This window comes from Diabrotica undecimpunctata, chromosome 2 (assembly GCF_040954645.1).
Source record: "Diabrotica undecimpunctata isolate CICGRU chromosome 2, icDiaUnde3, whole genome shotgun sequence".
NCBI classification, from domain to species: Eukaryota; Metazoa; Arthropoda; class Insecta; order Coleoptera; family Chrysomelidae; genus Diabrotica; species Diabrotica undecimpunctata.
In genome coordinates this window covers 57,929,210-58,217,567 of record NC_092804.1, presented here as the reverse complement: position 1 = coordinate 58,217,567, position 288,358 = coordinate 57,929,210, and the positions used below count along the sequence as shown (strand labels likewise).

Here is a 288,358-nt window from a genome sequence, read left to right as displayed (position 1 = left end):
AATTTTTAAATAGAAATACAGTAAATTATTTATATAAAAGAAATATTTACAAAAAAAAACACCTTTAGGTAACATTTCTAAAGATATTACGTTCAGCATTCATTGTTTCCAAAATGACAACGTTGGCAACAGTGAAACACTGGTATTCCAAGTTACTTACAGAACGCTCGCGCACAATTTATTTAACGCCTTGGATTAGTCGCCACGAGCTTGTTAGAAGAAAACACGTGGTGTTTATAATTATTTTAAGTTGTAGTTACATTTACAGTGAAGAAATGCATACCTTTTTGGATCCAAAAGGTTTTTATGCTAAGTTGGCGGCAGTAAACAAAGCATAATACCTACTTATATATATATATATATATATATATATATATATATATATATATATATATATATATATATATATATATATATATATATATATATATATATATATATATATATATATATATGTTCAATTTTTTCGCTGTATTACTAGCTACCATTCTGCCACAATTTTACAATTATTTCTCATCCTTCAACCCTTCCTACTCACATTTTAACCCCACTCCATTAGAAATACAGACAGTTGTAGGATAGCAAACAAGAAAGACCCTCTCTTGATGGTTGACTGTCGCTAGGGACAGTCGTTGGCTCTTTTCGTCTGCAGAGTCTCGCTAGGCAGGCGTATAATCTCTTTAGTCTGTTGCCCATCGCTTGGTGCAGACTTACCGCGCTTTTTCTTCACTCTAATTATCTCTCTCGCTTATAGTTACGCGAAAAATACCGCAAATACTATTTTAAATTGTGTACATATGCAAATGTGCTATATCTCGTGATCTCAGTGTTAGTACCGGGAAACACGTGTTCAGAAACCGGTACCCGGACAGATCCCCCGTATGAAGAACAACTGCGACTGAAACCCTCTAAATACCGCGAGTGTGTGTGTGTGTGCAGCAGAAGAATTGGTAAGACTTTGTATAAACTTATTTTGCTATAATCTGTATAACCTTTTACCACATATCCTAATTTATTTGAACCAGCCCTCATTAACTGAAATTCTAGTCATAATTTCATATATGTACAATATATATATATATATATATATATATATATATATATATATATATATATATATATAATTAGCTACCATATATTATCTATTAAAACATTATTGATCTTACCGTAACTTAGAATTGTAGAGTTAGAATATTAAAAAACTTTGCTAGTAACATAGTGGTGTTTTTTGTTACTATGTGCAAAAAAAGTTTTTTTTTAAGGTTTGAAATGCATGGTAGCTTTGAACTTATCACGCAAAGGTTTACCCAAGGTTAATCGAAAAAACCCAATGTAACTACATTTAAAAGGAGGTAATTCTTTGAATTGTCGGCAATAACTAAATTTTTGATTTTTAGAAAGTTTAAAAGTGAGGTTCTGTTTTAGCCAGAACGCATGCGCTGACAAATTCAAGTAGTTCTTATGAATCTTTATGTCGTTAAGGTTCATTGGTAAAAACGAATGAAATTAAATCCCAGTATAGGGAAATATTATTTTGATTTTCTTTATTTAACTATATTCTATTGTTCATGTATTATTATATCTTATTGAGATGTATCTAAGAAAATCAAGGGAATGTTATCTTTTTTAGTTAATGAAAATTAATTATAAAGGTAGGTTAGTTGTTAATGGATATATCAGTCAAGTTAGTTATCTGTAATGTTGTATTCTCCTTGGTATCTGATTTAAGTAAGAAGTGGTATATATCGCTTAGATTCTTAATGTCACTCTTAACATTAATAGAGAAATCGTCAAGAAAAATATAAGACATTTCAATGAACTCTCTTTTAGATTTATTGTTCTTACGGTGAAGAATTGTAGTGTTCGTATTGTCCATGAGATGACCAGTGGAATGGACATGTTTGGCTAATGCACAACGGTCAGGGTGAAGTCGAGAATCACTTTTGTGTAGTGTAATACGTGATTTCAATAATTGAGATGTTTGACCGATGTAGGAATTGTTGCAAGAGAGACATGGAATGTTGTAGACAATATTACTAAGCCTATCTATGGGAGTCTTATCTTTTATCTTAGAATAAAGATTATTAATTGTTAGAGCTGATCTACAAGCCACATTAATAATCTTTAATATATATTTTCCTGAACGATTTCTCTATTAATGTTAAGAGTGACATTAAGAATCTTAGCGATATATACCACTTTTTACTTATATCAGATACCAAGAACAATACAACATCACAGATAACTAACTTGACTGATATATCCATTAACAACTAACCTACCTTTAAAATTAATTTTCATTAACTAAAAAAGATAACATTCCCTTGCTTTTCTTAGATACATCTCAATAAGATATAATAATACATGAACAATAGAATATAATTAAATAAAGAAAATCAAAATAATATTTCCCTATACTGGGATTTAATTTCATTCGTTTTTACCAATGAACCTTAACGACATAAATATTCATAAGAACTACTTGAATTTGTCAGCGCATGCCTTCTGGCTAAAACAGAACCTCACTTTTAAACTTTCTAAAAATCAAAAATTTAGTTATTGCCGACAATTCAAAGAATTACCTCCTTTTAAATGTAGTTACATTGGGTTTTTTCGATTAACCTTGGGTAAACCTTTGCGTGTTAAGTTCAAAGCTACCATACATTTCTAAGAGTTTACTATTTAACTTATCTGCAAAGATTACATTTCTTTTCTCTCTCTCTCTCTCTCTATATATATATATATATATATATATATATATATATATATATATATTGTACATTTAGATCATCTACACGAAGGCACAGATTTCTGATAACTATACTCGACGACGTGGAAGCTTCAACATCTCCAGAACCAGTGGACATTTCTCCCATCAGGGTACTGAAAGCAACGAGGATACTATTGACGATCAGGTGTTAGATATTCCTCATGTACTAGACGAAGTACTCGCTTAAGTAGAAACGCATGCTTATTAATCTTCCCACGAGGATAAGTAAGAAAATATATCGGTTCAACGTATATTGAAAAAGCGTTAGAAGATTGGAATTCAAGCTCAAGCTTGGAAACCACTAAAGATAGATTTATATTTTGACAGACTGTAAACGTAGATGCACTGGAAAAAGATCAACATAGAATTTTTTGTACTCTTATTTATAAATGAACGTAAAAGCATGACGGAACGTAAGTAAAACGGACTGGAACGGAAGAGTTGGCCAACTTTCATCTTTTACAGTGCGATACTTGCGTCTGGTCAATCAAAAGGAAGAATTTTGTGATGTCAACCAAAGTGAACTGTCCGGCCAGCCCTCCATTTTGTAAAGTTGTTCATCAACATATTCGACCGACTTTTGTTGATTATTTGTTACAATGGACAGTAAGTGAATAATATCTAAAATAATAATAAAGGATATCATAGCACTTATAATTTTAATATTTCAGATAAATATGAGTTGTTAAATAGCCTAATTCGGGGTTATCCACACAAATACGATAAATCTAGTAAACATTTTAAAGACCAAGAAATGAAACAAAATAGTTGGAAAAATTTTTTAAATGACTGGTATGTTTATCTTGTGTAATTCGGAGTAAACTGCCTAATTGCTGTTGTGCACTGCAAAACAGTGTTTTTTGCATTATACTTTTTCAGTGAAAGATTGTTAGAGAATTTTGAGAAATCTGAGAAATAAGTATGGAAAGGAGATGAAAGCGTTGCCTTCTGGTTCCGGAGTTTCTGTTACTTCACAATGTGAGTATTCCATGTAATTTTTAAATACATTATTAATCCCAGAAAGTAAGTACAGAATTATTTAAACATATATTTTTGACCATAAATCACGAAAATAATTTGTGGCCTTAAAAAGACAATTTCCGACAACAAATTCGAACATTTTAGTGATTACTGGCAAAAATACGTAGGTATACAAAATGGTATGAACATCAGGATGGAACAGAGAAAGTAAAAAATTACCCCAACTTTTTAGTACACATACAATACCCTTTTTGATTCATCTAGCTGCTCCGGTGCATAGTCAAATTCTACAACGATCGTAAGCCACTTAGACTCTACGATACAGGATTATAATATGCAAAGGTCTCCACATAAGGTATATGATTTTCAACAAGATTCAATAAGTATATGAAGAAAATATCGTTATCCAGATGGAAAAGACACAGGTAAATTCGGAAACGGTGCAGTTCGCAGACTCAAAGGTGAGGTTCAATTTTAATAAAAATGATTATACTCATTTATTTGTTAGAAAACAAAATTGATATACACTTGCTAAAATGTTTACAACACTATAAGAAGAAACAATAACTGAAAACAACACAACATAATATAAAAATAAAAATTATTCCTGATTTGAATTACGTAGGTATAATTGTTGACAGCTGTCAAAATTATAAACACAAAATCGGATTGTAGGTAAAATATATTTGACATTAATGCATTTAAATTCAGGTACTGCCATCTAGTAAAAAAATGTTAAATGTTATTTTATTTTATATAATATATATAATATTCATTTTCATGCTCACTGCATTTAATACATTGTGTTCATTATAGAAAAAATAAAAAGAAGAAAATTTAAATGGACCTAACGCATCTCTTAAGATCATTGATGACGGTAAGTCCATCAGTCAACATTTAAAAAATCTTACTGGACAGAAGCAAGAGCCAAAAACGTCAGAACGTACCTTGGGGGAATATATTGCCAGCATTTTAAAAGAAATGACTCCGGCGCAACACAAAAAATAAAAGGAAAGACTCATTGAAGTTCTAGAACATGATGATTAAATATGTGAAAGTTTGTCTATATATTATCTTTTAATAATAAATATTACAGATAGTGTTTATTTATTTAATTTTTATTTGATGGTTAATAAAAATAGTTAAATCAAACTAACAAAGATACCTATCACATTTATACCCATAACAAAATATTAATGAATCCTTATTGGAGTGTTACTCATCTCAATACCCTTTCTAATTGCCACGGAACTTCTCCTTGAGATGATAAAAAATATTCCGTCATGGTTTTTCGTGACTCAATATTTATCCGACTAGCATTGTTGGCTGATAAACGTCCAACTGGCTGTAGTAGTTCATCGATTTCTTATTGCCATATAGCATTTTCTTTATCTCCACAGTCTACAAACCCGGGAGGGCAAGAATGAGTTGTATCAGTTGTTCCTTTAGTTTCAAGCATGCAAAAATTATGTAGAACCACACATGCTTTTACGATATTGTCCAAATTTTTTACCTCAGCAATAATCGTCGTTTATTGTCTCTTGCCCAACTTTCTCAAAGTCAACATCATCGTAGGAAACACTATTCAGAAGCTGTGGAACTGCCTTCACTGCTGGTTTATGGTTTTGATCTATTCTGGATTTTTTTTTTTCAAAAATGTTAAATACCTCATACCTTGAATGTCCAAACGTTTTTTTTATGCTCTAAATTTTTTGTTTGAAGTTTTATCGAGAAAATCTTGTAAGTAAGTTTTGTATGAGGAGTAGGTAATTATTTGTGATTTGGAACTTTTTCGTCTACGAGTGGATATTTTTTTTAAGATTGGTATAGGGCAGGGAAGGCCAACCCGTCAATCGCGATCGACCAGTCGATCGCGGCTCCTAGGTCAGTCGATCGCGGGCAAGAAAAAAATGATCGGTATAATATACCTACCTATTCTCGTCCTAAATATTACGATAATTATTATTGGAGTGCTAGCAATCTTGCATCGATCATCGAGAGCGACTCATGAAGTGTCCACTCTGTATGAGTAGCACGCAGGACGCGGTAGAGAAGAGTTGCTAACAATGATATCCATAAAAGTCAGAACACCAGGCATTGATTTATTCACGGAATTCAAACATTTTGTCGGTAAGATTAATCGGTCTCTTTTTATCCTGGTTTCAATAACGTCAGATGGGGCTCCGGCAATGATTGGTGTTAATAACAGATTTATATCACTATGTCACAAAGATGAAGATTTCCCGGACTTCATTAATTACCACTGCCTTATTCATCAACAGGTCCTGACCAGTAAAAGACTTAACACAAAAGACGTGATGGATATTACGTTTAAAATTGTTAATTTAATAAGAGGCAAATCTCTGCAAAGATGGCCGTTTAAGCAACAACTGGATGACAAAGAACCAGATTTAATCGTACACCCCGACGTAAGGTGGCTAAGTCGCAATAAGTTTTTGCAAAGGTTTAGAGATTTGCTAAATGACATTATTAAGATTCTTGAAGAAAGGGATGATGATCATCAGCAATTACGTGACTTAGACTGGTAATGTGATTTGGCATTTCTAGCAGATTTCATTGATAAACCAAGCACATTGAATCTGGAACTAGAAGGCAAGAACAAAACATCAGAAATGATGAGTTCTATTGCATCATTCAAACTTCAAACAGTATCTTTAATATTTGATATTGAAAAGGAAAGGTTTCTAAGATTTATGAACATTAAAGATCACATGGAAAAACACCCTGCATATGTTTTTAATTCACAGAAGTATACAGTAGAAATTCAGTCGGTGGTATTAGACATTGAAATCCGTTTTAGAGATTTTAATAAAATTGAAAGGTTGGTCGAATTTATCAATTATACATTCTATGATACTATTTATGACAGCTTTGAAACATCGAAACAATTTGCAGAGATATTCCAAACTTTTTCTTGAAAATGAAATATTTGCTATGCGCTGCGATGTCTTTTTGAAATAGAGGTCAGGTTTACATCTAGATTTCTGGCCATTGGTGTGCAATGACAAATATCCAAATTTAAAAAAATGTGCTGAACACCTCCAATCATGTTTTGGTTCAAACTATTTATGTGAGTCAGTGTTTTTATATTTAAAACAAACAAAGAGTAAAGAGCGTTTCAGCGTGACTGATGCTCATACGATGGGTTCTTTAAGGTTGGCCATTTCCAACTACAGGCCAGACTTTATGAACCTAGCAAAAACTGTTCAAACGACAGTCTCACATTAATTTTTTTTCTTATTCAATATAGTTGGTAAAATAAATAAATAAAAATTACTACTTTTGTTTTATTTAGGTATTACACACTGGAGAGCAATAAAACTAATCCATTCAAAATTTTAGCGTTTAACGCCGAATCAGTATTACTCACATTAAAATTTGTTTCAGATCTCGAAAGCTGATAAAATAGTCTTTCAGAACCAGTGATTGATTTTCTAAGATATAGTGAGCAATTCTGAGATATTCAGCTCACTTTTAACGTTAAAATTATTTATTAAAAGTTTTATTCCTCGCCAGTATGGTTAAAATATTCCTAGTCGGTAGATCGCAAAGAATTAGAAAGACAGATAGTAGATCTCAAGTCCGATTAAGTTGGCCACTCCTGGTATAGGGGATATTACAAATATTAAAGAAGTCTCGCTGAGTATGACGTCGATGTTTAATTGGACACTTTGCCAATGAATTGAAGCAGGTATATTGTGGTTCCATCAGGTTCCCTTTCAGAAAACAAAAAAGATTTGTTGGTTTCCGAATCCTAAATTCGCTTCATTTTTGGATACCATGACGTTTAGGGATGTCATTTTCCACGTTTTTGTGGCTTCGTATTTTTCAGTAATAAAGTTTGCGTCAGAATGAAATTGACGGACAAAGGGATAGATTCTCTTTACACTAAATCCATTTACGGCAAGTTCTTCCAACTGTGACTTTAAAAGTGCCTTGCTTAACAATTCGGTCAAATAGTGTAAGAGTGCGTGTATTTAAATGAAATCAATTTCCTCGCTTTAGTACGCCTTAAAGTTGCTCATATATGTTTTATTAAGAGTTCATAAAGAAATTAAATTCCTGTTATTTTATTAAGAGGTTGAAGCTTATGTGTGGTATGAGCAGGTAGGCAAATTGTAGAAACAAAGTTTTCTCGAGCCAAATTATTCACTTTCGAATTGCGTTTGTGGTTATATTGGCCACAGCTTAAAGAACAGGAGACTCTTTTGTTGGTTTCACACAATTTATTAAATGTTTCATTCATTCGTGTAAATGAATTCGTGTTATTCATTCATGTAAACAAATTCTGTTGTATCCAACCGCTTGGATGAATCGTATATAGAGCTCTAGAAAGGAAGTTTCAGTGGGTCTTATTAGTAATAAAGAAGTATTATGACACCTTAAGAAAGCGTCCAGCTTTTTCCTGCAGTGTTATTTAAATTGATTAGTTAATCCATCCTTCACAGCCAATGTGTATGCTATTCTGAGAATATCTTTTCGTGTTAGACGATAATATTTATGCCACTTCCATTGCTAAAATATACTTAACCAACTGTACTTTGATCTCCTTTCCTAATACTGTTTTTCTTTCACGTCGAGTTGAATTTATTTCCTTTATATTTGAGCCTCTAGTCTTCTGAATTTTCAAGAATCTTTGTAAAGATGATCTTGATACTTGCAACTTTAATTAACATTTTTCAAACCCATTTCTTTATCGCTAACAACCTCCATGGATTTTTGCAGGTTTAGCCTTCCATTTTTCTTATATTTTTTCTCTAATAGTTGAGAATTAATAAAGAGCAACAGGTTTTAACAGCTCCTTACTTTAAAATTATACTTTTTGTAAACAATTTCCGGAGTCGAAATGAAAACGTCAAAAAATAAAATAGAATGTAATTTTTTACAAAAACTAAATTCTAGTTTGATCCCCTATAAGTACAATGTGAATCTTGCGGTCAGCCAATAATGTCCCAAAACTAAAAAGGATCGGTACGTGGAAAATTCGAAGCACGTACCAAGCAGGCAAGGCAGCAAATATTATTGAAGAAAGGACACGTCTGGACATAGATGTGTTAGGATGCAGTGAAGTTCGATGGATAAATTCTGGATTAAAAATTATAGATGAATACCATATGCATTATTAGGAAGATAACACAATACGAAACAGAAATGGCATAGCAACAATAATAAAAAGTGAAATAACTAAATCAATGATTTCCCTTTCTTTCTATTCGGATTGCCGAATATAGGCCTCTCCTAATTCTCGCCATTTATCTCTGTTGTTTATAAGACGTTTTCACATTGGTCCTGCAGTTCTTTTAATATCTTCGCTCCAGAGCACTTGCGGTCTTCCTCGTGGTTTTTTGGCTTAATGTGGCCGTCAATTCCCGATTTCTTTATTCCATCGGCTATCCTTAAGACGTTCGTTATGTCCAGCCCATTTCCACTTCGGTTTAGCTGTCTGTTCGACAGTATCTTTTACTTTTGTTTTATTTCAAATGTCTTTATTAGTTTTATGGCTTTTGAGTGAGATACCCAGCAATTGTCGTTCCATAGATCTCTGAGTTTTTCTGATCTTCTCCATGTTTATTTTAGTGAATGTTTAGGTTTAAGCTCCATATGTAAGTACAGGTAGGATACAGGAATTAAACACTTTGGTTCGCAGTCTGAGGTAGATTTTTATTTTTAAGTACCCATGAGAGTCTTCCGAATGCTGCCCATCCCATTTTTACACGTCTGCTTACTTCGGTAGTCTGATTTTCTTTGATTACTTTGACATTTTGACCCAGATATGTATATTCATCTACGTGTTCTATCTCTGTCCCTTGGATGTTTATCATGGTTTTGTCATCTTTGTTTAACATTAGTTTAGTTTTACTGAAATTCATTTTCAGTCCTTTTTTAGGGATTCTGTGTGTAGCTCCTTAATCTGCGTATCTAAGATGGTTCAAGTATCTTCCGTTAATAGGGACTCTGTTATTTTTCCAGTCTATTGACTTAAAGATATCTTCTAGGGCAGCTGTAAATAATTTTGGATATATTGTGTCTCCTTGTCTTACTCCTCGGTTGATTTTTACTGGTCTTGTTTCGATTCCATTACCCAACGTCACTATTATTTCAGCTTGTTCGTAAATATTATGTATTAATATTTTTTACCTGGAGTCGATCCGGTTGTTGACTAATGCTTCTTCTATTGCCCACAGTTCTACGGTATCAAAAGTTTTTTTAACTTTAAATAAAAGCTAGAGATAATGAGAGATTCTATTCGTTAGTCTTTTCTATTAGGATTTTTTCAAAGTATATATGTAGATGGTCACAGGTGCTGTACCCTTTTCTAAATCCCACTTGTTCTACTGGTTAATATTCGTCAAATTTAATTGCTAACCTGTTTGTAATAATCTTTGTAAAGGTGTTGTAAAGTTGTGAAAGAAGTGAAATTGGTCGATAATTTTTCAGGTCTGTGATGTCTCCCTCTTTGTGTATTAGTATTGTTTTAGCAGTATTCCATTGATCGGATATGTTGCCTTCAAATAGACATTTATTTAATAGTATTTTTAGATATGTGATGGCTTCTTCTCCGCCTTCCTTCAGCATTTCTGCTGGGATTCCATCGCTTTCTGGAGCTTTATTCCTTTTCATTTCTTTTACTGCTCTTTATATTTCGTGGCTTATTTGGGGCATCACTCCTGAGTTGACATTTGTTATCTGCCTTTTCAAGTTCTGCTTTGAGGAGTTAGGGGGATCGTTTCTGGAACGATAAAGATCTGCGTAGGATTTTTCTATTGTGTTTGCTATATCAGATTTACTTTTTTCTAGTTGTTCTTGTTCATTTTTAATGGTTATTATGATTCTCTTTCCTAGTCTCGGTTTGGTGTATTTGAGACTTCGGTTTTTCTCTATGACTTGTTCTATACGGTCTAATTGATGTTCTTTAATATCCTCTTTTATCTGTTTTCTTATTACTTAATTAATTTCTGTGTCTCTTTTATTTTGTCTCAGAAGATCTTTTCTTTGTTTCAGCATGTTTTGTGATTCTACACTTATTTTGGATTTTCGTTTTCTGTTAGCGGTTGCCACTTCTGAGCTTGCATTTAATAGTTCTTTTGTTTTGACTTCATTGATTTCATTTAAGCTAAGTTTATCTAGATTTAATACTTTCGTGGGTTTTAACTTGCTTTTATATTGTTTTGTATTAGATTTTAGTTTATCTGTGTCTATATTCCAAGTTTTCCTAAATTTATTTCTATTTTTATTATGTTTTATCTCTAATTTGGCTCTAACCATTCGGTGATCGCTACTAACTGACGCCGTATTTATTACTGTTACGTCCTGTATGATATCTGTTTTGTTACAGAGTATGTAATCCATTTCATTTCAAGTTTTTCCGTCTGGGGATAGCCACGTCCCCTTTCTTTGGGGTTTTTTCTTATAGAATGTGTTCATTACATAATATTTGTGGGCTTGTAGAAAGTTAACTAAGGTTTTTCCTCTCTCATTTCTAACTTCAGAGCCGAATTGTCTTACATAGTTTTCGGTTTTTTCAAGTCGTCCGATCTTAGCGTTGAAGTCTTCTATTATCATCATATAGGTTCCTGCTGTGATAATTCGTGCTAGTTTCTGCAATTTTCTCATAAAATTCGTCTATCTCTTCATCGGGATGTGCTGCGGTTGGAACGTATACTTGAATTATTTTTAGGGAGATGTTCTCGTTTACATTTAGCCTAATCATTGCAACTCTTTCAGATATTCCTACGAATTGCTCTACTTTATGTACATATTTCTTGGAAATTGGAAATCCTACGCCATCTAGGCTTTGTTCTTGTCGCCCGTTGTAATATAGGACGTTACCGGACTCTAGTGTTATGCACTCTTCCCCTCTTTTTTTACCTCTGCTAGACCAATTATGTCCCATTTTAAGTCCTTGATGGCTTCTACGAGTTCGTAGACTTTTTCATCTTTGCTTTTGGGACCTTATATTTCTAGTTGATATGTTCAATCGTGTGGTTTTTAGCAATTTCTTGCTTCCCTCAGATTCCATAAAGCTGTCGTTTTTTTTTTTCAAAAGAGTGGGATATACCATTACTGTATGGTCTATCCACCTGGGGACCCATTCCGTTTGTTTTAGATATCGCCATATTCCTGTTAGGAGGTTTTTTAGCCTTAAAACACCATGCTGACTAGACGGGTTGGTGAATGATTTTATACAATCCCTAAAATTAAGGGATTGCCACTTCCTCCATCCACACCGTACCGAAGGTATTCTTGTTCGCCATGGCTGCCGTTGTGAACTTCATCCGTGACCCTGGGCAAGGCACCCTAAGCAGGTACTAGTTTCCCGAGTCAGGAAACACCGGGAAGCTACGGAGGGCAGGGATTAAATCATTTTCCCTGATAGGACTATCTAAAGGAGTTCCTACTCGCTACCCTAAGTTATTGAGTTGCGTTATTGAAGATTAAATCCAATCCCTCTAAAGTAAACATTACTCCGGTCTACGCACCGACATCCAAATCTACTGAAGAAGAAATATAAATGTTTTAACAGATTCTAGAAGACTCTCTAAAACGCAATTTTAACGCAAAAATAAGTCAAGGTACAGTGAAGTACATACATAGTATGTACAGGTACATAGTAGACAAGGTACTTAGTATAAGAAACGAAAGTGGAGTAAGATGTCACAAATTCGACCTACTAAACTTCTAAGAACTAAATTCTAAGAAAACAAAAATATTGATCGTTAGTAAGAACACCAACACATAAAATATGCAAATACATGCAAATTACAAAATACAGTAAAACGTTTACTCGTTTGTGTTAGGCAGGTCCATTTGAAAAGATGCTATTAGAAATGTGGTTAATTCTGTTTCTTTCACTGCGGAAAGTGTAGAAGGATATGGCATAAATACGTTTTGAAGGTAGTTTCTAAATAGATCAGCTTTGTCTTTATCGTTACTAGCCCAGTTATTTGCTATATACTACATTTGAGATAAAAAAAAGGATGTGAAGCGATTTTGCTCTTTGTCCAACATTGACTTTTCAAGGATAAATAGATACGTAGATATTACGTTCATCTTTACCTAGAGTTTCAGTTTCGTTTTGGAAAATATGTGTTTCTTCATTCTTCATTATTTATGGTTAGGTATTATTATATATTTATTAAATCTTGTCGTGTGTCAACAACAATTTATTATATATTTTTTAATTTTTCGTAGTAGCTATCGAATTTAAAACTGTAACGCTGAACAAAAATGTAAGTTTTTCGGATTCGTACTGTTATTCCCAAAATCGATATTCTAACATTTATATTAAACATCAAAAAAAATTTGGTTACTACATAACCAAAAGTTAAATATACCAAAAGTTAAAAGATATGTTTTCAGATACATTAATTTCAAAACAGGTAGAAACTAGCTATAGTACACAATTCTAAACAACTAAAAATAAAAAACCGTTTAACAAATGCAGTTATTTATTAAATAAAAACAAACCATATCTACTTATACTAATAATACTTCATTTAGGCTGACATAACACAAAATTATTTAAACATCTAAGAATATATCCTCTAGAGCAACTCTTGAAAACACTCTGTTTCCCAAGCCCTGAAAGATGAGCCCAAAGCTTTTTTCATAGCCATCTCGAACATCAGTGAATAACTCGCTCCAGTTTTCATTTAAAACTGATAAGATTTGATCGCCTAGTTTTTTATCTCCATTGAAGAGATTTTCAAATTCGTATATCATTTTCTCTGGTCGTAACGTTACTGTATAATTGTAAAAATGCCAGTATTCTTTTCCTTTTTTCTCAACAGACTCTGCATAGATGGTGTGGTTGATATGGGTATTTACTAAAACATAAACGTCTTCTGATAAACTATACATTTAAAAATTATTTCAAAATCTAATACAATCAAAGCATCTTAATTTAATAATGAATAACGAATATTGTTAGACACAAAGATAGGGCAATATGGGAATTTCTTGCCTTTACAAAGAAGATGGGAAGAAAACAACACAACAACAAGAAAAAGAAAAAAAATTAAGTGGGCAAATTACAAAAGACTTGTGAGTATTGGAATCAACAACGTCCCAGTGATAAACAACCCACAAGAAATAGAAGAAAGAGTTCTAGAGTTCAAAAAAATCGTACAAGAAGCACTCAGAAATAGCACATGGAAAGATTTAGAGACATAAACCAGGAAAAAAAGACGTGATAAGGAAAAAGAACAGAGCCAAAAAGAGAGCTAGAAGGACAAGAAACCATGGTCTAGATTAAATTTCAAATAGAGCTTTGAAGTATCTACTAGCAAAAGTAATAGTATTTTTAACCAACATTACGAACGCAATCCTTAGGTACAGGCTTTTCCCAAATCGATGGAAGGAAGCCCACGTTATCATGATTTCGAAGCCAGGAAAGAATACCATGTTTCCGCAAAACTACAGGCCAATAAGCTTACTGCCAGCAGTCAGCAAAATCATACAAAGAGTAATACTAAGCAGACTATAAGCTGAAACATACAAAATAGGACTAAAATCAGAAGCTCAGTTCGGAATTAGAGCAGAACACTCCAGCGAATTACAAGTACTTAGACTGACAGAATATATAACAGCTGGATTTACCGACAATTAGTATACAAGAGCAGCGTTCCTGGATGTAAGCAAAGCCTTCGACAGAGTCTGGCATAAAGGTCTAATATACAAAATGAGAGGCTACAGATACAGTGAGGCCATGAGCTTCAAGCTTCAAAGTTTAAATAGGACAAGTACTATGCAAACACGAAGCTCTGGAGGATTAAGTGCCACAGGAAGCATCATGTCAACCCTACTGGACACAATATACACCGCAGATGTTCAAAGATCACCAGAAACATTACTTAACCTTTATGCAGACGACACAGCAATTGCAGCCAAACACAGAAACTTATAAGTAGCGGTCAACAATCTACAGACAGCATTGGATAACATTAAAGAATGGTGTATCCAATGAAAAATAGCAATAAATTCAGAGAAGACACAAGCAATCACATTTAAAAAAAAAAAGAAACCCCAGAGAAACAGCGGTTGGTGCAAAATAATCTCATCGAATGGAAAAGAGAAGCGAAATACCTAGGAGTCATTATGAACCAAGGCTTAACATTCACGCAACATGTGGATAGATACATAGAACATAGCTACAGCTACAGTATCTCGGACACGTCATGCGGGGCGAGAAGTATGGCATCCTGCGACTCATAATGCAAGGAAAGATAGATGGCAGAAGAAGCATCGGCAGAAAACGAATTTCATGGCTTAAGAACCTGAGAGAATGGTTTGGATGCAGCTCAAAACAACTATTTAGAGCTACTGCCTCAAAAATTAAAATAGCTATGATGATTGCCAACCTCAGTAGCGGAGATGGCACCTAAAGAAGAAGAAGAACATGTGGACATAACCATCCAGAAAACAACAACAGCCAGAGCAGCAATAAGAGTACTCGCAGGTAGAAAAAGCAAACTGCACGTAAAGATGAAAATGAGACAGCATCATACTTCCAATAATCACATATGTATTTCTCGCATGGGGACACATAAGCAATTCAAATAAAAAAAAAATGCAAGCAGCCCACAATAACATCCTCAGAGAAGCAGCAAATATAGCCAGATACATCGCTAAACGCTTTCTGTGTAGAGAACTGCAGCAAGTATGGGTAATAGATAAAATGGCAGAAAAAGCCAGGTTTGCAGAATTAGAGAATTACCCTAGCCCGATCCTGCGAGAGATAATAAAATATGATGCGTTCCATCGATGGAAACACAAAAGACCAAAAAAAAACAAATCCTGGCAAACACATAAAGTCTAGATAATTTGTAGCTCTACCAACAGAAGAAGCCCCAGCATGTAGCACTGGAAATTTTAATAATTGATGTTTATTTTCAGAACAACCCTAAAAAATAATAATACATAAATAAAGGCTTCGGCCGCCAAAAGAAATTAATAAATACTAACACAAAGGCGACGGCCATCCAAAAAAAATTAACAAAACCCCAAAACCTGGGCACGAAGGGCCCACATCCAGGGGCACCGAGGCCAAACTATGCGCAGCCCGGAGCGGAGACTCGAGGCCCGAGCAAGCAATTTCAGTTCAATGATACGTCACTAGAGAAAGTAGGAAAAGAGTGCCTCACGCTAGCCTGCATTGATCGGGTTAGGATATCGTGTGGGAGTTCTTATACCCAGGACCAGGAATCAGAAGGAGTTTACAGGACGTTATGGAAAAAGTAACAATTGTACCAGCAGATGGAGATAGAGAAGCGGAAAATTAGCCGAAGTAAACGAAAAAATTGCTATAAAAATAAATTAAAAGACAATAAGATTAAATAATAGTAACACAAGTAAACAAGTCTTCATGTAAAGGCAAGAAATGTTACCACTTAGCAGAGGTAATTGCGACTGCTAAGGATGAAGAATCACTTGCTAGAAAAGACACTTGAAGAAGATACTTTAAGTATGTTCTATATGGACAAAACATAAAATAGGAAGAAGAGATACATCTTACAGATACAAAAACAAGTCCGATAGAAGATAAGGACATAGGAATAACAAATACAGGAGATCCAATGAAAACGTAAAACAACAATATCATAGCACAACCAGTTTCCAGCACAAACAGTCAATGGATACAGCATAGAGACCGCAGGAATAAAATCAGAGCCGGAACAAATTTCGCGATACATGAACAGTAAACATTAACAATGCCCGAAGTGGACTTTTTTATGACCCCACAAATAGAAGTTAATCAATTCGAAAAACATATTAAATTGCATTAGGGACAACTACAAAGGTAAACACGTGAAACTATTGATAGACTTTGGAGCATTGATTAGCGTAGTTTTAGTGACCTTAAAATATTACATGAATTGAAAAAATTAAATTGTGACACGAATTTGCTATTATGACAAGCAATTTTTCAAACAATGTAGACGAAGTAATTGGAACAGACTTTTTATTAAACTATTTAGCTACAATAAATTAAGAGTTTAAATTAATTAATTATACATTATTTTGATATAGGAACAGAGATAGGAAAGTATGTCATTATGTCACAAAAAATTTGATGGAAGAAGGTAGAGGAAAACCGAGGAGAAGATGGAAGGGCTCTGTGGCAGAAAACTTGAGAGAGAAAGGTTTAGGTGAAGAAGACCCGATATTGGCAACAAAGAGTAACGAACAGCGACCCCTGAATAGGGAAAAGCTGAAGAAGAAAGAAAAGAAGAAGATACAATAAACGATCATTATTTGCAATCCTCCTACCAAATTGTAAGCGTTCTAGATTACAATTTCATCTCCTAGATCCAATTGTTGGACTTGGATGTGATGAGGGTGTAAATTCTTAAAATTCTGCCAACTTTTAATTGAGGAAAGTCTAACTTTTTGCTTACTAGCCTGGTACTTGTTTTTAGGATCTACTTTGATTGTATCAAGTAAACAAATTAATACAATAATTTACCAGAGATCTGTTATTCTTTATAATGCATTTAAATAAATAATCAAGCTTTTTATTAAATGGCGTCCTACGCATTTTCTTGATTGGTTGATTTAAGCAAACAAAAACAAAATATAAAATAACTCTAAGTTCTATGTAGAATTATGTATTACTTACTAAGGGTAATATTGCATTTGCCTTCACCATAAATTGGTAAAAGCATCACTTTCCCCTTTAGTGAATAATCACCTTCCAATCTTAAGTATGGGGTAATGGAAGTTGTATACAAAATCCGATTGGGTATATCAATACTAAAACATAAAAAATAATCAAAACGTTGTTATCTAAATTTTTTCATAGAAAACATATTTTAGACAATTAAATAAGTAAAATACTCCAGGCGTCAGAGACGAAAATATCACTGAAGCTCTAAAAATCATACAAGTAATCTGAATTTTGCTAAGAGCGTCAATTTTGGGATTATAAATAAGATGAAAAAAAAGTTTACTACTTTTATCCCCAGGCTTCCCCCTAAAACGCCCCACTGTAGATACGGAAAACGGCAAAAATCGATTTATTAAAAATATATACGCCGCACGGTATAGAATTCCAAAAGCGGCAAAAAGTTGTTTTATGAATTTTAGTAACATACAACTCCGTTCGCTGTATCTTTGCACATCATAGTTGTACGAATGAAATCAAAGCGTTTAATTCAAACGTAAGTCTTTTCTGAATTCATAAAATAATTAGGAAATGTTTAATATCCCGTTAAACGTATTTATAGTGATTTTTTTTGTTTATTTATTGTACTGGATGTTAAAAACTCATTATAGAATTGTTTTGAACGTAATTTTGAGTTTTCTACATATTCAACGTTATTATGATTATTGGAAGAAATGCTCTATTTGAAATATTGTAGTCGAGAAAGATGGACCCAAGATCAAACAGCTTAAATTCTCATATTTATTTATTTATTTATACACCAAAGCATCCAACAGCCGAAGCCAGTTACTGGATGAAAAAAAAAGTTTTCATTCAAAATACAATATTAAACATTTACATCGTATACATAATGGCATTCAATTTTTCAAGAAAGTGCCCTAAAAGATCTCTCTTGTGCATGCTTTTCGAACTAAGTTACTAACACAAAAAAAATTAATTAAACTTTTCAAAACAAAACAATAAAAACAATGGAAAAAGAAAAATTTCTTAAATACATTAATTTGTAGAAAACTTAAAGGGTGTTACAAATTAGTGTTTCCAGTGCAATCTGTTAGGCTAAAATAATACGACTTTCCTTATGTCGCATACCTAGAGACTTGGTATTTATTTTTTGTACTAGCTGGTTTTTATCAATTTTTTTTACTTGTGTATCGAACTTCTCTGTAGTTTCCAAAATAAAGTGTGGAAAGTTATGTGTAAAAGGTTTCATTGTTTTAGCCTAAAGAATGGATCAATTACTTTGTTACAACCTATTTCCACAAATATGACTAAATGACTCAATTATTAAAATAAATTGAAAAAAAAACAAAATATCACAATTATTTATATTTCCTTCACTTTCAGAATCCGAGCTATCTCCAGGATTTATTATGATGGGTTGAATATCAATAATAACTATATTTTGCTCTCGGACACACCACTTTTTAATAATTTCATGAGTATGTCTTACACATTTTCCCCAAATGTCTCCATTACATTGATTAAGCGCCTCTTTCCACATATTTATAACAGCACTATCAGAATAGCCGTCCCTACCAATATGCTTATTGTAATATGACTTGCAATTTGCCCAAATTAATTCAATAGCGTTGAATTCGCAATGATAAGGAGGTAGTCTCAACACTTCATGACCATGCTCTATTAGTAACTCATCAATAACATACACATTTTCTTTTTTATTCATTTTTGCAACTTGTAATAATTCAGGTTTTGTAAATTTTGGGTCAAATTGGATGTTATTTGTTGTCAGCCAGGTAACAATTTCATCTTTCTTTGAAGCAGTGGTAGGTTGCTTTTCTAAAAGAACACTATGATATGGAGCATTATCCATTACAATCAACGATGGTTCTTCTAAATTGGGAATTACTTGTGTCCTTATTAACTTACTAAAAATGCCGTTGTTTATTTCTCCATGGTAATAAATGTTTAGACTTAGAACAAAACAATAAACTTTCTTCAGAAACAAATCCTTTAGAAGAACCAGCGTAAACAATTATGAAACGTTTACCATCAAAACCTTCTGGTTTACGTACACTTTTGCTACTAGTGTCTTGCCAGGAATTGTTTTATTTCCTTTTGAATAAATCCATGTTTCATCCAAAAAACAAGTTATCTTGGATGCACACTTTTCAGGTTTTCAAAGTAATTACGAAAGAATTTTGCTCTTAAAGCAGCAATATTGGTTCGTTCGAATAATGATCTTCGATTGTCATCCTTTTTATATTTAAATCCTATTTATCTCAGTACAATGCTCAAGGATGTTTTTCTCATAGTCACAACTTCTTTTTCCTCTAATTCACATTTCAAACTTTGTAGACTAACATGCTTTTCTAAAAAAAAATAGAAACTAGTAATAATAGTGAAACTTTATTTTAGAAGTGTTAATGTGAAACATCTATTGGCTGGGGTATAAACCAGATCGTTTTTATTTTGTACAATATCAACTTATACTTACTTTGTAGGTACATATTGTACACAGTGTTTCGTATTGCCAAGACAATTACATTAGTATGCATTTGACTGTGAAAGCAAGAGCGGTGGATATTTTTGCAACGCATGCTACAATTGCTGCAATAGACCGCCAAGAGAAGTTTATAAAATTACATATACTGTGGCAGAAGTTCCTTTGCAATCTCTATTAAACCAAGCGACAGAAAGAATTGTAAAATTACAAAAAGATGTAATCATTGAGAGCATAGGGCATAGAAAATAGTAAAACGGTAGAAGATAAAGCTTTTTTAATTTATTCATGAGGATGAGGATGATGTAAGTTCTGGAGATTTAGCGTATAAACAACAGATTGCAAATATCAGCTACGCTTATAATGTTACGTCTATCAACTTCCTCAAATATTATATTGTGGAATAATAGAGCCTCAAAATCTGCAAGATTTTGTAGCTATATTAGTATTAAATATTGCGTTGAATCAAAAGATGTCATCTTGAATTAAAAGCAATATATTGAAAATCAAATTGATAAAATAAAAGCATTAGAAATTATATTAGATAATTCAAAAATTAAAATCCATTTTCATTGTTCATAACTTTAATAGATGGTAAAGTTCTAAATATAATCAGGCACTAACTTGATGCAATCTTACCCCATCTATCAAGTAACGCCTAAGTAATTTAGTGATCTTGCGAACAATAAAAAATGTAAAACAGAAATCTTTTTACCTAATCCAAAGTCACTGCAGTACGGAATTAGTCCTTTGAATTGTTGGATTCGTGTTTTTGGAATGTTGTCTGCAAATCTCGTACAAACTGAATACTAAAGAATGGCAGATGAGAGGATAAGATGCCAAAGATGAATATGCGAGACAAAAAATGCAAACGATTATTTGGAATAAATTAGGAATAATAGTAGATGAGCCAAAAGCAGGAGGAAGTGGTACGAGTAATGATGGTACCACTACGCGCATAGCATTTGTAGATCGATGACTTAAACTATTCTTTTGTTTTAACTTAAAAAGCATTTTAATTGCTTTGTCTTGCCACTTTCCGTTAAATAGCTTTCACGGCTAGAATTTAGGTATTTCATTACTCATGGTATTCCATGCCATCATCCGTCCATTAATTTTTTATTCACGTTTCTCAGATAATTATAATCAGCATATTACCATTACCAGTAAGAAAGTTTGGTTAGGAAGCTTCTGAAGTTCGAAATAAGCATTACAATTCATATAGAAATGAGGATTGTAGAAATCATGATCGTACAGGAAATTAACATGACATATTTTGTATACTAATGGATATATTAAATTCTACTGTATCTTCTTCTAGTCTTTATATCCGAATTCAAAAAATAAAACATTACAGCTTCTCACAGAACACCGAGATATACTTATTGTACCCAAAATAAATATAAGTTTAAATGGGAATCATTACAAAGAGAAGAAGAAGACATGACTGAAATTCAAGAAATGATCTCATCCTTGCAATTGGACGAAGTTGTGTTGTCAGATAAAAAAATATTAGTAAAAAAAAAATAAAAATTGAAATAATTTCCCAAATGTCCGAAAATAGGCATTCTGAACAAAATTTAGCTTGTTCGTATGATTTTTAGAGCTTAAATCTCTGATGACTGGACTATTGATATATTGTGTGACATTGAACAGGCAAAATCAAGCAAAATATCTTTTAAACGAAAATTTAGCAAAGAGTAAGAATTTTACTTTTTGTGCGATTTTTTAAATAGCTTAGAATTATTAATTTTACTGCTTTAGTAGTATTAATTTTACTGCATTATAAAATGTTGGTAACTATGCCTCTAATGTAAAGACACTAATTTAAGTTACTTGGGCAAGTCAATATAACTAATTTATTTTAAAGAAAATCAGGGCCAAATGCTTTCCAAAGCAGAAAGGCCAAAAAATTCTAAAGCCATAACCATGGTTCCGAATGCCAAAATGCAGGAATTTATAAAGCTGAAAGGCAAGGAACTACAAAGTCTGTTAGAGTAGCAGCGATGGAACACGTTAATCTCATGTCAGGCGAAAATATTAAGGCTCCAAAGCTAAGTGGCATCTCTGAAGCCAATATCAGTAAGCTGATAAGTCCAAGATTACATACAATCCAAAAAGGCTGTAGATAATGCCAATTTCGTCAAGGTCGCTGAAAGGGCAAAAGAGATGTCGTCAAAGACATTAGAGGCAATGACAGAACAAAAACAAACTTAAAAGGCCAAAGGTCCAAAAAGACCAAGATCACCGCTTCTGCTAAGGTTGCGCGGCTTCCAAAGCTTCTAAAAATCCATCTTGGTGACTTATTAAGAAATTACAGAAACTAGTACCCAGAGGCTGGGTTTTCTAGAACTTGTATGGATTGTAGAAATGTACGGATGACATAAGTGCGAGGTGGCTAAAAGAGCTGATTCTAACCCTAAGACCTTAGGAGAGTACATATCTCAGGGCCTTGGAGGGGGAATTTATACCCAAGCCGCACTTTGGCACTGTCTTTGTACAGGATAGAAATGGGAAACGTCTTGAGTTCAAAAGAATCTTTAATAGTTTAATAGACTAAGAATATGTAACCATGGACTCAGGACACATCTATGGACCGTCTGGGATAGCAAATCTTTAGACAAAGGGGTTTTATGGCCTTCTAGATAGATTCTAAATCTCTAGAAGAGCTTCAGAATCTTCAAATGTCACCTTTTTTCGGAGTGGGAAAGTTAACTTTCCGATTCAAGGCCAAGAAGACAAAAACACTGCAGAAAAAGCCAGTAGCAACTGTAGCTCCAGTAAAACAGGGGAAACTTTCCTGTATACGGAAGTTCAGGAAAAGTAACAACCTTTTTCACGTGGAACCAGCCCACTCGTAAGGTCTACTGTCCAAGAGTGTGTTGGATTCACAAAAGAAAAAGGAAAGTCCACAGAACCAAAACCGGACAACTCTTAGAATTAAAGTAAAAATAAGGCTCCTGCAGTACAATACTCAACACGCAAAAGCCGAATCAGTGACGCTTTTAGCAATGTGGAACAAGAAGGCATTGAGTATACCCTTTTGCAGGAGCTCTGGAGGATAAACGAGAAGATTGCCGCCTTATCAACTAAACAATGTAAGATGTTATACACACCTAAAGATAGTAGGTCAAGGTCGTGTATAATTCACAGGGTACTCTGGAACTATGATATTGTTACACGTACTTTAACTACAACCGCGGAAGTAGGAAAGAAAAAAAACTGGTAGTGTGTTCAGCCTACATAACGGGTGATGAGGCTTTTGGTCTACCAAGCATTGTAAGCGACATATTTGCATATTATCTAGAAAAAGGATTATAGCTCATTATAGGATATGATGCCAACGCACACATGTTGATTTTTTTTAATTCAAAACTAAGTATGAGAAAAGCGTTGCTCCAAATTATACTTACTGGCCCATAAGACTTTTGGATTCTGTTAAACCGTGTAATTTGACATTTTTAAACTTTTGTATTACGTGTACAGGTCCAGTTCCTTCTCCTATTGTTAATTCAGGTATATCCAGGGGATCTAGACTACCCAGACCAAGCTCTGGAGTGGCTAAAAATTTAAAAGTAAATTATGATCTTATACTTGAGGAATGATGACAGAATTGAGAAATTTTCTATGCAGGCCTGAAAACATCTGCTATATTGGGAAAATTATTGTCTGAGTCTTAAGATACATTTAAAATAGTTATACTTATCGGTTTTTTATTTTCATTTTTTACGTAAATTCTTTTTTTATTTTTTTTATTTATTTGCACCAATATAGGACGTTAAAATAACTGTAAAATGTAAATTTAAAAGTTATGTAAAATCGAACAGCAGTCGTGCAATGAATAGAGAGTATAAAGCATAGCGTAGCATAATTCGATTAGGCTATCTAGTTTTTCTCCTGCAACTAAGTACTCGGTTTATTTACCGATTTATTGACAGCGAAGTGTATGGTGTACAATCTTTCGTCTTCGATTGGAATACACATACTGCAGCACTTTCTTCGCCACAGTGAGAGCGCCTCATTCAGAAATGTTTTGAAGAGTGCAGGTGGTATGTAGCTGCCTTTCTTAAGATCCTTACTAATAGGAATTTCTATAGTTGATTTATTTCCAGTATTAATGTTTTAATGTTCATATAATTAAAGATAAAAAACTTATGTTTTAAAAAAAGTTTTGAATAATCTTAATAATAAACCCAGCAACAATCCTCAGATATAAAATTTTTTTACTCATATACGAGTAGACTAGAGACGACGGTACTATTTACAATAGAACGGTACAAATCTTAGCATACGCTGATGACATTTGCATAATACAGTATACTCCCTCTATAACGAACACGGTTATTATGAGTTTTCGCTTATAACGAGGCACATTAGATGTAACGTGAAATTTTTATTGAACTATAACCCTCTATAGCGAGGTAAATTTGCTTATAGCGAGAGAAAATACGATTGAAAAATGTGTTTTTTTTTTACGTTTTGGTCCGACCGTAGCTATAAATAAATACCCTTTTTAAGTGCTGTCCACAATAAACTTCTTACAATTTATGATTCTTAGTCGGAAATATACAATTTATGATTCACAAGTGTCATTGTAGGGGGTTGACCATTCACACCTAATAATATAGGTCCTAATAGACAAGATGTGGAAAGTGTTTTAAAGGTTGTCAGAAACTTTATCCAAAGAAAAAACGCAAATGAAGAAGCATAAAACTGTTTCACATCTTTAGAAAATATGATAGATAGAATACTGGACAATTTAAAGCAGTTAAAAATGACAGACTTCTTCCAATTGCAGACACAGTAGTTTATGTTATTCTTGAAAATACGTTTTATACAGATTTACAGAATACAGATGTTTTGTTTTAACGTATATCATTGACAATAAAAGTAAACAACTCTTTTTTGTTTTAATGTATTTCATTGACAATAAAAGTACCGCCATTCAAACAATATTTATTAGCATCTTATATTGCTCTGAATGGCTTCACTATAGAAAGTTAATGTTTTAGAAAACTACATATTCATATGTATGCACAGTATTATTGTTGTTGGATATAACGAGATCCGCTTATAACGAGGTAATTAGTCTGCCATTTCAGTTCTCGTTAAAGAGGGAGTCTACTGTAGAACGTAGCAAGCGAGATGTTGAGCAATATTTACTAGAATTGAAAACGGCAGCGAAATAGGTCGGTCTAGTAATCAACGAAGACAAAACCAAGTACATGTTGGTTACTAAGGATCCTATAGCAAATGAGGAACGGGAAATAGCATCATATCTTTTAACGTGTTGACACCTTCACATACCTTGGCTCGCTAGTGACTACAACCAATAAAACAAGCGAAGAAATTAAAAGAAGAATAAACCTTACAAATAGGGCATACTATGGACTACAAAAACAATTCCACTCAAAAAATATCCAAAGAAAATTAAAATTATTATATACAAAACACTGCTGAGGCCGGTGCTCACATACAAAGCGAAAACATAGACTCTAACGCAGAAGGATGAAAGACTTCTGGGAATATTAATACGAATGCCTGACAACATGATTGCTAAAAAACTAACGACAGGAACACCTATAAGAAGAAGATGCAAAAGCCGACCGCGAATTATGTGGTTAGATGGAGTTAAAACCGACTTAGTGATACTAGAGATCACAAGATGGCAAGACGTTGCCGGAAACCAAACAGAATGGCGACTAATCTTAGAGTAGGCCACGATCCACAGAGGATTATCTAGCCAAAGATGATGATGATGAAGATGATAGTCATATACGCGTTTTGTCAAAAAATATGAATTTCATGTAAGAGTTAACAGTATCCACAATTCATATTTTTGACAAACCGCGTATAGGACTAAAAAAAATTAATATTTGATAATTGTATTTTACGTTTTACAACATGCAGAACTTTTTATAAAGAATAACTTTTTTTATGAAACTAAAAATAAAATATCTTTGGCTTGATTGGACACACTGTATATAATAATTCTTATGATATATAAGAAAAAGTTATTCCGAGTAAATAATAAACGTAAAATGTTATGGCATGTCTTTCAACAAACAGGAAAACAAAAAAACAAAATAGTTATATCGATGGAAGGCAACCGTATATACGTATTTCTGACTATTTGATCGTCATCACTACGGTGCAGAAAAGTTTTAAAAAGAGCATTATAACTTGGAAAAATCACTACAGAAGCAATGCAAACTAATTTGTGGCATTAGAGTTAGAAGACCCTAATGGTTACCAGGGCAACAACTAACAATTAACACGGAAGAAGCTACAACTACCTGAGGAAATGAATGTTAAACGTGAAAATCTTTAAAACACAGAAAATGTAATTGCAAGTGAATTTTATATATCTATACTTGTAATGAAGATTGATAAAATAGTTCGATATCTGCAAAAAGTCAAAATACCAATTATTTCTGATTCTGAAGAACTTCTCGGATGACGAACAACGATCGCGTTTACTAATAGTCACGTTGATAATTACGATTTAAATAAAATATCCATTATAGTGACTTCTTCTTTTATAGTGTGTCTAATACAGTTTTTCCATGACATTTTCTATTGCAATAACTACCAGGCCTTTCAACCCATATATTTTAAAAGTCATGTTTACTCTGGCCTATGTAAATGGACTTATTGCTCTTTAAGAACAATTTTTTGAACAATTAACAACATATTTCTAAAGTTTTTAAATTTCTTGAATCTCTTAAATATTTTTTTGAGAGAGCCAGTTAGCAGTCTCTTGAGTCTGCAACAAGTATGGCCGCCGTACTAAGGAGACTATTGTATGTGAAATGGCTGTTATATTACTTGACTTTTATTTGTCTAGTATTATAAATGTTAATAATCAACAATAAAAAATATTAAAAATAAATTGTATTTACCTGTTTTTAACAGACGAACGGCCCTTTCTGTATTATTTTTAAAACACTCATCTAAATCTGGACTTTTTAAGCTGCATCTTCCAAATGAACTTGCTGTAATAGAGAAATAAATACTTAGATAATGATTACTTAAATAAAAATGAAAATATTAAAGTACATCATAAAAGAAGTTTACAAGTGTCTATACTAGAGTATTCTGCTATTTTTTAAACCGACGATATGACAGGAAGTTAAAAAGGTTAGTGAGAGGCTTCAATTGTCCATTAATACGCATAATTTAACAAAAGGTACTCATTTTGTTAAGTTTAGAATGAGTTCTTCAATTCTAGAATGCAAGTATTAGATTTATGTAATATTACGATTTCAAACTCTTCATCCTATGACATGGCTATAGATTGAAGTATCATTTTATTACAATAGATTTAAACTAAGATTTAACTTTTATTTGTCATAATATATTATCTTACCGTAAGGTTAAAGTCACTCCGTATAATGTTTAGATGTTTAAATGTTTAAATGTTTTATTACCTTTTTTTTAACGAAATCAATGAAGTGACTACTCAAGTAAAGTATCAACAGAACATTTGGAAAAAATAAGACGAAAATGTAGTCCAAAGTTGAAAATATTAACTTTGGACTAGAAAACGGAGCAGCAGAGAAGAAATGTTCATAAAAAATATGCGGTACATACTTTTTTATATATATATACCCGGTATTTTAGGCGGCTCGCCCTTTCGGTAGGGATCTATGGAGGAGTATCACTGAGCCGCAAGCCCTCATCTCTTGCCGTACTGCTCCACCATAGGCCGATCAGACACCAGCATATTCTAGTCTAAGCCGCAGATTCATTTAGAATTTTAAACTGCTGCGTTAGCCTTTTTGTTTTCTGTACACCGAGCTGGGGATCGAACCACTGAACCACTCGCAGTGAAGCGAGTGAGAACCGGCCGCCCAGCCCGCTTGGCTATCTGACCGACCAATTTTAAACAATTTTAAACATCTGGTAGAAAAAGCTATAGACAAAAATCGAACTAGAAACAAATAATAAATTAAGACCAGCACATTTATTTATTCCTAATGGCCTACCGCTCGATCATGAATGAAACTCTAGGCCAGATTCCCACCTGCCTGATGTTGGGTCGTGAAGATCATTTGCCCTACGATCTAGAGTTTGACTGGAGACCTTCCGAAGAATATGTTGCAAATGAAGAATATGTCGACTGCCTGAAGTTCAGAATAAACAACATTCATAAACTTGCCCGACACCACATCCAGTTCGCCAGTGATAGAATGAAAAATCAATATGATTGTCGATGCAAAAATGAAAGCTTTGAAGTAGGTGATCTTGTTTGGCTTTATAATCTACAACGTCGTCAAGGTTTGTCTCCTAAACTGCAAAGACAATAGGAAGCTCCGTATGAAATTAAAAAAAAAAAATAAATGACGTAATATATCGAATTAAAAAGTAGCCAAAAGGTAAAGCAAAAGTTGTTCACATAAATCGTCTGGCTCCTTATGCTGGCTTAAATAAAACAGAAAAGCACGAACCTTTAACATGAGATCAAAGATCACCGAAGACCAAGCTTTAAAGAATCTGTATCAAATTATGCAAAGAAAAAGACTGCTAGATTCGGCGTGACTACAGAAGTTTAGCAGGATCTTTTTAGTGTTCCGCATAACGTCTCTCTAGCCCACTGTGTTGCCAAAGACCTTGAGATGACTAAATGAATCTCGTCCGTATTCAATAAAAAGTTCAGTCGTTTGTAAGTCGCTTCAGATTGTAAGAAGCATGCTTGAAGTGCTATTCCGAGAAACCGGCGTCCGAATTACTGTATGTAACCCGAAGATATAGTGTCCTCAAAAGACAGTACGGGGTAACGAAATTGCATATCTCTGACGCTTGGTACGTGTCACAGTTCTAAGAAGGATGAATCCAGAACATAAGATCGATGGCATGGACTACTCCAGATGATCCTCAAGTAATACTTTTCTTATGTATATGCAGCGCTGTTATGAGTTGTTAGTTAATAAGATAACATCGTACTGTAAGCTTCAAATTAATAGTTATATATAAATTAGAATCGCTAGATTTATTTTAACACGCTACAATATCTAATATATTTGAAAATATACCCCTACTAAGAATTAATTTTATAATCAACAAATAAACTTATACATTTTATCAGTTTGGTTTCTGGAATAATAGAGCAGATAAATAGGGTTGCCAACGCAGCGATGTACTTAAAAAAATAATATTGAAATTTGGCGTTTTAGATTTTTCACAAGCATTTAATAAGGTATGGCATAATGATAAGCTCTCTAAAATAAACGTATCTTCCTCCTATTCTGTAACCACCCTGAGATCCTTCTCAACAACTAATACTGTCAGATCAAGTTCAATGAAAACGTATCAAACTTATCTCCAATTCTATTGAAAGTATCTTAAGGCAGTATACTGAAACAGACTTTATTACTATCATAATACGGCAGATATTCTTACAAGAGCAACCAATAAAGTTGTTACTTACGCCAACAATACTGTAAAAATGTCTTCCAGCTCAATTATGGTAACGATACTGTAATAATGTCTTCTACCTCAATTCGTGCTACAGCATGCCAATCTTGCAAATTCATTAAAATAAACTAAAATAGTGGTTAAGCCTGTAGACAGTTGAAGTTATTGGCAATAAATTTGCACATATATTTTACGGCTATATGCAATACTGGCACAATACAAAAACTGGTAATTTTTCAGAGCAGGTGTTTAAAGTATGAGTGCCAATAATTGAATGAATTGTAATGCAGACCTTTTAAATTCAACACTTATTTTGAGTAGTGCCACTATTGCACATTAACATCTTATCTTTCAAGAGTAATTAAGACAAAGACAAAACTGGCATTTTTTGTTATTCCTATCAATTAAAATTAAGGCACAATAATGAATACTATGAGTTACTTGAGAAAATGTGTTTAATAACAACTGTAAGAAGAACCTATAAAAACGATATACTGATAATAATAGAAAAATATATAATTAACAATGATTTAAATATCTGTAAAAATCAGTGTGAATTGGTGAGACCCTCTTGTCTTCAATAAAGCTAATACGGTATTTTTTGTGCCACTATTGCACATCGACATCTTGTCTTTTACGAGTAATTAAGGCAAAAACAAATCTGGCATTTTTTTCGTTATTCCTATCAATTGAAATTAAGGCACAATAATGAATACTATGAGTTACTTGAGAAAATGTGTTTATTAACAACTGTAAGAAGAACCTATAAAAACAATGTACTGATAATAATAAAAAAAAGATATAGGTAATTAACAATGATTTAAATGTATGTAAAAATCAGCGTGAATTGGTAAGACACTCTTGTCTTTAATAAAGCTAATAAGGTATTTTTTCTTATTTTCAGTTATTGGCAGGCTGCAGTGTAACCCTTTTCTAGTTTTATAATACCCATATTTTCTAAACATTTTGTTGTGTTTTTCTTGGTGGTATCAACTGATCTGGAAATCTCCGCTTGTGTAAATGAAGTTTTAAGATAGTAGTGAGTACCAGATCTTTTTTTACAAGAATTTCACTAATATCAATAAAATTAATAGTATCTTCATTGAAACCTGTCGCTGTTTTAGTATTTACCTTTTTCAGGTCAAAAAATCATTATTACCATAATTTGTGTACTTCGAATGCTTGTTTGCAACGAACAAATCGGATTAGCATAGCGTAATCAGTCGATAGATAAATAGGCTCTCCTTTTAAAGCTTTCATAATATTTCTTTCTATAAAAGACTGGCAGCTGTCACCCTCATGTGAGTATGGCCGACAACTAAATAGCGACGAGTTTTAGAAGAAATTTTGAAATGAGTTACATTCCATTGGTGCGGACAATCCTTTTTTTTCCTACTTTTAGGTTTATTAATTATCACGTCTTCTGATACTTAAGTCTCTACATTTTTATCAGAAATTCTCTCTGTGAATGTAGACGATACATTATCATCATCGTCAGCGTTCACATAATGAGGGTCCGTATCAGAACCATCAACATTAGAAGATTGGGAGCTAAACAAAAGTTCTAGAGAGGATGCGTACCAATTTAGAACTGCTACCTAAAGCAAGTAAAAAAAAAGGCAAATAATAAGAAGAAATCAGCTTGTCAGGGTACCTATTTAGTAAATTGGCCAATAGCTTAAAATAAAACAAATAAATATTGTATATTATAAAAAGAGCAATTTTGTACCCATTTGCTTTGCTTCATCGTTGCACTCTGTGCATTTAAGGGTAACATTATCCATATTGGACTGATCATGACCTTCCTCATTGTTAGCGACATTTTAATTATGAGAAAGTAGCTCTAGTTTCCGTTGACTACTTACCTGTAGGGTCTTTTTTTAACTTAAAACAACGAAGTCATTGTGCTTATTACATTAAAATACTATTGGTATTATTACTTACGTTACTCCCGCTCGAGATATGATTAATACACTTCTTTTCTGATAACGGTGCCAATCTGACATTTTTAAAACAATAACATTATTCCTTTTCTTTGTGACACAACTCCAAAATTTTCACTGATACAGTTTGAAAATATCTAAAATCAAAACTCAAAAGTGTCGGTATTGCACGAAAAATTATTACTGACACGGTTCGACTTCCATCGCACAACTAAAAAGTGCCAGTACTGCAGGAAATAATGTATCTTAACCGACAATATGTCATAGCGACACCAGTGAGGTGTAGCGGACATTTGTGCTACTATTATTGTGCCAGTGTTGCAGGTCAGAAATAAGTCTTTTTCAAGCCGTACGAAGAGAAAGTATAACATCTGTGAGGATAAACAATACCATCAAATGTCTTTAGCTTTGAATATTTTTATATACAATAAATTAAGGATTTAAAAAAGGTAATGTCTTTGGCATTTAAAAACGTGTGTTAAAGATAAACGACCTAAGTACGTTTAAAAACAACTACTACATTCATAAATTACACAGTATGGCGTATTAGTTTTATATGACAAAATAATTTATGCAAACAAGTTAATAATAATTTCTTTAATATGATTTCTTTTTTTCACATTTCGTAAATAATTTTTGCCATTATGATAAATTATAGTACATTGTAAATTTATTATCAATAATAAAACCGGTAAAGTTTAATCAAGTGAGATATTTTTCATCATTGAATTAATTACACCGATCAATTAATATAATTATGTATCTAATTAATTGCATCATTATTGATTCCGTATTTATGGCATTTTGTTTAACTATTACTCTGATTAAAAAATTGAATACTAAAATTACCTAGTAACAGAGTGCAACGATATAATTATCGAACATTGTTAATTATCGAATAATATAACACTCCTGCTTTCAACACACACACAAAGAGAATATATATATATATATATATATATATATATATATATATATATATATATATATATATATATATATATATATATATTGTTTTGTTTCTACTTCTTTCTTTATGTATTTAAAAAAAAATTATACTTATATTTATTTTAAATTAATAATTAAACACGTCTCATCCATAAATACTGCACTCCTTCTAGCAAAATTTGGAAAAAAATTAATCAGATGACCGTAAAGAAAACTTTTTCAAAAATTTCTGTCATACTTACTCAAAACAGCACAGTCACTTATAGTCAACAAATTGTTAACATCTTGGGTGAAACTTTTCATAAGAAAGCAACAAATAGACTTACTTCAAGTCATTGGCAGCTTCCCATGTCTACTAATCTAAACTCCAGCTTATCTAATAGCAGAAAATCCGATCAAATTTCTCTAAATATGCCGTTTACAAGAATTATCAGACACATTGTACTGTTGCAAAAATTCAGCTGCAGGTCCAAAAAACATTCCTTTTATCTTTATTAAAAATCTTTCAAGGCCTAGCCTAGCTAAACTGCTGGAAATTTACAATTTAATATGGACCAAAAAATCATTTCCAAATTTGTGGCAAAAATCCATAATAATTCCTGTTAAAAAACAAGCCAAACCTTCAACTGATCTAAATTCCTACAGGCCAATTTTTCTTACCTGTACAATGTGTAAACTTATGGAGAAAATAATCAATAAAAGACTCCTGTGGTTTCTAGAAAAATATAAAATAATAAATTTGGCACAATCAGGTTTTAGATCACATCGAAGTACAGCAAACAATCTAGCAATCCACCAAACATCAATCATTAACGCCTTTCAATGCAAACAAGACCTAATAGCTGTTTTGTTTGATATCGAAAAAGCATTCGATACTCTGTCTCTTATTATAGCTTAACTCGAGAAGTACAGTATATCTGGAAATATATCTTCATTTATTAATCAATTTCTAACAAATAGAACCTTTAACGTAAGAGAAAATGGCAAAATCTCTAGGACTTTCAAACAAACTGATGGCGTTCCCCAAGGGCCGGTATTGAGTCCTACACCCTTTATTATTGTTTTAAACAATATATGTAATAAAATTGAGCTTCCGGTCAAGTTTGCACTCTACGCAGATGATTTAATAATTTTCTGCCGAGGCAAAGACACTGTTGCCACTTGCAAACTACTTCAGAATGCTACTGACCAATTGCTCGAATGGACTTCAGTAAGTGGATTTAACTTTTCTGTTGAAAAGACGATTAAATAAGATTAAAAATCATTAAGTTTTATCGCAAGATAGCCAGTACTATAAATGCTAAAATTACCATAAATGGTACTTCTCTACCTGCAGTAAAGAGTATGCGGATTTTAGGACTCACATTCGACAGTAAACTTACTTGGAAATACCATTTAAAAAATCTCAAAACTAAGTGCATGACAAATCTTAACTTATTAAAAACTCTGTCTAATCATCATTGGGGTGCAGACGAAAACTTGCTTCAGATTTATAGATGTCTTATTCGTTGTAAAATAGACTACTGCAGTTTCATTTATGTGTCAGCTAGCCCATCAGATTTAAAACTTCTTAATTCTGTACATAACACTGTACTCCGAATATGCCTTGGAGCCTTAAGGTCGAGCCCCGCAGAGAGTTTGTACAGAGAACCTAATGAACTTCCCCTCTGGCTACGTCGCCGGCAACACCTTTTAAAATATTCGTCTCGAATCTCAGCTAATACCGAAAACCCAGCTTATAAATAATTAAGTAATGAACTTTTAAACTTTCCTTCTCCTACTAAACTTCAATCTATGCCACAGTATCTCTCGCCACATCTGAATAATATCGATCTTTCAGCTACAACTTCAATATTAATATCACCTAAACCTTCTTGGAATAAATTGATAGCAGATTTTAATATCTCGTTAACTAATTATGATAAACACCAGACAAATCCACAATTTCTAAGGCAAACCTTTAAAGAATTAATTGCTAACAACAGATTTGACCAAATTTTATACACAGATGCTTCTAAGAGCCCTACAGCTGTTGGATGTGCTGTAACTTCAAACACAGATTTAATCATATCTTGTAATCTTCTGCTCTTCTGCTGCATACATACTGCTGAATTATTCTCTATTCTCCAAGCTACAAACTTACTATCTCCAAAATATATAAAAGTAGCAATATGTACAGACTCTTTATCGTCTATCTATTCTCTCAAAACTATGTATACGGTACATCCTTTGGGTCAAGCTACTTAAAACTCTTTAGATAGTTTAATCTCAATGGGAGTATTCATAACCATGATCTGGATTCCTTCTCATGTAGGAATCCAAGGTAACGAACTAACCGACCTCTTTTCAAAAGAAGCCTCGTCTTCTAATATGGAGCCTGAAAACATACAACTACATACAGATTTACAGTCGTACTTTAAAAATAGCATCCAAATGTCTTGGCAAGATCACTGGAATAAAATCCCTTCCAAGCTTCGTGACATCCATCCCAGCGTTAAAAAGCTTGAGTTTCCTTCCATGACATGAAAAAACAAAATCTTAATTGGCCGACTTAGAATCGGCCCTACAAGACTAACTCATAAACATTTAATGACTTTTCAAGATCCACCTACATGTACACATTGTGGTAATATTCTATCTGTTAAACATATTCTCGTAGACTGTCCCCACTTTAACAACGAAAAAAAAAATAATCTTTTGAGTCGAAACCTACAAAATATTCACAGTTTGCCAGATCAATTCCAAAACCTTACTAATTTCCTCTATGAAACCAAGCTTTACCAGGAAATTTAGAAGAAGAAACGTAGTTTAGAATTTGATAATTAATAATTGTACCAATATTTAATGTATTTCTTTATTAATTGTAATATTACTGTATATTCTTGTAATGTAATGTAATGAAATTGTACCTGTGTCAGTGACCTAGGCTGTCGAGACACGTAAAGCTAAATAAAAAAAAAATTAATGAAACAAAAATCTGTTATGGGCTAGCTCGAATTGGTAAATAATCTCAGGGTTTTACGTCATTCAATCACAGAAAAGCAAAACCAATACTCAGAGGAAGCTCATGGACAAAAAAAAATTCAAAAATAAAATATAACCGTAAAGGTAATAAATTCAAAAAGACCTTTTTAGTAATGGTATCTATAAACAAAAGTGATCATCATCATAAACACGATCAAACATTCAGAATCTAAGTAGAATTTATAACTATATTAATTTATTCACAGCACCACAAGTACATCACATTGGTTGATTTCGTTTTTGTTTTTTCCACGTGCTTGTTACATTGTTCTTTTGGTGCTTCTGTGAACTGAGAAAATATTTTTCGAATTATTTAAATCCTTTTTAAATTATCACGTTGGCAATATAGTTGCCGAAAATATATCCCACTTTAAGCTAATTTTCGCTCTAGGTGGTCGCTCGCTGGTTTTAGTTGAAATTGACGGAATTTTTTTTACGTTTTTTTATTTTTTTGGTTGTTATCGATAATTCATTTATAACGACCTTGGTCAAAATTCAAAACTTTCTGACCATTAATTTGTAAGATGAAGTAGGGAAAACATTCAGTTTCGACTTGGCAGTTTACTTCTTAGTATTTTGCTTAACATTTAATAACTACCGGTAATGAAGTGAGTTAATTTAGCCAGTTTTAACCCCCAATCTAGATTTATCTTTTTCATGCTCCAAAAATTTTCTAGTTATATATACGCCAAAATAAATTCAGAACCATTCTGTACAGTATTTGAAAAACGTTAATCGCCTTGCAGCTGTCATGGAACTAAATAAACTTTTTCGCTAGTGTTATTTATGTTTTGCAAAAAAAGTATGTTTACTTATGTTAATAATACTAATAAAATAATAAATCTTAATTATAATAATAATACTGGAAATCTCCTGGACCAGATGGCGTTCACAACTTCTGGCTTAAGAAGTTCTGGAGTATTCATGAGTGCTTATCAATATTAATTAATCATGCTATTTCTAATCCGCAGAAAATTCTATCTTATCTAACTCTAAGAACAACTTATTTAATACCAAAGGATTAAAATAACACCCAAAAATCGCCCAATTACTTATACCCAATTACTATAGCCCGGCATATCAACTAACACTGTGCTCTAAACAACATCATAGAGTCTTAACAGAAAGGATGCGCTAAGGGTTCCATGTGCTGCAAAGAACAACTTGTCATCGACTTCGTCATTTCTAACCAAGCATACAGCGAAAAAAGGAGTCCACTGTGGTTTTGTCTAATGATGAACCCCCTATCCCAGCTACTGAACTCAACTGATACAGATTTTAGCATCAAAAACGACAATACTGTTGTGGCTAAACTTAATCATCTATTGTATATGGATGATTTAAAACTATTGGCTTCCACTCGAAGCCACCTAGATCACATGCTGAAAACAGTAAAAAATTTCTCTAATGATATTAGTATGCACTTCGGTCTTGATAAATGCCGTGTCGTAAATATAATCAAAGAAAAGGTTCAGCCAGGCGGATGCGATATGCGAAATGGCCAGAACATCAAGGCCATGGGTGGAAATGATATGTATAAATACCTCGGAGAAAAGCAAACGCGGAAGATTGACCATAAGCAAATGAAACCTGAGATAACTACTGAGTTTATACGAAGGGTAAAACAAATGCTTCGTTCACACCTTAACAGTACAAATTTTTTTAAGGTACTAAACACCTGCGCATGCTCCGAGCTTAGCTACTCATTTGGTATTGTTAAGTAAACAAAAACGGATATAGAAAATCTTCAGCGAAAAGTACGAACACACCTCACAAAGGCACTAGAGTGCAATAAGAACGAACAACACTACCGCGGTATTTAGAAAGTCGAGGACTTATTGCGAAATTAGAAAAACAGATTACTAATTTAAGAACTTATTTGCAGGTGCATGTTACTTATTTGAGACATCTACTCAACATCGCGCGATGTGTGCAGTAGATGACACAACACCGATCAAACTGAGTGAACCAGAAATGGGTATAAACCTTACTAAGGACGAAAAAATGCGCACCTGGATGGGTAATCCTCTGCACGGGCGACATCCCAATGAAGTAAGTCAATACTATGTCGACAGAATAGCGTCGAACTATTGGTTGACATTAGTGAAGATGTTCCCTGAAACAGAAGGTTCACTACTTGCCATTCAGGATCAGGTTATACTAACAAAAAATTACCTTAAATATATCATCAAAGACCCTTAAGTCCAAAACGACAAATGCCGATATGGATGTCAAACCCAAGAAACCATCCAACATCTTGCTGGGGACTGCCAGGTATTTGCTGCAACTGAATATAAGGAACGGCATGATTCAGTAGAAAAAATCCTTCATCAAGAAGTAGCTATCAAACTGGGACTTTTCCAAGCAAACCATCTCCCATAGTATCAATACGTCCCAGAGAGTATGCTTGAACAAGACAACTTCGAGCTATATTGGGACCGCACTGTGCTCACAGAATAAACAGTACCACACAATAGACCAGATCTCGTACTAGTTAATAAACTAACGAGACAAACAACACTAATCGATGTAGCGATACCTAACAACAATAATCTGCGTATTAAGTACAACAGAAAGATCGCCAAGTACAGAGATCTGGAAATACAAATAAGAAGACAATCGAGAATGGAAAGTACCATTAATGTTACCTATATATACCTATAATTTTTTCTACTACTGAAGTCATTCCGACGAACCTCCGAGAAAACATAAAAAGCTGGGTCTGAATGAACATTTGTATGAGACCATGCAGAAAGCTGTACTACTCTCGACGGCCAGATGTGTACGAAAATTTTTGGGAGATACTCCAGCATGCAAAATCACCTAGGGCTCGATAACAAGGAAAGAGCCCTACCAGAGCTTTTGATACCGTAGGTATCTGGGATGAGTGAATTTTCCCCTTAGTGGGAGTGTGAGCCATATGGCTAAATCTGGATAATAATATTCAAGCAAATAATTTTCCATGCAAAAAGAAGTTGCGGCGGTTGAAAAACGTATTGAATTTGGCTTTAAGTGTTCAAAATAACCTCAGCATAGAAAAAACTAAATAAATGGTAAGAAACATTTAAGGACATCCTGTTGTCGAGTAGCAACTATTATTAACCTTTTCATGAAACTACAACGCTAGTAAAGTGTGTAACCAACTTATAAGAGGCTCATGGTACGCGTCGATAGAACTAGTCTGCTGCGGGTAGCATGTGCCTACAGGACTGTGTCAACTGCCGCTCTGTGGGTGATCACCGGTTGTGTTCCTTTACACGTGCTGGCAGGTGAAAGGGTCAGGATTTATAGTTGTATGGTGCGGAACATTGGATAGCGAGAGATGACTGAGATAAGACTGACCGAAAGATTAGTTTCAATTGGTCGGTCGCAGCAACAGTGGAAGGCAAAACGTGATGTAGCGGAGTGGACGAAGTCACTAATCACGAACCTTCGAACCTAGGTGGACTGTGGGCATAGGCTGCTGGATTATTATCTGACCCAAATGCTCAAAGGCCATGGCTGCTTCCGCAGCTACCTTTTTAGGTTTAGCAGGGCTCAGTCCGATTAGTGCCTTTACTGTAGTCTCTCGAATACTGTGACACACACGATGAGAGAAGTTTGATGAAAGAGAGTGTAACAGCAGAATGCTTAATTACGTGAGAGAAATGGTATAGAAAATAATGAGGGATAAGTAGTGGTGGACACGGACTCACAAATTTATCAGGGAGCAGCTCTCTTCAAAAGAACGATAGGAGAGAACGCAACAGAATTTTAAAACGAGCGAGTAGCACCTCGGTGTGGTTCGGAAAGTCGCAGGCCAAAATAGGAGCGAATGAGAGACAGACGACGCGAAAGAGATTGCCCCCCAGCCTCGCTAAGGCAGATGAAAGTGCTTGGTGGTTCGTATGGGTATAGTTTTTCCAATGAATGTGTGGGAGCAAGAATGGGAATCGGGTGATAGCAGGGCATTAGAAGAGATATTTTGCCTTAACCAGCCCTTCCATTCTGATGTCTGGAGTGACAACGGAGAGATTTTTAGTTGAACGCCGACCGTCATGGAGTGGTGATAGGACGAAGTGTCAAAGGTCTAACCCTCTCGGGCATCTCGTCCTGGCACAACTTTGTTAGGATATTAGGAACCCAACACTACATGTGTGAGTCACAAGTGTCTGTATGCAGATTTCCCCTCTTTTCTTTAAAGATGTAAAAAAAGTGACGTGTGTAACAGGGTGTCGATCTGGGGACTCGATAAACTGAGACCCCGAAAATCCTAATGAAAATTTCAGACAGTGAGTCGAAAGCTCAACATAGTTTGAGCGTGATTCGAAAAAAAGGGAATTAACAGCTTTAAAAATCCAACAATTCTGTGGGTAAATATGTTATAAATATGTTATAGTAATATAAGGTTACTTGTGGTAGATGGTCAAAAGTATACATAAGTTAAGCAAAAAGAATAAAAAAAACTAATAACCAATGGAAAGGCTATGGATTTAATAAATTTAATACTTTGACTTATGCAAATACAGCAAATGTAAAAAAAAGTTCGTTCGAACCATAAATTAATTTTTTTTGCACACAAACATTGGGAAATCTCGGTTACTCAGTCTATTAAGAAGTTGGGTAGAAAACACAATACTAATAAAATCGTCCATTTATTAGTTGTATTACCAATTGTTCTGCACAAACTCTTTGGAGAAACTGATTTTATGGCAAGCATATTAAGAAACGATATTTTGTGGAAATTAAAAAAATCGTGTTGTGTTTTTGTATTTCATTTTACTAATTAATTTTTATTATCCAATTTTTCACTTATATTAATAGTTATACTAAACGTAATAAATGCCTAATCTATATTTATGTGATCAATTATATAAATAATTATACTCATTGATCAACATATCATTAAATGATGAAATTATATCACTTCGTTGAACTTTACTGATTTTATTACTGATAATAAACGTAGAATGTACTGTAAATTATAATAATGAGCAACATATAAGGCTTTTGCTACTAAATACTTATTATACATTTTCTGAATATGGAAATAATTTAAGCAAATATAATATAATAATTAACGTGAACAAATGTTTTCGGATAGTTGTGAACATTATTCTAATCTACGAAGATTTTGCAATATTTTTGCAATAGATATATATATATATATATATATATATATATATATATATATATATATATATATATATACATATATATATATATATAATACTTTGATATATATATATATATATATATATATATATATATATGTATATATATAATAAAGTTTTATACCAAAAATGTCAAGAGTTTCTATTTTATACAACGTGTCCCCTAGCGTTAGGTCCTCTTGCCATTATGCTAATTTCAGTACTAACTTCAATACTAAAAATATTAGTTAGTTGCGCGAGTCGATTTAGTATGAAAAATGTGTGTTTGTGTTAGCACCTATCTTCATTTTAATTAGCATGTAGGCACACGCTCAACCAATTTTGCATTGATAACCTAACACTGAAGTTTGTTTTATGATTAGAGTAAACAAAACACGCAGGTAAATAAAGATTGTGAAAAAGGAACTAAAATATGTGCAGTAGCTTTAATTGTAATAATGATGATAGCAACAAAGAAAAAAAAATCATAGTCTTGTTAAAAAAAGCTGATATGGAAAAAAATGGATCGAGAGAAGAGTTAGGCAAAGGAATATTAAATATGTTGAATAAAGAATTAAATGCGATCAATGTATATATGTATATATTTCGGGGTAAAACTAACAAAGACAGGAAGAACTGATGAAGCCATAAAAGACAGAATAACCAAAGGGAAAAGAGTTATAGGTGCATTGAATTCAGTACTATGGCAGAAAAATATAAGACCGGAAACGAAAAAAAGAATATATAATACCATTGAAACCAGTAATCGTCTATGGCTCAGAAGTATGGCAGTTATCACAAAAACTTAAAGGTAACCTATTGGCAGTTGAAATGGATTTTTGGAGGAAAGCAGCGGGAAACTCTAGATTAGAACATATAAGAAATGAGGACATAAGGAATCAAATGAATGTACAAAGATCAATTATAGAAGACATCGAAAAACAACAATTAACATGGTACGGACATGTTAGACGTATGGGGAAAGAAAGACAACCAAAAAAAATATTAGAATGGATGCCACCAGAGAAAAGAAAACGAGGACGACTACCAACAACATGGATTCTGAAAAAGACTGGCAGAATAGACAGGCTTGGCGAATGGGAAACCAAAGGCGGATTACACTATGAACGGGATATATATATATATATATATATATATATATATATATATATATATATATGAATAAAGAATTATTATTAGAAGACCCTTTGCCATATAAAAACCTTTTATGAATGAATAATAATTTGTTACGAAAAAAATGTTACGATTAGTTGAGAATATCCTCACTTTTAGTTAATATTTCATCATTTTTAGTACAAGAAATTAGAACATGCTCTAATTTTTAGTACTGAATCAGTGCGCGCATCTAATTTGTAGATACAATGTTTTTAGTACTAAATTCAGTACTGAATTTAGTAGAAGGGCAAACAGACCTATACCTATTCAAATTTTGTGAATAAAATCTAGATGTAATTATAAGTCGACAAAACATAAAGTTTAAGGTCCATTGTTATTTATTTCGACGATACACCGAGGTAAAATTTTTCGAATATTGTCGAACATTTTATTGTTTATATCTCGATAATTGAAGACCTGCCCGGAAAGACGTTGCAAATTACAAAATGAAATTTGTTAGATACCTAATAACAAAAAACTGTTTTAATAATAATATTCACCAAATTTTGTGAATTTAAAGTTCGCTTAGGTGTATTACTAGTAAGGTTATAAAGTTAAATATAAATAACACAGAACAAAACACTAATGGGCGCAGAAACCAAAAAGTAGTTTTGTGTAGTAGAAAAACGTTGCATGTGTAGTGTTAACGCACGTGCAACGTTTGTTCGCTGATATATTGTATATAAACGGTATTCCTTGCAACGTTTTTAACATAGAAAAATACAAACATTATTAATAGTCCAAGATCCCAGAGCGATCAGACATAACTTATTTTCACACAGATGAAACCATAGAGTCTGAGTAGCGTCTCGTGTGCTTTGAATACCTGCGTATTTATGAAACTTGCTGAGTGACACCTGGGCAGGTACCAGGTGAGAAAAGTAACTAAAAATAAGAGCTATTTAACTTAAATTTACATAACTGATTTTTATACATATTTTGTAGAATAATATTTTGAAAATACTGTAATAGGTGTCAGACACTTGTCATGGACCAGAAATTTTGTCAGACGCTTTAAAACTCCACTAAAATTAAATAAACTTTACTTACTTATACATGTCTGATTTTTAAATATGTTATTAATGGAACTATAATAAAGTTATATTTAATCAGTCAGACAAATTAAAATGACCAAACATCCCTCAAACACAAAAATTTAATTAGTTAACCAGAAGTATGAGCGCGAGAGTGCTGTGCGCATGAGCCTCAGAGTAAAAACTTCAAATACTTTAAGAATACTTACTGTTTTCGATCCGATTAAATATTTTTTCGTCTCTATTTAAAAATCAGACATGTAAAGTAAGTAAAGTTCATTTAATTTTAGTGGAGCTTTAAAGCGTCTGACAAAAGTTCTGGTCCATGACAAGTGTCTGACACTTATTACAGTATTTTCAAAATTATATTCTACAAAATATGTATAAAAATCAGTTATGTAAATTTAAGTTAAATAGCTCTTATTTTTAGTTACTTTTCTCACCTGGTACCTGCCCAGGTGTCACTCAACAAGTTTCATAAATACGCAGGTATTCAAAGCACACGAGACGCTACTCAGACTCTAAGGTTTCATCTGTGTGAAAATAAGTAATGTCTGATCGCTCTGGGATCTTACTCTATAAGATGTCCCAAAATTACAGTTAATTGAAAATACGAAAAACTTAAAAGTAAAAATAAATTATTCTCATTAAAACTTACATAGTAGAGAAACAAAATCAGATTAAGTTGCATGTGCATGTAATTTACAATAAAATCATATATACTGTTCTTCTAAACATTCAGTCATTTTCAGCAAGTCTGCTTTTTTATTAACAGAAATAGTCAACGGTTTGCTGTAACAGCACGTCCTCTTGGTCTCTTTAGTAAAGGTGATGTCTGCCATGGTTACAGGATATTATGTGTTTGTATGTCTTATCCGCTAACAATAACACTCAGGCACAGAATATAGAAAAGGGACAAGAAGTAACATCCCCTAAATATAACCTAGACAGCTTACAAGAAGATTCAACGAAATTTCTTTACAAATTACGACTGGCCACAAAATTACAAAATGTGGATCGAGAAAATATATCAGCGGAAAAGTTATACCAGCAACTTAAAAAATGCATTAATGAGGCTACAAGTGAAGCTTTGGGTTATAAAGACAAACATGAAACAAAAAATCAAGAATGGTGGTCGGAAAATATGCAAACGTTAGTAAACAAGAAGAAAACTGCTTATCAGGCATGGATGTTAACGAGAAAGGAAGATACATAAAGAATTAAATCGAGATGTAAAAAAAGAAGTAGTGAAAAGTAAAAATCAGATGTGAGATCGAATATGTGCAGAGGTGGATAGGTTATAGGGATGGAACAAGAGTTGGGCAAGCGTGGAAGGTGATAAAGTCTCTCCGGAGGGAAGGAAAGGAAAAATCTAACTTACAGTTAATAAATATGAAACAGTGGAAACATCATTATGAGGTCTTACTGATAGAGGATAGATGTAAATTTCAAGAGATCGAAATGGAAGAAATATCCAAACATACACAAATAATTGAGATAACAACCGGAGAGTTAAGCGATGGACCAAAAATATTACATGAGATGTACATGAGGTAATCGAAAAACATAAGGCAAGGAATCTATATATCCACCTACTGTTTGAAGATTTAGAGAAGGCATACGATACGGTACCTTTGAAAAAATTTTTTCAAACATTGACGAAAGTAGGTCTCAGTAGAGAGTATGTGGATGCTATCGCAAATATATACAAAAATGCGAGAAGTGCCGTTAAAGAAGGAAACTTTATATCTGAATTATTTCCAATAACAAAGGGACTTAAACAAGGATGTTGTCTATCTCCGACCTTACTTAAAATTTATATTCAATCATCGCTATAACAGTGGAGGAAACAAGTATCCGGAATGGGAATGGACATAGGCGGTGATAAATGTCTAACAACTTTATTTTTCGCAGATGATCAGGTAGTCGTAGCGAATGATGAGGAAAAAATGGACTACATGTTTAGAAAACTAGAGAAAGAATATGAAAAATGGGGCCTCAATATGAATATGTCAAAGACAGAGTATCTTAAAATAGTAGATGATAAAAAAGATCCAGAGTTAGAAATTAGAAACACAAAAAACATGCAATGAATATAAACATCTCGAATATATAATATCTAAAGAAGGCACTACCAAAAGAGACATCGAAAAAAGAAAGCAGCAGGAAAAAAAGCGGTAAACATTCCAAACTCTCTACTATGGTCTAAAAATATTAGACAAGAAACGAAATTGACAATCTATCGAACCTTGGTAGAGCCTATTATGACTTATGAGGCAGAAGTTTGGCAGATCACGAAAAAAGATAGAAAAATAATAGAAGTAGTAGAAATGGATTTTTTAAGGAGAGCGTGTGGTGTATCTAAAAAAGATAATATCGGGAATGAAGATATTAGAAAGAGGACAAATACTGTATATTCCAGTGTAGACAGAATTAAAACGAGACAACTAGTGTGGTATGGTCACGTGAAGCTAATGAATGAAGATTGATGGCCAAAGAAAGCTTTAAATTACATACCACAACAAAGAAGAAGAAGGAGAAGGCCTTCAGTTGCCTGGAAAGAAAATGTACGGGACATAATGAAAAGACGAATGGATGGACAGAAAACGATGGCGGTCGAAATGCGAGAAGCGGCAGAGGCTGTAGGAACCTCGCTTATATATATATATATATATATATATATATATATATATATATATATATATATATATATAAGATATATAGATATATATATATAAGATATATATAAGATATATATATATATATATATATATATATATATATATATATATATATATATATATATATATATATCTTATCCGCAGAACAGTCGGATCATTTGCTGTGACTTGTATTCAACATGTTTCTGTTATTTTAATGTTGTCATTCTTAATTTGACTCTCAACTGAGGTCAAGTCAACAAAATCTCCTGTTTCATTTTAACAACCTAAAAAGGTTTTCTTGATCTTGCTGATTTGATTAGCTTAAGTACATCTTAAGTAAAATATAGCTGACTAATTTTTTAATCTTTTCGATTAGCGCAAAATCCCTATCACAGGGTAAAAAGTCGGATACCAAAAATTTTTAATTTTCTTCAGTAAAGAACTTTGCACTATGTGAAACTAGAATATGATAAGTTAGGTATAAAAATGACTTGTTGCAAATCCACACATAAAATTATCACATTAGAATTCAACTTCTTTCAATCAGCTTTCAAAGATGAATATGCACTTTATGCTTTTCGGTGATGTAGCTCGGATTCAGTTTGAATCTTCTTTCGTTCTACCTCATTCTCTGAAGCACTCTGTTTTATAAAAATTTTATTACATACTTTGCAAGTATCGGAGCTAGGAATTTCAAAACGCAAATTAAAATATTTAGGGGGTACTGGGGGTTAACCCCTCCCAGGGCACTATTACGACACTGTTACTCACAAATTTTAAGGACTCAAAATGGAGGTAGCATAAAAAAAAACCCATTTTGGTTCGGTGCCCAACCAAAACCCCCCCACAGGAAAATTCTGGGTGTGCCACTGCATACAAAACCCTCAATTATTGTGACCGTTCCATTGTTTTTTACCAGATCATTTTTCAATAAAAATTGTTCTTTTTGGTTGGTTGTCACTTCCACGGAGTTTCACGAGTCATGTACTTCCTGCGCGCACTTCGCAATTTTGGGAATAACTTGTTTTCTGCCATTATAAATATTTTTTCTAATCAAATGTACATCTACCACAGTAAGACTTTTAGTGCCTGTTTGTTTAATTTCGCTGTGTATCAACTTCAACGGTTTTTCACACAAATCATCCATTGCCTTCCGCTTAACACTATTACTTAATTTTTGCCGGTTTAACACTGTTTTTGATAAACTTTCATGGGTTTGGTTATGACTACATTCGACTACACTGTTACAAATATTTAAAGTTTTAACAAATGCTTTGCAACTTTTTTCTACACACTGCCAACGTTTGATATTATTAACAAGCATTTTATGACAGTTATACTTGTAATTGTCAATAACTAATATTTACTTGCCCTTTACACTTAACATTTCACTTACTTCAGATTTCTCCATCATGAACTAGGTATAACGACATTCAAACTGGAACTAAAAAATAAGGTTAAGAATCGCATGACTCCTATTTTTTATCATAAAATTTCAGGTAGACTACTAATTACCTACCAATCTTTTCAAAGAAATATATCAATTGCAACTTCTGATACAGAAAAACCCAATCAAATATTTAACAAGGGAATATGAGCTCTAACTTCATAATACTTTAGTGATATTATCGTTATAATTTTAATATTTATTTAAGTAAGAAGTAGTGTTATATAGTAGCATTGTTTAAAAAAGACTCATTCTTTTTTAAACAATGATGGTAGTGTTGTATTAATAGGTAAATACAAAGTTTGATAAGACATTATTCAAATATCTTTTCTAAGAAATATATGGCCGGAGCGAATTTACCTATGCCCCTTTTCTGTGTTGTATTAAAATCTGACCGCGGAAGCGAACTAGTATACACCCGATTCACAAACAAAAACCAGCTTAATTCTTACCTAACGATAAATTTCATAGCCATTTAAAGATAAAGATTTAAAGATAAAATTTACCAAAGGAACGTCAAATAAAAATATAACCCCAAAAATAAAATGATAAACGCAGAGATAAAAAAAGGCAGGTAGGATGACTGTGACTACTATAGATGTCTTGCCGTGAAAATAGCTGTTAATAAAGAATTTCAAACACAATAAAGTGCATTTATTGTATGTAGATCTACGAAAAGCTTATAAAACCATTCCATAATATAACCTATGGGATGCGTTATAAAAGCATGAATTTAATGCAAAAAAAGTATAACTCTAAAAGTGCGACGAAAAAGCTGTACGCTAATAGTAACGCAAAGGTAAAGGTTGGAAATAGCCCCTCGAACGAATTCCAAATAAATAAAGTTTTAAATAAAATAAAATTTTAAATAATGTCTCCTCGACATTATTTAAAATTGATCTATAACAGGCTTTAAAACTATGGAAATGCATGTGCCAAAATATGGGAATGCTGATCAACAGCAATAACATATACAATTTGTCATTTGTAGATGATATGATCAGCTATATTGACGATATGAAATTAATAGAAGAATACAAAAAATGGGGTATAAAATTAAATATCATAAAAACCGAGTATATGTGTATGGGTGGGTAGCAACAGAACCTAATATTGGAAGATAAAGTTATTAAACATTGCAACACGTATAAATATCTTTGTATCATCATCACAAAAGAAGACAACGTAAAGGACACGATAGAATAGACAAACAACTTAGACAAACAAGTAAGAAAATCAATTTCTCTTCCAAAATGATATCCACTGGAATCATTCAATATCAAATAATAAGAAGCACAGCAATAATATTATTGGAAATATACGGAAATATTATTTCGTTAGCTTTTCCAGCCTAAATTTTCCTGCTGAAAGTATACTGAAGTCCATTTCAGTGCCTCAAGATTCCCCTTCTAACCATGAAAGTAAAAAATACGATAGTACTATCGTGACCCAATAACTCAGATAGTATGGCCGTGAACCCTGAACCCTTCACTGTAGTAAGAAAATTGGAGATAGGGTAAGTATAAATCAGGAAATAAGAGAAAGGGACCTAGAAGAAGACTTATGGATGAACCGAGAAGAGTGGCGAGTGGGTATCGGAAGAGATAAAAAACGTTTTAAGCTCATCTATATGTAATATAAAATTAATAGAAACATCGTTTTTATTACCTAAAAATCTAATTACGTAATTTTTACAATTAATATTGAATTATTTTAAAAACACACACCATATGTAATATTTTTTAATTTTTTTTTTGATTTTGTGTATATTTTTTTTAAACAGATTTTCCTAGAGAACCCAATCACAATTAATAAATCTTTTGGAAGCAATGGACGATCGCCATTCTGTAAAATTATTTTAAAAGGGATCATATAAAAATTAAATAGTTATAAAAACCTCAAACTATTCTGGTTCCTGGTAATAAAAATAAGCAAAACCGGAGAAAGAATACCAGAAATAAAAGAAATTATGTGAGCAGCGAATAAAGCTTATTTTGCAAATAAAAGGTTAACCCATTCCAGTCAGATGATCCCATTTGGAATCATGGCAATATTTTCTCCTTTAGCGGCATATTAAACTTCTTATGTTGATTGGGATAACGACATTGCGTTGGCTCACCTTGTCAGTTGTATCAGTAAGCGTTAGTCAGAAATGAATGTGACACAACGATCAACAATTCACTGTAAATTTCAAGTCGTTTCTAAATATGTATAGGCATTGAACAAGTTATTGCATGAAAAAAATATATTTGTTTCCTTACATTGTTTTATTTCATAATTTGCATTATAGTTAGCTCATATTTACAAAATATATTATGTAAATATTATAAATATTATTGAATCCAAATAAAATCATTGGGCTATTGTGTGGGTCTTCAAATGGCATCATTGGGAAGTCGTAAAAATTTTGTTTCTGTCAACAAAATACAAAAGTACAATATATTTGCTCATTTCGAATGGAGCGTTTGTTCATAATAACAGAACTAAACTTTCTTTCCGTGAATAGGAAAATATGACCCAGAAAGAGATAGTTGGTCTTCTTGACGACTCTGATTTCAAATTTAATGTTGATAACGAGAAAGATATTTTGGAAGAAGAAATTATTGAAGAAACTCAAATAGAAGAATTATTGGAAAACATTTTTGATGATATCTTGAGCAACGAAGCTACAGAGAATATGGCAGAAAATGTTAAAGAAATTATACATTTTTCAGTTAATGAAAATATTGATACGCCTTTTAAATATTTAAAAATGTTTTGTGACAATGAGATTATTTAAAATTTTGCTGAGCAGACAAACTTGTATTCTATATAAAAAGACACAAAAACTATTTATACAATTGCAGCAGAGATAGAGCAGTTCTTAGGCATACATGTATTGAGTGGAATTGTTTATGTTTATTGGGCATGTTATTGTAATATTGGGCAAATGAAACAAGATACAATGCGATAACTAACATCTTGTCACGTAATCGTTTTTATAAAGTGCGAAAATATTTTCACGTCAATGATAATTTGAAAGTCATTTCTAGCATGACAAATAATATAAAGTAAAACCTTTCGTTGAAAAATTTCAACAAAATATGAATAAGATAGAACCTATGTAATTCAATAGCATCGATGAGTTTATTAAACCATTCAAAAGACATAGCAGTTTAAAACAGTATATAAAAAATAAATCTCATAAATGATGCATGAAAGTTTTTGCATGAGCAGGCTTCACCGACCTAATATACGATTTTGAAATATATGTGGGGAAAGTAACAGTGTAAGATAAATCAGGTCTTGAAATTAGTGGGAAAATAGTACTGAAGTAGGTCAGAAATCTTCCAAACCACATGAATTTTAAAATTTTATTGAATAATTGGTTCACATCTTGTAGCCTACTTGTTATTATAAAACAAAGGGGCTTCCTTACTACGGGGACTATAAGAAGTAGGCGGCTGGCAGGTTGTCAGTTTTTAAAAGACAAAGTTCTAATGGCAAAAGGTCGTTGATTCTCTGATATAAAAATAGACAGCAAAAAAATATTGCTGCTCTCAAATGATATGACAATAAGTCCGTCACATTAGCAACGAACTATATAGGACAACATCCTACTTGACAAAGTGACGAGATGGTGCGACAAAAGAAACATTTATGTAGAAATCGAACGGTCAGCAATTGTTAAAGAATATTATTATAACATTCTAAGCCAAAAAGATTCTATTTGAGAATAATATTTCATCTTATTAATACTAGTGCAATGTATTGTCAACTCGTAGCTTAATATTGTTCTGAAGCTATTTTCTTGTGACATTTTAAATTAATTACTATTTAAATGGGAATAAGCCACAATTAAAGGTTAAAATATGTTTATTGACGTTTCAATTTCCACTTCGGAAATCGTTCTCAAAATACAAACATTAGTGATACACTAATATACTAATGTTTGTATTTTGAGAACGATTTCCGAAGTGGAAATTGAAACGTCAATAAACGTATTTTAACCTTTAATTGTGGCTTATTCCCATTTAAATAGTGATTAACTCGTAGCTGCTGTACCGAAGACACCCTAAGACACTGCAAACAAAACAAGTAACATCGCCCTTCTCCAATTCAAATCTCAAGTTAGACATGCGTTACTGAAAGCTGGAAAGTCCGATACAAGTTAGAAACGAGGACGGCCGTCTTAAGATAACACACCAAAGAAAAGACAAGTATTTCATCCTGCACCAGTGCAAGATGTTCGATTTGATAGCGTAGGACACTGGCCGCTACATGATCAAAACCGCACAAAGTGCAAATTATGTATAAGATCTTTTATATTTAAACAATAATAAAAATTATTTTTATATTTTCCATGTACAAAATTAAATTGTTCATAAAGTGAAATAATAAACGTATTTCCTATTATGTCAATTTTTTTACCAGACCATAGATCAAAGTGGAAAGTATAAATGGATAATTCAGATACTACCGACGCCAGATGATTGATAATGGGATCAATTTTTTTGAGTTTGCAGACTCTAGGATGCAAAATTTTTGAAAAACCTATCAATATTTTTTTGTATTATTTTCTATAACAACAATTTTTATTGAAAACATATAATTTGGGCTGGAAAAGTTTAAAAGCAAAATGTTAGCTGAGAAAACTAAGATAAACATTCATAACACTATAATTGGAACAATATTATTTGCCAATAGCAATGGCGAAAAAAATGAAGAATACTTACGAATAGTGAACCATAGAGCCATACTGGTGCAAATCAAAACAGATCAAAATGAATATAGAAATAGAACAAATGCAGAGATTAAAAAAGTAAGAGATGAGGCAGTGACATACGCGATGATAGAATGAAACCTAAGTAAAAGAATGAAAAGAGGAAGACCAACATCAAAGTGGCTCCAAGAAGTTGAAGAAGACTTACAAAACGGAGAAGTAAGAGAATGACAGGAAAAAACTAGACATAAGAAAACTGAAGAGATAGCGTTATGAAGATAAAATAAGTGAAACGGACTCATCCTCTAAAGAAATATGATCTCGAAAGCTTTTGTGACATAACCCCATCTCGGGGTGTTCAGTCATTATATACCATGCGGTCCATATGTATGGAATAAATTCATTTTTAGCGTTATTATGTACTATGTGAAGAAAACCTGAAACAGGTCGATTTTTATTCTTAAATTGACAATTTACAGTATGAAAATATTATCCCCCTCCAGCACCCCCTTTGAATTATAAGCACCCCTCGAAAATTTTAAATAACAAAGGGGGTCATGTGGCACCTCATTAGAAAGGGATTTTAGTCCTCTGTTCAGCAATGTAAAGTTTTTTGAGTTTGTGCAATCATAACTGAGAAAATTGATTTTTACAATTAAAGAAATGTTCAACTTGACCACCGTTATTCACTTCTTGACAATAACCGAGGCGATTTTGGAATTCTCGTGTACAACATTTTGCATGACCTCGGGGTTTATTTTGTTAATTTCTTCCGTTATCCTAACTTTTAAATCAGCATTATTGCCCGATCTATTAAAATATACTTTAGAAATAATCAGGTATTTTCTTATCTGTTCTGCTAAACATTAGGGAAAAAACTTTGAAGATAATAAAATATTAGTCAAAAATCCAAATAAACAATTGATATGAATCTAGTAGGCTGCTGTCATTTAGGTATTTAAAGTTACTAAAAGATGTCAGTATAATACTTGTGCGCGTATTAAATTGTATTGTGGCTCATTTATCCATATATTAAATATTTATCCATATATCATATATTAAAGCAGTTTCGTTATACTGGACATGTAAAAAATATTAAAAAACCAGGTGGAAATGTTAGATTTACTGATGAAAAAAAGTTAGATGTACTTGAGATTGACGAAAATTCGCATAAAGCAACTCGAGAACTTGCCGCCGTGATGTAAGTAAATCATCTATTTTGAGAATTTTGCATAAAGAAAAATACCACTCATACAAAGTTCAGTTGGTTCAGGAGTTAAATGAAGATGATCCTAAGAGAAGGCAAGAATTCTGTGAAATGATGATGAACAGAATGAAAGCAGATTTGCAGTTCATAAACAAAATAGTTTTTAATGATAAAGCGACGTGCCATTTAAATGGAACGGTTAACAAACAGACTGTAGATATTGTAGCAGAGAAAATCATCACTGGGTGTGTGAGACTCACGCGCAATATCCTAAAAAAGTTAACGTTTGGGCTGGTATCATTAACAATAAAATTATTGGTCCTTATTTGTTTGAGGACACAGTTGATGGTAAGGTTTATCTAGATTTTTTGATTCTTTTTAGTGCCTACATCATGAAAAGATTTTTTTCTGATGTTAATCATCCAAATGAGATAGATCGATCTATTTACTACCAACAAGACGGAGCTCCACCGTATTTTGCACATATAGTTAGAAATTATTTAAATGAGGTTTTTCCTATTAGGTGGATTGGATGGTATATACCATACCATACCATATATACATATATATATATATATATATATATATATATATATATATATATATATATATATATATATATATATATATATATATATATATATATATAAAGCTTGGCAGTAAAAAGCAAAAAATATTAATCTTAATTATTAAATTTTAATTACTTAACCGATGGCTGAATTTTAAATAATTTTTTGGTAACTGAACTACGCTACTTGTTTATACTTTTTCAATTTTTTTAGTTTAGTCAATGTCTTGTAGAACTTGGTTGAGAACTAAGTTAAACATGTTTTGGAATGACCTTAACAGTTGAATATATTGCCAAAATATAAGGTTCTGAAGTCATTTTTTTATTGCATAAAACTGATTTCCGAGTTCCAAGTCCAAATATCAAATAAAGTAATTATATATTATACAACAAATACTAATTCAAAATCATAATATAGAAAAAAAATGTTCAAATAATTTTAAGAATATCCAAACAGATTTGGTCGCCAGTTAAGATTTTTCGGATAAAAAGTTTTATTGGTTTTTTAAAAGGCAGCGATTTTTCCCATAACATTATAAATAAGAAATTAAACATGTAACCAAACAAATATAACATCAGTAATATTATTTTTTTAATTGTTGGCTCTAAATGTATCAAGTAATTTCTCTTCAATTTTTATTTATAAAGTCATTTTCAGAAAGATCTAAAATATATAATTAATGGTGCATTTTTGTTTGCGAAATCATTCGTAATTATGTGCAAATATAAAAGACAAACATACACATTGCTAGTTCAATTTCTTGGTTCTGGGTCCACGGTTCTTTCCATTTTTATTTAAATATTTAATTAAATCATATATTTACTTTAAATAACTGTTTTGTTTAAAAATGTATAATATATTTTATGTTAAAAACTATAATATATAATATCTATAAATACTTACGTAATTTGGCTGCATCTGTTACGACACCTAAAAATGTCACGAACAAAAGACTAGCTTTGACACAAAAACCCATAATTGTAATGACAAACTGCAAATAGTGTAACGTTTTACGATACCTAGTAAGTAGCAAGGTTAACTTTTCTTTGCCGGCCGGTTACTTACAGCGAAAAGATGCTGCCGCAATCCCGAAGTTTCCTTTTATAGTCGTATAAGTATAAACAATCAATGTCCGTCGGTGGAAAATAGCGTTAAAAATTACTTTATGCTGGGCAAGGTGAACAACATAACTATCATTTTAGACTCCTGTAGACAATTTAATGATAATAAATTTTAATATTTTTGAAAATTTCGTACATTTTAAAGATTTGAGTAACAATTCATTATTTTGTCAGACAATGTTTCAAGTGAGATCCTGATTATTTCTCTGTTCTACGAATATACGTAAATATACTTCTTTTATATATACATGGAGACCGTCATGTATGGATCATGAATGGAGTAATAATTACATTATTGACATCATCTAGAAATAGCTCTGTAGTATTTGTTTGAAATCATATCCTCAGGTACTAAGGTTAGGTCATCCTTTTTCCAGTGTGTATTTCTTCTGTCAGGTATTTCCATTAGATGATTAGTTATAAAAAGTCATATCTATTGCCATTTCGTATTACGTGACCTATATATTTGAGCTATTAACATTTTTTAACTAGTTGGAAGACTTCCACGTCTTTTTGTAGTCTTTTTTAACAGTTCTTCATTGGGTATGTTGTCTTTCCAGGGAATGTTGAGTAATCTTACTATGGATCCATATTTTAACACCATAGAAAAAAACTAAAAAAGTTTTAATTAGCTGAAATTTCATTTTTTTAGGGAAATTGCTGCAAAATAGTTTCGACATCCTCAAAAAGATCTAACTTTTGGCAATAAATATCAAGTATTGTAAACATATCAAAAATTTCTAAGGAACACAAGTTTGTTTTCAATTCAATTTATACATCAATTTTGATTGGATTTTAAAAGTTGACATATCCTTATAATGCCTGATTAATCAGCAATTATAGGCGTGGCCACAACGGGTGCCGTGGGACCCACTTACTTCCGATGGACACAAAATTGGGATCGGTCACTTTTTGAAACAACTAATCTTTAAACATTTTGAGTAATAATAAATAAATGAGATACTAAACTAAAAAGTAAAACTTGTATAATAAATAAGTAAAAAATTATAAATAAGGTAGATATTATCTTCTGATTACTAAAATTATCTAATACGAGCCATCTCGAATATTTATAATTTGAAATGTTTTAATTGTGGATTTATTTATCGTTTAGTGTTTTAGAATCAGACATCTCTATTAGATAGGCATATATAAGTGGAAACATGCTTCAAACATGAAAAGAAACCATAATACTATGCCAGATAACCCTAGCTTAGAATTACCAAAGGAAAGGTTAGAAAGATCTTCTAGAATAGAAAGAAGTCATTACTAACCAAAACTAGAACAGTTTTTGTTAGAACACCCACTTAGTATTCCAACTTCAATAGGTTGGAATATAGTCCAACAAAAGATGTCGCTTTGAGGAAATCTTCCTCAGGTAGCTGTAGCTTCTTCCGTGGTTATTGTTAGTTGTCGCTCTGGAAACCATCAGGGTCTTCTAACTTGAATGTCACAAATTGGTCGCATTGCTCCTGTAGTGATCCTTTCCCAAGTTGCCATGCTCCTTTTCTAACTTAGCTGCACCGTTAAGAAGACGACCAATAATCAGAAATACGTATATACGGTTGCCTTCCATCGATATACCTATTTTGTTTTTTGTTTTCCTGTTTTGGGAAAGACGCCATTACATTTTACTTTTGTTATCCACTTGAATTAACCTTTTCTATATATATATATATATATATATATATATATATATATATATATATATATAGAAATATATATATATATATATATATATACAGTTTTCTACAGCTGGTGCCGTTTCTCTCAACCTAATTTCCAGCGTTTTCTGTCGAAGCAATCTTCAGTTTTTAAATTTCTGGCGGTCATTGCATCTTCGATATGTTCTCTCCATGATCGTCTTGGAGAGACTACCTCGTTTTCTTCTAATAGGCAGAGTCCATTTTTTATCTTTTTTGCTATCTGTTTTAAAACATTCAGTGCTGGTGCCCATTCCAGTATGGTTTTTTGGCTCCGATAGTATCTATTGTGTCTAGGTCAATTTCCATTTCTCTCCTAATGTCTTAGTTTACTACGTTTTATTTAATAGTTTCGATTTTTGTTTTATAAATTCTTCTTTTATTTTCTTTTGTTATTTTATTATTCCACAATAGTCCATGTAGCTGTCTAGTGGCTGATCTTGCTTGGCCAATCCTAGAATGTATTTCTTCGTTATTCTCTGCTATTGGTGATATTTAAACTCCCAAGTATTTGAAGGCTTCAGTTGATTTTATACGTGCCATTTCAATTTATAGTCTGTCTGGTTTTTCTCCTGTAATTAAATACTCGGTTTTTTGTATATTAATTGTAATTATATGGCCCCACTTGGTGTACTCCTCTTCGAGAGTTTTCTATGCATAGTATATATATATATATATATATATATATATATATATAGTGTATAATGTATAATATAGTATTACATATATTATATATATATATATATTTATATATATATATTATATATATATATATATGTATATTGTATATATATATATATATATATATATATATATATATATATATATATATATATATATGTATATATATACATTGCAGCATTTTTTTCTCCACACTGAGAGCGCCTCATTCAGATATATTTTAAATGCAGCAGCCTTGCTTTAGACCCTTACTAATAGGAATTTCTCGTTAATTTGTTTTCAGTTTTAATGTTTACCGTCATATTTTTTGTAAAGCTGTTGTACTGCTCTTATATTTTTTATTTATTCCTTGTTTTTCTCTTGCTACTTAGAGCATTGAAAATGGTACACTGTCGTATGCCTTTGTCAGATCTATAAAGACCACATGAGTTGAAAGGTTGTGGGCTAATCTTTTCTCAATAGCCTGCTTTAGAAAAAATATGCTTTCTATGCAGGATCTGCCTGCACGAAAGCCATTTTGTTTTTCTACATCTGTCATCTCTTTTTCAATTTTATTTTTTATTATTTTTCCATAGAGTCCTAAAGAGTGAATTTATGACACTTAGCCCCCTATATTTGAACAATTTTTTCTATCTCCTTTTTTCTAGATGTTGTTAATATGTGCTTTTGTCCACTCTGGTGGTAAATCATGTCCTTTATAGAATAAGGTGAAGACATACGCCAATAATTCCCGCAATACTTGTGGGCTGTTTTTTTATAATTCGTTCGGTATATCTTGTGGTCCGCATGCATTTTGCTTTTTTAGATTTCGTACTGCATCTTCTACTTCCTGTACTGTTATTTCAGCATCTTCATCGTATTCTACTTCATATTATGTTGTTGAAATGGTTTCGTGAATTGCGGTCTTGTTTCAGTCAGAAGTTATAAGTAATGTTCGTTCAAGATCTTTCTTCTATTAAATCTATTCTACCCACTTCTTTTTTATTTATTCTCAGCTTTTTTATCATTTTATGCTTCTCTTGATCTTGTTGACCCTACATATTTGTTGAGCTCTTCTACTTTACTTTCCCAGGAAACATTTTTTGCTTTAGCTACTAGATTTTTCACTACTCTGTTTGATCTTGTATATGTTCGTCTATCATCTGGGTCATTTGTTTGCAGCCACTTCTGATATGCTTATCTCTTGTTGTGTACTCTATTAGCGATGTCATTTGTCTACCACAATGAAGTATCCTTTTTGTTTTATTGGATCGTGCCAAGTGCTTCATAAGCTGCTTCATTGACTTTGTTTATTATCTCTTGGTAGGTATTCTGGTCTGAAGCGTAGATCAAGTTTGTCAATTTTTGGCTAACCTGTAGCTTATATGAAAATCATGTTGAGTCGTTTTGCAGTGCATCAATATTGTATTTGGGTGGATTCATTTCCAGTGGTTTTGGTTGTGCTGGTTGGTTGTCATTTCTATGAAGCGGCTGCGGTCGATACTGTAGGTAACTTTTTGATCTTACCATATAGTGATCAGTTCTGCACTCCGGTCCTTTTAACACTCTTACGTCTTCGACTTGTATGTGTGTTTCTAGTTTTGTAATAACAGAATCTATAATCGACTTGGTGTTTCTCGTTGGTTGGACCCTGGTATACTTATGTATTTTTTTATGATGGTAGAATCCGTTTAGGATTTTCAGAGAGTGCTAAATGTTTTTGCATCTCCGTATTTACCTACGACTTAATCATTTGTTTATTGCCTGTCCACACATTAAAATCTCCCAACAGTACAATTTCTTTGCGGCTATATATATTTTTAATGAGTTCTGATATAGTTTCATAGATTATTTGTTTATCTGTTTTTGATGCACTTTCTGATGACGCATATATTCCAATGATCTCGAGATCGTACCCTTTCCACGTAATATATACTCTTATGTTTCTCTTATTGATTTATTCCCAGCTTTTTAAGTTTCCTTTTAAGCCTTTTTTATCAATATTGATACACCCTGCTTGTGCTCTCTTATCTGTCTCTACTCCACTGAAATATGAATAAAACTTCCTATATCTTCGCTTCCTTAGCGTTATTTCTTTGTTTCGGTAAGAACTGAGATATCTGATTTTATTTTTTTTTAATTCTACTATGACTTCATCTGGATTTTCATTATCGAATAAACCTACAGAACGATTTAAAATGCATCAAAATACAAGTTGCCATGAATTTAGAATAAAAACTTGGAAGAGTTATAACGTGAACTAGTCCGTAGATCTTTACATCCAAAAGAAAAAAGAGGCTAAAAGCAAGAGACAAGCAGCGACAAAAATATTTAGATTATATGAATAAACCAATTGATATAATTATAGTTCTAGTAAAAGGTAGAAAACCTCTACGCGGTCACGATGAAACGTGAAAAAATGACCGAAAAAGGATTATTTCTTACTTCTTCATACTTGATATTTACCTCAAAAAACTGGCCACCTAGTTGTTAAAGTGAATGACTCGTAGTATTAATTCAAAACGATTTCTACTCATGGGGTGCTCAATAACTCATAAGTTAATTTTGTACAAAGGACTTTTGAACCAATAATTTGTGAATTTTGGGTAGGACCCAAATCTAATCCACATGACAAGGCCTAAAAATTTTTCAATTTCTTCAGTTATTGTATCGCGCCACCATTTCAAACACGAACTTTTATATTTGTTTGGGTTTTCTTTTGCACTGAATATCTAATGGTTTCATCTACTATCTTAGCAATAATCTTATCTGTAAATAAAAGTTTGAAGAATTCATACGGTCACTTGTCAAGATAACCCTGAAGTATATGGAGTTTTATGCCGGGCGTTGGCTCGACAAATGAAAATCGTTTTATGTAGCTGCCATCCGGTATATACCAATTAATACTGTCGTTCTCACTTTAGTGGTAACTTTCGTTACCATCTTTATCATCGTTATCTTCTACATTAATTCTGTACTGTTCGTATAATTAAATTAAACTGTAATTTAAAACGTGAACTGGTTGTGGAGATCCGTCTGCATCTAATCGAACTTTATCGTGAGAAAGTTCGGCATTGACAATATCAAAATACTCTACAAATGTTAGAAACTTTACAAAACCTATATCTAGTAAAATGGGTTTTCATTAATATGAGCAGTATAAGGACTAGGTAAATCTTGAATACCACCGTCCTTACTGGTAAAGTATTGTACTTTTTACGTTTGCGTAACTTTCACTACCTTCTTCACTAGGTAAATAACCATAACAATTAACAGAAGTTAATTACTTTTGAAAAACGTACTAATGTAATTAAAAAAGGGCAGTTTTAAACGTTTTAGATCGTTTGTAATGTAAAAGCTTCACATTTGTTGACAAAACTCAAAACTAAAATGTTATGCCATAGGTTTTGAAGATTAGATTCTAGTTATGGAAACTCCATAGTGACCGGTCAATCAAAGGTATACATGGTATTGATCTCATAAAAATTTTTAAAAATGTCAAAAATCTCGCCACGTTTATTTATTTAACACCTTTATTAAAATTGAGTTCATTTGCGGTAAAATACAAAAAAGAAGTTACAAACGAAAGCTGCACTCTTTGCCTTTACACCGCATCTTGATTTTTGTCGATAGGCACTTGGATCAAAAGATATTGAATTTTTACCGTCGAGCTGATTTTATTAAGCGTTGATTTCGCACGTGTACCTGACATTCAAAATCGCCGATCGCTTCAATCGTTGTTTATGAGAGAACGGTTTAATCTACACAAAAAAATGCCAATAAACGTTTTTGTTTAAAATTTTCTTAGCTACATTATTTATTTGAAATATTTTTTTTGACGACCTACAGATTCTTGGAAAATTGATTTTTTTCCGTTTTCCCCCTCTACGTGGGGGGATTTTATTAGAAAGTCCGGGGGTAAAAGTGGTAAACTTTTTTGCATCTTTTTTAGCGTCCTAAAATTGACATTTTCGGCAAAACTAAGCTTGTTTGAGGTATGATTTTTAGAGGTTCAGTGGCATTTTCGTCTCTGACGACTATTATGTAGTAAAATCGATATGTTTCGGGAAAATTAGAGGACAATCGCCCCAGAACCAAAAAAAGTCGCAGAGTGAAACCATGTCAGGCTCGAATGAAGCGATACTCAAAGTTTGGAGAGACTATCCATCGCAGACTCTTTTTGCCAACGGGCACTCTAACTAAACGATAGTACGATTGATCCTAGACACAAATAACAATTCGATTTGTATACTTTAACTATGTAACTGTACAAGCTTTTAAATTTCTCGTTTTTTATTAACCACATTTCCAATCTCTTGAAATTATGTTACTAATTCTATGACGTATTCCCTACTGACATGTTTATCTCGATGTTTTTCATTAAATTACTGAGCAGTTGTATTCGTGCATTTATTGTTCATAAAGTAAAGAGAAATGATATCTACCCTTTTCGCAATGGAATAAATCAGAGTATTTTATATTCAAAAACGCAATAATTAAACAAACTATAAACCAACGCTTCGAAGTGATATTTACAATGAAATCCACTAACTACAGTTCTTTGTTCGCTTCGTACCTCTCTCTTGCGATCTTGACAACGAAACGCAAAATTAATGAACACGTATTATAAATGACAGGAATTTGTGGAAGATTTCTTAGTATTATTGAAAGGCGTAAAATAGGTTATCCATGCTTTGTTTAAAAAGTATAGAAAAAATTTAACGAAGTTGTCTATCTGCTTGATTGTTACTATTTGAAACACGACCAGTTATACAAAAGACAATTATTCTTAATTTCAGGGAATTAAAATGCAATTGTATTTTTATAAGTAAGTTTATAGCGTCAATTTCTTTTATTTCTTTTCTGTTGTATTTTGGCTTTTATTTTCACTTTCAATGTTTGTATCAATATTAGTTCTTATTATAACTTGTGTCATTTCATTTCAAATATAAATTTAGTGCTTAGTATGAGTGAAAATTGCTTTTTTGTTTTGACAGCAACTGTCTTGTTTATTATTCTCAATCAAACATTATGTTCTGACAACAATACTCTTTGGAAGATATTTTAAAAATATAACACTTTATTTATTTAAACACGAAACCACATCAACCGCGCATGGTTATTAGTGGATATGTTACGGACAATAATGTAAATTGGACAATGACGTTAAAGACCTGGCATTGTCATGTGTGTCCATTTTCCCTGGTTATTAACGACAATGCCCGGCCTTTAACGGCAATGAAATGTACTATTTTTTATTTAAAACAAATTTTGAAGGGTAATCATTTTTATTTTGACAAGATAGTGAATCATGGCATTTTGAATTACAAATTTTATTGTTTGTACAACATGGTAACATGCACAATTATTATTTTTACAACCAGCTTTACATTGGCAACGCTTGTAACCTTGGCTGCCTAATATGCTATTTCCGCTGCAGCTTGTCTTTGGCTTCGAAACCAAACCTTTTCTTGGGTTACTATTCTTCTTCTGACACTGCACACAAAGTCGTAAGTAAACCATTATTGTTTCCTTAGTTACATTACAATAAACTTTATTTATTTCGGAAACCATACGATTACGTCCGCCATGCCAAATTTCTAAGTGCACATTATGAATTATATTAAATAATTTATCAGTTGTAGCCTAATATAATAATTTAGACTGAGCGTTTTCATTTTTGGTTGTACCCTTTACCATGGATGATTTTATCGAGGCATTTGGTTCACTGAACACTCGTAGGTCCCCCGGAGTAGATCAGATACCACCTGAGGCGGTGAAGGGTCTAGGACGGGTGGAACCTGCGTGGCTTCTGGAACACATGAATGCACTGCTGGAAGCACAAACCTTTCCTGAGCCTTGGAGGACATCGAGGTTAATACTACTTCCCAAAGCTAGGGAAAAGTATCGCCCCATCTGTCTTCTTCCATGCATCAGTAAGCTGTATGAAAGGATGCTGCGAGTACGCATAGACGACATGATTGAGAGGTCAAGTGGTTTATCTCGGAGGCAATTTGGTTTTTGTAAAGGGAAAAGCACGATTGATGCAATCATAAGTGTACTCGAAGCATTTCGCAACAGAGGGGATGAACATCGCTCGGCGGCCCTGCTGTTGTTTGATGTTAAGAATGCATTCAATACATTGCAGTGGAACGAGGTAATGAAGGCAATGGAGGAGAGAGAATGTCCTGGTTACCTGATGAATGTGGTGGCGGAGTATCTGTCCGAGAGAAGGATTATGGAAGGATGGTGGAAAAGGGCACGATCGTGGATGTGACGGCCGGGGTACCCCAGGGATCTGTCTTGGGCCCGACGCTATGGAATCTGGCATATGACGGGGTTATGCACTGTGAATAAGGAGAGGGTACAACTCCCTTCGCATTCGCGGATGACCTCGCTGTACTGGTAGTGGCCCGGGAAGAGCCAGATCTCAAATACTGGGTTCGAAACGCAGGCGGCGTCGTAAAGAAATGGATGACGCAGCACAGACTGAAACTTGTGACAGAGAAAACCGAAGCCATCATTCTAAAGGGGACAAGGAACAGGCAAAATATTGAATTAAAATGTGCAGGAGCATGTCTAACACCCAAGAAACAAGTAAAGTATCTAGGAGTGACATTGCACCAGAATGGAAAATGGGGGGAGCACGTGCGGGAGGTGGTCCGGAAGGCTGCGAATAGTGCGGCTGCATTGGGAAGGGTGATGCCGAACATTGGAGGACCCAAATCCGAAAGGAGGAGGGTCTTACACGGTGTTGTACAGTCGATCGTCCTCTACGCAGCACCAGTCTGGAGCGAGGCGGTAGAGATAACGGCCTATAGGAGTTTCATGACACGAGTAGACAGAACAAGTCTGTTGCGATTGGCATGCGCCTACAGGACTGTGTCTGCGGCAGCCTTATGGACCATCACTGGATGTGTTCCGTTGCATGTTTTGGCGGTGGAAAGAAAAGAGCTTTATGAGAGAAGAGGTCCAAACCTTACTGTGGCCGAGAGAAGACAGGAAAGGGAAAGGTCAGTTGAAAGATGGCAAGAAGAATGGAACAACACGGAAGATGTGGCACAGTGGACGAAAATGCTGATCCCGAACATAAGAGATTGGGTGGACTGTGGCCACAGGTGACTGGATTATTTCCTGACGCAGGTGCTCACAGGACACGGGTGTTTTAGGGCCTACCTCTATAGGATCGGAAAGGCTGATACAGATGAATGCCTATACTGTGGATACTCGGACACTGTGACACATACGATGTTAGATTGCAGCAGATGGATAGTGGAAAGGAACAGAATGGAGAGAGAGACAGGTGTGAATTTTGTTACAGTGAGAGAACTGATTGATAGAATGATTGAAAATAAATTAGTTTGGACTAACATACACAGCTATATCCGTGCAGTGATCAAGAAAAAGGAAGAGGAAGAAAGACTGCTGGACCAACGCTAAAGGTAAGAGTGAATGATTCTGAAAGGTGAAGCTAGAAAAATGGGTCACACTGTATGAGTTAGAATGCGTGATTCAGACTGTGAGAAAGGAGGAAATGCCCATCTGGGAATGATGCCGAACTAGGAGCGATGAGTGTCTTCTACGCGCTACCTGGAACGAGACAGGGAGCCTCCTTGCTGATGAATAGAGTATGGATGTGTATGAATGGAGAATGAATGAATAAAGGTAGTGATTCGGAAGTGATGCCGGCCTTACAGCGGCCATTCCGCTTCCGAATCGCTGTATGACAGAGGAGGGTCTGGTTCAGCAGGTAAGCGTTCGGCGTAGACTAGGCGACGAGAGGGCATTTTAAAGTACCTCTCGAACTATCGCCGGGAATACGAAGAACGAATCCTGCACTAAAGTTAGCCAGGCGGCGTCCTGGACTGAGATGTCTTTTGAAAACCCCCTCTCTATAAAGACGAAAAAAAAAGGGATGAGAACAAAGCCGGTCTCCCGTCTCTCTCTTTCAGGAAAGCTGTTGTCGTTCAAATTAGTTGACACAGTTATAAAAAATGATGACGCACTCAACTATCCTACAGAGTTTTTGAATTCATTGGAATTGCCTGGATTCCCACCTAACAATTTACAATTAAAACTAGGATCAGTTTTCATTATGCTGCGTAACATTAATCAGCCTCGACTGTGAAAAATCTTATGAATAATATCATTGTGGCAACGATCATTACAGAAAAATACAAAGAAGAGGATCTCATGATCCCTCGCATACCGATGAATCCAACGAACGTATTATTTAGTTTTTAAAGTTTACAATTACCTGTGCGTTTGGCTTTTGCAATGACAATAAAGAAATTACATAGATTCTGCAAAAATATGCTTCGGTCAAAGTGGTAGAAGCTTTAAAAGCTTTAAAAGCTAATCGTAATATCGTGTGTATTTACTAGAAGTCCAAACTCCGTAATAAATAATTTCTGATTTAATTATTATTGTAAAAAAATATAATTTCTGCCAAACATATTCTACTAGTTAAACTTCTGCTAGTTAAACACTATATTTCTGCCTCCATATGCTTTTTAACAAAACGTTTCAAATATTAAAAACTGTATGTCTATCTTCATAATTATGTTCTGATTTTATCAACTGTTTCAAATATTTTATATTCTATCTTTCTTTTGGTTTTGGCGAATTTGGTTAGACCTCTGATACGATTAGATTAGATTAATTCGAGTAGTTTATGTTTAAAGCCTAAATCAATAAAGTTGTGGTTACCTAAACTAAGATATCTTGCACTATGTTACTGGCTTACTAAACCTAACGGACTGGGTTCGATCCCCGCCACATACTCCAGAATTTTTTAATTTCTAATTTAAATGAGCTGCTTTAAACCCTGCTTTCGAGAGCACATAAAGTAGTCGGTCTCGGAAACGTAAGTAGTCATTAACACTAAAACTTTAGCCAGAAGGTTACACGAATGGAAGATGTACAGTAAACCAATTGGCTACAGAACAAACGGTTATATCAATAAACGATTTCTGGAAAAAAGAGCAGATGTACATTGTTTTTACAGTTTTTTAGTGACGCAATTATTTAAAATAATGAGCAGGCTCCTTTTTATAAAATTATAGCATCTCATTTGAAACCTCTTTGCATTGAATTTAAAATCAGTACGTTCCCAGATCTTTATACGAGAATAGATTAGACTTAGATTAGACTACACAGAAGTGTAGTCTAATTGTAATAATTAGGTGGTCTTAAACTTTTAGGGAAAACATTTTTTTATGTAACAATATACGGAATGTAATATATTATTTGAAAAATCTTGTGTCATTCATTATGTTTGTAGATTTTAGTGTAATTCTGTTGAGGAGTTTTAAAATGACGAATATTCCATGTTCAATGGCGATGGTGTAAATGAAGTATGAACTATCTATCTATATAAAAGGCTAGAATGACAGGTCACACCGTTTGTCCAATAGGGTAACGACGCCACCCAGGAAAGAAATCTTAACTACCACCAACATTTAACATTTAAATCATATTTTGTTCTTGAAACGATACGGTTGATTTATTGCTAATTAATTTTTCAAATTGATAATTCAAATATTCTAAATCGGAAATTTTATTACTTTACAGTAATTAATTTTTTCAAAAATTGCTAAAAATATAGGTTACTGTCACAAATAGAGGTAGGTGCTCTAGATGCTTCAGGACAATAGTTTAGTTGGATATGAAATTTAGCGCCCCAAGAGATTTACATCGGAACTAATTCAAGCCGGAAATTACGCGAAAATTTCAAAATTTAATTTTGATGGAAAAATTTAAATAGAGCTTAAAATATTTAAATACAATTTGGTATATTTAAAAAAAAGCATTTGCAATTTTAAAATGTGCAAATTATTTTTAAATTCAAATATACACAATACCATTAAGGAAAAGATAAGACAAAATGTAATTTATTTATTTATTTAATACCTGTAAAACAACTTTGTATATAAATTTAGCATAGAATAGAAATATGCTTTATTACCACTGAAAATTGTACAATTTTATGGACAAAGTTTACAAAAAGTTAGAAAAATAATAACAGTTTAAAATTTACTGAAATTACAGAAATCGTGAATATCGCAAAATAAAAGATAATAAAATACACAATATATTGCAAAATTTAAATAAATTGCAAATTGCATAATAAAACCTTACAAACTAATAAGTTTAGGTTGCTGCATGTGATACTCAAATACAGGTATATTTATACAAATACTTTAGTTACTTCTACATAAAGCTATTCGTTAAGAAGGTCTTCTACTGAATAATATGGTCTTTCAGATGGATAGGTTTTTGTCCTTTTACAGAACTTAAAGAAAGAAGTTGCAGATTTAAGTTGCAAAAGGAGATTGTTGTATAATTTTTTTTCTAAATATAAGATAGAATTCTTTACTAACTCAGTGGACTGGATCAGTAAATTAAATACACATCAAAGGTTGAATTTCTGGTGGAGTAGTCATGATTCGGTCTTGCTGAAAAAACATGTAGGTGTTTACGAATTAAGCACATACTTTCTAAAATATATAAAGAGGAAAGAATCAAAATCCCGTGATTTTTGAAGTAACTTCGGTTAAGTATATGTTACTCTACTGAGGCCAAAAAGATACCGTATTGATCTTTTTTGTAAATTAAAAACATCATCAGATTGGGCATCTGTTCTATAACCCAAAAAAAGAAAAGCATATCGAAGATGAGACTCGAACAAAGGAAAAAAAGGTTATTTTGGAAGATGCTAAATTGATTTCCTTCGAAACAGATCTTATTGCATAGCAGGCTGAGGCTAGTTTCTTACTTAACAAATTGATATGAAGGGACCATTTAAGGTTGCTGTCTATAGAAATACCAAGAAATTTTACAGAATCAATGATACTTATCTGGCTGTTATTAAGAAGCAAAGATTGAAAAGTTCCTTTATACAATAATTCGACTGTCTTATCCACATTAAAAGAGACTAAATTAGAGTCGGACCAGGTTTTTATTTTAAGTAGATCAGAAGTTATAGTTGCATGAAGAGTTGCAATATTAGAGTTCCCCCAGGTGGTACTTGTATCATCAGCAAAAATAAAAAAATTTCCATCGATTTTTAAGTTTGTGATGTAATTTATAAAGATAAGGAAAAGTAGAGGACCCAATACCCAAGAGGTTTTCTTAGACCTCTTACCATAAAAACTAGAACATGATCTGCTATATATAAATCTTTGTCACCTCCTATGTCTTCAAAACCTTCTATACACCTACTATGCTCATTGTAATGAAGACTTGACATAATCGCTATTTCATCAAATATTATAGCTATATGCTTATCCATTCCTTCCATTTTTGATGTTGTTGATTTTAGTGACTCAAATATTAACTTATTAATTCCTGGGCCCCCAATAGTTTGAGCCAGAAGTCTGTTTAGTGTTAACTTACTGGGTAAGATAAAAAGATTGGAAAGAATACTATATGAACGAGCACTTTGTATAAATAAAAAGCCAAACATTTCTCATTAAGAGTAAATCGTCTTAGTTTTTTGCTCTACAGCTCTCTCTATACTAAATTTGAATTAGCATGGCTGCTATTTCTTGATATCTTACACTGCTGCAATATTTTCATGGTATTTTGAAGTGTGATATTCTTAAGGGAAACACCTAAAAGTAAATGTGATGTTAATTTCTTTATTCAATCCTTACAAGGCAAAATCTATTCATTATATTAACCTTCGTGTAGTGGCATTACTGCGTGAGAGACTTAGTAGACTGTTTTTTGATGTGAGTATGTAAGTACTAGAATGTTTCAGTACCTTGATATATCTTTGTTAGATTTTAGCAATGGGAGATTATGAACACAGGCAAGCTCGTATTTCTAGTTTTTAGCCCTAACTGGTAAATGACACAGAGGCAACTAAACTTATAAAAACTCTAGTATCACTATCCGAAGGTTAAGCAAACTGTTAGTTTTATAATTAATCATATTGGAGATTATTTACAAATCCGCTGATGACAATACAAAATATAAAATTTTAACTACAATTACTTACTTTTAAATCCTTACTCTCATCAGTTTGTACAATTAAAATCTCTTCGTTTGGTAACTGTGCATAATTGTGTTCTGCAACTAAAAAGTTTCATAAAATAGTAACCAATTAGAAAATTATTAATTGTTATCTTCCCAATACTTACTACAATGGGGTATATAATTGAAACATGTGTGTAGATTGAGCATCTCTACTTGTTGAAGGATTTTCAACTAAAACAAATTAATTTATTTAAAAATCCTTTATAAAAGGTATATAATTAAAACACCCTTTCGGGCTACATCACAAAACATTTTCGGAATTATTATTCCATCATCAGTGTTATCTAGATGTACATGTTTTGAGCCACTAAATACTTGTGTAAAAACCCGTTAAATGTTGTTGGTTTAAATTTCTGTTACATTATTTGATCTTATATTATCTTATATATGATATGTATAAACTTCTTGAAATTTTTAAAGCTGAATGCATGTCTCTATTATCACGCGAAATTAAAGTTTTTATGTGGATTTTTAGAAAAGTTTTTAATAATATTCAAAAAATCGACTTTTGAATATATTTTTGCAATAATTAAGCAACAAATTATCATAGATAACTTTACAAACTCCCATTTTAAAGGATTTGCTATGCTTTTTCAGTAAAATTGTGTCACTTTTCCATATAGTTGACCGGTCTTTACCTTAAGTATTTAAAATCAAATAGCGATTTTACATTGTTTATATATTGTTTATGAGTAAAAAATGATGTTTAATATTAATTAATAAATAAATTAATATTAATTTAATATTTTGTTTATTACTTATTGTTATCACCAAAATTATCATAAGCAATTGTTAGATACCTGTATCAAAGAGTGTCACGAGCAAGGCTAATTTTTGCTAATTTTTCTAGTCAATTAATTCTACCAGATTCTGAAATATTTTTTTTAATAAAAAAATATTCCAAAAGCAATGATATTAATTAAACTTAATTAACTATAATTTATTTTAATTATCACGTTTAGTATTATTTATAGTTTTAATTCGAAAAACATAGTATCAAGTACCTAGTTGATAAATTTCATTTGTCATTATTAAAAACACTATTAAAATTATTTGACGGTTTGAATTGAATTTGATATTTACTGTGGAGTTAAATAATAATTAAACTCTGCAGTAAATATCAAAATAATAATATGAAAATAATGAACAAAAATTATTGCTAATATTTCATTGCTTCGAATACGGCTCCCCTCTTCTTCTTAGCGTGGCGGATGTTGACAATTATCATTGCAATCTTTATCTTATCTGCAGCAACAGAATGCAGGAAAAACTGCACAGAGGTTGTGTTTTGTGTTGTGATCTCGCTTTTCAAATATTTTCCTTGTAGGATGGCTTGTAAGATGTACCTGGATTCATTTCGCGTAATGAGTCCGAAGTACTGTAGCTTTCTAGATTTGATGGTGGTCGGTTCCTCTTAGTATTTATTCATTAATCTGAGGACTTTCTCATTTGTGACTCGGTCAATTCACAGGATCTTAAGTATTCTACGATACAACCACATCACAAATTCTTCCAATTTTCTGTACATATCTTCGTTTAAGAGCCACGATTCAACATGATAAAAAGGTACTTTATACCAAGAGAAAGGTTGTAACTCTTTAGGGAGGCCTTTATCTAGTTGAGAGCATGTCAAAAAATCAGCAGAGTGGCTAAAAGATTATTTCCCTCCAAGGAAACCTAATAACAAAGTTCTCTTAATGCTGGAAAGCCACTCTTCTTATTTAAGTTAAGTTGAAATGCTTGAATTTGCGAATCTACATGAAATTATTTTGCTGTAGCTTTTAAGTCACATAAGTCACTACCTCCAGCATCTTGACAGGGCTGTATTTAGGTCTACGAAAAAATACTTCTATGCTGAGTGCAATGATTGTGTTGAGGATTATAATTCTATAACAAAAAAAGATGATTGGATTCGTTGCGTACGCTGTTTATATAGAGTTTGCATATGGTCTTAGCAATATTTACTGGAATTTACAACTGTATCATCTTTTTCTGCAAATTGAACCATCAACATTGTCGTAGACTCCTTTAACATCCAAAAACATCGATCCACGATAAATACTTTTTTAAAACCATTTTGTGTAGCTGTCTGTATTTGGTCTGATTAGGAATAGCTTTGCATTTACTGGTAATTGTAATTGTAATGGTAAGGCATCAACTAAGTATGATGAACATGACGAAAATATATGTTGGTCTAGAAGCAGAAGAAAGTGCTGCAAATGTAACAAACATTCCGAAAAGAAAAATCTATGTGTCAAGTGTGAAAAATAATTATCTTTTGTAAGTATCTTTGTTTTTAATAAATAATTTTAAAGATTATACATTACTTTTGTAACTATTATCTACAACCCTTTTAAACCTTACCAAATGTTAGAAAAAACAATTGGAAAAGAAGAAAAAATAAAATGGCATAAGATGCTAAAAAAATTGTATACCACACTAGGATATATACGTTTTTTAATTTCACTTCGGCGCAGGAATGTTAACTGCGAGATCAACAGTTATATGATATTACGAGTAATGTGTTTTTTAAAAAGAATATTTTATTTTATTTTGGTATGTGTAATATTAAATGGTGTTCTTTTTTATGGATACGAATAACAAAAAATAACTTGCTTTGTTAACAATGTACCATCTTACTGTATAATTAATTTGTTTATGTACTTAATATCACTTAATCTTGTTAACACATATATTGCAAAAGTTGTAATTATTTTAATTATACCTTTTAAAGTCATTTCTAGTAGTTTAATACATATAATTTTTTAATAAAAAAACTTTTTGTTAAATTTTTGTGATATTAAAATTATGTCAAGGTGGTTAATAAATACTATACAATAATACGTAAAATTTAGCAGCTTACAATAAGGTGTCTGTGACTTTCTTCTATTAAAGTGAATATTAATGTATTTAACTACATGAGTAAATAAAATATTTTATTTTTACTTAATTCTACCCAATTTGCATAAAACCTCAAGACCAATAAATGTTGAATAATTGAATATAGTCTTATAACAAAAACAATAAATTTGATAGATACCATATATGCAAAAATGCACGGAATAATCTTTGATTGTTTTTATTTAGATATACCACATCAACTATATTATCCTATTAGTGGTTATACAGTCGTAGACATATAATACAAATAGACTGATCGCTGCAATATGTTACCGTTCCCTAAGTGCTACAGAGAAAACTGACGCAAAATAGTCCCTGCAAGGTCACGTGTTCGATAAACCTGGCAGATTAAAAAGAGTTGAAGGGACTACTTTGCGTCAGTTTTCTCTGCCGCACTGCGGGGACGGCGCTGTATTGCAACCATCAGTCTATTTGTATAGCTAAAAAATATGCACTTCTTCTTCTTCTTCTTCCTTCTTGTATGTAGGCTTTAAAGCATGTTTCTTCTTAAATATTAGCCTCCTAAATTGTTTAAATTATCGTACCATCTTTTTCTTGGTCTGCCAATACTTCTTCGTCCATTTGGTGACTTATCTCGTGCTATTCGTACTATCCTATCCTCTGCCATTCTACTAATGTGTTCGTTCCACTCTTGTTTCCGTTTTGTTCAAACGAACTAACAATTGAAAATATTGTTCTAAAGATATGTTGTTCTTTCATATGGCATTTTAAAGTAGATACTATTTTAATAGGAATAAGCCACAATTAAAAGTTAAAATAAGTTTATTTAAGTTTTCAATCGTTCTCAAAATACAAACATTAATAAATTTTAAAAAATTTGTTTTTTATTACTTAGTGAAAAATTCTTCTAATAATTTAATTTTATCTGACTCATTCATATTGATAATTCAGATATATATATTATACATTTTAAAGTAGACAACTTTAAAATGATATTGCCAAATAATAGTTAAGAGATATACCTTTAATCACACAGAAATCAAAGAGATCGGGTGTTTTATTTGGATCTGTAGGCCAATAAGTTGGTTCTCCTGTAGATATGCATTGTAGGTTGTCCACCCCTTGTTGTGATAACCCTAGAGCCCCAGTGGTGATGTTTGCAATTAAAGTCTCCTCCTGCTATGAATTTGTGCCCAAGAAACAACGCAAAGAGCACTGGAACCAATCATGCTTGGAATATCACTGAGAGATAAGATTAGAAACACCGAGATAATACGTAGAACGAAGATTAGGGATATTGTGCAAGAAATTACAAAAATGAAATGGCGCTGGGCAGGTCACGTAGCCAGATATAATGACAACAGGTGTACACAGACAATTCCAGAATGGAGACCAAAGACGACAACAAGAAGCATGGGAAGACCTAAAAAAGATGGGTAGATGACATAAGAGCAGTGGCAGGCAAACAGTGGATTAGATTGGCGCAAGATAGAGAAAGATGGAAGCAATTGGGAGAGACCTACATTCAGGAGTGGATGGAAAATGGTTGACAAAGAGAGAGAGAAGAGATCGTCTTTAGAGCTGTCATTTCTTGCTCTTTTGTGGGATTGAACAGTTTCCCATCCTTGCTCTTGATTTTCATGGCTATCTTGTGGATTAAAGTTATATATTTGTCACGGCTGATAAAAAGAAGACGAAGCATGATTAGAAACAAAAGAGTTACCTGGTTGTTCGTGTTGATTGTCAGTCGACTCTGTCTCTTGAGGCAGTATAATGTTTATTGCGCAGTTGTAATTATTGTCTTTTCAATTTCTTCCAGGTGAAGGAGTCAGAGCTAGGCAGGATTTTCTGATGGCTGGATTTATGTCCTCAATGCATTAATAACTAGTTGGTTGTTGGTTATCTAGTTGGTGATCCATAGTTTTCCACTAATTACAACTAGGAAATATTAAGACACTCCGGCCTATTTTGTTAATATACCGGACTATTTTTATTATATTTTTTTTATATTATTTTTTATATTTATTTTTATATTGTTTATATTTATTTATATTTCAACCATTAAAACTTTATTTTTTAAGGGTGATAACTACCCCTTATTCCAAACTTTACAAAGAAGTTTACAAACAGTAAAATTTGGTTAAGTTTAATTAAATAATGATTTTTTGGTGCTCTAAAAAAACAAAATTTGGTGTTAGTTACATAATGATAATCGAAACATAAAATTAATACCACAGAATACACTGAGCGAAGATGCAGGTGTGTTTGTCCTTACACCTTGTCCTGATGCCTTTGTTTCGCGCACCAGTCATAGGTCGCTGGATTTTTCCCTTGGGGAACAAGTTTTGTCCTTAGGGAAATAGGTTCACTTTGTATACTTCTTTGAAGGACCACCCAGAAAACTGGGACAAATGAAAGTTTCAAAAGGAACATTTTAACAAGTCTAGTTAAACAACTACAACAACGTATTTTGGACGGCTATAACTTGCTTACGATAGCTGATTTATGAAATTTAGTTTGAATTTATGTGCATAAAACTAGATAACTTGTCGGTAATCCAATATTGACACGAACTGAATAAACTTAATTAATATACCGGCTAGGTTAAACCTTCTGAGGTGCGGCTAGCGCGGACAGGAGCCTAGCACTCATCCAATGCTGGATTCGAACTGATGTCCACTCACCCCCTTGAATCACTACGCTCGTAAATCGTTTCTTAAAATCAGAAATCACCCCCCTAACCCTCGACGTATATAAAGGATATGTTTACATTTAAAATACCTTCGACTTTCCTTTTATGGGTAAAATTATCTGAGAAGGGTATTTTTCAACTTTCGTTAATGTTGGGAATTTTCGAATGACTGAAACCGATAATTTGGAAATCATTAATCACTTCATTGTTATGATTCTTTGACTATCTTAGAAGCTTATGTCTAGAAAGGTATTTAAATGCAAGCTTTCGGCGCCGTACAGATTATTAGATGGTACAAAAGAATTTTATAAATCTAAAACTAATATACAGTGTGATATAATGATATGATACAAAATAAAATAAAAATATTAAATATTGTTGTTACGCAACATACACTTAACACGTACAAATTAATGCGTATTTGTATGTGCTCTATGATTCCATGAGTCGAGTACTAATGAATTAATGCGTGTATATAAGTTTCTAACGTACAGAGTACAAAAAAACACCGCTAACTTACATTATTATGCTTTAAATTGCATTTCTTTATTTTATTTTTACATTAGAATGTTCTGTAAAAAAGCATTTTGTATGTTTTTATAAGAGCTACAAGGTTGTTAATATTAAATCCTTTTAAAACCCTCAATTTTAAAAAGGGGTGACTTTGAAAGGGTTGGTATAGGTAGTTTTTGCATTTTCGCTGAAAAAAAAATAGGGACTGACTTTCTATTCATCATAAGTCACTCAATTTTCGTGCCAAAATGTAGCATTTGTAGAAAAAGAGCTAAAAAACATTTCGTTTTTTTAAGGTTACATTTTTGTTAATTACAATTTTTTTGATAAAACGAATAATTTTTAGTGGAGTTATTATCAGAAAACTGATTAAAAACATTGATTTTTTCGATATAAAACTAACACTTTCGATAGCGAATAAATCGAAAACTATTAAATTTATTAAAAAAATGTATAGAAAATTGTTTACCAAGATGATCCACCCCAGAGATGATTTTTTTTTTCGAGAAAAGCGTATAATAACTCTTTTTAAAGATGGCTAATTTTCTTTTATTTTATGTATTCATTCAAAATATATATTTCAAATGTTTTCCAGATTTATCCGTAAGGTGCGAAATCTTCAAAAATCCGAAAAACTGGTTTTTAGAAGTTTTTGAGGATTTTTCCTATTTTATAGAGACTTCAATATAGATGAAATTCGGGATTTTTTATAAGTTATATGTAATTTGAAGTAACTGACTCCTTTAGGGCATTCAAACATAGGGTAAAACATCTATAGACCTCTAAAAACTATGTTTTCTTTTTAAGATTTTAAGGGTTTTGTGAGATTTTGCGGAGTTAATAATATTTTTTGAGATCGATACAACCTGAATCAATACATCTCTAATTCATATTCAAATAATATACGAAAAAGAATATTTTCAGGCCTTAAAGAAGCAAATCGGTACCTTAATTAGCAGATCTTGTAACTCCAAAATAGTAAATTTTATAGGAGACAATCAAAACATTGTAAAATTTTATTTATAGTAGCAGTCGTATTTTTGGTTTGAAATATATCAAATATAATATATTTGTATCCTTTAACTCAAATAGCTAATTGTAATTTTTTTTATTTTATAGTTTTTTTACGGAGTTACGAGTTTTGCACACACACTATATCGGAGATACGTGATTTTCCAACATTTATTTGTTAAAATGGAAAAAAGAGTGATCCAGAAAATAAGTATTTTTTTAAATTTACTAATACAAAAATATATGTTTAACCCAACAAATTTTAATTAAAGTTATAATACTAAATAAAAAACATAAATTTTACAAACTACATTAAAGTTTAACACAAACAAGGTGTTTAATCATGAGGAAATGCAGCATAAAAGGGATGAAAATCTGGTTCCATAATGGATGTTAAGGATTGTAAATCAAGATACTTCCTATATTTAATCGATAGTCTTTTGGTGTAAAGACTTGAAAGATTGTGAAATGTCGTTGGATTAATTAATTTGTCTTTTCTTTGGGGTAGATTTTCCCATTCATCAGAAAAATTCAATTTAAATTGAATTGTTTGATTAGGTAAATACTTCAATGCACGTATATCGACAACTCAGGGAGATTCACTAAGTTTGCCTGGCCTAATGCTATTATAAAATAAATTATTATCAAAATTTTTTAAATATTTGTAATCCAAATACTTCACTGTATATGGAGAAGGAAATTTTCTGGCCTCTTTACAGATTGTTATATAATCTGCTGGTACACGAACTGTTTTATTTTTTAACTTCCGTTCAATGCAGGAGTGCATTAAGTCGGCCTCCATTTGTGTGTGACCGACTTCTAAGAACTTTTGTTCAATTATTTCATTGTTCGTAGATGCAATATGAAGAAGCGCATTGGCTAGTGTACAGCAACGGTTCTGGTACGAACGGCCGTCGCTGTACAAAACAATTATTTCATTTCCCTCAGGTAAGGGCAGGTTTGATAAAATAAAATCTGATATTATTGTTGAAAACTTATTGGAAGTCAAACCGCCCTCTGTCTGATTCCAGATAAAACAAAATCCTTCCTTGGTATTTATGTTATAAATTGTAAAGTTGTGGCTTTAGGGCAAAGTAATATTGATTGTAAATCCATTGTGAATGTTACACCAGTTGAGTCTGCTTTATCTACATCTTTTTGTATCCTTGCTTCATAAGAATATGCATTTCATACTCCTCTTGACTCAAATTTCCCGTTTTAAAAGACTCGCAAATATCGCAAGCATCTTTTTTGGGTTGATAAATAGAAAGATTTTGATCATTAAAAATCTGTGAAAACCTACATTGTGACAACGGCGTTACATTTTGTTCTTTGCACCAATTATCTTTATAAATCGTGTACACGCTTCTTTTTAATTGCCAGCCAGGCTCAAGATATAACTTCGATGTACTCTTGCGGCAATAATGCGATTCAACTTTGGGTAACCTAACCAAAAATGTTTCAAGTGATTCCACTTCTTTGGGTTTTCTAGGTTTTTTTCAATTAGATTCGACAGAGTTCTCATTATGATTGAGTGTAATTTTATGATCATCTGTTGGATCATCTCAATTTCTACCTTCTGTTGCTGTTTGCCAGTTTAGATCAGTCCATTCACCGATAGCTAGGGTATTCAGGAACATGTTCTTGCAAACACGAACTGCAGAACCATTCTGTTTAAGAAAATATTTGCAAGAGTTTTTTCTACTACTCTCTGTCACTGATTTTCGGTCTCGAGCCCTAACAGTGTTAGATTTCTGGGTCAAAAACCACAGAAATAGCTTTTTCTCTGGCCAATCCATTTTCCAAAACTCTTCAAAATTTTCTTTTCTATCATCTTCTGTGAGTCTTAGACACTGGATTACACTATTTTCTTTTCTGCTGCCCTTGCATCTTTGTTTCATTACTCTAGCAGCTTTTTTTATATTATATCCATACGGTCCATTTTGTTTTTCTTTTGCCGCAATATTCCTTTCCTAATTTTTTGGCTGTTATATTTTTCCTAATTTTCCAAGTTTGCTGATTCACTTGGTGTCCTTTCTTGCGTTTGGTTTTGCTTGATATTTTATTCGAATTCTGATCAAAGTTATTGTCAATTTTATGTTCACGGTCATTGGGCTATACTTTTCATTGTTATCTGATTGCTCATCGCTAATAATATTATCGCATTATTATTAATAATATCAATACAAGGTTCAGTTTGATTAGGTGTATTATATTCGTAATTCTCCAACTGCTCAACTGTTTTGTTGCCAATATTTAGAGTTGGGTCTTCCAATTTATGTAAGGTTTTATCCATTGCATATGAGCTGCTTATAAATTAGGCAAATTGTTTGTTTGAAGAGATTCGGTAACTGTTACATTTTTAAGATTCACCATTAAAATCATATCGTCTGAGGGCAAGGTGAATAAAAAACCATCATTGGGGTCAATTAACATTTCGCTTTCCTCTTCTTCCGGGGGTACATTAATTATTATTGGTGCTATTGCGCCAATGTTTATGCTCTTTGGGATATTAACAGTACACTCTACATCAGTAGAATCAACATTTTCATGATCCGAACGAGCTGTTATTTTTTCTGTAAGCTGTTCACTATTATTGTTTGGCTGAGTTTTAGGACTGCTTTGTTGTAGTATTATATTTAGCAGCCTTTGACCACTCGATGTTCTAAAAAAATACAAACCAAATTTAGTACAATTGAGTTTGGGGAACCTCAACTGTAACTCCGAAATAAACTGTAGACCTATGACTTTACGTAGGCTCCTTCGTATCTACAAATTTATTTATTCACAATATTTCACTTAATTGACATTATTTTACAAACTTTTGTGCAGTACGCATACCTAGCATTAATGCAAAACTCTCAACTCCAGTTACTTAACGAGCTGACATAACCTATTAAATTTTATTAAATCTCGGATCTCCATGCTTTTATTAAATCATTATTATAAACTCACTACTTTTGCATGGTACAGGTTAGGCTTAAAAATTAAATTGTTTAGTACTTACTTTTCCATATTTAAAGTTCAAAAAAACACTTAAATAACATCAAAATACAGCAACAGCAATAAAAGAACGATCAACCTAGATGCTTCTCATAGAATAACAACATGACAACTAGGAGTTAGAAGTTGTGCCAACATGAAAACGACAGACTGGAGTTAAGAGGTACGCTAATTCTTTAATATAACACAGAATAATTTTTTCTGGAGTTCGGAGATTTGTCAGTCTGTAGAGAATTGATTTCTTTTGACCTTGCTATTAAAAAGTGGTTTTCATCAAAATAGGGAGTTAAGAGGTTTGCTAATTAGGGTATCGAAATACAACTATCGTGTATGCCATTATAAGGATTTTTGCGAGTTCTGCGAGTTTATAAAAGATTAATTATATTGTTTGAGATTGATACAACCTGAATCAATGCGTATCCAATTCATATTCAAAAAACATATGAAAAAAAACAGGTTTTCAAGTATTTTGGGGATTTTACTGGATTTTTAAAATTTTTTTTCCGTTATGTGCCATTACATGGCATATTTCAAAGAATGTTCTTGAAAAAACATGAGATAATATATATTTTTAAACCGTAGAGAAATAATATTGCGCTTAGTCTTATTTTTTAATCACTTATAGCGTAAGAAAATAAAAAAAAATAAATGAATTCTGGAGGTGAGGGGATTTTGCATATCTTAACATACCTTTTTGCGCTAAATCTTTTCTTAACACTTTTCACTTATTTAATAAATTATTTAAAAAAAGTTTAAAATTTAAATGTAAATTTTAGATATACTTATGTTATAAGTAGTTATATTTACTGTAATTGAAACATAAATTATCTTTAGATGTATTTAATATTCTCTACATACATCGCGGCAATGTGATCAATTTCGGTTATATGGACGTTACTTCTAGACGTCAACAAGATTACGAATCAGGTTATGACGTAAGTATTTTATAGGTTCTACGTGAGATACATCGTGTAAATACCTTAATTTGAAAAATCTTGTGTTGAATACTTAAAGTTCGACTTCAACGAAAGTAAAAAGTGTGATAAACCAACGTTGTGAATCTTAAGAAACGACCTACATCTTCCATACAAAAAAATATCTCTGATAGTTGATCTCTTTGGTAAAAATGTATTGCTATATTTAAGCATTCTCAGCTACTTTGGTTAGGTTCTTTGGCTCTAATCTTCTTTTTCTGTTCTATTTTCTTTAATTGTTTCATCAAAATACGTAACAAGTTGTATTTTTCTCCATGCTAGATATGCATAGTCCACTTATCAGAAATTTGATTTCTAAAAACGAAACGAACAAGCTGAATTTTGCTGAGAATGTCGATTTTGTGAACAGATGCAAAAAAGTTTACCAATCATACCGCCGACTTAAACCTTAAAAAACCCCTGGTAATGAGGACAACGGAATAATTTGTAAGCCAAGAATTTGTACGATATAGAAAAAAATGTTTCAAATTAAACTCGACGGTAAAGATTCGATATCTTTTGGTCAGAGTGTGCTATCAACAAAAGCGTAAAATGCGCTTAAAGGTAAGTAGTGCATCTTTCGTGTGCAATTTGGATTTTGCCTCAAAAGTTAGTTTCTATAAATCTGTTAATAAGTAAACGTTGCGCAATTTTGGTCATTTTGTACGACTCTACGAAAATGTACGAAAATTTATCACTTCCATTGACCGGTCGCTGTAAAATTTACCTTGTTAGAGCCTAATCTTCAAAATCCATGACATGAAATTTCGATTTTGAGTTTTGTCAACAAATATAAGGCATTTAAAATATGCATAAAAACGCTAAATTTAAACTTTTACATTACAAACGATCCCACGTCACGAGAAATGTTTCCACGAAGACAGTATTGGGTGAAATTTCAGTCTGAAGTTGTGTAGTTTCGAAACACCTACTTGTGTAATCAAAAATATGCAGTTTTAAAAGTTTTATAATTCGCTCCGTGCGTGACTGACGCGACATCTACCGCATTAATCTGACAGTTTTGGACCTCCCAATTTGATATTAAACATATGTTAAATAGATACGAAATTGACAAGTATTAATAATTAGTTTTTTAATTATATTTTTTCAGTTTATGTACAAAATAAATTTAGTATTAAAAACTGGGTTTCTAAAAATTCATCAACTTTATCTTTTCAACCCCAAACAGAAAAGAAAGGGAAAAATCTAGTACTGGCAAATCAAGTTTTTGCATGTGGAAGAGCATGTAATTAAAAACAATAATAGCAAAAATTATGATATAAAAGCTAAAGTCATCAGGCAGGCTGCAGTTAGCTGAAGCCTTATAAAATATCATTTAAGGTAAATTATTTAAATTTTTCCTATTTCAATTGCATAAAAATGAAATTATGTGATATTTACTTTTTTATGTTAATAGCACGAATCCATCTTTTTCTTTTCTGTAATTTATATGTAATCTTTGGAAAACTATAAAAACTACACTCACTATTTTTGCTATTATTAGCACAATTAAATACGCAACATGTATTTGCACCCATATTTGATAAAATTTATGCGTAAAAAAATCCAAAAGGTCCAATTTTGTCATATTTGGCCGCTACGCACGCTGGCATCGTTTTAAGGTACTCTAAGGTCTCCTACCATGGTCACGCACGGAGCGAATAGAGTGTTTAATATGTAACATTACAATTACCTAATAAAATAACCCGGATTTTTAATAAAAACTGCTCTTTGATATATCCATTTACATATTTTCTAATATATTTTCCCGAAAGTTTATTTGAAAATTTCGTTAAATACGAATGTATTTTGACAAAATGTGGAAAGTTCGATCAGTTTTTGAATCAGTCTTAAAGAGACGTAGATAACTAAAAATAGAAACAAATGGTTGCATAGACGAACAAATCGTGCCCTTTAAAGGGAGATTGTCTATAAAGCAATACATCACAAATAAACCCAATCCATGGGGAGTAAAACTGTATTTATTAGGTGGTGAAAGTGGATTGATTTTCAATTTTCGAATCTATCAAGGTAGTATCACAATAGAATCTTCTAATTTGAAATGTGGATAGGGTGCAGTTATCATATTGCAATTATCAAAAGGACTTGAACCTAATAAGCATGCATTGTCCTGTGACAATTATTTTACGAGCTATTATCTTTTACAAATTCTCAACCAAATGTTTGTTGCTGGTGCTGCTAGGATCAATAGATTTTCTAAAACACCTCTAACTGATGTCATCATCATCATCACTGGCTCGACAACCCTTTTTGGGTCTTGGCCTGTTCCAGGATTCTTCTCCATTCTGATCTGTTTCGTGCTTTTTTTCTCCAGTTTTTTATTTTTAAGGTTGTTATATCATTTTCTATTTGTTCTAAGTATCTCAGTTTCGGTCTTCCTCTTGTTCTTTTTCCTACTGGCATCTGTTTGAATATTTTGTTTGGTATTTCGCCTTGTTCCATTCTTTCTACATGTCCTATCCAACGCAGCCGTCCTGTTTTAATGAATGTTATAATATCCGGATCCTGGTATATTTTGTATAGTTCAGAGTTGTATCGTCTTCGCCATATTCCGTTTTCTTTTGTGCCCTTATATATGTGTCGCAAGATTTTTCTTTCGAAGGTGGCTTACAACGTTTCCTCTCTTTTAGTGAGTGTCCAGGTTTCTGAGCCATATGTGAGTACCGGTCTTATTAGGGTTTTAAATATTTGGCATTTTGTCTTTCTTGCGACGTTATCTGATCTTAGGTGTCTAATTAAGCCATGGTAACATTTATTTGCAATAAATATTTGCCTCTTCACTTCCTCCGTAACGTTATTATCAGACGTGACTAGGGATCCCAAGTATATAAAGTTTTTTACCCCCTCTATGTTGTATTCTTCTATTGTTATATTTTGTGGCTGCCTTATTTCTGCTTTTTTATTTACCTGCATATATTTTGATTTGGTCTGATTGAGTTTAAGACCACTATTTTGTGCAGCTCGTTCTATATATATTATACCTCTAACTGATGTAATTTTTTAAAAACAAGAGAGGATCAACGAAACAAATTATCTCTTCAGATAGAATTGTAGTAACCAGATGGTTAGACAACAAGCCAATGATAATGGTATCGTTGGGGTTGGTTAGTAGGTATTGTAAAATGTTAAAACAAAAAAACAGAATGACGTACGTAGACCCGAAGTTATATAAAAGTATAACAAGTATAAAAGTGTAATAAAATCAAAATTTCATACTATAGGTTTCAAAGATTAGGGGTCTAATAATGAAGATTCCATAATGACTGGTCAATGAAAGTGATACATTTTATTGATCTTATGAGAACCGTAAAAAATGTCAAAGATATCTCAATGTTTATTTATTGAATAAATTTATAGAAACCAACTTTATTTGGGACCACATACAAAAATTACATACAAAAGCTGCACTCTTTACCTTTAAAAGACATTTTGATTTTTGTCTCTGATCGAAAGGTATCGAATTTTTACCGTCGACTTGATACAAATTTTATTTAAAATTGATTTCGCGCGTTTAAATGACATTCAACATCGCCGGTCTCTTCAAGCGTTGTTTCTGGGAGAAGGGTTCTCTACACAAAAAGTTGTAATAAACATTTTTGTACGAAATTATTTCAGCTACATTTTTTATTTGAAACATTTTTTTCTATGGCGCGGCGGGCAGATCTTTGGTAAATCGATTTTCTCCCATGCGAGGTGAGTTTTAGGGAGAAGCCGAGAGTGGCCAACTTCTTTGCATATTTTTTTGGGTCCGAAAATTGATATTCTCAGCAAAATTCATTTGTTCCTACGATTTTTAGAGGTCAAATCTCTGACGACTGGACCACTACGGAAAGCTCAAAACAGAAATGAAAGATCAAGTGAATAGAGCAAACAGAGCTGAATGAAACAATATGGAGAAATAAAAAAACTATCGGGAAAAGAAATAAAAGGCGGAATATACAAAACAGGTAGGTAGCGGGTAGGAACTCCTTTTGGATAGTCCTATCAGGGAAAGTGAATCAATCCTTGCCTTCCGCAGATTCCAGGTGTTTCCTGACCCGGGAAACTAGTACCTGCTAAGGGTCCCTTGTCCAGGGTTACGGATGAAGTCCACAACGGCATTCAGGGTGGAGAAGAAGGTCTTCACAACGGTCTGGAGGACGGAAGTGGCAGCCCCCGATTTTAGGGCTTGTTTAAAATCGAACGGTAGGTGAGACTCTCTAGCTGTAGTGGAAGCAACTCGCATAGGAGAAGGATACTCTGATGTAAAATCCCTGGCCCTCCAGGTTGGGGGTTGAGGCACCGGGCCAACTCCTCGGTACTCATAAAACACGTAAAATGTTAAGAAGCCTAACCAAAGCCTCGGAACAAAAGATTGGAAACACAGTAGACGAAAACAGCAAAGAAAACGGTTAATGAATTTTTGTACATGGAATGTACAAGGTATCTCCCGAAAAACACCAGAAATCATGTCAGAACTCAAAAATGCAGAGATAGATATCGCGGTACTTACAGAAACTAAAAAGAAAGGTATGGGTTCTGAAAAGTGGGGTTACTATGACCTGTTCTATAGTGGAGTAACTAAAGACCAAAGAGCACAACAAGGTGTTGCTATTGTTATTCGCAAAACTTTAAGAAGACATATTACCTCTTGGGAAGCAATAAATGGGAAGCGTAAATGAACATCACGATAAAAGGAAGCAGAATAGCCATACTAGGTGTATATGGAATTAATGAGGACGCATTGGTCAACAGTAAAGATACATTTTTCGAACAACTGAACGATGAAATTATAAAAGTAGGAACATCTAGGGAGATCATACTTCTAGGAGACTTCAACAGCAGAGTTGGATGGAAATTGAACAACAAAGTGGTAGGAACACACGGTGAAAATACCAGAAATGATAATGGAACCAGATTAATAACAACATGCACCCAAAATAACTTAAAAATATTAAATGGATTTTATCCACATCGCGATATACACAAATACACGTGGATACAACAGACCAGAAATCTGAAATCTATAATAGATTATAGCATTGTAAGACAGAGAACTAAAATTAAAATACAAGATGTTCGAGTAGCCAGAGGGCCATCATGTGGCACCGATCATCATTTGCTAAAAGTTAAAACGATACTTCCAAACAGGTACGAAAAAGAAAAAGAGCACATCGAGTCAAATCAGTTAATAAAACAAGTACGCTACAACCTAGACAGTTTAAACCATGAGAGTGTAAAGCTACTGTATAAAAAACGATTAGACCAGAAATTAGAAATGGGTAATTTCGAAAATACCGAAGAACACATCAAAAGGGCGATTCATTTAGCAGCAGAAGAAGCACTGGGGAAATGTGACGAAAATCATAAAGGAATAAAACCATACTGGTGGGATGAAGAAATAGAGAAGGAAATTAAAGATAAACGTCGGAAATACCAATTATTCTTAACAACAAAAACAGAAAACGATAAAACAATTTACAAAGAAGCACAAGCCAAAGTAAGAAAAAAGATCACTCAAAAAAAGAACGAATCATGGGAACAGAACTGCCAAAAGATCAACACCTACATAGGAGGTAGAAGAAGCACAGAGAGTTGGAGATTGATTAAAAGTATAAGAAATAATAAGAAAAAAGACGTTATATCACCAATAACAACAGAAAAATGGGAAGAATATTTCAAAAAATTACTAACAGAACAAAGACCAGAATTTGCTAACATGGAAGACAACACGATAGGTATACGTATAAATTCATCACCATTACAAATAAGTAAATCAGAGATGGAAGAAATAACCAAATCCCTGAAAAATGGAAAATCCCCTGGTCCTGTACTATATATATATATATATATATATATATATATATATATATATATATATATATATATATATATATATATATTAAACTTAGAGCTAAGATTAATATTATTATAAAAATTAATATTAAACTCACCAGTCTTCCGGGTTGAACCGCGTCGATATCCATTTTGCCGAGCTTTCGACATCCTCTCTGATGTCTTCTTCAGGGCTTCCGAGGTCTCAGTCTCCCGAGCCCCCAGACACTACTACACTCACTAGTCACTTCTAGTTCACTCACTAGTTCACTACTACACTAGTACACTACTGTAGTAGTGAACTAGTGAGTGAACTAGAAGTGACTAGTGAGTGTAGTAGTGTCTGGGGGCTCGGGAGACTGAGACCTCGGAAGCCCTGAAGAAGACATCAGAGAGGATGTCGAAAGCTCGGCAAAATGGATATCGACGCGGTTCAACCCGGAAGACTGGTGAGTTTAATATTAATTTTTATAATAATATTAATCTTAGCTCTAAGTTTAATTGTACTAACCGCGGAAATCTTTCCGAACATATATATATATATATATATATATATATATATATATATATATATATATATATATATATATATATATATATAAATATATATATATATATATATATATATATAAATATATATATATATATATATATATATATATATATATATATATATATATATATATATATATATATATAGCCCTATTTTTACAGACGATGAGGTTATTCTAGCAGGTGACGACGAAAGCGCTACATGGTAAAAAAACTTAATGAATAACATCTCAAATGGGGCCTGGAAATAAATTTTGATGAAATGGAATATTTAGTAGTAGAGGGAAACAGTAGAAACTAGATAATGGAAAACCGATCATTAGTAAAAGCTAGCTACAAATGCAAATATCTTTGATCATTCATTTCAGAAACGGGGACAGCGACGAGGACTTTAGATATAGGACATTACTCGGAAAAGTTGTAATTTGACAACTGCACTGGTATTGTGGAATAGAAACTCCAAAATGGGAGTTAAAAGACGACTTTATAAGAGTATTGTAGAGAGCATTGTGATATACGGATCGGATGTTTGCAAGATTACAAAAAAACATAAAAACAGATTAAAAGCACTCATAATGGATTTTTGGCGTTGAAGTTGCAGATTAACTAAGTTGGACTCTCATGAAGAAATAAGAGCTAGATCTGAGGTTGATATAGATATAATAGATAACATAGAAGCAAAAAGACGCAACTGTACAACCACTTAAGGGGAATGCCAGAAGATAGATGGCCTCTGAAAATATGGAAATTCTAGCCAGCTCATCGAAGTAGTAGAGGGAGACCGAATCATAATTGGAATAAAGTAGAGGAAGATGCCATGAGAACAAGACACCTCTAAAATGATAATTGGAGAAATATGAATAGATGGAGTCTAGGAAGCGAGAAACGCATAATGGTGTAAACTCACTCGTGTTTAAAAGTTCTACCTAATATATGAGAAGTTAAAGAATATAAAAATCACAAATACGTCTTTAAGTAATTAATAATGTTTTAATTAGTACGACATAATTTAATTTTTACATTAATAAAAACTTCTGAAAAATTCTTAAGTAAATAAGTAATTATCTAATTAAACCACGTGCAGTTATTTCTATAATAAATCAGAAAATAACCGAAAACTTAAGAAACTGTATAAAAATTGTTTCTATATAGATCTTTATTATTATCTCAATGCAACATGCAGTTTTTTTATCGAAATATTATTAAATTATAACTTTAAAGTAGATAATTGATAAATTGTGCAATTACAGACTATGATGTTGACGATTTAATAGTTCCTATTTGCTTAGATTATTGTCAAAATTGCAATATGAAATGTAATTTGTAAACAATTTTCTCAAGACCGTAATGGGAAAATAATGGATCTGTTTGTTTTGATTACATATTAGTTTCACTTGAAAAATTATTTCTAAGAACAATATTGATCAAGACATTTCTATTTATTTAATTTTAACATAATGTCTGTCATGTTAAATATGTACATACAGTGTGGAAAATTAGTACAGATTAGCCTCAATAAATTGGTAGTCTGTACGTTTTATGGAAAACATTCAAACACGTAAAATAATTTTTTCAATTTCCCACAATATGTAACCATATTAGTCATATAAATTATTTCTAGTTTTCGTAGTTACATAAAAAATAACTGGCTTATTGTAAGTATTTGGGAATATGGTCTATAACTGAAAAAAGGAATGGAGCGCTGTGATACATTTTTTTTATCTTAAATTATCTCAATTAAAAAAAATCACTTTCAATCTCGAAAAGCAATCGAGTGTACGATGATTTTTGTGGTTCGTCTTTATCGTTTCTTTAGTTACTCGGTAAGTAAAGCGTCGTTCGCTCATGAGGTGGCGACTGTCACGTTATTCTTCAGCTAAGGGCACGAAATGATGTATCAATGCGTTGTTCGTGGTTCCAGTAAAGCTTGCCGTTCGGATACCCGGCTAGCGTTAGTGTGCTTCGTTTCTAGCATCAACTTACCTTCAACCTGATTCGATTCGACGACACTGCTAGGCGGGGAGTTTGAGCTGGTTTGATCCTGCCTAATGTACGGTATGCATATGGAGTGCGAAAGTACGGTCTATCGATCTTTCTGGCTTAAAGAGTTTTCAAAAGAGGAGTCAGAAAAGTTACCACAGGAATACCTGGCTTGTATCGGTAAAGCGTTTATAGCGACGTCGTTTTTTGGTCCTTTGATATCGGCTCTTCCTATCATTGCGAAGTAGAATTCACCAAGCATTTGATTGTTCACACATAGACAGGGAACATGAGCTGGGTTTAATCCGTCGTGACAGGTTAGTTTTACCCTACTGATGACTCATTGCGAGAGTAATCCTGCTCAGTACGAAAGGAATCGCAGCTTCGGACATTTGGTTGACTCGAAGCTTACTCGAGCAGGTAATGGTGCGATGCTACCATCCATGGGATTATGCCTGAACGCCTCTAAGGCCGTGACAACAACTAGGCAACCGTAGTTCGCTACGATTATAGCACGAGCCCTTATTTCCGTTGAGATTATCGGTTTACGGTGTGATCGATCCTTGGCAGTAGAGCAGATCTTTAGACGGACGAACATAGGTAGTATAATCTTTTCGATTAAACCGATTGAAATTATATTTATATATATATATATATATATATATAAATATATATATATATATATATATATATTTATATATATATATATATATATATATATAATAAATATAAATATATATATATATATATATATATATTTATATATATATATATATATATATATATAATAAATACACAATGCAAGTGGGATAAAAATCTCACTGTAAATGAGGATATCGGTCAAGGAGAAATAAAAAATGAAAAAACTATTTCAATCTTTTAATAGAAAACGTTTCGTGCAGTATTTCTACACTTCTTCAGTTCTAATGATTGTAAAGTCATAGGTATATAGATGTCAAACAATGTCAAATGCATAGGTTTAGGTGTTCGAACATACATTTAAAAATTACAATAAAAATACAGTAAAAAACACATTAAGAGCTTTTTCTAGATTTGTACAACATTTGGTCAACACCACTTTCAGAGCTACCAGAGGTTCAGTTAGACTCAGAATGGACAATTTCGAAACTCAGGTGAGAGTTCGCCTTCATAACATGTCTATACACTCTGTACATCATGATATTAAAACCATCACTCAACAAATCCAATCTCTTACTGCCTAACTCAGGAATTCATTTCCTGTTCATATCATTAACAATTTCGACCTTAAACTCCACAGACAATTTCAATTTACCTTCAATAAATCTCTCAAGACACTCCAAAAAAAGATTGCTAATCTGGGCATCACCCCTTTTTCTAAAATTAAATATCAACAGAAATGGTTAAAAGATCTTACTGAAATTGATCTTCCTCCCAATGTCGCTAAATTATTAGCTCTTGGTCCTAAATTTGATTTATCTCCAACCCTGAAGGATTATTCAATTTGTAACCTTTTATCTGATGTTGAAAACATTCTTACAGTTTCCGAATCTGCAGATCTCACCCAATTAAGATCATCAAATAATAACGTTTTTATTAATTTTACTAATGCTCCAAAAAATTCACATTCAAAAATTGATCGAGCCTATATTAAAACTAAAACTTTTCTAAAAGACCATCCTGAACTATTGGTACTTTTAAGTAATAAGGGGAATACCACTGTACTTATGTATAAAGAGCAATACATGGATCTGAGCCAATTACTTTTGAATGATGAACAATATTATCGACCGTTGACCAGAAATCCCACTAGTACGTTTACTTCCAGAATCAATAACCACATTTCGAATTTAAAAAGATCCAATCTTATCACGGATGTTGTAGCCAAACCCCGCAATAATAATTACAATGGCATCTCTCCGAGATTTTACTGTTTGTAAATAGTATTTTTTTAATATACTTTCAACAGCATATAATCATAATAACGATATCAATATCTCAGACTCCTTCAAGTTTAGTGATTTTATCAATAACTTCCAACTACCTGTAGGGTTCCAAGTAGTAAGTTTTGATGTAGTGTCTCCCTTCACCAAATTACCGTTACCTGTTGTGCTTACCTCTTTACATAATCACTGGAATCAAATCCAACCCCACTGTCCTTTTGGATGAGAAACTTTCGTGGAACTCATCAAGTTGGTGTTTGACACCAACTATCTGGTGTTCAATGATAGATTTTACCTACAGATTTTTGGAACCCCAATGGGATCTACTATTTCTCCCCTTCTGGTTGGTTTCGTCTTGGATGACCTTATTGTAGATAGACTCAGTCACTTTGATTACAATATTCCGTTTGTTAAGAGGTATGTTGACGACTTAATCCTGGCCGTACACACTGAACAAATTACTCACACCCTTTCTGTTTTCAATTAATACAATCCCCACTTGCAATTCACATGCGAGATGAAGATAAATAATACCATTCCGTTCCTTGACATTGTTGATTGTACGAGGTGTTGACAACATCCTAAGAACCAAATGGTTTAGAAAGAGCGTTGCTAGCAATCGCTTCCTTAATTATTATTCCTTTCACCCTAAAAGATTCAAACACAACCTCGTACAGGGATTAGCCTTAAGGACTCATAAGTTGTCACATCCTTTATACCGAAGGCAAGCTACTTAGTTAATCAAAACTATATTAATTGAGAATTCTTATCCAACTTTTCTTATTAATAGATATCTTTTTTTCACTGCAAGGTCCTTACTTGACCTGACCTATACCAATGTGGGAGATTTTCATAATACCATACTTGACAACAATGAACTCCACGTTGATGAGGTATCCACATCTGAGTCTCCTTCTACATATTGCTCATTACCCTATTTTCCACAGGTTACAGAGAAACTTACTAAATCGTTTAAACCCCTATCTACTAAAATAGGCATCAAAAATTGCAAAACAGTTGAAAATCTCTTTTCACGCACTAAAACACCTTTAGATATTTGGGAGAAATCAAATGCAGTATACAACATTCCATGCATAGACTGTCATTTGAAGTATATTGGCCAAACAAAAAGAACTCTTAGGCGTGTTATATCTCATAAAAGCGATATCAAATGCAACAAGAACGCTTGTGCTCTTAGTACCCACTCTATCTCTCTTAACCACCAAATCGACTTTGAGAATATTAAATCTCTAGGAACTGAGGATAATTTCTATGAGATCCTTACTTGAAATGTGTCACATATTAAGGGAAAAAACTTCCATGAACAGACGTACAGACAACGATAACCTCGGCAATAATCCTTAACTTATGTAGATACACAAAAATCCAATCAAGACATGGCCTGAATTTTCGGTTTTTGTCCTCTATGAGTAAAAAGTAGTTACCATCGGATCTATTTCGATACTTCTAAACTCAATCCCTTATATTCATTTCAAAGAGAACTTCAGTCATCTTCACACATCACATCCGATGTAAAATCTGTTCCAAAAGGAACCTCATGGTGAGTTAAATAATCATATCACGTTACATTTCATTAACATTCACGTAATTCTAGGTTCCCCAACACAATTTCGTGTTCAATGGTCATCTGTACCTATATATATTCAACCTTCCTTTTTAATCCAGATTTATAAAAATTTGACTTTTCTATTCTGTCCTGCTTTAACGAGTAATTTTTTTTATCCAGTTGATTTTGCATACGAAGTCGGATTTCCATATATAGGAAGCAATAATAATTTTTGTTTTTCTTTTCGCAATAGTCGAGCCCTATCTGTTAAAAGTTGCTTTTTTTAATTTCTTTGGTGTCTTTAATAATAAAGATAACTTTCCATGCTTTTTTTTATAATTTTTTTTAAATTGTGTAATTAAGCTCTAATTAAAACAAGTTACTTTTTCTCCTGGCTTCAAGTTTCGTTATATTTTACATCAGCGATAGAATAGAAATATTATATCATATTATATTGTTTTCTTGTTAACATACTGTGACATGTTTGTGACTTTTTAACGTTTGTATCAATTTAGAAAAAAAGCTCTTAATGTATTTTTTACTGTATTTTACTGTAAGTTCAGAAATACTGCACGAAACGTTTTCTATTAAAAGATTGAGTTAGTTTTTTCATTTTTTATTTCTCCTTGACCGATATCCTCATTTACAGTGAGATTTTTATCCCACTTGCATTGTGTATTTAAATTTAGACGGTCGTACTCCTTTCACTATATATATATATATATATATATATATATATATATATATATATATATATATATATATATATATATATAATATATATATATATATATATATATATATATACCTATATATATATATATATATATATATATATATATATATATATATATATATAATATATATAATATATATATATATATACCTATATATATATACATATATATATATATATATAATATATATATATATATATATAATATTATATATATTAAAAAAAATATATATAAACAATCTGAATGGTTTGCCCACCGAGAATATGTGACGTATAACTGTCTGTGTGAAAAACATGGTTTGTCCAAATCTAAGCTGATTTTATTGTTTTTAGAGGCATTTTCGCCTAGTTTCGTGCCACTGCACAGACGTGGTCGGTTCAAATTCCGAAATAAAATTACTGGGTATACAACTTTCAGTTTTAGATGGTGCGGTGATATGCCTGACAAATCCAAGTTTTAATTTCTAGTAGTTTCACTTATCTTAACGCGCATCACATCCTGGCTGACTCATTTTTAAATTTAAGCGCATGACAATGAGCGTAACATTCAGTTTTTGACTCATACCCCAATGATCCCCACGAAGGAACGAATCTAGATGTATTAACTACGAACTATGGCCCTTGTCTTTGTTCCAGTCATCCTTGGTGATAAATGTACTATGAAAATATTATTAATATAAGAGTTGCACTGAAAAAGTAAAACCAATTAAAAAGAGGTTTAATTCTTTGTAAAAAGGTATATTTAAAAAACCCTTAGGAGGGCTACATTAAAATAAACGTTTTCGGAATAATAATTCCATTATTAGGTTAAAAGCCTAAAATAAGTATGAACCATTTAATTGAAGCAAACGTGATTGAAATGGCTTTAATTAAATGGTTCATACTTATTTTAGGCTTTTAACCTGATGATGGAATTATAATTCCGAAAACGTTTGTTATTTTAATGTAGCCCTTCTAAGGGTTTTTTAAATATACCTACTTACAAAGAATTAAACCTCTTTTTGTGATACATGGTATACAGCCAGCTTTGTGGATTTTTTAAAACCAATCGTAAATATCAGCGAACGAATCGTTCTCTCGAAAAAAACGCTTAAAGCGACCGGTGATTTTGAATGTCCATTACGCGCGCAAAATCTATTTTAAATAAAATTTGTATCAATTCGACGGTAAAAATTCGATATCTTTTGATCAGAGTGTGGTATCGACCAAAATTAAAATGTATTTACAGGTTAAGAGTGCAGCTTTTGTACTAAAGTTTTGTATTTTGCTGTGCAAATAAAGTCAGTTTTTATAAAGGTGTTAAATTAATAAGAGTTTCGCGATTTTTGCCATTTTTTAATGAATAAAATTTGTCACTTTCGTTGACCGGTCACTATGGAATTTTCATTCTTAGATCCTAATCTTTAAAACATGTCCCATGAAATTTCGGTTTTGAGTTTTGGCAATAAATGTGAGGCATTTGAAATATGCCTAAAAAACGCTGAATTTAAACTTTCACATTAGAAACGACCTAAAACATTTGAAACTGCTCTTTTTTGATTGCACATGTACGTTTTTAGAATCTACACAACTTCTGGTACAAACTTTACTCAATACTGCCTTCGTGAAGACCTTACCCATGACGTATGATGGATTATGCGTTTTTTAGACATATTTCAAATGCCTCATATTTTTTGACAAAATAAAAAATCGAAATAAAATTGGTAAACTTTTTTGCTTTTTTTTGTGGTCTCAAAATTAACATTCTCAGCAAAATTCAGCTTGTTTGTATGATTTTTAGAGGTCAAATCTCTGACGACTGGAATATTGAGATATATGGAATATTTAATATAAAATACTTCAATATCAATTATTAACCCTTTCGCCACTACGGGGGACTTAAGTTCCCGGTCGTTAGTTCATGTTAGTGCTGATGGATATAAATATAACTGCTTTTAAGTACAAATGAAATATTTCAGTAATTTATAGTCTACTCTCGTCAATTGGCAACACTGGTGTCATCACATGATTGAATTTCCTAAGCTAACATCGATGTATTGTGACATGTGCATGGCTGTCTGAGTTATTATTTATGAAATTGCAAGAACCCGTTGCTTAGTTTAATTAAAATTAAGGAATACAGCGTGCAGACGTTAATACTATTACAAGTAAGTAAAATATAATAAATAGTAATTACAGTGTAAGGTATTTTAGCAAACAATAATCTAGTGAGATCGTTTGTTCCCGACAGTAATTTTATATGGGATCAAAATTACCCATCAGTAATAAACTTTTTCTCTTTCAGATATGAGACGAAACCGGCCTCTTAGTGAACAAGAGTTAGAAGAAGCTATAAATAATATAACTGACTCAGAAGAAGAACCCTTTTCAGCATCTGATGAGTCTGACTATATTCCTGGAGACAGCGAAGATGGAAGTAAAGGAGGAGTTCAAATGAGCGACGAAGAGGAGGAAGGTAACAGCAGTACTGAAAGAGCAGATATAAGCAGCGATTATGAACGAATCTAGATGTATTAACTACGAACTATGGCCCTTGTCATAGGGTGTCAATCTTTTGGAATTCAACGGACAGTGTTCTGAGCTAGATGTGTTTCTAAAATTATTTCCTAGAAGCTTATTTACACATATTGCTGATAGTACTAATAAACGTTTAAAGTTATAAAAAAAAAAAAGAATTTGAAACTTAACCGCGAGGAGACCGACATGTATGAAATTATGATACTACTTGGATGCACTCTTGTGATATCCTATAACAGGGTGCCGAGTTTTTATCATTACTGGTTCAACAATGAATCATTGTTAAATAGTATAATAAAAAATGCTATCGGTAGAGATCGATGTACTTTCCTACTTTCAAAAATGTATTATACTGACCCAACAAAACCTCAAAATTGTTCTAAAACAACAATTTAGAAGACATCTAAACTGTTTAAAAACTCGATTTCAAAAGGCAAAATCTAAATCTTCTTACCAATCCATTGATAAAACGATGGTAAAATTCAAAGGGCGATCATCTCTCAAACAATACATATCTTACAAACCAATCAAGAGAGGTATCAAATTATGGCAACGATGCGATTCCATGACTGGTTACATATTCGACTTTAACATCTACTCCGGTAAGAAAATCACAGCACTAGAGGGGCCTCTTGGAGAGAGTGTGTTAGCGACACTATGTCAAACACTTCAATCAAAAGACGTATGTTTGTGTATTGATCGTTGTTTTAACACTGTTAATTACATGAATAATCTTGAGTTTCCATGCGTTGGTACATACATTAAGCGCAGAAAGAATACGCCACAATTTATTGATAAGAAAGTATCTAAAGGCGAATCTGATTCATTGGTAAGTGATAAAGGCGTAATGGCAGTTATATGGCAGGACACTAAAGAAGTTTTACTTTGATCAAACTGCCACTCGCGATCTTTATCGCAGATTGAAAGAAAAGTAAAAACAGGCGAAAATTGCACTTTTGATTGCCCTGAAGCTATAGTATTTTACAATAAATATATGGGAGCGGTTGATTTGGCTAATCAAAAGATTACCACCTATGATTTAGACAGAAAATCTACTAAATGGTGGCTTAAAGTTTTCTACAAACTGTTAATGGCATCTGTAATCAATTCATGGATAATATTTTCGAAAATTCAGAATAAAAGGAAGAAAGTTCCTCTTCTTCATTATTTAGTACCTGTAGCTAAGCAGTTGATAAGTTTGGGGAGATCCAAAGCCAAAATTAAAAGAAGAGTCTCTGGTCGTGCAGGTAGGCACACAAAAATGCATAAAATTATGACAAATATTGTAGATCACCTTCCAAAACAAACTAGCAGTAAAAGAAGATGTTTCAGTTGTTCTCAAAAGAAGAAGGAAATCCGTACAAAAGCTTTATGTGTTGGATGCAATATGCCATTGTGCAAAAAGAGTTTTCTCTTTCCACATTCCACTCATAAGTGGGTTTCAAATATACCCTATTTTTTCATAAATTTTTTTTTGTAATTGAAGGGGTCAATGCAAAAAGTGCCTTAGTCACAAATTGGTAATTGTGAGATATTAAGGTTTGAAAGGTTATTTTTGATTTTGAAATATTACTGAAAATGTTATGATCAAAATGTGTGTTGCGATTTATTCTTTTTGTAAAGGTTCTTCGACTTTCATGAATAAACAAAACATAAAGCTTTGCAATTTTCTAAAAAAAATTTAAATATTTTGTGACTTAGGCATATTTTGTGTTGCAATTTGTTATTTCGTGGAAAATTAAAGATATATCATAAAAAATAGCGTTTATACTGAAATAATATTTATTATGTGACACCGTAAGAACATAGAACATACAAAATGTAAGAAATGTAAGAACATAAACATTGTATTAATTACACAGCATGCTTGCAGAAAATATTAGAACATGATAGGAAAAAAAGCTATTCATAAACTGCGTCAGCCTCTTGCACCTGATGAAGTTCTTCATTCACAAGGTTATTTTGTTGGATTATACTCCCATTGTCAGACATGGTTGGAGTAAAGAATTCAGTGTCCAGTGATATAATGTGTTTGACAAGATGCATTACGTTGTCAAATTTCAACTGTTTAATTTGAAGGTATTCATTCGCATAGGCCAGCGTGGGTTGGCCGCAAACTTTACGGTTTTGACCCACTTTGTAAAGTTTGATTGGTTCCATTGGGTCAGAATAGGTTGCATTGAGCTGTGGTTGCTCATTACGCGAAAATATGATGCGTCTAGCTTTCGAAATTCCCGGCACAGTTTTTTTTATATGGGAGTCTAACCATAATTTATAGTTTTTCACTTTTATGCTACGATCGTCTTTTTCCAGACATCCATTTGACCTCAGCGAATGCTGTACAAATACGACATCAAATGGGTTTTTCTTTCTGCAACCTTTTATCATATTGACATAAACTTCAGGGTTGTCAACTTTGTCGTACTTTAATCTTTGTTTTTCAATCACAGCGAAATCTCGATCGACTGGCATCATACTGTGACCGGGTATTGGATACCAGATTTCTATAGCTTCAAAAATATTATTGGAACAAAGCTGATCCAAAAAGACAAATAAATATCTATTTTTATTCTGGCTGAAGCAGTTGTCGCAAAAAAGTTTCAAATAAGGTTGTTCTGGCTTCTGATTTTGCGTAATATAGTCCTGAAGGCAAGAAATAACCTCGTTTGGTCCCTTCTGAGCAAAGTGTTCTGCATACATATACATATTGGCTTTTCCTGTCGTTAAGCAACGTATTCCCAAATTATGAATCCACAACTGACGCAAATAGTATTCGTCCGTAATATTCGTTACAGGAACAGGCAAATTTTTTTGATAATCTAAGCAAATTGATAGAACGTAAGGATCATTAGCTTTTGCTTCTTCCGAAATTTTCTTTTGAAACACTTCAGCTTTTCTTATGTGCAGTTCTCTTGCTACCTTGAGAGTTTGTGTCGATGTCTTATCATGTGCCACTTCAGCTTGTTGTAAACGTGTCAGAAATAGAGCGCATTCTTTACAGATGTCTTTTCTTGGGAATCCAAATGATATGTTATATTCTTCTGTAAAAATTTTCCCGAATATCTCGTATTACACTTTTTCATTTTGACTCTTTTCTAAGAAGTTTCAGTGAAGTTTAGCAACAGATAAATGGGAATCCAAATACTTCCGAAGTTTATTATCAGATCTGCTGTAATGAGACTCTCGACCTGGCAGTTCTTCTATAAATTTTCTAACTGCGGCTAAAGTATTAATTTTTGTTCTATTTGGCCCAGTGTGATGAATACCTCTAGAATCCTTAGGATCTGCATTGTTTTTTTGAATCTTCCGGCGCAGTTTAGAGCATTTTATTCCATGTACTGCTGAAAATGCCGACTGACATAGTGTTATCAGTTTTCCGTCAATCTTTATTTCATATAGAAAGCTTCGGCTCCTATGTCGTGGATTGATAGATTTTCTTGATCTGTGTCGTTTGACATCCGTAGGACGTACACAACCTTCAAGGTATAAATTCTGTTGTCTAGATGACGTTAAATTGTGATAGGCCTGGAAAATTTGGTTTTGTTGTTCTTCGCTTAATTTTAAGGAGCATTTACAACGACAGTTTGTTATTTGTCTTCTTTGGTGTTTTCGAGAAAACGACTCCTTACTCTTGATGGTTCTTTTCCATGCATCCTTATTAATCTTTCTTTTCTTGCCCTTCTTTACTTCTGGGTGCTGGGATTCATTGACTTCATACACCACATTTTGGGTAATAATATGTGTACTGATTTGTGTGGAGGATCCAGGGATGTCCATATTTTCTAGACCATGTTCCATCGTAGCACAGGAACTAGAGGTTTTACCCTCCTCTGGAGATCTATTGGTTCTCTGGTTGCTTCTGCATGGAGCAGGGTCATCGACTTCAGAACTATCTTCGTGTTCGCTATTTGGTTCATACCCACTGCATGATGCCGAATAATCTGACCATTCACCATCAGCTGAAGTAAAATAATAGTTGTTAAAATATGCGAGGTTAGAATGTAGTTAATAATGCATAACTACAAAATAAATCTTATATCCCTCGTGAAAACGATCAGTAGTACCTGCATTAACAAAATATATTTATTCCACTTTCTTTACCTGCCATGTTTATTTTTAAATGATAATTACACACAGGATTCACAGAGACGTAATAAACACACATAACCTTGTAATAACGTGACTAAGGCACAATTTGCACCGTATACTGCATATTTTGTCAAGTTGGTGACTTAGGTACATTTTGCGTTGTAAACAAGCGAAACTCCTATCAGCAGAGAAAATGTAAAATAAGCGACTTAGGTACAGATTTCTGCAACTTTGAAACTACCATCTGAAAGCTTATAATAAATGCCACTAGATGGTGGCACTAACCCAATTCCGTAAAAAAAGTGACTTAGGCACTTTTTGCATTGACCCCTTCAATTGCTCTTTTTTTTACTGATGGGACCTTAAAATCTCAGTCAAAACTACTGTTGGGGCCAAAAGTTCCCACCTCCTTAGAACGGACAAATGTGAATTTTACGACTAATTATATACATAATTTGTATAAATTAATTATTCTGATTATAAAACTAAATTGTTTCAGTCTCTTACATGTAAAACTAAATTCCGTGGTGAAAGGGTTAAAAGGTAAATCTGAATTTCGGAATCAAAGTTCGAAAATATGTTTTTACTGCGGAATAACATACTATTTTTTCTAAATTGCATTCAATATTCGATACTTAAAAATCCATCATTAAAAAATGTTTTGACATTTAGGTACTATTATATTCTAATTTAAAAAAACGTCAAGCCCGTTCGTTGTGTTCTAGTATTCAAATTTCCCCAAACATTTAATTTAATTTTATGTTTTTTGAAGTCCATGAAATTATTTTCCTGTTCTTTTTTATACAACCAGTGATATTTTAAGTTTCTTAGCAAAAATTTGGCCGTATTTCTAAAAAAGTTAGCATTCGCCAAAATTTACACTGTCAAAAACGCTCTCGCCATAATTTTAACTTTCATTTTTGTAACATGGATATAATTTATTTTGTATACTCGATTCACTGATCCCAGTTCCAAGTGTCTAATAAATTTGGCATATAATCCATTTTTCGCTATATTTAATAAATTTTTACTTCGCATGTAATTGGCTGGAAGTTACTCTACAACCAAGCACAGATGTGCTGAAAGTCAATACTAATTTCGAATTAAAGTAAAGAATTATTCCTACGTAGTTTTTATCAACAAAATAAAACTGCATCAAATAAAATCGACATTTAAATGTTTATTTTTGTATTTTTTAGTTAAGTTTTTAATTAAAATTAATAGACTTCCCCAATATTCAGATTATGCTTCAAGAAGTCTGTAACAGTAAGTTTACTTCAGCTACTAATATTGTGTGTGATATGCTTGGTTCACTGATCTCAGTCCCAACTATCTAGTAAATTTAGTCCTAATCATTTTTTGCTACGTTGGTTAAATTTTGACCGAAAACAAAGCATACGCGCTCAAAACCAACATCAATTGTAACTTACCGGTAAACAGTTATTCACAAGAAGTTTGACAACCACATATTGTTCAATTCACAAGAAGTTTGAATTGGACTGTATCAATTCAAATGTTTATTTGTAATTTAATAGTAGTTTGTAAATTATTATTTACAAATAGAAAGTTTTTAATTAAAATTAATAAACATTATTTTTTTTGCGCTAAATATCCTCTTATAAAAATGCTGTGATCTAAGGAAAGATGTATTTGCATGCTTCGTGAACTTGGAAAGGCATTCGATAAAGTACGGCATGTAAAATTAATGCAGATGATAAAAAATATAGGAATATATGACAAAGATATTGGTGTCATTAAAAATTTGTACTGGAATCAAACCGCTATCTCCATACAGCAAGAAGTCAAACAATCTTGCATTTTGTCTCCAACATTGTTCAATGTTTACTTGGACCAACTATTTAAAAAGGCAGTTTAGAGACAGTCATATCGAATCAAAATGAACGGGGAACTACTTAATGTAATTAGAGACGCGGGCGATACAGTAATTCTGTCAGATAATATTGAAGGTCTCCAAATATTCGCGAAATAGGAGAGAAATGGACATTAAAATATAATCAAACAAAACCAAATTTTTATTCTTTAGTTAAAAACCCACATCTAGATGCAGAGCTTCAATTAAATGGAGCTCAAGTTAAAAAAAAGTTAAAATTGAAAAAAGTATTAAGTATGAACGGACTTGAAGCATTGGAAATGTGGATTTATTGGCGGATGCTTTAGATATCTTGGACAGCAAAATAAACTAATCAGGAAGTACTAAGGAGGAACAACAGAGATGGAGAATTGCTAAAGACTGTTAAACACCGGAAAATGTCTTATCTGGGATATAAAGGGAGGAGAAATCGATATAGAATGCTACAACTGATCCTTAAAGATCAAATAGAAGGCCGTAGAGGTGTAGGAAGAAAACAGATTTCTTGGTTAAAAAACATTCGTGAATGGACTCAGATATCAAATGCAGGACCATTATTCCATATGGTAGAAGATCGAGAAGCCTTTGCAATGGTGATCGACAACATCGGATAATTCTGATATGGCACGTGAAGAAGAAATAGTCACACTTATTTGAGCTATTAATTGTGAGAGTTAGTCATTTTTGTGTTATATGTTTCCGACAATACGGGCCAGATAGCGCAAACGATAAAATGTTTGATTATCACGTAGAAGGACGGAGTTCGATCTCCAGCGCCGGCGAAATTATCTAGATATTTTTAAAATGTCTTAAGGCCATGGGTCGATTCAGCCTGTATAAAAGGAATACCTTTAATTAAAACCAGGGGTATTAATAGGCGGTTGAAGATTGTTACCTTCCTTGTATACTAGGGCCAAGAAATAGCCAAGAAAGCAGGCCTTTTTTTATTTTATAATTTAATTATTTGACAATTTACTAGTTTATTCGTATTATTTAGCTCTTGTCTATTTGAGTTTATTTATTTTTTCACATTTTGTATCTGTCTTATTACAGTGTGGGATTAGTTGCTTAGTTTTTCTTTACTGTCAATTTTGTTGAAGATATCTATATCTTCAACTTGATTATTATATTTTTATTCAGTTTCTTTTCAACATGTTATTTGTCTATCTGTACTTAGCAATTAGATGTGTACAAATAACTCGACTCATCTAGCTTTTCCGACCTTTATAAAAATCCTCAAGTAAGTGAAGTCTTCTACATGCTTGCTTTTATGATTTTAATTTTTAAATGTATTTATTTTCTAATTATTTCTAATATTCAGTTTCAGTACTTTATTTTGGTGCATCGAGTCATCCTTTGATATAATTTGCAAATGGCATATATATGTTTGTCTGAGCAAGTTACATAAAGGTTGAAATGAAGCAAAAATATTATATACCAATCCGAATCTTAGGATATCCTTTATTTACAATTTATTTTTATTATATTAAAATATAGAGCCATCAAAAATCTGACAATCTGACTGACAAATACATAACCAAACTTATTAGTTAAAGTTTTTACAACAAAATTTTTAATACAATCTGTTGATAAACAACAGACATAAATGTAATGCATAGAATACTGGCGCCGTCACGAGGAGGCCCCGTTGAAACTAAATCTAGCGGATCTAGACTGGAGATAGTTGATAAGCACTCCCCAAGCCAAGCCGTGAGACACCGTAGTGTACGGTGTAAGGCACTAAGGTGACAGTCACAGACGGTTCCTTTGGGCAACAAGTCGCATTCCATCGTATTTAGACCTTAATCTCGCAAACAGGACTCTGCGAGAGGTAGACTGTCTTTCCCTAGCTACTTGTGGAGCCAATATGGATAAACGAAATAAAAAAGAAAAACTCAGGGGCAAATTGTTCCCGAGGCCTAAAAGGAGCTCTGAAGGCAAAACTACGGTTTCTAAAGCCAAAGGCAGGAAACTTCTAAAGTAGATCCAAACGCCGAAAGGCCAGGAAGCTCTAAAGAAACCTTCCATGCTGAAAGGCAGGGAACCACAAAGTCTATCAGAGTAATAACGTTGGAAGACATTGAACTCACATGACAGATGAATAGCTTAAGGCTGCAAAGGTATCTGGCATCTCTAAAACCAAAATCAATAAGCTGGTGAAACAAGGCCAAAATTTTAAGCAAGTCAAAAGAGATGTAATCAAGGCCAATTTTACCAATGCTGCTGCAAGGGCAAAAAAAGTTGTCGTCAAAGCCATTAGAGGCCATGACAAAACAAAGACAAACTTAGAAGGCCCAAAAAGGCCAAGATCAGACGGAAGCACACCACCCGAAAGCCAACGCAAAGGGAAAATGCCAAGAACCGAGGATGTGACTTTCAGCGAAGCTGCCGCTTCTGTTAAGCTTGCGGCAGTACAGAGTGCGTTGAAAAGAAGAAGAATGAAAGTCCAGAGAACCAGAACCAGACAACTCTTCGTAATAAAGAAAAGGGGCTCCTCTAGGACAATTTTTAACACGCAAAAGTCGCATCGGCAACGCTGATTAGAAGAGTGGAATAAGAAGGCATTGATATTGCCCTCTTTCAAGAGCCGATAATCGGCATACATCCAATACTTTTGCATATGGGATTAGAGGTATTGATACCAGACATATGAAAGATTCTCAAACCCAGTTTAGCATGGGGGTCGTATCGGAAATATTGCAAAAGGTGTAAGTCAGACCTGACCTAACACCAAAATCATATACAAGCCTATCGTCTTTTCTATTATAAACGGTGGAAAGACTTCTTAATAGGTACATAAGTGCTAAAAGATAATCATCTAAGCAATCGTCAATATGCATACCAACCTGGTAAATCTACTAACTCAGCGGTGGATAATCTACATAAAGAGACTTATCTTAAAGTCAATAGAGGACAAAGATAGAGAGAATAGAGAAAAAAGGAACATTGGTTAAAGCAATGAGTAGACGAGGCATATCTGCGGTAATATGCAGATGGATACGGGCATCCCTGGAGAATAGGATAGTAACATACACTTTGAGTAAACTAACCATCTAAGCAAAAGCAGGTGGAGGCTGTCCACAAGGAAAAGTACTTTAGGCAACTTTGGTAGATGATCTCAAAAATCTGTCCAAAAGACTTTTACTGGTTAGGATACGCTGAGGCTATTACAATTGTCGTCAAGGACAAATTCGCCAAGGTTGTATCTGGGAGAATGCAAGAAGCCCTAAATATAATTGATAACTGTTGTAAACAAGAGAGACTGACAATCAATGATCAAAAAACACAAATCATCAACTTCGCAAAAAAGACAGCATTAAAAGACCTAAAACCATCAATGCTGGGAGGAACAGAGATTTCATTTGTGAAAGAAACAGAGTACCTAGGGGTATATTTGATTATAGTTTACACGGAATACTCACATACTGAAAACCACACAGAAAGCTGTTATGTCTTTGGGCAGACGTAAAAATTGGGGGCTAAACCCCAAAATGACTTTTGGTTATTAGACCAATAATAACCTATGGGTCTGTGGCGTAATGAACAAAGACGCAGCAAGTAGAAGCAATAAGGCAGCTAAGTAATACACAAAGGCTAGCATGTCTGTGTATTACGGGGCCCATAAAAACAACTCGTACAGCGGCGTTAAAAGCCAGATCTGTGATACACATATTTTTACATAGTCAGCAACACATAAGCCAGGACCATAGTCCTGACAATAGACAGCTCATCGAGAAGCTAAAAGCAGATATCGTAATGAGGCAACCCATCGATGCAATAGCTACGAGATAAATTTTGACAATAAATTAAAAATTATTATACAAGCCAATAGGACTGGAAGGAAGGTGTACCCATATAAGCAGAAACGATTTGGTACACTGATAGCTCAAAAGCATCTGAGGGTATAGGAAACGGTATAGTAGTGACAAAGCAACGGATACATTTCCCGGTAAGTCTATTTAAGGATCACTTTTCCAGGTGGAAATTAATGGCAATTAATATATAAAATAAATATTTAATAAATTAAAATAAAATAAATAAAAAATAAAATAAATAATAAATAAAACAGTAAAGTATCTTGAAGAAAAACATAATACAGTGCTTGAAAGATGTATACAGTTAGACAGGCAAATGAGAAAAAATAATATACTGATATATGGAATAGAAAAACCTCAAAACGGAGATATAATTGCAGAAGTACTTAACTTGTTCCACGAGGTGCTTAAAGTCGAAGTGTCAGTTTGCGAAATAAACAATATTTATCAAATAAAAATAGGAACTAAAAACGCAGTTAAAGTTGAATTTCTATCTTATCTTAAGAAAAATATAATACTAAAAAACTGTAGTAAATTGCGTAATACCAATATTTATATAAATCACGATCTATGCTACTAGGATAGACAAGACCAAAATCTTCTTACTACACATCTTAAACTAGCAAGAGAAAAGAAAATTTATGCTAAAATTCGTGGCAAATACTTAGTCATAAATAATGAAAAATACTCTGCTAAAGACTTGAGAAATATGGAAAAGGATGAAAATGAAGATGATATTCAATCAGAAAAACCTAAACCACACAGTGCACCAGAAACACCAACACCAAATTCTAAAACATTTTTTGAAGACAGCATCTCACAATTTACCTTAGCTACGCCGAAGACTTCATCACAGAAAGAATCCCAACAACAAAACCTTAACCTGATAACTACACTGACTGAAAAACTGACAAAGGAATCAGATGCTGATAAAAGTAAATCAGAAAAAAAGAGTTCGGAAAAGAAAAATATTGTAGACCATAAAGAAGTACTACGAGGAGTGGAGAAGAACAAAAACGAAGATAGACACGAAGAAGGAAAAAAGCCAAAATCAAGACACAACTCTACTTCAGGTACCAAAGAAAGAGTTAATACTCGACAGCAAAGCAGTAAGTGCTAGAATTTTGTAAGACAATTATTTTTAGGTATTTCATTATCAATTTTTTTTAGTTGTTGTTATAGTATGGATTCATACATTCGTGATGTAGACTACATTCCCGTAATCACTCATAAACCTAAAAATATAGAAGATTTTAATAAGTTAACTGCGGATTTTTATACAGGTAAAAATAATGAAAATTTTACCATTTTACACCAAAATATTAGATTAGCCTTAATAAAAATCTAGATCAGTTACGGTTAAATATACAACAGATGACACTTGATTTTGACTGTATATGTCTAACGGAAACTTGGATTATTCCTGATAAATCTTTATTTCAAATAGATAATTATAACATTTTATATAATGAAGGAGATATAAATCAAAATGATGGTGTCGTTGTATACATAAAAAGAATTTAAGATTTACGTGGAAGGTTGTAAACATTAGTGTAGGTAAGGTACTAGAAATAACTATATTAGGTAAATATAATCAAAATACAATATTAACATTAATTTATAGACCACCATCGACAGATGAAGAGCATTTTTGTATTGGTCTAGATAAATATTTAGAGAGCACTAAAAATTATGTTTGTAAATATCATGTTTTATTGGGTGATATTAATATTAATATCAAAAATATAGCACCAGATTCTTCTGAGTATCTAAGTATATTGAGTGAACATAATTTTTTATCATTAATAAATAAAAATACTAGAGTTCAGGGCGATTCTCGTAGTTGTATAGACCATATTTTTGTAAAAAGTAAGTTTTGTATTAATAATTATACTTTACCAGCTGTTCTGGATCTTTCCGTGACTGATCATAAAGCAACATTTGTAAGTTTTTCTTTTGAAAAAAATAAAATTGAATGCAAAACTAAGTTTAGGAAAATAGTTAATTATGATGATTTAAAAAGAGATCTTAGTTTTCAAAATTGGGATCACTGTTCTGATATGAATAACCCTAATGCTTTCCTTAATAATTTTACCGACACCCTCATTTCATTAATCAATAAAAATACCAAAGAAATAAAGAAAAAAAAATGTGAAGTTAAGCGAAATATCTGGATGACAGACGGCTTAGTAAAATCGGTTAATAAAAAAAATCAACTTTACAGACATTTTATGAACAACCCAGAAGACCTAACATTCAAAAAAGAATACACAATTTACAAAAATAAATTAAATAAGCTAATCATTGAGGCAAAAAAAAATTATTTTCACACGGAAATTACAAAACATAAAAATAGTTCTAAAGGTCTGTGGAATACTATTAAACAATTGGATAATAATAGTACAAAAAGTGAAATTAATTCCATTTTAAATCAAAATAATGAGGTAATCACTGATAGTCAGAATATTAGCAATATTTTTAATGATTATTTTTGTAATGTAGGGTGCACGCTTGCTAAAAGTATTAATATATCATCTTCTCCTGATCCTCCAAAAAATGCATGTCATAGTACGTTTTTTCTAAAACCCGTAACGAAATCAGAAGTTCAGAGTATTATTCATTCCCTAAAACCAAAAAAATCTCCTGGCATAGACAACATTTCCGCCGATCTGTTAAAGATCATTTGTAATTATGTTGTTGATCCGATAACTGATTTAATAAATAAAATATTTGAACATGGTATATGTCCTGACCTTTTTAAAAAAGCTGTAATTATACCTATATTTAAAAAAGGTGATACAAAATTGGTGCAAAATTATCGTCCTATATCACTTATTACCAGCCTAGCAAAAATTTTTGAAAAGGCCTTAGCAGAACGAGTAAATCAATATCTTACAAAGTTTAACCTGCTGTTTCCAAACCAATTTGGTTTTAAGAAGGGATATTCCACTTCAGATGCTATAACGTCCGCTACTGATTATTTATATAAGATGCTGGAAAATGGCTCTCCTACTTTAGCGATATTTTTGGATCTAGCTAAGGCATTTGACACTGTTAGTCATCAGCAGTTGTTAAGTGCTTTGGATGATCTGGGAATAAGGGGCATACCGTACTTACTATTTCAAAGTTATTTAAAAAATAGATCGCAAGTTGTCAACATTAATAACAAAGTAAGTGCTGAAAAAATCATTGAGTATGGTGTGCCGCAAGGTACTGTTTTAGGTCCTTTACTGTTTTCAATATATATAAATGATCTAGCATCAATGAAAATAAATGGAAAGATTATTTGTTTTGCTGACGATACTGTCATACTTTACAGTAGTGATTCTTGGGAAAAACTTAAAACTTTAGCAGAAACAGAAACTATAAAGGTTCTAGAATGGCTAAATAGGAAATTACTGACAGTTAATACTGATAAAACTTATTTCATACCATTTTAAATATACAAAAACAATTTACCCGACATTTTGGAATTAAATCTAAGCTATAATAACGCGTTCATTAAAATAAATAGGAAAAAATACATAAAATATTTAGGAGTTTATATTGATTGTCACTTGAAGTGGGATGTACATATTGATATGGTATGTAAAACTCTAAGAATGTTATACAAATTTAGATATCTCAGCAATATTCTTAATTTGTCTTACTTAAAGATAATATACTATTCTTTGATAGTCACGTCTTAGATATGCCATTTTAGCATGGGGTGGAACATATGCTTCTCAAATAAATAAACTTGAAATATTACAAAGGAGGTTTTTGAAAATAATGCTAAAAAAATCTCGCTTATATTCTTCAGAACTTCTTTATCAGAAAGCAGATATTTTTAGTATTAGACAGTTATATTTGTTAAACATTATTTTGCTTACATACAAAAACAAACATGTTTTAAAATCAATAGATCATACTTAGAGCACTAGAAGAAAAGTTCATGACTATGTCCAAATTACTAGTACTTATAAATCAATTGGAAAACACAATTTCTCTTACTTCATTCCTAGTGAATGAATATTAAGTTCTATAAGAGACATTCACTCATAATTGTTTATTTATATAGGTGCTGGTTTAGTTTTAATATGAAAATAAGTTATAGGTAAATTTATCAATTAATATAAATACTATGTGTGTATGCAATCAAATTACGGTACCTGTGATGCTGTGATGTTGATGTATACTTCTTCTTCCTCAGTGCACTGGGCGATTCGGGAACAAAATCTTCTCACAATGTCACGTGGTCAGGGTACTATTTACACAAATACTGGAGTGTTTAGCGCGACGATTTATACAGGACTATCTCTAAACTAAGACTGAAAAATATGCGTGTCGCCCGTAGCTTGCTCCCTTAAGATTAGGGGGGGCTGTACAGGTCCGTATTAATTTACGATGACAAAACATACACACACGTTAAGTAAAGAATTAAAATATAAAAATAAAATAATAAAAATTATTAATATAAACTGAGTATATATGTGGAGGGACGTAACATTCCCACCCACCAAAATGCATATTTGCATTTTTAGTCAATATAAGGCAAAGGGCATAGCTTAACCAAAGGTCGCCTAAGTTCACCTTTCGCGGTTTGTACGATAGCTACGCGAGCAATATCATCTTGACCAAAAATTAAAGTTTTAATTCGACCCATTTGCCATTGTAAGGGAGGCTTGGTCTCATTACGTATTAGTACGAGTGTACCTATATTAGGATTACCCTCATTTTTATGCCACTTCGAGCGTTGATGAAGAGTATGTAAACATTCTCTGCTCCATCTCTGCCAAAAGTCTGCATGTAAGCGTTGCAGCAATTGCCAACGACTTAGTCTATTTAAATTAACATCACTGTAATCCCGATCGGGAATTATCTTTAAAGGCTCTATTTCCTCCTTCAAATATCTTTGTTGCACTAATCTAATTAGTTGATTAGTGGCGTTACTTTGTTCCTGAATAGAAAGCTTTCCAACTGTTCGTTGATTGACTGATTTTAGGTTACCAACAAATCTAAGAACATAGGAAAAGATACGTTTTAATTTTGAAAAGGAAGAAAATCGATTACAGAGATTATCGACAAATTCATCAGATGAAAAAGACAAAAGACAACTTTTCTGTTTCAATTCTAAGTTATGTTCAATAGAATCGGTCAAAGAGAATGACCAGTTATCTTCCGTAGTGCGAAGAAACTCCGGACCCACCCACCAAGCAGGAGTATTTAAGAAATCCTCAGGGAAAAGTCCACGGGATCCGTGATCCGCACTATTTAATGAAGAAGGAATATATCGCCAGTGTTTTGAAGCTATCCTGTCTTGAATATAAGAAATTCTGTTACTGACGAAGGTTTTCCATTTATATGGCTGTGAATTAATCCAATGAAGAACAACAGTCGAATCTGACCATGCGTAAATTCTACTAAACTGTATAGTGAGAGTCTGCAGTATATAAGATAATAATTTGCTAAGAATTACTGCTGCATTGAGCTCGAGACGAGGAATAGTTTGCACCCTGGTAGGAGATACCTTTGTTCGGGCTAAAAGAAAATAAGTTTTGATGACTCCTGTATCATAACACACACGAAGGTATGTAACAGCAGAAGATCCACGTAAAGAAGCGTCGCAAAAGCCATGAAGCTCACAGGAAATAATTGCATTTAAAGAAATATGACGAGGTATAGTAAACTTAGATAGTATAGGCAGTTCAATTTTAAATTGTTCCCACCTTGAAGTAATTTCCAAAGGTGGAGTTGCATCCCAATCTAAATTAAGTAGCCAAAGACGTTGAATAATAGTCTTCACTATCAAAGTGACAGGATTAAGAATACCGTAAGGATCGAATATGCGAGCTATTTGGGATAAGAGATTTCGCTTTGTGCAGGAAGCTTGAAGAGGTAAAATTTTGTAAAAGAAATCATCAGATGATGGATTCCATCCAAGTCCTAATACCTTTAACGAAGATTGATCTAAGTCAAATGAAAAAGACTGTTGCAGAATATGATCCAAAGGAATATTAGCGAGAGAGAATAACTGAGGGGCATTACTTGCCCATTTTCGTAACTCAAATCCACCACGTTTCAATAAAGATATTAATTCTTTTATAGCAAGAACACTATTTTCTAAAGAATCCTTTCCTGTCACCACATCGTCTACGTAAGTATCTTTTAGGAGTATAGATGAGGCTACAGGTAAGTCCGGTTCGTCGAGTGCTAGCTGCTGTAGAGTACGAATTGCAAGATATGGTGAGCTAGACACACCGAAAGTAACTCGAGTAAGTTCGTATTCAGCAATAGATTCCTGTTCCGAAAAACGCCAAAGTATTCTTTGAAATCTTTGTTGCTCAGGAGCGATAAGAATCTGAGTAAACATGGATTTAATATCTGCAGTAAAGACATATTTATGAAACCTGAATTTAAGCAATAAATTTACAAGATCATTTTGTAATTTTGGACCTGAATTTAACGTATCGTTTAAAGACGGAAAGTTAGGGGCGTGTGCGGAAGCATCAAACACAACGCGCAATGGAGTAGTACTGGACTCCTTGTAAATACAATGGTGTGGTAGATAATAAGCATTATTTATTGCCGTACTTGGCTGAATAGGATTTAAATAATGATTATCTATGAAACTTTTGATAAAGCTTGAATATTGAATCTTAAGTGATTCATTTTTGGCAAATCTGCGCTCTAAAGAACTAAATCTTTGTAAGGCTAAACGTTTTGTGTCGCCAAAAGAAGGTATTTCGTTTTTGAAAGGCAGCTTTACTACAAATCTGCCCTCGGAATTTCTACAAGTGGTTTGAGTATACAGCTTCTCACAGAATGAGTCTTCCGGAGAATAAGATTTAACTTCTGGTACTTCCTCAATGGCCCAGAATTGTTTTAATGTCGCATCTAATTGCTCAGAATCATTAGCAGAAAATGACGTGAAAAAGGAATGAATATTTGTTATATTTGTAGGTGGAATATTTCCCATCAAAACATAACCGAAACTTGTTTCAAGAGCTGAAAGCTGATCATTACGGGTTTTAATAATTCCTCCTGTTAAGATGTAAGGAAAGATATTTGCTCCTAATAGAACATCAACTTTACCTGGAATATTTGCCATTTTATCAGCCAACCTTAAATGTTGAAGATACGGCAAGTTGTCTAAAGAAATTGGAACAGTTGGCATATTTTGACAGATTTGAGGAAGAATTATTGCATCTATCTCGCAATGAAAGTTTATGTCATAAGACGAAGAAATATTCAATTTTACGCCTGATTTGGCTGGGGTGCACATTCTATCAAGACCTTGTATCGATAAAGCCGCATTGAATTTAGGGAGACTTAATTTGTCTGCACATTCTTTACTAATGAAGTTAGCTTGAGACGCACTGTCTAATAAGGCTCTAACTTCCAAGGCTTTACCAAAACGATCGAGAACATGAATTGTAGCCGTAGCTAGCAAGACATTATTTGTCAAAGTATTTGATAAGGCGGAAACAGAAGGCATAGGATCGTTAGATGAACTAGCAACCTCGTTGTGAGAAGAAGAAGAAGAAGAATCATTCGCATTGAGATTATCAAAGTGAAGAGAAGTATGATGTTTTTTATTACAATGTGTACATCTTTTGGATGAAGGGCATTTGATCGTAACATGAGTTTTAGACAAGCAGTTTATACAACATTTATTCTGTTTAGCAAAGTCAAAACGTTTTTGAGGTGATTCAGCAAGAAATTGATTGCATTTAAATAAAGCATGATCCGAACCACAAAATAGACACTTATTTTTGACAGAACTGGTCAAAAATGTAGAAGTTTGACGAGATGAAAACCTTACGTTATTAGAAGTATCGGAACTAGTAGATTTAACATTTTTGCTGACTTGTCTTTTATATGACTCCAATGAAGTGCAACGCTGCAATGCGAACTTATAAACTTCCTCATAGGAAGGTACATTTTTTGAAGCAAAGTGTAATTCGAAAGCTCTAACTGTTTCTACATCCAATTTGTCCATCAGTAAATTCATTAGAATAAAGTCCCATTGAGCGGGAGAAAAAAGTAATTTTTCTAAAGAGGCTAAGTTTTCATTGAAAATATCTAATAATTTTCTAAGTGAAACAGGATCATCAGTTTTAACCACACTGGCATTTTGAATATTTTTCCATAATGCTCTAGATAAGTCTCGTTTACCTTCATAGCGATCAATTAAGGTGTTGTAGGCAATTATATAATTAGAATCTTGCAGCTTAATGCTTTTAATTAAATTGTAAGGTACTCCCTTAAGTGATTGCAGAAGATAACTAAACTTTTCTATATTAGAAAGATCAGAATTATTGTGTACAAGAGCATTATATAAGTCTATAAAAGTGGGGAAATCTGTAATCTCGCCCGCAAATATACTTAAATTTAGTTTAGGAAGATTTACGTTAGTTTTTGAGTTGATTTGTGGATCAGGGGACACATTTTGAGTTCCACTAGTAGTATTGTTTAATAAAGAATTATGTTTAAAATAAAGAGAAGCTATTTTATTAATACTATTGGCAAATTCAAACCTAATTATTTCTTCCGTATCCAAATTTGCGTCTTCCTCGACAGCAATTAAATTAATTAATTCAGTATGCTGATTATTGAAGCTAGTATTGATAGCTTCATAATCTTTTGCAGCAAAGAGAAACCCTGGAATTAATGAACCATCAACCAACACTTCCTCTGCCAGCTTTTCCATTTGTTTAATCTTACAAATGTCAACGTTTCTCAATGCACGCAAACGAACAATTCTATTTGAACTTCTAGAAGACATTATTGTAGATATAGAAAAAGAAATTTATGTAACACAAAGAACCTTTAAAGAATGATCTCAATAAATTCAATATGTACTCGTATATGTAATATATGTAATACTTTTAAAGTTATGAAACTCAATAAGTATCAGTAAGAATAAATATTTATTATATATGAGTATGTATAATCGAGCAAACAAAAAAAAACAACACTCCAAGTATTATTTAAACAAAATCAATATATATTTATTTAATTGTAACTAGAAATATACGCATAAAATATTTTTAAAACCAGTAGTTCAATTAATATTGCGTTTTTTTTTTAATTTCCTAAGTTATATAAAATAAATATATAATCATATAAACCCCTTGTATTTAAAGAATTCTAAATTGTAGATTGTAACAGAAATTGAACGTTTTTGGAAAGTTTCAACGGCTGTACTTCGATTTAACAATAAGTCAGGTAGATACCCTCGTTTGGGATTATCGCATCTGTTGCAAGATGTGTACGGCTAGTGGAATTTTTTCAGTGATTTTAAACGACCTTTGATAAGAAACTTTGCCCAAATATTTAAAAATTTATATAATTTGATCACGTTTTTAATTGAATAAATTATTTAAACTAATTTTAATCCGGCTCGAAGGACCAAATGAATGAATATTAAGTTCTATAAGAGACATTCACATAATTGTTTATTTATATAGGTGCTGGTTTAGTTTTAATATGAAAATAAGTTATAGGTAAATTTATCAATTAATATAAATACTATGTGTGTATGCAATAAAATTACGGTACCTGTGATGCTGTGATGTTGATGTATACTTCTTCTTCCTCAGTGCACTGGGCGATTCGGGAACAAAATCTTCTCACAATGTCACGTGGTCAGGGTACTATTTACACAAATACTGGAGTGTTTAGCGCGACGATTTATACAGGACTATCTCTAAACTAAGACTGAAAAATATGCGTGTCGCCCGTAGCTTGCTCCCTTAAGATTAGGGGGGGCTGTACAGGTCCGTATTAATTTACGATGACAAAACATACACACACGTTAAGTAAAGAATTAAAATATAAAAATAAAATAATAAAAATTATTAATATAAACTGAGTATATATGTGGAGGGACGTAACACCTAGAATATTTAATTATTTACCCGAGATGTATAAAACTTACATAAGAAAAATCAACTCATTTAACATGATTAAATCCATTTTTACAAAATTTCTCAAGAACAGTGGATCTGAAATTTTGAATGCGATCTTTTTTTAATTAAAATCATCATATAACTAATACTATACAGAATACTTTGTAACAATTTTTTTTTTGTATTATCAACCTAATGGTACTGTAGAACAAATATTGAATAGTGTAAATGAGTGTAATCCCTGAGCACAACCTCTGGTTCATCAGGGAATTTCTTCTCTGTTTATTTGCTACTATTTGTTTGTACAAAATATTTAACTTAGAATTAATTTGTAATTGTATTATTTTGAACTATCATATTGTAACATTGTTGTATATTGTATATTGGGAAGTAAATAAACATTATTATTATTATTATTATTATTAATTCATCACTGCACGGAAGAGATGGAAAGGCAGAAAAAACGCACCGTTCAATTATTGCCATCTTCACAGATAGTCAGCCAGCGATTAAGGCACTAAATTCTGTAAAGGGCAACTCTAAGCTTATATAAAGTGTGCCCTAAATAAACTAGGAAACCGTAGCAATGTTACGGTAGCCTGAAGCCAAAAGCCAGCGGTAAAGAGCTATATGAAAGGTTCAGTTTCGAAGCTATTAGACCTTTTAAAAGGATCAGGCTAGATTATGTAATCTAGGCTTATAGGATCACAATAAATATAAAAAGGTCGTAGTAGAATATTCCAAATGCCACCTCATTACATCTATCTATCTATCACCTATTCATCCCTTCCTGGAGTGAACCAGTGCTAGTATATGATAAAAATCAACAAAAGTAAATTTTTATACGATGTATTTAACACAAGAAAATTAAAATAAAAATACCCATACACACAAAATAACAATTTTAAGTTATTGTAAGGTTAAGTATTGACAAAAAGAAAACTCATAATTTTGATTAAGATTTTATCTTAAAAATATTTTACACTTTTGAACAATAATGTTGAACATTCTATAGACTTGAAACATTTCACAACAATTAAAAAAATGAATACGTTTTTATGTAATTTTAACAATATTTAAAGTGTTTTACAATAGTTATCTTTTTATTATATATTTTTTATATATTTATTAAGTATTTTTTAACATTTTTTTGTTTGTAAAAATTTATTTCCTAACTTTGACTCATACGCTTATGTTAAAGATCTTAAATAGAATACAGATTCAATAAATCATCAGATTATTATAAAAACGGAATGGTGATTTAGGAAACTCCCTATAGAAATTATTTCGTACAGCCGATAGAATAACTCCCAAGATTTTTTTGGCTTCTGTATACAGTAAAAATGCACAACACAAGCAGCGAAGCAGTAATGCACTAATATCAAAATATCATCTTTCTTCTAACCTCTCTCTTATAATAGCTGCTATGAGTGTATCTGCGTTACTGAAAGCAAAATATACACAAATTATATAACAAGAAATCCAAATGGGAAGATTTTCGTATCAGAACTAAAGGAAAAGTCCATCTACGCAGTGGAGTTGATGAGAAGATATCAACACTTAATAAACTACTGATAAAAGCAGTTCAACAAGCTACTCCTCAATAAACAATCCAGAAGAAAGTCAGTTTAGTGCCAGTAGAAATTAAAAAACTTAGTAATATTGCAAAAAACGCAACGCAAGCTCCTGACGGTAAGACAAATTTGGTAACTATGTGACGGTCTAAGCAGAAGCGATAACTCTATTTTTATCCTTCTAAATGTTACCTAAGAATTTGATAAAGTGATGCTATAATGATAAAAGAACTGTCGCGCTGAGGAATCAGTTTTATAATATACGTATTTAATGTAATTCTGTGACTCAACAAGGCCTAAGCAATTTATAATAATTTGAGAGTAGCTGAAAAAAAAATAATTTACGCTCTCAAAATTCTATTTAATAGATGTTCCTAAACCGGAAAAATCCCAACGTGGTAGAACAATGCTATCATCGTAAAGCATTGAAAGGGATGTATGTAAATTTCGCATTTCCGTTTTATACGGTTGAATTCAGACCAAAACATAATTGGTTGCTAATTTATTACGGAAAGAAAAAATTTATTGCTGTAGCCGTTTCCGAGAAACAGTGGGTATGCTAATTTTAAGGTAAAGCTAGCCATAGCTATATCTCGACAAGTAAGAGGGGTGCAGGGTACATGTTGGCGGCAAATTTTATTGCTAATGAATTGCTGTTAATTGGTATATTAACCAAACTCCAAAAACTACCCCATCATCCCCTAGCCCAAAACACACCTCCAGAAAACCAAGAGATCAGCCAGAAAACGAACTACAAGGAATTGATTACTAATTTATTGCCGAAATACTTAAATACTCTCGAAATTCCTTTTTGGTGATTGGCCCGCTTATTCCCGATTAGTCCAGACATAAATCCATTAGAACATTTATGGGACATTTTAGGGGAAAAGATTAAAAAGAGACAGAAACGATTAAAGAGCCGAAAATAGCGTTGAATGAAGAATGGGAACATATATAGTTGAAGAAGATGCAGCACCTTGCAGCAACAGATTCAGCAACTTATTGAAAAGATGCCTAGATGCGTGTTGAAATCCTCGGCAGTTACCAAACAATGTTAATTTTTTTTGTGTTACTTATTACTTTCTTTTGGATTACTTATTTCCCCATTGAACCACTTAATACCTATACAATTAAAATAAAGATACAAAATACAAAACAATTGTCGAAAGCACTAGACTGCATGGAATAGAACTGTGAGAGGTAAATAAAAGAAATTGATTTATTAAAATTAAAGTCATGAAAACGAATTACGATGCGAGAGGAAATCGCATGGTCGAGTCATTTTCCGTATATTTTTAGTTGGCTATTTAAAATATCACAAATCTGATTCATATACGAACCTCGATTGGTATTCTGTTTGTCGAACGTATTTAAGAATTATGAAACAATTATTACTCAAGAATATTCGCATATTATTGACTTAGATTTAAATCTGTGAGATAAATTTAATTAGCAGAAACCCCACCAGTATACCAGTATTAAGTTATAAATAATAATTATTTCCTATAAATGCTGTTATAATCATGTTTTTCTTTGAATTGAATGTTTTGGAAATAAAAAAACGCTTTATATTATGTATTCCATTATAGACTGTAGAGAAACCCTAAACCGGTAAAATATCGTGTGACGAGGATTATTTTACCAGAATTCAATGCAATTAATTTTATCATTTTGATATGTATCATCGTTCGATTAAAAACTAATTGTGAGAATTTTAAAATCGATATAAACTGCTTTAAGCAACGTTATATATTTTAACAATGATATTTGTGAATTTATTCAAAAACAAAAAAATCATAAAAACGTATTCTTTAGTACAACTACCAATCTAAAACATTTTTCGCGAGATAAGGCCTTGTAACATGTCAAAACTATTGCCATCGGGATGGATTGTACTGATCTCGCCTTCGCAGTTTCTAACTTTTAAGAATCCAAAATCATCGATACCAACTATATGCATTTTTTCGGTTTCATCTTTTGACACTTGCACAGTCACATCACTATTACTGAAAAAGAAGAGTTATGTATTATAATATGAGAAATACAACAGTTAATACTATTTTATATGATAGTAATGAACTAGAAATTAATAAACTTAACTAAATACCAGTTTATTTAAAAATCAATTTATTATTTTATAATTTTAGTAGTTAGAGATACCAAAATCAAACATATGCATCTCCAATCTTTCAGTGCTATAGCTGCAACCACCTATTGCTGATCATTTTAAGTTTTATATAGGATATGAACTAAAATGCTATTAAATGTGTTAACTTAGCACCCATATGGATATGAGTAAATCAGGTTGGTAATAACTGAACTTTAAAGAAGAACTTTTCGCATGATCTTTAATTACCAGAGCACAGCAAAAACGAAACGTTTTTCTGTTTAGCTATTTTCCTCTATAATTCGCACCCTTTTATCAAAAATTAAAATTTCTTCTTCATGTGTTCTCTCCTCATCGGAGGTTGGCGAACATCAACTGGAATTATTCTCAATAATCATTTTCCTTTAATCTTACCTTCAACGATCAACTGCAGAAAACCATACTTATCATTTCTTAAGATATGGCCAAATTAAGATCTTACTACCATTTAGAGCGTAATATTCAATGTAATTAATTACAATTCGAAGGACCACCCACTAACGTGGAAATAATAGAATACAAGCATTAACAAATATGTAATTAATTGACTAACTTTTTTACTATAACTAACTTAAGATCTGGTCAAAGCTTTTTCGTGGAGTTCTTATATTTAAACCTCAGATTCACTATAGCACTGATACAGTTTTAAGATCTCTAGCTAGAACGTGAACTAATGAGGTTTTCTTTAGGTATAATAAACTTAATTAACAATAAGCGTTTGCGAAACGTGTAGCTTTTAAACTATAAAGACACACAATAACTATATAAAATGCAATAGAGTTTTTACTCTAAACTAAAAGCATCTAAACCTCGCTAGATTCAAGTTGATACTAAAAAATCTACCCTGGATTCTTACAGACTACATTCAAATTATAATTGCAATGCCTACCAGGGGGTTGGTGAGGGACAACTTCGAAATTTTCATTAGTTAGGTAAAACCACCTTTTTGAATGTTTGCTACCCTGGATTTTCTGTGGTAGTGTGGGTAGTGTGTAAGTTTTCGGTAAGTAAAAACATCTTTTGAAGGTAAAAGTTATTTTAATACCAGAGGCGTAACAACTTTCTTATAGAAATTTATCCAAAGCCCATAGCTTTGACCAACAGTATCAAATGTTTCAGATTCTAATACAGAGTCTGCAGCTAAGTCTTTGTGAAACAGATCGATTTTATGCACATAATTTATCCATATTGAGGAGCGAGGGGCTAGGTGAAGTATCCCTTCAGCTAGAAATATCCTAAACTTACTACTTAAGCACAACTACAGTAGACCGTGCTACAGAAGACTATCGGCTTCAGACAATGGAAGAGGAATCAGCTTAATAGACAGAGCGATTATATTCTCCATCAGCAGTACGAACACGAACAATTCTAACTTTTCTATCTTTGCTGCTAATTGGTTCTATCACTCTTGCTAGCGGCCACCGTAACGGAGGTGTATTTTCACTTACTTTCATATCTGTCGTGGGAAAGAGACATTATGGACGATGCTGTAAGTTATTTAAATAGTCAACCGACCAACGTTTAACAAATTGTTGCTGTATGTTCGACATTGGTTTCCAGATAGGCAGTCTGTTAACAGGCGTATTAGTAACATGAATCTTAGGAAATGCGATTAAGTTAGATAAGGTAGATAAGTTAAATAAGCTCTAATTTGGTCAAATTCGAAATGTGATTTGAAGAAATTACTTAATTCCTTCAGTTGATTATTGGCACCAACAAAGTTGGTACCATTGTCACTATATATAGTGTGGGGATTGCCTCGATGAGAAATCAATCGTTTAAACGTTGCCAAAAAAGCGTTAGAGGATAACTCACTAACCAACTCTAAATGAATGGCTTTTATAGCCATGCAAACAAAAATTGCAAAATAACATTTAAGTGTTCGGTCCTTGTGTAATCTAGAAGTCCTAATAAACAGAGACCTACAAAATCTACACCTACGGTTTAAAAAGCGCGCGGGATTCTAACTCTATCCAATGGGAGTGGAGACATAAGTTGTGATGCGGCTTGTGCGTTGAATCTATAACATGCAATGCATTTTTTGGTAATGCGTTTAACATACTTGACCCCACTTAAAGGCCAATATCGTAGGCGCAAACTGCCTCACACATTTTGAGGACCACTGTGTCCTAGTCTACAATGTTCCTTTTTAATGAGCAAAGTAACAACATGATCATTTGCGGGCAACAATATAGCGAATTTCTTATTAAACTCCATATTTTTATTTTGTAAGTGTCAACTCGTACAATTCCCGATGAGTCTAAAAAATGATTAAGAGGGAGCAATTTCTTGTCTAAGACGAATTCTTTCTCTAATAAGCGTGATATATATTTGACAGAATATAAGTTAATTAATTTATTATGTTTCATATTATACATAAACCTAAATACGCAAGCGACTGCGTTTTGTAACTTTGAAAATTTAGAAAATCTTTTAAACATAGATATTTAATTATTTGGTGAATGATTAACAATTAATAGTGCCATTTTCTTTACTTCCGGTAAATTTTCAATTTGCTTAAAGGTATCAAATTGATCAAAATATATTTTGGGATTTAGCAAAAACTCAGGTACCTGAAACCAAAATGAAAATGTCTTTTGATTAAATACACCGCTGGACAAGAGAATCGCAGGATTTAATTGTGAACGTGTCTCCACTTTAGACTTTTACTAAGATTCTCAATATTAGCCACTCTATTCGAAACAAACGTATTATAATTATTCACGGGATAATAATCATAAATTGTAATACGTTTTAATTTAGTAGGTAGCGTTATTTACATCAATTTTTAAATAGTCGATTGTGTCGACCATTGCGTCCATTTTAGTGTTATTTTCTTCATCTTTATCTTGAATATAATGCGTATTTTCTTGAGATAAAAAGGAAAATGTTTGCGTTACAAAGAATGCGTTGGTATGACTTAAATTCTTTGATATGAGTGGACCTGCAATAACATATCCTAATTGAGTGTTCATTAGCGTTGGAAGATTAGCCCCTAGCGAGATTATTTCTCCTATTAAAAGTTGAAAATACAAATTCGCGCCAATTAATAAATCAATATTATTAGGTTCCCAGAAGTAGGGATCCGCTAAATTTTGAAAGGATGTACCTGCGAATGTAATTTTATATTAATTATTTCACTACTTTTTGTTACTTCCTAGATCAGAAATATTTAATTTTTGAAATCTTGTATTGTACTGTAATTTTTGGGCCAAATTTTTTGTGAGAAAACTTTGCATACTGTTCGAGTCCAACAAGGCCTTAACGATTAAAGATTGGTTGTCTCGTGTGTAAAGTTTAACTAGTGCAGTAGGCAGAAGAATATGAATACTATTGCGATTCACAGCAAACAATGATGTAGAACTGGCTGAAGATTAAAAAGAGAATTTTCATTTGGAGTAATATTATTAGCCACAATATTATGGTTAGTACTATTAGGATAGTGGGTTCGACCTTGCGATTGATATCGCTGCTGACCGCTATTGTCTAAATAGAGTAAAGAGTGATGATTTTTCGTGCATACTTGGCACATGGACAAAGATTTACAGGAAGACACAATCTGCACATTACCTAAACAATTAAAACATAGAGATTTGGATTAAACAAATTTATGTCGTTCCTGTGGAACTAAATTCAAACATTGTTGGCATTTATATATCTGATGCGTGCGCTCTATGCAGAAAATACATGATTTACTATAAAAAAATTATTCCGCGAGATTCCGCGGCGTTTGTATGTAATGATACTCTACAGTATTTTTCATATAAAAATGCGTGCACGTCACAATTTATATAAAGTGACGTCACTTATATTTAAAATTTCCAGAACGTCAACCTTAGAGTTCAAATTTTCCTAACACAGCTAATAATAAGAAACCCATACGGAACTGCTCGATCTTTCATAGGCGTCAACACGATATAATAATCAGAAAAATGTAATCAACATTATATTGGGAATTTTGGAATTATATTGATTAAATAACCAAAAACATTTGTTATTATTAATAATATAAATTTTATAAAATAACTCTTTAAGTCGAATATTCCACAAAATAATAATTTTAATTAAATATATTAGACAATTGTACGCAACTGATATGGGAATACTTCAAATTTTTTGACAGTTCAGCGTGTGGCAAAATTGTTTTAAAGGGTTGCCGCCTTTTTAAAGTAAGAATTTTGTTTATGTTTTGATTTCTTACACAATTTGATCATAATATTATATATATATATATATATATATATATATATATATATATATATATATATATATATATATATATATATATATATATATATATATATATATATATTATATATATATATTATATATATATATATATATTATATATATATTATATATATATATATACAGGGTGTTTGGTAGGTCGATGGAAATTTTTTAAGGGATAATAGGGGACGCCATTTGCAAAATTGTTTACTAATAATGTATCGCTCAAACTGTTAACGTTTCCGAAATAAAGTTAAATTTGTCAATATTTGACAATTCAACGTTTAAAAATTATCTAGGCGTACTACCTCCCTGTTTTACGAATGGAATAAAAATGTAAACCTACAACACTGACTCTTCGCATAAAATTTCCATCAGCTATCGTCATTCTCCGAACGCATAACAAACAAAAAACAATATACCTGCTACGGTATGCTATGGTTCAACAATCACTATCCCAATAGGTGGATCGGACGAACTGGACCGTTTTTGTGGCCTGCTAGATCGTCCGATTTAACACCGTGTGACTACCACATCTGGGGTAGATTCAAAGAACTTGTTTTCAACTTCCAATCCGAACTAGAGCTTATTTAATGGAAAGGATTATTGAAGCAGCTGACATTATAAGGGCAGAATTGAGGTTAAAAGTAACCACATCAGAAATACGACGCAGGGCAACAGGTGGTTCTCATTTTGAACAACAATGACTGTTTTCTGAAGTTTATGTACATACTTAATAAGGCATAATAAATGTTACAAAAAGCATGATGTATCGTTGTTATGTTTTACCTTTCTTACCCGTTTCATTAATGAAGGTTACTTTAACAATGCATTGATATTCAACGAAGGGTTTTTGCAATCTGAGCAAGTAATACGTAAGGTATTTTGTATGTCAGGGAAGTGTCTCGCTTGGATAATTATTTTTAAAAATAAAATGGATGAGCAGCTTTATTTTCGAATATTGACAAATTTAACTTTATTTCGGAAACCTTAACAGTTTGAGCGATACATTATTAGCAAAAAATTTTGCAAACAAGAAATAATGGCGGGACGTTTTTACTATTAATGCTCTAAAAGTGGTAAGTTTAAAATTTAGAATATATAATTTTGTATTAAAATGTGTTCTTACGTATTTTAGTGTGTTGCAGTAATCTTAAAACTAATTAAATAAAGTAAGTGTATTTACTGTTAATATAATAGTTTGACAAATAGTTGACAAAAATTCCTCACTAACTTACTATTCTGATGTTTTTTCAACGCTGTGGAGTTCTGACGTCGTAAATCTTAAATGACGTGCACGCATTTTTATATGAAAAATACTATAGATGCGTTCCTTTCAAAATTACAATTATTATTACTTCTAGGTTTTGCGTTAGATTCAAATATATTTAAATTATCTAATACATTAGACAGCTTTTGCAAAAATTCAAAGAGCCCATTAGTAGATGGTATGTCTCTAAATTAATTTCAGCCGGAAAGTTTAAGTTTCTAATTAAATCTAATGTATTTTACATGTGATATGAAACGTCCTTAGTTCATGACCATTACATTTAGTCATAGTTTTTTGATCGGATAATGTACAATACAACGAATTTAACAGCTTATTTTTGTTCTCCTCGAAATTAGTTTTAAGTGTTGATATAGCAATTTCTATATTTTGATTAGTCACAGTTAACGATTCAATTAATTGTAGCGGTTAACTTCTCAGAAGACTCTTAAGATAATAAAAAATTTTGTTATTCGATTTTAATTTGGCAATATTTAAAAGCCGTGCTGTAAATAAATCAAAGATTAAATACCATTCTTGAACGTCGCCTGAAAAAGGTTTAATATCTGGTAGTTTTACACTAGAAAAATGATTTTGAGTTATGTTTGAAACAGAGTGTTTCAACACGAGTTAATTGGGATTTACAACCCCGAATTTGTTTGCTGAGAATTCTGAGAAGCCATTATAGAAAATTTAACAGAAATAGTACAATTGACAACAATAAAATGATTTAATCTTTGAAAAACGGTTCAAAAATCCGGTATTTCAAAATGAATTAAAATTTGCTCGTTTAAAATAATCCAATAATTTTAATAAACTAATAATGTGGGTACCTACATCAACATCTACAATCACAACAATTTCTAGAGATACAGAATGTCAAATATAAAGTGCTGAATTTATAATCCACCTCTATACACCTTTAGCAGGTTTACGTGGGCTTAATGCAGTAGCTTACTTACTTATGTAACCAGTATTGATAATAGAGGTCATAAAAATCATCCATGTTTCCTTCCTGTATGGTAAGAAATAGTTTTTCAAATTCATTAAATACCGAGGCAAAATAGACTTCATATGATATAGGTCTCAGATTAGTTCCTTTAGCTTCATTTCTTTTTCTAATGAGATCATTTATACATGTTGTTGGATTAGCATTATCCAAATTTACACCACAACCTAAAATATATTATATAGATGTTTAAAATAATCAAAATTATTAAAGAACACCAAAAGTAGATTTAAAGTTTTCTTTATTTAGTTTAGAGCATGCATAATGTAGTATGTTTGAAGAGAATAGACAAAAAAAAAATAAAACAGTTTTCGGATCATTTACGCACTGTTTTTGTTTATATTTTTATACCTAATATCTAACAAACCTTTTAAACTTTTAGAATTATAACATAATTAAAACATAAGAAATCGAGTAGCAAAAATGGATGCATGACTATATGAGAAAGTGCAAATTAATGCCCATACGACAAGGATATATATCTTAGCCCTTCCCCATTCAACATCGTCGTAGACCAAACCATTAAAAGTATTATTACAGTCAGGGCAAGATATAGGATGTGCGAGAGCCTTCAAATACTGCGTTACGAATAGGAGAGGAGAGGGCACTTTTGAACTTGGGGTGGATTTGAACAATTGAAGATGGCAATATTGGGGGATTTTAACGCTCGAATAGGCAATTAATATTACATTAAAAATTAACCAAATTATATTGCAATTGGTTCTGTGGTCTTTGAATATTAGCTTGGACAAACACAGGGACACGAGATTTTTATATATAAAGATATATAAAATTTTTATTTAAGATTTCCATACAAAATAATACACACTATTTATTACCCTGTATAGTTTTTATTTATTAGAATTAACTTTTTTTAGATTAAAATTACGTCGAAGTTAAAGGTCGCATTTATATTCGACAGAAAAAGTCAAGAAGTAAACAAGAAAGAAAGTAAACAAGATTTCGTTTATTTCTTATTTTTTTAATCAGATATATCCATTAGTCCTTAAAAAAAACTTTTAGCCCCTGAGAAATGCCCTAGAAAAACATCAAAGAAAAAAGAATGGGACAAAGTGTAACTTTAAAATTAATACGTAAGTCAATATTATTAACATTTTACTTAATAATAATGGCTGTTGAATTTGTAAAATTACAATATTGTTAAACTTCTTGAAAATAACTTTATTCAGAACAACAATTATATTACAATACTTGTTCACAATACCTCAATGACAACAATAAACTTCAAAACTCAAAATACTATTACCACAGAATAATAAACAATTAGAATGCCCACTTTGTTTGTCAAGATAAGTACGCGCATCTCGTTCGCGCAGACGGAATCAGCCATGTTTTAAACGGAACCAGTACCTACTGTTCAGTGAAACTTTATCTTGTGTGCAAAGAAAAAATAACCCGGTTTAATTTATTTACGGCAACCTTAGACATAATATGCACTACTTTATTCGTACTGTTAGTTAAAGAATAATTAAATTATTTCAAATTTACTAAATTATTAATCTCTAAAAATTTAAATTACAGTTCTGTCGTAGCTTGTCACAAATTTCTCAATTCGAGTCTGTGTTTCCGTTTAAGAGCGTAGGCGCAAAATTTCGGGCCAATGCTTTTTAAATGCATTAATTTTTTTCGAATCCTGAGAAAACTAACAAATATTTTTGAAAAATTTAAACGCAGAATGAAAGATTACATTATTACCGAGGGCCGAAAGTCCCTTAGAATAAACAAAACGTTTTTTTGAATGAGATATTTGAAATTAAAAATCACACTAAATTGTCTCTTCTTTTTCATCCTTGTAACTTATTAAAATAAACAATATAGACGTTTTCAGGGACTTTCGGCCCTCAGTAATAATGTATTCTTTCATTCTGCGTTTAAATTTTTCAAAAATATTTATTAGTTTTCTCAGGATTCGAAAAAAATTAATGCATTTAAAAAGCATTGGCCCGAAATTTTGCGCCTATGCTCTTAAAATATGACGATCGCGTGCTGACACACTTCAAAGGCGGCACCTTAGAGTTAGCATTCTGATTGTTATTTATTCTGTGCTATTACTGTTCTAAACTGTCAAAAACATCTGTTTATATATATATATATATATATATATATATATATATATATATATATATATATATATATATATATATATATATATATATATATATATATATATATTCTAACGTTCCAAACTTAACTACATTTCATGAATTTTCGATGTCATCTTGAATGTTCTCGAACTACTTCTTCTTTTTCGTCAGAGACTTTTTCTATATGGGATAAATCTTACGGAATTTTCGTAACATTGCTCTCCTTTATAGTTATTCGAGCCTATTCGAGAATGTTAAAAACGAAAATGGAGAACTGATGATAAAATTCTGTACGAATAACTAACAACACTTTTTTCACAACAAAAGCCAACACAAATATACATTCAATAACACCCGTGGGCAAAGATCTATAATAGATTATTTTATAACCAACAGAGATATACATCCATCAAAAATAACCGAACTAAGATGCAACTTAGCAGATGTAGGTAGCGACCATAGCCTAGTAAAGCAAAGAATAAAGTCTTTTTACGATACAGAACAAAACAAACACAACAGGCATAAAAATACTATAAACGTATCAGAAATGAAAGGAATACTTTAGTCAGCCAAATAAAAAAGGAACACTGGCAAAGCTTCCCAAAATAGATAGAACACGACTTCTATGGTACACAAAACAATATGGAGAATGATCAGAGGACAAAGAAACGAGATGAATGAACTAACAAAAATAAAACACATTGAGAAGGAAACATGAGCAGACTATTTTCGATCTCTATTTGCTAAAGGTCGATAATGAACCACCAACACCAAAAGTGACGACAAACTAAGAAATAAATATTGGGGAGGAAGAGGTAAAGGACGCATTAAGGAAATTAAAAAATAGAAAATCACCAGGAGAAGACAGAATACCGAATGAACTCCTAAAGTACGGAGGACCAGATCTGACCGAACAACTATTAAAACTAATCCAAAAAATAATAGCACAAAACATAATACCACGAGAATGGAGATCAAGCATCCTAATACCTGTGTTCAAAAAGGGAGACAAATCGGACTCGAAAAATTACAAAGGAATTAACTTATTAAACACTAAAATTAACAACTAGTAAACTAGTTGAATAACTAGCAGAGGAACAAGGTTTTAGGTCGGGAAAATCATGCACCGACGCTATATTTATAATAAGACAAGTGCAAGAGAAATCATTATAATACAACAAACCGGCATATCTATCTTGCGTAAACCTTAAGAAGGCATTTGACAGGGTCAACTTAAAGGATGTTATCCACTTATTGCACGCAAGAGAGATACCTTTAGGAATAATAAAAAAGATCTAAAATATTTACCAAAACAACACAGTCAAAGTAACAGTCGATGGAGAACTAACTCACCCAATTGTATCTGGTAATGGAATAAGATAGGGAGATTCCCTGAGTTCTCTATTGTTCAATGATGAAATAATAAAAAAAAGTAGGAACTAAAAAAGGATACCAAATGCGAGAAAAACAAGTTAAAATAATCTGCTATGCAGACGACGCAATACTCTCTCAAAGTGAAGATGTTTTACAACGTATGCTGCACCAGTTAAATATAACCGAGAGAAAATTTAATATGCCAATTTCCCAAAAAGGCACAATGTATGGTTATAACAGCAAATTTACTAACATGTACATTGGAGCTGAAATTCAGATAATAGAACAAGTAATGCAGTTTAAATATCTAGGCATCACGCTATCTAGCTACGGAAAGCTCAAAACAGAAGTGGAAGATCAAGTAAATAGGACAAACAGAGCAGTAGGTTGCCTGAATAAAACAATATGGAGAAATAAAAATATCGGGAAAGAAATGAAAGGCAGAATTTACAAAACAGTCATCAGGCTAATAATCGACATACGCGACAGAAACACGACCTGACACAGACATCTCTTAAAAAAAAATGATGGTAAGACACTATGTGACAGAGCTAGAAGTACAGATATACGACGTAGATGCAAGGTGGAGAACATCAGGGACTGGGTAAGAAATAGAATATTAGAATGGAACAATCATATAAGCCAAATGACAACAACTAGAGTAAAGACAGCGAGACTGTTTCCCAATAGGAAGACGATTAATAGGAAGATCGCGAAAACGATGGAACGACTAAAGAACTTACTAAAGGCACATTCAAAAACAAACAGTCATGTCTACATAAAAAGAAGAAGAAGAAGAACAAAATATCGGTTTCCATTTAAAAAACAAATGGATAACATCATCATGATGTCATCGTGCGTCATCATAGTTACGGTTATTCAAAATGAAAGCAAAACTAAATTTGGTTGAGTTTACCGAAAGTACAAGCTGATTATAGCCGTAAATCTCAAACATGGAACAAAAAATTTGGGATTAGTTGTGTTGGCACAGAATAAATAACAATCAGAATGCCCACTCTCAGATGCCGCCTTTAAAGTTTGTCAGCACGCGATCGCCATATTTTAAACGGAAACACAGAGTCGAAGTGAGAAATTTGTGACAAGCTACGACAGAACTGTAATTTAAATTTTTAGAGATTAATAATAAGTACGAATAAAATATTGCATATTATGTCTATAATTGCCGTAAATAAATTAAACCGGGTTAATTGTTCTATGCACACCAGATAAAATATCACTGATCAGCACTGGTTCCATTTAAAACATGGCTGATTCCTCTGCACGAACGATATGCGCGTACTTATCTTGACAAGCAGAGTGGGCATTCTGATTGTTTATTATTCTGTGGTGTTGGCATGTTTTTATAATGTATATGCTGTATGCTTCAAATATAAAGAACTAAAGCTTTAGAAGAGTACATTTTGATTATATTAGGTTATGAATTCTGCAATTTTTGATTTATATAAAACAAGAATGAGTAAATATTTGTTTCTTTGGAGATTAATTGCAGTTAATTATTAGAAATTTTTTTTGGCAATTGCCCTTTGATAGATTAGGGGATAGATTTGGCAATCGTCAAAACAGCAGTTGACAGATTGCAACAGATGTTTGTAAGTAATCTCGAAAGAGATAAATATTTACTCGTTAGTGTTTCATATAAATTAAAAATTGCGGAAGTCATAAAATAGTATATTCAAAATGTATTTTTTAAAAGCTTTCCCTTTTTGTATTTGAAGCATACAACATATGCATTATAAAAACATCCCAACACTGCTAAACCGAAATATTTTATTTCATGATTGACATTTGCGGCTATATTCAGCTTGTACTTTCGGTAAACTCAACCCCAAATTTAAAAATTGACCTGACGCTTTTTGCTTAAATGTTATCTAACGGAGATATTTTGGGATTTCCAATCCAAACGTTCACACTGTATAAGTATGTATGTAGGTAAGAATATTGTCATCGGAGGAAAAGTTACTGGTACTGGAAACGGAGTTAAAATACATAAAATGGGACGTTGTGGGTCCTGGTGAAGTCAGAAGGCGAGGGAGATGAATATACAACTCTGAAATAAGATAATCAACTATGGGAAACATACAGAGTTCCATATTTGTAATAAACTAATGAGAAGAGTATATCTTTTAGATCAAGTATTAGCATATTATGGAATATTTGTACGCTTTAAAGATGTTATCGATTTCTTAGAATTTAAAATACGTATTGCTGAAATTTCCATTTCCATAAATGCACTACATTATTTTTGGCACCTTTTTATTTGTATGTTTTTGCAGGTGCAGCTACAATGTATGCGTAGGGCGAAATTTTCCGTCCAAGAAATTAAAATGACATACTACTACTGCATAGACTCTAGATTATAGCAGAATATATCAAACGATATGTTAAATTATATTTTATCAACTAATTTTAAATGTTACAAAGTATTTCTCAAAAAAAAATTTTAATTAGAATGACTTACCAATAACAATTCCAACGGTATCACCTTGAACATTTGAGTTTACGATTAATCCTCCTATTTTTACTGATTTATCAGCATATAAGTCGTTTGGCCATTTTATTCCTATATCTAATTCGCTATCACCGACAGCTTTTTTAATAGCTGACACCACAGCAACCATAGTCAGATGTTGAATTAGAGGCAACGCTTTGCCGAGAGGAGAATTCAAAGAAATAATTATTTGTAAAGAAAAGAGAGCACTACCCATAGAGCTAATCCACTTGTTATTCGATCTACCCACTCCTTGAGTCTGCTGTCTAGGTATTACAACTATCCCGTGGGTAAGATTTTTTTCTAATAAAATTTGTGATCCCGTTATTACATCGGAGTAAATAACTAACCTTCCGATTTCTTCTGTAGCTAAAGATTCAAAGTATGTTACGGTAGAAAAGTTGGAAGGACATGTATGGATAAATATTGGCATAAAATTGGAAGTTGCTTGGTCTGGTTTCTCATCCTTGCCACAAAATTTTAACACAATTTTGCTATTCTCCAATCTCATATCTGTAATATCTTTACATTCCGTCAATAATTTAAGCTTCAGCTGAAACAAAATAATAAGCCTTTTACTATTTTACATATTAAAATGAATTCAGAAAATTTAGAAAAGGCTACTAACGAAAAATATACAAAATGTTTAAGTGACAGAATACTTTCAAAAAGTGTAAAAATATAAGTAGACATTGAAAATTGTATATTAAAGCTTTAAGTGAAACTACATTTTTATTTTTTGAATTTACATATTTGACTTCTAGTTACGGCTTATCCACGATTTTCGTTATCCGCGACAACCGTGCCACTCAACCCCACGGATAAACGGGAGTTGACTGTATATAGTACTATATATTAGATAAACATCAACTAATAGCACCAATTATTGTAAAATTAAGATTGTATCCTTTGAATATTTATACTTACATCATGCCTTCCCAAGAAATATCCAGGAGTATATTCTAATTCCTTACTTTCAGTACAATCTATACCCAACTGATGCACCAAAATATCTTTTAAAATCTCAATTCTTGCTTGATCGCTTTCCTTCAAAGCCTTAAACTTATTCTCATCATCCTCAAATTGGTCCGGATTAATCTCCAAATGGACCTGAGAAAAAATCGCCCTCCCACGACTCCCTTTTACTGTAGCCAATAATAAGCTCGGAGTCTGCCATGTTTCCTCAGTCCCAAGAATTTGAACTTGTATAACGTAATCCTTACCGTTGTGCTGTATTTCTACGGCTGATGGGGTTCTTGGTGCTACTGGACTGGACCCATTCCCGCTGCTTTGATTTGAATGGTCCGATTCTTTAGAGAACTGTTTTTTGGTCGGCGATGCTTGGTAACAAAATATGTGATGCATCATTTTTACCTGTGTCCATTGACCGTAACTAAATCTTACCAACTCGTGTTCCCTCACCTAAAATCAAAGTATGTTTTATATCGCTTTGGCACTCTTTAACGTTGTGGTAAGAAGAGTTTAGCAGACAAGTGGAAAGTAACAGCTGTGGTATATAAAATAGTAAACGAAAAAATCTTACAACAATGCTTAATGCTTGTGAATAAATTAAAGAAATATAAAAAAATTAGAGAAAAGTATTTTGGATTAAGCAAGGTTATACACTCATTAACACGTAAAGTGCCATGGGGGACAAACGTTGTCCCCCATTTGCATATATTGTTTTCCATGCATGTGGCCGTGGGGGACATGCTGTCCGGCAGGTTAGTTCACACTTCTAGCCGAGTCTCACTGCGTTTGTTAGACGATCCGTTTAACTTATATGTAAGCTGTGAGAGCATGTATTGGACAATATGGACCTTAATTGGTTTGGGTGTCTACGATAGGTTTGAAGAAGGATTTTTTACAATTAAAAAAATTAAATATTTTAGCATTTCAGAAATCTTTATTTTGAGGTAGATGCATGTTTTTTAAAATGACAAGGTAAATAATACATTATTGCAATACAGTTTTGATTTCGGGGTTTTGTTTTTGGCAACTGTTCTTCCCAGATTTCATCTGATCTAAAAACGATTTTACAGTAACTGTTTTTAAATAATAAAGTTACCTGATAAATCAATATAGGCCTTATGTTTGTTGTATTGCAGCACATTTTTGGGCTTCAATAATTCACCTGAACGTCTATTGACCACCACCATTTCCGGTAAAAATTTTGTGTTTAGCATAAGGATATCCCTCTTGTCGTTCCATTTTTCTACAAAAATGACAGTATTGCTTTCTTCTGCAATAACTTCTCCACGTTTTAATTTGGCTTGCAAAACAGTTTTTGGGTTTAATTTTCTGTTGCTATGAAGAGTGTTAATTATATGGGTATTATTTATTCTCTAGCAATTTTTGTGCCAATTCTACTGATGTGTAATAATTGTCCACTACAATGGTTCTTCCGCTGTTTAGCAAGTCTCTGGTTAAGTTCAGAACAACCTGAGATGGAACAGAATGCTCTTCTGAAACCTCTTTTTCTCTTCCACAGTACACGTTTAGGTCATATAAATAACCCCCCTTCAAACACAGTTTAAAAAGTTTAATTCCAAATTAAAATCGTTTATTCGAGATATATTGCTTAAACTTTAGCTTTCCTTTAAAAGGAACAAGTGTCTCATCTATAACAATATATTCACCAGGTACTATGGAAGCTTGAAAAGTTTCCTGTAGCTTTGATAGTAAGGGACTGATTTTATGTAGCCTGTCGTCCATATCAGCTTGTTCGTTGTTCGTAAAATGCCACATTTTTACAAAACTTACAAAGCGGTTTATTGACAAAACATGTTTTAGTGAATTTTGATACAAACTTTTTTTGATCAGTGGACAGGAAGGGAAGGAAGCTGAACTAATCCCATCTACATAAGGCATCCTAGAAATGCTTCCATTTCATTCTCCGTGGTGTCTTTCCAAGTTTGAACTCGGGAGTGTTTAGAGGTATTTTTAGCTTTTTGTTGATGTGCATAGATATTGGTTTCCCGAACAAATAATTGAATAATTTCATCTGTTATCTTCATTTTGTAAAAAAATATGGAGTCTGTTCATATTGTTCGTAAACAATTGCCTTGATTCCTGAATCATTTATAGTAACAGGAATATTTTTCAAAAAATTTACCTCTTACCTGGCCCCATTCAAAATTTATTATTGGCGAGGGTTCAGATTCATCATCAATATAGTGCATATGTTGTGCTATTACTGACTCAATTATGTGGTCTATATTAGTGGATGCCATATTTATGCAACTAGACGTTGATGGTTGGGGTCTTGATTATTACTTTGTATTTCTGATTTTGGAGAAACGTTTACTTGTTGGTCAAATTTTATAACTTTTGTTACCCGCTGACATTTTTTATCAAAAGTAGGCAATCTTGTTCTTTTTTTTTTGGCATCACGGGACCATTAGAATCAGAACTTTCGCTATCTGAGGGCTCGTAGTCGCTTACATCCGGCGAAAAATGTGTTCATCTGTAGAAAGAACTTCGTCCCACAATATCTGCAATGTTTCATGTTCACGTTCGTATTCACCCATAATTCACAAGCTAAACTCGAAACTACTAAATTCAAAAAATAAAAACTAATAAATTCACAAACTAACTCGAAATTATTCATAAACTATCACGTACATATTTTATAACCTCGCCGGACTGCAGTTTCCACGATACTACCAGTCTAAACACGAAAACGCGTCACACGCGCGTGCTTCATGTGTCGGACACGCATGTCCCCGACGGCCGTTCTGAAAAAAACATGTGTTATCGCCATGGGGGACAAATGCTGTCAGACAAAAAAAAATTTTTTTGTTTAAAAAATATTAGTTTATAAATAAAATAAGTTATTCATATGTTTAAAATAATAAAAAAGTTTCAAATAAATTAAAAAACTTAACCGGCCAATATGGACAGTTTAATATGATTTCCATTGCGGCAATTAATTACAAGCTATTACCCACATTTTTTGCGGTTAGCTTCCGCCCAGTATGTCAAATTAATTAGGAGAAGTGTAAAAGTGACAAAAATTTCATGTTAGATATTTTACTGCTAATGCAATGCTAAGTTTACAGTGAGCTTAAAAGAAACCATTTTATATACAAAAACAAATTACACGGAAGTTGCAGGGATGGTGTAACTGTAGTTCAAATAATCTTTTTAGAAGAGTAGTTAATAATGTTAGACTAGCCATTACCATATCCAATCTCTATAGGAGCGGCGCCAAACGAAGAAAATAAATACTTTGGTTTAACTTACCTCTGCTGTTGTAAACGTATGTAGTACACAATAAAGAAAATCGCTACAAAGACACAGCAGCTGACCTCCATCTAATAAGTACTGTAATAATTGGGATGTCAAATTCGGTGGAACATTTCCACACACCACCACTAAAGCAGTGGAATCGTTCCACATGGATTGCTTAGGATCTGTCGGTAAATCGTAAATAACATATCTAAAACATAACACACCATTAGATGAGTTAATTTTCAGAAAATGGATAAAAATTTAATTTTTATGTTTTTAAATTATCAATATTAATAACTTCAAATACCCACTTTAACCTTTCTCTACTCTTGTAGCGAGCTTCTTTAGGTGAAGGCTGCTGGTTACGTTTAACTCAACTACTAAACGTATCTAGAGGCGAAAACCTATAGCCATGGAGATATTCACGTCATGGAGGAGTCGTAAAGAATAAAGAACATTAAGTAGAGATATCGGCCTACACGAGTCATCGGTGGACAAAGTTTTGCTCTGTTTAGAGAGTATGATAGTATTGACACCTTCCAAGGATTTGCCTGGCAGAAATTCACACATTTGCTGAGGATATTGTCAGGATGTGGTAGCAGCAAATTTGGTAAATGTTTTCTAGGATTTGTCGGTCCACAGGTGCTGTGATTGCAATATCATAGAAGTTCCAAGAGCATCTCTTGTATTGATCTCTCAGTAGTTTCACAAAAGGCAGGATCAAATCATAGATTTATAGAGTAACAAAGATGTCTTAGAGATATATTTTTAAGGTTTGTGTCTTCTGTTCGTGTGGATATAGAATTTGGTTGTTCTTCAGCAGGTAAGATAGGTTTGATGTTTTTTGGTTAGTTAGGCTTTTGAATTTTCTCCAGAATGCGCAATTGCCTCGGTAATCCAATCTAGATGTGATCTCCCGCCATTGATTGGTTTTGACGGTATTCACTTCAACCTTGATCTGTGCTGAGCGACCATTGTATTCTGTTTTGACGAGGAGGTTTCGATTGTTTGAATTACTGAAGTCTTCTTTTTCGTTGAAGTTTAGTTATGGTACTGATGTATCAATTGGTTGATTTGTCAGTTCTTGCTAGTCTGTGATTCCTCTGTCAATATTAAATTTGATGTCTAGGTTAGCTAAGTGAGGAACGCTGATTATCAAAAAGTATCTGCAGAGGTTCCAGTCTGTGGCGCAGAGATATTCGGTAGCGAGCACGATGTATGGTGGAGTATCCTGCGAAGAATGAATTGATTTTAGATAGGGTGTAAGAAAGAGTTATGATTTGGATATTGTATTTCTAGAAAATATGTTCAATAAAGGGACGATATGTTTTCAGGTGTTTGAGAATTCGACGAGTCTACCGGCTTTGGATTTTTAGCGTTTCACATCGTGGATCTGGTCGATCGTGGCATGAAGGTATTGCCTTTTTCACAGTAGTTATATGGTCCACCGATAGACTCACCAACTAAAGTATAGGTTCTATTAGCTAAGGATATCTTGATTCCCAAATTCTTCTTTGAGGACCTTGCCCAAATTAGGCGTTGGTAGCCTCCATCACTATTTGCCGACATATACAGTACATTGACGAAGGTTTCGAAACCATGAATATTTTTTCCTACCAATTATTCTTTTTCTCTTGATCTTTACGTTGACTATCCGTTAAATAATACTCCGTAATAATTCCGTTCAGTATCTAGAATCTACTACCTCTCATTATATGCCCCAGATATTCTTTTCCCTTTTTATCATCTTCATCGTGTTGACCAACACGCTGGATGGACGACATTGGACGAATGTCAAATTCTATAAATATTAAAGAAATGGCAACAAGAAGCACAGAACCGTGAAGAGTGGCGAAAAATGGGAGAGACCTATGTCCAGCAGTGGACAGAAGAGGTTGCATGATGATGATGATGATCATCTTCATCAAGTCACCTTTGCCTTGACCTATTCTGTTTAAGATTTTTATGTTTCAGATGTGTTGAATTCATGAAATTTTGAGCATTCTACGATATGAGCACATCTCGAAGACTTCTAATTTGTTTATCATACTAACCTTTATGATTCAGGTTTCACATCCATATAGTCATACATATGACACATAACATTTTAGAAACTTGTTTCTTAGTTGTAAGTTGAGCCAGCTGACGAGAATATATAGACAGGAGAGGGGTTTTAAGAAATATATAAAATGTAAGAAAATACAGTATCAGAATGCGGAATCCGAATAAAGGAAGATAATCGAAAAAGAAGAGCCAATAAAATATCAAATATAAATGACTCCAGTCAGTATATAAAAACCCTATAAAACAAAATAGGGAGAATATTAAGAAGCAAAAGCAAAGACAACGATTCAAGAAGCGAATAAAAAATCAGACTCGCCAGCAAAGAGAAAAACATGCAAAAAATAGAAGAATTAAAAAAAAGTGTAAGGCTAAAGCAACTTTGCGAGAGATTTTGCCCCTTTATACATTGAGCATTAGAGTTACTATGATCAACAGCCTTACTCCGCTCTTCAAGAAGTTAACTACAAGAGTAGCGGAATGTTACGATAAACCTACACAGAATTCTAACAAAAAGATTTAAAGACGCTCCAAACTTGGAAGATGATTAGTTAACGTTTGGATCTTTGATTCCAACTGTTGTTTACGAAATTATTTTAACTTGTAGGCGTTTATTAATTGCCGCCTGTAGCATTTTACCAATTTGACAGTTGACTTATTTGGCCTCGATCTTGTAAATATTTATTTTTTGAGTTAAAATTCTGAGATGCTGTATTTACCCTCGGATTGATATGAAATTTTGATTTTTTGTGTGTTATATGTGGGTAATTTTAGATGATGTGTACCTGACTTTCTATTAATCCATTAATGTTGGTATATTCTTATTGCTGCCTCTTTTTTACTATTAGTAGAGCTACTATAGCTCTAAATAAAGATGAGACCATAATAATATTATCAGCTCACAAGGGTAACGCAACTGTAATCATGGAATCATGAAGTAAATCCAAGAATTAGTCACAGATGAACCATACACAAAACTACAAAAGGACCAACCAAATCATTGGAGAACAAAATATACAAACCATTACATATATTTAAGGAATATCTTACAGACTACCAGAGAGGAACACTAACACTAACAAAAATACATAAAGAAAACGTATCCCTCAGAACAATTTGTAGCAGCATGGGTTATCCTTGCAGCAAAATGTCAAAGTTCCTCCCAGATATAATATAGCCATAACATAACATTTATAAAGAATTCACAGAATTTTCTGCAAAAACTAGCAGAAATAGATTACAGTCCTAACAACATGCTAGTCAGTTTCGATATTACCAGCCTTTTCAGCAATGTGCCTTTGGATAAAACTTTATAAATAATAAGAATTAAATTAGAGATATATTTTGAATTGACATCAAAAACCAAAATGAATGTATCAGCTATAACGGAGTTATTAATACTATGCACTTCTTCTTCTTCTTTGAGTGCCTCTCCTATCGGAGATTGGATATCATTAGGGCGATTCTAATTTTATTTACTGCTGTTTTGAATAATTCGTTAGTGGTACAGCCAAACCACTCTCTTAAATTTCTCATCTAGGACATTCTTCTACGGCCTGGATTTCTGCGTCCTTGGATTTTTCCTTGCATTATATTTTGTAGGAATGTGTACTTTTGTCCTCTCATCAGGTGGCCAAAGTATTCAAGTTTTCTCTTTTTTATATTCAGTATAACTTCTGGATCGTTATTTATTCTGCGTATTACCTCTTCATTTGTAATTTTATCCACCCAACTTATTTTTAGTATACGGCGGTAGCACCACATCTCAAAGCTTTCAAGATTTTTAACATTCTTCTGTTTAAGAGTCCATGCCTCAACACCGTAAAGGAAAGTACTGAATACATAGAATTTTAACATTCTAGTTCGTAGCTGAATACTAATATCACGATTACAAAATAATTTTTTCATTTTTATAAAGGTAGACCTGGCAAAGGTCTACTGTGCATACTATGCACAGACAACCCCTATTTTCAATTAGACACTGATCTTTATAGATTTTGGATTAGCCATGGACTCTTCATTATCTCCATTATTAGCAGATATTTTCATAAGGGAATTTGAGCAAAACATTGCGCAAAAACTTTACACATCGAACATATCTGAATAGCAATGACGTGGAAAAACGTTACAGTAAGTGGCACGAAACAATAAGAAATATAAGACCTTGTATCCATAAGTTGATTTAAAGTAATCAAAAAGAAATTTCAACACTATCATAAAAATTGTTAATATTAAAAAACTTACTTTTCTTTATTTAACATATTGATAAATACGGATTTAACATTTTCTTTTGCCAATAAACTGTCGGCAAATATCAATATATTAGGTGGTTTAACGTTCTTACTCTTCATGAGTCCATTGGATTGAATACGAGGTTGCTTATTTGTAGTACAATCAGTCTTATAGCTGCTACTGCTAACACCTAAAATATCTTTGGGTTTGTGGCTCTTTTCCTTAGGACTACTATCTACATCTTCACAGAGAGCCGCAGTTTTAACTAATTTTTTGTCAGAACTGGAACGTTTTGACAATAATTTTTCAGACTTTTTAGCTGCTTCTAATGATTTTTCAACATTACTTTTGGATTTTTTGGGTGGTTCTTTCTTATCTTCTCTTTTATGTTGCTTTTCTTTGCCCTCTTTAGAAGACTTTGTAGGTACAGTTTCTTCAGTCGTTGCCGTTTCCCTCTTTATTTTAGCTTCCTTTTCTTTCCTTTTGTGTTCCTCTCTAGCCTCTTTTCGAATATTGTCTCCATCTGTTTTCGATTCGTCTTTAGTTTTGTGCTTATCTTCAGTTTTTCGATGTTTACTTTCTTCTTTTGATTTGGACGATGTTTCTGCTTTTGTACTTTCACCTTTGTGCTTTTCTGAACTTTTTTCTCTACGGTGTTCTCCAGATTTGTGTCTTCTGTAATCTCCACTACCAACTTCTAATGTGTTTTTGTCTTCCGATCGTTTACCATCTTTTTTAATTGGTTTCACTTCGCTTACTGGGACTTTCTTTTCTTCGGATTTCCCGCTTTCTATAGTTATTTTTGGGCTGCAACATTAAAATGTAATTAGCGTATATTAGTTATTAATTTTTTTATAATTATTTTTAAATTTTTAGTTGTTGATCAATAAATAATAAAACAAAAATATGTTAGAGGCGATATTAGTGGTGACACACTTATAAAAACATCTTTAATCCATGTTATGTACTAAAGAAAGTCCAAATTCAACTCTAGAGATAAAACTCTTCTCTCTAAAAAATATCGTAGATATTCGGCCAGAAAGAAACCATTCTAGCCAATCTACCATTCGGTAGATGCTCGCCCATAAAGAAAGGCTGGATAATACTTTTAACAATAAAATAAATGTGACATTAAGACTGTTCAATTAATCCTACGTCTACCGACTAGGTCCAACAGGTCCATAAGCGTTCATAATTGAAGCCCCTGGTGCAAGAAGAGGATAAGTACCAAATTCTGCAAAAGCAAGATAGGTGCTTATTTAGGTTGAAAAAGTAACTGTTCTTGCCTGGTGCATGTCTAGGATATGTACAGGTAATAGATACTGAAATTATAAGAGCAAACTACTTATCCCCTGGTATGGTCTGGTGCAAGAACGGTATAAGAAATGTGTAACTTATCCCGTTCTTGCACCAAATTTTGAATTAATTTTTATATGTGTGTTATTCCGTCCCACTATTTCACCGGTGGCTTGCCACGATTGGGTAAGGTACCGGTATCTGCACGAGCCATGAACGCGATCTAAGTTACGTAGTCACCGAGAAACTGTTGGAGAAGTTAACATAGTGCGAGAGGTACGCTTTAGTAAAAAATCGAGAATTTTTTTATTATTACTAGATCATAAGATATTATTATGAGTTCAAATAGTGAGGATGAACCATTTCAAAGTTCAGGCAGCGAGTTTCTGCCTTCGAATGATTCTGGTGCATTTGAAAATAATTATATGAAGAGAAGGAGTCCGCTGATAAAGAGGCTGCAAATAATAAACATGGACGAAAGAAACAAGAGATCCCAAGAGCTGGAAAAGAAATGTGCAGAAAATAAAAGGAGTTAGAGGTGAAGCTTATAAATCTACAACAACAGGAAAAGTGGTACCAGAAAGGAAACAAGGCGATGATTGCAAATGTAGTAAGAAATGCATAGAAAAACTTTCAGAAACCGAAAAGCAGGAAATAATATCGGTTTTTAATATTCTTTCAAGTTAAGAAAAACAAGACACTTATTTGTCAAGTTTCATACAGGTTTCGCAGATTACTCGACGGCGCAAAATAATTGAAGGACATCCAAAATTAATAAGGAACTATATAGGTATTGAATTTTGACAAGAGCTATGACCTTGTAAATAATAGGTAAACTTGAGTACTGCATCGGCATGACTCATAGCTCTTGTCAAAATTCATTACCTCTACCTATAAGTATAAGGTAATATTTTTTTACTATTTTTAATTTTATTTTGTGTATTGTCGGCGGTGATAGCCTAGCTGTCTGAGAGCCTCACTGTTCTCAGTCGTTAGAATAGAATCGCCGATAGACGCGGGTTCGAATCCCGTTAGAATTTTTCTGGAAAACCAAAAATTTAGATTAATAAAACATTAAAAATAAAAACACACATTGACTGACCAGTTGGTTGAGAAAACCAGTGCCAATAAAACATAAGTACAAAAAAAATTTGTGTATCTACAAACTTTTAAAAATGCTCTGACGTTTTTGTGTTGAGTATTAAATGAGAAGTTTTTAAGGTAAAAATTTTTTTTTCAGTTACGAAAAGGTGCTTTTGAGTTAAATATTTGCAAGATGGCATTGTACCTTCTTCATGATATAGGAAAAAAACGTCTGGAGCGCATCGCAAGCCACCTGTCTACAAACATTACACCTGTTCAGGATAAAAGAGGTCGTCATTCAAGTAGGCCTAATTTAATTACCGCAGATTTAACCCCCCAAAACCTGACCCCCTTAAAACTTATTCAAAAATATTTTTCTTTTCAATTTGGCGATAAAATGGATTAAGATACAATATACTTCAGGCATTTTTGTTTCAAATATACCTAGGTGGTCGTAAATAGCTGTCTAAATAGTCATACGCTAGGCTTTCACAACACCATGTTTTGATTAAAAATTATGCAATAATAGAAACGAAACTAATGAACTAATGAACGTTTACAAAGAAAACTTAAAATTATGAACAAAATAAATTTATCTCAAGTGGTACAATTTAAAACAGTTAATGTGAAGTCCAACATTACATTTGATGCAAATAAAAGTTACGCATTTATGGCGTCTTGCACAACGTCTCTGTGTTTGATTTTTGATCGGCCAATGATCAAGTCTGTCATATCGAACTTCATCAAGGACATTTGAGGTTCTTTGAGGTGTAGGAGTACGAAGATTAGGTGTTGATAATATAGTGTTTACTATTTGTCGAATGAAATCTATTTAATTGATTTTTGGCTCGATATTTCTAAATAATATCCAGGAGTTCACTATCGATGCATTGAGGCAAAATCGGAATATTGGCCAATACCATTTTCAACTTCTAATGTTTATGCGATGACGACCACGCCACTGATCAAACAAATCCACCCCTCCCATGCCAGTATTGTATTCCTGAATCAAAGATGGCTGCTGAACAGCTACCCGTTGTTTATGAATATGACTGTAACGTTTACAAGTTGTTGTTTTGGTGACAAGATCATCTCTTTTATTGGTAGCCAACGTAACTTGGCTATTATCATGCCAACGTATCAAAGATATATTTTTTGACTCATCTCTAAGACCATAAGTAGATCCACGGGGCTCTTTTTTAAATCTTTTAACGGTGCATGTTCGGCACATGCTCGATTAGAGCGAATTGTTCCAGTCACATTTATATTGTACTCTTTCATGTCTTCAAGTAATAGCAAGGAATTGAAATAATTATCAAGGAAAATTTCACTTCCTTCAGGAACATATCCTAAAGCCATCCTTTTTGTAACAGAACTGTCTAAAGGCATATTAGTATCTCTTTGGCTTTTCCCCTCATATAGTTCAAACTTACCGCAGTATCCATTAGGAGTATTTAAACACCCTATCACGAGACATAACATTTGACACAGCCGGGTTGTAGGTGTCAGTCGATTTCTCCTAATACATTCTTCGATTTGGAAGTTTCACATATCCAGAAAGCAAAAAAATAGCCAAAAATTTATAGAACTCTCCAGGAGCAATTGTAAAAGATTCATTTCCATTTTTGTACTTCGCATATTTTTGGGACTCTTCGCAAATTTGTTGAACAAATTCCAATGACCAGAAAAGCTTAAAAAAAATCAATTGTGCGACCTCCTGACTCGATCATATCATTTATGATTTGAGGTCGATTTTAAATTTGATTTTTTGTTTTTAAATTAGAATCCTGTGGCAACTCTTCTACAAAATGCAAGGGTTTAAACGAACGTCTTGTTTTTTCGACTTTCAATTTTTTAGGCTTAGGTATGTTCTTTGCTGATCCTGTTCTCATTTTTGAAGTAGAGGGTTCCAAATGCAATTCCATCCTTTCACGGTCGTGTGTAATTATTTCCACCTGAGAGCACTCTGCTAGTAGAAAAGGGCCCAATAAATTCACGCTATTAGTATTCACCAAATTTTCTTCCTCTGGAACTTCATTGATATCCGTGTCTCCGTCGTTTTCAGGGGGAAACAATGTAATGTCTATTAATTGTGCACCGGCAAGTTCATCGTCACTATCGGACTCTTCCAGACACGCTATTAGCTCTTCGGTAGTGAGTGGTCTCCTAAAATAAAACAAATATAAAATTACAATGCCTAACTAAACTAATGGTCATAAAATCCTAACGTATGAATTTTCATACGCTTAATTTTTGAATACCCTCGGTAACACAAAGTGATTCTGTATACCACTAAATATAAACAGTAGTGTAATATAACCTCTAAATGAAAAAATAAACAAAGAATCTGACTAAAAACATAACAACTTATCAATATTTTTGTATAAAGACTTACCTCCTCTCCCACTTTTGAGTAGACGGTGAGACTCGCAACTGGAAGGTTGACCATAGTATCACAGTCTATTTTCCTGCTTCTTGGCTTAGGTCCGAGCGACTGACGTCAAACAGCTACCCCAACCCAATCCAGTCGGCGGTAAACTGAACGGTTTACGTTGACTGAATTGTTTTCATGTAAGAAAAATCAGGATATCTCTGATTTAGTCTTTTTCAAGACTAAAAAAGACGATAAAACTGTTATTACTAATAAAATTGCAGATCTAATTTCAGCTTCCAGTCCAATAAGACGAGAATTCCCACTTCACAGGAAACTATTCAAGAATAGAAGCTTCAGGCCCACCTCAAGGAGAGGTGGACCCGCCCAGGATAAGGAACAGTTACAAGATACCGAAATAGGACAAGTCGAAAATTCAGTAGAAGAAACCACAGCAACAATGGCTTCCAATAATATTGAAATCATGGAGGAGGAACCCTTCCAAGCAGTTAAATGTCAAAGAAGAAACTCCCACGAAAACATCGCAGGTGCAAGACAGCGACCAACAACTAGCGTAACGGTTACAACTAAAAACCGTTATCAAGTTTTATCTACAGTCGACACGGAAGAAGCCACTCCAACAGCCAACAACAGGAAAGAAAGGGTACCTCCCCTTGTCATAGCAGGACAAATAGGGAGTTACTCAACTTTCATCAAAGAAATCACGAAGTTATTGGGGCACAATAACTTTCAGATATCACCATCCGGAAAAGCAGGTACAAGGGTGTACCTTAGGACCAACGAAGATTACGAAAAATTAAAACAGGATTTCATCTCAACCTCCACGGCCTTCCATACCTTCACAAAGAAGTCTGAGGTTACGAAGAAAATTGTCATGAAGGCGGCTCCAGGAATGGACCTCGACGAGGTCGAAGCTGATCTACGAGAGCAAGGCATAATCGGAAAAGTTACCGAACTTAAAACCAGGAAGCCAGGAGCACAAAGCAGCTCCTACTTACTGCAAGTCGACAAACAACAAGATTTAAAGGAGATTAAGAAAATTAATGGAGTGCAAAACATCAGAGTGAAATGGGACGCCTACTCCAAACCTTCCAGGGCAACGCAGTGTTACAACTGCCAGGAATTTGGACACTCAGCAAGAAATTGCTTCAAGCAGCCCAGATGCATGAAGTGTGCTAATGGACATCAAACAAGACACTGCCCTCTGCCGAAAGGACAGATAAATAAAGTGAAGTGTTGCAACTGCCAGGAGGCACACACTTCCAATTATCCCATGTGCAGCAAGCACATTGAATATCTCGACAGACAAGCAGCAAGAAGAGCGAGGAACCAGCCTCAGAAGACAGCTCCACCAGCGCCCCATCCATCAACATTCAGGAAGATCTCTAGTGGCATATCATATGCACAAGCAAGCAAAGGAGAACAACAGACACCAAGGAACGATGGAGTCAAAAGCACCTGGGCGGAAATTAACGAAGTAGTTAATGTCCAAAAAATGATGGCAATTCTTCAGGATATGAAGAGAGAACTATTACAAGCAAAATCATTTGCTGAAAAAGCAATGGTTTTCATGAAGTATGAAGAGATCTACAATGAACCATAAACACCTGAAGATTCTCCAGTTCAACATAGCATCACTGAGGCTAAGGATCAGCGAACTTCGAGAGACAGTGGTAAGACATAACCCAGATGTCATATGCCTGTCTGAAACAAGATACATAACGGAATCCCAACTTCCAAGAATAACAAACTACGATGGATTCGGAAGAAGAGACGAACCAAACGACAGAGGAGTAGCCATCTATGTTAAGAACAACATAGAATGGAATCAAGTTTTGATAGACACACACCACTTCGAAAGTGTCGGAATCAAAGTAGGTATAGCTAATATTTTTTCAATTTACAGGAAACACTCGGAAGAACTAGCCATAGAAGAACTGGATGCCTTACTTAACTCTGCACCAACCGTAGTCGTAGCAGGAGATTTAAACGCCAAACACACAGCATGGGGATGTATGACGGACACAGCACCAGGAACAACTCTACTAAGATACTGCGAGGACAGAGATAGGATGTTATTCGCTCCAGACGAACCAACAAGGATCAATCCAATAAGAGAACACAACAACTCAACACTGGACCTGTTCATCACCAAGGATGTAATAATGGAAGACGTCAGAACATACTTCGAATGCAGTTCGGACCACAAACCAGTAATAGGAAGGATGACATCGAGAGTCGACTTGCCAAGGATAGAACCAGTAGAAAGATGGAGATGGAAAGATGCTAACTGGCCTAACTACAGAAGACAGCTAAACCAAATGGAAATGAAGAGAGAATTCCAATCAACAGAAGAAGTAGAAGAAAAGATCGAAGAAATCACAAGAAGAATCCAACGAGCAATGGAAGCCAACATCCCAAAATCCATGACGAACAACAGAGGACTGATCATCCCAACAGAACTACAGGACATCATCAAGGATAGAAACAAGGCCAGACGAGCATTCCAAAGAACCAGAAGACAGGAATTCAAGGACTACGGAGACATCCTATCCGAAGAAATAAGAGTAAGACTGAGAAGTCTTACTGAAAACCAGTGGCACAACAACATCAGAAGAGCTGAAGAAAATCATGGAAATGTTTGGAAAATGCTGAAGGCAAGAAGAAGAGGAAAACAAAAGATGCCACAAATCATGGACAACGAGGGAACACACTACGACACCCAAGGAAAAGTTGATGCAATATCAAGGAAGATGGCAGCCACACACAGACAAAACCAGGATATGTCAGATGCAAGAACAAAGAGGAAAGTCGAGCAAGAATACAACAGGATCAGAAGAAGGAACGAGTTCCAAATAGACGAAGAAGACCACATCAGCCCAAGTGAAGTTGCAAAAATCATCAGGAAACTGAAAGGAAGCAGAGCACCAGGACAAGAAGGAATCCACAACATCACCCTCAAGGAACTTCCGAAGAAGATCATAGTACAACTGTACTATATCTTCAAATACTGCCTGGAAAAAGGACATTTTCCAAACAACTGGAAACACGCCAAGATTATACCTCTTCTGAAACCAAGGAAAGATGGAAGAAGACCGGAAAGCTACAGGCCCATATCACTCCTGGAAACGATGGGAAAGATCTTAGAAAAAATCATCTACAAGAGACTGGTGAAGCATACAGAAAGAAGAGGAGTCATCCAAGAAGACCAGTTAGGTTTCAGAAAAGGAAGAAACTGCGAACTCCAATTAGCAAGGATCATCAGCGACACGAAGATAAAATTCAACAGGAAACAGAAGACAGGATTAGCCATACTGGACATAGAGAAAGCCTACGACACGGTTTGGAAGAAGGCACTAATCTACAAGATGGACAAGGCTAGACTTCCACACTACCTCATCAACATCTGCGACATGTATCTATCTAATAGAACATTCCAAGTTTCAGCTGACCAAAAGATGTCGACGATTCAAGAAATCCAGGAAGGAATGCCTCAGGGCAGCATTTTATCACCCATTTTATATAACATTTTTGTTTCAGACCTCCCTACAGATCCAAGGACTTCTACAGCCCTGTATGCAGACGACACAGCAGTGTATGCATCCGGAAAAGACGAAAGAAGAATCATAGATAACATGGAGAGCCACCTGGAAAGAATCACGGACTACACCGAAAAATGGAAAATCAAGATCAACGCCGAAAAAACGCAGTTCATCATTTTCGGCCAGGATAGACGACAACTACGGAACCAGATCACAGTAGGAGACAACAGAATTCAGGAAACAGAGACGGTCAAATACCTAGGAGTCCACCTCGACAGAAAACTCAACTTCCGGGTGCATACACAAAAAACTAAGGTAAAAGCTAATGCAGCTAAAAAACTAATACTTCCTTTCATTTTTAGGTCCAGTCCACTCTCGAAGGCGAAGAAAATTCAGCTCTACCAAGCATATGTTAGGTCGGTGATTCTGTATGCTATTCCAGTGTGGAGCTCCATTGCGGAATCACACTGGAAAAAGTTGGAAGCAACTGAGAACTCATGCTACCGAATCATCGACGGAACAGCATGGGAGGATAGAGTTACGAATGCTATAATCAAGAACAGGTTAGGATACACGCCACTAAGGGAAGTGGCCGAGAACAGAACCAGGTGGTTCTTCAACCAGGCCACTCGAAGACTGCGAAAGACCAGGGATATCCTCGAGAAGAACAGGATCCAGAGGATACACAGATCCACCCATAGACTGATCGACCACCTGATCAGGGTCTAACCAGGCGTGTGCAGGGAAGTAGGTACGTTTGCCGATTTTAGTACCTACAGAAGCAGACGAGGACACCACCCAGGAAAATCCAGGAACCGAAAGGAGAAATCTTCAAGAGCTGGCGGTGCACGAGCGGGACGTCGAGGAAGAAAGAAGGCTAAAATATCTTAAGTTTTGACATGTAAATATCTTAGAATGGCAATAAACGTTTTTATTTTTATTTTTATTTTTATTTTTATTTTTATTATTATCCCACTTTTGACGGAATTTAGTTGTCACGTCATTTTGATTTGATTTAAAACCCATATTTTTAACTAAATACACCAAATAACCGGTAAAATATAAACACCACACGTTGTTTAATTGATATTTGACACAATAAACAAAAACCAGCGCCGTCTTTTCGCTGCAAGGTTAAACAAAAATGGTATTTTTTGCGTATGAATATTTAGACGGTAGGTTTTGAGGGGTTAAGAGGGCAAGTACGCGATCACATCAACAGCTTTCCAAAATGCATTTCCCATTATACTCGAAAAAAAAAACCGGTATATATGATTTGTCAAGTGATTTAAGTATTTCCATTATGTATGATTTATATTTGAAAAAGTATGAACCTGATATACATAAATTAAAACAAGACCATCTTCCATACAAACCAAAAATATCGTATGATTTTTACGGGCGATACTTTCGTGAGAACTTTAATATTAGTTTTGGTGCTGCACGGAAGGATACTTGCACAAAATGTGATATTTTAAACAATAAAATACAGAGTTCTGATTCAGAAAAAGAGAAGAAATCATTCGAATTACAAAAGAATGTACATCTTCGAAAATCTGAAGTGTTCTACAAAGAGCTAAAAGAGAAGTCAAAAGAAGCACAAGAAAATGATGAAATTGAAGTTTTGTGCTTTGATTTCCAACAAAACATGCCCGTTCCAAAAGTACCTTCAGGAGATGCCTTTTATTTGAGGCAGTTATGGGTACATAACTTCTGTATACATTCTGCGAAAAACAAGACTGGACATTTCTTTATGTATGATGAAAGTATCGCTAAAAAAGGATCAAATGATGTGTTAAGTCTTTTACATTACTATTTTAAAAATATGTTAAATCCAAAGGTCAAAACATTATATTTATTTAGCGATAACTGTTGAGCGCAAAATAAAAATAATACTTTGGTTAGGTTTTCAGTTGCATTGTATCAGGAGGGAAAAATTGATACCATAATTCATCGTTTTCCTGAGCCGGGACATAGCTTCCTTCCCTGCGATCGCTACTTCGGAATAATTGAAAAAAAGAAGAAATGCATTGAGAGGATTTTCTTACAACAGGAGTATATAAATATAGTTAAATCATCATCAAAAAACTTTTTTGTTGTTCCTGTAAATCAGGACATAATCTATAACTATGTCGAAAGTTTAAAAGATTATTTTCTTCCGGTGCCGAAATCTGTCTGTAAAGGAAAGTTTACTATTTCTACATATCGTGTATTTAAATACACAAAAAACTTAAATGGCGTTGAAGTTAGTCAGAATGCTAGTGCCCCTTTCTTTACACATTTTACCATACTTAAAATTAACTCAAAACCAAATTTAACTTTAATGTCAAAATGTTACAAAAATGCTTTGCGTAAAGCATGTAAAATATCAAAATGTTATGTTGTTAGTTAATGAATATCTCGGAAAGAACGAAATGTATTTTTATTAATCTCTTAAATCAGACAAAGATACATTAGAAGAGAAAGAAGTTTAGAAATAGACTTTCTGTTAAAATTTGCGTTGCTTTATTTTATATTCATTTTTATTAATAAGTAGTTCACATTTAATAATAAAGTATTTCTTCTAAAAATGGGTTTTAATGTAACATATCCCCTTTTTGCACCTGCTGTAAACTACAGTACAAAAAAGGCTTAAACTTATCCTATTATTGCACCAAAATTTTTTTCCTCAATAGCGTTGTTGTTTGGCTGTAGAATGGCGGCAAAATCATTTATACCTATTGTATTAGTTCGGCCCTACTTCATGAACAACATAAATTTTAAATTAAAAAATAAAACTTTTTTTGCTTCTCCTGTAAAATTTACATATTGTTACTTATCCCCTTCTTGCACCAGGGTCTTCAATTGTATTATAGTTTTGGAGTTTTTGTAACCACTCCTCGTATATGGTTCGTCACTGTCTTTTTATTTCTACTGTTGCATAAAATAAGGAAATAATTTAGTTTCATCATCTGATACGCTTTAGTAAAAGTAACGTAGTTGGAAACTTGAAAATCCGAGAGCTTGCTTTACAAGGAAAAACCAGGAAAAATACTCCAAATGACAGTTAAACAAGAGATATATTCAGAGAGGACCATAATCATGAGCTAATAAAACACATAGTAACACTGCTTAATTTAAGCATAGAGAAAAAAATATTGGATTCCTTTAGATTAGAACAAAGTAAATGTATGTTGTAAATTAGTAAATATCGATATCTTGGATAGAAAAAGACGCTCGAAGATGAAGAAGGGAAATGATGATGAAGATAATTAATCGATGTTAGCAATAAAATATAAAACTAACAAAAGAAACAGACGATAGCTTGAGATATGTTGCATGAATATTACGCTTCTTCTTTAAGTTCCATCTTCTATGGAAGGTTGGAAATCATCATGGCTATGCGGACCCTGTTGACTGCCGATCTAAATAGTTCTGCACTAAATATTACGCTACAAAATCTAATATTGTCACGATATCAAATTTCAACTGTACATTCTGAAACTGAAAGATGCCTGAAGGATAGTCACACATCAATCTAAATAAAAGTCGATAATATAATAGATAAAATTACTTACTTCTTTGTATCTCTAATTTTTCCATAAATTTCTTTGATGCTATCTACAAACTTTGTCCAATATATTGGGGCGTACGAATACTTTAAAGCATTTTCTTTGGCAAACCTTTTATCGTACTTAATTCTGGTGGGCAGACCTTCCACATCAACAGCTAAGAAGATTTAAAATGTTAACTTTTAATATATTCCCATGTAGATGAATACATACATACATTTCCATACCAAAACAGCCAAGGTTAATCAAATCATTTCATTGTTTTAATGGTATATAAGTTTGTGATTTTTGTATATGTTTTACGGGCTAATGCGTTAATAATTATGAATAGCGTAGTACCGTCATTCTTATATAAACGAATTTTTTTTTTTTTTTATTTATTTAAAGAATTAAAGTCGCATCCACCCAAAGGTTATTAGCGACATTCCTGTAACATTTGTAATAATATTAAATTTAACATTTGTAACAATCAATCATTGTAACAATTAATTACAATTTGTGAACAATTGAACATTTGTAACAATTAATTAATTTTGTGTAACATATTTATACATTTTAAGTAACCTAATAAATTGTTCGGAACTAAACTTTTGTTGAAGAGTGCTTTCAGGTTATTTGGCAAATTGTAAGACTGTCTTTGATTTATATATTTAGGACAGTCTATCAAGAAGTGCTTTATACTGTCTACTGCATTGCATGTTTCGCATTTTGGAGGTTCACTATTTTAGAAGAGATAGGCATGAGTATACCTGCAGTGTCCAAGTCGTAGACGTGTAATAATAGTTTGGCATCTTCTACTTCTGGCTGTGGACTTCCATGAAAAAATATCACTGTTCATGGTTCTGAGTTTCGAACTAGAGTCATTCCACTCCCGATTCCACGCACTTAACACCTTATTTTTGAAATAAACTTTTAGATCGCCTGCGATACTCCGTCACTCTGTTTCTGATGTGTCACTGGTGATAGCGTTACGCGCACTAGTATCTGCTTCTTCATTCCCTTCTATAACTATATGAGATGGTATCCATAGGAAGTGGACTCTTCTGAAATTTTCTTGAGCTTTCATTAATTCGGCCCTGATAATTTTCTCAATGGGGTGTTTAGGGTATGCATTTTGCATAGCTTTGACTGCGCTGACAGAGTCAGAAATGACTAGACAACAAGGAATGTTTTTAATTAATGTTGGCTTGACTGAGATGTGTCACTTTCCGATTCCGATGCCTCACTTTTAATATAATTATGGATTTTTTTGCTTATGGACGTGAATTTACGTTTTATTGATCTTTCCTTTAAATGGGGATAAACTTGACTGAGCATATGGGACAAAGCTGGTAGGTCTGTGGTATATTCTTGAATTGTGGTTATAGGATCTGCTGACCCCGTGATATTCATTAGAAGCATGTTAAGTTGATCAACGTTTAGAGGAAAAGGTAGAGGGTGAATTTCTATGAAGTTTTTAGCAGGGTCAAGTAAGAGAGAAAATGAGCATTCAGAAGTGCTTGCTGAACTAATTTTAGCTTTTTTAGATTTTGCTTGGACTTGTGGTGGAAAAATGTTACATTATTTTGAAGATGGATCTGCTTCAGGTGAAATAATTTCATCAAAGTTTCTTTTTGGTTGATTAATTATGTGACTGTCCTTATTTGATGCATCTACTTTGTTCGGTATCTCCGGGATATTAGAAATAGACATTTGTTCACACTGAGAAGGGTTTGTGTCATTGGATGCTTGCAAGGATATATTTGTTGCGCTGGATACCGATGCTTCATTGTTTTGGTTGGGGTTTCGTTGAGCTATTGGTTCGGAGCACTGTGAAGCGATGTGTCCTGGCTTCTTGCATCTAAAGCAAACTAAACTGTCTTGAGAAATGAATATTCTATATGTCGTGTTGTCAAAAACAAGAGTAAATGACTCTGGTAGTGTTAGATTGTGAGGACTGATATATATTTGTCTTCGAAAACTAAGGATGTGATTGTACTCAGGTATAGAAGCACTTATTTTGAGGAAGGTCATGGGGGAGACAGGAACTATGCCGATTTTTTGTAGCTCATTGATTAGCAAGTCGTGCGGTATTGAAGGACATACGCCGGAGAGCACAAGTCGTTCCGCTGGTGTAACTAACCTTCTTGCTCTGACAATTTCACCTTGTATTTCTATTTGACCATGATTATTCATAAAATCGTCCACTATTTGTTTATTGGATAAATACATACATATGCGATTATTAGATAATCTAGAAGAGAAGATTATATTTTTCGGTTGAATTATATTTCCAAGTGGGAGAAGGTAGTCTTGAAGTTTGGTTTTTTCAAAGGCTTCTTCTTCTTCTTTCAGTGCCTATTCGTTCCGAATATTGGCAATCATTCTGGCTATAATTATTTTATTGACTGATGCTTTAAATAGATTCGTTGTTGTTGTGGAGAACCATTTCCTCAGGTTCTTCAACCATGATATTCTCCTTCTCCCAATTCCTCGCTTTCCGAATACTTTACCCTGTAGGATTACCTTCAGTAATCTGTATTTAGTGCTGTTTCTCATTATATGTCCGAGATATTCCAACTTTCTCCTTTTAATGGTATAAATCACCTCTCTTTCTTTGCCCACTCTTCGTAATACGGTCTCGTTGGTTATCTTGTCTGTCCATGATATCCTTAGAATTCGCCTGTATAGCCACATCTCGAAGGCTTCAAGTTTTTTCTCCATTGCTTCAGTTAGTGTCCAGGATTCAACTCCGTAATACAATATTGAGAAGATATAACATCGTAGGAGCCTTACTTTTATCTCCAGATTAAGATTGTGGCTTTTAAAGAGTTTGGCCATGTTATTGAATGCACTCCTAGCCTTCTCTATTCTACATTTTATTTCCTGTGAGTGATCCCATTGTTCATTTACTGTTGTTCCAAGATAGTTATACTGTTTTACTCGGTCCACTGGTGTATTATTGATAAGTAGTTGAGCGTCTCTAACTTTATTTTTGCTGATGATCATAAATTTTCATCAAATTTTTTTCAAAGGCACTAAAGATAATTGCTTGGGACTTTAAAGAAAATTGCACTCTCGACGCTGCCGAAGAGTATGACTGTGATGTGTTTATTTGATTTTGGTGGTCATGTATTGTAGAACTGTTGTGTGATTCCATGTTTGAATTCATTTCGATAAACGTTTGTGAAAGTAAGTCCGACCCTGTACACCTGCTAAAACAGGTATATCGGTCTTTACCAAAAGCGGTTATTTGCTGGTAAAACTGGATTTGTTTATTGACAACAATAACAAATAATTGCAAATTGCTGACTTTAATGCTAATTTAACTGGATATTATGTAAAGAGTTTGTACACTTACAGTTTATTTCAATATATCACTAAGATTCACAATTTATAACTTACATTAAACTTTGTTAATGTTAAAAATATTCGGAGCCCATATTGAATACAACATTATAGTTATCGATGCAGAACCGAATTCTAAACGTATTTTTATTGTTGTGGATTCGTGGAACTGCCTAGTTTAATAATTGTCATATTTGTTTAAATTATGCCCTTCTCTACGAGTAGTGAATTATTATTTAAAGATGAGTGATATCTATATACCGCCGTATGGCTATATTGGCTCTCTGTCGAGACCACTTTATTTATAATCAGACTGCCTAAACATGGCAAAACTGGACAGGAAAAAGGTAAGTTCCCGAGGTCGATGAATTAATTTGTTGTCATTTGGACGGAAGAAAGGCACTGCATCATCTTGTACGGAGGGTGGAGAACGTTCTGGAAAACCAAAAGGTTATCCTGGGTGCATTTCACGATATAGAGGTGGTATTCGACCACACCTCCTACGAAACAATCACAAGGGAGATTCGGCTGAAAGAAATAGACGAAACAAACTGCAGGTGCCTCTCTTGTGGGATCTAATCATGGATGAGTTAATAGCTAGACTCAACAACGGCAGACATGGCATGGTAAATTTATTGACACATTCAGAGATGTAATGCCACAAGCTCTGACTGTAGTTGCAGAATGGACTTCAAATTAAGGGATTAATATAAGCCCCCAGATGAAATCTACCAGAAGGAAGAATTTAGAGGGATTGGATCCTCTAAACCTGAACGGTACAAATCTAAATACGTTGAGCGAAGTAAAGTACCTTGGTTAATATTACACTTAAGGCTTACTTGGAATCAATAGATATAACGATTAACCGGGAGAGCGGTAACTACCTTAATGGGAGTCAGACGCATTCATTTAAAATGTGGGATTTAAAACCAGACATAATATATTGTATTTATATTATGTTGAAAAACAAACATATGTATTGGTAGTATAATGGCCAAAGATTTAGCAAAAAATCAAATTAAGCAAGTGGGCTCAGCAGGGCACAACAACACAACATCGACGCCGTAGTGGACTTCCACCTGCACATTGTCATAAGGTTGAAGGCGAAATATACAGTAGCAGTGGAAATTTAAACATTTCTATTCTACTAGGAAAATATAATTCTGTATTCTCGAAATTTCGAACTTAAGCGGATCAATATATGCACAGATCATTAAGTGATTATATGAGGTTCTTAAGATAGTGTTGGAATTCCGCGAAGAAGAAGTCGATAGACAGTGTCACACTGTTATAGGTGTCAGATCTTCTGGGAATACAAATTCCCATTCAAGAGCCGATGAACTTGGCAGAAGTGGATCAGCAACAAAATATTCGGTCCACAGCCGGCCGTTGTGTGTAAGTTTATGTAGCCTTCCACCAATTTCTTTTCTACTCTCGTCCTTATTTTGTACTTCTTGTGTTCTGATTACGCTTTTAAATTTCCTTTATTTGCCACTGCATGAATGTGTTTTAAAAATTATCAAAGTTTACTTTTTTTAATCAAATACTTACTTTCAATCCTTAATAATCTCAATTCGTGGTTAATATCTAGATTGTTCATTGAAAAAGAATGAACTATCCTGGTAAGTTTATTTAAATCAGACTTTATGATAGCATCAAAAGTATCAGAAGCTCTCCAGGCTATCAATTCACCATAATTTTCAACCTTAAACATAATTTACAATAAATATTAGATTAGGATTTTATATTTTATTCTAAAGTAGAAAACATTTTAATTTTATTCGGTAGGTTTGATATTTATAATAAAAAGAGAATCTGTAGTCTCCCAGTACTGCCTTTACATACATCCATTAAACATATTTTTTTTTTAAATAAAATAGACAGTTAAGGTTTGATTTCGTTACAGCGTACCACCATTCGCTGAAATGCATATTTCTGGCTCTTGGTTTCATCAGAGTGAACTCATGGTAAGCTCTTACAAAATAAAACCTTTTCCTACTATAAAAGTAACTATTTAAAAAAATTTACAAACAGACGCTACAGCGACATCTACTAATGAGAATATAAATCGGAAATCGAATTCAGGACTCAACCTAAATCTGTGTTTTCTAAACTTTGCAAAACAGATTTAGAACAGATTAGTATATGTCGCTGTAGCGTCTGCTTCTAAATATTTTTCAAACAGTATAATAACTTTCTTTACGACAACTCGAAACAGATTAGATGTCTCTTGATACTACACTCGGAGATTTCGAAGTCAGGATGTTCTTCGGCCTGGGCCGCTTCTTCCGGCGATCTTGTCCTGTATAGAAGATTATACCCCCCTGGATGTCTCATTACATGGCCGAAATATTGTAACTTTCGAGTTTTTATTGTTTTTGTTATTGCTGTGCTCTTGTTCAGTCGGTGTAAAACTATTTCATTTGTTATTCGATCAACCCAACTTATATGCAATATTCGTCGTTAAATCCACATCTCAAAGGCTTTGAAATATTAATGATATGTAAATACAGGTTTATTATATTCCAGGGATTTCTCTTTTACTTGCATATACGTTAGATCTGCATAAGATCGCAAACTTTAGAAGAATATTGGGAAAATATAAAGATAACCGTGAAAGGTGCAACAGAAAAAGCTATTGAGTACAACAAGCGAGAAGCACATAAACCTTAGATGGCAGAGATGTAAAAATCGGAAAGACGTCAGTGAAAGATTGTTGCTGAGATAATGAAATTAATGAAACGCGAACATATATGTCGACTATTTAACAAAATATATAATAAGAGTCACGCCTAATGAGTCATGCGTTGAAAATATTACTAAAAATTCGCAATTAAACCATATACAGCAAATTTGAAGAAGTCAGTGGAAAACCCAATTTATTTGTACAAATGCAATGGGTAGGAGAGAAGCTTTATACAGTTGATCAATCAAAAATGTTATGACCCATGGAAATACGTCTCTGCAGCATTTATAGACTATCAAAAATATTTTAATAGCATAAAACATGAGAGAATCAAGAAAATTGAACTTGGTACAAAGGATCTCCAGATGATTCAAAATCTATATAGGAAACAATCGACAAACCTCCGAATCAACATCTGTACTTTACGCCAGGGCTGTATTTTATCGCATCTCTTGTTAAGAACAGGACCGTAAAGACCTCGCCTGAAAGACTGAAACATGGGATCTAAGGGTCTAACTCGACTTAAATCCTGTCCCACGACCATATACTCCAGCATCGCCCGCTCATCCATTCTGGGCCTATCGGTTAACTAGAAGAGCCGGATCAGTGTAGGTCATTTCACCCACTCATTCCAATCAGGAAATACACTATAAATGACAAAATACAGAGTGATGTAGATCAAAAATAAACGATGGCAAGATTAGCAATGGTTAAATTACAAAATACTTATGATTAATTTTAAGACTTCGTATGGAAAAATATTATATACGACCCATAATAACATACGGAGCTGATGGTCTTTCAGATTAATATCAATGAACCGCATAAAATCATTCGAAATGTGGACATTGCGTAAACTATTGCGTATCTCATGGGTTGATAAACGAGGAAGTATTAAGAAGGGGTGAAACCGAACGTTAACTGTTACAAACTATAAAACAACGAAATATTTCTTATTTGGGGCATCATGAGAGGTGATAAGATTGATTTTAATGGGTAGGATAGAAGGAAGAATTGGCACAGGGATAAAGAAACATTCGTGACTGAGGGTGTAAGAGTTTGTTGCGCAATCCTAAACGTATGAGTCATTTTTATCCTCGCTAGACGTTTTCGGCCAATTACGAATAAATAGCAGATAAAGGTATACACACTGGAAATGTATAGTACTTGAAGAAGATAGAGTGTAACAAGGCGTATAATTATTTCATTTCCTTTTCAGGAAATCTGAGGCTACTTCCTAAACCAGCTTTAATATTGTCATGCACTTTTTCAGTATCTTGTGAGTATTGCATAGCTTTTTTGGCTAGGTCATAAAAAATTCGTCATTCCCAGTTGTTCCTTCCACGTATATATAATAATACATTGTTTTTAAGATCTATACTTTTTCCACTTTTTTATTGATGAAACGACAGAAGAATTTATGTCCATGCACAGTATTTACATCCTATTTTATTAGCCTAATAATGTAGGTACTATAAGATCAGAGTGTTAAGTAAATATATTACTTTGTTAACGGACATTTTTTAATCACTGGATCTCTAACAGTATTGAAATATGGATGTTTTCTGCATACTGTCCAGACAACTTACCATTCTTGGTGACATAAAAACAAATTCGGTAACATCGAAACGATTCAAACTGTTTAGAAGTTCTCTTCTCTTCTTCAAAATTTATCCAGACATTCCTTAATATATGTTTATCCCAATAATTGTTTCCAACTTTCTCTGTCCTGTGCCAATTTGAATCACTGTTTGCTCTCCACTGCTCTTATGCTCTCTACCCATCTCTTTTACTGCCTTCCTGTAATTCTCTTCGTTTCTCTTGGTCTCATCTTATCATCGCATCAATCAACCCTAATACGTATTTAAAGTATCAACACTTACCTGCACAATATCTGCAGAATGTTTGACGTAAGTTTCAAGCATAGATTGAACTAATACATATACATGTGGAGATTCCAATTTTGGTGCATTCTTTACGAAGTATATTGGAAAATAACTGCTATCCTTCGGAAACGCTAGCCATTGGGATAAATTTATTTTTTGCTAAAAATATTAAATCAATAATTACATCTCGAAAGTAATTAACAGTAAAAAATATTTTATTAAAGAAAAATAAAAAATATATAAATAATATATATATACATATATATATATATATATATATATATATATATATATATATATATATATGTGTGTGTGAATTAAATGGCCAAATATATGGCCTAGGACAAATTCGTTAAACTTCCCGTGCTCGAATCGGTATCAATAAAGTGTTATGACTCATTTCGGCATATCCCTGCCTCATCAGACACTTGGGCTGATACAAATTCAAACTCGAAAAGTCCAATAAATAAAACTTGACCACTGCAGTGGTTAGCGTACAGAGGTGCCACCTGCTTTGGCGGCCATGAACGAAAACGATTTAATAATATCGTTTTAATGTCCTCTGGGCTATACAAAATGTGGAAAACATAAAATCTTTTGGCAAAAGCTGCTAACGCTTTGTTGAATTAATTGGCTAAATGTATGGCCTAGAAGGACAAATTCGTTAAACTTCCAGTCGAAATGAGTCATAACACTTTATTAATACCGATTCGAGCACGAGAAGTTTAATGAATTTGTCCTCCTAGGCCATACATTTGGCCATTTAATTCAACAAAGCGATAGCAGCTTTTGCTAAAAGATTTAATCTTTTACATATATATGTATATATATATATATATATATATATATATATATATATATATATTCCTTTCTAACTCTGTCTTGTCTGGATGTTGAAGTTTCAGCATTACAGAGTACGTAACTTTTTACGTACTCTGTAATTTCAATAGTGCATACTCGACATATACCTTCAATGACGTTAAGGATAAAGAGCCTTATTAAGATTTATTCAGCTTCCTCTGTTGAAAATGTGCTTTCCCAGTTGATAGTGTTCAGCTACCAACTAGGTGATCTTTAGAACTCGTTTGCTAAGATCTATTACATCAGCTGATAGCCTACTGTCAAACTTGCTAATATTTTTCTTTGTCTGTGTTTTCCCGTAGGATTCTCCACTTGTTGTTAAGACAATTTTTCCAGTAAATTGCAAATATCATTTCTAACTGCATTTTTTGTGGTGTAGCAAAACTATTTTGAGTCTTTAAATATTCGTCCAGAGCTGTGCTTTGCCAGTTTGTCACGTTGGACTTCTATGTTAACGACACTTTATTATATCTTGCCAGTTTATTTTAAAGAGATTGCAGCTTTTTACCAGTTTTAATTTTAAAGTGATTCTCTCCAGTCAATATCGACAAATGGCAATTGGTAACGATTCATTTTTTCGTTCTGTAGCCTTCCTTGAGACTATCAGTGCAAATATTCCAGTATAAAACACAGCAAAATGTTGTTCCAAACAGGTATAGCATTCGCTAAATTCAGTTGTCCATCGAAGGACGCCTGTTCCGGTTAGAAGAATAGTTTTTGATTTGATGACTAATAACTAATCTGCTACATTAATAATGACTTGATACCTGTTAATGTAGCAGATACTTGTTCCCTAGATGATATGATCGTGTTAATTATTTCAGTAAAAATGAATTCTAGTACTATCATATTTGAGTTCATCTGAACGATAGGTTTCCCAAGTATGGTGTCAGTGAAATTTGAATAACTGCAACAAAAGCGCTACCGTTGATATATGTAATTTCAAATAAGTATTCTAGCTTCGTATATTAGTGTGAAACTTTGACATTTTCAGTTCATGTTCGTATTTCTAATTTTCTAATGAACCATTCTAATGTCCTGTTTTACAACAAAAATTTCCATCTTCCGAATATAATAAGAGGGTGATATCTAAAGAAATATTTAATAAAAGCTAAGATGCCACAAGAAAACACATTCAAATAATTAATCTTTGTTAATAATGTTTGTAAACATGTCTCAATGTTCTGTATTTTTATAAATTCAACTTGACGATCTCGTTCAGAGTGATAAAATAAGTAAGCGGAGATCATGAACGAAACGACCTAAAGTATTAAGTATATTCACACCCAGGGCCGGTTCTAGGGTTCTGAGCGCCTCGATCAAAAATTTGGCCCCCTTTCATACAAGAATATAAATATAAATTTACTGCAAAATAAAAAAACGTGTAAAAAAAGACAAAAACCCATGATGCACAATCCTTTAATAAGAAACGCAAAAAAGAACATACACAAAAGCTAACGTTTTGCAGAACATTTAAAAAACACAATTCAACCAAACGAGGGAGATGACCTTAAAGGACCTGACTAATATTTACCAAGACGAAATGAAAATTAAATTTGTTACTCCCAAAGAGGTCCAAAAGGAGATAAATAAAAATATTTAGTTGTAGAAAAGAGACTGAAAAGAGAAAATAACTCACTTAGTAAATGCATCATTCAAACTTAAGCAAGTACCGATTTACTGGAAAGTTGAAAAGGTTTAAAAAAACTATTGCTAAAAAGATTGTAAACCAATAATAGATGAAAGGAAATTCATACTACCCCATCCGTTATGTTTCAGGGAAAGTCATTCGAACTTGGCTCAAATTACAGAGAATGACTAATTAAATAGAAAGAGCACTGCAAGGAAAGAAAGTTTGTTCAGGCTTCTTTCAGGTTGCTGCTCAAACTTTCGATAGAGTATGGCATAAGAGATAGATAAATTAAAAAGAGTACTACCAAAAAAATACTCTCAATGATTTGAATCTTCAGAGTCAAGCAGGAGGAGGTCTATTCTGGACTGAAAGAAATCAAAGCGGGAGTACCGCAAGGTAGTGTACTAGGGCTCGCTACTCTACCGAATATACATTAATGGTATTCCAGAAATTGAACAAGATATGATAGGCACTTTCGCTGACGATCAAACTATCCAATCAGTTGGAGACGACCATGAAAAAGCTGCAAAAAAAAACTGCAGATCTCAGTGAATAAAACCAACCATTGGACAAAAAAATGGAGAATTAAAATTAATGGTACAAAATGAGTGTATGTCACTCACTTCATTTATAAAAGAGAGCGATATCAGCTTATTAGAAAAGATAACATTCAGATCCCTGTTGCAGATTCTGCACAATACCTGGGGTTGCATTTGGATAAAAGATTGTGTTGAAAAGTTGACATTAAAAAGAAGAGAGAAGAACTCAGTATAAAATTTAGAAAGATGAACTGGATGATTGAAAGAAATTCTAAACTATCCATTGATAACAAACTACAGATTTACAAACGAATACTAAGACTAGTATGGACATTCGGCGCACAGCTCTGGAGATGCGCCACTAAAAAATTGAAGTAATACAGAGGTTTTAGCATAGGGTACTTAGTCCCAGCGTTGATGCTTCATAGTACGTACAAAACAGCTGCATCCACTGAGATCTGAAGATGGAGGCAGTAGAACAAATAATCGCCAAATGTGCCAGCAGACATGAATAACGCGCAACGTCTATTCCATCATGTGAATATCTAAACCATCAGACTTCTCGACAACAACATAGATATGGAAAAAACGCTTAAGAGGACAAAACACTTCGAGTTAGTAAAGTGAAAATAATTAATGTAAAAGCAGAGCATTGTGCGAGCTTCATATACCTGTGTAAACTATAGCTTTTAAAATGACAACTGTAACAATTTAGGTTAAAATAGAACTGTTCATTAATCTTCCCCGTAAGCACAAATCGTAAGACCAGTTGTTATAGAAAACGACGTCATCGAAGCAGTTAACGAATTTGTATACCTGGGACCACTTGTTAACACTGAAAATAATAACACCGCAAAGATAAACCGCAGAATTCGCATTGCAAACAAATGCTATTTTGGGCTCAATCTCCTTCTTAAATCTTCAATTATATCGAGAAGTACAAAGGTAAAACTCTACAAAACAATAATACGCCCAGTCCTAACATATGGCCCAGTCCTAATAAAAACCTGTTTCAAAAGGTAGTACTAAGGCGAATCTATGGAGCGGTGAATGACAATGGAGTGTGGAGAGGATGATACAACTTTGAACTTTATAGAATATACTGGGAACCAGATATCGTAAAGTATATTAGGATAGGACGTTTGGGGTGGGTAAGGCATGTAATGCGGATAGAACAAAATGGCATTACTAGAAAAACGCTCCTTGATAGACTCATTTGTCAGAGGAGAAGAGGAAGACTTAGAACAAGGTTCCTCGAGAACATCGATGAAGTCATGAGAAATATGGGAATGCGTGCTTGGTGGACGAAGGAGGAAGGCGATGAATAAAGCCGACTTGAGAGAAATTATTTAGGAGGCAAGGACCCACGTAGGGTTGTAAAGCCAGAATGATGATGATGATGAGTAACCTTCTTGATCAAATTGTAGTACAAAGTACCCTTAGCTTTTTAGTATACTAAAAGAAATGTCTCATCAAAAATGATCAATTTTAATTTATATAATCTAAAAAATAATGAATGTAAAAAATATTTTATTTTTATATCGGCGCCCCTTTACCCGGCCAGATAATCGGTTTATGATCTGAAAGTGTAAATACATGCAAATTAAAGAAAAGCATACAGCTTTAAAAACTATTTAACAACATTAAAAACGAGTTTATAAGAACAACATTCAACCTTTTTTTCTTTCCACGAATAAAATTTCCTAGAAAGCGAAAATGAAGTAGGTATATAGAAAATAGATATAAAGAAATCTTCCCAGTAACAATATTGATATTAAATTAGGAGATTTTTCTTCTTTAGGTACCGTCTCCTCTAAGGAGGTTGGTAATCATCACAGCTATTTTCACTTTTGAGACTGCAGCTCTGAACAAGTCGACGGAACTGCAATTATACCACTTTCTCAGATTGTTGAACCAGGAGATGCGTCTTCTTCGAATACTTCGTTTTCCCTGTATTTTTCACTGCATTATGGTTTGTAGCAACACATATTTATCCCCTATCATAACGGGGCCGAGATATTGTAACTTTATCTTAATCGTATTCATGATTTCCAGTTCCTTTGTCATCTTTCTGAAGATCTCAACATTTGTTATTCGGTCTACCCAACTTATTTTTAATATTCTTCGGTAGGTCCACATCTTGAATGCTTCAAGTCGATCGCTCACCTCTTTCTTTAAGGTCCAGGCCTCCACCCCATACAGCAGCACGGAAAACAGATATGAACGTAATATTCTTATTTTGAGTTGCAAACTAAGGTCTCTACTGCATAATACTTTTCTCATCTTATTAAATGTTGCTCTAGCTTGTCCAATTCTCATTTTTATTTCGTCTGTATACTCGTTATTTTCATTACTAATTGTACCAAGATATCTGTATTTTTTTACTTTTTCTATTGGAACTCCTCTTATGTTTAAAATGTCTTGTTGTTGTATTTTGGAAATTGTCATAAATTTTGCTTTATTAGCATTAAGCGTTATTCCGCTTTACTCACTAGCATTTACTACATTATCTAAAAGTGTCTGTAGATCTTGTATATTCTCTGCAATTAGTACAGTATCATCGGCATATCTGATATTGTTGATGGGTCTGCCGTTGACTTTTATTCCAATTGTTACATTTTCGAGTGATTTTTTAATTATTTCTTCCGAATATAGATTGAACAATAAGGGGGAGAGTATGCAACCTTGCCTTACGCCTCTTTTTATCTCTACTTCCTCCGAAAGTTCTTTGCCTACTCTGACTTTTGCTGTTTGGTTAAAGTAGAGATGAGTTATTATTCTTAAGTCTTTTTTGTGAATGTGTTTATCTTTAAGTAACTGTATAAGACGGTTGTGTCGGACATTATCGAACGCCTTATTGTAATCAATAAAACAAACATAGAGTGGTTGGTTTACATCCATACATCTTTGCATGAGGACGTTAAATCCAAATAATGCCTCTGGTGTACCCATGGCATTCCTAAATCCAAATTGGGTTTCAGTGATGTCTTGTTCCACTATTCTGAAAATTCTTAAATGGATCATTTTTAAGAATATTTTTAGTGTGTGACTCATTAGACTAATTATACAAATTATACTAATTATATGTATATCATTACATTCCCTTGCATTAGGTTTTTTTGGTAATGTAATAAATGTTGATTTGAGCCAATCTCTCGGAATAATATATAGTATTATATAAGTCTACTAATACATTGATCTGATCTTCTGATATTAATTTAATTATTTCAGTTGGAATTGTGTCAGGCCCCGCAGTTTTATTAGATTAGTTTAATAAGGAGATTAATACTTATTAAATAAAATAGTGAAACTGTTTTTCATAACTAATAAACCAGCGAAGAAAAAAAACTAAAATCTTTTCAACGGAAATATTCTTATTAAGGAACTATTCTGGCTAAAGAAGATGTGGCGTGTTTAAGAGTGTTTAGCAGTATTAAATAATGAAGTTATTTCTAATCCATCAGAAATATCAACGTTTATTACTCAGGGAACAACGTATGCAATACTGCAGGACCAAAAGAATAAAATACGACAAATAATATCAACAACAAAATCAGTGTGTTACAGTAAATTACGAGTAAATTAACAAGTATAGAAAACTTCAGATACTAATACGGATAAAATGGAGAATGACAATATTGCAGTCGATATCTATCAGTATCTTAATTAACAGTATCATTCCGAAAAGCCTCTTCAAAAGATCAACATATTTACATAAAATTTCCAGAAGGTAGCAGTCGATATTTATCGATATTTATATTGCAGTCGATATCTATCAGTATCTTAATTAACAGTGTCATTCCGAAAAGCCTCTTAAAAAGATCAACATATTTACATAAAATTTACGGAAGGTACTAAAGCATACCAGTCGTCTAGTGCTCGGTAAAATGGAAAGAACCCCCCGAGCTCAATTCTCTCAATTCAAAGGATATTTTATATGTATTTTTGCTCCACTAAGCTTTAAACCTTTTTTAGTTGAATTTAATTTGAAGTTGAAGTTTGCCTTTCATCTCGTCGCTTACGATATTTAATGCAAATACTTCATCATTAGAATACATCAAAAACCGATGAGTGTCCCCTGGAAATAACTTGTTATCAATTCAAATATTAATGAGAAAAGATAAAGACAGTACACAACCATTCTAAAGTCTTAGTACCACATTTATTAGTTTCTCTTACACATGTCCTAACACTACTTTAATTCTATAAAACAAATTCCAGTACCTCATCAACAGCGTCACTTCAATTTCCAAAAGTTAGTACACGAGCTTTTAAGGCTCTTAACCTTCCAACTACAACAATTACATCCAAATCGCGAATACTAAAAGGAATGGAATTGGCCCCCAGGTGGGTGGAGCATTTAATTCTATTATTTTCTATAAAGGCTACGCCTCCTATACCTTGTTTACTTCCTGAAGTGTCTCCTGAGTTTAATAAATCTGATTTTTAGCCTCTAAGCCCTAAATGTTCCATTTTATGGTCTAAGTTCTTCTTGCTACTCTTCTAGGAGATCTTCTGTTCTCATCATTCTGATGTTGTATATTCCGATATATATTCTGTGTGTACTAAGCGAAATTTTGCCTCCACCAGATTCGATGAGCCAACAGACTGCTAGGTCTGCAATTTTCATTATTAGCGGATATCCCCCTTTTTGTGTAAGAAATTCTTCGGCGTTTTCCTTAAGGCCTGTAATTCGTTTTTCTGTTAGGCACTTATTCAGCAAGATTTACAGCGTATTTACAACAATGTTACCTCCCATTTTTAATATTTTGGACGTTATACTCGCCAGGAGCTTTATATAATATTAACATTAATATTTTTGCAAGTTTTCGAACCGACGTCTAGAATCGTCTTATCTGCTGGTCATTAATTTTAATTATCTTTGTTTTCCTTTAGTTAATTTTGTTCTCAGTACTCTCATGTTTCTGTAATATTTGTTGTGTTTTATAAGCTTGTAAGTCTAACCTTATGCCCTTTTTAACTTTATTGTTGATAGCCTTAAACTCCATTGTTTCTTTTTTCGATTTCTCGGGTTTTTCTTTTTCCACAGATCTTTATTGCATTGGTGTTATGTCATTCATTAATTTTTGCGATATTTCATTCATATATTTCATGTTATCATCATTTATCATTCCAAGCGTTCTCTAATAGGATTATGTCTGGACTAAAACTAAATTGTAGATACAGCATTCAACTTATCCAATGCTATGCACCAACTTCTTTTGCAAACAATGAAGAGGTAGAACAGCTTTATGAAGATATTACACTAGTCAAAAACTTAGCAATTACATATTACGTAATAATTACGGGATCCTCCTCCTCTATCCTTTATCCTTCGTAAGGATGTGGTGAAGTTATGGTATTTGACGAATAGTTGCTATCCATTCTTCTCTCTCTTGGGCGCGGTGTGCTGGCTCAGACAGAGAGTAACCGGTAGCGCACTTTATTTGGTCTGATCATCGGAGTGGCGATCTTCCTCGGGTTCTTTTACCATCTACATTGCCTTTAACCAGCAACCGGGACCAACCACCAACGGGATATTTCAACGCTAAAATAGGAAATAACGAAAATAGTCGAATGGCCACGAATATATTGGAAATTTTGGACTGGGAAGGAGAAATCACAAGGGAGATATGTTTCTCAGCAAAGTACAACTATTCTGCTTAAACACCTATGAGCAAAAGAGGCAGAGCAAATGGACGTGGTACAGCCCAGAGAACAAAGTAAAAAACTTTTGTTACTGTGCTAAACACTGGTCACCGACTATATTTATTTTATTTACTAAGCGTATAGCTACATCACAGTTGAGTTTTGTGTATGAGCAAACAGGACAATACATTACAAACAGTTAATAACAATAATTAATTTTTACAAACAAGCATTTAGTTGACAAATATATTCAATTTATTCTTTGGTCGCGACTAAGAAATCGGACGGATTGACTTTGTAGGATCTGATCGGCCACTTCTCCACTAGATGTTTAACCGTTTGTTTTAAAGCACCGCAATCGCAATTTGGAGCGGGTATTTTGCCCAACTAAAAGGTGAACCGGAGCCCTGCCACAGTTTGTTCTTATTCTGTTCAGTATGGCCCAGATTCGTCGTGGTTGGTCGAAACTCTTTAGCTTGCTTGTAATCGTCTTCTTCTTCTTAGCCTTCTGTCGTCTATGTTTGGACATATGCCTCTCCAAACTCCTTCCATCGGTCTCTATCCTGAGCAACATATTTCCAATTTGTTCCGGCTATTCTTTTAATGTCATTTGTGGTCTTCCTCTTGGTCGTTTACTTTCGTAAGGTCTCCAATGTTGTATTGTAGTATTCCAACGTTGGTCTTTTTGTCTAGCAGTGTGATCCGCGAAGCTCCATTTAAGTTTGGCAATTTCTGTTGCTATGTCGTCGTTTTGGATCTTATCCAGTCGTTCCTCTTTTTATCTAACAGTCGTATACCTAACATTGCTTGTAATACATGGCATATTTCGGGTGTCCGGCGGTGCATTCTAACTAGTCATCGACTAGTTAGAGTGTGAATACAAATACAGTAGAAGAAAGGTAGATGTTAAAACAAGATAAATTGCCAAAAGTGGAAGCCCTCGAAACTAATTAGGAGGATCATGATCATCATTAATTAGGAGGAGTATCAAAATGAACCAAAAAGAAAGAAACTAAGACCTCTATCAGTATTTAACATAAAATATATGAATAAAATAAATATCGCAACAATTAATTAACGACATAACACCAACGCAATAAAGATCTGTGGAAAAAATAAAAACCTGAGACACTAAAAAAAGAAACAATGGAGTTAATGTAAGAAAGAAGAACATCGAAAAAACCAGAGATTAAAAGAAAAAACTATCGGACATTAAGGTTATCAGCAATGAAGTTAAAAAGCGCATAAGGTTAGACTTATAAGCTTATAAAACAAACAAATATTACAGAAACATAAAAGTACTGCGAACAAAATTAACTAAAGGGAAGTCAAAGATAATTAAAATTAATGACCAACAGTCATTAATTCAGAGATGCTTTACAACAAATGAAAAACAAAAAGCTCCTGACAAGGATCGTATAATGTTACAAATATTAAAAATGGAAGGCAACATTGCTCTAAGTGCGCTGTAAATCTTACTGAATAAGTAACTAACAGAAAAACGAATACCAGATCTTTGGGAAAACGCCGAGGTAAGACCCTTACACAAAAAGGGGATATCGCTAATATTGAAAATTACAGACCTATAAGCCTGCTGTCACACTTCACAAACCATCAGAACACTGATTGAAAAAACCACAGAATATAATGTACATATTTATGGCATTTATTGACTTTCACAAGTTCTCCTATTCATTACTTGAGCCCTTGTCAAGGTGTGATGACACTCTAAATATTATTAGCTTGCTGTCTCCATTGGCTGCGATCCTGTGCTAGATGGACGGCTTCATGTAGGGATTTTCCTCTTGGTCTTCGGCCATTTACTTTTCTTTCTACTATAAATAGTTCCATAGTCCCCTCTTCTCTGGCTATGTGGCCGAAGTAATTTAGGTATTCTCTAATCTTATAGAACTTAACAACTGACTAAAAATTATAGAACAAAATATTTAAGACAAACTCTCTCGAAAGCCAGTGGCATATTTGTCTTTATTATTGTATTAATTTTTTGTTAACTCATATTTATCCAATTTACGAAATACAATAAAATCAGAATTAAAAACTTTCACATTACTCCAGTCGAGAGAGACGAAAATGCCACTGAACCTGTAAAAATCATACGAACACTCTGAATTTTGTTGAGAATGTCAATTTTGGGACCCCAAAAAGATTAAAAAAGTTTTCCACCTTTTCCCCAAAAACCCCCCTCATAGAGAGGGAAAATGGAAAAAATCGATTTACCAAAGTACGCCGCGTAAAAAAAATGTATCAAATAAAAGATATAGCTGAGATAATTTCAAAAAAAATGTTTATTGACACATTTTTTGCAGAATAAACTGTTATCTTAAAAACAACGCTTGAACCGACTGGTGATTTTACATGTCAGGTACGCACGCGAAATTAATTTAAATATTTTTATCAACTCGACTGTAAAAATGTAGTCCAGTTGTCAGAGAGACGACCCCTAAAATTCCTGCGAACCAGCGTTTTTTAAGCATATTTCAAATGCCTCACATTTGTTGCCAAAACTCAAAACTAAAGTTTCATACTATAGGTTTTAAAGGTTAAGCTCTAGTAATTTACATTTCATAGCGGCCAGACAATTAAAGGGACAGATTGTATTGATCTCGTGAGAATCATAAAAATCTGAGTTAATTTGTGGCAAAATACAATAACTGCATACGAAAGTTAAACTCTTTATCTTTAAAACGCATCTTGATTTTTGTCGATATGTCACTTGAATCAAAAGATATCGAATTTTTATCGTCGAGCTGATACAAATTTTATTGAACATTGATTTCGCGCGCGTAACTGACATGCAAAATCGACGGTCGCTTCCTACGTTGTTTCTAAGAGAACTGTTCATTCCACACAAAATATGCTTATAAACATTTTTGTTTAAAATTATCTCAGCTACATTTTTTATTTGAAACATTTTTTTCTACGGTGTACAGATTCTTGGTAAATCGATTTTTTTTTCGTTTTTACCCCCCTTTGAGCAGGGTTTTAGGGGGAAACCCGGGGATAAAAGGGGTAAACTTTTTTGGGATCTCAAAATTAATATGCTCGGCAAAATTCAGCTTGTTCGCATGATTTTTAGAAGTTCAGTGGCATTTTCGTCTCTGACGACTAGAGTAGTGTCCTATCGAAAAAAAATCAAAATGCATTTTAAAGGTGAAGAAAGCAGCTTTCGTATGAATTTTGCTGCAAATGAAAGCAGTTTCTATAAAGAGTTCTATACATCAACGTTTAGCGATTTTTACCATTTTTTACGATTCAGATAATATCAATAAAATTTATTACTGTCATTGACCGGTCACTATGGAATTTTAATTATTTAAGCCCAATCTTCAAAACATCCGGCAAAAAGTGTGAGGCATTTGAAATATGCCTAAAAAACGCTGAAGTTAAACTTGCACTTTACAAACGATCTATAACTCGTTTTCATCGTTCTTGGCGCGTGCCTGAAATAAGCTACTAACGGAATTTTTAATATTCGTCTCTCTCTCTGATACACAGATGCGTAATTCAATTGTGCGAGTCACGTTCGTCATGGTAAAGTGCGATGAGAAGGGAATGAAGAGACCACTCACGTCTCCCAGTATTGTTGCAATAACACCTATGCGTTTGGCCGATACGGTGTCGGTGATAAGTTCGGCCTCTTTACGAATACAGATAGCTGGCAGTGACGTGTTTTTTTTTAACATGTTACCCTGATCTGTGCAGGTTTGAAGTAGCTGATGAAATACTTTTTATAAGTAAACAGTTTTTAATTAATTAATCGTTTGAGCTCTTACTGTGTGGAATTCCATTACATAAAATAATACTCTCGACACCTTAAAAATTCCAGTTTATTATAAATTAACTCTCTCTCTTCCGATACCCATTGCAATAATGACTTGTGGCATTGTTCTTGAATGAGCTGGCTAATAGGTTTATAATTGTAGCAATTACCATTGATATTTTATGTTGTTTTAGTCGATTTTAGTCAGTCATTGTTGGAATTTGTTCCGAACAGTTTTACTTATTATTTTTTGTTGTGAATAACTAATTGTTCTATTTAATAAAAAAAATGCCGGAAAAAACGATAACAGGAGAAATGCGACAATGTGTAGTTCATTTATTGGAGTATTTTAAAAAAGAAAAAGAAAACAACGGACCTTTGCTTTCGTTATCATCGGTACATGAACGAGTAGCGGACGCTTTGAAAATCAGTCTTCGCACAGTGACAAGAATAAAGAGTGAATACAAGACAGGGGCAGCTCTTACTACACCAGGAGAGTCACGTAATGTACAAAAAAAAAGACTAATGATGTCAGCGATACTATAAAAGGAGAGATTAGAAATGTACTGTATGGCATGAAAGCAAAAGGAGAGCACGTTACAATTAAAGTTCTAAATACACAATTAAGAAACAAGCATCTCTATGACGGTTCTGATACAAGTTTGTGGCGTCTTATGAAAAATTGTGGGTTTTCATACAAACTAGAAAATAGTAGACGAGTGCTATGTGAGAAACCATGTATTGTCTCCAAACGACTGTATTTTTTGAGGCATTATATGAGAAATTTTTTAAGTCCAAGCCCACTTCAGTTCGTTTTTTTAGATGAAACATGGATATTCCTAAAAGGGGCATATAAACGTACTTGGCAAGATGACTGTGTGAAAAGCATCAGAAAAGGACACGAAAATACAGGTAAACGCTTTGTTGTTTTACATGCCGGAAGTAGGCAAGGATTTGTTAAAGATGCTGGATTACTGTTTTCTACGAAATCGAAGAGTGCAGACTATCATGATTCTATGGATAAAGAGTCTTTTAAAAAGTGGGTCTCCGAAAAGCTGATACCAATGTTGGAGGAACCATCTCTAATTATTATGGATAATGCCTCATACCATAGCTCTTTAATAGAAAAGTTACCGAATGCCAGTTGGAAAAAATCGGACTTACAAGAATGGTTACGAGCGAAAAAAATAATTTTTGACGACGATTCGGACAAGACAGAGCTATTGAGTCTTTGTCGCCAGAATAAACCACAAAATACCAGGTACGTTATAGACGAGCTACTCCAAGAACATGGGCATCAGGTTTTGAGATTGCCTCCAGATCACTGTCAATATAATCCGATTGAGTTGGTCTGGGGCATTTCTAAACAATACTATGATCGTCATATTGGAGAACATGGACGTGGAGATAAAACAGTGAAAAAAGTTTGGGGCGATGCATTAGCTGAGGCAACACCTGCAGTGTGGGCGAGTTGTGTTAACCATACTGAAAAATTAATTCAGGACGACTGGGCAAAAATGGTCACATATGATGAAAATTAAAGTAGGATTATCATCGATTTGGCGAAAGATTCCAATGATGAAGACAGTTCCAGTGAAGACGCTGACTGATTAGCTAATTAATCAAGGTCAGTAAGTTGTAACAGTTCAGAATTCGCTACAGTGCTTAAAACTTAAAAAATCTGTATCATTTTTTAATTAAAGTGGGTTAAATAATTAACACTTTTTTGGGTATATTTCAAAATCCTTTTAAAATGTACTTTTCGTTATATCCTGTCCTATTGTACTGCAAGCTAGAAAAATACTTCTTCGCAATTTATACGTATATTCCGTTATTAGAAATTTAATGAAAAATAATTTATAATTTTCTTTTATAACTATTATTTCGTTTAACATGCTACATTTTGCTCCGCCACTGGAGGAGGTAAACTAATCGAGCTTAGACAAGGAAAGACAGATGAAACAACTTATTGCAAGTGTTTTTACACGCACACGCCAAGAACGATGAAAACGATTATACTTAAAACGTTTTAAACTGCTTCTTTTTGATTGCACAAGTACGTTTTTCGAAACTTCAGCTACAAATTGTCCATACAGTGAGATCGTTTGTGATGTGAATATTTAAATTTAGCGTTTTTTTGTTCATATTTCAAATGCCACGGGTCTTAGGGGGAAGTCTTTGGGTATAAGCGGCAAAATTTCTTGCGTCTTTTTTGAGGTACCAAAATTGACATTTTCAAGACAATTCAGCTTGTTTGTATGATTTTTAGTGGTGAAATCGCTGACGACTGGGCTACACAAAGAACAAAAAATATAAACACAACGAACATTAACCGGCGCTTTACAAAATATTGACTGACAAATAGATAACAGAATCCAACTGTAATACTAAATATATTTCAAGGTTCTTACTGTCCTTGTTTATTTGCTTACCTTCGGAACCACTGTGCATCCGATTCTTTCATCAGTCCGGAAAAGTAAATTTTCGAAACTTCTTGTTCGCTTTGATTCAAGAACGACTGATTCGTCACAAACAAGAAGTGCGTTTTTTGAATTCAATGTACCGTTTAATTTGTTTTTTAAATTCCCTAGTCTAATCCGTTGAAGTAATGTGGCATACATATAGAAAATTGTAAAAAACATTTTATTGGAATGTGATGAAAGGTGGAATGTCACTACCTGTAAAGATAAAAACATAAATAGTATTAGCTACATACAATTAATTAAATATGATTAAATTGAATAAAGCAATTACTGTCTTGTAATAAATCATGTATCTATCATATCTCTTTAAATAGCAATTATTAATGATTACAATATTACTTAATCCATCTACATTCTGTAAGAATATAAATACAATTTACAAATGAGCCATATATGTCAGCAGTTGTGCCATATGTCGGGATAAGAATGGACAGCACTAGGAAAAACGGTAACTATATTCTACATTCAAGGGCAAACAATGGGATATTTATGTTATGACACCATATCTTGCTACAGTCTGTCCCAAACCCTTCTTTCAGTGCGTCACTAATTTTGACGTCATAAAGGATTTTAAGAATGTCGAGAATTGTTGCATGACATTTTAGTTAAATTTGACAGTTGCAGGATCGTAATCTCTCTTTTTCTAATTGAAAATAATTTAATAATTTTAATATTAGTCTTTGTTCTTTCTCGATATATCTCGGCATATTTAAAATATTTTTATGACAATAAATACAAAATTAAATTTTCACTGTAAAATGTCTAATACTACTAACCTGGAATGACAATTATCATTTTATCAGTTGACATTGTGAAAGTACTGTCACGATCGTCAATCTGCGTCAAACTATATTTATGCGCATCGTTGATTGGATATCTATATAGCGTATTCTAAACTCCAACCAATTATACATCCGTAAGTAGAATTAGCTTTACGATAAATAATTTTCTAAGCTCTAGGTATAATAATCACAGACTCACGTTTTTTTCTGTCACTTCTAGCTTAATGTGTTAGAGAGAATTCGATCAACTATGACGCACTGAAAGAAGGGTTTGGGACGAACTGTAAACTTATTATTTACACCGATATCATTTTTTAGTAGGCTGTGTATTATTTTGACAGATGATTTATTTTGACATTTCGTTTTAATAACATTTGTTTTAAGAGTGTTTTGTTGAAAAATATTTTCCTAAAATTGTAAGATTTGTTGGCGGCTCAGTAGTTTCAAGTGACGCTGGCAAAATAGATCGAATTTTGTTTACATTTTTTTACTTTGTACAACAATATAATGCCACCAGTCAGACACTGCAATGAAGTCCTATCTAATAAGGAAAGATATTACAAGGCGCTTCTAAATAACACAATCTGCAAAGTTATAAAATTGTATAGCGAAACAGGAAATTACAGAAGAAGACTGGGTCAGTGAAGAAAATGGCGCATACGACCGCTTTTTAATTCTTCAGAGATTACGAAATCACTCATTGACATCTTCTTCTTAGGGTGCCTGTCCGTTCCGAACGTTGGCGATCATTCTGGCTATGATGACTTTGTTGAAATAGCTGTGTTGAGATCTTTCTATACCATGCTCTCAGGTTAGCAAGCCAGGATATTCTTCTTCGTCCTGGAACCCTTTTTCCTTCAATTTTACCTTGCAAAATGCATTGAAGTAGCTCTTATCTGCCTTGATTTCTCATTATATGTCCCAAGTACTGCAGCTTACGGCTATTCACGATGTTGACCAAATCCGCAGTTGTGTTCATCCTCTGTAGTACTTCTTAATTGGTGACTTTGTCTGTCCATGGTATCTTTACGATCCTTCTGTATAACCATAGCTCAAAAGCCTGAAGTTTTGTTAGAGTTTCCGTCTTCAATGTCCACGTTTCTACTCCGTACAGAAGCACTGAGTACACATAACATTTAAGGAGCCTTATTTTTGTTTCTAGCGTAAGGTCATGGCTCTTGAACACAGAACTACTCATAGTCAAGAATGCACTTTTTGCCTTTCCGATGCGACATTTAATCTCTTGAGTATTGTCCCACGACTCATTGGTTATAGTTCCCAAGTACTTGTATTGTGAGACACGTTCAATTCTGATTTAGTTCACATAGAGATTTGCCCCAGTTATGTTTTCCTTGCTGATGATCATTAGCTTGGTTTTGCTGGTGTTTATTATCCAGTCCATATTTTCTACTTGTTTCCGTTATTTTGTTCATTAAGTTTTGCAGCCCTTCTAAGGTATTGGAAAACACTATTGTATCATCTGCATACCGCAGGTTATTGAGCTTGACTCCATTTATTGAGATGCCTTCATCAATATCTTTTAGAGCCTGTTCAAAAATGTGCTTCGATTACAGATTGAATATCAGTGGTGAAATTATGCACCCCTGTCTCAGTCCCCTTAAGATTTTGACCTGATCTGTATATTCTCCATTTATTCGGAGTACCGCTGATTGATTCCAATACAGGTTAGCTATTATTTTTAAGTCTTTTCCGTCAATCCCTGTCCTCTTCAGCACTTCCGTCATTTGTTCATGCCTGACTCTATAGAAAGCCTTGTTGTAGTCAATCAGGCATGCAAAAACATTACAGCTGACATCTCTACATTTCTGAAACAATACCTGCACGCTAAATAAAGCTTCCCTCGTACCAACGGCGTTCACAAATCCAAACTGATTGGGCGCAATTTGTTCCTCGCATTTCCGGTAAATTCTTTTGTGGATGACTTTTAAAAACAGCTTCAGCAGATGGCTCATTACGCTTATGGTCCTATAATCTTCACAAATTTTGCTCCTGGTTTTTTGGGCAATGGTACGAACTCCGATTTGAGCCACTCTACTGATATTTTTCCTGCCTTGTATATTTCATTAAATATTTCAGTTATTATTTTTATTTGTTCTGCATCTAATAGCTTCAACAGTTCTGCAGGAATTTCATCCAGTCCCGGTGCCTTTCCATCTTTCATTTGTCTGACAGCTGCCGTTATTTCTTCTGGTAGGATTTCGGGACCTGAATTTTCTTCAATGGTGGGCTCTTTCATTGTTCGACTGGAAAAGCTTCTCCAAGTATTCTTCTCATACTTTGACATCTAGGCATCTTAAAAAGGAGTTGTCAAATGCAATACAGGTTGACAGTTCCAAAACAGTCAGAGGATGTTTAAAAGATTCTAATTTAAACCAAGACAAAGGTCCACGGCTCTCTCAAAATGACAAAAGATGTCGATTAGAATTTGCCAAAGCAAATGTCAGTTGCGACTATCAATGAAAATCATCTATTTGCAATGAAAAAATGTTTTGTGTACAGATGAGACCAGAATTCAGTTATGGAAGTCAGATGGATGAAAGTTCGTTCACAGAAAAGTTGGCGAACGGTACGCCAATTGTAACCTTATACATAGCGTTAGTTTTGGTGGTGGCGGCATAATGCCATGGGGGCATTGCTTGGGAAGGGCAAAGTAAACTTCATGGGGTGATTGGGTGAATGATAGCTGACATATACATTGAAAAAATGTTAGAATATCATGTTTTGCCATTTGCCGGCCGTATTGGATATCAGATTCGTGCTAATGACGTCCTCATGTCGCTAGAGTAGTGAATGCTTACTTTGATAAGATTCAATTGGAAAGATTACATTGGCCACCATATAGCCCGGATTTAAATCCGATCGAGCATTTGTAGGACACTTTAATACGTCATTTGGAGAAGACATCCTGTTCCTATGGCACTGAGAAAGCTAAAGATTGCAGGACAAGAAAAATGAAATGTAATTCCTTAATCATACTCTCAGGATTTAATTCAGGGCATTCACAAGGAATAGTTAATGCTCGAGGAGTGAATAATCGATATTAATTGTTTTGTTTTTTTTTTAATATAACATTAAAATATTACTTCTTAAGTAATAGTTATTTTCAAGATATATTCCAGTCGTCAGATAAAATGCAACTGGACATCTAAAAATCATACGAACAAGCTTTTTTCCGAGAATGTCAATTTTAGGACGCCAAAAATGCAAAAAAGTTTACCACTTTTACCCTCGGACTTTCTCCTAAAACCCCCCTCGTAGAGGGGGGAAACGGAAAAAATCGATTTACAAAGAATCTGTACGCCATAGAAAAAAATGTTTCAAATAAAAATGTAGCTAAGATAATTTTAAACAAAAATGTTTATTAACATTTTTTATGTATAATGAACCAGAAACAACCCTTGAAGCCACCGACAATTTTTAATGTCAGTTACATGCGGGAAATCGATGTTCAATAAAAGTATCAGCTCGATCTTCTTGGAGGCATTTTCCGAGACGTGCGGTCGTTTAGAATGTAAAAGTTTAAATTTTGCGTTTTGTAGTCTTATTTCAAATGCCTCATATTTGTTGCCACAACTTAAAATTCAAATTTCATGTTATAGGTTTTAAAAATTAGTCCCTAAAAATCGATATTTCACTATGACCGGTTAATTAAAGTAATAAATTTTATTGATCTAACGAGAATTGTAAAAAATGACAAAAATCGCGCAACGTTTATATTGAACAGATTTATAGAAACTCACTTCACTTGCTGCAAAATACAAAAATTGTACAAGAAAGCTGCACTTTTACCTTTAAAACACATTTTGATTTATGTCGATAGCACACTCTGATCAGAAGATATCGAATTTTTACCGTCGACTTACATTACGATACACATTTTATTTAACATTGATTTGTGGAAGTGTGGAAGATGTAAAAAAAATTTTTTCAGCAAGTTTGATAATGTCTATTATGGGATATCCTCGGATTAGGATGTATTAGGCCCGAAAAACCAAAGCAGAATGTGCAAGTAACCTCATACGAGGGATAAATATTTTTGTATACGAAAAAATCTGAAGGTTGTGTATGATGTTGACGTAACGGATGAAGAAAAGAACACCAACAAGTTTTGGAAAGTCGAACCACTGATCAGGTCAGTTAAAACAGGTTGTTTGCTGAATCCAAAACCTCAAGTAGTAGCTATAGACGAACAAATGATTCCTTTCCGGGGGCATTGTCCAGCCAGATAAGTAATTACAACAAAACCCAATCCATGTGGGTTGAAAAATTTTGTCGTAGCTGCTCCAGATGGACTGCCACTGGATTTTTACTTTAACCAGGGAAAGGTGACCTTATAGTTAATGATGAACGTTTCAAACTTCTCGATGTTGGTGGTAAGGCTGTGTTTAAGCTTCTGAATACGTTTCCTCCTGGGGTTTCAGTTTATATGGATAGATATTTCAATTCTGAACATATTTTAGATTTATTACATTCAGAAAGAGAAGCTACAGGTACTGGCACTTTGAAACAAATAAAAATACCCAAGAACTCCAAGCTAGGAAGTGATACTGATTTGAAAAAAGAAGGTAGGGGGGCAATTGATGAGAGTATAAGATAAGACGGGCAAGTGTCTGTTGTAAAATGGTTTGTTAATAAAGCCGTAATTTTGATGTCAAACACAGAGAGTTCACAACGTGTCGATAAGTGTAGAAGATGGTGTAAAATACAAAAAAGATTCATTGAAGTCAACAGGCCTCTGGCAGTTAAGGTTTACAATGCCAATATGGGAGGCATTGACTTCTTAGACCGAATGATAAGTTATTACAGGACTTCTGCGCTAACTAGGAAATGGTCAGTCAGAGTTATCATGCATATGTTTGATTTCGCAATTTCAGCATCATTGATCGAATACCGACGAGATTAGCGACTTTTAGGAACCCACAGAAAAGATATTATCGATCTCTTCAGTTTTAAAGAAGAATATGCATATTTTCTGGCCCATGGTCATCAGAAGAGCTCGGAGGATAGTGATGCAGATTATGAGTGTTCCTTGCCCCCTCCTCGGAAGTAACCCAGGGAATCTCACCCTCCAGACTTGTTCCGTAAAAAGCACACTTTGCATTTACCAAAAATCTTAACCCCAGCCAAAAAAATAGATGTCGAATACCAGGTTGTTCAGCCAACTCAGCCAGAATCAGGAGTTCTACATGCCAGGTGTTCCTCTGCATCCAAGAAAACAGAAACTGCTTCAAGCTATAACATGAACTATGACCAGTGCGTCAACTCAGCCAGAATCTATGTTCTACATGTCAGGTGTTCCTCTGCCTCCAAGAAACCGAAAAAGCATCAATGTTGTGAATGAACTGACACCAGTGCATTATCTACCAGTTATTTTTTATCATATTTTATTACGTAATAATGTTGTGTATTTATTACCGATATATTCATAAAAAATCATGGTTATATTACTAATAAAACACAAATTGTTGTTGATAAATTTTTGATTATCTTAAAAACCAATGTCGCCCATAGGAGACATTTGATTTTAAAGATGGCTGCCATAATTTTTTTTTATTATTTTATTTCTTATCTTGATGCCTAATGTAACATAAAACACACCGAAATATAGGAATTAAAAAACAAAAATTTTCCTGCGACTGAGAAGGTTAAAACAGCAATATTAATTGTCAATTTTCAGAGTAGAGAAGCTGCTAAAGAAAAATTATCGTAGCTCAGAAATAAATATTCCATTCGACTATCCCTACCTTCATATTCTAACTTTAAAATACATTGTGTTATCAGTATAATGAAAATACAGCATTAATAATTATGACCATAAGCCATTTTTTATTTTAATAATAATTAATGATCCAATTAAACGACAAAGATAATATTATATCCGATACAAGAGTATAAAAGTATTGAAGATAAGTACAATTTATGAAAATATTTACTTACTTTTATAAGAAAGATAAGGATCTGTTGCAAAATTTTGTCTTTACAGCGAGAGCTTCTTTAAAATTGTTCAAATCATTAGACTTTGTTTTATGTAAGTAAAGTAAATAATTCAAATATAGACAGACTAATGCAATTTTTGATAAAGTTAGGTCAGTGACCGAAGTGTTAAATGAAAAAACAGTTTCATTGTATTTATCATGTTTACTGCAAAAGTGTGATTATTTTAATGTATTTAGGAGGTAGTGCCATCATTGGGTTCATCTGTATTTTTGTTAGTTGTTTAATTATATAAATATTCGATATCAGAATAAAAAACATTTTTTAGAATTATCCGAGATATTCAAAGAAAATGATAATTTACTTACTATAAAGCAAAAACTTCTTGTGTAAAATGTTATAAAATTTATTAATTTTTTTTAAATATCCAAAATGGATTTATAAATTGTCAGAACGTTTTCAGTCCTATCGGACCATCCTCAGTGAAAACGTCTATATTCCTTGAGTAAACGGGTACATGCAAATTACATAAACAGTTGGGTTGGGTCTGTGACGCCCAGTTTTTATTTTACACCATACATTAGAAAAGATTAAAATAAAACTATTTGATATATTATGTACAATCTTTTTTTATTTTATTTTTATTACATCTTAACCATTTTAAACCCAATGAGAAAATAGACAATATCTTTAAGAAAATGCAAAAAAAGTTAACAAAAATGTACTTCTCTTACATTTAATAAACAAAATTCTAATCCCAATTTCAATTTTCATTGCAGTCTTCGAAAATCGGTTTAACATGCTCTAAGCTTAGATATTTTTGGCATCTGACACAAAAAATATCGTGTTTTACGATTTGGACAATAGGTGCAACGACCTCGTGTATTTGGACGCGGAGGCGCTGGATTTTCATGTACCTACTTCGCTTAATTTTTGGGTGATATTTCTGATATCCTTTTGTAAATGAGGGTCTCTTGCTCTGGTTAGCATTTTCTCTTTTGTCAAGGCTAAGCCAATTAATTTCAGAAACAATCTTAGTTCCGAAATTAGGTCGTTTTCATTTGCATTACATTTACGTATGACGTGAGAGTTTATGCCTGCAATGTTGAGTAAATTATAAAAAATGACCGTTGGCCACCTTCGGGTATTTCTACGGTGTGCCTACGTTATAAGCCGCACATTTCTGATCGACTGAGTCAACGCTCGATTTTGTAATGTTATAAAAAGTAATAATATTGGGCTTACAGGCATCTCCAGAATCTTCATCAATCGAGTCATCATAGTGAAAAGAGAATAACAGCATTAAGACTTTTTTTCTTTTTAATATACGACACCAAAGTAATGGATTTGGAAAACGCAAACATAGACGAGTACTGTAGTCTGCTGGGATCAAGAAGTTCCTTTGGAATCTCCCTTTTATTTTTTCGAATTGTTCCAACAATTGTAATTTTGTGCTGCTCCAGCATGCGTTTTACAATTTCGTAACTTGTAAACCAATTATCCATGGTTATATTTCTAGACGATCCAAACACAGGCTCACATATACTTTCCACTAAATCGGTGGTTTTAGTACTAACGCGATATGGCCCTGGAAGCTGTGCTCCAACGTATACTTCCATCTTTACCGTATAAAAACATTTGGCGTCCACTAGGGAAAATATTTTTATGCTATATTTGGCTGGCTTATTCGAGATGTACATGCGGAATCCGCAACGTCCACGGAATGCAAAAAGCATCTCGTCTAATGTTAAGTAAGATCCAGGGACGTAATTAAGTTTGCATTTCTGATTAAATTGGTCAAAATAGTTTCTTATTGGTGCAAGTTTGTCTGCGGTTCTTCTTTCTTCTCTCGTATTTACGTCATCAAAACGCGAGCACTGTAACAAGAATACAAATCGCCTATGAGCCATAGTAGCTCGAGATACCTCTTCCCCTGGTCCAACAGTAGCCCAAAATTCTTTGCAATTTCGGCGGCTTACTTTGAAAACCCCAGCTAGGTATATTAGACCAATTAACGCCTTTATTTCCACAGTATCTGTAGGTCTGCCTTCATTAGGATCTGCATAATTGTTTCTTAGTTTAGAAATAAATATGTTTGTGTGGTTTCGAGAATATTATCATCAATAAAACATTTATAAAACTCTAAAGGATCAACTGCTTGACGAGCATTTCCTTTTGAACCTGGTAAGTATGAAATCAAATTATAACTTCTTGTTCGAACATTTTTTGGGGGCACATGATTTCTTCAAGATATGCCATCTTTTGCATAATAAAAGAGTCGCCAGTTTTCCGTAATTACTTCAAAATATTTTGAAGTTGCAGGTTCCTCCCCAATCCTCCCTCCAATTCTGTTTCCAGTTCTTCTTCTGTGTCTGTGTTGTGATCACTTTCTTCAACCCTTTCTGATTCTAGCTCGCTTTCCAAATCAATATATTCTTCTTCTACTTCATCATAGAGCTGTTGTAATATTTGAATTTCTTTCAGATAAGGATCCATCACTGAAATCTGAAATAGAAGAGAAAAAAATTAAAGGCTGGAACATTACTACATTTATATATATATATATATATATATATATATATATATATATATATATATATATATATATAACCATAGGAATTGAAATACTTACTCTATGTAGGTTATACTTCACAAAAAATAGGAAAATAAATTTACTCGAATAGTCGGATAGAGTCTAACAGACCAAAAGTGCAAATAACTGGCGAACTATTATACACACAGTTGTTCACTGTTGTTCGACATGTGACAGAAAGGTACTAACTAACGAAGCGCACTCTGATATAAAATAAGCAGTGGGGCATTAGAAATAAATTGTCGCTGGTCCCACAGGCCCCACCCGACTACTCAAGCGATATAGTAGTTGAAACTCGACAAATAACAAGAACAGATGATCCTCAAATTACATACTTAAAGTAATAAATTTGATAAACATTATGACACTTGGTCAATGTTAAAGGATTACATTTTTAAGGGAACATACATACGAGAAATGTACGTATAATAGTCCCAACGAGTGGTAACAGCCATTTTGTTGAGACTACGTCCAGTTCTCGAGCGGGGGTCTGTATGTTCCCTTAAACACGTAATCCTTTAACATCGACCTAGTGTCATGATAATTATAAAAACTATTATTTAATTATGTAATTTGTGGGTCATCTGACCTCGTTATGTGGCTTTCAACTACTATATAGACGTTTTCCACTGAGGATGGTCCGACAGCACTGAAAAAGTTCTGACAATTTATTAATCCATTTTGGATATTTAAAAAAAAAAAAATAACAAATTTTATATCATTTTATACAAATAGTTTTTACTTCATAGCAAGATTTTTAAAACTATGGTATATAGCTAACCACTGGAATTTTTCCTTTAAATTTTAAAATAATAATTTGATAATTAATTAATTAATTAATTAATAAGGACATACATAAATACACGTATGTACAAACAACGAGAAACATCTGATCCATTATCTATTACATAATTGTCAGCAAAAGTAGTACTATCAAAATTAGAGATACACGAGTAAAGAGAGAAGCCGAATGTGGCACTGATCACCGATTAATAATTTCACAAATGGGGTTTCCCTACACGTTGAACACCCAAACTAGAAGGAAGAAAGAACACGCAGAAGACCAAGTAGAAAATGAGCAGAAAGAAGAAGAAATAAAGTTCAACATAAATTTACTTCAAGAGGAATCCATAAGATACCTATACCAGAGAAGACTGGACCAGAAGTTACAGGATTTCGGTTTCAGAAACGTCAAAGAAACGTACGAGCACGTCAAACACAGCATAAAAAAGGCGGCATTAGAAGCTTTGGGGAAACTTGGGGAATCCTGGAAAATACTAAAATCTTTATGGAAGAATAACAACGAAAAGGTCCAAATACAATACATATCAGAAAAAGAGTGGGAAGAATACTATAAAGAACTACTCACAGAAAACCGCCCAGATTTCATAGAGACAGACACAGAACAGGAACAACAACAAAATCAGAATGAAGAACAGATTGAGATAACATTAATCGAAGTAAAGAATACCATAAAGACTTTAAAGAACAAAAAATCAGGTTGACCAGGAGGAATCGTTAATGAACTAATTAAGTACGGAACGGACAAACTACACAGAATTATACACTAAATGTTCAGTAACGCTATAAACCTGAACGAAATACCAGATGAATGGTCCAAAGCATATATAACCTCGATACATAAAAAGGGAGATAAGAAGAAATGCGGGAACTACAGAGGCATCAGTGTGATAGCAGGTATGGGCAGGTTATATGGAAAAATACTGAAACAAAAACTGGAAAAATCTATCTCAAATAAAATCGGAGAAGATCAGGCGGGGTTCACGGCAGGAAGATCTTGCATAGACCACGTTTATACAAAAAAAAAATGGCAAAAAATAGACCAGTACACATGGCATTCATATATTTAAAAAAGGCATATGACACGGTCCCCAGAAAACAACTATGGAACACGATGAAGGAAATCGGAATAACTCAGAGGTTAATAGAAGCCGTAAAAAACCTTTACAACAACAACAAGGTAAGAGTTAAAACCGGCAATAAATACTCCAACGAATTTAAGACCACAAAAGACTTATTGCAGGGATGCTCTACATCTCCGACACTGTTCAAGATATTCCTCGAACAAATATTAAAACCATGGAAAAGGAAATGTGAAGGGATAAGAATACCAATCCGGGACAACTTCTTGTACACATTAAGCTTTGCAGATGACCAAGTGGTAACGGCTCAAGATGAAGATCTGTGGTATATGCTCCGAAAATTAAAAAAGGAATACACAAAAAATGGACTGGAAATAAATCTAGAAAAGACCGAATATTTAACAACAGAGCAAGAACCAGTGAGAAACTTGGAAATGGGCGATAATAGGGAAATTAACGGCACTGACAAATTCAAATATTTAGGATTCATACTCTCAAAAAATGGAACCACCGAGCAAGAGATAACCAGCAGATTAGCACAGACAAGAACATCTATTAAACAAATGAACGGGATACTGTGGGATAGACAGATTACCAGAAATACAAAGAGAATTTATAACACCTTGGTACGCAGTATAATGACCTATGGAGCAGAGAATTGGGTAATAAATAAACGAAACAGGTCCAAAATCACAGCAACTAAAATGGAGTTCATGAGAAGAAGCTGCAGAGTGACAAAAATGGATCGCATCAGAAATGAGGAGATAAAACGAAGAATCGCAGTAGAACAAGACATACTCAGCTAAATCGAAGAAAAACGTTTAATTTGGTATGGGCATGTGAGAAGAACAGATCATACAAGGTGGATAGCAAAGATTTCGGATTGGAGCCCAATAGGAAGAAGGAAAACAGGTAGACCCCGAAGATCATGGAGGGATGAAGTGGACAACGCCATGGAAAGACGAGACCTTAGAGATGGAGAATAGCAGAACAGAAAGGACTGGAGATAGATAATTAATAATTTTATGAATCTTCATAAGCAATCCGAATCATATAAATGTTGTATCTCGCACTTATCGTAGTGGATGACTTAAACTGGGACAACAAGAAATGCGCGCTTACACTATCTATCCATCGATGAAAAACATGCATCTATTATATATGGAAAACCTTTGCATGGGGCTTATGCCAATGAAGTCAACTGGACTATGTCGACAATAAAATATGTGGTCTGATAAATAACCTCATTTGAAATGACAAATATGTTTTTCAGAAAATATTATTAGATATAGGATGGACATTTTCCGTAGGAGTCTATTTTTTTTTGCTGGAATCACTTCTATTCTTGTATTAATACTCACGATATGCGCCCGTTGCAAACCTTGTGATTAATTTTTTAGCCAAACATGAAAAAAATGGAAAATTTTTATTTTTGCGCCCATATTTTCGCCTATAACACGAGAGATGTCTACAAAAAAAATATGCAAGGTAAAACTTTCGTCTTTCAAGTACTTTTAGATAATATGTCCAGGTAGAAATTGAAAATTTAATGTTTATTGTTTAAAAAATAGCAAATAGGAAAAAAAGTGCAAAAAATAGAGTTTTTCCTTTAAAAATTTTTGACTCATTAAACATAACCTACAGTTTTCATTAAATTTTGTTAGGATCGGTTTAATAGTGTTTGCAGAATAATTTTGCATTTTTTGACATATAAAGAAAGGTTCAAGTATTCAAACACAAAAGGAAAGACACTTCTTAAAAAATAACAATACAGTCGATTTATTGGTTGCCGAGATATCGAAGCGTAAAATGGGCATGAATTTCCCGCATAACCATATGTGATAGAGGACTGTTTTTAACGTTTTCAAATACGCTTGTCTTGTCAAGTACTTTTTATATACACATTATATACATATTAACATTTTGCATGAGCGCCTCGTAACAACATGCATAACAAATCGTTTTCGCGTAAATGTCGCTCGAAGTGGGAGGTAGGGTGGGAGTAGCCTCTCGGCTACTCACGATCTTCTACCCTTTATAGATCCAATCTATCATGGATTTTACTAAACACTTAATCAAACTCAAACCAGTACCATTAAATATACAAGCGACAAGTGATGAAAATTTCGACGCATAAGTTTTCATTTGGAACACGTAAAGCCATAGATTTCCACAGCACTGATTTCCAATACAAAGAAATTGACCAATAATAGTTTAAAGATCTCTTTGACCGTTAACTCCATTAAAATACTTATTTTTATACTTTTGGTACAAATATGATATGTGCTTTTTTTTATTTTACAAAATAGTCGCATCAACCTCTGAGGTTATTAGCGACATATTATATACATATACATAAGATAATTTATTTACAAATGTTAGATTTTGTTAAATACATTGATATCTTTAAGGAATTTTACCAAATGTTCAATTTTACAATTTTCTCCTAAGATTTCATTTGTTGGTCCGATGATGTGGTTGTTCTGTCTCTGCAACTGGTATCTCTACAAGTACATGCTTAACACTTAGTGGGATATTACAGTTTTCACATAAAGTGGGATTAGTGATGATATGTGCTATTATATCAAAAACAGAAATATAAACACATATTTCGTTTATTACATTTAGTATATGGCATAATAGAGTATTTACTGAAATATATTTGGTTTTTTATTTTAATACATTCCATTTCAGAAACCTTCTCGTATCTTAAAATTGCCAAACTGAAAAACATATATTTTAGTTTATCATTATCTTTAAAAATAAAAAACATACGTAAATTTGTAATATTCGTCTGAAAAACGTCGGTAAATAAGACAGGTGGAGAATTCGCGGTGTATTGGTCATGCAGAAATCATTAATTGTTCTTATCCTTATCGAAAGTGCATGATAGCTCTTAACTTTACTACCAATTATCGAAGTTATAGAATTATAAATTCGTCACCATATCGGTTGTGATATCATTTAGAAGGTCAGAAAATGACCAAAAAAAAAGTTAATTTGCTGCATTAATTAGTATGTAATAGTTGTTTATTTTTATTAATTAGTTTTACAAGATTATTGAAAAATGTTCGGCACCGCATTTTCGCAAAAATTAATATCTAATAAATGACCACTTTTTAAGAAAATATAGCAATCGAGCAAATAATATAATTTGAGTATAACAATGCAACTTTATTATTTTTCTACGAAAACCAATGAATTATTTGATCTCACCGCCTTTTGTTCTGTATTTTTTAAATACAAAATAGATAAGTTGATAGTATTTGTCACTGACCTTTAAAAGTTTTAGACTTTTTAAATATCTATAATTACCAAAGTTACCTTTTACCGACTGAAGTCAAAGTAATGGACAATTTGACCTTTTTTATTTAATTTTTTACCATTCAGCTGTGTTAACTTTTTTATTAAATTCGAAATATGCTTTAGTAGTAGATTTGTCTAAATTTGATCCGTTTTCGCCATTTAGTCTTATCCATTGATAACCGTTGGCAGTGAGTTGCAAATTCTTCTAGCATTTTCATACACATCAACTTTCATCTTTCATTTGACCTGTCTAAGTCTACCGCCCCTCTGACTGTGACATAAGGATTCGTCTGGAATGGCCTTCTGTTGGAATTATGCTAGATGCCCTACCCATATTAGTCTTCTTATTGTTATGATATCACGTATTTTTCAACCGGTACGGATTTATAATACATTTCAGAATGGTACCTCTACACCTGGGGTAAAAAGATACATCCAAAGTCGGAAAAATTCCTCGGAACTAGACTGGTTCATAGACGACTAAGCATACAAAGAAATAAACATCAATGCAACAACGAAAATATAAGAGAACAACACCTCTTCGAATAATTGTGGCACATACGAATTAAGATATGTGCACTACAAGAGACTACGAAGAAAACAAAAAGGATACAAAGATTACAACGATTACATTTTTAATCTAGAATGACGTTGATACAGAAGAAAAAGTTTGAACAAGACTGAGTATACTCATCCATGAAACAATCAAAGACGACGAAGATATATCTAATATCTGAAAAATGCCCTAGACAACATTAAAAAAAGTTGGACCTGTTTCTAGTGAGCGACTTCAGTGCTCGAATTACGAAGAATACCAGACATTAATGTAAACATAACGAAGAGGTTTTATTCTTGTGTAACCCTATATTTTGGTTCTACTCTTTTCTATTTGACCTTGTTTATTTTCTGTCATTATGATTTTATTTCTTCATTGGGTCTTGATAGATCTTCTTCTATAGTCTCTTCGATATTTTCCTCTTGATGCCGCTTAAGATCTTATTTTATTTCGCATTAAGTTTTTTTATTTTGTCGTGTTTCTTTTATTTTCTTAGGCTACGATCTACGATGTTGCATTATATTTAATTATTTGGTACTTAATTTTAATTGTTTGTCTGATTTTGTTGGTGTTATGTTTAAGGGCACTATTATACGAGCGTTAATGTCGTCGCACTATCCGGACAATGGCACTACCATGGAGTAAATTATACCAACGAGACTGCCGTCGGCAAGTCTACGTTATCCCTATAGCGGCCGGTCGCGTAAGGAGCCTGTTATATGAGCGATAATGTCGTCGCATTAGCAGCGCTGCGTTAGCGTCGGCCCAACCGGAAATGGCAGTACCATGGAGTAAATTATACGAACGACATTGCTGTTGGCAATCCAATTAGCAACCCAATGAGCAATAATTAAACATGAAATGGCTCTGAAGATTTCGGATGATGTTTTGCGGAGCCATCGTCGTAAATCCTTGAGCCATGAATTCTGTCTTCTTTCTATTGACCTCTTTCCCTGAATTTACATTAGCTTACGCTCTTTGATCGTTGGCATCAGCTCCTTGTTCCTCTGCATTCCGTTAAGAACGTCAGCATTTGTTATTCTTTTCGTTCATGCAATGCGTATTTTAGTATTCTCCTACAAAAGTAAAGTTTGAAAGCGTCGATGCCTTTCTCTAACGAAGAATTGAAGGTCCCACTCTCGCAGCCATAGAGGATTGAAAACATATAGGAACGTAGTACACGGATTTCAGTTTAAGTTCTAGGTCACGTTCTATAAAGAAGTTCTTTGTATCAATAAACGTCTGCCTAGCCTGTTTTATTCTTGACAGAATTTCTTTCGTCGAATCGCAACTTCTGTTCAATAGCGCACCCAGGTATCTGAAGGACGTCACTTGTTCAACGATAGTGTCATGTATTCGGAGAACAGCTTGTGTTTGAATTTTCGAGAAAATCATTAATTTTGTCTTAACAATGTTCATATATAGGCCGTTGCCTATGCTGGCTGCATTATACAATTTTGTTTATCAATATTGCTGGAGTTCAGACACTGTTGGCAATAACGAGTGTATCATCGGTTACCGTTAATTGATTTAAATTAAATAAAAATATCGAACGTGTCGACATTATATTGGATATTTTTTTAGTAAATATACAAAAATCTGGTTACCGACTAGTTTTTAATATTGTTTACCCTTAATAATAAGTAATTGACAACCCTAACTGTTTTCGTACAACGAACATATTATTCCAGTTTGTAGTATGTTTATACACTTTTATTATTGTTTAAAATCTCAATATAAAATTTCTGCAAAGTTCTAATCATTAAACTAGTCATCAAGCGATAAGAAATGTAGGACAGTTATGCAAAAATAAACAAAAAGCAATGTACTTACACAACGTAACGAGCGTTTTGTAAAAACTAAAATATTACTATGCAATTATTTGCGACCAAAAAATCCTCCCAAAAAACAATATCAGATTTACAAAAAAATAAGTAATATTTTAAGTGATTAAACCTTTAACATTACGTCTCATAATAACTGTGAGATAACTTATTTTAATATTTTATTAAGCTAGCAGACAATTTATTTAGCTAGCAATTTTCTACAAACTCTTCCAGCCTTTCAAAGTAGTTTCAGATAGTTAGAAACACATGTTTTTACATTTACAAGTTTGAAGTGACTACTTCTTATCGCTCGGTATGCCTGTATGTTTTTGCACGGGTCCGAATCAATCTCACCTGTCATGAGACGTTTGCAGTATAATATATAGGTACTATATATAAAGATTCAGAAAGAGTTTAACGTAGGTGTGCAGTTTAAACGGCAGGAAGTTAGAGACAGATATTTAAAAGGTATAGCGATATTAGATCCCCGAAAAACCTCGAAAATTTAATAGTGGAAGTAATAATGTAATGTTATTATTAATATGTTATTTTTATTTGACCTGGCATCTTTTTAGCATTTGAAAAATATGCTAAGACAATTAAATTTAAACGAATTGATTCAAATGGCAGCTTACTATTTTTATAGGAAATAAGCCACAATTTTACTTAACATAAGTTTATTTTAACGTTTTGATTTCCTCCTCGGAAATCGTTTTCGCAATACAAAACATATTAATAAATTTTATTTATTTCGATTAGATAGAACGATTTACGAAATCAAAACGTCAAAATAGACTTATTTTAAAGTCAAATTGCGGCTTATTCCCAATAAAAATATTAAATTGTATTAAGCTGCCACAAGAAAAACGATTCAGAAAATATTAAATGGCATCGTCACATCAATCTCACCATATTTTAATTTTAATATTTAGTATTAACTGTTCAATCACGAAAGGATGTAGTGAATTAAGATTACAATGGGCGAAATATTATGGTTTTTAATTGAAATAAGATATTATTTGGTATTTTTCAAATCATATTTCTTTAAAACCATATTTTTATTTAGATTTGTTTTAAGTAGTAGATATAAAAATGGAATCAGTTCTATAAAAATGAAATAAAATAAAACAATTCCAACACTACTGTTAAATTAAAAATAATTCCAAACAATTATAATTTCTACACCAAATAAAATTCTTAGCAAATTAAATGTTCAAACAAACCACCACCTTGTGACAAACAGAAACCAAATGTATTATACAACGCCTTTCTCATGACGTTGAATTCATTTGCTGACATGTTGTGGCTAACTTCGATTATATCAGGTGCTCCATGTTGGTGGCTCGCTCGAATTCATGTCTGTACAAACTGGTCTTTAGTATCCTCCAAAAATATAAATCTAATCGTTGAATGTTGAAGTGCAGGAATAATTTGGTTTCGCAGTAATTGAATATATTTTACTGCGTTTAAATATCCTTCTACGAAAAAGTACCAATAATATGATCTCCTAACAGTACGCATCAACACACTCAAATGCTTATTTTCCCGAGACCAATAACGTACAACCGATGGCTTATGTTTTTTGGGAATTGAGGATGATTCATCTGTAAACAAAATATTCTTCAAAAAATTATTATTTTTATTGCATTTCTCCATCATAATTTCACAGAATTCTATCCGTTTAAAATGACCATCAGGAAATATTTCTTGAGTGATCTGCACTTGGGACTTTGCACTATGGTAATTGGTTCTTTTCAAAATATTCTTCATCGTTTGTTCATTTAAGTCAACTTCATCGGCAATTTGTTTACTTGAACTCGGCGTCGCTTCTGCCAATACACATACCTGTGTTTTTCTAATTTTCCTTTCTTGACAAATTTCTTGCTCGAAGAAATGCCTTACCTTAAATCATTATCAATTTTGCCGGTATGCACTTTAAGTGCTTTCTAACAAGTAATTATTAATTGTTTTTTTAAATAATCATGTGATAATTTTACTATTAAATGTTTTGTATTTTTAACTACATTGGTTTTCCATTTAACTTTAAAATAGACACGTGCTTCGTGTGTCGGTGTTTAATCTTTATGTATTTTCTCATCGTTATATAACAACTTAAATTTGTTTGAATTTTACTTTACATTTTTTTCTTGTTCCAACCTATTTAGAGGATTTTTGCGAACAACAATAGTTCTACACACACTTTTTGATATGAATGTGAAATTGTGCTTTAAATTAAACAGCATTATTTTAAGTCTACTTTGGTATTTTCAGTGTTTGTAAGTTTGGCTTTAGTGTTTTTTAGTTTTCCCCTTTTCAAAAATTGCAATAACAAAATGATGACACCAGAAAAAAATTGCACAAACTGTCGTGTAACAGGATGATGGGCGAAACATTCGTTATATCAAAAATGATTTACAAATTTCTCGAAGTACAGTGTTTGATCCAATACAAAGATTTTGAGTTTACAATGCAATGTTTGAGATGTAATACAATTTAAGTTGAAGATCGCTTCATTAGGTGTATTGAGGTCCAGAATACCTGTAACCGAACAGCAGATCATCGGAGCCAACGTTTATACTTCACTCGCGAAGATCTTAATTGGGGTGTTAAAGAAGAGATGCCGTGCTCTTCACGGGTGAATTAAAATGTAACGGATACTGATCGAATGGGCGGCCTAGGATTTAGAGAAGAGTTGGTGAACGTTATCAGCGATGTTGTTTTACTCCCAAGTTTAATTTGGTGAAGGTGTGTAATGCTGTGGGCAAGTATTTCCCTAGAGGTTCATACAGAACTTGTTACAATTTATCGGGACAATTTAAACGATGAAAGGTATATTGAACAATGTTTGGAAGACTATGTAGTACCATTTGCCCCATTCTTTGAAGAAAACTTTTCTCTGATTTAGGATGATGCTCATTCGCACATTGCAAGAATAACATGACTTGGAGCAAATATCTCGTGACGAAGGAGAGCATATTCCTAAGGAAGAATTTGCTGCCTTAATCCAAAGTAGGTATGCATCAAATGAGAGCCACAATTATAGCTCATAGAGGTAATACCCCAATAAATATCATTTTTTATTAAAAGATGTTTAAAATTTAGAATTTGTTGATTTTGATTTTTTTTTATTTTATTCTTTTTTCTTTCTTAAATATTTGATTTGTAATAAATTTTACTTTTAAATTTTGTTTTTTATTACATAGATACTAAATTGGAAACATCTTAAACTTTTTTAAACGTCAGTGTTTAGGAAACATCTGGGTGTCCGTTTAATTTTGCATCCCAGTGTGTGTGTATATATATATATATATATATATATATATATATATATATATATATATATATATATATAAACATTTTTAAAAAATTTCCAATTATAAAAGAACATATAAGATAAGAAGTAGTCATTTTATAGTGACCCCCAAAGAGCAGTTACCACAAATATTTTAGTTTCAACAAGAGGGAGCGCTTACCAACTATTATCGACGGATTAGATGATGGATCGGACGTAGAGGATACATAGAGTAACCTGCTCGCTCTCCGGACCTTAATCCGTTAGATTATTTTCTTTGGGGTTATCTAAAATCGCGGGTTTACATTAGGCGATCAACATGTTTGCAGGATTTGAAACAAATAATTTTTGATCAATGTAAACTAATACGTGGAGAAGTTTTAGGGAGACTGACTCATGAAATTAATAATAGGCTTGTACATTGTCAGGACGTGATCACAGAGCATTTTGAACATTTGAGTTGATTTTTTGAAATTATCATTCTCATTGGCCTTAAATAAACTTACCTATTCTTTAACTATTAAGGGATTTATTTCTCGTTTTAGCAATTTTTTTTCTACTAAAAATTGGTATGTATGAATTGGGAATAACAAGTTCTCTTAAAACCTGCAAAAATATACAGGGTATCCCATTTAAATTAAATATGTATCATCTACAGATTCTGCTCATCTGGAAAGAGCTGAGGGGCGCCTATGTCCAGCAGTGGACGCAAACAGGTTGATGATGATGATTAAAGAATAGGTTCAGAGTATTACCGTTGACTGAAATATTATATCCAACATTTCAATCAAAGGTATTACTCCGGTTATGGTAAGAAGGGCTTTGAAAAACTCGTGGTATATCACTTACCTGTATTGAAAGAGAAGGCGAATATGTTGAGTGGTTAGTAAATTGAGGGAGCTAATAATGTTCAATAAATGATTAGAACACAATTAATTATTACAGTATTATAAATTTAAATGCATTGCTACAATGTTACAAGGCAGATATTAACTAATTGAAAGGTTATTAACTCTTCAATATCGTTAAATTTTTAATCAATTTGGTTTTGTGAAAATTTGCTTATCATTTTTTATCGAACGGAGGAGTGTCATAATATGTGTAATAAATAAAAATGATGTCCAGTATCAGTAATTTGAGAAAAATTTTAATGTAAAGGATGTACTTGCATATTAAAACATAATTTCAAACAAGTTTCCTTAATAACAATTTTTGATATTTAAAATACACTCGCGATCATAAAATCCGGGTCACCTTGAAAATCACCGATATTTCATTTTTAACGAGCTTTATCGTAAATAATAATAACACAAATACAAACTAATGCATGTTTCTGGGAATTGTTGTCGGCTTAGCGGATTCCTTTGCAACAAAGAATTTTAATAGTGCCGATTTCGCGGGAAAGCGCACACTTCCCAAAATGAACGGTACCTGTAACTGCCGCTTGTTTTAAATGTCTCATTTGTGCTTCGACTTTCTGTTCAAACGCAACGAACAAACATTTATTATTGCCGCCATTAGTGTTTATTAGTGTTTATTATTGTTTATTTTTTGCCAAAAATACCCTTGACTGTTGATGAAACGGCTCAAATTGTTGCGCTTGTGAAAGACGGTCACACTCAACGGCAAGTCGCAAGAACTGTTGGCGTAACCTTTTCTACGGGTCAACGAGTGCTTCTACGCTTTTAAGAGAAGGGTTTGCTATCCAGACGACCTGGCTCTGGACGAAGAAGAATGATCACGGTACGAGATGACCGTTTTCTTGTATTTCAGGTTTTATGAAACCGGACCTCAACTGCGATTATGCATCGAAATCGTCTACAGGAAGTACGAAATCGCAAGCATGTTAGCGTTGCAACAGTCAGGTGAAGATTTCGTTCTTTTGGACTATCTTCTCGGGTAATGGCTACAGGACTGCACTTTGCCTGGCACATCGAGTTGCACGACTAGCTTTTGCTCGACAATACGCGCTTTGGGAATTAACGATTGGAGCAAAGAGTTATTCTCAGATGAATCCCGTTTCTGCCTAACTGGATCCGATGGACGTGTAAGAGTTTGGAGGAGAACCGGTGAATGATTTTCACAAGCTTGCATTGCTCCAAGAATGCCATTTGGTGGAGGCTCGGTCATGGCTTGGGGAGGTGTATCTTCCGACTTCCGCACAGAATTACCCTTCATCGAAAATGGGTCCTTAACTACACGAGGGGACATTACGGAGATTCTGGAAGAACATGTTATGCATACCATGGCAAGGCTTGGAGAAAACGTCGTTTTTATGCAGAACAACGGCAAACGCACGTTGCCACGATCAGTATGCAATACTTGGACGAGGTTGGAATTACGAGGTTACCCTGGCCAGCTAGGTCTTCGGACCTGAATCCCATCGAACATATCTGGGACGATTTGAAAAAACGTATTTAACCCCTAACATCTCCTCCTAACAACGGACAGGAGCTTAAGGATCTGTTAGTGAGAGTGGAATAACATACCACAACATGTAATCCGAAGAAAAATTGAGAGTATGCCCCGTCGTCTGCAAGAGGTCATTAGAGCAAGTGGAGGCAATACACGATATTAGTCATTGAAATTTCACTGACATTTTACCACGTTCTGTATTTTCCATTTTTTTCGTATGCCTGTTTTATCAACAATTTGGTTTGTTTTCTGCTTTTTCAATAAAAACAATAAAAAACCGTTTTTTTTTTCAAAACAAACATTGATGACAAATAAAAAATACGTTAGCCTAAAAAAAGGTTATTACTGCACTAGAGGCAAAAATATTCCAGAAACTTGAAATTTATAAGGTGACCCGGATTTTATGATCGCGAGTGTATAAAGGTACTTTACTCTTGAGCGAAATGCATAATTTTGATTGATAAAATTCGACAACTGATAGCTGCAGGTTTATGGCCAAGCAGTTTTTAGCTGGCTAAAGTAGTATAATCGACAGAACGCAATGTAATGAATTTGGTATTTTACCAACTTTTATACGTTTGGAACGTATTTTCCTCCGCGGGCACATAATTTTCATGGACGTCTCCTACATCTATCATTACTCAGAATTATTTACATTTATTTCAAAATAAAATGCATTCTGTTTTAGCCTTACATAATTAGTAGCTATTTAAAGTACACAAATATAAAATAAATTCAAATAAACGATTATAAGAATAAACATTAAGTGACTTTCTCCAAATTTAACTTACGTGCCAGATAAAACTCTAATCATCTATTCAAACAAAAACATTTCCAGGCATATATAAAAATAACCTATACTGTGTACTAATAATAAAGTAAATCCTACCTGACGCATAAGGCTTTATTGGTATGTTTAAACTATAAATAAATTTTCCATATTTATTTGTTGAACTCGTAGCCCCCACCTAAACTGGTAAGTCCTCGGTCACCAGATAACGATAAGAAATCGAAGAAAAACAATCAAACGGCGCTTTGTTTTCACCACAAAATATCCAGTAAGGCAGCAATTTAGGAACGAATCACATCCACTGACAGTAACAAGTCCAAAAGCGTAAACAAACGCGCCAACGAAGATATAAATAGCGGCATAGTACCGAGTGAAGTGACTTAGCGAAAAGTTTTTGATAAATGTATTCGAAATTACAGGAAAACAGTCTGAACAGTTTAAAATTGTGTGAGTGTGATAACAACAATTTGTGCTCAGTCAAAATTATGAATAAACTCTTTAATGATAACAAGAAGCAGAAGAAAGAAACCAATTTAAACAACAATGTCAGCAAGAAGCCCGTAAAAACGATAGGTCAGTTATTAATTATGTTCTATATTTGTATGTAGCCTTTATTTGTAATCCATGATTTAGTAATAATATAATCATATATACTGTCGTGTTGGGTGCAAACGATCGCAACTAAAAAAAAAAATGAATTTTGTTCATAATTTTTTTGCACTTGAACTTGAAAGTCTGATTCCAACCAATCATTATAAAAAATATAAAATATTCAGATTAAAAGTACAAAATAGAATTTATTTTTGTTTTAGATCATAATCATAGAATTCATTAAAGTTCATCCATTGCTTTACACATTCTATCAATCAAAAAATCAATTCTATGTTGTATATTGATTTGCATGTCTCCCGCCTCTTTTTGTCTTAATGATCTTAATCATTATTAACTGTTGCCAATGTGTCATTATTTCTTTTTTTTTTATTTTGAACATGCAATATACACCGGTTTCTTAATATTGTTTTAAAACTATTTTCTTGTGATATTTTACACAATTTACTATTTTTATTGAGAATAAGCCAAAATTTTACTTTAAAATAAGTTTATTTGACGTTTCGATTTCCACTTCTAGGAAATCGTTCTCAAAATACAAAACATTAATAAATTAAACAAATTTTGTTATTGTTGCGTGGTAAAAAGTTCTTCTAATAATTTAATTTTATCTGACTCATTCATATTGATGATTCGGGCATATCATGCATTTTAAAGTAGAGTTTAAAATGATATTATCACTATTTTTGAGTTGCATTCCTGGGATGACTTTATTGGAAGATAGTTCATTCGATTCCATGAAATCAATAATTTTAACTTAAGAATATCCGGCAGAAAAGTCAGAGCATGTGATTTCTCATTAAAAAGACAACCACATGCAATGATGACATTAAAATTCTTCTGTTAGTGATCCCATATTAAATGTATTGTAAATATATCCAATTGTATCGCAAATTTCTCGGCAGAATGCACTAGGATCTGGTTATTCATATTAAAAAAGAAATTCAACAGAAAGAAAATATGTACCACTATATTAGTAAGTCAATAATATATCGAGGATACACCAGTTATGTTTTAAAATAACATGCATAAAAATCAGAGTTTGGTATTAATATTGAGAATAAACTAAATGTAAGAACAAATACCTACTATATCGGGATATTATCATGAGGTTTTTCCTCGTGATTTAGTGTAGGATATTTAATAGAAGAATTTTACTGTCACCATTGCCGTAGTTGTATTTTTAAAGACAAATCACATGCTATGATTTTTCTGACGAGTATTCTTTAGTTACAGTTGATTTCATGTAATATGTAATCGAATGAACTATCTTCCAACAAATTCGTCCCAGAACGCAACTCAAAAATATTGACAATCATTTTAAAACCATCTACTTTAAAACGTATAATATATGTCTGAATTATCAATATGAATCAGTCAGATAAAATTAAATTAAATCAGATAGAATTAACTTTTTCTTGTGGTACACTCCGTTACTGTAGGTTTACAAGAACTGCATCAAAATGTTCTCTATTTTGCGCCAATCAATTATTGAACCTTCATGCTCGTCCAAGCTCTGATATTGCGAAGCCATGACATGGCTCTTCTGCTTACTCCTCTTCAGTCCTTTATTTTCCCTTCAATTATTATTTGTAGCAGGTTGTCATTTCTCATTATGTGGCCTATGTACAAGGTTTTTCTTTTCTTAATCGTTGTCATACTTTCTAACTCTCTATTTACGGTGTTTAATAGTGTTTGATTGGTAATGTGTCGTGTCCACGATATTCTGAGCATTTTGCAGTAAATCCACATTTCAAAGGCTTCTAACCGTCTCATGGTATTTCATTTTAATGTCCACACTTCAACATCATACAGAAGGACAGACCAAACGTAGCATTTGTGACGTTTCAATTTCTTCAAATTAAAAACTTTCTACGAGACGGTATTTTCAGTTAACTCTGTCTAGAGATTATTATTTTTATCGCTTAGAATACGTCAAGTGTGTGCACTTAAAAGTTCCCTTTTCGTAATAAATTATGTTTGGTGTTAAAGCATTCATAATTCTCCATAAACACTTGCACGGTTCCCTCTTAATTAAGCCCACTTGAGAGCGATTTTACATAATCACTCTTATAATTTTAATAGGTTTGGTCCATAATTTAGTGTTAATATTTTCTCAAGGGAACAAATATTTTGAACAAAACTACACTTCCCCTCTCCAAAAACTAATTAGCTTTGGGCTAACTTATAAAAGAGCCAAAATCCAATTTCATTCTTGTCAATTATTGTTATTTGTATATCAAGATGCATTCATACGTTTCCTGTCAGTAGTGTAGATGCAAATTCACCCCTGAAAATAATCCTGGCGGCGCCCATGATCCCACTTATCATTTATTTCTAATCCTAAGTATCTGAATTTGTGAACTTGTTCTAATTGAGTGTTATTTAGGTCAATGCGACAATTTTCATCGGTTTTGCTAATTACCATTACTTTAATTTTTTGAAGATTTGTCAGTCCCATTGCTTCACATGCATTAACTTTGTCTAGTATATTTTGTAAGCCTTGCATTTTTTCTGCTCTCAGGACGGTATCGTCTACATACATGATATTGTTAATATATTTACCGTTAATTTTATACCAATTTCGACGCCGTCTAGTGTTTGTTTGTCTATACATTCAGAGTACACGTTAGAGAGCAATGGATACAGGACACAGTCTTTTCCGTCTAGCTTCATTTTCTGTAGTTCATACAACAAATTTCCATGCTGGACTTATTAAAAGCCTTCTGGTACTCTATGAAACAAATATACTTTTTTCTGGTGATCTAGGCAATTTTAAATGAGTGTTTGAGTCGCAAACAGCTCTATTGTTTCCATAGTCTTTCTAAATCCGAACTGAGAGTCACTTATGTCTATTTCACATTTTTGTGAAATAGACATGTATTACATTTATGTCTAAATTTTTTACCAAGTACCTAACAAAAGTAAAATTTATTTCATTTATTAATGTTTTGTATTTTATGAACGATTTCCGAAGTAGAAGTCGAAACGTCAAATAAACTTATTTTAAAATAAAATTGTGGTTTATTCCTAATAAAAATAGTAAATCAAATAAAATCCACATTTACACCAAAAGCAGGGTTATAAGTGAAGCAAAGTATACAAGGATTCGATTTAATTACATTAAATAAATGTATATAAACATAATATCTTTTACATAACATAATAATATCTTTTAAATAATCTAGTATGTTCGATGTTTGTAGTGAAGGTGGTTTTATTGTTATCTGAAATTCCATATTTTCTTCGCAGTAATACTCCCACTAGTATAGGTGGTCCTGTTTCCGTAGGTATTGGAGACTGGTTCTCCCTCTCACCAAAACATAAATTTCGTATGTAATTTTTCCTTTTTCCAGGTATTATCAATACTTTCTTTGTCCACGATGACCTCTTCGTTGTCATTAACAAGTTTACTTACTCTTCTGTTTTTACATTTGCCTGTAATTTCTCTTACCTTTTTATGCACGTTGAAGTCGTTATTTACTTTGTATGTAGAATTTCGATTTCTTGGCATTTTTTCTCCAGTTCTTTCTGTTTGGCTTCTCTGATCTTTCTCTGTGTATCTCGTTGTAATGTTTTATACATAGAGTTATTGTTCTCGTTTTTCCTTTTTTCTTCAATTAGCTGCAGAATCTCTGTCATCATCCATGTCTTATTCTTACCTTCTTCGTTCTTCATAAAATTGTCTTTAATGTCGTCTATCGTTTTATTAAGGGATTCTATCTTCTCTTCTGTGCTTTCCGTTGTATTATCGATTTCTTTGAATTTTCTTTTTATTGTTTTGCTGACTATTTCTTTTACTTCACTTCATTTCAGTTTTCTCATGTCATGTTTTTTTATAGTTTTTCTGCGTGTTTTCTTTAACTTGATTCTATACACGCCCACTAAAGGATTGTGGTCAGATTGAATATCAGCGCCTGGTAGATTTTAACACTGTTAAAACTATTTCGATATCTTTTGTTAACAAGTATATAGTCTATTTGGTTTCTTATAATAACGTCTTCTCCGTTGTCTCTAGGTGATTTTCACGTATACAGACATCTAGGTGGTAGATTGTAAAATGTGTTTAGCACGGTTAGGTCATGTTCTGCTGCAAAGATACTCATTGTTTCTCCTCGTTGATTTCTCTCTCCTAATCCATAAGGACCAATATGGTGCCCTTCTTGCATCTATAAAGGAGTATAGACGCAAGCCCTCATCTCTTGCCGTAATGCTCATTCATAGGTCGATCAGATCAGATACAAGTAGCAGGTTCATTTAGAATTTTAAACTCCTACGTTAGCCTTCTTGTTTTTCTGTCTTGGGCCGATGGCCGAACCATCGTCTGCTAAAGCCTTTCGACAGTGAAGTGAATGCGAGTCGACCGCCTGCGCCGCTTGGCTATCTAACCGACCAAGAAAAAAACAACAATTATAATCAAAAATAAGACAAACTAGTTTTCTTATTGGTAAAATATAACTACCCACAGGAAACAAACTGTGAACACGAATTCAAAAAATTTAGAAATCTAGATCGTAGATTATGTAAGGTGTAGATGTCATTTAGCCACTCTATACCTCGACTTAACAGGTTATTTTGAGCATAACATTAATATAGTTAAACTCTAAAATACGAATATTTCTGCTCTTTTCGAAAACGTTATTTTACTTAAAACTTAAAGTACAAACCTGTTTGCATGTCTCAGTGGTGGAGTGAGGCTGAGTGAGTAAGTAATCAGTGAAATCGTGGTTGATTGTGTTCCAAGCACACAATTCCCTTTTTACATAGCTTTTGGTTATTGACGGAAAAATTTTATTTTGATAAAATGTGGAATTTTTGTTAAATTGTCAGAAAAATTTTCATTTTCTCTGATCACTTTATGACCTGCCGCCCACATCAAGATAACTTTCTTGTTTGATGACCAGAGTCTTAAAGGACTGCTTGGAGTCCTTTAATTAAGAGTGAAAATGTATATCTTGTTGCCTAAATGTATATCTAGTTTAAGCTTCTCCTTCTTGTAGTTCCTTTTCCTATCAGAGGTTGGCTATCATCACAGCTATCTGTACCTTATTGGCGGCTGCTCTGAAAAGATCTACTGAGCTGCAACTCTACCACTCTCTAGGTTTCTCAGCCAGGAAATTCTTCGTCTGCCTATGGATCTTTTATCCTTGATTTTACCTTGAATTATGAGCCTTAATATCTCATATTTCGCACCTCCAGTAATGTGGCCTAAATATTCCAGCTTTCTTGTTTTGATGTGCTTTATGACCTAGCAATCCTTTTGTAGCCTTCTTAACACTTCTGCATTTGTAACTCGTTGGGCCCATGGTATTTTCAAAATCCTTCCCTAGCACCAAATCTCAATTGATTCCAACTTCTTTATATTACCCACTTTTAGTGTCCAGCTTTCCATTCCATACAACAAAGTGGAGAACACGTAGCATCTTAAGGCTCTTATCCTCAGCTCCAGAGAAAGGTCTCGATTTGCTGCGTCTTTGCGCGACAACGTTAAAAGCGAACAGAGCCTCTCTCGTTCCTATTCCTCCTCTGAATCCAAACTGGGTGTCATTTATATCTTCTTCTATTTTTTTGTATAGTCTTCCATGTATTATTTTGAGAAATATCTTAAGTGTGTGGCTTATTGAGGAAATTGTTCCTTAGCTCAGTGGGTATCTGATCTGGGCCTACTGATTTTGCGGTTTTTGCATTTCTAATTGCCTGTTCTAATTCACACATTATTATTTTCGGTTCTGTTTGTTCCTGTGGTTCTTCTTGTATCATTCTATCATCGTCGAATAGTTTCATTATGTATTCTTGCCAAAAACTTATTTTATCTTTGATGTCTGCAACGAGTTTACCATTATCATCTTTGAGTATACCATAGTGCGTTCGCTTTTTGGAATTAGTTAGTTCTTTTATTTTTTTTATGCATATTAAAGCTGTCGTGTTTTCTGCCACACTCTTCTATTTCTATGCATTGATCTGTTAACCACTTTTCCTTGACCTTTTTTATCTCTACTTTAATTCTACTTTTTAGTTCTTGATAATTTAGCTCATTTCTCTTTGGCTTTTCTTCTGTCTTCCATTAATGCTAAAATTTCTGAAGTCATCCACTTCTGTTTTTTATTTGTTTTTTTAGGCTTTAAATTTTCTTCTGCAGCCTTTAGTAATGCCTTCTGAATATTGCTCCACTTTTCATTGACATTTTCTGATGTTAAGATTACTTCTCCTACTTCTGTTAGATTTGAGTTGACTTGTTGGATCACTTTTTGATGTATTTCTCTTTTTCTTAATTTTGTATAATCAAACGTTGGTGTATTTTTAGTTATTACAATATTTTTGAGTTTCACGTGCATTCTAGCTATTAGCGGGTTATGGTCTGAGTTGCCATCTGCTCCGGGGTATAATTTACTGCTTTAATTAAGTTTTGTATCTATTTTTGACTAATATATAGTCTATTTGATTTCTGACTATGAGGTCTTTGTTGTCTGCAGAAGATCTCTAAGTGTATAATCTTCTGTCGGGTAGTTGGAACATTGTGTTCATTATTGCAAAATGTTCATTTTGACAAAAATCCACAAGTCTATCCCCTCTTTCGTTTCTGTCACCTAGTCCAAATTCCCCAACATATTCGTCAACTTTTCCCCTCCCGACTTAAGCACTAAGGTCCCCCATTACTATTGTATTGCCTTCTTTTTTAATAGATCTTAAAATTCTTTCTAACTCCATGTAAAAATGTTCTATCTCCTCTTCATCCTTATCCGCTGTTGGTGCGTATACTTGAATTAAGTTAACTTGTTATGTGTTTGTCTTCAGCTGAACCATTATCACTCTCTCTCTGAGTAAGGAGTGAAGCTTATAACTGATTTATTAGTTTGTGTGTCTAACAAGATTGCGACTTCATAGAGACGAGCCGGATCGTTGTTTCCAGCATAATACATCATGCCGTTTTTGTTTATAAGTTGGCCGGTGTATGGCCATTGTGCATCGCTTATGCCCAGTATATTTATATCCATTCTCGTCATTTCTTGTATTAAATTGTATAATTTTCCTGGCTTGTACAAGCTGCTTACATTCCATGTTGCAAGTCTTATTGGTCTACATTTGTGTATTCTTAGAACGTGGAATTTTATTATCTAAACGATTATTTTGCTTGCTATCGACCTGGAAGGCCTCGTCTTTTACATGATCTTTTCCTTTCCTGCCGGATCTTGGTTTCCGGATTGCATGATCAGTAACGGGTTTGACTTTTAAGGATGTTCTGTTGAACCTTTAATGAAGTGGTTTCCTCTTGCCTTCTGCATTCTTCTGCCGTCGATCAATTTATCTTTTATTCCACCTTTGGAGTCGATTTCTCAGCTCCAGGACAAAATATTGTCCTACTACCTACCGACTCATTCGCCCGAAACCGTTGGTCGATAAGCAGAGAATTGCTTATACCGAATTCTTCACCAATTCTTACTAATTATGTTCATGATTTATTTATTTTTATGCAATCTATTGTGTTCTCCACAAACTTATTGACAATTTTCTGCAAATGTATATTAAACAGTAAGAAGAACAGAAGGCAACCCTCCATGCTCTTCATTCCAAATTAATTGTCGCATACTACATTTTTTTATATTCCCTGTTTATTTCCAGTAGACGTCTTTTCTATCAATATTATAAGAGTAAGTATATTAATGAGTACGTTTTACTTTGCCAAAGCCCTTCTCATGTTCTATGAGGCACAAGTTTACATCTCTGCATTTATGTTGTTACATAAATTTCTTCCTAATGTTTAGGTGGATTAAAAAAGATAAGAAAAACACTGACAATGTAATTCAATATCTATTTTTTAAATAAACATGTATGTCAAGGACTTGGATGCAATTTTTTCGTTGAAAAATAAAATAAAACCAAAAATAAAATAAAATAAAAATAAACTTCTTCAATGTATTATTATTTATAAAATAAATAGCTTTCATAATAATATTATAATAAGATATTTACATATTAAGATATTGTTACCATAGCAACATTAATCTCGGTCATGTTTCGATGTTATTATCCATATAACTCTCATTGTCTCGATAAAAGTAGAAAAATCGGGCCTTGATAAGTTTAATTTACTTGTGTTAAATACACAAACCATGGATTTCTTTTCATTTAGATTACCCCCAAGGCGATAAACACTGTTTACGAATTCTTGACCATAATAATTATAACTCCAGATTATTCGCAAATTAAGATTGTTTATGCACGTAGGTGTACAATATATATATATATATATATATATATATATATATATATATATATATATATATATATATATATATATATTAAAACATTTTATAAAATTAGCAGCAATCATATAATTAATATCTATTTAATATCATATATTTAGTCGCTTTAAACACCTGTAGCAGCACTGAAGATCGAATATTTATTCTGAAAACGTTCTGTGAGTTAGCCCAAAAGGTTTTTTTTTTTAAATAAATATACCTTTTATAAAGGATTTTTTACTGAACTTTTAGTGTGTGACAGAAGAAAATGACAAACGAAAGATCACCAATAACTGGTGATATTGCAGCAGAACTATTTAAGTGTGGGGACTCACTTCTCTTACGAGCGTAGGCGCAAAATTTCGGGCCAATGCTTTTTAAATGCATTCATTTTTTTCGAATCCTGAGTAAACTAATAAGTATTTTTGAAAAATTTAAACGCAGAATGAAAGAATATATTATTACTGAGGGCCGAAAGTCCCTGAAAACTTCTATGTTTATTTTAATAAGTTACAGGGGTGAAAAAGAAGAGAAAATTTAGTGTGATTTTTAATTTCACATATCTCATTCAAAAAAACTTTTTGTTTATTCTAAGGGACTTTCGGCCCTCGGTAATAATGTAATCTTTTATTCTGCGTTTAAATTTTTCAAAAATATTTGTTAGTTTTCTCAGGATTCGAAAAAATTGAATGCATTTAAAAAGCAATGGCCCAAAATTTTCGCCTACGCTCTTTAACCCGAAAGACACTAAATGAGTAAAAAATAGTCAAAATATCCTCCGTATTTAAAAAGATCAATAGTAAGGACAGAAATTGCTATAGGGGGTTGAGTGTAACAAGCTCTCTCAGTTCAACTTTAGTGAAATCTAATCCAAACTAGATTGAGAAGTAGGGTAGGGGATACTATGTAAGATGATCGGAGAGGATTTAGTCTAAGCCGTTTTTGTGTAGATAATAATTATTTACCCTACAACAAATAACTGAAAATGAGATCGAAAGAAATCAATACCTACATATAACTTTTATTGGCTTGAAAAAGGTCTCAAACAGTGTACAGTGGTACCTCGAATGCCCTAATATACGAGTGTTTTGAGTTACGAGCTGCGGATAGAGCGATATTTTATTTGTAAGACAAGTAATTGGGCGATACTTGGTTAGATCTTGGGTGTTATTTTGATCTTTTGGTATTAAATAAGTTGTTCCCTGGATTAGGAAAGATGGTATTTCCTGCTGATTAGAAATAGTGTGATTAATTAATGCTGATAAGCACTCATGAATACTCCAGAACTTCTTAAGTCAGAAGTTCTGAACGCCATCTGGTCCAGGAGATTTCCAGTTATAAAGCTCTTTGATAATATTTGAAACTTCTTCAGTAGTGAAGGGTTCGTAGGGAGCAGTAACGTAGTATTCGCAGTTGTGCGACGTACCTTCGATCCATCCAGCATTGATGTTAAGAGCAGCTGGTGTGGAAAGTTGATTTCCCCAAAAATCATGGATTTCTTCTTGGCTTGGGTACGATTTATTAGCACTTTCTGCAGTAGAATTGAGTTTCCGATTAAAACGCCTTCTCGGTATTGTCAAAAAGCGTATTGTCGGAATTTCGTTTGTTACTAATCTATTTATTAATATTATTATCTTATTATTACTATTATTATCCATTATTCTCAATCTACTGAAGAAATCTACAACCTTTCTGGTGCCGGTTTGGCTTCAGTCAATTCCATACGATTACGCTTCCCCTCTCTTTCCTTGTATAAGAATTTAATAGTTGATCCACTCCGAACGCGTTCTTCAAATGGAAAAAAAATCCAACTTCCATTTCATATAAATGTTAAATTTTCATATTTAGTTATAAATTACATTTTATTATTTTATATGTTAAATTTTTGTAATGTTTGTTTTTTAAATCGTTAATTACACTATTTATATTTAAATTATTACTTTTTATGCGAAACCTTTCTTTTGATAATTTAGGATTTCGTTACCAATAAATTTAATATACCTGATAATATTGACATTGTTGATAATTTTTTATTGATAACCCCATTGCAATGAGCTGTGTTAACGAATATAGCGTTCATTGGTTGTATGCTCGCTATATGATTATACTGTTAATTATACTAAAATATGTTTCACTTAAGAAGACTGCTTTGCAATTAAATGCTGGTAACTTTATTACTAGCGGACCAGATAAGCGGCGATATATTTTACACTACCTTTATGAATAACATTTTACTGCTCTGTTGTTTCAATCAGCACTGCTCAACAAGTTATTGTTTATTCGTTTTAATATTTTATTGCAATAGTACGAGTACGGAATATTTATTTAAACAGCAAATTTATTACATATTAATGTTTTTTTAATTTCTTCTGACGTATCGTATAATGTATGTTTACCTAATATTCAAAGTTATGCCTTTACAAGAACATATTATTTGAAAAATAAGGAGTACTATGTGTCATAATAATTGTAATCTCCTTTATACACACTTTAAAAATTTGTTTAGTAATGTATTTCTTAAATCCACACAATCATGTTATCGACAAAGTAGATCAAATTCAAACTTATCATCACATTACACTTCTGTTTTTTAAAATTAATTGATTTTTGTTATTTATTAATTTAACAAAATACATAATCAGCAAAAACCTTATTTAAAACATGCGAATGGTTTTTGAAATCACAATCAATACAGTGTTTATGCTTGTTTAGCATTGGCTGTTAAATAATTTGTGTTCGATTGTTTCGTCTGTTGTACAACCTTCGTCCTTTTTAGGGTGTAGTAGTTGTATATAAGTAATTATTTTTTTATAGTAGTGTAGTGAATCGGTACTAAGCAAAATGAGTAATTTGGAAGAAAATAAAATACAGTCGAAACGTAGTGTTATCTCCAGAATAACGGCGTTTAGTTCTGAAAGTCGAAAGTTATTTCAATTTTGAAAAAAATAATATGGGTCCATTGACATCTGTTATGGCAGTTCAGACACGCACATGCGATGCTTGCGGTATCTCAGAGAGGACATTCCGAAGAATTAATAACATGAGTGAGGATGAAATAAATAAAGTAAGTAAGAGAAATCGTCAACATCCAAAAACTTTAGATTTGCACCAGTCAATTAAACTTGCAATTAAAAATATTATATATAATATGTATAAAGCCAAAGAACATGTAACAGTTAGTGCTGTGTTGCAAAAAATAAAAGACAAGGAACTGTGTGATATTAGTTTAACAAGTTTGTGGAGAGTGTTGAAACATTTAGGTTTTCGATATAACAAGACAAATAATAGACAAGTATTGTGTGAACTCTCTAATGTTTTTTTCAAAACGGTGGCATTTTTTAAGAAAATACATGAACAATAAAATGTCTGATAATCCGAGGCAAGTTGTATTTTTAGATGAAACTTGGATTTTCGCTAAAGGAAATATGTCAAAATCATTTTGGCAAGATGGCACCACGAAATGTTATTCTTCTAGTCGTTCCGGTAATGGTAAACGCTACATTATACTTCATGCTGGAAATGATAAGGGTTTTATTCCTGACGCTAGTTTAATTTTTTCGTCCACAAAGAATACAGGTGATTACCATGGAAATATGAATACAAATATTTTTGAAGAATGTTTTGAAGAAAATTTGTTAAAAAAAATTGAGCGACCATTCATAATAGTGTTGGGTAATGCATCCTACCACTCAAGAGTAGAAGAGAGATTTCCTTCAAGCAGCTGGACAAAAGAAGAAATAAAGTAGTGGTTGAGAGAAAAGAAAATTTATCAATTCTAATTATTAAATTAATTTATCAATTTAACTCAATTAATGCAATTGAGTTAGTTTGGGGTACAGCCAAAATTTTTTATAATAAACATGTATCCAAAACAACAGATGACGCTAGCGTTCTTAGTTTGTGGAAAGAATCGCTAGAACAAATAAAGGCAAAACAATGGCAAAGTTGTATTAGACATACGGAAGACATAATCGTTCAGTCTTTTCAAACCGAGCAAGTTATAGATGAGGTCCGGCCTCTAATTATTCGGATAGACAATTCAGATAGTGACGACTCTGATACTGAAATATCAGACAATGAATAGGACAAATCGTTTGCTAAAAAGAAGTAACAAAAAAGTGTTACGATAAAGTACCTTCGGTCTAATTACTGGACTGGATACTCTCAATAGATTTGGTATTAATTATTGGACTACACGTGTTTAAACCTTTTGTTTTGCTGAAAACTTGGAAGTGATTTAGTGCCAATTTGTTTCAAGGTTATATTTAATACAGTGTCTGCAGAAAGTAAAGTATTGGTATGGATGTATTTTATTTAAATTTGGACACGCCAGCAACTTGGCAAGTATTTTCCAATTTTACTGCATGCATATAATGTATAATGCGTATAATTTTCACTCTACGCAAAATAGAGACTTATAGAAACCTTGATGAACATTTGATGTCGACAAATAATTTCGAGTATTCGCAATATTCGGTCCCACTTCTTTTAACACACCCTGTATATACATATTATATTCATTTTATTTGCCTTTAATACAGTAAAATCCAATATTATTACTGACCATAAAATACAGTAAATTAAATATTTTTACTTTTCAAGCGATCGGAATTAAATATTAACGCCCCACTGTGTGAAGCCCACTGATTATATCTTAATTGCATATCGGCCGTCATAGGACATAAAATGACCTTATCACATATTCGCAATGATTCAAAAAAAGTCAAAGACAGATCCTTTAGCACACAGTGCATTTTAGCAACTTAACCAATATTATTTATTTACAAAATATTAATCACTTGTATATATGTGTTAATTTAGTTTAATAAGTAAAAAAAGTGCCATAGGTTAAGAGGTTAACAATGCATAACTTCAATATCTGACATTTTTCTAATCACCAGACGAAAATTGCTTACTGATCTTTGAACATTTGACTAATACTTTTGGATTTTTGGAAAATTTCAGCATAATAATATTTATTTGCTGTCTTAGAACTTCAATATCTGTAAAAGTTTTCATATATCTACCGTATAACAGCGATATTATTGCACATTACAATTCAAATTTGTTTTATCAGTGTTCTTGTGTTATACTTTAATACTTTGGGATGTTTTTAAGCTTGATTTGGACGAGAAGCTGATGCGCATCCTAAATTTTCAACTTTACTGTTATTAGTTACCTAATTACTACAACTTCGTAGTACTATATAGTACTATACTACTAAATAGTTTATATTTAAACTACAATTATTGATTGTAATAAAAATTATAATTAATTTCCGTCTGGAAATCGTTTTCAAAAAGGAGGTATTCTAACCTGGCATTGTTCATTAATTGGCGCTTTGGGTTAGCCAATTTGACAGGTAGCTTACTTGGTCTTGATCTGGTGGGTAAATAGCCATGATTTGATACGAAATTCTGAGGCCGATGTTTTATGTGTTTACGTAGATAATTGTAGATGATGTGTCTCTGACCTTCAATTAATTCATTAATGTTATATTCTTTTTGTTGAATTCTTCATTTAGCATTGGCAGCCATCTGTTGATAGGTTTGGTACACATTTGTCTTCATTAAGTAAGATGACTTTTCTTCTTCTTGAGCTTCTGATAAGCTTCTTTGATTTTTATCTTTTTGTTGTGTGTTTCTTTTATGAATATTGATGCATCTTTCCATTGTACTCTGTGTCATTGTCTGTCTAAGTCTCTACTATTGGTGTAAGATTCATGCTCGTTTATCCTAACACTTAGTGGTCTTGAAGTTTCTCCCACAGATAAATTATTGCATTCACAAGCTATTTTATATAGGCAGTTCTTTGATCTCTCAGGTTCAAAAACCTTTTTTAGCAGCAGGTTTTTTCTTCCGTTAGAGCAGGTGTTTTGGGCTGTATCATGTAATGATCTGATAACTCCCTTTTTGATACTAATGTTATGGCTTAAATGATTAATTTAAATACCGTTTTGTAGCTGCGTTGAAGATATTGCTAAGCTAATGTTAGTTTAGAATTTATTGGTACTTAAATCGTTATTAAACTGTACCTCCTTGATTGTCAAATAAATGTCAAATCAAAAGCCGATATTTCGAAGTTCTCCGGAAAAAATAATAATTTTTAACAATTTTATATAGAAGTAAAACTACTCTGTGGAAACGCTTGCTCTCAAGATCCGAGCCTAATTTGCAAATTGGGATAAATTTTAGCAATATTCCAAGTATTAAAAATGTTTTACATCACCTGTGCTAAAGTGGAGAATTGTAAAAAATATCAGCCGTGAAATGTGTAGATGACTTTTTTACAAAAGTCCAATGGAAAAATTTAAACGATGAAATCCTTTCCGTTCGCAGATACTCTTACCAAAAGACTTATATTATCATATGTTCAAATATACCTCATCACGTTTTAGAACAAGGACTACTTCAATTAGGCATCAAGTTATTCTCACCAAATTTGAATCTAAATTTTTTAGCACATTTAAAAATTTCGTCAAATCAAATAGACTTAACGCTAGTAATTGTCCAAACACATCCACATTAACACAAGCAAACAACACCGACAAACTGTTCTTCATCCACATTCACACCGAACCGCACTCATTCTATTAATATCGAAATTTTATCGAAAAGTTAGGTACACTGTCCCACAAAAAAAAATTTTGAATGCTTCCTTCACTTTTTATGTCAAATCTTACTATTTTTGGGCCAATAAAAAAGAAAACAATAATGAAAATAATTTATTAGCTCTAGTTTTCTTGATACACAATAGGTATAATATTTTATTGTAGTAAATGAGGATAAAAATGATATTTTTTTACATATTCAATTAACATTGGAAATAGGTGTTTTTATTTTTAACCAACACTTCTTTAAGTTCTAAATTGATATAAAATAAAAATAAATTAAATAGATTTGTTTGAAGCGCTTGTAAAAATAAATCAGTCGTAATCGCTATGAGTACGAGACCTTTTTTTTTTAAGATTCTAAGATCTAAGATTTACTCTTGTATGTGAGTTCCGGAGCATTCGGAAAAAGTCTAGGTTAAAATGGAGAAAATATATCTTGTGAAACATGTTGCAGCCGAGTTTATGGGATTTTTCTAAAAGTACTGCTACCAACTGAGTGTAGTTTTCTTCTTGTTTGTTGTCCAAAAATCCTTTAATCACTCCCTTAAGAACTTCACAGGCTTCCTTTTCTTTACCCTCCAAAACTTCGTCAAACGAGGAATCTTTAACCAATTGACGAATTTGTAGTCTAACAAAAATGCCCTCTTTAACCTTTGCGTCACTTAACGAGGTGGATTTGTTTCGCAAGAACTTAAAAGCATCTCCTTCTCTATTCATACCTTTTAAAAAATTCTTCATCAAACTCAATTGTATATGTAAGAGTGGAAGAAGACCACATTTTCTAACTACTGTTGAGATTTCTTGCAGACTATTTTGTGCTTATATAGTGCGAATTCCTATCCTTGCTATTCGACATACACAAAAAACAGCAGTATTTAGTATAACGTCATACCATTCCTAAAAGTTTAGCAATAACTTTTAAGTCTCCACAGATGTTCCACTTATGTGCTTATCGTAATTGATTGCTTCGAGGAGAGCGTTCATGTTTATGTAAGTCTCTTTCACGTGGACTGCATGGCCAATAGGAGTAGAATGAAAGCTGTTTCCATTGTGTGTACAGCTCGTAAACTCAGCTTGTTGGAGTCTATAAATAGCCTCCATTACTCCATTGCTGTAGTTTTGACCCAAGAATTTCTGCCTTTTTCTGTGACGAGCATTTCCTACCTTCTAAATCTCAAATTCTTCTTCTTCTGTGCCTATCCCTTACGAATTTTGGTGATCATCATGGCAATCTTTATCTTATCTATTGAACCAAATTCTGAAGTGCTTTAACCAAGATCTCTTCTTCCTGGAACTCGTTTTCCAAATATTTTCCTTGCATGATGGCTTGAAGGAGAGCATATCTGGATTCATTTCGCATAATATGTCCAAAGAATTGTAACTTTGGGTTCTTATTCATTCTTCTGAGGACCTTCTCATTTGTAACTCGGTCTGTCCACGAGATCTTAAGTATTCTCCAATATAGCCACATCTCAAATGCTTCCAGTTTTCTGCACACATCTTCGTTCCAGGTCCATGATTCAACACCATAAAAAAGGACAGAGACGACGTAGTATCGCAGCATTCTTACTTTTGTATCAAGAGAGAGGTTGTGACTCTTGAAGAAGGCCCCATCCGATTGAAGGTGGATCTAGCTTTTCCGATGCGTGCTCTAATCTCCTGGTTGTTGGTCCATTCTTCATTTATTATGGTGCCGAGATAGTTGTAGTGCGTCACTCTTTCTACAGGGGATTGGTTGACGTAGAGTTGACCTTCTGTTATCCTTTTCTTGCTAATTATCATAGGCTTTATTTTACACTCCAGAATTTCCCACTTCCGGAGGCGTCCGACAAGGAGACCCAATATCGCCAAAGCTCTTCCCTGCAACTTTAGAAAATATATTCAGCAAAATGAACTGGCAGAACAAAGGCCTATCCATTGATGGAGAATACCTCAGCCATCTAAGATTATAAGCGACCTAAATGCAGCTAGCAATGAAGTTCGTCTAAAAATGAACTTTATACAAACAAAAACCATGTACAACGAGCTACTGTATAGCCAAGATGTAATAATACTAAACAATACTTCACTTGAAACAGTAGACGAGTATGTATACTTAGGACAATTAATACATAAATTTGGCTCCTCACTCCCAGAAATCAACAAAAGAGTAAAACTGGCTTGGGCATCTTTTGGTAAAAATGCAGTTATATTTAAATCCAGGATGCAACTCCAGCTGAAGAAAAATCATTCGATCAGTATATACTACCAATCACGCCATATAGCTGCGAAACTTGGACACTAAAGAAAGAGATAATAATAGAGAAACTCAAAGTCACTGAAAAGTCAATGGAGCGATGCAAGCTAGGTATAACAAAGAGAGTTCGAAAAAGAATAAAATGGATAAGACATAAAACCAAGGTCACTGATGTAATCCACAGAATTAAATCTTTAAAATGGCAGTGGGCAGGACATTTAGCGAGAATTACTGACAAAAGATGATGGTTCACTAGAATTACACTGTGGTATCCAAGAGGAAAAATTCTAGCATAACAATACACACAAAACTAAGGCTGGTAAGGGCGCTCATTTTTCCCATAGCGACATATGCATCCGAAACGTGGACCTTAAAGAAAGCGGATAAAAATAAACTGGACGCTTTTGAAATGTGGGTATACCGCCGCATGTTGATAATATCCTGGATTGATCATCGCACTAACGTATCGATATTAGAACAACTTAAAGTAAAGGATAGATTGCTTAAACAAATACAACAGAGATATTTGCAGTATTTTGGACACATTGCTTGAAGAACAGGTACGATGGAAAAACTGATAGTCGAGGGTAGAGTTGAAGGAAAGAGACCTAGGGGAAGATCTCCAATCCGCTGAGTAGATCAAACAAAAATATTGATTAACCAAGGGTTACATGAAGCCGAACAACTAGCCCAGGACAGAGAAGGATGGAGAGAAATCGTGCAAAAACTGTAAAGGCCTGATGGTGTCACCACATCCCAAAAGGGATTAGGACTGAGGAGGAGGATCCAAGAGGAGTCAAGAGACCAAGAGATGTCCAAATTTAAGATGGGACTATGACATAAGGAAACAAGCCGGTATAATATGGCACAGAAACGTGAATATTAGAACGCGAATATTATATAAAAAAGCTTTAATGTAAAAAAAAACCTCTATAAAGGGTATAGATACCATTTATAAAGGTTTAAAAATTTTCATTTTCTTTTTGAACTATTATATCGTTTTTCTGAACTGTTATGAAAGTTATGTTTATCGTTTAAAAGACAAATAATATATGTTTTATTTCATTGAGAAAAAGTTGAATCGAGAAATTTTTCTCAATAAGTTTAAAAGACTTCCACTTATTAGGTCAAACAACGCACCATTTATAATAAATAGTCTATTACGGATTCATGCATTTACATGATGATTTGCAGAGTTGCTTTTAATGTCCCTGTTTGTTAGCTGAAACTTTGTTATTTTCAACTTGTTTTTGTTTTATTGTAAATTTTCTTACGTTTTCGACTTGTCATTGCACATTAATTTGTCAATATCAGAGATAATTTTTGAATAAATTAGTAGCTTTATTCAGATCAATATTTATTATTATACATTAATACATAAGTTAAAACATTCCCGAACCAAATAATAATGTAATTTTTCAATCACGAATTAATCCCTTAATTTGTAATCTCACATTATTCTTAACTTCTTAAACTTTTATAGTTTCAACGTGTATAATTGAAACATTGTGAAAACTATATCAAGTAATATTTTAATAATGAAAGACCATTCACTGCAAACCTGCACTTAATAAATTGTCGAATAATATATTTCCAAGTTGAACTTCCTAAATGTTGCAATAATGGATTAAATTGTATTTGTAAGCTCATAGTTCAAAGTTTGTTAGTATGATAGAAGCATTAACCTCTGTGCTGAGGTATACATTATTTGTGAAATTATAAATTGGGGATTTGAGCTCATTTGAGCGATCTTCTATTACGTAACATTTTAGTTAGGATTTTGATTTTATGCAGACTGGATGAATAAAGAACTGTCGTTTCTACCTCACTGGCGTATTTCGTGAATTGATGTTTGATATTATTGTTGATATCGATGGCTTAACTTGCACAGCGGCTAAAAGCATAAAAAAATATTTTGATTAAATAACAATTATTAAAATTTTTGGAGTTACCCTGTTTGTAATTAAAAGAAAATAGTAAATAATCGAAGTTGCTCACTTTTCTCTGCACCATATTATGGAACCTCTATAGGAAAATGAAATCAATCTGTAAGTATATTTTTGTTTATTTTTATTTGATAATAAGTATTTTATTGTTATTATACCATAGAGTATTTTATTTATCAGTCTTCATGTGGCACAATGTCGTAGTAGTCCCTGTAGTCCACCGGCAAGGTACTTATTAGTTAGTATAAGTCTTTGAATTTATGACTACTTATTTTAAGCCGATTTTCATGAAGATTCGGTAAGCTTTCAATAGGTTTAACTGAGACCCTTTTATCACATCGCTGTGGCAGTGACTGCCATTCATCTGTAAACCGTATCTTAAAGTACAGGTTCCCTTGTTTATATTGTAGGGCACGAATATCTGTGACCTAAAAAACAACACATTAATAATTTAACAATGTTTTCGTCTTCTGTGTCTGTAGAAGACCAAACAAAATTAACATTAAAAGTACCTTGGCATCTCCTGCTCTTATTGACTTATAAAACTGTAAACTTGCGAAGGATTTAAAAAATTCATGGGTTAGGTAAGATACGTTGTAAGGTTTAGGATGTTTGCGAGCTCCAACACAAACTTCTGCATATTCAGCTGGTATATAAATTATTTTCTTTTTCAGTTTCCTCTCTATGGTTGCATGTCGGCATTAAGTCCGCTTCCATCTGGGTATGGCCTACCTCTAGATACTTTTGCTGAATTGTGACATTGTTTACTATTGCCATGTTTAGTAATGCATTTGCCAATATTCCGTTTCTATTTTGCGCTGTACATCCATCACTGTACAATATAATTTTAGTATCCTGTCCAGGTTCTCTGTGGATACTCGGCAAAAGTTTCTCCGTGATAAACTTGACAATTATGGTAGCGTAATTGTCAGAGGATAACCCACTTTCGGTCTCGTTCCAGAGGTAACAAAATCCGTCTTTATTTTTTATATTAAATATACAAAAAATGTGCGTGCATATCTTAGTTTTATAATATAGAGATGACGCATTAGATTTGGGTGCTAATAACACAGCTTGCGTGTCCATTGTGAATACAAATTCTTCTCTATATTTATCCTGTTCTTTTTCAAGTCTAGCTTTATTCTTTCGTTCTGTGCTCCTTGTGTTCTGTATCAGGTATATTTCCGAGTTTGTGAAAGATGCACTTTTCGCATTTACCTGTTTTTAGCTTAAACAGTGATATATTTTCAATTTCTAAAGTGTTGCTAAATTTAGCAATTGGCAGAGGTTTGGTATACCGTGGCGTGCACAAGTCTAATGTGTAGAAATTGTACATAGCTTTTTTTATGTCCATTCTGGCAACAAATAAACCTTGACCAAACTTTTGCGGCAATAATGGGATTCCATTTTTGGAATATTGTTCAAAAACTCTTTAAGTTATTTCACTTCTACTTCGTAGGGATTTTTTGATGCGTGTTGATTTGTTTTATGAGAAATATTCTCTTTGCCTTTTTTCCCGTTCCAGATAGTCATTTTGGTAAGACACAAAGTGTTTTGAAATATCGTTTTACAAACTCTCACACGACATTCGTTAGTCAAGTTTAAGTTAAATACTATTGTGCTTTTTCTTCTTGTTAATAATGAGTCTTTTCTGTCTCTTGGACGTTTTGTGGGTATCTCATGCAGAAGACCATTCACGAAAACCCTTTTTCCCCTAAGTCATCCTCTAAAACATCTCAAATATAGTTCTCCTTTCTTCTTCTGAAACTTCGCTACATTTTAAAGCACTTTTATCAGTTGTTCTAAATTTGCATCGAGGTTTAAGAACTCGCTTTATTTTTTTGTGTTCTTTCCCGTTTCATTTCAATTTTTTACGTCCAGTATACTGTTGCCCATTTTCCCTGTGAAGCTTGTTCATTTGATTTTTCCATGTAGCTTTATTTACCTGACACCTTTTTCTTCTCTTAATTCTCCTTGGTTCTTCTTCACTGTTAAAATCAGAGTGCTCAGAATAAGGTACAAGTTGTACATTCATGCAGTCGCTATCATCACTTAAATATTTAAATAAATATAAGGTTGAATGCTCGAATAAATGAACTTTGATCAAATAAAAGGCATATATCGAGCACAGTTTAATTTAATCTTGCCCAAGTACTTTCGATCCCTAGATCATCTTCAGGGGCATTTCGTCAATTGCGGCCTATCCGACAAGAACAAAATGTCATAAACATATAATTGTACATCACACTACACTACAAAAGGACAAACAAACACTTTAAAATTATTGAAGAAAAGCTACATTGCGTGCAGAAGCCGGAGACAGAATGGCCTTGACAGACTTAAATATTTGTCAATCAAGCTAGTATTGTTGTCTTCCTGTGCTGTACAATGGTACGTTGTAACTGGAGCTAAGCATTCTTCAGTAACAGATTCCAAGAAAACAGACGAATCATTATCGAGACGCGCAACAGTCATAATCTCTTGTGTATGAGCATTAGATAGAGGCGCAATGGTATCTAGTGGCTCAATATTGATGAACACCTCTGTGGCAGCCTCAGCTGTACCACTGGCAAGTGGCACAATTTCCATGATACTTCCTGTTAAAGTATCAGATATTGACGTACTATCAGCAAAAAGTATAATAGACATATCTTCAATAGATTCTTCTGTGAGAATTAAGTAATTTTCATTGTTTTGCTTCAGTGCAGCTTCAACAAGTTTTTTTGCCCTCTACATCCTCTTTATCTGTAACAATAATCTTATTAACATACAAACCGTTTATTTTATATAATTTTTCCACTATAACTTATGAGCACGTTCACATCTATAACAATTTGCAGAGCAATAATATAGCAATTCTCAAGGGGAATATTTACCTTGACAACTATATTTTTTGCATTCAGTCATAATCGTAGTCTACAAATTTGGGCACTGTTTTTGGAAATTCAAATGTGGAAACAATTCAGTGTATACATAAGTCACATATATGTATTTTTCTTCTTACATTTTTAAAATTGTACCTTCTTTTTTTCTAAAAAAATACTTTTTGAATTTTTTATTAAATATAAAATATGTAGAATTTTTAAAAAGTAAGAAGAAGAAAAGCATAGATCTTACTTTTATCTATGCACTGGACTTACATTTTTAACAACTTTAATTTATAGACCACGGAACTGTAAAATCACAGAATTTGTATATTGGGTAACTCCTCAATTCACTAACTAGGATATTTCTCACAAAAAGTTACATTATTTCATTAAAACTACTTACCGCCACTCTTATACACTGTATCGTTATCAAATCTGTTTTATTTTATCTGTTAATTTACAGTTTTCTAAAAACGACCGTGCACGTGGCACTTTGTTACTCACCGTCAATGACAATGGCGTTGTATTTTAAATATTTTAAAAGCTAGGGAGACATCACAACTAGACGCAGTCGACAACGCCAAAACCTGTATTTCGGTAACAAATTGAGTTGGAAGTTAAGCCATCGACAGAGAACACTGTTATTCTAGGCCATCGATATCCTGTTTAAGCATCTGCTATATCTTGAGGGTGCGTTTTCTTTGTTTTTTTTTTGTTCGGCACTGAAAGAGGGAAGTTTGTTAATGGTAGAGTTCTAGATGTCAGAGATCAGAGATAACGTTTGTTGTTGAAATTGGTTCTATTAAGTTTGTTTGTTTTTATATTGATGTAAAGGTTGTTGTAAAATCTATATATGTCATTGTTCCTTTCGAAGACTTTACCTAGGATGTTGAGAAGAACAATCTATGTAAATGAGTCAAGGTTGGTTATGAGTTTTCCTTGGTTGGTTATTGACTTTTGACTAAGATATTTTGATTTATCTCCAGTCCCATTTTGGCACTAGTTTTTGACAAGGAGTTCACCATTTTCATTAAATTTGTTTGTAGATGAGCCGCAGAACATGCTGTTCGTTGCATTAATTTGAATTGAACAATTGCATTAATTTTGGTTCCATCCTACAGTTCTTCTAGTGAGGACTTTATGATGTACTTCTTCAGCATAGGCATAGAAAAGTAGCTAAGTATATATATTTTGTAAGTCACGTGCAATGATGAATGTGGCAACAAAACACGAAATCGGCATAACAGTGATATTTCGTTGTCCAATAAAATAAGCAAAAGTTGTAGTGAAATAGAAATAAATCGAACTACGATTCCATCAATTTGAGATATCTTTAGTTTATATTTTAGATAAATTGATGTTTCCTGTGTTTATAAAATTACATAATTACTTATATTAAGCAATAAATACTTCACTTGTATTTATTGCTTTACATAGTTGTAGAATAGAACTTAGAGAACGAAACTTATAAATTCTTAATAATGTAGTATTTCATTCGCTTCGTATTAACTAAGTATAAAAATGCCCCAATCTTATCTCTACCGACTAATCAAAATATTGACTGAAGTTCTCAAAAATATTCAAAGGAATTCGTCGTTTTGTAGTTCTTGACCTTCCGCTTAATCACATATATCAATGTTGCAGATGTTTTCAAAGGACATGATTTTGCAGTTTCCGACAATATTAATTTTATTATTATCATCGTTACTATTACCACTCATCAAAGATATAAAAAAAATTTAAGAATTGAACACTGAAAACTATTACTTTTTCAATTTATGTTGATCTGCCGATTGAGTATAATGTAGGTGTGTATACGTATTTTGTGCTTGTGCATGTGTGTATACGGGAGTGCCCCTTTCTTCTTCTATTGCGCCGTCTAATTTCGAAGATTGGCGATCCAAATGGCAAATGTAGCTCTGGAAGCTGCTGCACGAAAGATTTCTGTGGATAAGACGATCACCTCAGGTTTTTCAGCCACGAGTTCTGGAGTCTTCCAACTGATCTTTTGCCCTGTACTTTACCTTCCAATATGTTTTGGAGTAATTCATATCTTTCACCTCTTAACACCTGACCCAAGTATTGTATTTTTCTCTCTTTGATTATGCTGCGTAATTCTTTTTGTTTATTCATGCACCGAAGTTCCTCACCATATGTAACTTTTTGTATCCATGGAATTCTCAGCATCCGTGTGTATATATAAATTTCAAAGGCATCTATTTTTTTTTTCTGTTTCAGAGTCCATTGTCGAACTTTCACAGCCATATAGCAAAACAGAGAAAACGTAACATCTGATCATTCGAATTCTTAGCTGTAGACTAAGGTCTGATCTTGTAAAAAATGTTTTCATGTTCATGAGTGTTTTCCTCGCTTGTTTGATTCTTGACAGGATTTCTATTGTTGGGTTACACTGGCTGTTGATATTTGCTCTCAAATATTTTATGGAAGTTACCTATTCTATTATTTTTCCCTTGTCGTACAAATGTACGTTTATTGGTATCTTTGAAAATACTAGAGTTTTAGTTTTGGAAACATTTAGATGTAAACCGAACATTTCGCTATGGCGAAGTACCGCATTTATTATATTTTGTAGTTCTTGTGCGTTGCTTGCTATTAGGACGGTATCATCAGCGTACCTGATATTGTCTATGCTGGTTCCGTTAATATTGATTTCCACCTTGAACCTCGTCTAATGCTTTTCTGAATATATTGTGTAATACTTAATTATTAAGTATTACTTAATTAAAATTAAAAATGTGTAATATTTAAAAGTATACAAATTATATACTATTGCTCAAATATAATATATAAGTTATAAATCAGTGTAAGGAATTTTTTAAAATAAATTCCAACTCTTAGCAGACAAAACAATAGGTCAGTAATGGGTTATCTTAAAAAATACGTTTTTCATTAATTTTGTTTCAAACGATTAGTAATTATTGGTAACTCATTTATTTCGATGAGTTCATTTTTTTTAACAACGCAGAATTTTTATTTTGTCGTCTTGCAAATGGCAATGACAGCATCAGAGTCAATTTTATTATTAAGTGCAAATAAAAATACTATGTGTAGATAGCATTTTTACTATACAAAAAAATTTTTTTGTATTTTTTTAAATAATCTTTACTACAGAAATTAAAAATTCGCGAAATATTTATCTCAACATATTTTGTTTATGGATTAATTTGTGATATGGCTATTTGTGTTCGTTAGGTTTTCAGTAGTTTAGATCTAAATCACGGTTGAATGGGAGTGTGTAAATGTTTGAAAAATAAATACTATTCACATGAGTATGACACCAGGTAAATATGTATAGTTCTATTTTGTTCGTAAAATAGTTTCGAAACGTTTAATTTTAATTTTATTTCTATTTTGTTGTTCAGGATTATTGTATTTAGTTATAATAATTGTCGTTGCTTTAATTTGAACTCATTCAAAATGCTCGATAACATGGTCTCTATGCATATCTCCATATTTACTCTTGTTTCTTTTTTGTTTTTGTGTATGAAAAAAAATATTGATCGAGTATAATCACGCAGTGTCACTATAAGAGCTATTCACATCATAAGCACAGCTGCAAGTAATAATTGAGTTGAACTTATGCCATGTTTGTACAACACTATAGTTTCCTCCAATTTTGCAACTTGTATTTTATTTTCTCTTCTTCGATTAAGAGACTGTCCAGTTTCTTACACACTGTAACCACGAGTAGTTTCTTCTCCCTGGGTCATTTTTACTTTAATCTTCCCTTTTATTGAGAATCGTAGGAAGATTTGTATTTTTCATGCAATTAAATTGACTTTGTTAACTAATAACATAATTTTCACAATTAAATTTAATTTAATTTACTCTATTAACTCAATTTTCATTCACTTTAATTTTAATTTTTACAACTATATAATTTATTAATACAATTATTGGGCTATTACTTCGAGTGATGGCCAAAAATCCACTTTCCACTATTTGAGGAGCTGGCAATATTTAATAAATTTTATTTTCTCCCGACTTAGTCAGTTGGCTGGCACTAACCGTTGGAGAAAGTCGTCCTCCTTTCGAGCAGGGAAGTTGTATGTTCCCTTCATGTGAAATTCTATAACATTGACCTTCTGTCATTAGATTCTTACAATTAACCATATAATTTAAAGGTTTTTACACATTTTTTCGTACCTAGTTTCAACTACTTTTAAAATGTAAGTATTTTCCACATTTTTAGAAATTTAGCAGTCAACATTTTACCTATGTTTGTGACGTTTTAAAGTGGAAATATACTTCCAGGTTTCACTGATAATGATCCGACTAGACCGAAAACGTTTTGAAGAATTGTAATCCTTATGGATAAATTTTAAATATTTTTAATAAAATTTACCATTATACTTCACAAGTCTTTATTTCTCTGTAAGTTTTTTTTAAACTATGGTATACAGCCAACCACTGAGATTTTTCCCTTATTCTTTGTTCTGTATTTTTCTCCTCTACAAATGACCAGATAACCTGTTTTACGTATTTTCCAATGTTTTTCTGTCATTGTTAGTTAGAACGTAATTATTTGTCATATGCTCTGTCGAAAAGATTTTCAGCAGCTTTTGAAAAATCCACATTTTAAAGGCTTATAACCACCTCTCACCTTATGGATCCATAATTGCACCCTGTATAACAATACTGAATAGAAGTACGCTTTCACAAACCGATATCGAACATCCTAAACGTGGAGTTTGTAGTGTTTATAGTGTTGAGTTTAGTATAGTTACGCGACTGATCGGACGCGTCCCCAGGTGGTGGATAGGGTAACGCCCTAACCAGTCCTAGGACTGGCGGGTAGGTGGGAAATAAAATACCACCCGTGAACCAAAACAGACTGGTATGGCAACCCAACAGAGTCCCTGGCCATCCCGGTAGAAGAGAAGAAAAGAAAATACACAGAATGAAGAAACGAAACCACTTAAAAAAGGAACTTCAATATATAGAAAACCTCAACAGAGAGAAAGAATTCAGAACATTCTATAAGAAAGTTAACATCAACAGAAAAGAATTTAAGGCAAACACAAATCAATGTAGAAGTTTAAATGGCGATCTCTTAACAACAAAAACAGACGTACTAAACCGATGGACGGAATATTTTAACCAGATACTTAATATAGAGGAAGAAGAAAAAAACCCGGAAGACGAAAGCTGCGAGGTAAGCGGAGCAGACGAGAGGGAGGAGGATCCACCAACGATCCTGGAAGTTAAAGACGCTATAAACAAACTAGCCTGAAACAAATCACTCGGAGTAGATAATCTCCCAGCGAAATTATATAAAGAAGGTGGCCACGATATCATAATAGCGCTACAGCAGCTTATAAAAGAAATATGGATACAGAAGTCCCTTCCCCATGATTGGAATATTGGAATACTTTGCACCATACACAAAAAGGGAGATATCTTTGAATGCTCTAACCATCGAGGAATTACGCTCCTAAATGAAGCGTATAAAATATTCTCCAATATACTATGCCATCGTATGGCACCATATGCAGAGCGAATAATAGGACAATACCAGGCTGGTTTCAGAGGTGGTTTCAATTCATCAGATTTCAACCCTGAGACAAATTCTAGAGAAAACACTGGAATACGGTGTAGACACGCACCACATATTTATAGACTACAAGGCAGCCTACGACTCTGTAAATAGAAGAGAATTGTTTAGAGCAATGATAGACCTAGGAGTACCAAATCAGTTGGTAAGTCTAACCAAACTAACCCTTAAAAAGTTGAATGCAGAGTACGAATCCAGGGGGAACTCTCTGAACCTTTTAAAACAAATTACGGGCTACGTCAGAGAGACCCACTCTCCTGTATACTATTCAATCTAGCTCTGGAAAAAGTAATACGTACGTCACAAATCACAACTACCGGTACAATATATAACAAATCTGTGCAAATCCTAGCATATGCTGATGATATCAATATTGTTGGGAGAACGGAAAACGCAGCACGAGAGGCGTACTTAGCACTAAAGGAAGCGGCTACAAAAATGGGTTTAATAATAAACACCAATAAAACAAAATACATGAAAATAGGTACGCAACCACAAATACTACGACCACTTGTTATAGAAAACGACGTCATCTAAGCAGTTAACGAATTTGTATACCTGGGAACGCTCGTCAATACTGAAAATGACACTACCGCAGAGATAAACCGCAGAATTTGCACGGCTAATAGATGCTATTTTGGGCTTAATCTCCTTTTTAAATCTACAGTTATATCAAGAAATACAGAAGTAAAACTCTACAAAACAATAATACGCCCAGTCCTAACATATGGTTCAGAAATCTGGACTTTAACAAAAAGCAATGAAAACATTTTAGGATGTTTCGAAAGAAAAATACTAAGGCGAATCTATGGAGCGGTAAATGAAAATGGTGTCTGGAGAAGACGATACAACTTCGAACTCTATAGGATATACCAGGAACCAGATATCGTAAAACACATTAAGATAGGACGTCTGAGGTGGGTAGGCCATGTAATGCGGATGGAGCAAACCGACCCAGCTAGAAAAACGCTCCTTGATAGACCTATTGGTCAAAGAAGAAGAGGAATACCCAGAACAAGATTCCTAGATAACATAGATCAAGATATGAGAAATATGGAAATATGTGCTTGGCGGAGGAAGGCGGTTGATAGGGACGACTGGAAAAAAATTTTTGGGGAGGCTAGGTCCCACACAGGGTTGTAAAGCCAAAATGATGATGATGATGATCATTTTGTTGACTGTTGGTTGATTTGAGCACAATGGTGGATCTTGAGTATTTATTTGACTTATTTGGTAATACCGATGTATTAGATTTGTAGGCTCGTTCTGCATTACAGGTGGAAACTGCACTGTAGGGTACTGAAAATAATTTAATCCTGGTCCGTTCCCTGTTGGAAACATTTTCTTTTCTCTTCTCACTTTTATTTCACATTGACTGGATAAATAAAAGTTTATTTATTTACCAATACTCAATTTAAACATACCAAATTTCGAGAAGATTAATAAATAGTTAGCACAATTACAATTATCTTCAGAAAACCGCCAAAAATTAATATTTTTCGGGGAGAATCCCAAAACTCACATCAAGTTTGACAGTTATTTTGACAATATTATAAGTTATACAATTTAATATAATATAAGTTATAAATCAGTGTAAGGAATTTTTTAAAATAAATTCCAACTCTTAGCAGACAAAACGATAGGTCAGTAATGGGTTATCTTAAAAAATACGTTCTTTATTAATTTTGTTTCAAACGATTAGTAATTATTGGTAACTCATTTATTTCGATAAGTTCATTTTTTTTAACAACGCAGAATTTTTATTTTGACGTCTTGCAAATGGCAATGACAGCATCAGAGTCAATTTTATTATTACGTGCAAATAAAAATACTATGTGTAGATAGCATTTTTACTATACTAAAAAAATTTTTTTGTATTTTTTAAATAATCTTTACTAGAGAAAATAAAAATTCGCGAAATATTTATCTCAACATATGTTGTTTATGGATTAATTTGTGATATGGCTATTTAAAGATGCAGATGTGTTCGTTAGGTTTTCAGTAGTTTAGATCTAAATCACGGTTGAATGGGAGTGTGTAAATGTTTGAAAAATAAATACTATTCACATGAGTATGACACCAGGTAAATATGTATAGTTTTTTTTTTGGTTGTTCAGGATTATTGTATTTAGTAATAATAATTGTCGTTGCTTTAATTTGAAAGCATTCAAAATTGAGCCAATACACTTAATGTTTTTGATCATTCGATAACATGGTCTCTATGCATATCTCTATATTTACTCTTGTTTCTTTTTTGTTTTTGTGTATGAAAAAAATATTGATCGAGTATAATCACACAGTGTCACTATAAGAGCTATTCACATCATAAGCACAGCTGCAAGTAATAATTGAGTTGAACTTATGCCATGTTTGTACAACACTATAGTTTCCTCCAATTTTGCAACTTGTATTTTATTTTCTCTTCTTCGATTAGGAGACTGGCCAGTTTCTTACATACTGTAACCACGAGTAGTTTCTTCTCCCTGAGTTATTTTTACTTTAATCTTCCCTTTTATTGAGAATCGTAGGAAAATTTGTATTTTGTATTTGTATTTGAAAATTAAAGTCTTTATTTCTCTGTAAGTTTTTTTTAAACTATGGTATACAGCCAACCACTGAGATTTTTCCCTTATCCTTTGTTCTGTATTTTTCTCCTCTACAAATGACCAGATAACCTGTTTTACGTATTTTCCAATGTTTTTCTGTCATTGTTAGTTAGAACGTAATTATTTGTCATATGCTCCGTCGAAAAGATTTTCAGCAGCTTTTGAAGAATCCACATTTTAAAGGCTTATAGTTATAACCACCTCACACCTTAAGGATCCATAATTGCACCCCGTATAACAATACTGAATAGAAGTACGCTTTCACAAACCGATGTCGAACATTCTAAACGTGGAGTTTGTAGTGTTGAGATTTTTAATTTCCCAATTCTTTGAAAAGCAGATCTGGAATATTCGATACGAGCTCATATTCAAAATAATATCTTTTGTTATCCAGCAACCAAGATGTGACTACGGGTTGGATCTGCTTGTTGTAAATACGGATAATCCTACAATGATTTGGCAAAAGTGTGACAGCCATTAGTTTTGTTTTATTTGTATTTATTTTCACGTCAAACTATCTAATTGTCTGGTTATGGCATTCAAAAGTCATTAAAAGTCCTCAGAACTATCAACTAGTCATATCTTTATTTTAAGTTAACTTTTATTTTTTCGTCAAAATTTTGGATATCATTTTAAAAGATTTTTTTTTAGAACACAAGGGTGTTCCCAATAGATCCTCATCATTCTGACTTTACAACCGTTCCTCCACCAAGCGCGTATTCCCGTATTTCTCATGTCTTTATCGATGTTATAAAGGAACCTTGTTCTGAATCTTCCTCTTCTTCTCTGACCAATGGGTCTATCAAGGATCTTTTTTCTCGCATCATTTCTCGGTCATTTTGTTCCATCCGCAATACATGCCCTATCCATCTCAGACGTCCTATCTTAATATGTTTTACGATATCTAATTCCTGGTATATTCTATAACGTTCAAAAGTTGTATCGTCTTCTCCACACTCCATTGTCTTTCAGTGCTCCATAGATTCGCCTTAGTACTTTTCTTTCGAAACATTCTGTTTTTATTACTTTTTGTTAGAGTCCAGATCTCTGAACCATATGTTAGGACTGGGCGTACTATTGTTTTGTAGAGTTTTATTTTTGTATTTCTCGACAGAATTGTGGAATTAAGGAGCAGATTGAGCCCAAAATAGCATCTGTTGGCCGTGCAAATTCTGAGGTTTATCTCTGCGGTAGTATTATTTTCAGTGTTAAGAAGCGCTCCAAGGTATACAAATTCGTTCACTGCTTCGATGGCATCGTTTCTATAACAAGTGGTCATAGGATTTGTGGTTGCGTGCTTATTTTCATATACTTCATTTTGTTAGTGTTTATTAATAAATCCATTTTTGTAGCTGATTCTTTTAATGCTACATATGCCTCTCGTACAACGTTTTCCGTTCTCCCAAAAATATTGACATCATCAGCGTAGGCAAGGATTTACACTGATTTATGTTATTAAGCGAATCGTTGTGATTTGTGACATACGTATTACTTTTTCCAGAGCCAGATTAAACAGTATACAGGAGAGAAGGTCTCCCTGGCGCAGCCCGTTATTTATTTTAAAAGGTTCAGACAGTTCTCGCTGATAGGTACTTAGACAGTTCAGACAGTACCCAGACAGTTCAGATAGGTTCAGACAGTTCCCAATAGGTACAAGCTCTTAATTTGGCTCAGATTTTTATAGTCTACATCATGATATATTGGGGTTTCAGTTCTGTATATTTTACTAAAACAAACACTTTTCTGTAGTCGATAAACCAGAGAAATTCGTATTTGCGTCTCTTGGCACTTTTGTATCAGTAGGTGAAGGCCAAACAGACAATTGATTCTCACTTTTCTCTCATTCTTACACTTGAACCTGATCTAAACCAGTGTTCTGAGACGATTTCTGCGTTACATATTTTGTTAGTTGCAGTTTTAGTGTCTGCAATTTTTCTTCATTAAGTTTTATCGTTTCTACATTTGGACCTAGACCTTTTGTACCTTTTTTGTTTCCTGTAGAGTACAAATGTCTATTTCTTTCTCTTTCAGTACTTGGGATATTTCTTGGCCCCTTGAGTTGAGCGAACTGATATTCCAAGTAGTAATTCTCATCTGGGTTTTGGATGTTTTTCGCTTGTCCTTATTTCTTGCCGTAGTCGTCTTCATAGTATCAATCCGGTTCCGAGGCTGTACATTGCTTCTTTGAGCAGTATTTGTTTTTACGATTGATAGGTTGCTAACCTTGCCTATTACCCTCCACGTTTTATCCGGGCTTGGGACCGGTTGTGATAACCGTAGAACTACTCACTCCACCCCGCAATCATCCCAGGCACTATGGGACAGAGCTAGAAGTACAGATATACGACGTAAATGCAAGGTGAAGAACATCAAGAACTGGGTAAGAAATAGATGAGTAGAATGGAAGGATCATATAAGACGAATGACAACAAATAGAGTAGTAAAGAGGAATCTTTAGAGGAAGATCGGAGAAGACGATCAGTAGGAATACCCAAAAACGATGGAACGACAACTTACTGGAGGCACATTGACAAACAGACAGAGGCATGTCTATATAAAAAGAAGAAGAATAAGAAGAAGTAAAATTTCGTTAAAGCTCTTCAGGTTTTATTTAACCCATTAAGGGCCGAGACAATAAACAAAGAGAAATTTGACAATTGATTTATTAGATTGGATTAAAAACACATAAATTAAGACTAATTTACAACCAAAAAGAATTTTTTTTTCTCATGAAAGGAAAAACAGGTGGGTGCGTATACGCACCTTTGGCCGAATACGCATACAATTTTTAAAAAAAGGAACATATTATATCTTAACTGTAAATTAAATTTTAAGATGAAAATTTTTGAAACATTCGGGGTGTAGATGCACTGTACACTTTTTACATAAATAAATAGTATTACTTTTGCACATCCGACATTTTCTTCTTTGCTTATTATCGTCTCTTTTTATAATGTGGCCATTTTGCACGTATGTCGCCCGAAATATGGAACCATTTCCTCGTCAATGGAAAGATTTTTTGCAAAGACTCCAAATTGTGCAAACTTTCGGATAATTATTTCAAAAATTTGTGACAATTTTGCCAATTTATCATTTTTATTCAGTAAGGTGTTATCTGACAAATGTATGTTCTGTTTGATTGAACGAAATCTATGTCGGCTCATGCTTTCTCTTACAATGTGCACTTCTTTATCCCCATCCTTCGACCAATACATATCAACTTGAGGCAGAGTGTGATAACCAGATTATAGACATATGCCAATAAATTTTTTTAAATCTGTATCATTCATTTCAAAATCGTGACGGTTATTCTGCGATGCATAAATATTTGTAAAATATCGAATGCTCTCACTTACTTCTTTATCAAAAAAGAGTGAAAAAACTTCAATAGGTGACTTGCCTCCATGGTTGGCTTTTATATTTTCTAAATATCGATCAGACTGATGTTGAATTACTGCCGAGTACGAAGGAGTATCTGTTTTTACCCAACTTGGGACAAATTTGGATTTATTATTTTTGTCTGGTTCTTTCTTTGGACGTTTTGATCTGTGGTTCAGAGGAATATCATCATCAGAATCGACAGAATTCCCATTCACTTGTATTTCATATGTACCTGCAATATCTGTTTTTATTCCTTCTGTACCAATAATATTATCATCAATGTCTTCTACATCGGAAATTTCATCTGTTTCCGGCGGCACATAAACCACATCAAGTGAGTCAGCATTTTCACAGTCTGAGTCTTCTTCTAACAAAGCCATTAACTCTTTAGTAGTTAGTGCCCTCTTCATTTCATATTTCGAGAATTTACTAAAATAAACAAAAAAATGCACTACTACTACTACTATATACACGCATTCATATGATAATAATTTAGCTTACCTCATTTCAACTTATATGGAATATAAAACAAATAAACACAAGGAAACTTTCAAACTGATTTAAGTCAAGAAAAAAGCAAATATAACGTTTACAGCACACAGCAATTTTATAAATAGTGAATAAAGTAATCGTAAGTAATCGTAATTTCAGATTGTTTAGTCTACGAAAAAAATATAATATGGTTTCGGCCAAAGGTGCGTATACGAATCCATCGTATAAACATGCAATTATAGACCTTATTTTTAAAGTATGAATGAATAAGTTTTTAGAATAATAAAAATTCCAACATATTTTTATAATTATAGAATACAAAATATGAATTAAGTTTATAAATCGGAAAAATTTTTTGTATGAAGATGTGCATAAATCATTAAATTATGCAAAATTATAATAATCTTAAAATATTTAAAAAGTAATATTTTTGTCAAAAGCAAAATGATACTATATACCTCAATCTATTGAGATGTTACTTCAATAAAAAGAAAACATTAAAAAAATTATTTTCGGGCCAAAAAAAAATTAACAATAAAGGTTGCGTTTACGCACCTTTGGCCGTAAATGGGTTAATGTTGGATTTTAAATGTCACTCAATATACGTTGTATATGTTTCTCATTTTGAATGTTTTTTCTTCTTCGATTTAATTGCGCAATTTTTCAAATATTAATTTGAAGGAAATGAAATTGGAAAATAACAATAAACTTATACTTAACGATTTTTAAATTTAACTTAAATTTAAACTTTGACATTGCAAACACATAAAGATATTAAGTGCATATAGCTTATTCAGCACCAAAATTATCTAATCAAAATTTAGTTGTTATATAATCAAAAATGCCATAGTTTAAAGAAAACAGAATTTAAAAATATATTTCACAACAAACAGATTCTGGAATAATATTTGTGTTTTTGGGACTCACAATATAAACACGGAATTCTTGTGATTATATTACTTAGTAAACACAGAATAATGATACTTAGTAAACACGTGTATACACTATAATAAAATGTAATCGTTTTTGTGGTAGAAATAATAACTTTTTGGGAGACCGATGCTTGCTTTAATTGTACAACTCAATTTTTATTTGATTAAGTCAGCTGAAAATGTTACAAACAATTTTAATAATTTTAAAATATGAAATTCTCTCTTTATTTTTATTAGTGTATCATAAAAAAATTATTTGTTACCAAAGATTGTCTAAATAATTATATTAATTACTATTTAACTGGGAATAAGCCACAATTAAAGGTTAAAATACGTTTATTGACGTTTCAATTTCCACTTCGGAAATCGTTCTCAAAATACAAACATTAGTAAATTAAACAAATTTTGTTTTTGTTACTTAGTGAAAAATTCTTCTATTAATTTATTTTATCTGACTCATCTATATTGACAATTCAGACATACATTATACATTTTAAAGTAGACGACTTTAAAATGATATTGCCAATATTGTTGAGTTGCGTTCCTGGGACGACTTTACTTATAAGATAGTTCATTCGATTACATGAAATCAACTTTAACTTGAGAATATCCGTCAGAAAAGATCATAACATGTAATTCGTCTTTAAAAAGACAAATACATGCCATGATGACAGTAAAATTCTCCTGTTAGTGATTCCATAGTAAATTATGAGGGAAAAAACCAGGAAAAAAACCTCATAATACTATCCCGACATGGTAAGTATTTGATCTTGCATTTATTTTACCTTCAATAAATACCAAATTCCGATTTTATATGTTTGTTATTTAAAAAATATAAATGATGTATTCTCTATATGTTACTGACTTACCAATACTGGTATTTTCTTTTTAATATATCTATATATATATATATATATATATATATATATATATATATATATATTGAATAGAACAAAACAACTTAGAACGAGATCCTACAACATATACAAGGGATAATACGAGGAAAATAACAATACCATATATAAAAGGATTATCGGAAAAGCTTAAAAGGATAGGAAATAAATTCAACATTTCAACAACATTTAAAACAACAAACACGTTGAGATCTATTTTGTCCAAAACCAAACCTAACAATGAACAAGAAAGGACAAAGAATTGCATTTATAAAATACCTTGTGAATGCGATCAGTTTTATTTAGGTGAAACATCAAGGCCATTAAATGTTAGAATAAGTGAACATCAATCCTATATTAAAAATAGAGAATTTGATAGATCTCAAATAGGTAAACATGCATGGGATAATGAACATAGGGTTCAATGGAATGATTCAAATATAGTCCTAAAAGAAACGGATGGTAAAAAGAGAAAAATCAAAGAAGCGGCTCTAATTATGCTAAATGAGACCAATTGTGTCGCGAATTCCTCGGCAGAATGTAGTAGGATCTGGTTACCCATATTGAAAGAGGAAGTTATTAAAAAGAAAATACCAGTATTGGTAAGTCAGTAACATATAGAGAATACATCATTTATATTTTTTAAATAACAAACATATAAAATCGGAATTTGGTATTTATTGAAGGTAAAATAAATGCAAGATCAAATACTTACCATGTCGGGATAGTATTATGAGGTTTTTTTCCTGGTTTTTTCCCTCATAATTTACTATGGAATCACTAACAGGAGAATTTTACTGTCATCATGGCATGTATTTGTCTTTTTAAAGACGAATTACATGTTATGATCTTTTCTGACGGATATTCTCAAGTTAAAGTTGATTTCATGTAATCGAATGAACTATCTTATAAGTAAAGTCGTCCCAGGAACGCAACTCAACAATATTGGCAATATCATTTTAAAGTCGTCTACTTTAAAATGTATAATGTATGTCTGAATTGTCAATATAGATGAGTCAGATAAAATAAATTAATAGAAGAATTTTTCACTAAGTAACAAAAACAAAATTTGTTTAATTTACTAATGTTTGTATTTTGAGAACGATTTCCGAAGTGGAAATTGAAACGTCAATAAACGTATTTTAACCTTTAATTGTGGCTTATTCCCAGTTAAATAGTAATTAATTTAAAATGCCACAAGAAAATAGCTTCAGAACAATATTAAATAATTATAATCATAACAAAATATTTATAACAAAATTAAAGCATTTTTGGGATTTGTCAATGCGTTATTTAAATTTCTCTATTCGAGTTATATCGGAATAAAAAAAAAAGAAAATTGCTTCTGTGGAATCCGAGAAAATACATTTTTTACGTATAGCGATTTTTAACTTTGACATTCAATTTTCTTCCACCTAGTTGTTTTGAAATTTTTACGCGCAATACCGATCGTTTTTGTTAATATGTTAATGTTATAATTTATGCTATGAATATCTTATGAAAATTATCGAGAGAGCTCCGAAAGAGAATGGTAATGATTCAAAGATTACCATCCTATGGTTTATAACTTTATCATAAATGCCGGTCCACTTTGACCGGTTGTATTTTAGGAACCACTGCTCGTCATTCAATTTTTTTAAAGAAGCGTTTTTCCGAGTCTTTTCCAACCTCGTTTTCTAAAATTCATTCAAATTAATAGTTACCGAGATAAGCCATTCTATCTGTTTCTAAGCCAAAAAATTGTTTGAAATCTAAAAAAATCATAATGTCATCCAAATCATCCGATGTTAATTCTATAAAGTGCGTTGGATGGGTGAAGTGATCTTTTATACAGTGATGAGTGCCTTACCACCCGGCAAAATAGCGGAAAGGATAGAAGACAGATTAAGTTGTGAGATAGTACGAGATAAGGCTAGTTATTGACGTGGCTATTTCACTTCAGTCATAATTATACGGATGACCTCGAAAATATTTTATTTTAATAATTTCTGATGTTAGAATAAATGATTGAATAAATTAAGATATATTATAGTAAAAAACATTAATTATTAGCGATTTTAAATTATAAATCTTTAAGTTTATTTATTAATAAAAATAACTTAACTGAAATATTTGATGAAACTAAAGCTAGGTATGTTCAATCCAAAACAATTATTGTGTGTAGAATTGGCGTAATAGGTAGAGACGGGGTCTACTGACAAGAAGATTGGAGGTTCAATTCACACCAAGGATAAAATTTTTGTTTTATTCAATCAAAAAATAATAGAAAATATGATACATATTGGGTAAAAAGTTTTCGAAAAACTCATTATTTACAGTTTATTCTTATTCCAATGTTAAAAAATAGAAATACAAAATAATTCAAATTTAATTTCAGTTTTACAGTCTTCAGTTGTGATTGCAAAATAATCCGGTTAAGACTGTTTAATGCCAAATCCATCACTAAATTCTCAGTGTTAATATTAATTCCTCTGTACAGGTAATGATTTTTAAAACAATTAACAACATTGTAATGGATGCGCGCGAACAGCTGCCTGCTTTACAGCTAACCAAATCATCAAGCCATCAAAAATAATATCATACCGAGAAGTGTTTTTGCACGGTAAACAGAAACTTTTTATTAAAAAAACAATTCGTGAAAATGGTTTTAATGGTCGAGGAAAAAGTGCAAATTGTTGTCTGGCATGTGAATGGATTATCAGACAACATGATTAGACAACAATTTGTAAATATGTTTCCAAATAGGCCGGCTCCAGCACGATCAACAATTCAGTCTATTATACGTAATTTTTTTTACTTATGGATCTGTGTTCACTCCAAGAGGAGTTCGTAGACGAAGGGAGGTAAATCCAGATTTGGAACTAAGGGACACTTTAATTTGTGCAAGTATTGAGCAAAATCCTACCCAATCAACATCTCGTCTCGGAGAACAATATGGAATTTCAAGATTTGGAGTAGGTAAAATTTTGAAAAGACATGGATACCGTCCCTATAAACTTCATAAATCCAACGAGCAATTCCCTGGGGATCAATATAGACGTTTAGAATTTTGTCAAACTGCAATGGAAATGTCACATCAAGATGAACATTTTTTAGAGAATGTTTTGTTCACCGATGAATGTACGTTTTCATTGCAGGGCCGTCACAATTCAATGAATGCTCGGTATTGGTCTCGAGGAAATCCTCGTCAGATTTATGTCGCTCGTACCCAGCGTCCTCGAAAAGTAAATGTTTGGGGAGGCATAATAGGGAATCATGTCATTGGTCCATTTTTTATAAACGGTATGTTGACTGGGCGGAAATACTTGGAACTTCTGCAAAATCAAATTGTCCCAGCCCTTCGTAATTTACCAATACCTTTCAATTCCATATGGTTTCAACACGATGGTTGTCCCGCACATAATTCTCGCATCGTCAGTGAATATCTCAGTGCGACTTTTCCTAATCGATTGATTAGTGGCCACGGAGATATTTTTTGGCCTGCAAGATCACCTGATCTTGCACCTTGTGATTTTTTTATGTGGGGATATATCAAGTCCAAGCTATATGGAATTGAAGACGATATGCCTAATTCTCTCCAAGAATTAAGAGAAAAGATCTCTGATTCAATGAGAGGTATTAGTCCAGAAACATTAACTAATGTTAGACGAAACTTTTATAATAGATTGGGTTATTGTTCTGCTGCTAATGGAGGCTTATTCGAACATTTATTGTAAATACATTTCACTAGAATAATTTTTTTTATTTTTATAGAATTTCTACCTATTTAAATATTTTTGGAAGTACATTTATTTAGAACGTTCTTTTATGTTTGAAGAATTATTACTTTATTTTCGATAGTACGACATTGTTTTTTTTAATAAGATTTTCATGTTTTACTATAAACACTTCTAATAAAAACTGAAATAAATGTCTAGTGATTTAAAGCAAAACGATATATCTGCATAATTTCAAATTTTTAAAAAAGTAAAACCTTCTTGTGGGATTTGAACCCTGAGCGCCTGCATGAGAACATCGTGACTTGAACTCTGATCTATCAAACTTTTATATTTCTTTAGTGACAGTTTGGGTTATTGTTCTGCTGCTAATGAAGACTTATTTGAACATATTGTAAATACGTTTATTTACAATGTTTTTTTTAATTTTGTAGAATTTTTACACTTAAGCAAAACGATCTCTGCATAATTTCAAATTCAAAAATTAAAAAATTAAAAAAAAAAAAAAAAACCACATGTGGGTTTTGAACTCTAATCGTCTGCGACGTCTGTGTCGAGTTCTTACCACTAATCCACGAAGGATACAGGTTACTCCGTGAGAAGAGTGTATTAAATCGTCACATCATAGTAGAAATTATTCTAATTATTCTTGATTAATAATTTAAAACTTTAGATTAAATAATTACTATTAATTAAATTATTTTATTCACATTTTTGCTTTATTGTGGTCAATCAGTTTTTACTTTATGTGAAATTAAAAAATGGAAATACGTCACACATACGTCACACATAATAATTATCACCGAGGTGATTTAGCTCGAAGCTAACGTCTAAAGGTGTGAGACTATCGATTTATAATGCTAATTATAGGTTTCTACCGATTATTTCCCACCTCTACTATTTTCATCTCTTTTTATTTCACAACGTATTATATTTTCTATCTTTTGCGTTATTTTGCCGGTTCTTAAGGCACTCATCACTGTATACAAAAAAAATTGGCGAACTTCTGCATTGTGCCGGGTAAGTTTTTTTTGCAAGATTTTAAAGAATTTTTTTTTAATTTAGATTTTAAAATTATTATGCGAAATCTATTGAATGTATTTTAATGAAATTTGGGAACTGTTTTATTATATTACAAACATTTTCTAGGCGAATTACGAAAAGCCTATCTGTAATCTAAGTATTTGAAAAAAAACATTAAATAAGAACAGGCTTGTTTTCCCTGTTTTTTGGTATATTTTGCAATTTTGCAGCAAGAGTAATAAATTGAAACATTTTTAACCAGTTTCTCTTATAGGAAATTCCATTATCTTTATTTTATTTCAGTACCACTTTGCTCCAAAATAAATCGTTTTAAAGTTATAAGTAAGGAAAACTAAAAAAAATGTGTTTTCATACATTTTAAAATATTTTAATTTTTTGATTAATATTACCAACCTATTTGAGGGGGAGGATAAGTAAATTATTATTATTGAAGCAACCACACAAGTTTTTTTGCCAAAATCAGAATGCCATCTCTCACATCCACTTCAAAACAAATCCGGTCAGACCTGGTCCAATCAAAATAAAATCACTAATGTCTATTCAGAACATAACACTTTCTACTTTATATCTTTGAACAGATCTAACAATTTCCGTTTTTACTTGTCTTCCTCGCCCACTAAGTCCACGAATTTGTCTGTCATCTGATTTTTCATGATGTTTCGTCGAAACTTGCACCTTTTATTAATTTACAATGTTCCAGTTTTGTTGTTGACACCAATTTAGGGCTCTAGATATTTTTCCATACATAAAATGTTTCTGCTATTCTTCCATAGGAGAAGGATTATTTATAAGGGTTAGGTCTTCTATAAGCGTTTTTAATTATTTTACACATACTATAATTATTATTTTTTTTTTTTCAGAAATAAGAAAGGAGGAAGTTCTCGCCATTAGAAATAGGTTTCCAACTAAAATTCCAGTAAGTACCTCTTTATTCTATTATTCTTTTTGTGTTCATCATTATATTAGATGAGGAATATGTTAAAAAAAATTTAATATAAGAGATCATTATCACTTCTAAAAAACACTTCAAAAGGATGTCATCAGGTCCGAATGCCCAGGAATAAGTTACATTCTTCCTAAGAATTAGTTTCGAAGAGTATGGATCAAATAACTGTGAACTCGAAAAAGTGCGTAAAACCTTAATATTTAACCCTTAGTTGCCGGATAATAAAAATAATACAAATTTTTTAAATTTTTTGATAAAATATGTTCAAAAATACATTCAAAAAGAAGTATAATTTTTTTCAAAATTTTTCAAAACCTTTTACGCAAAAAAACAGACGCGGTACTTTAAGGTACCGTCAGGCTGTGTAGAGTAATTTAGTTTGGTAGTAAGTTATTAGGTGACTAATGATAAATACGGAGATTTTTATCAATTTATTTGTAAAAAATACATCAATATTCAACATCGTGATATATATTGAAACAGTTCTTCTTCTCATTCGAACACAGATAAACTTTGCAGGTAGAACATGTTGAATGAGGTCGCGATTATACACTTGGACTGCTGCATACCTCACATCTACCTCTTTGGGCACCATATTTTACCCAGTGGGAGCCTCTTTTTGAAAGGCGTACATCGGATGGGATTGAATAATATGTTCCTTATCTTCTTCTTTCAGGATACACATCACTATTCGGTCTTCGTCGTTTTGATGGAGTTTTCTGAAGTTTGTGAGCCATCAGGCCCATAGCAACTCCTCTTCGAAAATCTAAAAGTGATTGGTTTTCTCGTATGTCGCAGAATATTATATAAGCATTAACGAATGATATATCTATTAATCCCCAAAATAGCCTATGCCACCACTTCTTACTACGTCTGTCAAGTCCATAAGCAGTTCTCAAACGATCAGCATAGTCAACACCCCCCATGAATTTATTGTAATCTTTTACAATCATGGGAGCAACAATATCAGCCTTCGTACCATCTTTTTGGGTCCTTTGAACAGTTATTTCCTCACAACCGTGGTAATTACTAGCAAAGTAAACAATTTGATTGTCCTTCCAATTCCACACTCCAATATCCATCGACGAAATCCTGTAATCAATCTCCGCGCTTGATGAATTTATCAGCTGTCAAGTTCTTAGGAAGAAACTTTTTATTCGGTCCACATGCTAAAGTTAGTTCACTTTTTCACTTCTCTTACAAGGGTATGGAGGTAAAATAGTTATCGAAATAAATCATTCTTTGCTTTCCCCATTCTTCTTCAGTAAGATGCAGAACTACACGGGCTCCTAGTCCAAAGTTCTTATACTCTTCTTCAACTATGCTGTGTTTTCCCTGGTAAATTTCAAATTTCATAATATATCCATATTGATCGGAAAGACACCATAATTTGTAGCCTCTCTTGATAGGTTTGAGAGGATTGTACTGCTTTAGAGAGCTCCGTCCTTTGAAAAGTATTATCGATTCGTCAACCGAAAGCTCACGAGCTCCTCTATAATTTCTTGAAAAAATTTTGTTTAGTTTGTCTATCATTGGCCTTATTTTGTATAGTTTATCTTGAGTTTGTGTGTTAATATTAGTATTGTCGTTTATATGAAGATTGCTCAATATAGCATCAAACCTGTCTCTGCTCATTGCAGCAGGAACGATTGCAGTTTTTAGGTCTTCGCTGTTAGACCAATAATGCCTCCAATTTGGTAACTTGTGATACTCCATGAACATGTTTATTCCTAAAAATGTTATCAATTCATCTTTTTTTATATTCAGAACCTTATTCCTTTGGACAGCATATAAGTTGCTCTGATAAACTATATCATCAATTTATGGAACCTAAAAGGCAAATAAAGATGTCAGTTCCAGTTTCGCAACCTGCAAATTCTGGAGATGGGATTGGGTACATATTCTGGAGATGCAGTAGTTATTTCTCTTTTACGCCACTTTCTATCTAAAATTGCCTCATTCTGCTGACTCAAGTCAATTTCATGCAATGAATTTACCTCGTCATCTTCTGTTAAATCATTTTCTATGGACTGTGTCACATCTACTTCTAATGTACTTGAAGGTTCTGGTACAGCATTGTTAGAATTAATTAATGACTCATCATCATTATCTGATTCTTCGTCAGTTTGGAAATTTAGGTCATCCGGTATATCCTCAAACAAGAAATTGTCAACAATATTTAATAATTCCGCATCACTTAGAGGTTTTTTGCTAGTCCAGTCTATTTTTTTTCATCTAAAAAGATGAAACGGGTTAGAATATAATAAGAAACGATAGTTGCGAAACAAATTTATGTCCAGTAATAAATTACTTCCAAATGCCTGACGGTACTTTTAAGTCCGCACCGAAAAGTATCAGTTTTCTCAAACAACAGTAATTATTTATCAAAAGTAAATACTTACGTTTGCACTCAAATGTTTCGTCTACGATATTATAATCAGTTATACCGAAATACGTTCATACTTTTCAATTTATTGGCACATGTGTTACAGATGACAAATCACAACACAATAGTTAGGTTATGCACTAATATCGTTATTGTTTTAGAGCTAAAACAGTGTTGCCGGTTGATTGAAATTAACTTATATTATTCTCTATAAGGTACTTTAAAGTACCTATCGGAAAAAATCAAGGTAAATATAAAGATGTGTTTTAGACATATTTTTAAATAAGTGGTACTTTAAAGTACCGCCCGTCAACTAAGGGTTAAGCAATACTGACGAAAATATTCAATAAATATATGTATTATCGAAAATTGAAATATGAACAATATACATATATTTCTAAATTAAATGTACTTATAATAAGAAATTTTATTGTTGCATATGGTCAATGGACCACTTTTTGAATAAAGACACATTTACAAAGAAATATAATGAAGATAATGATAATACAGAGACGTACTCTGTAATAATAAATAAGAAATATCAGAATTTTAATTGTTACAAGCTGTATTATATTACAAGCTGTAACAATATATTTGAAATAAATTTCTCAATTTAAATATATTTCAAATATTTTTTGACTTAATAGTTTTTTATAAATACATATATACAGTGGAACCTCGATTATACGTCTCTCTATTAACTGTCACCTCTGTTAACCGTCAGGGTCCATATATAAGTTATATTACCAACATAACTAAAAATTTAGTCATGAATTCATTTTGTTTGAGCAGTGCGGATAAGCCAAACGAAATTCGTTGAAATGTGTACGTGAAGTTATGCCACCAACGCATTTTTTTATGTCAATAATTAATGTTCTTATTCAGGGCTCTGGATTAAACTTCAATTTATATAGGTAATGTTAAGTGATACCGTTCTTTTAGAGTTTCATTTTTAGAATCGCAAGCCGAAAATAAAAACGCAGAGCACAATAATTATTACAGTCAATATCTGTGTGTCAATATAATTCAGTTTGATTCAAATTCGAACGACAATCAATGATTTAAAGAAAAATGCTGATGGAATTGAAAAGTATGCTTCGCAAATGGAATCGTTGGATAGCCGGATAAAACATAGTTAGATAATGAAAAAAAGCCACAAATGAATCACTCGACACGGCACGACACGACACTCTGTATTTGTGGTTCGTTTAAAAAAGAAGCGAAGGTGTTCCTTTGCCTGGACCAATTGTTGCCGAAAAAGCGTTGTTTTTCAACATGAAATTGAATGGCGATCCTTCATTCAAAGGAAGCAGCGGTTAGTTGGAAAAGTTCAAAAATCGCCACGGTATACGGGAACTGATAATCGAAGGTGAAAAATTGAGCGCCGCAAATATTGAAGTCGTTGACGAATATAAAAGAAAGCTTCAAGATATGATCGATGAGACACGCGATCAAATGTTCAATGCGTATGAAACTGGTTTAAACTATAAAGCATTGCCAACGAAAACACTCGCTGCACTGTCTGAAAAATATAAACCAGGATTTAAAACGCAAAAGCAACGAATCACAGCAATGATATATTCAAATGAAAGTGGTGACCATCGCCTTCCTATATTGATTGGTACAGCAAAAAAGCACGTTTTTTCAAGGGCATAAATATGAACGTGCTTTGCGTTAACTACTACGCACAACATAATGCATGGATGTCCCAAGAAATATTCGCTGACTGGTTCAAAAAGGTATGTACTGCAAACCAAAATTTTTTTATCTATTTTTTTAACATCTTGTTTTTTAGGTTTTTATACCGAACGTTTGACATTACTTGCAAGCAAAAAATTTGCCACCAAAGGCGATTCTCATTTTGGACAATGCACCTGCCCATCCTGAAGCCGATATGCTGCAAAGTGACAATGAAAATATCACGTGCTCTTTTCTGCCTGCGAATACAACATCATTGATACAGCCAATGGATCAATCGGTCATTAAGACATTTAAAAGAAGATATAGAAAAAAATTTATTCAAAACCTAGTTATGGAAGAGGAATATTCTTTGCCAGAATACTAGAAAGCATACAATTTAAAACACGAAGTCGACAATGCTGTATCAAATTATTGTCAAATAAAACATACAACTAAAATTTGAGTTATACTATGAAATTTTTTTTTGTTCTGTTAACCGCCTTTTTGATTATCTGTCATACCCTTGGTCCGGTGCCCTGACGGATAATCGAGGTTCCACTGTACAATTTAGATTTTGTGTCATTGTCGGCAAAAATTATTTTTTATTTATTAATCATGCCTTTTTTATTTATTAATTTAACTATATTATTTTAAAGATTAACTAAATATGTCAACTAATTTTAAATTTAAATAAATAAGTTTATTTTTAACTTTAAATTTTAAACGGCTAATTATAAACGCTTATATCTGACAATTTTATAGCGGACAAACTTTTATAAACTACTATTTACAAGCTTCTACACTTTTAATGATCTGATCTAGGTGGTTTCTAGTGGAAGCCATTTTTTCAAATCATCCATATACAATAGATGATTAAGCAATTGCACTTCGCAATTGTAGTAAAGGTAATGGATTCTGACAAGAGCTATGAGTCATGCCGATGCAGTATACAAGTTTTCCTGTTATTTACAAGAACATAGCTCTTGTCAAAATCCATTGCCTATATTGTTATTTTTGATGCTAAAACCTAAGTTGACTTCAGAAGCTAGGATAGGGGGTTAATTGCTAGACAGAACCATAGTGGACTCAGCGACTTGGAATAGGCCCCGGTTGATTGCAATAAGTTCAGTTTCAATATTGTTGTCACCAGGTATTTGGAGATGAATTTTTGTCTTTCAATCTGACATTATATCTTTTAAAAAGGTCACTATGTTGTCATCGACTTTATATATTCTTAATATATCTATAAGCTATTCATGCGGCACTGAGTTAGCTTTCTTGTAGTCGATAAAAGCAGTAAAAAAATTTCATTTTTTGGTGTTTCCTGGTTAGAAATTACTAAGCGGTGATAAGATTTTCTTTGCAGCCCATGAAACCCTTACCGCATCTTTACTGTTGAGGCTTTATGATATTGTTTAGAGCAGTGTTGATAGATACGCTGGGCTACAGAGGATGTGGCCAATTTAACAAATTTGAAAGATAAGTAATTGGACAGCACTTGGTTGAATCTTGGGTGTTATTTGATCCTTCAGTATTAAATAGATTTTTCCCTAAGTTAGAAATGATGGCATTTCCTGCACATTAGTAATGCGCATGATTAATTAATTACATTTACTATTAAAATCAGCATTAGTTTAATAAATTAAAAATGAGGATTGTTTTATTTACTATTGAACTATAAGCTGATCTACGAACTTCCTATCGGAAAAAGTAATTAAATAAAAGCTAGAACCCAAGATGACCTTTTTGATAAATCTGAATATTTTGCTACCACATAAGGAGATTGAAGACTATGCTGTGATACTATCAACCTCGAGGTCAATTTTTCGAAATAATTAAAAATTATACGTTTAATTATGGTTATCAGCAATTAGGATAACTAAAAAAAGAACTTTGCATACTGTTACAATATAGATAATAGTTTATACAATCAACAAATACTCTATTTATCAGTCACGTAATCGGTTTTGCGAAAACACTGTTCTTTGCTTATCTTGCTATAAACTAGGTTAGAAATAATGCCTCAAATTCGTCTTCACAAACACTAGTTTCACTATAAACACTTCAATTTTTAGTATTTGTATGTATGTATGTATGTCTTAGTATTTTTCTGTACATATATTATAGAAGTCTTTGTTTCGGTAGAAACTCGATAAGTCAATAATTGGACACTTCTAATGCCTTCAAATAAACTAAAATAACAAAACGTGTTTTACCACTATTGATATATCCCTCACGGCCTATCTAAAGAGTACCACAAATCCCATAATCATTAACAAATTATACCAAGAACGGATATCAGAATACACTGGTTATAACAAGATTTTTACTGATGCGTCAAGAACTGAAAACGGACATGCAGCGGCCTTTATTCTAGGAAAGTCTGAATATGCAGTTCGCATCCCTCAATTCTGCAGCATTTTCACGGGAGAAGCAATCGCCATTTTAAAAGCATTAGACATGTGTAAGGGTCATGCAAGCTCAAACTTTCTTATCATTACTGACTCTTTATCTGTTCTTCAGAGCTTAAGTCAAGTATATCCAATAGATGCCATCCTGCAACAAATACAATTAGCATTTTATCACCTACAAAACAGACACGTGAACGTTAAATTTCTCTGGGTACCATCACATACAAGTATCGCAGGAAATGAAAAAGTAGATGAATTAGCAAAGAAAGCTGCTACTGACGAGCAAACTGAAATAATGACTACATTTCCATTCAGTGATATCCAGTTCATTATTAAACAGCACTGTGTAAAAAATTGGCAACAAATGTGGAATTCTAATAAGGCTAACCTTAAAAACGTTAAAACTAGGATTGGCACTAAACTACAATTTCCAGAAAACAGAATGCAACAGGTGATTATAAACCGACTAAGAATTGGACATACAGCGTTAACTCACCAGCATCTCATAACAAAAGAACTACCACCTGAATGTTCCTATTGTGAATGTCCAATAACTGTTTAACATATATTGATTAAATGTCCTCTTTATTCCTACGAAAAAGCCATCAACAACGTACCAGAAGAAGCCAAGAAACTTAAAGATATTTTAAACTGTAATGTATCAAATACAATAAAATTCCGTAAGGACGTACGTTTACTACACAAAATTTAAGTTATATTATATGTATCATTTTGTAATTTGGTAATTAAATAATAATAAAGTGTTCTTCATTAAATATGAATACTGAAATGTTTTGGTACAAAAACACTTGGAAGTTCAAAAGTAATCTTTATTTCTTTACATACCGAACACAACAGATTACAAGCCCATGGGGCATTTTTAAAGGGTCATTTGACCCAGCATGAATCATATAAATCAATACTACAATATGTCATAACCTTTAGAAACGTCAATTTTTATCGGTACAGGTGGCTACACAGGTAAGGTAAACTTAAAACTCAACTATTTCTAACGAAGGTAGGTAATACAAAAATAATAACCTGCGACCTAATGCCGTACAAAATTATTGGTACCAGTAGCAGGGAAAATCTTTGATTTTCTGAAAATTTTAACCCCATTTTCGGTAATTTAATACAGTAGATAGTTTCGCATCGTTATTTGGACTACTTTTTTTGCAGTGCCGTACATATCGGCTGGTACAGGGGTGAGAAATCTAGGGCACAACTCTTGACTTTCAAATAATACAAATGAGGCAATATGAAACTCACTGATCTAAATTTAGTTGCATAAAATAATAATATTAATATAATAAATGGTACATACTATACATGCTATGAATTAGTTTTATAGTTTTTAGTTATATTTTGTCAAAAAAGCGACTACCGCACAGGAAATAATTATCTTAACACAAACAAAACAACGATTCTGTTGCCAAATACAGATAACTGTTTATATAAATTTGATTTCTCACCTATATACCACCCGATATGTACAGCACTGCAAAAAAAGTAATCTAAATAATGATCCGAAACTATCTGTATGAATGCCGTACTGTATCAAATTACTGAAAATAAGATCAAAATTTTCCGAAAATCAAAGATTGTCCCTGCTACTGGTACCAATATTTTTGTACAGCATTAGGTCGCAAGTCATTATTTTTCTATTACCTACCTAAGTTATAAATGCCGTACATATACATACATATATATATATATATATATATATATATATATATATATATATATATATATATATATATTTCATTCACTTACGAGTGCACTTTTATATATATATATATTATATATATATATATATATATATATATATATATATATATATATATATATATATATATATAAAAGTGCACTCGTAAGTGAATGAAATGTTTTCGGTCAATTTGGAGATAAAAAAGACAAGAGTTGTGCTACTTTATCTATTTAATGAAGACGGGTCGCCTACTGTTTAATGAGCATCATCAGTTCATCTAAAAGAGTGTTATTAGCGATACCTACATCTAATATGACAAACAATTAAATAAATGATCTTACCTTTAAAAGATCTGTAGAGTTAAAATGGTATTAATGTGAAGAAACATCAAAAAGGCAAACATGAAAAATTAATCTAATAAATACATTAGCAAAAAAAACCAATCAACCGCCTTTGCAAGACATCTTTGTACTGGTCTTGCCGCATCATTCCTTTTACCACGTACAGACGTCCAGTACCCTTGCCCCTAATGACTGACCAAATCATCACTTTTGTAGGGTGCTTCTCAGTCTGAACAACACAGTCAGGATGAAACTTTTCTCCATGATGACGACGCACAAACTGAGCTCTGTTTTGCAAAATTTCAAATTCACTGAAGCAGACCTGTCAACAATAGAAAAAAAATTATGTGCTGGTCTTTATGTTGGTTAAATGGTTAAATGCATTATTTGTGAAAGAAATATGAAATATTATGCAAGAAATTATGAACTTACCGACCTCCAGAAGTCCACATCTTTATCACGCAACCGTTTAACACAAATCTTTTAATTTTCTGCACACAGTACGTTCAGAAGCATTTACATTGACACCTTGGAGTTGCGATTTTATCAATTTTGTGGTAGCAAATCTGTTTTCCAGGCAAATTTTCTTTAAAGATCTTTCTGAGCTTGGAGTGAAAATAGGCTTTCTGCCGCATTTTTTCTTTCGTTTTGGGCTCAATTCTTTCCCTAATTCAATCTTCTTCTTTATGCGTCGTACACTAGCTTCAGAAACCTTTAATCTTCGTGATATTTCGCGGTTTGAAAATATTTTAGTATTCACTAGGGCATTTATCTCAGCTTTTTTACGTGGTGAAAGATCGCGTTTTTTACCCATGATGAAATCGTACAAACAGATTATTTAAACTCTGCACACGAAATAAACAAATAACTGCGTAATATAAAACTGTTTAATAAACAAACACAGCACATAAAGCCACAGAGACACGTTCGCAACTGAAGCACCTGCGAACGCGATGGGAGCAGGTTTAGACTTGTTTACGTTCCGGCAAGAATTGATTAAGACAGTGTTGCCATTGGCAACACTGATAAGGCACAAATACAAAATATATAATAAATTTCCTGAATAAAAATCCATTTCATGTATGTTTGTATGTGAAAGAACTGCATATAAACTCGAATAAAACATCAAATTATTAAAAAACAGGAGTGCGTCTAATAATTTGGCCAGGGACTGTATATATTATAAATCTAAAAATAGTACTACTATTAAAAGAGAAAGGTTGCTTCGTGAAAAAATTAAAGAACGGAAAGAACTTTTACAAAATTCGTGCTTTCTATACATACTCATTTTTCAAAAACTAAGCCTAATTAGTTTCAACTACATCCGTACGGCAATGGTTTATTACCTTGACGGTAAACATTAACCTCTATTTAAAGATTTGCATTTGTAATGACCTGCCAGTTGCAAACAAAAGACTTTAAAAACTTTTTTTGTAAACTTATCAGGGACCAAAACATTAGGAAGTTACGATACTTTCTGTACACACTGTATGTATATAGAAACATTATACGCAAAACTTTAGGACAATAACTCATTTATTACAATAGCCTTTGGTAGCTTTTACAAGTTGGTCATCAAATTCTGAAGATATAATGACAACTTCTCATCGGTTTCCACTACTTGGTGACTCATAATTTAGCATTTGTGAATCACTAATAATTACTCTGAATATTTTATATTTTGGGAATAAAATACAGTGACTGTCATTAACCTGACAGGTTTTTTGTTTTGATGTTTTGATTTCCAACCCGGAAATAGTAGTCAAACAATAAAATTATAAAAATTAGTAAAATCTGTAAAATAATGTTTTGGTCTATTGCCGGATTTATCTGGCTTATCGAGGTTCGATTATATTTTTTCGTAATGTTTAAATATATTATGTTGGATAAGCAGACAAATCGAATGTTTAAATATATTATATTAAAAATCAATATATTATTGAATAAGTTAAGGCTAAACATTATATGACACGGATTCTTGAAGAGGTCACACAAATATACACATATTAAAACAATTTGAAAAAAAAAAGCGTAATTAGAACTATGTACTAATAGTTTAACACTTTACTAATCTGTTATCAATCGGATATTTTATAACAGAATTTAGTTATTGATTTCAAATAATTTATTAGAATAACAATAGTTTATAAAGACATTGTCCGCTAGTAATATTTATTATATACGACTACAAACAATCGTCTATTTGACAATTTTTTTGTAAGAAAATTGGTAGTATTTCTTGTGGCATCTTATTCAATTTACTATTGTTACTAGGAATAAGCCACAATTTTACTTAAAAATAAGTTAATTTGACGTTCCGATTTCCACTTCCACAGAAATCGTATTTTAACTTAATTTTAACTTATTTTAACGTAAAACTACGGCTTATTCACAATAAAAAATAGTTTATATATATATATATATATATATATATATATATATATATATAGGTTACACCTCCCAAAAAGTTTCCAGCCGTTTGACTCTTCACAAGAGTGACATTAAGTTACACCCTGATAGATGTTCCCTAGCCACACAACACAACAGGGTACTCTTTCGATTTTCCAAATATGAAAACCCTATCCGCGGAGAGCAATTATTTAAAAAGATTATTTCTCGAGATGGCTTTCAAGAAACCATTAATAAAAAGACAGATACCAACAATTTAAGCAACTTATATTCATTATTGTTAACTTTAGATAACCACAAACCTACCAATAAAGGCAATTCATCGTCAACAATATAAGTTTCATTATATATGAGATATATAATATCTCTTCTACTTCAAAATAAGTCTTTTTGCCTCTTATTTTTTAGAAAATTCAGCGTCTATTAGGTATACTATTACCTTTACATTGTTATCATTTAAGATCTAACGTTCTATCGTTTTAAGTTAGTAGTATGTAATTAATTCACAACCAATTCTTTGTTTCTGATAAGAATATTTATAACCTAAATTTTATATTATGATTACATGTTCTGTAATTGTTTTGTAACATAATTTTATCCAAATGTTTATGTATATGTGTTTTTAAGTATTTTTAAATATGTGATTTATAAAAGAACGTTTTAAAACAAAAATTTTTTGGATAGTTTTCGCCATCATTTGTAGGAGTCAGATGAGTTGTCCATTTCATTGTATAAACACCATGACAACTAACCTCAATAATTAGTGTAAGATACAAAATAATTTTTATTCTGTAATTTGTACTAATTTTGTGTATTGTAGCACCCTGATGATGCAAATAAAGATTTGCGAAAGCACGGTAGACTAAAAAGAAGATTTTCTTTGTCCTATCTTCCGCTGCATACCCAAATAGTTGTGTTTGTAGTCTAACTGATCAGCGTTGATTACAAGCGTTTATCGCTTTTTCAGTATATATATATATATATATATATATATATATATATATATATATATATATATATATATATATATATATATATATATATATATATATATATATATGTGTGTGTGTGTGTGTGTGTGTGTGTGTGTGTGTTACGAGCCGAAATTGGACAATCCTAGCATTATACGGAAAATCTTGTCCACTTCTAGCTTTGTTCCCCTTGATTGTACAATCTCCGAAATAATATATATAATCATCGGACTGTGTATGAAAGAATTGCTGTACAATATTCGAATTCCAATCAGTAGCCATGCGTCAAAAATCGATTCATATCGATTTTTACGAGTATTTCCTATTTTTTTATTAAAGACAAACAAACATCAATAGGGTTATAAATCCATAATTAATTAGGGCTTCTGACTTCTGGATTGTAGGATTAAATTATTTTAAATTATCATACACATCTTCTACCATACATCTATCATACACATATTATAGTCTTCTTCTTCTTTTTTTTTTTTTTCTATGGACATGACTGTCTGTCTGTTTTTCAATGTCCCTCCAGTAAGTTGTCGTTCCATCGTTTTCGTGGACTTCCTACTGATCGTCTTCCTATTAGGGAACCATCTCTTGCCGTCTTTACTACTCTATTTGTTGTCATTGGGCTTATATGATCGTTCCATTCTACTCTTCTATTTCTTACCCAGCTCTTGATATTCTCCACCTTGCATCTACGTCGTATATCTGTACTTCTAGCTTGAAGTTTATCTCTTGAAGCTTTGAAATGTTTTACCAACATCACTATTTCAAAACAATTTCTTCTTATTATTTATATTTTAGTTTGACAGAGCATTTTATCACATTGTCGATTCTAAAAGACCAACTCTATATATAAATAAAAAATATAAAAATATCAAATAAAATGTTCGATTTTTGATTTGGTGTGTCGCTTGTCATAATAATCGATTCGAATCGATAAGCGTTTCGATAATCATTTTTAATTTTGATCATTTCGGACATTGTAGAGTTTGGGGGTACAATGCTAGAAGTAGACAATAATTTCCGTACAATGCTAGGATTGTCCAAATATATATATATATATATATATATATATATATATATATATATATATATATATATATGACTTCTTGGTATTTTTGAGAGAAAAATTCTTAGAAAGATTTTTGGGGCCGTAAATGAAAATGGGCTATGGCGTCGAAGATACAACTTTGAACTGTATCAGTTATACACCGATCCAGATATTGTGAAATTCGTTAAAGTGCAGAGACTTAGATGGGCTGGACACATTGCTCGGATGTCAGATCACGAATACACGAAGAGATTAACATTTTCAAAACCAGAGGGCACAAGAAGCAGAGGACGACCACGAATGAGATGGATTGATGATGTGGAAGAAGACCTACAGATTCTAGGGGTTAGAAGATGGAGGGAAGTTGCCAGGAATCGACAGGAGTGGCGACTTCTTTGTGAGCAGGCCAAGATCCACAACGGATTGTCGAGCCACTTATGATGATATATATATATATATATATATATATATATATATATATATATATATATATATATATATATATATATATATATATATATATATATATATATAATATATATATATATATATATATATACATACATAAACTTATAACTTGATAAGCCAGAGCTTGAAAATTTATCAGTGTAGTCTTTAACAAGACAAGAAAACACTAAGTTGTTAAGTTGTACGTCGCTAAGACATCATGGGCAAGTCTGTCAGTAATTTCCCCGATTCAAATTCATAATAGGCAACCCACATTATGCAGCTCAGAGCAGTGGGTCAGGCTGCTCTAGACATAAGTTTTGAAACGTCTCTAGAAAAAAAATAGTGGGTAGTTAGAAGATTCAAAACCGTTTGCGGCTACATCAATTTTACCTGTGACTTAGATAGATAATGGAGCGATGGAGCGATGGAGCCCTACAGGGACCTCTTACTAGTTAGAAGGTTGAGGGATTTACGATTTAAAAATAATGACGCGATTTACCAAGGCAATTTGGGCTGAGTAAATAAACATTTAAATTTTGTTTATTCTCGTTCGAAGATTTTTGTTTATCAAAAAACTATCTTTCGTACATTTAAAATAGGTGAATTAAAATCTTATACAGAATGGATCAAAAAAATACTACAAGAACACAAAACCATAAAAACTATTAAATAGCTTGAACTTTTTTTTATGAAAGAATAAATAAGCAGGGACACTGACATCCCATTACCAACTAGACATTTAAATTAAACTTAACATACACGTATGTTAAGTATGACGCTGTAAAAAACACAACCTGAAAAAATGTTGCCTAAAGTTTTGTTTTATTTTCTGCAGCGAAATATTAGTGTGGTTTAGCCTTAAATGGACACAATGTTTCAACTACTTTTGAATTTTCTGTTTGAAAATGATTGATAGCATACTTTTTATGATACCACTCCTTTGTGATTTTTTTTTCGAAATTTGTCGGGCTAATCATATTATTTTTATAAATTCTTGTTCAAAACTCAGATTATAAGGTATCAATATTTATATATGTCAAATAGAAAATAGTTTTTACTAAAATTCCGTAAAATAAAGTAATTAATATAAAAAATACCACAAGGGAATAGTTTCAGAATCATATAAAGGTGTGTCCTTGAAAATAACACATATGTTGATATTTTATTAGGATACACGATATACCTAATGGATTAGAAACGTGTGTAAACTAATTTTTATTTTATTATTTTTTTCAGATAATAGTACAAAGATTTTACAAAGAAACACATCTACCACATTTAGATAAATCTAAATTTTTAGTACCTCAGGAAATCACGATGTCCCAGTTTCAAACAATTATAAGGTAAGTTTTCTATTATACGAGTATTTAGTTGGTCAATATTGAAAATATTAGACAGAATTATTTTGTTTAATTTGTACATTTTATCGAAAGCAATCTTAAAGGCCTTTTCATATTTGATTTTAAGTGTGTTTCAAATACTGTAATTGTTTCTTCTTCTTCTTAAAGTGCCTATCCGTTCCGGATGTTGGCGATCATCAAGGCTATCTTCACTTTGTTTATTGCAGCGCGGAACAGTTCAGTGGTAGTCGTGTTATACCACTTTCGTAAATTTTGAAGCCAGGAAATGCGTCTTCTTCCCGGTCCTCTCTTACCATTTACCTTCCCCTGGAGAATCAGCTGGAGAAGGCCGTAACGTTCTTGATTTCTCATTGCATGACCTAGATATTCCAACTTTTTAGTTTTGACGGTCATGAGAATTTCACAATCTTTCCCCATTCTACGCAGGACCTCCACATTAGTAACTCTGTCCACCCAGGATATACGTAAGATGCGCCTATAACACCACATTTCGAAAGCTTCGAGCCGATTGATTGTTTAAGATAATATATGTATATGTATGTATAATATTAACATGTAATTGTTTAAGATAATAAAATGTAGGTACAACGTCATTTGCGATGCCCTACAACAATTAAACAAATACTTTAGTTATCAGCTAGAATCGTTTGCGATGTGGACCTACAGAAAAATACTTAAAATAAGTTGAGTGTGCAGAGTAACAAATGCCGAGTAACAATAATATATTCAATTAAGCTACAATTATTGCAGATTATAATACAAGGCAAAATACAAGAAAAGATGAGAATTGGAGGAAGATGCATTTCATGTTTAACTCATTTAAGAAAGTGGTGTAAATGTAGTGCCGCAGAATTATTCAGAACTGTAGTGTCAAAAGTAAAAGCTGCCATGATGATTACCAACCTCCTTAAAGGAGGTTGAAGAACCTATACACTATAAAAGGGTAATCCCGACGAGTAGGTTTTCTCTGGGAACATGTTCCAGGACATCTAGTGTACACTGACGCAATAATTGATCCAAGTTAATATAATCCTAAATACTTGGGGCAATCAAAAGCCAATAAAATGTGATAGTGGAAACAAATAAAATTCATCGCCTACTTGTAATATTGCGCAGGGTTGCAAGATGGCAATTTAATATTGTTGAATTTAAAAGCTATATTAAAAAAAGGAGGTTTAGGACATTTTACTAAACCATGTTCGTTTTTAGGCACATTGAAAAAAATTGAAAACAAATTAAAAATTTTGAACATTTTTATAAAACAATATAGGGGTGCGCGTTTTTGTATACCAATATTTTGTAGCATGTCTTCATCGTTAGTAAATATAACCATCTAGCAAAGTCATGATGAGCATTAATCAACATCTACTTTGAACTCTGACTGATATAAAAATTAGGTCAAACTGTGTCCTTAAATGGCAACACAAAATTTAAGTTTCAGTAATAAACCTTGATGTGTTTTTATTCGTATAATTTGTAGTAAACAAAATAAATTTCATGAATTAGTTTTGTTACCAAACATCGATAAGGTTCTAGAGGCCAGTTGGTTTCTAAAGAAAAATCAATAATTAGATACGCTTATCTGGTGTATAAAGCATTACGTTTAAACTGGGAGTGGAGTCGCTATAGAGGGAGTATTTTTAATGCAAGAAATGTGATTATTTCTAATTATAAATACATGTTTATACCACATAAAATAATAAGCAAATGCAGCGAATAAATTAAAACCTTAATACCCAAAAAAGACGAAAACTTAATTTGTGATTCTGTTAAGATTGTGAAATGCGTGTATAGTGGTTGATGGAGGGCTCATTTTTTGTCCACATTCATGTTCATTACTGTTAGATAACAGGAAAAACTCCACGTTAGATAACAAGAAAAGATTCACATTGGATATATTCATATGGCCTTCCCCTCCTGCTCATTCGAGGAATTCGACACTCAGTAACTCTTCGTGGGAACATTTTATCTACACGTTGAACATATCCTACCAATATGTAGTTCTGTTCTCCCTTATCGAATTTATGTAGCACTGATGAAACGCGCATTCCATGTCCCGGGTTTCTCATTAATTTTGACCTCCACTTATTTTCCTTAATTTCGGGAATACAAAAAAAAGTTTCAAATAAAAGTTGTATTATTTTATCTGTACCGACCAATGTAGCAACAGATCAAATTTTGTATACAGGAAGTGCCCAATAAAATTCATCTTCAATATTTCAAATGGGACACCCTGTATTTTTTTATAGTTTTGAGTAGCCCTGCATTTCCTGATTAGCAATATATAACATTGTGTAGCATTAGTTTTGTGCTATAATGGCATTATGGTACTACAAAAGGGTAACCATATGTGGCTATGCAACTGACATTTCAAAATGAAACAATTATTAATTTATTATAAACTGTCAGTTCTCATATCGAAATGGGTTATACTGCAGATGAAAAAGTAGATATATTCTCAATTTATGTAAAAAATAATAAAAACAAGCAAGCGACAAGAAGAGAATATAGGCTGATTTATCCAGATCGACAGACTCCATCTGCAAATACATTTTTATATAATTATCGTCATGGCATAAATGAAAAAATGTTTGAACGGAAGAAACGTACTATCGTAGGAAATGATGATGAAGATCTTAATACTTTGCTTTTCTTTGAAGGTAAAAATTAAATACTTAAATAATAGATTAAATTCATAATAACATTTTTATTTTAGAAAATTCTGAAACTAGTCTAAACAATGCTACTAATGCATTAGAGAAAAGCCATGCGACGATACATAGAGTTTTAAAAACTATAAGCCGTACAAAATATTACCGGTACAAGAACGTACCGATGTTCATAAGAGAAAGCGTTTACAGTTCTGTCAAGACATGCTTATAAATTTGAACAATGATCCTAATTATTTTTATAACATTTTATGGACAGATGAACTAAATTTTTAATAGAAGAAATAGGTATTCGTGGGAACAGAAAAATAATAGAAAAAGAAAAATTAAGCAAATAAAAAGTCAGGAAGAAAATCAATAAATGTGTGGTGCGAAATATTTCAAAACAAAATAGTTGGACCCTTGTTTTATGATTATAAATTAACTGGGGAGTCATATTTGGACACAGTCATTACAGAAGTGGATGAGTTATTAAATCAAAATTATACACAAAATCAATTAAATAGTATGATATGGCAACAAGATGGAGCACCGCCACATAATGTCGTTCCTTTCAAGAACATTTAAATAATCAATTTAATGTGTGGATCGGCAATAAGGGTACCATTACACGGCCACCAAATAGTCCCGACTTAAGACCATGTGATAGCTTTTTATGGGGGGTTTTAAAAGAAAAGGTGTATTTTGATTCAAATACAAATATTAACACTATCACGGCAAAAGTTCGCGCGGAAATTGAAAATTTAAATGGTCATATTAACACAATATCTGACGCATTAGAAAATTTGAGACGAAGATATTACTTGTGCATTGATAACAATGAAGAGCACTTTGAGCATCTATTGTAATCTTAAATGTAGTATTGTATCTTAAATGTAGTATTGTAAGTCATTAATTTTGTTGACTTTCTAAATATATTTTTTCTAAATATATTTTTTTTATGTTAGTATAGTATAGTAGTACCATACGCCATTTTATTGGGCATTCCCTGTATACAAAATTTGGTCTGTTGCTGCACTGTTGGTCGGTACAGATAAAATAATACAACTTTTATTTGAAACTTTTTTTTGTATTCCCGAAATTAAGGAAAATAAGTGGGGGTCAAAATATAATGAGAAACCCTCTGTACATTTTTTTTACGAGAATTGCCAATCTTATTTCTTTCTTATTTTCTTAATATTCACTGACACACCTCACAGCTGACCTTATTTACCTTAACGTAGCATTAAGTTCTGTTGCAATTTTTCTGTCAACAATTAATTATTTAATTGCCATTTAAAACCGTTTTGTCGCTAACTTTATACAAAGTCTGCTTTTTTACGGCCCTAAACCGTAGACAATATAATACATGATGGAGTGATCCTTGCAATATCAGCCCGTTCCCTCAGTGTGACAGAAAACTGACGCAAAGCACTCCCTGCATATCTTTCTAATTTGCCAGGTTTATCGACTACGTGACGTAAATGACCAGTGAGAAGGTCACGTGGTCGATAAATCCGGCCCCTAAGACTGAGATGCAGGAAGTGCTTTGGGTCAGTTTTCTTTGTCGCGTTGTACATTTTATTTTTTTACGAGAATTGCCAATCTTATTTCTTTCTTATTTTCTTAATATTCAGTGACACACCTCACAGCTGACCTTATTTACCTTAACGTAGCATTAAGTTCTGTTGCAATTTTTCTGTCAACAATTAATTATTTAATTGCCATTTAAAACCGTTTTGTCGCTAACTTTATACAAAGTCGGCTTTTTTACGGCCCTAAACCGTAGACATATAATACATGATAGACTGATACTTGCAATATCAGCCCGTTCCCTCAGTGTGACAGAAAACTGACGCAAAGCACTCCCTGCATCTCTTTCTAATTTGCCAGCTTTATCGACTACGTGACCTAAATGACCAGTGAGAAGGTCACGTGGTCGATAAATCCGGCCCCTAAGACAGAGATGCAGGAACTGCTTTGGGTCAGTTTTCTCTGTCGCGCTGGGGGAACGTCACTGTATTGCAGCAGTATAGTTAGGGCCTATTGTATTATATTTATATGCCCTAAACTAATATTTAACCCAATATTCTATGCTGTAGAAAAAGCGTTTGACATTAATTACTTTCCTTTTATGGAAATTTAATTTGTTTTAATGTAATTTAGACATTTTTGCCCTTGTAAAGTCAATGTTATTTTTGCCAAAAATCGTATTTTATATTTCAATTTATATTGATGACAGTTTTTTTATTTTTTAGAAACCGAATACGGCTGAATTCCCACCAGGCACTGTACTTATTAGTAAACAATAGATCTATGATGAGCTTAACATTAACACTTGCAGAAGTGTATGCGGAACACGCAGATAGCGATGGATTCCTTTATGTTACATACGCTTCGCAGGAAGTCTTCGGCGATGCTACTACCGTCAGTAATTATGAAGTTAATAAATGTATGATTGAGTTTGGAGATTGAAAACTTTTTTAGACACAAATTTCTTAACATCTAATAACACCAAAATGAAATTCGATAGGTTCAGGTAATTTGTGAGGTTGTGTACAGAAAACAGACAGTTGTTAACGTAATTGATAAAAAATATTAGACGTACTAACTTTTAATAAATATCTTAAAAATTAAATTTTATGTAATTTATCACTAACAGGTTTGAAAAAGCAGTGAAGTGTCTATCATGAGCTATTTTTTCTTGTTTCTATTCAGGTACCCAACTTTACCATTTAAACCCTTTTTTAGCGAACTAATATCAGATTTTTTTTAATTGGTAATAATGATCGCCAAATTCTTATATTCTTATTATAAAAAGATGAGCGCAATCGGTCCTGATTTATCTATTATTGTATTAGTAGTTGTTATGTTCCTTGGGTTCCTTTTTAGTATATATAAGGGTTTTTCACAAAGTATTTTCCATCAAATCTTTTTAAAATTTGTGATCATTATTGGCAAGTTGTTATAGTCTTCCAAAGAAAAGAGTGGGAGACTATCTTATATCGTAGTGTTCCTTGGATTCCTTTTTTTTTTGCATGAGTTTTTATGAATTGAAGGAAATGGTATATATGTCTCATTACATGGGAAACTGTGCAGTTTTTCGGTTTTTAATTATTTTAATCATATCACATTCTCTACCCATCCGACATAAAACTTCCAAGTTGTTATTGTCGGCAGTCTAAGGTATTAGCAACGTCTAGTCTTGTCTAAGGTCCACGTTTCAACTCCATACAAGTGTGAAATATATGTAGCACTTTATCAAATTATATCATACTTTTTATATCGAACGATCTATCGCTTAGAAAGCTATGCATTCTTAAAAAGTTTGCTGTGGTTGTTTCAACTCGAGCTCTAATTTTTAACTCAAAAAAGGATTTTAATCGATGCAGCTACCCAAGTACTTTTTCTGTATATATTTACGTATACTGGTTGATTTGATTCCGATTTACTACATCTTTGTTTTAAGTCCAACATTAAGTCTCCTTTATTTGACTCCACGTTTAAACGGTGTAGATTGTGTTTGGCTATTTTAAAGCTATACTATCAATATTTAGTGTTCGTAGAGGTTCTTTTCTTTCCAGAATTATTTTGACTTCACGTATGTACACGGGTAAGTTTTTATATCTAACATCATAAGTATTGTTCTGAAGATATTTTGGTGTTGCATTTTAATATAATTTACTATTTGTATCGGAAATTAACTACAATTTTAGTTTAAATACGTTTATTTTGACGTTTCGATTTCAACTTCGGAAATCGTTCTCAACATACAGAATGGTCTAAATTCTCTAACCACATCGAACTGATTTCTATTATTAGTAATTGGTACCGATGACAATATTTGGGTCTTTGGATCCAATCATCGCAAACCACATGTTTATTTTCCACCATTCAATCAAGTTCCATTTTGGAAATTATCAGAAATAATGTTCGATGATAATTCTGATAAACTTCGCTTGTCAATAGTAATTTCCGGATAATTTAGTTAGTTTCCTATCAATGGTATACAGATTCAGTATTGTATCCTTAGACAAGGAAAAAAAGGGGACGTGTAATCGTATGGAATTGACTGAAGCCAAACCGGTACCAGAAAAGTAGCCAGGTCATATTTTATTTCTTCAGTAGATTGAGAATAATGGATATATATCAATAAATAGATTTTTTTCAAAATTTATAATTGGACACTGTCATAATGATCACTTTTTGAACATAATGTTATCATGACATATATTTTAGTAGATCGATATAGTATTTTAGTAAATCAGTAAATTAAAGTTGAAATCATTAGATCTACTGAAAAATCAGTAGACCTGGTAACCCTGCGAGAGGTAGTAATGGGCAACGTACAGGCACCAAAACATGGCGGTCACATCGAAACTGGCTTCACTTTGCGAAGGTTTGTTAAATGAGTGTTACCTATCCTCTCCCTTTTCTTGTCTAAGATTGTATCTAATATTTAATGATAATCTCCACTATAGCAGAAAGTGTATCTATCCATAGAGTATTGTTTTTTTATTATTGTTGTTTTAGTCGAGGATATGACGGTGTTCTGTTCAGAATTCTTTTTAAACCCTATCCCAATATGTGCTTTTCCTCTGGCGTGGTTACTACCCTAACTCGGGGGGTGGAAAAAGTTTATAAAAAAACACGGTAAGCACTAGAATTGTAACTTTTAAGTCAAAAATCTTCTTCATGAGTTTTTTCGAAAAGTCAATATTTTTGGAGTTATTTGTGACTAAAAGTTTAGAAATTACACGGCAGAAATCATATTTTTAAACATTTTTTCGCGAATAACTTCAGAAATTTAGACTTTATTGGAAGGACTGTTTAGATATAAAATAAAGCTTATAAAACAAAGAGATTCGTTTTTGATTGTTACAGTAAACTTGTAACAAATTTATGGCTGTTTGAAAATAGACTTTTATTCATCGAAAACAAAAATCCAAACATATGATGTTGAATAAGCGTAATATGGTAAGTTTTTCATGAAAAACTTATATAAACTTTTTTAAAGAACTTTTAAAATGGCCACTTGTAAAAGTGATTTGCATGAAAATTAAGGTGAGTTATAAATAAAATAAAGTCCGTTTATATTTTGTGTGACGCAGAAAACAAACTCACCCCCGCCAAAACCACCCTGGTTGAAACTATTCATTGTTCATTTACAGTTTACTTCTTTTATATAAAAACGTTACATTCTGGAAGTTTAACTGGTTTGAAAGGTTTCATTTTGAAAACAATGGAGTTTAAAGGAAAGGCACTAATTTCGTAATTTTTAAAAAATCCACTTTTTTTCGAAATAACTCATCCACAAAAAAATATACAAAAAATGCTGGAATACAAAAAAATAGTTTTTTTACTGCAGATTGTGATTTTTTTTATTTCTACATACTGAAAATTAAACGGAATATGATTGTTTAAAGGTTGTATTTGGATGCATTTAGCACCATCTTCAAGCCCTTTCACCGCAACCCTTTTTAAAACGAAGGACTTGAAAAAATTTAATATACACCACTTTGTAGCTTATTTTAAAAGCTACTACAAAGTGGTGTATACTAAATTTTTAAACAATCATATCTAGTTTAATTTTTAGTCTACAGAAAAAAAAACAAAATATTCAGTAAAAAAAAAGCTGTTTTTGGTATACTCGTATGTTTTTTATCTTTTTTGGTTGTTGAGTTATTTTTAAAAAAGGGTTTTTTGAGAAATTCCGAAAATAGTGTCTTCACTTTAAACTCGGATTTTTTTTAATACAAACATTACATTCCAGAATGTAATGTTTGTATATAAAACAAGTAAATTGTAAACGTGTAAACTATGTGAACAACACATAGTTTCAACCGAGGTGATATTGTTACTTTCTGCGTCACAAAAAATATAAGTGGACTTTATTTTAGTTATAGCTTACCTTAACTTTCATGCAAATCGCTTTTACCAGTGGCCATTTTAAAGGTTATGTTTCTACAAATTTTTCATGAAAAACTTACCGTTTTCCGCTTATTTAACATCATATATTTGAATTTTTGCCCCTAGTCTACTTTCAAACAACCATAACTGTTATTATCAAGCTTACGATATTAATAAAAAAAAAATCTGTTTGTTTTATAAGCTTCATTTTATATCCAAACAGTCTAAATTTTTGAAGTTATTCGCGAAAAATCGAATTAAAAACATACATTTTCAACGTATTTGTGAACTTTCAGTCAGGAATAACTCCAAAAATATTGACTTTTCGAAAAAAATCTAAAAAACATTTTTCTCTTAAAATTCACTATTCTAGCGACCACCGTAGTCTTTCTTTACTAAACTTTTTCCACCCTCAGGTTGGGATGGTAACTACCATTGCCATACTGATTTTGATCTTTGAGCTATTTTTTAACTACTTTTAAAATTTCAAGCAAATCGATGCATATAAAAAAATTCAGAGGTTTTCTACTATTTTTACCGTCATATCCTGGACTATTTGTTCTACGAATTTTTCTAAACTTTTATTATTATACTATAATACCTAATTATAAAATTTAGTGCGATGTTTTCTGTATGCTTCTGTAATTACTGACATTGCTATAATTCGGCTGATATTATAATTTGAAAATGAATAAAACTGATCATAGTATATTAATCCGTTGGTTTTTTTTCTGTAGCTTTTACAAGTTAACAGAAGAAAGCTATTAACAGAAGAAAACATTGCTTGTCTGTTGGATATGAGATATATATTTATAACAGACCATCAGGTATGATCGGTTTTATACAGATTTTATGTTTATTTGTCGATATTGATTATTTTCAAAAGTAGGCTATTGATTATTTTCAAAAAAAGGAACTACAACATTAAAGGGGTATTATATTATTTCATATAATCAATGGACCTCCAAATATTTAATAACCGCGGAGCGCTACCATTTAAACAGGTGCATTGAATGGGGTGAATTTTAGTACATATACATCTACAAAAAGTTGTTCAAAATTAAATTCCTGGTCGAAATGTTTAAAGTCAAAAATATTTTTTTTACAAAAATATATTCCAAAAACGAAACGAAAAAACGCGATTTTTATTTTTTGTACCATAACTTTTTCCAGTGCAGAATAGGTACAGGCATCGATTTAAAGAAAAAAACTTCGACCCTTCTTCAAAATGACGTTTGGTACGATTTTTCAAAGTTCCCCACTCACACCATTATTGAGGACTAATTTTAATCAAGATACGGTTCTTCAAAGTTTTCTACTTTTAACAATTTTTGCTAAGTTTTACGCCTATTTTTCCAATTATAACTTTTTTTCCTGTACATCTAGGTACATACATTACTAAATAAAAAAGCAACAAAAATAATCTATTTTAAAATATTCTAAGACTAACGGTAACCAAGATGTAGTTCGTCAAATTGTGATGCTTGCTATTTTTCACTCTAAAAGGTGACATTTCGATAGGAAATTTAATTTTGAACAACTTTTCTGTAGATGTATAATTATGTACTAAAAGTGCATAGAATTCGCCCAAATGCGACCTAGTGCACAGGGTCTAATTCACCTGTTCTCAAAAACGCACCCCTTTAAATAGTTGCACTCCACGGTTTTTTCATATTTGGGGGTCCATTGACCATATGAAACAATAAAACTCCTTCAACATTGAAATTCCTTTCTAAAGTACATAATCAATAGGTATTGGTGTCGTGCGGTAATGTTTGATGCTTACAAAAAAATCCAAAAAAAAAAAACAAATAAATAAAATGTATTTTATTATTTTTTGTATTATATATGTACCTATATTCTAAAAGGAATTTGTGTTTTAAGTTAGTTTTATAAGTAGAGTATTCAATTTTTCCAAATGATAGCATATACATATTATATGTTAGTTCAAAAGACTGTTTCTATTATATTGTAAGGTTTTTATATTTGTAATTTACTAATTTAAGTTTTTAAAGTGCATGAGAAAACAAATAAGTGTGTAACGTGTGTCAAGTATATTTTAGAAATCAGTGTTGCTATTTATTACCAAATACTTAAAAGTTTGTCTTATTGTCTTATTACTAGTGTATTGCTATTTTAATTATACTTCTGTTATATGATATTAAAACTCAAAAATCACACTTTGAAAACAAAAAAGTTGTTTCTATGAAGTTTACTTTTCCTTAATTGTTCCTTTCTACTCCATTTTAAAACATTTCACGGGAGTAGCGTTCATCGAAGACAGGTAAGCACCGGAAGTGTTACTCGTTAAGAATTGGAATGATAAGAAAGACAGAGAAGTATTCGGAGAGAAAGATATGGATGAATGCCGGGACGTGACTACGTGGTAGTAGTAGTAAATAGTAGTAAATAGGTCGAGTTTACTCCTCCTAAGATAATTTCCGGTAATTTTGCTGCGCATCAAATGGGGTGCGATTGTAGGACTTTCAAAGTCATTCCTAGGTTTGAAAACTTATATATTTTAATTTATCTATCGTTAACTACTATCTCGACGATGCGCCGAATACTACTTAACCCGTCTAACACTATAGTTTCGTCAACCTTCATTGAACTTAACTCATATATTCGTTAATCCTGAATACATCCTCAGAGATTATAATAAATTAAAGTAGAAACCCTCAATTTAGAAGAGTGATATAGTTTAAACGCCGACTTTCCTCAAATTTAAATGTACACAGCGGCCCTCGAAAACTGCCTGTTTTCTCGATTGCAATTTGCGTTTCCTCATAAGAAATCACAGAATATATAAAGTAGTATATTTATTTGTGCTTCTCTATAGTAGACTTGACCAGAAGTTGTCGTACAGTGTAGCCAATTCTTGTTCACAAGTAGTAATTATGGTCATACAAAACCTGTATTCTTCCACGCAGCGATTATTACCGTCATAAAAATAGAAAAAAAACCTGATTTTTTCAATAGTAAAAATTAAGCTCAAAATTGTAATGAAATAAATTTTATTTATATGTTCCGTTTCGTTACATATTTAAATTTATAAAATAAAAATCGATATTTTAAAACAATATTTTTCAATCGTTTGGCACCTTTGGAATTAGCGACGGAACTCCGTTTCAATTCAGATCCACAGAAAGCCGTAAAACTAGTTTTTGTCGAGCGAGTGCCCATCAACAATAGTTCATTTACATTGGCGTTTCTGAGGGTAGGGTATTTTATGCGATAAGTTTGTGTTATTGATAAAACTTGTTATTGATAATACGAGTGTTATAGTTTGTCGTTTTATAGTAAATTTTTAGTTATATTCTGTGATTATTTGGTTTGAGTTTTATTGGAATTGGACGAAAAACCGAGTTCTTCCAAGAGAAGACTGCAAAATTCTGATGTTGATTCCAAAAATGAAATGCCGCAAAAGAGACGAAAAATGTTAACGTCCGAAGAGAAGGTAATAATACGAAACGTTTATGAAGGAATTGTCGGCAGAAAAATGGAATTAAATGTTAGCCAAGCGGTCGACATTTGTAGCAGTTTAACAAAAGTATCCGTTAGCTGTATTTATCGTGTACTTAAAAATACATCGGAAAATAAAAAGCAAGAAAAAGGTAAAACTAGAGGTAGAAAAAGCATTGTTTTGGATGACGAGACAAGGAATATTATATGTCGAAAAATTCACTCATTTTATTTTCGGAGTGAAATTCCAACACTGAAAAATATTTCTCAAGAGCTCGAAAACGATGACTCCTTACCCAAGATATCTCGTAGAGTCTTAACCAGGACCATGCGTGAAATGAACTTTCGATATGTAAAACTCAACAGAAAAAGTATGCTATTAGAAAAAAATAAAATTATTCTGCGGAGAAGAAAATATTTAGAAGAAATACGCAAAATTCGCAGCACTGGACGCAAAATATGTTATTTGGATGAAACCTGGATTAACCAAGGTTGGAAAAGGTCATACAGTTTTAAAAGTTTGGCAAGATTTAAATGTCAAAAGTAAACGCTAAGCATTTATAGAAATCTGATATACAGGATTAAAAGCTCCATCAGGAAAGGGACGGCGTTTAATCGTCACCCATACAGGAAGTGATACAGGGTTTCTTGATGATGGTTCTCTTCAATTTGAGTCGAAAAAAACAGGTGATTATTAAAGAAATTGAAAGGGAGGATTCAAGAATGGCTTACAGAAAAGGGGATTGCATACGAAGAATCAATGCTCAAAATTTAGCTACTTGACATTGCACGGTTAAGGAAAATTGAATATCTTAAATATGCTGTAGATGAAACTGCAAAAGATTATGGTGTCAAAGTTCTGCGTCTACCATCTTATCATTGCGAACTTAATCCCATTGAATTTATCTGGGAGCAAGTGAAAGGAGAAGTAGCACGCAATAACAAAACGTTCAAATTAAACGAAATTAAGAAACTTTTGATTCAAGCAATCCTCCATGTAACTCCAGAGAAATGGGCTAAATGTATAGGCCACATAATTAAAGAAGAACATCGTATGTAGGAACTTGACACTCATATCAAAGTTTTACTAGAGCCAAATATAATTACACCAGGTGGTGAACATAATGACAGCGATAGCAGCACTGCATCTTCAGGTTTAGACAGCGAATAATATTTTCTAATAGTTTAATAAGAACATCAGCATAAAAAAAAAACCAAAAACAAAAAAAAAAACGAGAAGAACATAGTAAGTGTGTATAGTGTTTGTGTTTAAACACATCAAACATTATTTTTATTTTGTTTTTATAGAATTTTATTTTGTTTTATAGGATTTTATTTTGTTTTGTTTTATACTGTTTAAGTGTTTTGTTCATTTTATTTAATAAGACAATATGGCTCTCGGCGAACACCCATTTAAAAAAAGTATCGCGCCACAAGACATACCTCTGGGGTGGTGTGGAAACTTTCTTAAAATTTGTTTTAAAAAAATTGCATTGTGTAACTCTTTAAGGACGGGTCACGTCAAAAGACGTTTTAGCGTAACTTCCGCGACAGCCGGTTGGTATCAGTAAACTTTCTGCAAAATTACTTCTTTTTTATAGCTTTTTGTTTGTGGCATTCTGTATTTTTAGGGGAATGTAGGGAATGAGCCACAAAATATTTATTCATATGTTTATTTATTGACGTTTCGATCTCTATATCCAGAGACCGTTTTCAATTATACAAATGATAGTACTATTTATTTTCTATGGCTTTTCGCTTGTCGTTCTGTATTTTTAGAAATAATGTTGGGAATAAGCCACAATATATTTATTCAAATGTTTAATTTACGGACGTTTCGATCTCTATAAAGAGACCGTTTTCAAACATACAAATGACAGATATATTTATTTTTCTATAGCTGCTTGTTTGTGGCATTCTGTATTTTTAGGGAGAAGGTTGGACATAAGCCACAATATATCTATTTACATGTTTAATACATTGACGTTTCGATCTCTATTCCGTTTTTAAAGATAGAAAAAAAAAGAAAATAAACAATATAAGATTATAAAAATATATAATAATAAACAAATAAAATAAATATAACTATCATTTATATCTTTGAAAGCGGTCTTTAGATATAGAGATCGAAACGTCAGTAAAAACTTGTAAATAAATATATTGTGGCCTATTTCGAACATTAATATTTGAAAAATAAAATATAATTAACGTTAAAATAAAAGTAAGTGTACGTCACTGGATTTCCAAACGGCTTTCCGCATTTCTGGGCCTTTAAACGATGACTCACTCTCTCAAATAGTGAAATTATACCATAGTATACTTAGTTTTAATAGTACTCAAACTAAAAAAAAAAACAATATTTGTACAAACTGTACAACTCCGTAGAATTTTTTTCTACCTCGGTTAAAGTAGGTATGTTGATAAATTCTTAGTCGTACAGTTCCTTCCAGATAAAAAAAAGTACAGTTCCTTTATCTGCTTTTTTTTAATGATGTAACTTTTTGGAATTTAAAGCGACATCCGTGTGAATTGTAAGCGATAATTATTAATGTATTCTCATCATCGGATATATCGGTCCCATTTTCTTGGTCGTCAACAAAATACTATCTGATACATTATCCTAGCCGCCATCTACATTTTCAGTCCAACTGTTCGTCCTCACTATCACTATTTATACTAAGTGACACAGAAATCCGAACACCCAGTTTAAATGATTTTATTTCAATAAAATTTGGCGTAATTTATTTATCTTAATGAAAAAAACAAGTGATAAAGTTTTTAGCCTTATCAGTTGGAGATTCCGGGTTTTATACTTTTTGTTTTTAAATTCACTAACAATCTAAAAATGAATATTTCAGCCGCAGTAAAGATCCAAATTTGGCGGATTGTGGTTCTTGACATTCTTTACGATTGGTTACGATGTCTAGAGTACTGAGACCTGTACGATTTCGTCAACTTAGTGAGTTTGATAGGGGCCATATAATGGGACTTCGGGAAGCTGGACTTTCTTTTCGGGAAATTGCAGTTAGAGTGCAAAGAAGTGTAGACACCGTGGTTAGGTGTTGTCAGGCATGGCTTCAAGAAGGCCGTACGCAAAGAGCAAGGGGCACTGGACGCCGCCGTAGAACAACAGACCGTGAAGATCGCCGCCTAAGATTATTGGCCTTAAGAGACCGTTTCTCCACTACCAGCTCCATTGTAAATGAATGGTTTGCAGAACACGGAAGATCTATTGGCATGCGAAGTGTTTACCGACGAATGAGAAGTTTTGGCCTGTTTTCATACCGACCACACTGGGTCCTCCCTTAAACTCCAGAACACCGCCGTAATCGCCTTCAGTGGTGCAGAATGGTCACTCTGGAATCAGGAGTGGCACCGTATTGTCTTTAGTGACAAGTCTCGATTTTGTTTAGGCATGCACGATGGTCGAGCGAGGGTTAGAAGGCGACGTGGTGAAAGGAGGAATCCACAGTTTTTTGTTGAAAGACATGTTCATCACACTGTTGGAGTTATGGTTTGGGGTGCTATAACTTATGGTTCCAGGTCACCTTTAATCTTCATCAGAGGTAACATGAACGCGCAGCGTTATATCCAAGAAGTTCTAGAACCCCACCTTTTACCCTATATTGACACCCTGGCAAATCTAACTTTCCAACAAGATAATGCCCGACCACATGTTGCAAGAGTCCCAATTCGCGAGGAACCGCAAAGTGGCCCACGCCTGGTGGTAGATTTCAAAAGCATCCACTTCGGAAAAACATTGAAATCATCAATTCAATCATTAATTCATATACATATTAGCGACCAGTTTATATTGTAATTAACAATAACTTTGACTTCAAAAAACTATTGCAGTGTTCCCCAATGTTCATCCTATTATAATTCACAAAAAAAATTCCATACATAAGTTTCCGCTGGACGAGAATGTGAGAAAAATTTGGCAGACCTATAACCAAGTACATGACTGTGCAGTTTACATTTTACTGAGAACGATTACTTTCCAAATAGTGTTGATTAAAATATTATTTATATTTTAATATATTTTTATCTACTTAATTTACTTTATAGTAACACCTGAAACTAAATTGAGAAGACTGAAAAATGCTGTTCCATCAGCTAAATTACCCCAAAGGTCTCATGGAGTTATTAGTAGAAAACGTAAGGCGTAATTTACAAAATATAACGTGGCCAGCTCCAAAAACTGCCTCACCCTCAACTAAAGATCTCTGCCGACCTTGCAACCACAAAAATAATTGAGATAATGTAAATTTTACTTTCCGTCTTTCAGACATACTGTAAAAAAAAACAAACATTTAATTTTATTTTTATTCAGGTTTGGGAGTCAATTACCGCATGTATAAACACGAATCACAAACAAATAAACTTTGAAGAACGTACTTCAACTTTTACTTTGGCAAAACACACGTGTAAATTATTTATATTAAACGTTTTATAGCTTCGAGATCAAATGACAAAATGATTTGTTTTCCCGAAGTTATCGTCCATTTTTGAAATCTTGAGCGCCCCCTGTCGGAATTGGCTATCGCGAATAGACTTCTTTCAACATAATGATGTCACATTGTTAGCATGGCCACCAAGATCTCCCGACTTATCCCCAATTGAGCACGTGTGAGATATGATGGGTAGGAGATTGCTCAATTTGCAACGTCCTCCTCACACTCTACAAGCACTTCGAAAGGAGAGTTGGTGGTTGCCTGAAATGAGATACCACAAGGGGACATTGACCACGTGATCAGAAGCATGCCTAGGCGCGTTGGAGAATGCGTAACACATCTGGGTGCATCCACACATTATTAAAGGTAAAAGGGCTATACAGCAATGCAATAATTTTGAAATTTTAATCATTTACTTATTATGTTTCATTAAGTACTTATACAAAATTTTATTAAAATAAAATCATTTAAACTGGGTGTTCGGATTTCTATGTCACTTAGTATATTAATATTTAATATAGGTGTCTCTGTGTAATAAAGTTTACGAGCAGTCATTGTAAAACGCCAAATAAACTAAATACGCGTTAAGTTTCGTGTAAACTGATAAAAGCTGGTAAAAATCTAACCAATTAGACAACGCTTGCTTCAAACAGGTCATTCCCCAAATCTACGGTAGTTTACCATACCGATACGAGTCCTCTATACTTTTGACTGGTTGCTTTTCGTCTTATGAGCACAGACATTTTTAGCGGTTGGTGCTTTCCCACCGCGAAAGGGTTAAACAAACTACATGCAACTATGGAAATTCTTTATAGGCCCTATACAGCTTTTCAATGTTTGTGTAGTGGCCAATGTGTGTGCTTTGAACAATGACTAATTGTAATTATGTGATAAAAAAAATTACAAAATACACCCTTAGTACTAAGTATGAACATAAAGAAACCATAAATTACACAGTACAGGCAAATTGTAGGACATATGTTATGTGAGATAGGTACTTATCCGCTCATGAAATTGGGCTTTTCTTTTAGAGGTGACAATGAAAGTGATTCATCTAAAATTAAAGAAAATTTCGTAGATTTAAAATAGTCAGAAATAAAAATGTAATTAAAATCGTTTAGATAATTCTTCTCATATTCGAGCTATCTCCTAATATCATCATCATCCTCAAAGCCTTACAATCCCTTGGGATTATAGCTAATGCCAGGATGTTTTGAAAATCCTATTATGAGATGAGGTGGATAATTGCACTTTGCCATTTATAATTTGCTGTGTTTTGCTACTGTAACTGGTTTCTATTTATTCCTGAAAATACATTGCCTTTCCAGTCTTGATATTCATTGCTCTTATATCTTCTATGTCGTCAAACCTACATCTTGATCTTCCACGGCACCTGTGCGTTAGTGGTGTCCATTTGGTTATCAAAAGTTTTATTCAAAAATCCTTTATAAAAGGTATATAATTAAAAAGACTCTTTCGGGCTACATTAGAGAACGTTTTCGGCTGTCATCAGTATATTCTTATCAGGTATACATGAGTCAAGCCACTAAATATCTTGGTAAACACCCTTAAAAAGTGGGAATTCAATAGAACTATCCATAATCTCTTCATAGATTTCCGGCAAGCGTACGACGGAATTAAAAGGGATAAAAGGGATCAGATGTGGAATGCAATGGCAGAACTTTCAGCTCCAAAAAACTTGTCCAGCTTGTTATGTGTGAATAGCTGTAGATCCAGAGTACGGATAGATAACAAACTCTCAGAATCTTTCGAAACAAGCAGTGGCCTGAAACAAGGAGATGCGCTGTCACCTCTCCTCTTTAATATCATCCTGGAGAAAGTAGTAAGAGCAGCACAACTTAAAACAGAATTACTGACAGTAAATGGACCAAAATTACTACTAGCATACGCAGATGACATTGACATTGTGGAAAACACAGTCACCAATGTGAAGGAGACTTTTAATAAATTGGAGGTAGAGGCAAAGAAAACTGGTTTAAGGGTAAACGAAGACAAAACCAAATATATGTGCATCAACAGACAAAAGGGACGAGATACAATAGGGAAAATGTTACAATAGACCCATATAACTTTGAAAGAGTGGGGAGTTTTAAATATCTCGGAGCAACAATCACTGCAGATAACGATATCGCGGAAGAGATTAAAGGAAGAATTCAGGCAGCAAACGGATGTATGTACAGCCTCCACAGTACTATTAAATCTAAAAGCCTGACACGAACATCAAAGATTAGAATATATAAAACAGTGATTAGACTGGTGCTCATGTATGGGTGTGAGACATGGACCCTGACCAAAGAAACTGAAAGAAAACTTAGATGTTTTGAGAGGAAAATCCTCATAAGAATCTTTGGGCCTTATCACGACATTAATAGGAACCAATACTGAATGAGAACAAATGCTGATGTCAAGCAGATGTATAGAGCGATCGATATAGTCCAAGAGATTAAATCCCAATGTCTAAGATGGGCTGGCCATGTCCATAGACTCCCTAATAACCACCTTGCCAAGTTAATATGGGAGGAAGCCCTCACAGGAAGAAGACCCTTAGGACATCCATAAATGCGATGGAGAGACAATATATGTTCAGATCGAAGAACAATGGGGCTACCCACTGACCCAACTATTATGAACGACCATTCAAGATGGAAACAAGTTGTGCAGTCAGCCAAAACCCATCCCGGGCTTTAGTGTTAAGAGAAGAAGAAGAAGAAGACCCTTAAAAAGTTACAAAATTTGTAATGTATTATTATTGAAAAGATTTTGTGATGTTAAAGTATTTAACAGATACCCTGTATGGCAAAGTAAGACTTCCAATAGGGGTTGTTGCTGATCCTCAGACCTTATCTGAATGGGTTTTAGATGTCATCTAGAACCCATGGATAATGGAGTTTTTATTATGAAAACGTTCTATGATATAAGCTCAAAAGGATCTTTTTAATTATATACCTTTTATAAATTATATATTTTTTAAATAAAATTTTTGTAATTCATGGTATATGTATTTCCTTGTGGACATTTGGTTATCCTTCTTGGCATATCTGTGTGTGGTCATGGCAGTATGGGTCCCATCTATTTTACGCGGAGAAACTTTATGTTCCTGACTATGTTTTCCCCCTTTAATTCTTCCTCAATGTTGATAATTGTTTCCATTTTCTTTCTCCTTCCCTTGTTATAATATTGTTCTCAATATTTTCTTTCGAATTTCGGTTCTTTTTTTTTGTTAAGTGTTGCTGTTTCCATACCATTTATAAAACAGGTCATATTAAGGTTTATTTTTGTTTTCTTACTTACGAGTCTTGCTTCTCAATAGATTTCTATTCATTCTTGCCTTTCAAAATTCTTTCATCTGTTCTCTCTTTTCTGGTTTTTCCGATTGTCACTCCCAAGAAGCTGAAGGTGAATACTGATTCAAATTTACAGTTCTGTGTAATTATTTATTTCTGTATAACTGCGTTATCTAGTAAGAAAATGGAATTGAGCTATTCTGTCTGAAATATAAAGCTGTGTATACATGTGAAAAGATGGCTGCTCAAACCATAACTGAACCACTAAATGAAATACAAACTGGGTCATATTTTTGGCCTTGACTTTTCCATGCTCGTTATTGTTCCTCTGGCCCACTGAGATAAGAACAATTTCTTAGTCCCATCCACATTATTCATTCGGCAGTGATTCTAACCAAAAGCTTATGTTTACTGTCACAGTCAATAATATTCACATTATTTTGTCTGAAAAATTATGGGAAATCACCTGGCAGATAGCAAAAAAGATTTTAACATTGTTTTTAAGCATATGTAAAAGTATTAAAATATTTCATAAAAAAGCAAGGTGAAATCTAAAGAGATACACTATACTCCATTCCTCGATCTCAGTCCCAACTGTCTAGTAAATTTAGTAATTTTTTGCTGTGTTGATTAAATTTTGACATCAACTGGAAGGGGATGGAAATTACCATACAACAAAACACCCATTCTAATAGAAAATATTAATTCTTAAAAATAAAAAATTATTAACATGCAGCTTGGTTAACAAAATAAAACTACATCAATTAAAATAAAGATTTAAGTATTTTTTTGAAATTTTATAATCATTTATAGGTGCATATTTACAAATGGAATGGTTTCTCACTTGCAGGTGTCAAGAAATTCATAAATTAAATAAAATTTTAAAACTAATTAGCAACTAATCAATATTGTGCCAGTGAGAACAATTTTCTTGAAATTTATGCATTTTTTGCAATTTGTAGAACACATTTTAATGTAATGTAAGTATGTAATATATGTTTTAAAAGATACTTAGAATCAGACACCAAAATAACATATTTATTTACACTATACATTTCTAACAAAAAAATATTTATTGTAACAAATAGAAAATATTTTGAGGAAATAAATTTGAGAAAATTAGGCAGTTTATTCCAACATACTTTATTGTTGTTCACATTTTCATAGCACACAGCAAAAACTTTGGTATTTTTTATATTGCAAAATAAGTATAATTAGCTATGGAATCAGGATTTTTACTATAGAAGTATTTCAAATAGTAGTAATTTGCGAAGAATTGACATGCTTGGCAGAGTTGCCTCCAATATATTAATTATATTTTTATATCAAATTGTAAAGACTGAAACATTTTTTTTTAATATAAACCAAAAAATATGTTTTTAAATCTAAACCTAAAATTTTAAGGGGATACACTTTCAAAATGCATCATCTGCTTCTTCTTTTTCCAACGGGAGAAGTCTACATTAGTGTTTATTTGAGCTATTAACCCTTTGAATGCAGAAAGTGCACCAGTGTGCTTTGTTCATTTTTGATACAATGAGAAAGTGTACTGGTGTGCTCTCCTAATATTAACTATTAATTTAAAGAAAGTATGACAACACAGGGCAGCACCCTACTATTTAACACCACACTGAATAGGTTGTTAGAAAGGAATTTTTGTGTTATGTTTCTGACAATGAATCTGTAAAAATATTACCAAGCTGAGTAAGGGGACTGTACCAATACTATAAAGTACAACTGCTATATTATATAGATGAGATGTAACAGCCCTATTAATAGAGGAAGTACAAACCTAGAACATCACAATTTCAAAGTCATCTAATTATTTTGACCAAGCTGAAAAACATGCTCATTACGACACTTATTTTTAAAGAAGTTAGTTTGAATACAATAATATCCACATGTTTCATGGATCATTTAAGAGTAAATAAAGTAGGGTTTATCATGTTGGTTTTATGTGAATCAATATTCCATTTTAATAAACTTGAACAATAAAGAGTACACTATCAATAAAGACAATACACACTAAGAATATATTGAAGATCAGTAGAGCAAGTAGAAAGTTGAGAAATAAAGTCATCTGGCAAAACAGTATCACCAACGAATATAGACGAATAAGCGTCTATATTCTTTGGTATAACCATTAATAAGATAGTTTATGACAACTGCCATATAATGTGAAGTATATAAAGCTAGTATTTTTAGTTAGCTAGTATTAAAGTGCAACAAATGAAAATAATGTAAATTGTAATATGTTGCATCAAAATTTATGTCATAATCAATAAAATTTACCTTAAAGGACAAAATCGGCAAACTTTTGCTATTAATATATACATAGTTTTAATGCATTTATCAATGTAACTCATATAAAGCAAATTCATATTAACAACACATTACTTAAACTTAGATTTATTTATCATAAACTAACTTAAAATTAACCGTTTGACTGTGACCGAATATTCAAAACAAAATATTTAAAACTTACTGTGTTCTCTGGTGTTACCAATAAATTTTAATTCAACAACCTCTAAACATAACAAACTTTAAATGACATATTGACATTGACATAAACAAACCCTGTTAACCATAGATAAATTACACCTAGATTGGTAACAGGGATAGCCAAGGTCAAATCATGTTCGGATTAGGCGCCCATTCGCTTGGTGGCGCTGCTAGTCTCGTTCCTGCACGGAGTGAGTGTGCTGTGATCAAGTCAAAGTTGAGTTTAGACAAATACGGCGCCATATTTGTATTTGTTTTATTTTTTATAATTTATTTTATAATTTAAAATTTTTTGTATAAATAGTGCAAAATCGTACAATTTTCGACGATTTTTTATTATGGAATCGAACACATTACATGGAATAACAATGTAGAGACGAAGAACTGAACAAAAAAGATGTGTTCCAGATTGCATGGATACTACCAAAGAATATAGACGCTTAAGCGTCTATATTCTTTGATACTACTTTTTAAGTCCAGGACATTATATGGATATGTTTGATAAATGGGTGAATGCTGTTAAGAGCCCTAATTAGAGAATGCTGCAAAAGAAACTATTTATAACAATTTTCGTGTATGCGCTAGTCATTTTAAAGAGGAAGATATAGTCAATGTTGGAAATAGCGGTATTACGAGAACAGCCGTTCCGAGTTTGTTTTTACCAGGACCAGGTAAGAACTATTATACCACTGACCTATATTCTTATTCACATTATATCTGACCTTTTACTATAAAATTAGTTTATAAATTTAACCTAAAATTATATATTATAAAACCAGTCTTACTTAGCTTAGTATTTGAATTATTTGTAGGTGGTGGTTCAACAACTATCTTAAAAAGCATCACCTTAGAGAGGGTTCGGCATAAATTTCTACAGGTGTGCGCCTTTCAAAGTTGGATTAGATTAGCAGACCATGACTACACTATCATGGAGAGGTCTATGAGCTTGCCTGCTTTAAGTATGAGGAGGGATCTGTCCCTCTCTTGTGAGTGAGATTGGTCTTAGAGTACCATATTATAATACCATGGTTTGCCTCATCTATGTACTTTTAATGTTCCATTTTGTAAAACAACCTATGGTGCTAATAGCCCACTGAATAGATACTTATCTTTGTTAAACAACCTAAATGTAAATGTATTTAATATGTCCCTCAATAAATATTAGTAGAAGAGTTACTGGTACCATAGAGTTTGGAAACTTAACTGTGTAAAATACTTCATGTTTTTATTGTAACTAGGTAATACTTTACATATTTTTTTATTTTTGTTATGTTATTTTTCCATCTTTATTGTTTGTGCTGGATTTTAGAATCATAGAACTAACTGTTGGGTTTATAGGTTTTAAAATGTCATTACATCTTTAATTATATATATATATATATATATATATATATATATATATATATATATATATATATATATATATATATATATATATAGATATATATATATATATATATATAGATATATATATATATATATATTTGTTTTTAGTACAATCCTGAGCCTTCGATAGTAAAACTTAAGCACAAACCTGAACCCCGTTTACGATCCTGAACCTGTATATTGGTTCAGGATTGGTTTCCTTATATAACTGACATATGATTTAAAATTTACAAATTAAATCATTTTTTTTTAATTAGTGGTGCCATCAGCGGACAAAACTGCCTAACTTTCAATTCAATATGTCATTCGGAATCCAAGAGAAACCTGTTTGTATTGTGGTTCAGGATTGCATTTTTTAGTTCAGCCATTTGCCACTTTGGCGCTGGAAACAATTTCTTGAATATACATGATTTTTATATACATTATTACAATTAGTACCATCCTGATCCATACTATGTGGCAACATTGCTTTGTCATTATTTTGTTTAGAGAATTGGGGAATTCTATTTTTAGCCAAGGCCAGAGAGATTTCTTTTCAATAGATGGTATAAGATATTATTATTTAGTTGCAACAGTCGTTTGTTTTGGTTCAGGAAGGTGTGTTTAAAAATGAATAATTATAAAGGACGTTGTAAACTGATGTATTTAGGGAAAGGTTAATTATACCAAAGGTATTAAACTAAATTGTCATTTTCAGCACTTTGGCTTAAAAATCTAGATGAATTGTGCTTATTTATATAAGTTAATATTAACAGAGGTACAGGGTGTCCAAGTAAAATAGTTATTCTTGATTTTAATTCATATTTACAAAAAGACTGTGTGAAGAGTTTATTAAAAATTATTATAGGCGATTTTCTTATCGAAAGAAGCTGATTTGCAATTTGGGATGATCATATTATCCGGTTTTTAGGATTTGTTCTAAATAATGTTTAAAAAAAAGTAAGTTTTTATTTTTTTAACCAAAAACGTAATTAATAGAGGGGAATTCTGTGATACATCATTTTAGATGGCTTATGAAATGTTTTTAGTAGTCTGTGATATCTCAAAATATTGAGTTCCTGTTTAAATTCATTTTATATAGGGCATCCCAAGTAAGAGAAATCACGTCATCTTCTTTTTGCTTGTTATGCAAGATGTTTTAAAAGTACTTCGATAAACCTCTAGGGGAATTATCTTAGAAAGAAAAGTATATCTAACTAATGGACATTGATGTCTTTCTGTTTATATTTTTAAATTAGTATTTTATCACTGTCAGTATCTCAGACGAATTTGACTAAATTAGCACTATTACATGTTATTTAGGTTAATAAGTTTAAAACCTTTGTCTCTATTAGTTAACAATAGCGCAAAGGGGAACTGTTTATGAGGAGAACTTTTCATCTATCAATCATACCCCTGAAATTTTTCAAAATAGTTTTGAAACATCCTGTGCAAAATGAACCAGAAAAGCAAAGAATGAGAAAGAATTTAAAGATTAAATGTATAATTTTTAGACAAAAACGTAGAAAAAATAAACTTTGATTATTGCTCGAAAAATTTGGAGAGTAGCTTATATCCAATTTCTCAGATACACGTAAATAAAGATTCAAAAGTTTAAAGTTCAAAAGAGAAAAATGGAAAGGGGAAAGACGAAAAAGAGCAACGTTTAACGAAAGTAAATTGGCCAAGTTTAAATAATATTTTATATACTTACTTAATAATAATGGGTCTGAAATGCTTTTTTCTAATCTATTAAGCTCGAAGAATAAAATATATTTTTTAAAATAAATTTCCTGTATTTACAGAGAAATTCTAATCCTTTTGTATCAAAATGTTACACTTCTTCGACATTCAAAACATTAATCATGTGCTAAATTACCAATATTAAAATATCTCGAAAAGAGTTAATATTTGGAAGTTCAAAGAAATATAACTACTTATCTTATTCAAAAATGAATGGGTGTCAAAATAGGTTAGTTGTAAATTATTGAGTGACAAAAAATTTTAAGCTGATTTCTTCTATTTAATATGATGAAAGTGGGGATATCTCGAGAACATACAAATCTAATAACATAGGGACCCAGATCAAGCAATAAATATGGATTTTTTATCCGAAGAATGTGATTCCTATGCGGAAAATAATAATGCTGTGTTTCTACAGAAAAAAAAAAATTAATAACTCGTCTAACACATCCAAAAGCGAATTTATAGAGGATGACGACTATTCCATAAATATCCTAATTATATGCCATCAGAAGACGGCCGAGCTAAAAAAATGGTTGGTATTTATTTGTTTAATTGTTCTTAAATTTGGTTAAACTTTGACTCTTTCTTGCAGTTCTCAAATTTAAAAATGCCACAAAAAAGAGCCATCCACAAATCTGTAACAGCAAACAGTGTAAGAACGATTCGTTAATACTTGAAGAAGTGATTGATAGAGCGGAGCACGGGAATGTTTTCCATTTTGCTAGACATATTTCTCAATCGCACTTAGAAGAAATTGACGTAGTTAACATATTATGTCATAAGGTTAATTTAAAAGAGATGATTGGCTTTATGAAACTTAAGGAAAAAGATAAGAAAACATTTTTATTTAAGCATACCAAAATTTGTCCGTCTAATTATGATGAGAAAAATAATAGAAGACAGACGTCCCAAAGCGACGGACAAACTACTTTGCTTCTACACCATTTTCTTAAACGTAATGATTTATTAAAATCAAAAATTTTCTTCAGAATGCGTGCAGACGACATAAAAGGCCGTCAGAGTAAAGGCAAAATTGATTTGGTAAGACAAAATATGCGAAGACTCGCAAAACTCTTAGTCTACAAGACTACAGAATCCTGATATTAAGAAACTTATAGATATTCTTCGCCCAAAGCATGTTCAACTAATAATTTCTGGAGTTAATAACATAAAAAAATATAACCCAGAAACAAATAATTATGAGTCACCAACGTTGGCCATAAATTTTGGGACACTTATGAGAAAATGTTGCGACTTAGCATATATTATTCTTGTTCAGATAGAAAACCCAAGCAATGAGAGAAAAGAACTTAAAATATTAAAAAGTCTTTTAGAATCCCAATGGTGTAATGAAGTTTCTGCTCAACATGTACCAATTTAAATCAAAATAAATGGAACAAGGAAGAACTTTTGCTGCTTACTAACGACCTCAAGAAACTTAATATTTTTTTTTGCAAACATCTGCAGAAGAATTATTTCACAAATTGAAATCACGTGAATATGCCAAAAAATGTCAGTTGGAGAGATCTGCGAGTATAACAGCAACAAAACTTCGAAAGCATTTGGCCACCATTATTCAATTTCTTCAATTTTCCAATAATGATATGGAGCAATTAAGCAAATTCATTACAAATGACACACATTACAACTGCATTGCAATTATTATCGTTTGTCAAAGTATATCAAACGGCTTAAATTTCTAAACTTTTTTTCTAAACTGAAAAATACAAAGTTAAAACATTAGACGAAACTAACATTAACTTAGCTCCTCTCTCTGATGCGGAAGAGGAAGAAATGGAAAATATCTTGGATACTCATGATAATCTAAACGTCGATTGCCAGATTCCATCTACTTCAGCTAACTGAGATAATAACAAAGAACCTCAAAAAAAGATTGGCAATTTAAAAAAGAAAATATTTATTGATAGAAGAAGATCATGGACAAAACAATAAAAAAGAATTATCGCAGAATACTTTTCCGACATTAAAAAAAGAAAGCCTTCCATTGAGGTAAAAGTGCAACACCTTATTAAAGAATATCCCGAGGTAATTAAAGAAAGAAAATGGACATGTATCAAAGCTGTAGTTTATAATATATATACAGGAAAACTTAAACATTAAACAAACATTTTCTAATATTTTTTAGTTGGTTTTTAATTTTTTTTGACTGTTTTGAAAGACTTTCTTGTTTTAGTTTTGATCTGATCTCTATCACATTATTCTTATGTTTGTAGGCAAGTTAAATTCCTATTACCTAAGCTATAATAAATAGTAGAGTCAAATTAATGTACCAATGTAGCTACTTTTGATAATAAATTAATGCAATACTTTCCTGATTTTTTTTTTTAATATAAATCGCCGTTAACCAAAGCTCATATTTTTGACATTTATGAACTGGAACGTATGGTTTATTTATGGTAGTGATATGACGCCTTCGCTGTTAAAATAATCGGTAGACAGGACGTATTGTTTACATATTTTAAGATTTAGGATATGTACAATTAAGGGAGAGTAAAAATATACTGCTTCTGACTCTCAAGCAAACACATACGAAAATTTTCCTAAGAAATCCCATTTTACTTAAAACTGGCAACATCTCTTAGGCTCAGGTTTGTGCATATACACGTATGTTTAGGTTCAGAATTGACTGAAATAACAAGGGGATCAGGATTATGTCATTAATGAGTAAAATCCCCATTTATATATCTTTTAAAATATTAAAAATTTCTTTTGTATATATACATTTTTGAAATCGTTGCTAGAATTAATGAAGATAAGCGTGCCATAGGCAGCTCTAAATACTCTAGATATAGGAGGTTCAGGATTGTATGGTTTTTCAGATGGTTCAGGTATGGTATAAAGATGTATATATATATATATATATATATATATATATATATATATATATATATATATGTATGTGTACATGCATGTGTTTGTGTACATAATATATTTTTATTTCACATTATTTAATTTTATTCTCTTAAAATACTGTGTACTTAACCACTAAGTTGTAACACTTAATCGGCTTGTCCCGTATATTAGCCTGCATCCACATAGACAGCGGTAAGGCGTTCAGAGTTATGAATAAATAAATTTGAATGTGTTGACAGGGATCTTTCCTATTCTGTTGATGACAGGGATGGGATGTCTGATCTTAAGATGACATACTGGTGAAAAAATCTGTTGATTGTAATTGTGTTTGTCATTTCAGGCATAAAAACATTATTATCCTCTGTTGTTTGGAGTTTATACTGAGCAAATAAAGTTACTATATCAGGTTTTAGCAAAGCTTACATTCTGGGTGAAAACTTTAAGCATACCTTAGAAATAAATTATTTACCTTATCCATTGTTCTTTTTTTTTGTTCGTTTTTTCTATTTGCTATCATTCAGTTATTCCTCATTCTTGGGTTTTCTTTTTGCAAGAAGCAATATTTTGCTAATCTAATCAAAATCATAATTTTGTTGATAACCAGAATATTTTTCTGGAACTCATATTATGATTCTGATTATAAGAATAAAAGTATTATCATATAAATATATAACATATAGTATGAGTATAAATGTATATAAACTTCTTTCTAGAACTAAATCATTTAATTGTTCTGTTTCCAACTTAGCAGGGTCCTTGAGTTCTCTCTTTCTGTGAGTAGAACGCCAGACTGTAAGAGTTTTCACTGATTACTGATAGTGTGTGTTATTGCATTAGGATGAAAGTACTACAAAAAACTCAGAATGTCTGATGGCTGTCTGTTGCTTATTAGGCTTTAATTTGACATTAGAATTACAAAAAAAAATATTTAAATACTGACAAGTTCCTGTCACAACATTTAGAACACTAAATTATACTACATTCACCCATCCCTATTTTTGAACAAAATATTGCAACTATTTTGGTTTATTTTTAGCTCCAGCTGATTTACAGCTAGAATGAAAATCTGAATTTTCCAATCTTGGTTCATCATTATCATCAGGTTTTTGAACAGGTAAATTTTCTGTCTCATCTGGTATTTATTTAGTAGTGGAATTCTCTAGTGTGTTATTTGGACCTTCATCATTATCTTGATTCAATAATATAACAATTCAACAGTAAACTTCTTATATAGTGCAGAGCACATGGTAAAGCAGTTTTCCATTAAGTGAATTCTAAATTTTTGGTTTTCTATGCTAGATTCACCAATTTCCATATAACTCATTGTATTTTTCGACGTAACCATTTTCTTCATGATTATATGGTGTTGTTCTACTTGAATATATTCCTTTAGAGTGTAGATAATTAATAAATTCTTGTGAAGTAAAGCTAGTTCTCCTTGTTAGATTTGATATATACCGTCATTCTATATAAACCAAATAGTGATTTAATCTGTAATTGGTTAGAGTTGCTTTTCTACCAGATAATGTCTGCATTTTTTTAAATACTTCAACTCATTTGCTTTTTTTTTCAATTGCATAATGTTTTTATTCAGAATCTGTGAGGGTATGTGTGAAAAAAGCAATTGGTTTTCCAGATTGATTGCTTCGCTTATGTAATCGTAGATTAATTTTTTAAAAGCATGTACTTATCTTTACCTTCTAGGGATTTATCTTTAGATTCATTGCTTTCTAAAAAATTCTTGAATGTTATATACTTACTAATGTTTGAATTCTTTGGTGGAAGTTTGACAGTTTGGACCAGCCTCTAGTTTATCTGGTCTAAAGTACTTCCCCATTGTAAATTTATGCGAATAAAATTGTAGTAAAATGTCTTTTGCAGAATTAGGCTTTTATTCACATAAAACTTGATAAGAATGACAAAACAATTATTTAAATACTGACCCGTTCTTGTCACAACATTAAGAAAACTAAATTATACTACACATGGCTTGTATTATTAATATTTCTTGTAACACATATAACATTTCTTGTAACATTTTTATAAATAAAGATTTTATTCTATATTTTATTCTGTAATTTTTTTAACCACTTTGGCATTTTAATGTAATGGAAAATAAATATAGTCCCAACATAACAAGAAAACCCAAAAAGTATACAAAAAATATTTATTATCGTATAGGATAAGGATTTTTCTTGTTATTTTAGGATTATATCGATTTTCCTTTACTTTAAAATGAGTTCACAATCCTAGGTAATATTACTAAACTTTTGAATTTAGCGCCATGTATATATAGTTATGCGCCCGATCACTAGGTGATGCGCCAATCATTGTTTTATTCCTTAACACGGAAGTTTCAATGCTGTTAACTTCAGCTCTGTGTAGCCACACACACACAGTAAACATCACAGAACACCAATAAAAATTGGAGACTAAATGTATTAGCAAGTAGTTACATGCTTTGTTTGGAAAGGTATTCCACCCAGTGGCGGCTGGTGTGGTAAAATTTTGGGTAGGCCAAGCCAGCAAATTACATTGCTATGGTCACGGGGTCATGACCCCCCCCCCCAACTAATTTTTTAATGATTTCTCTGTTCATTTTAACTTCTGCGTTGTATCTAATTTTTGCGATTTTTGATTTTTCATCTAGCAAATCGCGAACAGAAAACGCACTCTTCTGTACATCCTTAACGGACAGCAAATTACTTAATTGTTCCTTGCAACTGGAATGTTTTTTTAAGGAGGCAGACATATTTTTTAAATCAAAGTAACCTTCACAATTCTATACATATTTCTTATTAGAAAATAACAAACACAGCCAACAATATAGTCTGTTTTTCGTAATACTTCCAGACAACCAATTGTAGACATCATACCAAGTGCAATTAAAAGTACGCACCTTTTTCCCATCTTTTTGGTCAATACGCAATGTTGGAGTAGGCCTTTCATTCATAATAATTTTTTTTCTATCAATTTCAGTTCTTCTAGATAATGGCGATTCCAATAGTGAAACAACAATGCCCAAACACTCACTATCAACATTACTATTACTGCAACCTGGTAAAGTGTCATAAAAACTCATTTTTATGTATCAGTTATAAAACAATCTCACATATATAAGTTGCATACAATCAGGAGATATAGAAATCACGCAAATGTGATTTTTTTTCTTCGAATTTGACGAATTTTTTTAAATTTATTTGGGCAACCGTGCACTTGTTTGCAATTGTGTTGTTTGTTTAAAAATATGTTACAATTATAGATTATGTTACATATTTTTTTATCATAATTTAAAACAAAATTTATATTACAATTCGATAATTACGTTACAAGTGACAACGATGGTCATCGTAGGCCCGATCGTCTGGTGCCTAAACAGCAAGCATAAACACGACAATATAAATCATTGTCCGGCAAGCTGCTTAACTTGAAACGCTTTTTGTACGGGGATCTTATGTGAGCTGGGTCGGCCAGTTCCTATCGGGCCTATTAATGATATTTAAAATGCCTGAATACGATTCGATGCTTTCTGTGGTAATATAATAATTTAGTTGTTTTAACGGACGCTAATGTATTGAGTGATTTAGTACATTTAAAAGTTATTTACATGCATTAACATAATTATTAAATATATGTTTTTCAATTTTAAAGCTCTTAAAATTATTAGGTAGGCCCGGCCTATCCTGCCTACCCCCAAAAGCCGCCACTGATTCCACCTAAAAATATCTATTGTATAATATATAAACAAGAAAAGTAATAAATAAGGTTTTTTATTTAAGAGTAGTTAGTGATACTCAAATTCAGAAATATGTCCCGTTAGTTTTATTGACAGTTTATAGATGTCTCCCATGTTCAGTAAATCAATAATAGGATTGGATTGAGTATAAAATAAATTTAATGATAAATTGATTTAATACTATAATTTTAATATCATAATTTTCTGATTAGAGAATTTATTGCAATTGGCCGAATGACTAATGTCTAGGCAAAAAAAAATATTCATCTTTTCAATTTTTTGCTATTTCTATTCTATTATCTTTAATGGGGAAGCCACAAAATTCAAGTTTAAAAAATACAGTAATTTTTATATTTTGTTTCGAAATTACTTCGGAAATTACGGAAATTTTCATAAAAAACTTTGTTTTATTGTTTTAATTGAATCCGTTTTTCTAAATTCACTCCTGGAAGTTCACCCACGTCCAGTCTAAGTTAAAATTAGAACAACGTGGCACAAAACATCGCATACAATTATTATATTTACAGTTGGGATTGATATCATTGAATAGAGTGGACATAGCAATATATAGCAGGGATGTAATGGGATAGTGAAGCGCAATATATAGCCACTCCTATTCCAATGTCAACCTCACCTGCTCGTATGATGATCTAGATCATGGTCTTTTGGTACATCCTGCTAGATATCTAACGAGGCTCTGACGTCCGAGTGTTTGCCGGGATAAGCAATCCACCATTTACTGGCCAACGGCTTAGGGCTGATGAGCTAGTAAGTGAGAGGACACTCTGTTGTCCTGAGACTGAGAAATTGGTCTCGAAGGCGGAAGAACAAAGAAAGTGGTCAACGGCATCAGAATGCAGAAGGCAACGAGAAACCACTGCATTAAAGGTCCCTGATGACATCTCTAGTATAAATAATAATGACTAGCACTATTTGTGCAAGAGACATTATTGATTATGGTAATCGAAGACCAAAATCCGACAGGGGAGGACAACCATCAGAACGCAAGGCCTACTCGGTCGTCAACATGCAAAAGCTTTGCACAAAAAACCAAAAAAAAAAATACTCAACTCTCTCAGATAAAAATAGCTACCTGGAACGTAAGAAGTATATATTATCATCCCGGAAAACTACATTATATTATTAAAGAGAAAGAGAAGCTAAATATAGATAAACTTGGGGTTGGCGATGTACAATGGTCAGGAAATGGAGAGATATCAATAAATAACCACAATATCTATTACACTTGAGGAGACAAAACTGATCATCGATACGGAGTAGCTTTCATCATAAGCAGCACTATTAGAAAATCAGTGCTAGGTGTGATTCAAATCTCAAAAAGAATAATAGAGCTAAAAATTCAAACATGGAACTGTAATATTAATATGATCCTAGTCTATGCTCCCACAGCTGATAAGACCGAAGATGAGATCGAAAAGTTTTATTCAGAATTGCACAATACAATCAAGTTAACAAAATCTAGAGATATTACTTACATTTTAGGAGACTTTAATTCAAAAATTGGAGTAGGTACAGTTGAAAATATAGTTGGACAGTTCGGATTAGGAACTAGAAATGAGAGAGGAGAAAGGCTCATAGAATTCTGCCAAGAAAAGAATATGGTAATTGCCAATACTTGCAGAAATAGCAGACATAAAAACTCTATAAACTCAGGTAAAACTTATACTGGAGCAGATGTTAACTCAGACCACAATCCGTTAGTTGCTGACGTGAAAATAAAATTAAAAAGAATTGAACTCAGAAAACAACAATCAAAAATTAATGTAAGAATGCTAAAAAACGAAGAAATAAAAAACGAATTAAAAAATAATGTGAATGTTAATATGCAAAAAACACTAACTGACAACAAACAAATTATGGACGTAAATAAAAAGTGGTATAATATAAAAAACACATTACTGAAACTAGCTCAAGAAAGTTTAATACAACATAGGTCAGAGATTAAAAAACAGTGGATGACAGAAGAAATAATATTACAGATGGAAGAAAGAAGGAAATATAAAGGAAAAGATCTACAGAAGTATAAAGAAATACAACGAATAATTAAGGAAAAAATCAAAACAGCTAAGGAAATCTATGTGATGAAACAATGTAAAG

At 32.8% G+C, this 288,358-nt stretch overlaps 5 protein-coding genes across 9 annotated transcripts; 3 read left to right on the top strand and 2 right to left on the bottom strand.

The window, feature by feature from the left end:
• The first annotated feature begins 5,940 nt into the window (after positions 1-5,940).
• Positions 5,941-6,300, top strand: LOC140433693 (protein FAM200A-like). Its single transcript, XM_072521671.1, has one exon. The coding sequence runs from the start codon at positions 5,941-5,943 to the stop codon at positions 6,298-6,300; it is 360 nt and encodes a 119-aa protein (XP_072377772.1).
• Positions 6,301-13,209: 6,909 nt separating this feature from the next.
• On the bottom strand, positions 13,210-54,250 carry LOC140433314 (protein takeout-like). The gene is made up of 5 exons (XM_072521344.1): positions 54,062-54,250; positions 26,799-26,891; positions 23,310-23,457; positions 17,391-17,524; positions 13,210-13,599 (listed from the first exon to the last, which is right to left on the bottom strand). The coding sequence occupies exons 1-5, from the start codon at positions 54,132-54,134 to the stop codon at positions 13,295-13,297; spliced, it is 753 nt and encodes a 250-aa protein (XP_072377445.1). The 5' UTR covers positions 54,135-54,250; the 3' UTR covers positions 13,210-13,294.
• A 30,167-nt stretch (positions 54,251-84,417) lies between these two features.
• Positions 84,418-94,839, top strand: LOC140433692 (uncharacterized). Its single transcript, XM_072521670.1, has 2 exons — positions 84,418-85,165; positions 94,616-94,839. Exons 1-2 carry the CDS (start codon positions 84,418-84,420, stop codon positions 94,837-94,839), a joined length of 972 nt encoding a protein of 323 aa, XP_072377771.1.
• A 20,637-nt stretch (positions 94,840-115,476) lies between these two features.
• Hcs (holocarboxylase synthetase-like protein) lies at positions 115,477-276,569 on the bottom strand. Of its 5 annotated transcripts, none has more exons than XM_072522975.1 (11): positions 276,503-276,569; positions 173,914-174,159; positions 159,016-159,177; positions 155,998-156,151; positions 151,126-151,276; positions 139,268-140,062; positions 134,975-135,170; positions 131,657-132,151; positions 130,700-131,282; positions 124,695-124,908; positions 115,477-118,095 (listed from the first exon to the last, which is right to left on the bottom strand). In XM_072522975.1, the coding sequence occupies exons 2-11, from the start codon at positions 174,121-174,123 to the stop codon at positions 117,918-117,920; spliced, it is 3,138 nt and encodes a 1,045-aa protein (XP_072379076.1). In that variant the 5' UTR covers positions 174,124-174,159; positions 276,503-276,569; the 3' UTR covers positions 115,477-117,917. The 5 variants fall into 5 exon arrangements, with proteins under 5 accessions (XP_072379076.1, XP_072379078.1, XP_072379075.1 ...); XM_072522977.1 differs by lacking the exon at positions 276,503-276,569 and adding an exon at positions 276,310-276,327; XM_072522974.1 differs by lacking the exon at positions 276,503-276,569 and adding an exon at positions 197,462-197,597.
• LOC140434599 (microtubule-associated protein 1 light chain 3 beta-like) lies at positions 197,764-264,985 on the top strand. The gene is made up of 4 exons (XM_072522980.1): positions 197,764-197,935; positions 239,376-239,431; positions 254,114-254,220; positions 259,145-264,985. Exons 1-4 carry the CDS (start codon positions 197,764-197,766, stop codon positions 259,359-259,361), a joined length of 552 nt encoding a protein of 183 aa, XP_072379081.1. The 3' UTR covers positions 259,362-264,985.
• Positions 276,570-288,358: the final 11,789 nt, after the last annotated feature.

What these genes read in the sequence shown, in the direction of transcription:
- Hcs (XM_072522974.1), bottom strand. An exon ending in GATGCACAGTGGTTCCGAAG is followed by an intron (nt 159,178 to 173,913) that starts GTAAGCAAATAA and finishes TAATATTTTTAG; the next exon opens with CAAAAAATAAATTTATCCCA. An exon ending in TATCAATACTGGTTACATAA is followed by an intron (nt 118,096 to 124,694) that starts GTAAGTAAGCTA and finishes CTTCTTTTTCAG; the next exon opens with TAATAGTGATGTGACTGTGC.
- LOC140433692 (XM_072521670.1), top strand. Translation starts at nt 84,418, where the DNA reads ATGAACATCACGATAAAAGGAAGCAGAATAGCCATACTAGGTGTATAT. An exon ending in GAAGGAAATTAAAGATAAAC is followed by an intron (nt 85,166 to 94,615) that starts GTCGGAAATACC and finishes TTTCTCTTTCAG; the next exon opens with ATATGAGACGAAACCGGCCT.
- LOC140433314 (XM_072521344.1), bottom strand. Translation starts at nt 54,134, where the DNA reads ATGGGTTTTTGTGTCAAAGCTAGTCTTTTGTTCGTGACATTTTTAGGT. An exon ending in CGTTCGTCTGTTAAAAACAG is followed by an intron (nt 23,458 to 26,798) that starts GTAAATACAATT and finishes TTAAATTTTTAG; the next exon opens with CCACTCCAGAGCTTGGTCTG. An exon ending in TCCAAAAGTCTTATGGGCCA is followed by an intron (nt 17,525 to 23,309) that starts GTAAGTATAATT and finishes TTTATGTTTTAG; the next exon opens with TATTGATATACCCAATCGGA.
- LOC140434599 (XM_072522980.1), top strand. Translation starts at nt 197,764, where the DNA reads ATGTATTCGAAATTACAGGAAAACAGTCTGAACAGTTTAAAATTGTGT. An exon ending in GGTTTCCAACTAAAATTCCA is followed by an intron (nt 239,432 to 254,113) that starts GTAAGTACCTCT and finishes TATTTTTTTCAG; the next exon opens with ATAATAGTACAAAGATTTTA. An exon ending in CAGTTTCAAACAATTATAAG is followed by an intron (nt 254,221 to 259,144) that starts GTAAGTTTTCTA and finishes TTTATTTTTTAG; the next exon opens with AAACCGAATACGGCTGAATT.
- LOC140433693 (XM_072521671.1), top strand. Translation starts at nt 5,941, where the DNA reads ATGATTGGTGTTAATAACAGATTTATATCACTATGTCACAAAGATGAA.